General features: G+C 48.0%; 1 protein-coding gene and 1 long non-coding RNA gene across 4 annotated transcripts in view; both read left to right on the top strand.

Moving 5' to 3' along the window:
• The first annotated feature begins 86,038 nt into the window (after positions 1-86,038).
• On the top strand, positions 86,039-240,478 carry CORO2B (coronin 2B). 3 transcript variants are annotated; one of them, XM_055435495.2, is made up of 12 exons: positions 86,039-87,291; positions 166,503-166,703; positions 211,196-211,312; positions 222,728-222,877; positions 223,602-223,766; positions 225,676-225,792; positions 225,914-226,018; positions 226,555-226,651; positions 231,191-231,303; positions 231,654-231,744; positions 231,953-232,092; positions 236,852-240,477. In XM_055435495.2, the coding sequence occupies exons 1-12, from the start codon at positions 87,277-87,279 to the stop codon at positions 236,981-236,983; spliced, it is 1,443 nt and encodes a 480-aa protein (XP_055291470.1). In that variant the 5' UTR covers positions 86,039-87,276; the 3' UTR covers positions 236,984-240,477. The 3 variants fall into 3 exon arrangements, with proteins under 3 accessions (XP_055291470.1, XP_055291474.1, XP_055291471.1); XM_055435496.2 differs by lacking the exon at positions 86,039-87,291 and adding an exon at positions 162,499-162,652 and having other exon boundaries at positions 236,852-240,478; XM_055435499.2 differs by lacking the exon at positions 166,503-166,703 and having other exon boundaries at positions 236,852-240,478.
• An 18,820-nt stretch (positions 240,479-259,298) lies between these two features.
• The window catches only part of LOC129563242 (uncharacterized), a 4,785-nt gene continuing 975 nt past the window's right edge, over positions 259,299-263,108 (top strand). The window contains exons 1-3 of the long non-coding RNA XR_008687322.2: positions 259,299-259,577; positions 261,546-261,660; positions 262,707-263,108. The exon at positions 262,707-263,108 is cut by the window's right edge and continues 975 nt beyond it. This is a non-coding gene — a long non-coding RNA (uncharacterized LOC129563242). The remainder of the gene's footprint in view (positions 259,578-261,545; positions 261,661-262,706) is intronic.

Consider the following 263,108-nt stretch of genomic DNA (forward strand, 5'->3'; position numbering starts at 1 on the left):
CCCATGACCACACAGCTAGAAAGAACAGAGTTGGGAGTTGACCCAAATCCTGAGGCCTTGGTCAGAGCCCTGCCCAGCACCGGTTACCTCTGAAGGTGCCAGCCCTCAGCCTGTGTACCCTGACCCTGCCATAGCACCTGGGCTAACGCACCAGCTGCCTTCTTCTCAAGCTTCTGTCTCCTCCCTCCAACCATGGCCTGTTTCCTAGAGCCTCAGTTTCAACTATGACCGCCAGTTGCAGGGTCAGAAGCTAACTCACTCTCAAGGGTGAATGAATGCTTCTCAGTCCCTCCCAGGTGAGAGTGGACAGAGCCCAGGGTTTGGCATGAGACAAGTCCCAGCTCTGTAACTATACTGCCTTGGGCAAAGCTTAAGACGCTCTGGGCCTTAGTATTTTCTCTGAAGTGAAGGCAGTAATTCTTATATCAATAGGGTTTTAATGATCAGACAATAAAAATGATTTATCAACTGTAGAGAGGAAAGGAATTATTAATATCAGCAGTAATAATAACTGCCTGAGACCTCACACCTTTTCTCTGAAGTGTGTTTCATTCTCCCCATTTCACAAATGGGAGTAACACTCAGAGACACTTTCTGACTTGTCCAAGGTCACACAGTGAGTTAGTAGTGGATTCAGGTCTAGATCTTAGCTCTGTTCATTCCAAGTTCAGTGTTCTTTCACTTGAGAAGCCCAGTAGTTGCCTCCCCATATGAATGTCCATCTTGTGGCTGAGTCATCCATATCTCTCGGCATTCAGACAGTAGCTAATGAATTATTTCAATAAGAACTGTTATACGTTTTAGGATTATTTTGATTGCAAGTAACAATTTATGACTAAAACATAAGGAAAATGTATGATATCACACAACCAATAGTCCAGCGACCCGAGTGCTGGTGGATTCAGGGCTCAGTGTCACTGCCAGCAAGTGACAAGGTGGATGTGTGGCACTCCCAGGGGATTCACACAGGTGGGATGGAGCTCTAGGAAGGAGGGGTACTTCCTGCCAGTATCTTTGCTTATTAGTGAGGAAGACTTCTTAGAAGCCCCCCCTCTCTCCCAGCAGAATCCCCCTCATTAGCAAAGGGTGTATCGCAGGCCCAGACAAAACCCATCATTGGGCAGGGGATTACCAAGATTGGCCTAAACTAATGAATACCCACTCCTGGGTGGGCCTGGAGCTCACATCACCTTCCAGAACAGGTGGGAAGGTGAGCCCCTAAGCACAGTCAGGGCTCTGGCAAGAAGGTAGAGCAGTGCAGTCCAGTAGAACTTTCTACAGAGATGGAAATATTCTGTATCTGCGCTGTACAGTACAGAGCAGTATGCCTACCATATTGAGTGTGGATCTAATATGCGTGCGTGCTCAGTTGTGTCTGACTCTTTGTGACCCCATGGACTGTAGCCCACCACGCTCCTCTTTCCATGGGATTTCCCAGGCAAGAATACTGCAGTGGGTTGCCGTTTCCTTCTCCACAGGATCTTCCCGACCCAGGGATCAAACCTGTATCTCCTGCACTGGCAGGTGGATTCTTTACCACTGTGCCACCAGGGTTATGTAAGTACATGTATGTACATGTTTGTATGTCTGTCTGTCTATCCACTGGATAGGTAATCAACTGTTTCCCACAGTTAATGAGCTCTACTTTTCTGGGAATACTTATATTTTCCTTCCCCTAAAATGGAAAGAGAGGTTTTTTTTTTTTCTTTTTTTGGCAGCTCATAAACTGGTGGGTAGAGAGGGAGACAAAAAGCTTCCAGCAGTCTGGCCTGGAGTTGGGGCACCACGGTCTCCCCTGTCCTGGAAGACAGCTGTTTCTGACCGAAACTGCCTTTCTCTGTGGGCTTCCCATGTTACTGAAAGCTGGGAGTCCCAGGGCCTAAGTAGCTCTCTAAAAGGAGGAACGACTTCATCAGAATTCTTTCCAGCTTCGGATCTTCACTATATTTTTAAGGGCCAGACGCCATCACCCAGCCCGTTTCCAAATACCCAAATGGCTTTCAAACAGGACAGACAGGGGCTTCTGCTCTCCAGGAAAATCCTCCACCTCAAGTCATAAACAGCCCGGGTAACCCTACCCTAGAGCACCCGAACTATAAAGACTGGCTTTGTTCAGGGAAAGGGCCTGGGAGAGGCATCAAGTCTGAGCAGAGTGATTGCTTTCTCTCCTGGGGTCTGTGTGGGCGGGGGATGCCGGTGATCCTGTGCCAAGCAGGGAGGCCCACCCAGGTGGTGGCAGACGGGGCTCTGACCCCCATGGACCTTGAACACAGAGCCAAGGTGGCGGGCAGCGTGGCCCAGGCTGGAGGATTTTGTCATAAACACCCTGTTCTGCTCCCAGGCAGACCACCTCTATAAGCAAACACTTCTAAGTTCCCGTGGGATCCTGCCGGGCACTCTGGGTTCCTCCCCCACTTCCATACCTCACTCCCTCGTTTTGTTCCAGAACTGACTCTCCACTCATGTGCCAGGACTCCTTACCTCCTTGCTTCTGTTTAAAATGTCTCCTCCTCATCTATGTACATGGTCCTGGGCTTCTAACAAGGTCCAAGTCAAAAATCTGCCTCCTCCCTGAAGCTCTTCCAGATTTCCTCCCAGTATTAAACACTTTCCTGTCTGTCTTTGAGACGTATGTGAGAACGAATCACAGTCTGTTGTACTTTAGAGTTCACATGTCTGTTATTCCATCTACTTTTCTATTCGTCCTTTCTGCACTCCCACCCAGTGCCAGGCGCCATGTCCCATTTGAACTGGTCCTCAGTCCCTCTGGTGAAGATCCACTCTCTTTCAAGATTTTGCATCGGTATCATCCTAAGAGCTAGCATTTACCAAGCACTTAGTATGCGTCTGGCCAAAGGCGAAGGGTTTTACGGGCATTAATGCTTGCACCCTTGTAACAATCCTATGAAGGAAACATTAAAAGCCCCCCATTTTCCAGGTGAGAAAGTTAAGGCACTGAGATGCTGAGTAACCTGCTCAGAGCTACACATCCAGTAAGTGGCAAAGCCCAGATTTAGCTCTGGACAATCTGTGTCCAGAGTCTGTGCCCTTAGACCTCCTTGGTGTCCAGTGGTTAAGAATCCTCCTGCCAGTGACAGGGACATGGCTTCAATCCCCGGTCCAGGAAGAGTCCACATGTGGGGGCAGGGCAGGAGAACTAAGCCCAGACACCACAACTACTGAAGCCCACATGCGCTAGAGCCCGTGCTCCGCAACAAGAGAAGCCGCCACACTGAGAAGCCCTTGCACCTCAACTAGAGAAAGCCTGTGTGCAGCAATGAAGACCCAGCACAGCCAAAACCAAAACAAAATCTGTGCCCTTTAACCTCTCGCTCCCACTCTCAAAGTGGTTGTGAACATGGCATCTGACTGGTGGGTTTGAATCAGGGCTCCGCCTTCCCCTCCTGTGTGACCTTGACGAGGTTGCTTATGAAACCTCACATGTGAAATAGGGGCAAAAAGAGAACCGATAGCCCAGTGCTGTTTCCAGGGTTCCGTGAAAGAATGTGCTCCAAAAACTACGCTGTGCTTACGGTTCCTGCTGGGACCACTGGACTTACAGAACAATCCTGGTCATCTGGCGCAGGCCCAGGTATTGAAAGTCAGTCCTAAGGAAGTGCCTGGTGAAGGATTCATGTGGACAAGTCCAAGCATAAGGGCCACCCCTGCCCGGGACCCTGGTGAGGCCTGACTGTGCGGCGTGGGGAGGGCGGGGAAGTGTGGGAGGGGGTCAGGGCCAGAACTGTCACCTAGCACCTCCTTCTCTAACTATTCCAACACCCCAGAAACAACACACCCTAAATCTCACCGAGCCACAGGGATAAAATTCCAACATCGGAAAACAAACAAATGAAAAAAATAGCTTGTAAACAATAGGCTTGCGGTTAGAGGCCCAGAATGACAAGATTCCTTTCTGTCTCATTTGAAAAGAACCAGCCACTCTGTCCCCAGGCTAACCCTGGTCTCTAAAGGTCTTCCTTGCAGACAGGAGAACTGTGCTGTGGGTGATCACCTCAAACGATGCATGCCTCAAACGATATATGCATTGGGTCAAGAGCTGGAGGTGATAAGCAAGAGTAAGAAGAGTCATGTTTGGTATGTCATAGAAGGGGGATGTGTGTGTGTGTGAGTTTCTGGAACATTTTTTAATAGGGTTATTATATCCCCTCAACTCCCATTAAAATATATTGGAAGAAAATAGTGTTGTTTCAGACCTATTTGCTGTGTTTGCCTGTGCAGTACGTGTTCCCCTGTCATCTGAGTAAATAAGAGCCATCTCCCCACTCTTAGACCATGGGATTCCAGGGTTCAGATTCCAGGCGTGCTCCCAGGTTGGGCCTGAGACCCAACCCTGGACTTTTAGAGCATAAGATGCCCTGGGCCACAGAACGTGGCTCAGAAATGAGCATATGATCCCAGGTGACCCATTTAGACAAATTTTCGGGGCTGTTGTTTCAAAAGTTGGGGTTGGTGGAAGCCTTAAGCTGCTGGTGGCTACACAGAGAGGGCTGAGACCAAATCAGCACAAGAGCTGGCTGAGAGCCAGTGAGGACAGCGGGTGCAGGTGTCAAGGTCGTGGGCTTTGGAGCCAGCCTGCCAAGGCCAAATCTGGGCTCCGTCACTTCCCAGCAGTGGGATCTGGGTCATTCTGCCTCGTATGCCTCACCTTTAAAAATGGGGATAGGAATACCCACCTTCGGGTTGTCGTGAGTATTCACTGAACTCAAATGCCAGCTGCTGCTGCTGCTAAGTCGCTTCAGTCGTGTCCGACTCTGTGCGACCCCACAGACGGCAGCCCACCAGGCTCCCCCGTCCCTGGGATTCTCCAGGCAAGAACACTGGAGTGGGTTGCCATTTCCTTCTCCAGTGCATGAAAGTGAAAAGTGAAAGTGAAGTCGCTCAGTCGTGTCTGACTCTTAGCGACCCCATGGACTGCAACCTACCAGGCTCCTCCGTCCATGGGATTCTCCAGGCAAGAGTACTGGAGTGGGGTGCCATTGCCTTCTCCACAAATGCCAGCACTAAGTAAGTATTGGTTATTGTCAATATCCAGCTGGGTTTTTGCCAGTGGTAGCTGAAAGAGCACTCACTGTTTCTTGGAAACAGGATTGGGGATATTTTATGAAGCTGACATGAAGGAAAGCTGACAAGTGGCCCTGCCATAATGGAACTGTCCACAGGACCACCTACCACAGTTATCAGTCCACCTCTGCTCAACCCCAGCCCCTCAGCCCCTTCACCCATCATGAGAGCCACATCCCCCAGGATCCTTTCCACCCACCAGGCAAGGATGGGCACTGGCTGCCCTGGGTGTTCAGGGCCCTGATGAGCCTGGATATAGATCTGTCCACTGTTGGGTCACAGCTTCTTTCTTCACTGATCCATTGGTCTCACTTGGAAGATGGGCCACTGACTCACTGTCCTGGCTGGCCCTGCAGTACTCTATGCAACCAACACCTGCCCTGTTTAGCCCATGACAGCCTTGCCCCCAGCAATGGACACTGTCCATGCACATGAGGCTGGCTCCAAGCAGCTGGACTTTCTGGAACTTGCCAAAAAAAAAAAAAAAAAAAAAACAACCCTGACACTTTCCTACCAAAGGAAATCCCCCAAAGGGTCCAAACCAAAAGCATGGCCCAGTCAGTTACATTAGCAGCCTCTATTTATTGACCATGGGTTCCTTGACCACAGAAAAGTAGTGCAAAGCTGTGCCCTGGAAAGGGACATGCCCCACCTATTCAGCCAGTACCCTCCTCTGCAGGGGCTGCTACCATCACACAGAAAGCCTGGGGCTATTTTCTCTTGGCTATTCCTCCGGTCCTGTGAGTAAATCTCCCTTTCCTGCAGCCCTGGCTAACTGAACCTGAGCTCCCCACCCCACCCATGAGCCCTGGTATTAGCCAGCTATTGCTGCATAACAAATTACCCAAAGCTTATCAGCCTAAAACAACAAACACTGATAGTCTCCCACAGGTTCCAAGGGGGAGGAATCAGAGCTGCTTGGCTGGGTGACTTTGTTCAAGGCCTATCATGAGGTTGCAGTCAAGCTGTCAGTCTTGTCTGCTGGAGGACCAGTGTCCTATCTCACTCATGTGGATGTTGGCAGGAGGCCTCGGTTCAACAGAGCTACTAATGACATGGCAGCTGGCAACCCCCAGAATGAGTGATGTGAGAGAGAGACGGAGACCCCCAAGACAGAAGCTACTGTGCCTCTTATAACCAAACCTTGCATATGGCACGCCTCACTTCTGCCATATTCCGATGCTCACGAAGACCAACCCTGGCAGCAAGTGGGAGGAGGCCCACAGGGTCTGAACAGCAGGAGGTGGGTCCTCTAGGCCACCTGAGAGAGAGGCCACCACAGCCGCTCACACCCCCCTCCCACCCCGCCCCAGCAGAGTTTGAAGTCAGAAAACGGCAGCAGGGAAGGAGCGTGACTCAGAGTTAAACAGAAGTTGGATGGTGACAGTAATGCCTCAGTTATCTAGACCATCACCCAAGAGACTGATTTTCATAACCTGATCCATCCTAAAGGAGATCAGTCCTGGGTTTTCATTGGAAGGACTGATGCTGAAGCTGAAACTCCAATACTTGGGCCACTTGATGCGAAGAGCTGACTCATTTGAAAAGACCCTGATGCTGGGAAAGATTGGGGGCAGGAGGAGAAGGGGACGACAGAGGATGAGATGGTTGGATGGCTTCACTGACTCAATGGACTTGAGTTTGGGTGGACTCCGGGAGTTGGTGATGGACAGGGAGGCCTGGTGTGCTGTGGTTCATGGCATCGCAAAGAGTCAGACACGACTGAACTGAACTGAACTGAACCTGATTGGATTACAAAGCCCCTTGATTTGGACACTGTGGGGGAAGGCAAGGGTGGGATGATTTGAGAGAATAGCATTGAAACATGTATATTACCATATGTGAAATAGATTGTCCGTCCAGATTCAATGCATGAGACAGGGCGCTCAGGGCTGATGCACTGGGATGACCCTGAGGGAGGGGATGGGGAGGGAGGTGGGAGAGGGGTTCAGGATGGGGAACACATGTACACCCGTGGCTGATTCATGTCAATGTATGGCAAAAACCACTACAATATTGTAAAGTAATTAGCCTCCAGTTAAATAAATTTTTTTTAAAAAGCCCCTTGAACTGGGCTAACATTCTGGCAGCAACAGGATGAAGTTTGATTCTGCTCGGAGCCGTCGGATGGTGGAGGTATCTAGGGACCAGCACAGACTCTGCGGCTTTGAGAATAAAGCGGGTTTCTACCTGAGACTGCTCGGTGGGGCAGCGCCAGTGGTCACTGTGCTGTGCATGGAGCTGGGGGCTATTTGCTCACAAGGGGACCCCCTCATAGAGGCTAGAGGGAGGGTCTGAGGAAGACAGGTCTCCTCACGGAGGGGAAGCTTATTTTTTAAACGTATTTATTTAAATTGGAGGATACTTACTTTACAATATAGTGATGGTTTTTGCATACAGTAACATGAATTGTTCATAGGCATTCACGTGTTCCCTCCCTCCTGAACCCCCTCCCACACCCCTCCCCACTCCAAACCTCCAGGCTGTCACAAAGCGCCGGCTTTGGGTTCCCTGTGTCATACATCAAACTCCCACTGGCTATCTACTTTACATACGGTAATCTGTATGTTTCAATGCCACACTGTCAAATCATCCCACCCTCTCCTTCCCCCACTGTGTCCAAAAGTCTGTTTTTCATGTCTGTGTCTCCTTTGCTGCCCTGCACATAGGATCATCAGTACTGTCTTTCTAGATTCCATATATAACATGTATATTCCATATATATAATACAATGTAATATATTATATATAATATTCCATATATATTCCACATATAAAGATATTTGTCTTTCTCTTTCTGACTTACTTCACTTTGTATAATAGGCTCTAGGTTCATCCACCTCATTAGAACTGACTCAAATATGTTTCTTTTTATAGCTGAGTTATATTCCATTGTGTATCATGTACCACAAGTTTCTTATTCATTCATCTGCCAATAGACATCTAGGTTGCTTCCACATCCCAGCTATTGTTAAGCAGTACTACAATTAATGTTGGGATACATGTGTCTTTTTCTTTTCTGGTTTCCTCAGGATATGTGCCCAGTAGTGGGACTGCTGGGTCATATGGTAGTTTTATTCCCAGCGTGTTAAGGGCTCTGCATACTGTCCTCCACAGTAGTTGTATTAGTGTGCATTCCTACCAACAGAGTAAGAGGGTCCCCTTTTCTCCACACCCTCTCCAACATTTATTTGTAGACTGTTGCATGATGGCCATTCTGACTGGTGTGAGATGATACCTCATTGTGGTTCTGATTTGCATTTCTCTAATAATGAGTGATGTTGACCATCTTTTCATGGGTTTATTGGCCGTCATTCGACCACTGCCTTGAGGGAAGGGAAGGAGTCCGTCAGAGACAGTGAGGACATCAGCACGGATGGAACAACGGAAGGAAGGACCAGCGAGAGAAAGGATTGAGACAGCAGGGCGGCTCCCAGAAGCCATCCCCCATCCTCGCTGCTGCACAGGCCACATTTCCCTCTTCCTGGCTTCATGCACCTTTCCTCCTCGCTTTGCCCCACCGAATTTTAGGTTTCTGTGGATTGTCAGAAGGGGTTTTTACTTCTCTTTCCCAGGTATTTGTTAACGTCTGCTCTGAGTTCCTGGAGCCTGTCCAGACCTCAGCGGTTCCACACCACCCCCCATCTAGCTAACTGTCCCATTGAACCCCTGCTCTCACCACCCGCTCCTGTCCATCTTCGGTGGCCGCACATCTGGCCTGATACAGCTGCAGACACCATCCCTGAGGAAGCGGGGAGAGTGGCTGATCCAGAGCCAGCTAGCAAATTCCTAAAGCGTTAACAGGTTGGTTTTCATCAACGACTTGAAAGTTCTGGACAGCCAGACACGTCTCTTCTGGGTAATGATATTTGCAGGCCCCAAGGCCTGTCTTCCAGCTCCTGTGCACAGCAGCCCTCAGTCTCCCAACAGCCATCACTTTAGGGTCTCAGCATCCCAGAGCCAGGCTCCCTGAAGCCTTCTCAGCCCTCCTAGAAATCTCCAGGGCCCGGGGTCTTACTGGATGGGACAAAATCTAGTTATTATAAACTATGCATTCAGTCAGAAGGTACCAGGGAGTCCCAGGCTCAGGCCTGAGTCTCTGAAATGATCAGCACCCACCTCTGCCTTCTTCGCTGGGGGCTCCCTGGGTGCAATGCCTGCCTTCCTACCTCATAAGACGGCTGAGCAAGCGAGTCCATGAGACTATAAGTGTAATGGTCAGATGATGCTGTTCTAACGAGTCATAGAAGTTTGTGCTTCTTTGGTTCAAAGTTCCCCCGTTATCTGTTTTTTTCCTTTGTACAGCATTCATTTCAGACCACCTCTCACCAAGTAATTCAAAGGGCATGATTTAGAGGAATAATCAGTTTCTGTCTGTGGTTGCTGTATTGACATTTGCAGTGCCCTGAAAAAGTACCAAATCCCCTGACACAAACCCATGTAGTTATGCAAACCCATGTAGCAAATTAACATGTGGCCAGGTCAGCTTCTCCCTTGTTCTGAATTCCCTTGTCACTCCCACAGGTGACATCAACAAGGGCAACTCATGATTTCTAAATAACAGCCAGGTCAAAGGGTTTGCTTTTCGCCACTTTATCCTCCTCCCTCCTCCCACCCACCCCACCTCTGACGCTGGTGAGGAAGCTCTCAGATGAGGAGTCAGATGATTTTCAGGGTGCTGAGGTGCAACATTCCCCCTCCCCTCTGAACGGTGAGTCTGTGCAGCTGGGATCATTGGAACGGGGCCTACAGCCCCATTGGGCTGCAGCCTCCAAGTAAGTTTGCAGATGGGCCAATTTGGGGATAAGCATACAGCACTCACCTTCGTATCTTCTAGAAGCTCCTGCATTTTTGCCAGGCAGAACTGCTGTGAAGCCACAGGAGTGACTCTGACCACTTAATTCCTTTCAAATTAAGACTCCCCATGGTGCTAAATGGGAGTATTAAGCAAATATGATCACATTCAGATGGGCCACTAAGGCGAGAGGGAGCAAGCACGTACAATGTGAGCAGGGATCTACTTAACGAATTTCGTTTGCATTTACTCATTCAAAAAATACTCTGTGCCCTTGGTGTCAGGCCCCGGGGATGGAGTGGTAAGTGGGAGTGCTGTGGTCTGACTCTCACGGCGCTGACAGTCTGGTAGGGAAGTAGAGGGGTGGCCCAGCAGTGTGGTGCAGTGGACAAGAGTGGCTTGTACTATGGGAGTCCATGATGGGGCTCTGCTATGAGCTGAACTGTGTCCCTCCAGAAGATATGCTGAAGTCCTAACTCTCATTACCTGTGAATGTGACCTTACCTAGGAATAAAATCTTTGCAGGTATAACCAAGCAAAGATGAGGTCTGTAGGGTGGGCCTTCATCCATTGTTGCTGGTGTCCTTATAAGAAGAGAAGAGACATAGAGACACTCACGGGGAAGGCCATGTGAGGAGGAGGCAAAGGCTGGAGAAATGTGTCTACAAACCAAGAATTGACAGAAACATCAGAAGCCAAGAGAAAGACATGGAAGAGATTCTTTTCTAGAGCCTTCAGAGAGAGCTTGGCCCTGCTGGCACCTTGATCTTGAATTTCAAGCCTGCAGAGCTGTGAGAGAATACATTTCTGTTCTTTAAAGTCACTCAACTTGTGGTACTTTGTTACCACAGGTAACAGCCATAAGAAACATAAAGGTATCAAACCCAGAGTAATGCATCTGAGAAGGCTTCTTGGAGGAAGTGACATTTAGGCTGCGATCTAAAGAACAGCGTTGTAATCAGAACTGTTTTGTTTTTGTCTTCACTGTTTCCCAGATGGCTTCTACTTTTTAGGTCTCAGTAAATAAGTCACCTCTTCAGAGGGCCTTCCATGCCACACTAGATAAGTGGCCCTTCACTACTCTGCCCTATTACCGTGTTTGTTTTCTTTATAACATACATCACAAACCATAATTATGTTGTCAACTTATTTGTAAATTTGTTCTTCATCTATCTTTCTCATGAAAGCAGAATTGCAACCTGCTAAGAATCTAGACTAGCTCAGTTGATAAAGAATCTGTCTGCAATGCAGGAGGCCCTGGTTCAATTCCTGAGTCGGGAAGATCCCCTGGAGAAGGGATAGGCTACCCATTCCAGTATTTTTGGGCTTTCCCTGTGGCTCAGCTGGTAAAGAATGCAATGCAGGAGACCTGAGTTTGATCCCTGGGTTGGGAATATTCCCTGGAGAAGGGAAAGACTACCCACTCCAGTATTCTGGCTTGGAGGATTCCATGGACAGTATAGCCCATGGTGTTGCAAAGAGTCATACACAACTGAGCGACTTTCATTTCACTTCAAGAATCTAGAGTTCCAAAGAATAAGGAGGAATGTCGTGATCTGAATTGTGTTTTCTAAAGCTCCGGGGCTGCAGATGGAGTCTGGACCGGGCGAAAGCAAGACCCAGCATGAGGCCTGGCACCAAGCATCTGCTCAGGTGATAGCTCCCACGTGGAGGCAGGGAGGCTGGCGGGGAGACCATTTCCATGGTCTGGTCAAGAGATGATGATGGCCCAGGCTGGAGCAATAGGAGGGAAGATGGAGAAAAGCAGGTGATTCTGGAGACATTTACGAAAAAGAATGCAGGAGACCGGTGCCTGATAACATGCGGGGAAGGGAGGAAGGGGAGAAGGCAGGAAGAACACTCAGGGTTTAGGACACGGCAGTGCGGGGTTTGAGAGGACATGCACCTGGATGTGGTGAGCTTGAGATGCCCCAGGAGCATCAGAACGAGATGTTGGCGAACAACTGTAACATCTGCAGTTATGGCCTGGAGTTCTGGAGGCCACACTTGTCTGGATATACTGATTTGGAAGTCTTTCGCCTATAAAGAGTAATAGAGCCTTGGAGATGACTCCCAGGGAGCCTATGAATACAGGAAAATGAGAAAATGACCTTGGACAGAGCCCCAAGAAGTAGCAAACCATAAGGAATGATTAGAAGAAAGAAATCTGCAGAGAAACCTTGGAGGCAGTGGCTGGAAAGAGAGGAAGGAAACCGCGGGAGAGGTTTCATGGAAGCCATGCAAAGAGCACTCGACAGGGTGACAGTGGCCCGCAGCGTCAAATGCTATCACAAAACCTTCGAGAAAACGGAGAAAAGGAATATATCCCACTTATTTATGGACAAAGAGGTCATTGGTAATCTTGGCAAAAGCCACTGCATTACAAAAGGTGAGGGCAAAAGCAAGATTGCTGCGGGGAGGGAGTGGGTGAACATTGTATGTGTGGACAACTCTTTCTAGAGAAACTGGGCTAGAGGTGGAAGATGAGGGTAATTCTTAGACAGTCGTTGCTGTTCAGTGGCTGAGTCGTGTCTGACTCTTCGTGACCCCCTGGACAGCCGCATGCCAGGCTTCTCTGTCCTTCACTGTCTCCTGGAGTTTGCTCAAACGCATGTCCATTGAGTCAGGTGGGGGTGAAGAATAAGGAAGTGATGGGGAGGTGTTCTCTTGTTTCTCATTTCTGGGCACAGACAGAGGTACCAACCCTGTGAAGGCTAGTGGGGCTGGGGTCCAGAGTCTGCAGAGAGGAAACCCTGGGGAGTAAAAAGCAGGGAAGAGAGTGGAAAGAGTCGCTCCTCTGGTAAGAAGCCACAGCTCCACAGGTGGGACAGAGCAAAGGGCAAGGAACACAGAGATCTTGAAAGAGGCTCAATGCAAACAGCCCCCCATTCCCCTTTCTCACCCTCTTGGCCCTGCTGAATGTCCACGCATCCTTCAGAGATCTGCTGAATGTCACATCCTCAGGAAAGCCATCCCAAGGCTTCTAGGAAGGACACAGTACCAGTGACATACACTCTCTTAGCACTCCACGCTTCTTCAGAGCACTTTTCTATAAAAACGTAAGTTATAGAGACTCGAGAGAACTACTCTCTTTTCATGGAATTCCAATATCATCTCCCCATGCAAAGTTGCTGTGGTAGGCAAATTAGTAGTCCCCCAGAGATGCCTGAGTACTCTTCCCAGGAACTTTGAATGTTTTATTGTACATGGGAAAGTGACTTTGTGGGTGTGATTAAGAAAAGGATCTTGAGATGCAGAGACTCTCCTGGATTATCTGGGTGGGCTCTGTGTTGCCACAAGAGTCCTCATAAAAGGAAAGCAGGAGCATATGACCCTGAAATCCCACTGCTGGGCATACACACCGAGGAAACCAGAATTGAAAGAGACACATGTACCCCAATGTTCATCGCAGCACTGTTTACAATAGCCAGGGCATGGAAGCAACCTAGATGTCCATCGGAAGACAAATGGATAAGAAAGCTGTGGTACATATACACAATGGAATATTACTCAGCCATTAAAAAGAATGCATTTGAGTCAGTTCTAATGAGGTGGATGAAACTGAAGCTTATTATACAGAGTGAAGTAAGTCAGAAAGAAAAACATCAATACAGTATACTAACACATATTAAAAAGCAAAAGAGTTCCAGAAAAACATCTATTTCTGCTTCATTGACTATGCCAAAGCCTTTGACTGTGTGGATCACAATAAATTGTGGAAAATTCTGAAAGAAATGGGAATACCAGACCACCTGACCTGCCTCTTGAGAAACCTGTATGCAAGTCAGGAAGCAACAGTTAGAACTGGACATGAAACAACAGACTGGTTCCAAATAGGAAAAGGAGTATGTCAAGGTTGTATATTGTCACCCGTCTTATTTAACTTCTATGCAGAGTACATCATGAGGAACGCTGGGCTGGAGGAAGCACAAGCTGGAATCAAGATTGCCGGGAGAAATATCAATAACCTCAGATATGCAGATGACAGCACCCTTATGGCAGAAAGTGAAGAGGAACTGAAAAACCTCTTAATGAAAGTGAAAGAGGAGAGTGAAAAAGTTAGCTTAAAGCTCAACATTCAGAAAACAAAGATCATGGCATCTGGTCCCATCACTTCATGGGAAATAGATGGGGAAACAGTGTTAAATTTATTTTTGGGGGCTCCAAAATCACTGAGATGGTGACTGCAGCCGTGAAATTAAAAGACGCTTACTCCTTGGAAGGAAAGTTATGACCAACCTAGATGGCATATTAAAAAGCAGAGACATTACTTTGCCAACCAAGGTCCGTCCAGTCAAGGCTATGGTTTTTTCAGTGGTCATGTATGGATGTGAGAGTTGGACTGTGAAGAAAGCTGATTGCTGAAGAATTGATGCTTTTGAACTGTGGTGTTGGAGAAGACTGTTGAGAGTCCCTTGGACTGCAAGGAGATGCAACCAGTCCATTCTAAAGGAGATCAATCCTGGGTGTTCATTGCAAGAACTGAGGCTAAAGCTGAAACTCCAATACTTTGGCCACCTCATGCGACGAGTTGACTCACTGGAAAAGAGTCTGATGCTGGGAGTGATTGGGGGCTGGAGGGAAGGGGACGACAGAGGATGAGATGGCTGGATGGCATCACCGACTCGATGGACATGAGTTTGAGTGAACTCCAGGAGTTGGTGATGGACAGGGAGGCCTGGCATGCTGCAGTTCATGGGGTCGCAAAGAGTCGGACACGACTGAACGACTGAACTGGACTGAATGACTGAACTGGACTGAACGACTGAACTGAACTGAACACATGTATATGGAATTTAGAAAGATGGTAACGATGACCCTATGTTCAAGAGAGCAAAAGAGACACAGATGTAAAGAACAATCCCTTGGACTCTGTGGGAGAAGGCGAGGGTGGGATGATTCAAGAGGGTAGCGTTGACACATGTATATTATCATATGTGAAGTGGATCGCCAGACCAGGTTTGATGTATGAGACAGGGTGCTCAGGGCTGGTTCACTGGGATGACCCTGGGGGATTGGATGAGGAGGGAGGTGGGAGGCGGGTTCTAGATGGGGAACACATGTGTGCCCATGGCTGATTCATGTCGATGTATGGCAAAAACCAGTACAATATTGTAAAGTAATTAACCTTCAATTAAAATAAATAATTTTTTTTTAATTTTAAATGAAAGCAGGAGTATCAGAGTCAGAAAAAGAGATGTAATCATGGAAGCAGAGAGAGAAAAGGAGATGAAAAGATGCTACACTGCTGGTTCCAAAAATAGAGGAAGGGGTTGTGAGTCAAGGAGTGCAGGCAACCTCGAGAAGGAAAGACAAAGCAAAGGAGATGGTTCTCGCCTGGAGCCTCCAGAAGGAATCAACCCTGCTGACACCTTGACTTTGTGCAGTAAGAGTGATGTTGGACTTCTGACTTCAGGACTGTAGTGAGTGCATTTGTGCTGTAAGCCACTAGGTTTGTAGCAATGTGTACCAGCAACAGGAAACTAACACAGCTCCTGTTTTATGTTGCTTTTGGCTTTCATCCCCAGCGTGTGTGATATATGTCTTTAGATATGTGTGTGTCTTTGGGAAATATGTAATGTACCGCTCTTTACGTGTATTTGCTTTTTTTTTTTTTAGCTATGCTGTGCTTTTGAACTGTGGTGTTGGAGAAGACTCTTGAGAGTCCCTTGGACTGCAAGGAGATCAAACCAGTCCATTCTAAAGGATATCAATCCTGGGTGTTCATTGGGAGACTGATGCTAAAGCTGAAACTCCAATACTTTGGCCACCTCATGCGAAGAGTTGACTAACTGGAAAAGACTCTGATGCTGGGAAAGATTGGGGGCGGGAGAAGAAGGGGACGACAGAGAATGAGATGGCTGGATGGCATCACCGACTCGATGGACATGAGTGTGAGTGAACTCAGGGAGTTGGTGATGGATAGGGAGGCCTGGTATGCTGTGATTCATGGGGTCGCGGAGAGTCGGACACGACTGAGCGACTGAACTGAACTGAACTGAGGCAGAGAGGAGTAAGCCACGCAGCAAAGTGTGGCTGCTTAAGGCAAGCCTGGAGGCGCCCCATTGTGCTACTCAGGGGTGCTGCCATGAGAGGGAAAGGTCCTGGGTTCAAGTCCTACTCTCTCACCAGAAGTGAGCAGTCCTGGGTAAGCCAGCTGCTGCTGCTGCTAAGTCGCTTCAGTAGTGTCTGACTCTGTGGGACCCCACAGACGGCAGCCCACCAGGCTCCCCCGTCCCTGGGATTTTCCAGGCAAGAACACTGGAGTGGGATGGGATAAGCCAGCACTCTCTCCCAATTGCATATTAATACAATGGGAATCAGAATTTCTGTGAGGATGAAATGAGGTAGAATGCCAAAGCACTGTAAAAACTGTAAAGTGCTACTACAAAGCAGAGGCGCTGGTGGTGGTGATGACGGTGCCAATGACGGGGGGTGCTAGCTGTGGTTCTCTTGGGGTCTTCTGGTGGGGCACAGAGATTCTCCAGAGATCTCCTGAAATACAGAGAGATGAGCAACAGCTCTGGAGTAACACTATCTTCAGTTCCAAATCAAATTCTTACTAGACACACGTCTAGTAACATGTCCATGGGCAAGACATGTTACTTCTCAGAGCCTCATCATCTCTAAAAGGAAACACTTAGAATAGCTAACATTGTGAGAGTATTTATTACGTGATAAGTACTTTACGCAGAATAACTCCTTTAAACCTTCATAACATTGTGCAGGGGGCTTCTTTGGTGGCTCAGCGATAAGGAATCCACCTCCCAATTTAGGAGACACAGGTTCAAGCCCTGGGTCGGGAAGATCCCCTGGAGGAGGGAATGGCTACCCACTCCAGTACTCTTGCCTGGAGAATCCCATGGACAGAGGAGCCTGGTGGGCTACAGTCCATGGGATCGTGAAGAGCAGGACGCGACTGAGTGACTAAACAGCAACGCTGTGCAGATGCGTTTGCAGCAGCACAGAGGTCAGGTGAACTGCCCACAGTCACACCGTAAGTCCAGGGTTGCGCCTGGCCAGAGGGCCCCTCCCTCATAGCTACTGAGTTCTGTTGACCCTCCAGGTGCAACTGTACCTTCCCCCTCAGGGTAATCCTGGCCATGAGTGCCAATGCCGAGAAAGCTCCCCACCCAATATCCGGCACATAGCACAAGCTCACTAGATGGCAGCTTTTTTTAGTTGTAGTATATGAAGCCTAAAGATCCCAGGAGAAGTGTGTGTGGGACCCAAGGGTTTCTAGTACTGAATCTGTGCCCGAGTCTTCTGTCCTGAAACTGGCAGAGACACCCTCCATGTTTGGCAGAGCCCTGCCCGCAAGATTTCTTTTGATCCCTATGCCCCCTGTCCTCCCTGCCCTCCTCCACTGCTCCCAGGAGGTGGGTTAACCAGAAGGAGCTGGGATGTGCTTAACCCCCTGAGCTCAGCAACTCTTCAGAGCCAAGGCTTTCTTCTCCTTCACTGCAGAATCCAGTGCAAGCTGGGTGGCTTTGTTCTGTGTCATGACTCCTTCATCCTGGAGCTAGACATTCTCTGTCTCCTCTGAGGGAGAAAATAGGGCTGCTGGAACACTTGGATGTTTTTAAGGTGCAAGGCTGGGATAGCTAGCCTCGCTTCCACTTACATTCCACTGAGAAGAACTTGGTTCTAGGCCCTTGACCTAACAACAAGGAAGCTGGGAGTAGTTCTACTGTGAACTCAGGAAGAAGACATGGTAGAGTGAATATAGCGCATTGTCTCAGCCACAGCAGGCACTTCTATCCCCATTGTACAGATGAGGAGACTGAGGCTTGAAGATGATGTAATTTACCCCAGGTCAACTGACTCAAGAAACTTTGACTCCTATATTAGGGTTTGTGCCTCAGTGTGGAAGGAGTGCCTCCCTGCTCCCTTCTCCAGTATCATTTTCCTTTGTCCGCACCCCGACTGATGGCAAAGTTGATAGCAACAATTGATCCAATGCTTGCTATCCACCAAGTACGCACTAAGTTTTTAGATACCTCATTTCCTTTCCTCCTCACGACAGCCTTTAAAAGTTGGGGTGGCGGGAGGTTGCATGCAGGCTGAATGCTCCCAGGAGGGAATGTTCCCAGTAGCGAGGAGGAAACTGAGGCTCTGAGTGTGGGAGTGACTTGCCTGTGAGTGGCTGGACCAAGCCTCACTCCCAGACCTGTCTGGTTCCAAGCTTGTGCTCCTCACCTCTATGCTGCCCTGAAAGCTGGCCAGTGTAGCCTGGTAGTCAGATGTCTGACTCCCCACCCTACGTGGCCTGCCAGAAACACCTTTGCGTTCCTTGGACTGGCCTGACATTCTCACTGGGAGAAAATGAAAATTCCCACCACGTCTGCTTTTTTGGGGGGGCAGCTGAGGATCAAACGAGTGGAAGAATATATTTAAAAGGTCAAATGTTCCATAAGTGGAAGAGATTTTTAATATCCTCCAAACTCTGCTTTTCTCCACTTCTTTCTGATGGGGACAAAAGTGGTGATTATCTGAGGGGCACAGTGGGGTCTGTCTCTTGGCAAGGCATCTCCTCCCAGCCTCCTGGGGCTTTTCCAGTTTTCAGGCTGTTCCCAACGACCCCAAGAAGACTGCCACCGTTTCCCTCTGCAATGATGGAAATAATTAGCTCCTTTCTTCCTATTTGGACAGTCATGCCTCGTTGGGCTCTTAAATATGATCTTTGTTTGCAGTACATTTTCAGCCTCTCACAGATTCTATTTTTACTTCTCTCGCTGAAGGAGCTCTGGGGGAGGGGACCCAGCACAAAGGGCCCTAATTAATTTCCCCCCCGCCTTTGAATAGTTTTTCAAAGTATGTGTTTGAAAGGGATATTAAAAAAAGAAAATTCCATGACTCTGGAGGCAGATTCCAACATACTTCTCACTGCTTTCCACTTGGAAAGCGCCCGCCCCTGCCAGCGGTGACCTGGCGTGAATGTTCTGCTTTGCAACTTGTAGCGCTGCTCCTCCTCCCACAAAGGACAACTGCCTTCTCCAGCCAGCCCCTCAGGCCACAAGCCGCCTTCGATTTCAGAGTCTGAAGGCCCAGGGAGGAGATGGTCCTGGCGAAGGGCCGGACAGAGGTAAAGGAGGCCTCCAAGAGCCAGAATCACGAAAGCATAGGACTGGGCCTTTGGAAAAAACATTAAGGCAGACTCCTTTCCCCTGAATCCCCATTCCCAAAAGAGCCACACAGCCAAACCATATATGTTGGACGGTGATTTATTATCAATCTGGCCATCCCAGCTTTGAAATCACATCCCTCGCACTGCCTGGGTCTTCCCATGGCCATGGGAATCCTGAGCACAGCAGCCCAGGGTGACCAGAAGCTTCTGTGACCCAGAACACTGGCCTGGAGGGAGGCAGTTTCATTCTTGGAGAGTGATTCCGGTTTTCACATTTCTCATTGAAAGTTATTTCGAACGAGCAGATGCTTTTTGAAAACACAAGGAAATGTTTTCCCATTTCCAGCTTTCAGTTGCCAGCATTAGGCTGCAATTTCCTGGGATGAATCTGAAAGCTAGAAGGGAGGTTAGGGGCCCTCCGAGATGAAGGGCCATCTCCGGCATATGCCTGAATCTCTCCATTAGTTCTTGGTGCTTTAGGATTTGAGGCTCTATCCCCGCCAAGCTGCAGCTCTTCTTGGTGAAAGGCATGGATGGCAGTGACCTAGCAACACATTCCTCTCCGCCCTCCTGTTTCCCCTCTGCTGCTTCTCTCCTCACCTGGCCTTGCTCCCTTCTTTCTGTCTTGCCCACTCCCATCCACCCTCCATTTGCTCCCAATCTTCTTGTTCTTTTTTTTTTAATTAAAAAAATTTTTTTTTGGTCACAAGGCATGTGAGATCTTTGTCCCCCAACCAGGGATTGAACATGTGCCCTCTGCATTGGAAGCTCAACATCTTAACCACTGGACCGCCAGGGACATCCCCCAATTTCCTTGTTGCTGGATTTTTTTCTCCTCTCCTCCCTTGTCTCTTGTCTCTTCTCCTCTTGCCTTTGGCCTCTGCTCCCATTGCTCCTAGGAAGCAGTGCCCAGTCCTTTTCTTCTGTGCTGAGTTCAGCCAGCAGCTCTGCAGTTTGCTCTAGAATTGGGACCATCTGGGCATGAGTTTCAGCTGCAGCTGGAGAAACACTTCGGGCTGCTCTCCACCCTAGGGCTTCCCAGGGGCTCCCTGGTAAACCTGTGATGACCTTTCCTGCTTCTTTCCAATGAAGCGGGGCAGGTGGGTGGGGGTGCACTGGCTGAAGAAAAGAAAGGTCTTCTCTTTAGAGCTGTAAACACAGAGGTCAAGGAGCCTGGATAGACACAGAGCAAGCTAGATGGGTCCCTCAGTCAGTGCCCTGAAATGACCTCCAGTCTAGCAGGAGCCTGGTCAGGACCTCTGCGCTCTGGTCACTGATTTCTGTGCCTGTCCCCACCCCCACTACACCCCAGGACTAAAGTATCCTGCAGAGGGCGCCCCAGGAGAACCTAGTCCCAGTAGCTTGCGGACGTGGCCAGGAAAGACAAGGGCTCGGGAGATCTGACTTCCTAAAATGTGCAAATACACCGAAGCACACATCCATAAATGTGTGAGGTTGGAGTCCCAGAAGGAGAAAAATGAAAAAATGGAGCAAAAGTCATCTTTGAAAAGACAAAGGCCAAGGATTTTCCAAAACTGTCCGATGTGTTACTTCTATTTTGTTAATTTAATTTGATTTGATTTTCTAGCTTTATTGAGATATATTTAACAAATAACAGTGTATTAGTTTAAGATATACAATTTGCTGATTTGATACATTTACATATTGTCAAATGATTACCAACATAGCTTAGCTGACACCTGCATCACATCACATAATTACCATTTCTTTTTAGTGGTGAGAACATTTGAGATCCACTCTTTGAGCAGCTTGCAAGTATACAACACACTGTTGCTAACTGTAGTTACCTTGCTGTACCTCCAGACTTTATTCATCTTATAACTGCAGGCTTGTACACCTGACCACCATCTCCTCTTTTCCCCCACCACATACCCCTAGTACCACCATTGTAGTCTGTTTCGATGGGTTTGGCTTTTTCAGATGTCACATATTGTACAGTATATGTCATTCTCTGTCTCACTTATTTCACGTAGCATAATGCTTCCAAGGTCCATCCATGTTGTTGCAAACCGTAAGGAGGGTTCCAGCGTTAAGTAGGCTCTCTTTTCTCTTGACTGAATGACACTCCATTGTGTGTGTTTATGTCCCATATATTTATTCATTCACGTGTTTGATGGGCATGTAGTCAGTTTCCGTATCTTGGCCGTTGTGCATAATATCAATTGTATGTAAACCACAAAGACCTGGGCAATCTGGTCTTATGGGCTGTTCTCTTAATCACTCTGTAATCAGTCTGTATAAATCCGAATATTTGAATATTATGACCATTTGTCTTTTCATTACTGATATTGGTAATTTGTACCCTCTCTTGATTCATATTTCCAACAACTGACTTTGACTGTTGATTTCCTCTTATTGTTTATGTCCTGTTTCATTAATATCTGCTCTTATATCTATTATTTCCTTCTACCATTTTCTTTGGATATAATTTATTATTCATTTTCTAATTTCTTGAGATGGATACTTGTATAAATGATTTGCAGCTTTTCTTTTTTCATATAGGCATTTTAAGGTAATAAATTTTCCTCTAAGTATAGCTTTAACATCCTAAGTTTTGATATGTCATATTTATATCATTCATTTCAAACTGCTTTCTAATTTCTATTGTGATTTTTTTTGATCCATGTATTATTATATGAAACATAATGATTAACTTTCAAACATCTGGGAATTTTCCAGTTATCTTTTCTTAATTGGTTTTTTAATTTAGTCCCCTAAGGTCAAAGAATATACTTTGAATCATTTCTACCACTTGAAATTTGCTGAGCTTTGCTTTATGGTCTACCCTGTGGTCAATATTGGTACATATTTCACGTGCACTTGAAATGAATGTTTTCAATTGACGTTAGATGCAAGTTCTACGTATGCCAATTAGATGAATTCTGTCAGTTGTGCTGTTTAGGTCTATATCCTTATAGATATGTGCTGTTGTTACTTGTTTCATCAGTTACAAAGAGACATACTGGAACCTCTCCTTGTAATTGTGATTTTGTCTATTTTTCCTATGAGTTCTGTTAATTTTTGCTTTATATATTGTGAAGCTATGCCATTAGGTTCATAAGAATTTAGGACAACTGAGTCATCCTGATGGGACTGGCACTTTAATCATTACAAAATGTCTTTCTGATACTAGAAATGCTTCTTGCCTTAGTCTCTACTTTCTATTCAAAACTGCTTGCATAGTTTATTTTTTTTCTGTCTCTTTGGCTTCACTGTGCCCTCATTTTAGGTTGAACCATTTGAAACTGCCATTTTTGTAAGTCAAAATATGGCTGCATGTTGGTCTTTACATATGTTTCAACTTAATATTTAAGGTGAGTTTCTTGTAATACACTTATGTTTTAGAAAAATATCTAGTCCAAAAATGTATGTCCTTTAAATGGAGTATTTATTCTATGGCCCATACGTTTCTTTGTTGTTTAGTCTCTAAGTTGTATCCGACTCTTTTGAGACCCCTGGAGAAGGAAATGGCAACCCACTCCAGTGTTCTTGCCTGGAGAATCCCAGGGACGGGGGAGCCTGGTGGACTGCCGTCTATGGGGTCACACAGAGTCGGACACGACTGAAGTGACTTAGCAGCAGCAGCAGCAGCAGGCTGTAGCCCACCGGGCTACTCTCCCCAGGGGATTTCCCAGGCAAGAATACTGGAGTGGGTTGCCATTATTTCCTTCTCCAGGCGATCTTCCCCACCCAGGGATCAAACCCGCATCTTCTGAGTCTCCTGCATTGGCAGAAGAATTCTTTTACCCCTGAGCCACCTACCTCTCATCATTATTTTCCTTTTTGACATTTAGCTGGAGTATTTAGTACTTTGACTGACACATTTGGTTGTATACTTACCATCTTTACTGGGTTTTGTTTTTTTTTTTTTGCATTTTTCCTATCTATTTTATGTTCCTTTTCCTTTTCAATAATAAAACACACTTCATTATTCCATTTACCCATGAGCTTGTCAGTTTGACATTCTTTTACTATTATTTTAGAGATTGCCTTAGATTATTTGATTTATTATAGTCTAGTGTTCTTGCCTGGAGAATCCCAGGGATGGGGGAGCCTGGTGGGCTTCTGTCTATGGGGTCACACAGAGTCGGACATGACTGACGTGACTTAGCAGCATCAGCAGCAGCAGTAGAAACTAATCCTCCATAAATTCGTAAACAGTGCTAGATGCTTAGAAGACAAAGTCTATTTACCCGCTCCGTTCTGTGTTATTGTTATGCACTTCAACTCTGTGTGCATGTGAAACTTATACTGTGTTACCTTATAAGTCAATATTCATCTAGACTTACTCTCTTTTCCCCTTTCTATTGCTCTTCATGCCTTCCTACACGTTCTTTCTCTCCCATCTGGGATCATTTTACGTTTCCGAAGAACTCACTGTGGTGTTTATTTTAGTGCAAGTCTACTGGTGCTGAGTTCTCTTGGTTCTTGTCTGTCTGGAAATAACTTTATTTTGCCTACACTTTTGCAAGATTTTTTCCCACCGGTACAGAATTCTAGATTGTATTATTATTATCATCATCATTATTATTTTAGCAATTTGAAGAAATCATTGCATTTTTTCTGGCTTTCATCTTATTATTCTGCTTTTAAAAGTATGCATCTTTTTACCCCGAGCACTTTCAAGAATATTTTCTTTTTCTTTGGTGTTTAGAGAGTCACTGTGATGTTCCTAGGTGTGATTTTCTTTGTATTTATCCTGCTTGGACTTTGTAGTGCTTCTTGAATCTCCAGCTAGAAGTCTTGTCACTGTTGGAATATTCTTGGTCATTATTTCTTTAAATATCATTTCTCCATTCTATCTTCCCCTTTTGGAATTTCAATTATATGCATATTTGGATGTGTATTTAAACATTCTGCCATATCCCTTATGTGTCTTATCTTCTTTTCAGTATTTTTGTTTGTTTGTTTTGGACTTCAGACTGGATATTTGCTAATGACTTCAATACAGTTTAACTAATTCTCTTCAGCTGTTTCAATCTGCTATTGCATCATCTGTTGTATTCTTAATGCCATGAATTGCATTATTTTTCAGTTTTGGAATTTCTGTTTTATTTCTAATACAATTATAGTTCTCAAGTAAAATTCTCCATTTTGTTATCAATAGAACATTAATCAGAGTTATTTGAAAGTTTCTGTATCTGATAATCTAACATCTAGGCTCTACACGGGTTTGTCTTTCCCGTTCGTTTTTCTTTCTTTTATGGCCCTGTGACTTGGTGCACCTAGTACTTTTGATTGGGTCCTGGTAAGCTTGTATTTAAATGTGTGGAGGCTTTGGATGATGTCACCCTCTTCTACAGAGGACTCCCCCCATCCCCTAGAGGCACCTAGAGTAGGGGTCACCAGTCCACTTCAGCTCAGTTGAGGCTGAATGACTGAGACCTAGCTTTAGTCTTTGTAAGAGTCAGTCTTCCTCTGGTTAATCTTTTAGATAGTAGCCCTCCAGGGCTCCCAGCTAGGAACCAGAGTAATTCCTTGGTCTTTAGCCCTCAATTCAGCTCAGTTCAGTCGCTCAGTCGTGTCCGACTCTTTGCGACCCCATGAATCGCAGCACGAGAGGCCTCCCTGTCGATCACCAACTCCCAGAGTTCACTCAAACTCATCTCCATTGAGTTGGTGATGCCATCCAGCCATCTCTTCCTCTGTCGTCCCCTTCTCCTCCTGCCCCCAATCCCTCCCAGCATCAGGGTCTTTTCCAATGAGTCAACTCTTCGCATGAGGTGGCCAAAGTATTGGAGTTTCAGCTTTAGCATCAGTCCTTTCAATAAATGCCCAGGACTGATCTCCTTTAGAATGGACTGGTTGCATCTCCTTGCAGTCCAAGGGACTCTCAAGAGTCTTCTCCAATAGTTCAAAAGCATCAATTCTTCGGCGATCAGCTTTCTTCACAGTCCAGCTCTCACATCCATACATGACCACTGGAAAAACCATAGCCTTGACTAGACGGACCTTTGTTGGCAAAGTAATGTCACTGCTTTTTAATATGCTATCTAGGTTGGTCATAACTTTCCTTCCAAGGAGTAAGTGTCTTTTAATTTCATGGCTGCAGTCACCATCTGCAGTGATTTTGAAGCCCAAAAAATAAAGTCTGACACTGTTTCCACTGTTTCCCCATCTATTTCCCATGAAGTGATGGGACCAGATGCCATGATCATTGTTTTCTGAATGTTGAGCTTCAAGCCAACCTTTTCACTCTCCTCTTTCACTTTCATCAAGAGGCTTTTGAGTTCCTCTTCACTTTCTGCCATAAGGGTGGTGTCATCTGCATATCTGAGGTTATTGATATTTCTCCCGGCAATCTTGATTCCAGCTTGTGCTTCTTCCAGCCCAGGGTTTCTCATGATGTACTCTGCATATAAGTTAAATAAGCAGGGTGACAATATGCAGCCTAGACATACTCCTTTTCCTATTTGGAACCAATCTGTTGTTCCATGTCCAGTTCTGACTGTTGCTTCCTGACCTGCATACAGGTTTCTCAAGAGGCAGGTCAGGTGGTCTGGTATTCCCATCTCTTGAAGAATTTTCCAGTTTATTGTAATCCACACAGTCAAAGGCTTTGGCATAGTCAATGAAGCAGAAATAGATGTTTTTCTGGAACTCTCTTGCTTTTTCCATGATCCAGCAGATGTTGGCATTTTGATCTCTGGTTCCTCTGTCTTTTCTAAATCCAGCTTGAACATCTGAAAGTTCCCGGTTCACGTATTGCTGAAGCCTGGCTTGGAGAAATTTGAGTATGACTTTACTAGCGTGTGAGATGAGTGCAATTGTGTGGTAGTTTGAGCATTCTTTGGGACTGGAATGAAAATTGACCTTTTCCAGTCCTGTGGCCACTGCTGAGTTTTCCAAATTTGCTGGCATATTGAGTGAAATACTTTCACAGCATCAACTTTCAGGATTTGAAATAGCTCAACTGGAATTCCATCACCTCCACTAGCTTTGTTCGTAGTGATGCTTTCTAAGGCCCACTTGACTTCACATTCCAGGATGTCTGACTCTAGGTGAGTGATCACACTATCGTGATTATCTGAGTCGTGAAGATCTTTTTTGTACAATTCTCCTGTGTATTCTTGCCACCTCTTCTTAATATCTTCTGCTTCTGTTAGGTCCATACCATTTGTATTTTATTGAGCCCATCTTTGCATGAAATGTTCCCTTGGTATCTCTAATTTTCTTGAAGAGATCTCTAGTCTTTCCTATTCTTCTGTTTTCCTCTATTTCTTTGCATTGATTGCTGAGGAAGGCTTTTTTATCTCTCCTTGCTATTCTTTGGAACTCTGCATTCAGATGCTTATATCTTTCCATTTCTCCTTTGCTTTTCACTTCTCTTCTTTTCACAGCTATTTGTAAGGCCTCCTCACACAAGCATTTTGCTTTTTTGCATTTCTTTTCCATAGGGATGGTCTTGATCCCTGTCTCCTGTACAATGTCATGAACCTCCGTCCATGGTTCATCAGGCACTCTATCAGATCTAGTCCCTTAAATCTACTTCTCACTTCCACTGTATAATCATAAGGGATTCGATTTAGATCTTACCTGAATGGTCTAGTGGTTTTCCCTACTTTCTTCAATTTAAATCTGAATTTGGCATAAGGAGTTCATGATCTGAGCAACAGTCAGCTCCCAGTCTTATTTTTGCTGACTCTATAGAGCTTCTCCATCTTTGGCTGCAAAGAATATAATCAATATGATTTCGGTGTCAACCATCTGGTGATGTCCATGTGTAGAATCTTCTCTTGTCTTGTTGGAAGAGGGTGTTTGCTATGACCAGTGCATTCTCTTGGCAAAACTCTGTTAGCCTTTTCCCTGCTTCATTCTGTATTCCAAGGCCAAATTTGCCTGTTACCCCAGGTGTTTCTTGCCTTCCTACTTTTGTATTCCAGTCCCCTATAATGAAAAGGACATCTTTTTTGGGTATTAGTTCTAAAAGATCTTGTAAGTCTTCATAGAACTGTTCAACTTCAGCTTCTTCAGCATTACTGGTTGGGGCATAGGCTTGGATTACTGTGATATTGAATGGTTTGCCTTGGAAACGAACAGAGATCATTCTGTCATTTTTGAGATTGTATCCAAGTACTGCATTTCGGACTCTTTTGTTGACTCCATTTCTTCTAAGGGATTTCTGCCCACAGTAGTAGATATAATGGTCATCCTAAAATCATATTTTTATTTCCCAGGGACGATGGACGCTTTCAGTGTCCTTTTACTTGGCTTCTTAGCTTCTTACTCTACATAGGGTATTGACAAATAACTCAAGGAGAAAATTGCCAACTGCCCGGCTCGCCTCTCTATACCTCCACTGTCTCTTGGATCTTGACTCCTCAAGTCCTATCTGCCTTGGAAGCCCAAAACGGTGCTTTTTGTTTCTCTGCCCTGTAAGATGGCCTGAACTCTGCTGGTTTCTCTGCCTGTTTGCAAGACACCTCTGCCAGGTCCCTCAGCTTCTCACCCTACATCAAATGTCCCAAAGGGAATAGTGATGATCAAATGTTCATGTCTTCAAAGGTCTTTCTTTTTTCCTCCAAAATTCTGGCTCCTTAAATAATGGCTGCCTTGGTAATCCTACAACTCTTCAAAGAGATTTCTAATTTTTTTTTTAATTCGGCATTTTCAGCTGGTCTCAGTGAAAACGATAATCTGATACAAGCTATTCTATCATAGCTCAGAGTCAATCCTCACCTTTACATCTTTTAAAATCTTGTTTTAATACTTTTCAAGTTAACCGAAACTGTTGTTTTTCCTAATCTCTTCTTGCTGTTCTGTGAGAGCATAAACAAATAAATCATGAATATTTTCTTATAATTTTTGCTGAGTTGTTTTAGGCTTATCTCCCCAATCATATCCTAATAAATGAACTTCATAATTTTATTGTATTTATATTTTATAAATGGAAAACCTAAACATTATCTTCTTTGAATCTCACTCTGATCCTGTAAATAGAGGTAACTTTTTCCTATTCTGAAGATCATGATGTGGAAGCTCCTTGAAATTCATTTAACACGGAAGTTACATGAATTCTTGAATGAATGCTGCTAAATAAGTAGAGGAACCTTAACTAAAATTTAGTTACCCTGGCTTGAAGCCTAGCAACCATTCATGCTTCTCTTTTGTGGTGGACTCCTTGAAGCCAGAACCTTCTTCTGAATATTCCATCAGGCTCATCAAGGGTCTGGGTGCACAGCTGGCACTCTGGGAACCCTTGCTGAATTGATTTACATTGTGTTGCAGCCGCTGATCAGAAGTGGAGGCTCCCAGGATGACACTGGCCCTTAACTATTGCATCAGATTGCATTTTAAAAGAAACAGAGAATAATAAATTAAATGTTGGTGCCAAAAGAAACCCACAGGAATTTATGAGAAATCCAGCATAAATTCACTGAATCTCTGACTCAGTATTTGTTCTCCTCTGTCTTTTATTTAGGCACATCTGGATATAACTAAATCAGACAAATCAGTCCCTCTCAGACAGGGAGCAAATCCAGCAAAAAAAAAAGAAAAGAAAACCCACTAAAACCCAAAAATAAAGCAAACTGACATCATTTAGCAGTTAATAGAGACTATTATGGTCTAAAATGACAGGCATGTAGATTGAAGCCATTTCTGAAATCAGTCATTCAAAATTTGAGGAGTGGGGAAAATACAACCTTTTTTTTAAGTCAATTTGGAAGCATTTGAAAAGAAAAAAGCAGTCTGTGAACCATTGCTGAAAAAGTCAGGAAGGACTACAGATGTTTTGAAGCAGATTACTGGTGAGCTTGTCAAAATCTGGAAAAGGATAGCATCCCCTCATTCCGGGTCATAGCAGGATTCAAGGCTTTATGAGTTACCAAGCTGGGAGTAACTCAACTCTTGACAGAGTTTGGGGAAAATGTTTTTCATTTGTTAAAAAATAGAAATGTGATTTCTATAATTTGTTCACTCAATGAAAATCTCCAAACTCCTATCTCAGATTTAGCCTAATTCACATCTGTCCACAGCACAGAAACTGCAATCTATGAAGATCAAAATTGTCAACATTGGTTATATTGGGCTCCTGGGTAGACAGTAAAACTTTATGGATTTTAAAAATGGTTTTAATCAAGTTTATTGGGGTATTATTTATATTTACATGTATACATACATTTGTATATGCATGTGTGTGTATGTATATATAGTAAAGTGAACCCATTTAAAGTGTACATGGGAAGTACATGGGACGTCCTTGGTGGTCAAGTGGTTAAGAATCCACTCCGATGCAGGGGACACAGGTTCAATCCCTGGTCAAGGAGCTAAATTCCCCCATGCCACAAGAAACTAGGCCCATGTGCCGCAACTACTGAGCTTTTATGCTCTGGAGCCCTCACACTGAAACTAAAGATCCCAGGCTCCATAACTAAGACCCGATGCTGCCAAATAAATAAATATTTTAAAAAAATGTAAAGTGCAAAGAGCTTTGCCAAATATATATATTCATGTAAACAACATAAAAATCAAGATGAAGAACACTTTCTTTACCCCCAGAAGTATGTTTGTGCTATTAACACCAGCCAATCAGAGTGATTGAGAGCCAGCCCTAGATAAGCACTAATCAACCTTTTGTCACCATAGCATAGATTTGCTGTTTCTATAATTTTTAGAGTTTCAGATGAATGAAATCCCAAATATGTTTTCTTTTGTCCCTGGCTTCTTTCACACAGCATAATTATTTTCAGATTTATCCACGTGGTTACATTTATCAATAGTTATTCCTTTTAATTGGTGAGTAATATTCCCTTACATGTATGTCCCACAATTTATGCACTTCCTAGTTTATGGACACTGTGGTTATTTTTAGTTCTGGGCTTTTATTAACCTGCTATCTTAAGCTATTCCTTGGACTGCAAAGAGATCAAGGAAAGGAAATCAACCTTAAATATTCATCGGAGGGACTGATGCTGAAGCTGAAACTTCAATACTCTGACCACCTGATGAAAAGAACTGACTCATCGGAAAAGACCATGATGCTGGGAAAGATAGAGGGCAGGAGGAGAGGAGACGACAGAGGATGAAATGTTTGGATGGCATCATCAACTCAATGGATATGAGTCTGAGCAAACTCCGAGAGGTAGTAAAGGACAAGGAAGCCTGACATGCTGCAGTCATGGGGTCACTAATGACTTAGTGAACAAACAACAAGCTGCTAACAAACATTTCTGTATGAATTGTTCATAGATGTATTTTCATATCTCTTGGGTAAATGCCTAGGAGTAGAATTGCTGGGTCATATGATAAGTGTCTGCTTAATAAAACTGCCAAATTTTTGAAAGGTTGATATCATTTTACACGATCACTGTGTTCCACATCCTTCTAATTCTTAGAATTGTCAGTTTTTAAGCATTAACAAATATAGCATACATGTATGGATGTGAGAGTTGGACTGTGAAGAAAGCTGAGCACCAAAGAATTGATGCTTTTGAACTGTGGTGCTGGAGAAGACTCTTGAGACTCCCTTGGACTGCAAGGAGATCCAACCAATCCATTCTAAAGGAGATCAGTCCTGGGTGTTCATTGGAAGGACTGATGCTAAAGCTGAAACTCCAATACTTTGGCCACCTCATGCGAAGAGTTGACTCACTGGAAAAGAGTCTGATGCTGGGAAGAATTGGGGGTGTGAGGAGAAGGGGACAACAGAGAATGAGATGGCTGGATGGCATCACCGACTCGATGGACATGAGTTTGAGTGAACTCCGGGAGTTGGTGATGGACAGGGAGGCCTGGCGTGCTGTGATTCATGGGGTCGCAAAGAGTCGGACACGACTGAATGACTGAACTGAACTGAACTGAAGCATTAACCACTAGTGGGTGTGTAATTATATTAATATCTTTATTGTGTTTTTTTAATTTTCATTGTCCTGATGACTAATGATGTTGGGCATCTTTTCACGTGCTTATTGGCCAGTCATGCATCTTCTTTGGTGAAGTGTCTTTTCTAACCAACCGAACATTTTTAGTTGCTGTTTCTGTGTAATTCTAATCATTCTTCATAGATTCACGATATAAGTCCTTTGTCAGATGTTTGTAAAGTGAATATTTTATCCCCGCCTGTGTCCTGTCTTTTCATTCATTAAAGAAGTTTTCAAAGAGCAGAAGTTTTTAATTTTGATAAACATTGTTATGAACTGAATTGTATCCCCCCCAAAATTCATCTCCTGCCCCATCTCCTACCCCAAGTGGCTATTTTTGAAGATAGGACCTTTACAATGGTTCAGTTCAGTTCAGTCGCTCAGTCATGTCCGACTCTTTGCAACCCCATGAATCACAGCACGCCAGGCCTCCCTGTCTATCACCAAATCCTGGAGTTCACTCAAACTCATGTCCATCAAGTCGGTGATGCCATCCAGCCATCTCATTCTCTGTCGTCCCCTTCTCCTCCTGCCCCCAATCCTTCCCAGCATCAGACTCTTTTCCAGTGAGTCAACTCTTCTCATGAGGTGGCCAAAGTATTGGAGTTTCAGCTTTAGCATCAGTCCATCCAATGAACACCCAGGATTGATCTCCTTTAGAATGGACTGGTTGCATCTCCTTGCAGTCCAAGGGACTCTCAAGAGTCTTCTCCAGCACCACAGTTCAAAAGTATCAGTTCTTCGGTGATCAGCTTTCTTCACAGTCCAACTCTCACATCCATACATGACCACGGGAAAAACCATAGCCTTGACTAGACGGACCTTGGTTGGCAAAGTAATGTCTCTGCTTTTTAATATGCTATCTAGGTTGGTCATAACTTTCCTTCTAAGGAGTAAGTGTCTTTTAATTTCACAGCTGCAATCAGCATCCACAGTGATTTTGGAGCCCAAAATTATAAAGTCTGACACTGTTTCCACTGTTTTCCCATCTATTTCCCATGAAGTGATGGGACCAGATGCCATGATCTTTGTTTTCTGAATGTTGAGCTTCAAGCCAACCTTTTCAATCTCCTCTTTCAATTTCATCAAGAGGCTTTTGAGTTCCTCTTCACTTTCTGCCATAAGGGTGGTGTCATCTGCATATCTGAGGTTATTGATATTTCTCCCGGCAATCTTGATTCCAGCTTGTGCTTCTTCCAGCCCAGTGTTCCTTATGATGTACTCTGCATATAAGTTAAATAAGCAGGGTGACAATATACAGCCTAGACGTACTCTTTTTCCTATTTGGAACCAGTCTGTTGTTCCATGTCCAGTTCTGACTGTTGCTTCCTGACCTGCATACAGGTTTCTCAAGAGGCAGGTCAGGTGGTCTGGTATTCCCATCTCTTGAAGAATTTTCCACAGTTTATTGTGATCCACACAGTCAAAGGCTTTGACATAGTCAATGAAGCAGAAATAGATGTTTTTCTGGAACTCTCTTGCTTTCTCCATGATCCAGTGGATGTTGGCAATTTGATCTCTGGTTCCTCTGCCTTTTCTAAAACCTGCTTGAACATCTGGAAGTTCCCGGTTCACGTATTGCTGAAGCCTGGCTGGGAGAGTTGTGAGCATGACTTTGCTTACCTCCAAATCACAAAGATTTTCTTCATGTATTTTCTGTAGGTCTTACAGTTCTATGTTTTACCATTTGATATTTTACTTATTTTGAGTTAATTTTTACATGTAATGTTCAGTAGAGATTGAGAAGTTGTCTTCCCATATGGACATCTAGGCTTCCCTAGATGCTAGCTCAGATGGTAAAGAATTTGTCTGCAATAAGGGAGACCTGGGTTCAATCCCTGGGTTGGGAAGATCTCCTGGAGAAGAGAACGGCTCCAGTATTCTGGCCTGGAGAATTGCATGGACAGAGGAGCCTGGCAGGCTACAGTCCATGGGGTTGCAAAGAGTCAGACATGACTGAGTGAATTTCACTATGCATATGAACATCTAGATACTCCAGCACCATTTTTTAAAAGACTATCCTTAGATGTAAGTGACAAGGAAATACAAACTTTAAATGATACAATAGACCAGTTAGACCTAATAGATATCTATAGGACATTTCACCCCAAAACAATGAATTTCACCTTTTTCTCAAGCGCACACGGAACCTTTTTCAGGATAGAACATATCCTGGGCCATAAATCTAGCCTTGGTAAATTCAAAAAAGTTGAAATCATTCCAAGCATCTTTTCTGATCACAATGCAGTAAGATTAGATCTCAATTATAGGAGAAAAACTATTAAAAGTGCCAACATTTGGAGACTGAACAACACGCTGCTGAATAATGAACAAATCATAGAAAAAATCAAAAGAGACATCAAAATATGCATAGAAATGAATGAAAATGAAAACACAACAACCCAAAACCTCTGGGACACTATAAAAGCAGTGCTAAGGGGGAAGTTCATAGCAATACAGGCACACCTCAAGAAACAAGAAAAAAGTCAACTAAATAACCTAATTCTACATCTAAAGCAACTAGAAAAGGAAGAAATGAAGAACCCCAGGGTCAGTAGAAGGAAAGAAATAGTCAAAATTAGGGCAGAGATAAATGCAAAAGAAACAAAAGAGACCATAGCAAAAATCAACAAAGCCAAAAGCTGGTTCTTTGAGAAGGTGAATAAAATTGACAAACCACTAGCCAGACTCATCAAGAAACAAAGGGAGAAGAACCAAATCAATAAAATTAGAAATGAAAATGGAGAGATCACAACTGACAACACAGAGATACAAAGGATTATTAGAGAATACTATCAGCAATTATATGGCAATAAAATGAATAATCTGGAAGAAATGGACAAATTCCTAGAAAAGTACAACTTTCCAAAACTGAACCAGGAAGAAATAGAAAATCTGAACAGACCCATTACAAGCATGGAACTAGAGGCTATAATCAAAAATCTTCCAGCAAACAAAAGCCCAGGTCCAGACGGCTTCACAGCTGAATTCTACCAAAAATTTAGAGAAGAGTTAACACCTATTCTACTCAAAATCTTCCAGAAAATTACAGAGGAAGGGAAACTTCCAAACTCACTCTATGGGGCCACCATCACCCTAATCCCAAAACCTGGTAAAGATCTCACAAAAAAAGAAAACTACAGGCCAATATCACTGATGAACATAGATGCAAAAATCCTTAATAAAATTCTAGCAATCAGAATCCAACAACATATTAAGAAGATCATACATCATGACCAAGTGGGCTTTATCCCAGGAATGCAAGGATTCTTCAATATCTGCAAATCAATCAACGTAATACACCACATTAACAAACTGAAAAATAAAAATCATAGAAAATCAGAGAAAGCCTTCGACAAAATTCAACATCCATTTATGATAAAAACCCTCCAGAAAGTGGGAATAGAAGGGACATACCTCAACATAATAAAAGCTATATATGACAAACCCACAGCAAACATTATCCTCAATGGTGAAAAACTGAAATCATTTCCCCTAAAGTCAGGAACAAGACAAGGGTGCCCACTCTCACCACTACTCTTCAACATAGTTCTGGAAGTTTTGGCCACAGCAATCAGAGCAGAAAAAGACATAAAAGGAATTCAAATTGGAAAAGAAGAAGTAAAACTTTCACTGTTCGCTGATGACATGATCCTCTACACAGAAAACCCTAAAGACTCTACCAGAAAACTACTAGAGCTAATCAATGATTACAGTAAAGTTGCAGGATATAAAATCAACACACAGAAATCCCTTGCATTCCTATACACTAATAATGAGAATATAGAAAGAGAAATTAAGGAAACTATTCCATTCACTGTTGCAACGAAAAGAATTAAATACTTAGGAATATATCTACCTAAGGAAACAAAAGACTTGTACATGCTGCTGCTGCTGCTAAGTCACTTCAGTCGTGTCCGACTCTGTGTGACCCCATAGACGGAAGCCCACCAGGCTCCCCTGTCCCTGGGATTCTCCAGGCAAGAACACCGGAGCGGGCTGCCATTTCCTTCTCCAATGTGTGAAAGTGAAAAGTGAAAGTGAAGTCGCTCAGTCATGTCTGACCCTTAGCGACCCCACGGACTGCAGCCTACCAGGCTCCTCCAAAAGACTTGTACATAGAAAACTATAAAAGACTAGTGAAAGTAATCAAAGAGGACACTAATAGAAGGAGAAATATACCGTGTTTGTGGATTGGAAGAATAAATATTGTAAAAATGTGTATACTACCCAAAGTAATTTATACATTCAATGCAATCCCTATCAAGCTACCAACGATATTTTTCACAGAACTAGAACAAATAATCTCACAATTTGTATGGAAATACAAAAAACCTCAAATAGCCAAAGCAATCTTGAAGAAGAAGAATGGAACTGGGGGAATTAACCTGCTGGACTTCAGACTCTACTACAAAGCCACAGTCATCAAGACGGTATGGTATTGGCATAAAGACAGAAATATAGATCAATGGAACAAAATAGAAATCCCAGAGATAAATCCACGCACCTATGGACACCTTATCTCTGACAAAGGAGGCAAGAATATAAAATGGAGAAAAGACAGTCTCTTTAACAAGTGGTGCTGGGAAAACTGGTCAGCCACTTGTAAAAGAATGAAACTAGAACACTTCCTAACACCATACACCAAAATAAACTCAAAATGGATTAGAGAGCTAAATGTAAGACCAGAAACTATAAAACTGCTAGAGGAGAACGTAGGCAAAACTCTCTCCGACATAAATCACAGCAGGATCCTCCAAGACCCACCTCCCAGAATATTGGAAATAAAAGCAAAAATAAACAAATGGGACCTAATTAAAATCAAAAGCTTCTGCACAGCAAAGGAAACTATAAGTAAGGTGAAAAGGCAGCCTTCAGAATGGGAGAAAATAATAGCAAATGAAGCAACTGATAAAGGATTAATCTCAAAAATATACAAGCAGCTCCTGCAGCTCAATTCCAGAAAAATAAACGACCCAATCAAAAAAATGAGCCAAAGAACTAAACAGACATTTCTCCAAAGAAGACAGCAAGATGGCTAACAAACACATGAAAAAATGCTCAACATCCCTCATAATCAGAGAAATGCAAATCAAAACCACAATGAGATACCATTTCACACCAGTCAGAATGGCTGCTATCCAAAAGTCTATATGCAATAAATGCTGGAGAGGGTGTGGAGAGAAGGGAACCCTCTTACACTGTTGGTGGGAATGCAAACTAGTACAGCCACTATGGAGAACAGTGTGGAGATTCCTCAAAAAACTGGAAATAGAACTGCCATATGATCCAGCAACCCCACTCCTGGGCATACACACCAAAGAAACCAGAATTGAAAGAGACACATGTACTCCAATGTTCATTGCAGCACTGTTCATAATAGCCAGGACATGGAAGCAACCTAGATGTCCATCTGCAGACGAATGGATAAGAAAGTTGTGGTACATATACACAATGGAGTATTCAGTTCAGTTCAGTTCAGTCGCTCAGTCGTGTCCGACTCTCCGCGACCCCATGAATCACAGCACGCCAGGCCTCCCTGTCCATCACCAACTCCCGGAGTACACTCAAACTCATGTCCACAGAATCGGTGATGCCATCTAGCCATCTCATTCTCCGTCGTCCCCTTCTCCTCCCGCCCCCAACCTTTCCCAGCATCAGAGTCTTTTCCAGTGAGTCAACTCGTCTCATGAGGTGGCCAAAGTATTGGAGTTTCAGCTTTAGCATCAGTCCCTCCAATGAACATCCAGGATTGATCTCCTTTAGAATGGACTGGTTGGATCTCCTTGCAGTATAAGGGACTCTCAAGAGTCTTCTCCAACACCACAGTTCAAAAGCATCGATTCTTCGGCGATCAGCTTTCTTCACAGTCCAACTCTCACATCCATACATGACCACGGGAAAAACCATTGCCTTGACTAGACGGACCTTGGTCGGCAAAGTAATGTCTCTGCTTTTTAATATACTATCAAGGTTGGTCATAACTTTCCTTCCAAGGAGCAAGCATCTTTTAATTTCATGGCTGCAATCAGCATCTGCAGTGATTTTGGAGCCCAAAAAAACAAAGTCTGACACTGTTTCCACTGTTTTTCCATCTATTTCCCATGAAGTGATGGGACCAGATGCCATGATCTTTGTTTTCTGAATGTTGAGCTTCAAGCCAACCTTTTCACTCTCCTCTTTCACTTTCATCAAGAGGCTTTTGAGTTCCTCTTCACTTTCTGCCATAAGGGTAGTGTCATCTGCATATCTGAGGTTATTGATATTTCTCCCAGCAATCTTGATTCCAGCTTGTGCTTCTTCCAGCCCAGCGTTTATTACTCAGCCATTAAAAGGGATGCATTTGAATCACTTCTGGTGAGGTGGATGAAGCTGGAGCCTATTATACAGAGTGAAGTAAGCCAGAAAGAAAAACACCAATCCAGTACTCTTGCCTGGAGAATCCCATGGATGGAGGAGCCTGGTGGGCTGCAGCCCATGGGGTCGCTAGGGGTCAGACATGACTGAGCGACTTCACTTTCACTTTTCACTTTCACACATTGGAGAAGGAAATGGCAACCTACTCCAGTGTTCTTGCCTGGAGAATCCCAGGGACAGGGGAGCCTGGTGGGCTTCCATCTATGGAGTCACACAGAGTCGGACATGACTGAAGTGACTTAGCAGCAGCAGCACATATATATGGAATTTAGAAAGATGCAAATGATGACCCTGTATACGAGACACCAAAAGAGACACAGATGTATAGAACAGTCTTTGGGACTCTGTGGGAGAGGGTGAGGGTGGGATGATTTGGGAGAATGGCATTGAAACATGTATGTTGTCATATGTGAAACGAATCACCAGTTCAGGGTCGATGCATGTTACAGGATGCTCGGGGCTGGTATGCGGGGATGACCCAGAGGGAGGATAAAGGGAGGAGGGAGGTGGGAGGGAGGTTCAGGAAGGGGAACTCATGTACACCCGGGGCGGATTCATGTCAATGTATGGCAAAACCAACCAATATTGTAAAATAATTAGCCTCCAATAAAAAATAAATAAATAAAAAGGAAAAAAAAAGACAAAAAAAAAAAGACTGTCCTTTTCTGTTTTGAACTCTGTCAAAAGTAATTGACCATCTGCGTTATTTTTGACTCTTTATTCTGTTCCACTGATCTATATGACTACTTTGATGCCAGTACCACACTCTCTTGATAACCGTAGGTTTACAGTGGACATTATAATCAGGTCCTTCATCATTTTCCCCAAAGTTGCTTCAGCAATCCTAAGTATTTTGCACTTCCATATAAATTTTGGAAGCTTGTCAATCTCAAAAAAAAAAAAAAAAAGACCTTCTCAGATTTCATTGGGATTGCCTTGAATCCATTGGCCAACGTGAAGTGGATTAACATCTTAACAGCATTCCAATCTATGAACATAATACAGCTCTCCATTTATTTTGGCCTTATTAAATTTCTCTCTGCAATGCTTCATAGGTTTTAAAGTACAGGTCTTGCATATATTTTTTGTCAGCTTTATCCCTAAGTTTTTCCTAAATTTATCCTTATATATTATTAAAGTTATAATACTTTCTAAAAAAGTATTATTTGATACTACTGTAAATGGTGTTTTGTTCAGTTTTGATTCTGAGTTGTCACTGCTAGGAGAGAAAAGCAGTTGATTTTTGTGTATTGGCCTTTTCACCATGTGAAATTCACTTTTAAAAGATCCCCTATTTGTAGAGAATCATGTCATACATGAATGAAGAGAGTTTTGCTTTTTCCTTTCCAATCCAGATGCCTTTTATTTCTTTTTCTTTCCTTTTTGCACTGAGTTAGGTCTCTAGGACAATTTTGAGTAGAAGTGATACAAGCAGACATTCATCACTTTCTCACATCATAAGGAAAGCATAATCTTCCATAAAATTAACTGATCCTCTCTATCAGGTCAAGTAAGTTCCTTTCTGTTCCTAGCTCATTGAGAATTTTTATCATAAATTGTTGAATATTCTCAGATACTTTCTCTGTGTCTATTAAGATGGTTATATGGTTTTCACCCTTCATTTTATTAACATTGTGAATCTCACTGATTAATTTTTGAGTATTAAAGCAATCTTGCATTCCTGGGATAAGCCTTACTTTTACATAGTGTAAAAGTAAGTAAGTACTTTTACATTCCCTTAAAATGTTACCAGTTCTATTTGCTTATATTTTGCAAAGCTTTTTTTAGCGTATGTTCATAAGTGATACTGGCCTGTAACTTTTCTTTTTCCATGGTGTCTTTGTGTGATTTTAGTGTCAGTGTATAATGGTTTCATAAAGATTTGGGACGTAAAGAGTTCTCTCCTTCTTTTTTATGAAAGAGTTTGTTTAGACTTGGTGTGATCACTTTCTTAAATGTTTGTTGGAATTCAATAGTGAAGCCATCTGGATCTAAAGTGCTCTGCTTTAGAGATAAGCTTTTAAATTACTAATTCAATTTCTTTGATGAAATACATGTTGTGCTTGAGTTTCCAATTTCAATTTCAATGTTACTACTCAAATGTGAGCAAAAACTATATGCAGAACTAAGAAACCACACAAATGACTTAATTAAACATTAACACATTCAAAAGCAAAGGAGAGAAGGAAAGACATACCCATCTGAATGCAGAGTTCCGAAGAACAGCAAAGAGAGATAAGAAAGCCTTCCTCAGCGATCAATGCAAAGAAGTAGAGGAAAACAATAGAATGGGAAAGACTAGAGATCTCTTCAAGAAAATTAGAGATGCCAAGGGAACATTTCATGCAAAGATGGGCTCAATAAAGGACAGAAATGGTACGGACCTAACAGAGGCAGAAGATGTTAAGAAGAGGTGGCAAGAATACACAGAAGAACTGTACAAAAAAGAGCTTCACGACCAAGATAATCACGATGGTGTGATCACTCACCTAGAGGCAGACATCCTGGAATGCAAAGTCAAGTGGGCCTTAGGAAGCATCGCTACAAGCAAAGCTAGTGGAGGTGATGGAATTCCAGTTGAGCTATTTCAAATCCTGAAAGATGATGCTGTGAAAGTGCTGCACTCAATATGCCAGCAAATTTGGAAAACTCAGCAGTGGGCACAGGACTGGAAAAGGTCAGTTTTCATTCCAATCCCAAAGAAGGGCAATGCCAAAGAATGTTCAAACTACTGCCCAATTGCACTCATCTCACACGCTGGCATAATAATGCTAAAAATTCTCCAAACCAGGCTTCAACAGTACATGAACCCTGAACTTCCAGATGTTTAAGTTGGATTTAGAAAAGGCAGAGGAGCCAGAGATCTAATTGTCAAAATCCACTGGATCATCAAAAAAGCAAGAGAATTCCAGAAAAATATGTGCTTCTGCTTTATTGACTATGCCGAAACCTTTGATTGTGTGGATCACAACAAACTGGAAAATTCTTAAAGGGATGGGAATACCAGATCACCTGACCTGTCTCCTAAGAAATCTGAATGCAGGTCAAGAAGCAACAGTTAGAACTGGACATGGAACAACAGACTGGCTCCAAATTGGGAAAGGAGTGTGTCAAGGTTGTATATTGTCACCCTGCTTATTTAACTTATATGCAGAGTACATCATGAGAAACGCTGGGCTGGAGGAAGCACAAGCTGGAATCAAGATTGCCAGGAGAAATATCAATAACCTCAGATATGTAGATGACACCATCCTTATGGTAGAAAGCAAAAAATAAAGAGCCTCTTGATGAAAGTGAAAGAGGAGAGTGAAAAAGTTGGCTTAAAGCTCAACATTCAGAAAACTAAGATGATGGCATCCGGTCCCATCACTTCATGGCAAATAGATGGGGAAACAGTGGAAACAGTGTCAGACTTTATTTTTTGGGCTTCAAAAAGACTGCAGACAGTGACTGCAGCCATGAAATTAAAAGATGCTTGGAAAAAAAGCTATGACCAACCTAGATAGCTTATTAAAAAGCAGATACATTACTTTACCATCATTTACCATCTAAACAAGAGGAGAGTGAAAAGGTTGGCTTGAAGCTCAACATTCAGAAAACAAAGATCATGGCATCTGGTCCCATCACTTCATGGGAAATAGATGGGAAAACAGTGGAAACAGTGTCAGACTTTCTTTTTTTGGGCTCCAAAATCACTGCGGATGCTGATTGCAGCCATGAAATTAAAAGACGCTTACTCCTTGGAAGGAAAGTTATGACCAACCTAGATAGCATATTAAAAAGCAGTGACATTACTTTGCCAACCAAGGTCCATCTAGTCAAGGCTATGGTTTTTCCCATGGTCATGTATGGATGTGAGAGTTGGACTGTGGAGAAAGCTGATCGCTGAAGAATTGTTGCTTTTGAACTGTGGTGCTGGAGAAGACTCTTGAGAGTCCCTTGGACTGCAAGGAGATCCAACTAGTCCATTCTAAAGGAGATCAATCCTGGGTGTTCATTGGATGGACTGATGCTAAAGCTGAAACTCCAATACTTTGGCCACCTCATGCGACAAGTTGACTCACTGGAAAAGACTCTGATGCTGGGAAGGATTGGGGGTGGGAGGAGAAGGGGACGACACAAAATGAGATGGCTGGATGGCATCACCGACTCTATAGACATGAGTTTGAGTGTACTCCGGGAGTTGGTGATGGACAGGGAGGCCTGGCGTGCTGTGATTCATGGGGTCGCAAAGAGTTGGACACGACTGAGCGACTGAACTCAACTGAACTGAATCAAAGCTATGGTCTTTCCAGTAGTCATGTATGGATGTGAGAGTTGGACTATAAAGAAAGCTGAGCACAGAAGAATTGATGCTTTTGAACTGTGGTGTTGAAGAAGATTCTTGAGAGTCCCTTGGACTGCAGAGAGATCCAACCAGTCAATCCTAAAGGTCCTGAATATTCATTGGAAGGACTGGTGCTGAAGCTGAAATTCCAATACTCTGGCCACCTGATGTGCAGAACTAACTCATTTGAAAAGACCCTGATGCTGGGCAAGATTGAAGGCGGGAGGAGAAGGGGATGACAGAGGATGAGATGGTGGGATGGTGGACATGAGTTTGAGTAGGCTCTGGGAGTTGGTGATGGACAGGGAAGCCTGGAATGCTGCAGCCCTTGGGGCAAAGAGTTAGACATGACTGAGCAACTGACTGAACTGAACTGAATACATTCAAGGTTTTAAACGAAATATTTACTTTAAAAGTTAAGTGGCCAAAGCAAATTCAAAAGGTGTTGAATCCCCAAAGTAGTCAGCCTTCCTCTCCACCTCAGTCACTATCAGGTCCTCTGATCTGGCATTCCAGTGTTTTCTGCAGAGACACAGGGAACCCAGCACATGGGCTGCTCAGTGGGAAGTGGTGGATGATGATGCTGTGGTAGACTGGGGTTTTATTCTCTCACTCCCTGTATGTGTCCTGGTGGTGACTGGTCAGTAGATTTCCCATATGCTTCCATATTTAATGACTTGGTAAACATAACTCTATTCACTGCTCCTTGTGTTTGTCAATTTAGGAGTAAATAGCCAAAGTATTTTGTTTTCTTATGTTCTTTCACATGCACAATTCAGATCAGTCAAAGCGGGTCACAGTAGGAAACACAAAAGGATGAGGTATAATTCACAAGATTCAGGGAACATTCATCACACATATAAGGCTATTTGAATATTTTTATTTCTTCTTGAGTGAGCTGTGTCTTCAAGCAATTGGCCATTTCATCCAAGTTGTTGATTTTATTGGCATAAAGCTTTTCATTACATTCCCTTAGTTTGTTGTTACCATCTCTAGAATCTGTAGTTATGCTTTCTCTTTCATTCATTGTATAATTTGTATTCACCTCCTGCTCACCCCACTGATGAATTGTTGTCACAGGTTTTCTCAATTTATTGATCTTTTCAAAGTCAGCTCTTGATTTTGTTGGACTTTCTCAATTATTTTTTCATTTCCTATTTTTGTTCCTTAATATCTTTTCACTTATTTTGGGTGTAATTTGCTTTTTTCCCCCTTAGTTTTTCAAAAGTGAAGCTTACAATGTTGACAAAACACCTTTCTAAAGCAAACATTTAAAGCCAGAAATTTTCAGTAAGCAGTGTCCAAGAAATTTTATGTTGACTTTTCATTTTCACTTAGTTAAAACATTTTTTAAATGTCCCTTGTGATTTACTCTATGAATCAAAAGTTATTTTAAATCTCACACATTTGGGATTTTAACACCTTTCTATATTTGGGATTTTAGCACCTTTCTATTATTGATCGGTGTTTTAATTCCATCTTGGTCAGAAAGCATATTTTGTTTTTAATGCTTCAAAATACATTGAGACTTCCTTATAGTCCAGAAAATGGTCTGTCTTGATACATATTCTATGTGCACTTGAAAATAAAAAGGTGGAACTGATGTCAAGGATGTTCAATAAATGTCAATTAGGTCAAATTGGCTAGAAGTGCTGTTCAGGTCTTTTCTAGCCTTACTGATTTTCTAACTACTTGTTCTATTGAGAGAGGAGTATTGAAATATCCAACAATAATTGTGGATGTATCTATTTATCTTTGCAATTCTGTAAGTTTTACTTCACTCATTTTAAAGCTGTATTAGTAAAAGTATACATATTTATGACTTTGTGTCCTCTTGATGAACTGTGCTTTATTATAATTGCATATTCATTTTTACATCTAGTAATATTCTGTTTTTTAAATACTACTTTCTCCAATACTAATACAGTCACACAAGTTTTCTTACGTTTATTATTTTCATGGAATATCTGATTCCATCCTTTTACTACAAACTATCTGGACCTTTATATTTAAATTGGGTTTTTTGTAGACAGAATATAGTTAGATCTGCCTTTTTATTCTGACGGTGATTTTTAAATTGGGGTGTTTAGATCATTTACATTTAATATAACTTTTGGTATGACTCTACCATCTTGTTACTTGTTTCCTATTTGACCCATTGGCTTTTGACATCTTTTTTTCTTTCCTTGCCTTCCTTTGGATTAATTGAGTTTTGTTTTAATTTCATTCAGTTTCCACTATTGACTAACTAGGTATATATCTTTGTTTTTATTTCTTGCTGTTTGTTCTACTACTTGCGATATATATCTTTTCCTACAAGACCCCACACCTGCTTGGGCATAAGCCCCATCTTAGAGCCTCACGTTCACTAGCTTTGTACAGCCATTTATAGATCCAAACAAGACTCAGTTTGGCCCTAATCTCCCTGCTCTCTAGACTCCCCAGCATGAGCTCTTCATCCAAATCATGCAGAGTTCCTCGAGGTTTTCATGTACCCATGTGCCTTTCCCCACCAGGAACCTGTGTGTTTGGTTGGTCCTCTGGCTGGTAAGGCCTCCCACCACCTCTGCCAGTTTCACCCTTTCTTGTGTTTACAGAGCCAGCCCACTGTCTCCGTTTCCACCAACTCTGCTCCACTCACCTCTCTGTGTGTGTATGCACGCACACACAGACATGCATACAGCACCCCCAAACCCAGAAGTGAACTGAGGTTTGACCTTGGTTCACTTGTTCCTTTTGTTTAAGTGGGACTTCTTAAAGACAAAGATTTGCCTTATACATTTTTACAGTATTTTATCTCCAGACCCAGGAACATGATAGCAACTCAACGGTTGACTGCTAAATGGTATACTCACTTCCACCTTAGGAATTCATCTACCGAATGGACCAGAATATTCACACCAGCCAGTGGGTGCATCCTCTTTTCCCACTCACTACTGATTAAAGACTGCTAAATCAACCTTTGAAATATACTGATTGTTACGGCCCCTTTGCCAATACACTTGCTGTTTCTACCTGTCCCAGAACAATGGCTCCTGGTACACAGTTCTTAGTTACACGGGTTATACTCACAGCTTCACCCTGGTCACCTTATTTAGACCATTGCCTTCCAAAGTCTCCTTGACTCCTCTCTATCTACTCTTAAGAAGGATTTTTTCAGTAGATGGCTCCTTTCTTCTTTTATCATTTTCTAGTGAAATATGGTAGTTTTGATCTCAAGGGTAAACCTATCTTTTACTACGCTCTGCCCTCAAAGCTGGAGGAATCTCCCTGTGTACCCCTGGAAGCAACAACCAGGCTGACAATTGTTAAAAAACTACTACTTCAGAGACGTATGACATTAGACAGGTTACTTAACTTTTCTGAGACTGAGTTTGATCATCTAGAAAGTGAAGGTGTAGATGATAATTATTAATGATGTTAATTACAGTGATAATTCAATCACAGCATGATGTAGTAGGTATTCAATACATGTTGTACTAATTATTATTTTTAGTAACCCTCAATACACTGATGATACCACTCCTCTGTTCCTCCAGCCTCTCACAAATACGTAAACACTTCCAGAATCTGTTAGGGGCTATGTCACAGTTGGGGTTGTCCAGAGAGAGGAAGAGTGCCTGCCACTGGCATTGGAGGAGTAATGTTCTATGAACCTGGAGAGCAGACAGTCAACTTCAGTTGGTGGCGCAGTGGGTGATTTAGAAATGAGAGACCAGGAATATAATCTGTATAGAATTATGTGGGATTCCAGAATTCAGGTCTTTTAAGAACACTGAACAATTCTGGAACTTTGGTCCATGAGAAGTATATAGGTTTACAGAACAGTAGACTCTTAGAACATTAGAGTGTGTGTTTCTAGATCCAAAGGTTTGAAAGAACTCTGGAGTGATTCTGGAACATTAACCTGTGAAAACGTTATATGATTTGCAATTTTGGCTAATAATAATGTTATGCCATTTCATAACTTTATGTGCTTCTGGAAACTTGACCTGTAATAAAGTTACATGATTTTGGAAACTTGATTTATTAAAACATTATGTGGTTCTGAAAACTTGGCATGAAAAATATATCCTTCATTCCAGGATCCTTGCTATCACAATATTACTGCTTTATTTCAGAAACTTGCTTACAATAATATTATCTGATTCTGGAAGCCTAGTTCATAAGTGCATGCATGCTAAGTCACTTCAGTCTTGTCTGACTCTTTGTGACCCCGTGGACGGTAGCCTGCCAGTCTGCTCTGTCCATGAGATTCTCCAGCTAAGAACGCTGGAATGGGTTGCCATTTCCTACTCCAGGGTATCTTCCCTACCCAGGGATCAAACCCCTGTCTCTTGGTCTTCTACACTGGCAGGCAGGTTCTTTACCACTAGTGCCACCTGGGAAGCCCTGATATCACTTATGTGCAGAATCTAAAAGGAAATGATACAGATTAAGTTATTTATAAAGCTGAAACATACTCACAGAGAATGAACTATGGCTACCAGCAGGGGAAAGATGGCAGGGTGTATGAGTTCGACATGTACCCACTATATTTAAAATGAATAACCAACACGGACCTGCTATATAGCTCAGGGAATTCTGATCAACGTCATGCGGCAGCCTGGATGGAATGGAAGGAGACTTTGGGGGAGAATGGATACATGTACATGTACGGGTGATTCTCTCTGCTGTCCACCTGAAACTACCACAACGTTGTTAATTGGCTATACTCCAAGACAACATAAAAAGCTTAAAAAAACAAAAAACCAAAAATCCCTTATGAGAAACTAAGCATGCCCCACCACTGAAGCAAGACCCTTCTGAGCTCTTTGCCCAGTGCTCTGCGATTTATGAGGCTTTTCAGTCTGACTGGATAACAAGCACTGTTCCTGACCCCGTGTGAACTTCTGCTCCGTAACCCCACTAACCGTCTCAGGAGCTCTTCCTCTGGCTCAGGTAGTCGCCTCACAGGGACTGTGCGTCTCAGAGCTCCGCTCAAGACTTGAGGGGAGTCGATACTCGCAGCCGTGTAGCTCTGTCCTCTCCAGCACTCTGCCCTGTGAGTTCTAGCTGCCTTGGCCTCCTTAGATTCAGGTCTGTCTCAACTCAAGGAGTCTTCCAGGATTTGCCTGTGTTCCTTCTCCCTGCCCTGTGGCCAGGAAACCCTCTCCCGGCCAGCACAATGAGGCAGTCACAGGACTCATCTCATTTGTTTGTTGCGTTTGGGGAAAACTGTCCTTTGTTGCCAGAGAGCCAGTGTCTTGAAAACCATTGTCTCAAAATTTTAATTGTTTCAGGTAGGAAAATAAATCCAGTCCCTTACCTCTTCCTGGCAGGAAAGACTCCAAATGTTCCAGATCTCACCCTGCCTCGTGCACCCATGTATGAGGTCGACCCATCCTTAACTACATCGTTTCTGTGTTCATCACTTTTTTAAAGATTTGCTTACTTTATTTTTTGGCTGTGCTGGGTCTTTGCTGCTGCACGTGGGCTTTCTCTAGTTGCACAAAGCAGGGGCTTCCCACTGCAGTCAACGGGCCTCTCACTGCTGTGGCGTCTCTCGTTGCAAGTACTGGTCTAGGTGCCCAGGCTTCAGTAATTGCAGCTCTCAGGCTCTAGAGCACTGGCTCTGTAGTTGTGGCACATAGGCTTAGCTGCATGTGGGATCTTCCTGGACCAGGACCGAACCAGTGTCCCTTCCATTGCCATTGCAAGGCAGATTCTTAAGCACTGGACCACCAGGGAAGCCCAACTCACCACTCTTTGCAGCCAACATTAAGCATCACTAATGCAGCCAACATTAAGCAAACCACACTATTAGTTTTCTGTTTTCAAACTTCTTTCCCTAGACCACTTTGCATGTAACCACAGGTAACTGTTTTACCTAATCCCTCTCCACTGCGAAGATCATCATCTTTCCAGCCTCCAGCATTAATTTTATCACTACCTGCCATGGAATCTCTAAGCATATGCCACATCTTTTTGTTTTTGGTTTGTTTCAACAGCACCCCCTCCTTCCCCCACTTCCAAATACAAATTCCTGTCAGTCAGAATAGGATAGGCTAAGCAATGCTAACAACACCCCCCAGATGAATAAGACTTTCTTTCTGGTTCATATTTCATGTCCAGGGTGGACCAGAAGGAAGGGCACCTCACTCATGGTAGTCACCCAGAAACCAGGCCACTCAAGGCTCCATCTGAACTTTCACAGTTGCTGAGCAAGACGGGGACATGGCCAAAACTGTACCTTGGCTCTTACAGCTTCCCAAGAGGGTCACACATTACTTCTGTCCACACTGTATAGGTCAGGGCAAGACCTATGACTTCACTTAATTCCCCAAGACAGCAGATATTCAGTCCTACCACGTGCCAAGAAGGACAAAAATGGGAATATTTTCCACCCACCCCAGTGCCCACTCACGTACTGTGTAGCTCCCTCTTTGATAATCAGCAGTCAGTATAAACACGTGATTTGCTGAATGATGCTCCACTACCTGGAATATTTAACAAGAAATGCCTTGTTCCAGACTTCCCCTGGGTGGTCAGAGTTTACTGCAGAACAAAGGAAAGTCTTAACTACCAAGGCAGTGCAGATCTGCAAAGCATCAGGCTGGCCAGGTGGAGACAGCTAAGAAGGCTTGCAGCAAAAACATTCACACTCACTGTAAGCTTGGGCTTAGTTTCTAAGGAGGCATTTTCCAGCAGTGACTCTGCTGCTGCCATGTGACCTTGAACAAGTCATGTCTCCTCTGTAGCCCTCAGCTTTCCCTCCTCAAAAAGGGGGAAAATGTGTGGAAATTTCCAGGAGAGTGGCTGGCTTGCTCCCTCCCCACTGGCTGGGAAATGTCTCTCACCCCTGGACCTGAGCCTGGGGCTGATTCACAGTAACTCTCAGCATCATGGGCCGGGTCAACCAGTTGTTTATCTTGGTGTCTGAGCCCATTCCTGACATTGCAGAGATACAGACACGGAAAGCATTGGGGGGCCTGTGGATCCCCACCCCCACTTTTCTACCCTCTCCCCTCCGCTGTCTCTCACCCCAGGGGCTCAAGGGAATGTCTAAAAATGCAACTCAAAGGCCAGCAAGGGCAATTTCCCAGGGGCAGAGTCTGATGGTTCCCATGGAGACCCTCCTGTTTGCTTCCAAGGAACCTTCCCTGGTAATGACTCTTGAATTGGTGCCTCCTTTCCAGCACCCTCTCCCGCCCCCAGCTTGTCTCTGAGCTCAGAGCTTCCATTCCTCCCTGCAGACGATTCTAGAAGTTTCCCCTCTGTCCTCCTGCCCTGTTCCCTGCCCCCATCCACCACTGCTTGTGATGGCCAGTCCCGTCTCCCCAGCGTCCCCTTTGCAGTCTCCTGCCCAGCAGCCTTCAATGGCTGCCTTTTAGGGAATGAAGGAATGAAGCCCCCCTGTAACTCTAGACAGCCCCCAGCCCTCAATTCAGGACAGTCTGCTGGACATATGGTGTGTGTTCTTCCTGGATTATCTCCCCTTAACCCCATCCCTTTTTCTGGTTGTCTGAGGGGTATCTCAGACCTCATTCTGTTGACCACACCAGCCCATTCGAAGCTCTTATGCCCCATGCTGTAGATATCTAACTGTGTAGGGTGGTGGTTGAGAGCAGAGGCACGGTCCCCAGGCTGCACACCCTGGCTCTTCTTCCCCTGAGTAAGTGGCTGTATCACTGTGTGGCTCAGTTTGCCCATCAGTAAAAAAAGGAGATAAAGATGGTACCTCCATCAGAGGGCTACTGGGAGGAGCGATTGGGAGACAGCACGTAACAAAATGCAGTATGTCTGTGTGTGGCCAGTGACCTGCACACAAAGAAACATTTATTTCATCCACTGACCCACTCACTTGGCACCTGTGTACTGAGCCCCTCATTTTTGCTGGGCTCTGAGTAAGTTGCTGGGGACACACAGCAGCAGAGGACTCAGTCCTGGCCCTACAGCAGGAACAGAGACTGACCCTCAGTACCTGATCGGGGCTCTCAGGGTGGCCCAGGTTAGAGCGTCACACCCCAACTTGACCCTAAAGTCCTGGAGGATGACATGGTAACATCTCCGTGCTCCCTCTGGTGCCTGGCATCCGGCCCTCACTGCAGCTGCTGACCAGTGGAGTCAGTCAGCGACAAGTATTCACCTTTGTGTTGTCGACTTAAAAAAAATGTACAATGTGACGTTGTGAGTTAAGCTTTATTTGGGGCAATATGAGGACTGCAGCCTGGGAGATAGCACCTCAGATAGTTTTGAGAAACTGTTCCAAAGAGGTAAGGGGAGAAGACGATATGTATGTGATTTTGGTTAAGGCGGAGTGCATGCAATCAAGCACATATTTTTTATAGAAAGTTTCTGCTGGTCTCGTGAAGCTTCTGCTAGTCACGAGAAACAATCGTCACCAAGAAGGATTTTAGTGCTTTTCTAGATATGAGGAGATACAAGAATTGGTCTCATAAAATCAGCTCCTGAGAATATCTAACTATCTGAAGACCTGTCCTGCCAGTTTCCTGGAGCACAGAGTCCCTCATCTCTACTCTCCACCCTGAACTCCTTCAGGGTTGTTGGAGGTCAGCAGCTGCAGCAGCACATGATTTAATGCTTGTAGAGGTAAGCAGCAGACACTCATGTCTTCCCCTGTAAAGGGAAAGAATCAGTCGGTAAAGAATCTGCCTGCAGTGCAGAAGACCCAGGTTCTATCCCTGGGTTGGGAAGATCCCCCGGAGAAGGAAATGGCAACCCACTCCAGTATCTTTGCCTGGAAAATCCCATGGACAGAGGAACCTGGTGGGCTGCAGTCCATGCGGTCACAAAGAGTCGGGCACGACTGAGTGACTAACACACACACACACAGAGGTAAGCAGCAGACACTCATGGCAAGTGCCAATTTGTAATTGACACGGTCTCATTTTCTGTATCTGTGAAACGGGAGAAGTATTTCCTCTTTTGTGGGGCTGTGAGGATTGAAGGAATTATGATAAATAAAATCATGACGCCCGGCACATGTGGAGTGCTCAGTCGATGAGGAAGTTACCAAAAAATGAAGACCCTACCTCTGAATCTTCGTGAATTTTCCCCCAACTTTTTGAGCTGGGGGCTTAGTTCACTTATTTTCACTGCACTGGTATAGAAAGGCATTTGCTGCTGTAAATGTTAGGTCTGGTGTTTATGTGACTCCAAAGTGTGTGGCCTCCCTACTGCCCCACCCCGGTCCCTGCCAAATATGAGGTAGTAAACTCAATCCTGTGAATTGAATTATGAATTAAATTGCATCGCCTATGTGGGTGTGGCCACTCCCCACATTTTAAAGTTGGTGAGATAAAGGATGGGGTTTCCCCACTGGCCTCTCCAACCAGCCCCAAACGCCCTGAAGCTGAGGCCCTGTGCCCCCAGCCAGACTGGCATCCTCCAGTCTGGAGCCCAGCCTGGAACAGACGGAAAGGGTGGGGAATCCTGGCGGGGGGAGCAGAGCGGCAGCCAGGGCAGCGCTTGAAGGAGCCAGAGGGGTTTCCTCTTCCTTCAGTTCTGGTAGAAACATTCCTTTTTTGAGAGAGAGAAATCCTATCGTCCAGGCCAGGAGGGTAAAGAGCCAGGCTAAATGAGGTCGTCTGGGAGGCTGTGGGCATTGTGGCAAGGCAGCAGGAGCGGGGGCCACCTCCTGGGCTCAGCCCCACTTGTCCCTAGCCCCCTCGAGACCGCAGTGCCAACCCCCAGAAAGCCCATCAGAGTCAGCGGCTGCCCAGAGACTTGGCGCTTCCTCCAGAAAGTCCTCAGCACAGGGTCTCCTAAACGCCCAGACCTCACCTCACCCTGCTGTCCCTCTCTTGCCAGCCTGTGTCACTCATTTTCCAGAGCGAAATCCCAACACGAGCAGTGCTGGCCACCCTCAGTTCTCCAGGCAAAAAATGGGCTCGAGGCCCTTTTCTGAATATAGAATCACTCTCTACTGATGGTCCCTTATATTCTGCTGCACCCCCTCCACATTTCCTGCCTGGAACGTGACCAGACAAGGAACTGTAGTGTTTGTCTTGCCAATGAAGAAACCCATCTGGAGACAAAGAGTGACCTTCTCTTAGACTTCCCTAAACTCCGGGAATATTCTGTCATCTAATTGCAGTGTGTGTGTGCGTGTGTGTGTGTGCGTGTGTGTGTGTGTGTGTGTGTAGAGCAAGTTTCTGTAAATCAAGTCGTGACTCATTTACCCCAAGTGACAATGAGAGTCATTAATATATGGACATGAGTTTGAGTGAACTCCGGGAGTTGGTGATGGACAGGGAGGCCTGGCGTGCTGTGATTCATGGGTTCGCAAAGAGTCAGACACGACTGAGCAACTGAACTGAACTGAACTGAATATTTTGTCAGAATTACTTTAGTGAATAAAAGAAACACCTCGGGTAAAGTCCCTTATCTCCTTCTTCTCCCCAGCCTTTCCTCAAAGGCAACTATCACAAAAATTTGGTGTTTATCCTTCTAATCAACTTAAAATGCAGACATATGTTCCATCAATTTGATTATCATTTTTAATCTACATCAGTTCAGTTCAGTCGCTCAGTCATGTCCAACTCTTTGCAACCCCATGGACTGCAGCACACCAGGCCTCCCTGTCCATCACCAACCCCTGGAGTTTACTCAAACTCATGTCCATTGAGTCGGTGAAGACATCCAACCATTTCTTCCTCTGTCATCCCCTTCTCCTCCCGCCTTCAATCTTTCCCAGCATCAGGGTCATTTCAAATGAGTCAGTTCTTCGCATCAGGTGGCCAAAGTATTGGAGTTTCAGCTTCAACATCAGTCCATCCAATGAATATTTAGGACTAATTTCCTTTAGGATGGACTGGTTGGATCTCCTTGCAGTCCAAGGGACTCTCAAGGGTCTTCTCTAACACCACAGTTCAAAAGCATCAATTCTTTGGCCGCTCAGCTTTCTTTATAGTCCAACTCTCACATCCATACATGACTACTGGAAAAACCATAGTTTTGACTAGATGGACCTTTGTTGGCAAAGTAGTGTCTCTGCTTTTTAATAAACTGTCTAGGTTGGTCATAACTTTTCTTCCAAGGAGGAAGCATCTTTTAATTTCATGGCTGCAGTCACCATCTGCAGTGATTTTGAAGCCCCCAAAATAAACTCTATCACTGTTTCCATTGTTTCCCCATCTATTTCCCATTAAGTGATGGGACTCGATACCATGATCTTAGTTTTCTGAATGTTGAGTTTTAAGTCAATTTTTCCACTCTCTTCTTTCACTTTCATCAAGAGGCTCTTTAGTTCTTCACTTTCTGCCATAAGGGTGGTGTCATCTGCATATCTGAGGTTATTGATATTTCTCCCGGCAATCTTGATTCCAACTTGTGCTTCCTCCAGTCCAGGATTTCTCATGATGTACTCTGCATATAAGTTAAATAAGGAGGTTGACAATATACAACCTTGACGTACTCCTTTCCCAATTTGGAACCAGTCTGTTGTTCCATGTCCAGTTCTAACGGTTGCTTCCTGACCTGCATTCAGGTTTCTCAGGAGTAGGTCAGGTGGTCTGGTATTCCCATCTCTTTAAGAATTTTCCAATTTGTTTTGATCCACACAGTCAAAGGCTGTGGCATAGTCAATAAAGCAGAAGTAGATGTTTTTCTGGAATTCTCTTGCTTTTTCAGTGATCCAGAGGATGTTGGCAATTTGATCTGTGGTTCCTCTGCCTGTTCTAAATCCAGCTTGAACATCTGGAAGTTCACGGCTCATGTACTGCTGCAGCCTGGCTGGGAGAATTCTGAGAATTTGGAGAATTTTTAATCCACATAGCATCTCTCTAAATATTTCATTCTGTCACTTTTTTTAACAGTGTGATTTTTAGAGCAGTCTTTGTGGACATATAAATCTAGTTCTTTTAATGTCAGTACACTATTTTATAGAATAAACACACCACATATTATTCACCAATTAATGAACATGTAGATTAGCCAATGCCTTCCTATTAAAATTAAAACTACAAAGAGCATATTTTCAGTGGTGTACCAGTAAATGTTTAAACATCAACTTTCTGTTAAGAAAAAAACAAACCTTGTTTGTTCAGTTCAGTTCAGTTCAGTCGCTCAGTCGTGTCCGACTCTCCGCGACCCCATGAATCACAGCACGCCAGGCCTCCCTGTCCATCACCAACTCCCGGAGTACACTCAAACTCATGTCCACAGAGTCGGTGATGCCATCCAGCCATCTCATTCTCCGTCGTCCCCTTCTCCTCCCGCCCCCAACCTTTCCCAGCATCAGAGTCTTTTCCAGTGAGTCAACTCGTCTCATGAGGTGGCCAAAGTATTGGAGTTTCAGCTTTAGCATCAGTCCCTCCAATGAACATCCAGGATTGATCTCCTTTAGAATGGACTGGTTGGATCTCCTTGCAGTATAAGGGACTCTCAAGAGTCTTCTCCAACACCACAGTTCAAAAGCATCGATTCTTCGGCGATCAGCTTTCTTCACAGTCCAACTCTCACATCCATACATGACCACGGGAAAAACCATTGCCTTGACTAGACGGACCTTGGTCGGCAAAGTAATGTCTCTGCTTTTTAATATACTATCAAGGTTGGTCATAACTTTCCTTCCAAGGAGCAAGCATCTTTTAATTTCATGGCTGCAATCAGCATCTGCAGTGATTTTGGAGCCCAAAAAAACAAAGTCTGACACTGTTTCCACTGTTTTTCCATCTATTTCCCATGAAGTGATGGGACCAGATGCCATGATCTTTGTTTTCTGAATGTTGAGCTTCAAGCCAACCTTTTCACTCTCCTCTTTCACTTTCATCAAGAGGCTTTTGAGTTCCTCTTCACTTTCTGCCATAAGGGTAGTGTCATCTGCATATCTGAGGTTATTGATATTTCTCCCAGCAATCTTGATTCCAGCTTGTGCTTCTTCCAGCCCAGCGTTCCTCATGATGTACTCTGCATATAAGTTAAATAAGCAAGGTGACAATATACAACCTTGACGCACTCCTTTTCCTATTTGGAACCAGTCTGTTGTTCCATGACCGGTTCTAACTGTTGCTTCCTGACCTGCATACAGGTTTCTCAAGAGGCAGGTCAGGTGGTCTGGGATTCCCATCTCTTTCAGAATGTTCCACAGTTTATTGTGATCCACACAGTCAAAGGCTTTGGCATAGTCAATGAAGCAGAAATAGATGTTTTTCTGAAACTCTCTTGCTTTCTCCATGATCCAGCGGATGTTGGCAATTTGATCTCTGGTGCCTCTGCCTTTTCTAAAACCTGCTTGAACATCTGGGAGTTCACGGTTTACATACTGCTGAAGCCTGGCTTGGAGAATTTTGAGCATGACTTTACTAGCGTGTGAGATGAGTGCAATTGTGCGGTAGTTTGAGCATTCTTTGGCATTGCCTTTCTTTGGGATTGGAATGAAGACTGACCTCTTCCAGTCCTGTGGCCACTGCTGAGTTTTCCACATCTGCTGGCATATTGAGTGCAGCACTTTCACAGCATCATCTTTCAAGACTTGAAATAGCTCAACTGGAATTCCATCATCACCACTAGCTTTGTTCGTAGTGATGCTTTCTAAGGCCCACTTGACTTCACATTCCAAGATGTCTGGCTCTAGGTCAGTGATCACATTATCGTGACTATCTTGGTCGTGAAGATCTTTTTTGTACAGTTCTTCTGTGTATTCCTGCCACCTCTTCTTAATATCTTCTGCTTCTGTTAGGTCCATACCATTTCTGTAATGTTTGCTAATTCCTGAGGTGTAAATAATCTCACCATGAGTGATTTCAGGCTACTGACACGGCACCACTGGATGCAGCGTCGGGAGGAGGTGGGGCTATGTAGTGACGCGAGGGACCACGGAGCCAGAGTGGCAACGCTGAATGTCAGCCCCATCTCGGACCACCTTAGGCAACTTATTTAACCTCTCTAAAATGTTCAGATTCATAATCTATAAAACTGGAACACGGCGACGAGTTGACTCACTGGAAAAGACTCTGATGCTGGGAGGGATTGGGGGCGGGAGGAGAAAGGGACGACCGAGAATGAGATGGCTGGATGGCATCACCGACTCTGTGGACATGAGTTTGAGTGAGCTCCGGGAGTTGGTGATGGACAGGGAGGCCTGGCGTGCTGTGATTCATGGGGTCGCGGAGAGTCGGACACGACTGAGCGACTGAACTGAACTGAACTGAACTGAAGAAAGGATGGGCGTCATTCCCAGAATGGCCAGCAGGTGGTGCTGTCTCAGAACAAATCTCCCAGTCGCTCCATGGGAAGGTTTTCTCCACGAGACAGCTGAGGTCCCTCTGGAACCAGAGGACATTTCAGATGGGAAGGGGTTCTGGAGAGTCCAACTTCCTCATTTTCAGAGGAGGACCCTGAAACTAAAGAGGGCATGCTGCTTTCCTGCAATCATGACAGAGCCAGGGCTTGAACCAGGCTCCTTACCTCCCAGAGGAAGGCAATTTCCCCTCCTGATACCTCTATCTCCCTCCCACCTGCAGACTGCCCCCTCCAGACCACAGGTGTGGGGCTGTTTGGTGGGCAGAGGCTGATCAAAGGCGTTGGGATGGCCGGCTTCCTGCAGCTGTGCTGGATGTGTGTCTGTGTGGAGAGGTGGCTCCTAACCCTCCAGGGGAAGGATGCCCAGGGTGCCCCTTTGAGAGACCCTGAGTGGGGTTCCCCACTCAGCTTTTCCCAACCAACAGCTGCCCAGGTGGGTGGGGAGGATGCAGTTGGGAAAACCAAAGCTATGACCCCAAAGCCAGGCAGCTCAGAGGACGCAGAGCTAGGGTGTTCTTGGGCCTCGTTCCGTGTGCATGCCCAACCCCCAGTCCAGTCCACCCTGGTCCCCACTCTCAGGGTGCCGGGGATTGGGAGACCCAGCGAATGATCACTGCAGGCTCAAGGTGAAGCAGGGGTGGCTCATCTCATCTTGGAGCTCCTTGGTCCACAGACCCCCACATGGGCTGTGCATAAGGCAGGGTCACTCCCAGCTCTGGGAGCAGAGGCAGCAGTGGTTTCTGGGCAGTCCCTCACCCAGTTCTGCCTTCTCAGCCTCTGTGCATGCCAGGTGGCTTTAGTCAAGTCCAGCTCTTTGCGACCCCATGGACTGTACCGCGCCAGGCTCCTCTGTCCATGGGATTCTCCAGGCAAGAATCCTGGAGTGGGTTGCCGTGCCTTCCTCCAGGGGATCTTCCCAACCCAGGGATCAAACCCGCACCTGTTATGTCTACCTGCATTGGCAGGAGGGTAGTTTACCACTAGAGCCACCTCTAGTTCTCCTCAACTCTTGGCTCCCTGGCTTCCACCCACAGACCTGGCCCTTGACCAGCCACCTCACTCTCTCTGAAGGTCCCACATCATCAACAGGATGCCCAGATCCCCAGATCTCCTGGAAGGGACACTGAGCAGCTAGCCCCCTAGAACTGGTGAGCCAGGGCCCTTGCAGGTGGAAGGACACCCGGACTGTTTTCATTTCTTTGTTATTGTTTAGTCACTAAGTTGTGTCTGACTCTTTTTGAGACCCTATGGACTGCAGCCTGCCAGGCTCCTCTGTCCATGGGATTCTCCAAGCAAGAATACTGGAGTGGGCTGCCATTTCCTCCTCCAAGGGATCTTCTCGACCCAGGGCTGGAACCCATGTCTCCTGCCTTGCAGGCAGATTCCTAACCACTAGGGAAGCCCTTTCATTTCTTTAGACCGAAATGTATTTGAAAAATGAAAAGTGGCAACGAAGAGTTATAAAGACTGCAGCTTATCTTAAATGCTTGTGATTACTGAATTTTTTTCAGTTATGAAACATGACGGTGACTATAACTCTCTTTGGTCTGACATCTGAAGTCTGGATTTAGGGCCCTTCATCAATGTGATGTTCATGTGCTAAGTTGCTTCAGTCGGGTCCAACTCTGTGTGACCCTATGGACAGTAGCCCCCAGGCTCCTCTGTCCATGGCCTTCTCCAGGCAAGACTACTGCAGCGGGCTGCCATGCCCTCCTTCAAGGGATCTTCCTGACCCAAGGATCACACCTGGGTCTCCTGCATTGCAGGTGGGTTCTTTACCACTGAGCCTTTGGGGAAGCCCCCATCAATGTGATGCTCAGAGCCAAATGGCCCTCCTTCCCTGTCTCCCCACACACCCAGACCAGAGGCTGCAGAGCTGAGGGGTGGGTGGGGCAGATACCTGGATGGAACCTGGAGTCTGGAGTCTGGTCCATCTCTGCCCCTGAGGTTCTGGAACCACAGAGTGTCAGGCCTGGAAGGGGCCCTAGTGATCAGTTTGCCCAAACCCTCCTGTCAAAGATGTGGAAACTGAGAACCAGGGAGGCAGGGCCTTTTGCTTGAAACACTCAGCAAGCGAGAGGCAGATCCAGGTCACAGCACCAGTCTCCTGACTCCCAGGCTGCTGCTCCTCCTGCTTCACTTTAGTAAAACGGAAAAGGAGAGACTGGGGCTGAAACACCTCCTTGTCCCCCTCCTCATCTAGGCCATCTCGGCCCTCTTCTCTCCTGACACTGAGTCCATGACCCTGACCACAGCCACCACAAAAGAGCCCTTTCATCTATTGCCACTGGTGTTTGAACACAGAGGGAATCTGGTCCCGTCTAAACCCTGGAGCAATCTAGAAAAGGCTCAAAGCTCCCAAGGGGCAGAATTGGCCATTGGAGGGATGGGGGAGGCAGGGCCTTGTTGCTGGGCAACCAACTTCATCTGTTGCCTCGGTGACAGCCCCATCAGAGGGAGGCTGTGTGCAGAGTGTGTGCTCATGAGCACCAGCTGGTTGGAACTGCCTCCTCCCGTGCAGACTGCCTCCTATACACGTTTGAGGCCCCCCGGGCATGATGAGGACCCTTTCCGGCCTTGTTTCCAGACTCCTCCTCCATTCCTTATGCAGAATCTCAAACACCCCAACTGTTACCCTCTCTGATTACAATATGCTTCCTCTTACCTCCAGACCTTTGCTTAAGCAGTTCTCCCAAACTGATGGCTGCCTGGGGTCTCTCCTCCGGGGGGCAGAGAGCAGGGAAGAGTGAGGGTTGTGGCCCAGTCATGATGCTTGGCAGTTGCAGAGGCTGCCCACGAGTGGGCTTCCTGCTGCCAGCCTTCAGGTGACTGAAGAAGCAGAGAGGTAGCCATTCATTCACTCGGCATGCAGTGAATGCCGATTACCTGCTGGGCATGGTGCCAGGCCCTGGAACATGGGGGCACAGAGGACAACCCAGTCACTGCAGCTCAGCCTAGCAGGGGAGTCAGACCAGAAAAGGGAGAATTACCCAGAGGGTGATGTGCTCCCGTGAAGAGGAGATCTCCAGGGGCTGCATAAGCGCAGAAGAAATGCATCTCATCCATAACTGACGGAGGGAGCAGGGTGTGGATGGCTGAATACTGGCTCCTCCCAAAGATGCCTGTGTCCTCATCCCCAGAGCCTGTGAACGTCATCTTATGTTGCAAAGGAGACTTTACGGGTGTGATTAAAGATCTTGAGATGGGAAGGTTACCCTGGATTATCTGGACAGGACTGATGTAATCACAAGGGTCCTTGTAAGGGGAAGGTAGGAGGGTCAGAGAGAAAGAGGAGGCAGATGATGGAAACGAGAGGTTGGAGTGATGGGAAGAAGTGGCCCCAAAGCAAGGGAGACAGGGAGTTTTAGAAGCTGAAAGAGGCAAAGATCAGGTTCTCCCTCGAACCTTCCAAAAGGAGTATACCCCTGCCAACACCTTGATTTGACCCTGTGAGACTCATTTTGGATTTCTGGTCTCCAGAACTGTTAATCTGCATCATTTTAAAACACTAAGTTTGTGATAATTTGTTGCAACAGCCACACAAAAACTGATAGGAAGGCAATGGCTTCTTGGAGGTGATAATGTCCAGCAGAGTTTTGAAGTGCTAGTAGGAGTGTGTCCAGCAAAGGGGCAGAGAAAGCAGCCTGGGCAAAGGCCAAAAAAGTGAGAGGGCAAGAACTCCACACTTCTGTGCCCTAAATGTGGTGCAGTGCGGATGGCTGGTGAGGGGGGCTGTGAGAGATGAGGAGAGAGACTAGGGCACAGGCTGGACCACTCAGCGTCTCACAAACCATGGAAAGAGGTGTGGATGTTTCCGAAGAACTGTGGAGCGCATTGAGGATTATAAGCAGGGGTTAGAGCACGTTGAAATCCTAGAAAGCTCACTCTGACTTCCTAAGGGAGAAAGGATTACAGGGGACAAGAAGGATGCGAGGAGGCCAAGCTGGAGGCTGGGCTGCAGTCCATTGGGAAGGTGGCTGTAACAGGCTGGAGAGCGGTGATGGTCGTGAGAAGCGCAGCAAATGGACTGGTCAGGCCCCGGTGCTATTGGAATACGGAGGAGAGAGAAGCAAACACAGAGGCTTTGGCTTTGCCAGTAGGTGGCAACGTCGGTCCCATTTGGGGAGCTGGGGTGAGTGGGAGAGGAGGTCAACGGGACTGGACTCAGAGGTAGCTGTTGGAAGGACCATGCAGGGGTTCGTACCTCAGGACTGGGAGCAGGTGGGGCAGTCCCGAGCAGGAATCCTATCTATATTCTGCTGAGGACCCCGGGCAAAACCCTCAGGAGATGCCCACCTGGAAACCAGAGAGTTCTCCGCAGAGAACCTGCACTTTCCAGGACTAAACAGACCTTCACCTCTTCTCCCGCCCCTGCCTCTGCCAGACCTGGCAGGAGAAGCATTCTAGTTCTAAGGCCCTGTGACTGCTGTTGCTGAGGCCGGGGCATCCAGGCGATGCAGAGGGAAAATGGCCCTGCCCTTTAATTCCAAATCCCCAGTTATAGCACATGCAGTCAGGCCTGGTCTTGGGGTAGGCAGGGGCTGCAGAACTGTTGACTCTCTTTCTCTGGCTGCTCCCCACGATGGAGGCGAGCTGGAGGCCAGAGTGTCTCCTTCCCACCACCCTGTGTGACCCTGGCCTTGGGTTAGAGGCTGTGAAGTCTCCATTAGCAAATGACAGGAGGCAGATGGAGAAAGATGCTCACCTTCATGAGAAATCAAAGAAATATCTGTTAAGCTGCAAAGCATCCTCATATCCAGCAATGGCCTGTGTGGAGTGGGACACCGCGACCAGGGCATGAATTGGTAAATGCTTCTGGAGAGCAACTTGAGAATCTGTAGCTTAGAAATGCTCATTCCCTTCCACCCGGTAATTTCTCTTCTAGGGATGTGTCCTAAGGAAATAGGCACAGATGTGAAAAGAAAGATTTACGTTCAAAAATGTTCCTCATTAAAGTTCTCATAACTGGGAAAACAGAAACTATCCCACAACAGGGCAATGGTTATGACTCTAGGGTTCCTTGGAAGGAGGACTATTACGGGGCCTTAAAATAAGATGTTTGCAAAAAAAAAAGTTACTGATGTAAGAAAATACTCATAACATAAAGTACTTATATCATGCAAAATTGTCTTAATGATATAAACTCAAGTCTGCCAAGAAGGGACCTCCTAGTACAGGGAGCCCAGATTCCATCCCTGGTTAGGGAACTAGATCCCACATGCCACAGCCCAAAGTTCCCACATACCAAAAATAAGACCTGGTGCAGCCAAATAAATAAATAAATATTTTTTCTTTTAAAACAAGTCTGCCAAGAAAATTGCAAAGAAAGAAATTTGCAAAGAAAGCAGTATGCCAAAGCAAGAACATGACAGGCCATATATTTGGTACTTTGAATGCTTTGTTTTATGTTTTTTTTTTTCTTCTTTATAATTTTCTGAATTTTTCCACATTTTTTACCAATATACAGTGTGACTTTAGCAAAAAGAAAAAAATGTTTTTTAAAAAGTCTCTCTGGAAATCAGGAGCCGGTGTGTTTTATCAGTTCAGGGTTTTCCTTGAACAGATGAGGGTCTGGTCCTCCCCTCCCTACTCCCCAAAGTGGGCAAGTGAGCGACAACGAGGTGGCTCCTAGCCAGGCCGGTCACCTGGGTGCCTGGCTCTGACTCAGTCACCAGAGCCCCAGGGAGCAAGTTGATATTTCTAAGCCCCCATCCTCCTTGTCGGCCGGATATTAAGTGAAAAAGGTGTTGCTGTCATTTTGTAGATGAGGAGGTTGAGGCTCAGAGAGGCTGAGTAACTGACAAGTAAGTTGCTCAGAGTCCTAAGAGCCAGGAAGGGATCCCAGCATTTGGGGTCAAGGTCAGAAAAGGCTACCTTCCACAGACAGTAAATGGCAGAGTCGGGATTCGAACCCAGGCCTGTCTGACTCTGAAGCACATGATACCACAGCCAGAAGTTTTGACACGGAAAGTTGTAGATTGAAGGACATGCTACTTCCCAGTCCAGGTGAGAGCCACCCGGGAAGCTTTTTAAAACTATACATGCTGAGGCCTTGCTCCACAAGTGAATTAAACCAGACCGTCTGGGGGTGGGGCTCTGGTGCCTGCATTTTAAAGTCTCCATTGTTTCAACGGACAAGCTTCTCTCAGCAGTCCTTTCCCACCTGAACATTCCAGGGTGCTGTCTTGCCCAAGGTCACAGTTAATCTGAATCGGGATTAGGAAGGGGGCCCAGACTGCAGGCCTCCCCAGCAGGGCTCTGTCTGTCCCCTGCCCACTCTGGAGCTCAGATTTGAGGAGCCAGAGCCCCAGTGCTGTTTCCTGTTTGAGCATCTTCCAACTCATCCCCACTGGACCTCTGCTAGTCCCAGCCCTGCAGGGCTGCTGTTTTCCTTCTGCTTCTCCATGACCCCCTCCAGGGCCCGGCTCCCACCCCACCCCACCTGCTACCCGGCTCCACAGCAGGGGCTGGGGAGGGAGGCCCCTTCCCACACTATCCAGCCTCGGGCAAGCCCAGTCATCCCATCACAGGCACCAGCCTCCTCCTGTGTTTACAGTTACTGAAGTCTGTCTCAGAAAGGGCCCGGGCACTGCCTGTGGCTTCCCCAATGAGTGGGCAGGACAGACTGGCACTGTGGGCATTGAGGGCTGCAGTAGGTGTTGAACCTGCCCCATGAAGAACAGACAGCCTCAGGGAGGCCTGGGGGACAAACTCTAAGCTGAGAGCCCTCACATCCTGGGGGGATCCCTGCAGTGGGACCATGCCTGGGGGTGGATGTCTCTGCTCTCTGCAGGCCCTTTCAGGGAGTGCCTGTGCCCAGTAGGGAGGCAGTGACCTCATGCAGCTGAAGTCGTTTGTGAAGTGAAAAAATTGATTTCCCCTCCCTGTGTCAAGCCACAGACCAAACCAAAATGACTCAGTTACTTGTTCCGGAGAGGTTAAGACTGAACTAATTAAATTGTCTGCTAACAACCAGATCATCAAGACTCACTTCAAGACCCTCATAAACTCTGTAAATTGCCCCCAGTCCCAACCAGTTCCCTGCCTGCAAGTGCAGTCCTAACATTCTGCCTGTGTTCTTTGACTTTCTTACTTCGGACCCTGGTGAGAGCCTGTCTGGGTGGATTCTCCTTTACTGCCCGAAGTCTAGGTAACCCCTCTACTTGGTCAACAGTTCATTGTGTCTTTTGGACAGTTCTTGGTCAACTTCTGGCTGACCACCTTGGTTGGTGCCTATGGCATAAAAAGTAATAATATATATATATATATACACATACACACACACACACACACACACATATATATATATATATATATAGTCTTTGCCCCCTGTTTCTGGCACAGAGCCCCTAAAACCCTTGGAATTTTCTAGGATTAGGTGGCTCAGAGGTTAAAGTGTCTGCCCACAATGCGGGAGACCTGGGTTCGATCCCTGGGTCGGGAAGATCCCCTGGAGAAGGAAATGGCAACCCACTCCAGGATTCTCGCCTGGAGAATCCCATGGACAGAGAAGCCTGGTGGGCTACAGTCCATGGGGTCGCAAAGAGTCGGACATGACTGAGCGACTTCACTTCAGGAGACTCTTTCAAGTACACCTGAGTGTAAGCAAATAAGATAATTTAGGGTGGGGCCCTGAACAGCCTCAGGATGGGGCTGGTCACAAGAAAAACCAAATGATTAGAGGGTTGGAACTTCAGGTTTACCTAGTGACCTCTGGGAATGGAGAGAGGGCCTACAGATTAAGCGCCATAAAAACTCTCGAACAACCAGAGTGGATGAGCTTCTGGGCTGGAGATTGAGGAGTGGCACGTACCTTGCTCTGTGCACCTCTTCCATCTAGCTGTTCCTAAACAGCAGCCTTTTATAATAAACTGGTAGACGTAAATGAATGTTTCTCTGAATTCTGTGAGTTGCTCCAGCAAATTGATCAAACCCACAGAGGGGTCGTAGGAACCTCTGATCTAGAGCCAGCTGGTCAGAAGCACGGGTGACTGGGACTTGTAATTGGTATCTGAAGGGATTAGGAGGTAGTGAAGGGCAAGACTGAGCCCTTAACCTATGGGATTTAATACCACCTCCAGGTAGATAGTTTCAGAATTGAGTTAAATTTGTGAGGGCACCCCATTAGTGTTTGCTGAGAATTGGAGAATTGTTTGGTGGTGTGGAAAAACAAAACACGTTGGCATACCTCAAAGCTATGGTTTTTCCAGTAGTCATGTACAGATGTGAGAGTTGGTTCATAAAGAAGGCTGAGCATCAAAGAATTGATGCTTTTGAACTGTGGTGTTGGAGAAGGATCTTGAGAGTTCCTTGGACAGCAAGGAGATCAAACAAGTCAATCCCAAAGGAAATCAACCCTGAATATTCACTGGAAGGACTGATGCTGAGGTGGAAGCTCTAATACTTTGGCCACCTGATCAAAGAGCTCACTTATTCGAAAAGACCCTGGGAAAGATTGAAGGTAAAAGGAGAACAGAGGATGAGATGGATGGATGGCGTCACCATCTCAATGGACGTGAGCTTGAGCAAACTCGGGGAGATGGTGAAGGACAGGAGAGCCTGGTGTGTTGTGGTCCATGGGGTCGCAAAGAGTCGGACATGACTTAACAACTGGACAACAACAACAGTTTCAGGAAAGAAAAAGACCTTGTCCCCCTTCTTACGTTCTGAGAGCCTGGGCTGAACCTTCCCTACCGAAGAATGGCCTGAATTGGTGGTCTGAATAAGAGCCTCCCGAAGGAAGCAATCCTGTGGACTTGGAGCAGCCTGAAGAAGCAATTGCTCCTACCGCGTGGGATGAAGGTCAGTACACAGGCTCAGGGAGCGGGGAGGGGGATTTGAGCCAGGCTCTGAGATGGGTCATCAGGTGCAGAGCTCTCACCTGTATGTGGAAGAAATAGCCTCTTTAGGCTGGAGACATGGGGCTTCTGCAATTTGGGGGTCTCAGTGACAACTGGGTGAGGGTGGGGGTGAGGGAGGGGACCCACTGAAGTGGCCTTACAGGCGTGATGCCACGGTGGCCTTCAGGTGGAAAGAAAAGAGGCCTGACTTGAGATCTAGGAAGGTCACCCTGGCTGTAGAGAGGTGGGGGGGACCAAAGGCACCTGTGGGGAGGCAATCACAGAGGTCCTGGGAGCAAGGATGAAGGCCAGTGTGAGCACGGATGCCCACTAAGGAAGAAGAGGCAAAGCTGATGGTAGCCACACCCAGAAGAAGAGCTGAAGGACAAGATCGGGGGCAGAGGAAACGACCTTGGTGGTGGCACGATGTCCCCCAAGGCCTGCTCTCTGGTTGATCCTTTACTCCTCTGGGGCTCAGTTCCCGGTAGGTATAGTGACCCCTGAAGTTCTCACGGCCAGCTGTCTCCGAGCGGAAGGTCTCAGTGAGACGGTAGGTACCACGGTCCCCATCGGCAGCTCTCTGGAGGTGTAGTTCCACGGAGTGTCCAGCAGAGGGCAGGGCGGCCCACATCCTTCTTAAGAAAGCGAGAGCTCAAGAGGAACTCTGTTTCCCCCCCAAGTGTGGCGCTCCTGCACACATACACAGTGTGGCTTTTGGCATCTGTGTCAGTTTGGGCAAGCAGTCATTGAGCTGGAGTTAGGACTGCAAGAGGCTGGTTGATGCTTAAACTTGTGAAGGATGGGGAGGGAGGAAGAAGGATGGGGAGGGAGGAAGCAGGATAGGTGGGGATGGCCTCAGACCTAGATGCAGGCCTGACAGCATCACCATCAGCACCCACCAACAGGGAGCTCTGGAGCCCAGACTGCCATCCCCGAGCAGTACTGCTGCGGGCTGAACCCGGCAGACCTTGAAACGCGATGCTCAGTCGTTGGCTGGGCTGCTTGGCAAGATAAGGCTTCGAATTCTGTGGACAGAAGGTGTTTGTAGGCTGTCAGCTAACTGCACTCCCTGCAGTCAATCTGCAAGTTCTTTCTGGAGGAGGGATCAAGCAGAACACACAACCTCCTCTCTCTCCAAGCACAGTCCTCCACGACCAACCCATATTCCACCTCTCTTCTCCTTGCTGGTAAGTCTCCTCTGCCCTTTCTAAACCCTTCGCTTTCAGGTCAGCTTTCAGGACCTTGAGGACAGGGAGCCAGGCCTAAGCTGGTCTTATTAATGGGTCTGATATGAGGGAGGAGCCGGGACAACCCTAGGTGCCAGAGGAACCAGAGCCCAGCTCTCCTCACCCCTTTTGGGGTTTGCCCAAATGCACACCCACTCTTTGGGATTCCCTATAGCACACAGAGTCGGACACGACTGAAGTGACTTAGCAGCAGCAGCATAGCACAATGAGTGTAATCTTCCCCACCAGCCACCAGGGATAGGATAGGATCCAAAATGGGGATGCAGGAGTTGGGGGGGGCACACTTCCCCCAAAGGGACAGCGCACAGAGAGCAGGAGCCCCTAGTGGTATGACGGGTTCTGTGCCGCCCACACCCCTAGCATGACTCCATCTCTTGGTACTGGCGGGGGCCCAGAAAAGGGAGCTTCAACAGGGACTTTCCAGAACCAGATCTGAGGGTGCTCAAGGAGATAAGCAGTGGGGTTGGGGACCAGGCTGGGAGGGGAGTGGGGATTCTCCTGCATGTGTCACCCGGGCTGCCCCCTCCTCCCAATTCTTCTCAGGCACCGTGATGCCCATCTGCCATTTTGGAGGACTTGGGCAGTGCCTGCAGCTCCACCCTCTCAGGTCCAGATGGCCATCCCATCCGTTCCTCCCCCTACTCCCCCCACTGGCCTCACCCCCTGGCCCACTCAGACAAGGGCCTGGGCAAAAGCCAACAGTGCCTCCCAGCACCTTCTTCCAGAGAAGAGGGTCCTTGGTTGTCATGGAGACCAGACCTGCCCATCATCCCTCAGCCTTCCTGCAAGGAGGGAGGCAAATAGCTGGGGTGGGCGTCTGGATGATGGACAGATATCCAGATAAGGATAGTAGGAAAAAATGCCTACCTCCCCCAAACACACAACACACACACACACACACACACACACACACACAAAGAGATCTAGAGCTTGAGAAGGCATAGGCAGAGAGCACGAGGTTTGTTTCACTGTGATTTATTATTTTGTACGGATTGAACGAGTGTCAGCAGGGATGTATTCATGTGCAGGACCATGTGTCTGTGTGGGTGGGGCATGTTTCAGTGAGTCTGCATGCACAAGACCGTGTTTATCCTGCTTGTGTGTTTGGCAGGCCTGTGTGTGTAGCAGGACGTGAGCATGTGTGTATGAGTGTGAATGTGCCTATGAGTGTGAGCATGAGTGTGCTGTGGTGTGTGAACACACAAGTCAGTGTGAATAAGTTGGGGGTTATCAGTGCCCTGTTAGGTCTATTATCCACTGATCTTGTCCCCAGTGTGAGCTACTTGGGACTCCCCAGTGCTGCAGTGAGGTATAAGGGGGAGAAGCTTGGGAGACCCAAGAAGGCGCAGGGACCCTGATGCAAAGGCCTGGCCAACTCCCCTTGCCTCAAGGTCAGGTTGTACAGCCTCTCCCCACCTCCATTCTCCTCAGACTGCAAGCTCACCGTGCAAGGATTGTATTTCCCCCCTGAACTGGGAGCCTTTCCAAGATAGGTCCTAATTTTCTCCTAAAATCAGAAATTCTCAGAGGGTAGGGCCTGTGTCTTTAAATGCTTGTTGGAAAAGGGTTCCCAGACAAAATATGGGATGCCCTGTTAAATTTGAATTTCATATAAAACACGAATTTTTAAATATAAATGCACTCCAAATATTACACTGAATATACTTATATGAAAAAATTACTTATTGTATCTTAAAATTCAAACTTAACTGGGAATTCTGTTTTTTTATTTGCTAAATCTGGCAACCCCATACTGGAAGCCCCCAAAGACACAAATAGGCTGAAAATCAAAAGACAGAAAAAGATATTTCATGCAAATAAAAACCAAAGTGGAACTAGGTGGCTATCTATATTAATAGCAGACAAAACAGATTTCAGATAAAAAATTGTTACAAGAGATTGGGATATTACATATTCATAAGAGGGTTGATTCATTAAGAAGATATAATGGTATAAACAAAAATACTCCTAACAGCAGAGTTCCAAGATACATGATGCACCCACTGACAGAACTGAAGGAGAGACACACAGGGCCACAGTAAAAAGTGGAGATTTCCGCACCCCACTTCCAATAATGCAAAGAACAACTAGGAAGAAGATTGACAAGGGAATAAAGGACTTGAACAGAGCGATAAACCAAATATATCTGACAGACACATACAGCACCTTCCACACAACAACAGCAGACTATATATTCTTCTCAATGCTCATGGAACATTCTTCAGGACAGACCACATGTTAGGTCACAAAACAAGTTTCAATCATTTTTTGTTTTTTTTTTTTAATTTTAATCATCCAAATCACCAAATCATCCAGTATTAAGTCATTTAATTTAAATCATCCAAATCGCCACAATGGAATGAAACTAGAAACCGACAACAGAAAAGAAGGTTGGAAAGTTCACAAATATTTGGAAATTAAGCAATAAACTCTTAAACAATCAGTGGATCAAAGAAGAAATCAGAAGGGAGATAAAGTTAGAAAACACTTTGACACAATGAGAACAAAAATACAGCATACCCAAACTTCTAGGACTCAGCAATAGCAGTGCTTAGAGGGAAATTTGTGCTGTAAATGTCTACATTAGAATAGAAGAAAAGATCTAAAAAAAAAAAAAAAAAAAGACTTTGCATCTTAAAAAACTAGAAAAAAGGGCAAACTGAACCCAAAGCAAGCAGAAGGAGGAAAACAATAAAGATTAAAGCAGAGATTCCCTGGTGGCTCAGAAGATAAAGAATCTCCTGTGATGAGGGAGATATGGGTTTTATCCCTGGGTCAGGAAGATCCCCTGGAGAAGGGAATAGCAACCCACTCCAGTATTCTTGCATGAAGAATCCCATAGACAGAGGAGCCTGGCAGGCTACAACCTATGGTTGCGAACAGTCAGACACAAATGAGCAACTAACACTTAAGAAAACAGAGAATAGGAAAAATAGAGAAGACCAATGAAACAAAAAGTCTTTGAAAAGATCACAAATTTGACACACCATCAGCTAAGCAAAAAGAAGACTCAAGTTACTAAAATCAAGAAATGAAATTGGGGATATTACTACCATCTACACAGAAATGAAAAAAGACTGTAAGAGAATATGAACATCTGTATGACCAAAAATAAATGAATAGCATAGAGGAAATGAACAAATTCCTAGAAAGATACAAGCTAGCAATATTAACTCAAGAAGAAATAGGAAATCTGAATAGACCTGTATGTAGTAAAGAGATTGAATCAATAAAGAAAAACCTCCCAGTAAAGAGCAGCCCAGAACCAGATGACTTCACCAAAGTCCTCTACTCCTTAAAAGAGGAATCAGCACTGCTCTTTGCTCCAACTACTCCAAAACAAGAGGAAAAAGGAATACGTTTTCATTCATTCTATGAAGTCACCATTATTTCCATACCAAATCCAAAGATGTTACATGAAAAGAAAACTGCAGTAGCCCTTGTGAACGTTAGATGGTCCATGTTTAAATAACTGCTATCTTTATTATTGAATGTGTGGTTTTCAAATGTGTCTTGTAGTCAGAGTTCCAGTAAAATATCTTCACCAGAATTTTTTTCACTCTATTTATTAAAGGATAAATAATAGAAAGTGCCAAGGTACAATACATTTTTTTTATTATTTATCCTTTAATAAATATTGTTTTCAAGATGTAAACTGCCAATTTTACAGTGGACCTTGACACACCTAAACTAAGCTATTCCATGGAAATGTTTGGAGATCAATTTAGTTATTATGAAATCCTTCAAACCATCATCTGACATAGTTTCTATCTCAGCAGTTCAAAATATCAATAATTACAGTCATTATAAAGATGAAGAAATAGAAGTTGAGTTACTCAATTTTGTCATCTTTCTAAGCCATGGGGTCAAATCACATCAACGTTCTCTGTCCTGCATGTGTGGATGTGAGAGTTGGACCATAAAGAAAGTTGAGTGACAAAGAATCAATGCTTTTGAACTGAGGTGTTGGAGGAGACTCTTGAGAGTCCCTTGGACTTCAAGGAGATCAAATAGGTCCATCCTAAAGAAAATCAGTCCTGAATATTCATTGGAAGGACTGATGCTGAAGCTGAAGCTCCAATACTTTGGCCAAACTGACTCATTGGAAAAGACCCTGATGCTGGGAAAGATTGAAGGCAGAAGGAGAAGGGGACAACAGAGGATGAGATGGTTTGATGGCATCACTGACTCGATGGACATGAGTTTGAGCAAGCTCTGGGAGTAGTTGATGAACAGGGAAGCCTGGCATACTGCAGTCTATGGGGTCACAGTTGGACATGAACTGAGCGACTGAAATGAACTGAACTGAACTTTCTGTCCTTCAGCCATTTCCTCTGATTTTTGAAGAAGGAAAACTTCAGAATTTTTTCCCAAATAGAAAAAAATTTCTGGTGAAGACATTTTACTGGAATTTTTTGACTACAAGAAACATTTGAAAGCCAGTATAATTAATACTGATGCTGAAGTTGAAGCTCTAATACTTTGGCCACCTGATGCGAAGAGCCCACTCATTGAAAAAGACCCTAATGCTGGGAAAGATTGAGGGCAAGAGGAAAAGAGGGCAACAGAGGATGAGATGGTTGGATGGTATCACTGACTCAGTGGATGTGAGTTTGAGCAAGCTCAGTGAAGGACAGGGAAGCCTGGCATGCTGCAGTTCACAGGGTCGAAAAGAGTCAGACATGACTTAGCAACTGAGCAACAACAATAATCTACACCAAAGAAACAAATATATAAACAATCGAAATTTCTGGGATTTGTTGTGGAATGGAATTTTTAGAATTTCTACCAAATCCATTCATATACTTTTTCTAATTATTCACTTATCTATTGCTTCATGTAAAAGTAATCTTTAAGTTAAAATTAAATTCTTCAGTGACTTATGAGCAAAGATAGATGGACAAATATGGCTTTACTTTGCCCTGAACATGAATTTGAGAAGATCAAATTGGATGTTGTCATTCACAGATTTGCAGAAACTGTAATGTTATTATTTGCCACGGTGACTAATATAGAAATGTAAGTTTTTCTCCATTTTAAAAAACACATTAATGTCATGAGAAAGTATTGATCATTACTATTTTCTTTTTTTGTACTTCTATTAAAATTTTTATTGGCTGAATATATGTGAAGTTTAAAAAAACATTTTCACTGTATTTTTCCCATTCATTTTTGTGATTTCTTTGCAAGGTTATAACTGAAAGTGTTTGTTGGATAAGGGATGATTCCCCCACTCTGGGTGTCAGACACACTAGGAAGGTGACTGCCGGGGAGAGACCATTTATCTAAAGCCTGAGGAACAGATCTGCCCCAGGCTCCCTTCCTCACTTCCTTCTGGATCCTTCCTACACAGTTAGGAATAAATAGGGCTTCCTCAGTGGTTCAGTGGTAAAGAATCAGCCTGCAAAGCAGGAGACTCAGAAGACACAGGTTTGATCGCTGGGTTGGGAAGATCCCCTGGAGAAAGGAGGACAACCCTCTCCAGTATACTTGCCTGGAGAATCCCATTGACAGAGGAGCCTGGAGGGCTACAGTCCATACGGTCACAAAGAGTCTGACACAGCTGAGCACACAGACATGCACATGCACGGGAATAACTAATACTTGCCAGGGCTCTGCTGGCACACTCCAGTCCTGATGGCTGGTTCCACAATATCCCCCTTGCCCCCAGCCTGGCTGCTTCCCGTGCCACGTGGTTCCAGGCCCCCAGCCAGCGGGGAGGCAGACCAGGGTGAGAGCAGAAGGGAGCCTCAAGGTGTTAATTGGTGCTAAAGAATTCCTGCAACCCCCTCTTTCCTCCACTGCTGAGGCGAGGCAGCTGAGAACAGTGCCAGCTTTGCACTTTGTAGCCTAAAGTCAAGCAGCCCCTCCCTCATGCCCTCGCTACCCTGCTAGGGATGGGAACAAGGGCAGGGAGGAGGAGGATGTTAATAATAAAAAGTCAGCCCTTTCTCTGTGCCAGGATCCTTCCTAAGCACTTTTCATATGTGTTATTCATTTAACCTTGATGACAAGCTAGGTACTATTAGAAATCTCATTTTACAGCCGAGAAGCGGCTCAAATGTTCTGAGTCCCTGACCCACGCCAAATACAGACTAAGCCCTGTGAGGTGGCTACTGCCCTCATCACCATTTGACAGAGAAAACTGGGGCCCAGAAAGGCTGAGTAATTCAACCAAGGTCACAGAGCCAGGGAGCAGCAAAGGTAGGATTTGGACTCAGATCTGGGTGGCAGTAAAGCCTTTGTCCCTGATGACCACATAGAACAGAGGTGGTTCTCCCCGTGCTCTGAGGTGAGTGCGTGCTAAGTTGCTCAGTGGTGTCCGACTCTCTACAACCCCATGGACTGTAGCCCACCAGGCTCCTCTGTCCACGGGATTCTCCAGGCAAGAGTACTAGAGTGGGTTGCCATGCCCTCCTCCAGGTCCTCCTCCCAACCCAGGGGTCAAACCCACATCTCTAATGTCTCCTTCATTGGCAAGCAGGTTCTTTACCTCTGGCGCCACCTGGGAAGCCCATCCCACTTGAACTCTAGTCTTTGATACAGTGGTAGATACTAACAGGAGGGGTCCATGGACAGACTGGCTCCTCCCCTCCCCTTTAACCTTGGGCCACACCTTCTGGGAGTCAGGACACTAACCCGGCTTGTTTCCTGGCCATGGATGCTTTGCTTCCCTGGGCTACGTACTGGCTGCCCTGTCATCCCACTGTGGCCCATTCCTGCCCCACAGCCCCGCTCTGTGGTTAAGGGGCAAGTGAGGCTCCAGGCTTCTGACTTTCCTTCCTCCACCTTGACTTTCCTCCCTTGTCCTGGGTGGAGAAAGAGGCCTGTACTGCCCTGTGCCCCAAGGGTGGACGCAGCAGAGGACAGGGCCCAGCTGTGGCCTCTCTTGGCTGCTGATTTGGTGAGTCTCACATGGAAGTGTTGCAGCAACAATACAGCAAAGTGGACATTATAGATACATGCACACACACACACTCACACCTGACTCGACTGACCTTGTAGCAACTGGAGGACCCAAGGTCTCCTGGCGGAGGCAGGGTGTCCAGTAGAGGACTTGGACCAGCTGAGCCCCACTTTCCCTCTTGGGTCTGATATTTTCTGTTCTTCAAGTTCTAGGCTTCAGTTTGCTCATCTGTAAAATGGACACAATAAAGGTACCTTCCTCGTGGAGTTAGTGTCAGAAGAGGAACAGGGCATGTGGCATGCTTAAGACTAGTCCTGGTTCATAGTAAGTCCTACGGAAGTGTTGGATATGGGACATCATTTGTCATGAAGCTGGTCATCAGTCATCAGGCAATGGGGCCACCTCCTCGGGTGCCCTCCAGGGTCATCCTGGGCCACCTAGGGACAAACCTGGAGATTAAGTACAAGCAATGAGTCAGTCTTCTGGAACATACTTTGCTGCTGACCAGCTGTGTGACACAGGGCAAGTTGACTATCCTCCACCCAATAGGCCTCCCCACTTCTCCCACCCCCATGCTTCAGTTTCTCATAGGTTGTAAGGATTAAATGAGATAATGTGTACAGAGGGCTTAACACAGTGCCTGGGTATAAAAGGTGGCTGCCACCACCAGCACTACCCCCACCAACCCCAACACCACCATCACCACCACCATCACCACCACCAGCACCATCACCACCACCACCACCACCACCATCACCATCACCACCACCACCACCATCACCACCACCATCACCATCACCACCATCACCACCACCATCACCGCCACCATCATCACCACCAACAACAACAACAACACCATCATCACCACCAACACCAACACCATCACCATCACCACCACCACCACCATCATCACCACCACCACCAACCCCAACACCACCATCACCACCACCAGCACCATCACCACCACCACCACCACCACCATCACCATCACCACCACCACCACCATCACCACCACCACCATCACCATCACCACCATCACTGCCACCATCACCGCCACCATCACCATCACCACCATCATCACCACCACCACCACCACCATCATCACCACCACCACCAACAACAACACCATCATCACCACCAACACCAACACCATCACCATCACCACCACCACCACCATCATCACCACCACCACCAACACCAACACCATCATCACCACCACCACCACCACCATCATCACCAATACCACCACCAACACCAACACCATCATCACCACCACCACCACCACCATCATCACCAATACCACCACCAACACCAACACCATCATCACCACCACCAACAACAACAACACCATCATCACCACCACCACCACCACCAACACCATCATCACTACCACCACCACCAACACCATCATCACCACCACCACCACCACCACCATCACCACCACCATCATCACCATCACCACCACCACCATCACCACCACCATCATCACCACATGCCACTTACTCTCTGAGAGGTTGTCATGGGGATGGGAGTGTAGAAGAACAAGCAATACTGTTTGTAAACCATTACTTGGTCTGTAGCAAAGGATATTGGGCCCCCAAAGTCAAAATGACAGACTTGAACTCCCACTGCAGAGTTCTGGCACAACTGGGATGTAAACACATAATAGAATCAATCCCTTGTATCAACAAACCAACTTGCCATCTGCAAACTTTCCACTGGCATTAGCTTCTTTATCCCAGCCTGATACCTGGGTGGTTTTGCCCCACTTTTAAAAATAGATTTTTATTTTTTTAGAGCAGTTTTAGGTCCAGAGCAAAATTAGAGAGATTTCCCATATGCTCCTTGCCCCCACATGGACCCAGCCTCCCCCACTATCAATATTCCCCACCAGAGGGCACATTTGTTACAATCCATGAGCCTACCTGGATGATTCCTGATCACCCAAAGTCCATACTTTACAGTTCACTCTTGGTGTTGTATGTTAGGAATTTCAACAAATGTATAATGACCTATATCTAACATTACAGTATCATACAGAATATTTCCAAATGCCTTAAAAAGCCTCTCTGCTCCAACCATTCATTCCTCTCTGCCCTTAACTCCTGATAACTGCTGATCTTTTTACTGTCTCCATAGTTGTGCCTTTTCCAGAATGTCACATAGTTGGAATCATATAGTGTGTAACATTATCATATTGGCTTCTTTTACTTTGTAACATGCATCTAAATTTCCTCCATATCTTTTCATGACTTGATAGCTTATTTCCTTAGTGTTGAATAATATTTCATTGTCTGGAGGTACCACAGTTTATTTATTCATTACCTGCTAAAGGATATCTTGGTTGCTTCCAAGTTTGGGCAATTATGAATAAAGTTGTCTACTACCATAGACAGCCAGGTGTAGGTTTTCATGTGGATGTGCTTTCAATTCCTTTGGGCAACTCCAAAGAGTGTAACTCTTGGTTTGTAGGGCAAGGGTAGGTTTAGTTTGGCAGGAAACTGCCAAACTGTCTTCCAGAGTGGCTTACCATTTTGCATTCCCACCAGCAATGAATGAGAGAGTTCCTGTTGCTCTAGACCATCACCAGCATTTGGTGTTGTCAGTATTTTGGAGTTTAGTCCCCATTTTGCAAAAGGAGACTAAGGTGCATAGAGGTTTAAGGCTTTGCTCAGGCAACGACAGATTGCCTCCTCCTGCTTCACTGCCTTCCTACAGCATAACTCTCACAGTGTGCAATCTGATGTGTGTGCTTTGGCTAAGGAGTCATTTTCCAGTGGGGTCTGTGCCTTCCCCAGTAGGCTTGGGGAAAGGTCTCCCCTGTAGGGAGAAGCTACTCTTGCAGTCACCTGGGCAAGCAGTTTGGCAGAGGTAACACTGGAAGGAAGGGCAAAATCTGCAGGGTCAGTTGTTTCTCTTAACCTCTGTGCTGGCTGGGTGGTGTGGACTTGGAAATCTTAGCTCTATCACTCATGAACTATGTGAATGCATGTAAGTCATTTAGCCTACCCCCTCAGTTTCTCCATGCAATCTTGATTCCAGCTTGTGATTCATCCAGCCACAAACTTAAAAGATGCTTGCTCCTTGAAAGAAAAGCTATGACAAACCTAGACAGTGTATTAAAACACAGAGACATACTTTGCCAACAAAGTTCCATCTACTCAAAGCTATGGGTTTTCCAGTAGCCATGTATGGATGTGAGAGTTGGACCATAAAGAAAGTTGAGTGTCAAAGAACCAATGCTTTCAAACTGTGGTGCTGGAGAAGACTCTTGGAGAGTCCCTTGGACTGCAAGGAGATCAAGCCAGTCAATATTAAAGGAAATCAACGCTGTATAATTATTTGGAGGACCGATGCTGGAGCTGAAGCTCCAATACTTTGGCCACTTGATGTGAAGAGCCCACTCATTAGAAAAGACCCTGATGCTGGGAAAGATTGATGGCAGGAGAAGAAGGGGCGACAGAGAATGAAATGGCTGAATGGCATCATTGATTCAACAGACATGAGTTTGAACAAACTTCAGGAGACAGTGAAGGACAGGTAAGCCTGATGTGCTGCAGTTCATGAGGTCGCAAAGAGCTGGACATGACTGAGCAGCTGAACAAAAACAACCAAAGTATCTCCACCTAAAAAATAGATGCAGTTTCATGGGGTTGTTGGGAGGATCAAAGTGCCTGCATGCAGTACAACAATTATCTAGAACTTAGATCACTTATATTCATAGGAGATAATGGTCTGTAGTTTCCTTTTCTCATGATGTCTTTGTCTGGGACAATTCTGGCCTCATAGAATGTGTTAGGGGCCACTGTAGGTCTTGATCATGACCTTGTAAAACTGCGGGGGAAACTTCTGGGTGGCAATTCATAAACTGGTGTCCTCACTTAGACACAAGACCAGGGGATAAAATGTTAGGAATTAGCAAAGTGCCCACAAAATGGGCTGGTCAGAGGGCCTGGGGAACCACAAGTAAGACAGTATGTGTGCTTTCAAATGCTCCTGTTGTTCTCCCCTGAGGTTCAGTGAAGTCCTGAAAGCGTCACCTACTGCATCTTTGCTGAAGAGAACACAAGTACCTGAACCAGTTGGGGCTGACAGTGCCACCCAAACAAGGTGCCTGGGCGCCTGGACTGGACCCTGCCTGGGGTCCCCATCTCTCTCCTTCAAATACTCTCTAACCTTTCCCCCAGGCATGGAGTTGGCATGATATCCACCCACCAGGAGCTTCAGGACTCACACACACTGGGGAGCTATCCTAGGGCCCTTGAGGCCAAGCTCCAGGTCTTAGAGGGTGGTCTAGTGAGCAGGTTGTTCCCACAACCTGGCTGGTACCATATTGCTTTTGCAGGATTGAGATCCTACGAGACTGGGCCACTGGAATTGTGCTGACACACTGACTCTGAGTGATCCTCATATCAGACTCAGGACAAGCTCAGGCTTCTGGACTACCATCAGTCCACTGCTGACCCTTGGGTTTGAGCCCCACGTGTGGGTCTGTGCAGTGATTCTTTCCCATCCACTCTTTGATCATGGTGTCACCTCTGGCCTACAGCACCAAGAGTGGCAAGAGTGGTAGCAAACGTCCTTTACCCTGGTGCTAACTTCCAGGAGCACCCAGGGCACACCCCTCCACCCCACTGCAGTCTTTTATGGCCTTTGTCATTTACACTTGAATGTTGCGAATGGTCAGTTTATGATCAGAAAACAAATGACCCTTCTCATTCTCCTGCCCACTGGGTAGGACTTGCATTTATGGTCATCATCAACAAAGCAGACCCTTTGAGACAGTCATTAGGAGCCAGAATTCACAGCAACACAGTGGACAATGCAGTGTCAGGAGTAAGTCAGCAGCCAGCGGTAAGGGTAGCAGGAAACTGCAGAGGCAAGAAGAGCCCATGGTTTCGACACAAACAGGTTCCTGTGAGCCGTGGTACTGTGAATAACAACAGCATTCTCACTTTTTTTCATGATGGAAGAAAGGAAATTAACCAGGAATATCGTTATTTGGTGATAAAGAACATGAAGATATGGTTCCTGGACCTGAACAGGAAAAGATGGTTCTTGGACCATACGAAGACTCTTCACAGGCACTGATTAGACAATCAGCAAAATGTTAAGACCTTTCCTCTACTTATTCATTTATAAGTCACAACACCTCATAAGGGCCAAGAATTTCATATTGCATTTAAAAATCAAGTTATTGATCTAAACAAGGATGCTAAAGAGAAAAACCGCAGGCCCCAGATGGTGTTGTTTTGTGCTAAAACCCATGATACCAACCCTAGATTTAGTATCTAACGGAATTGCAGTTTCAACCTTCACAAGAAATGTAATCATAATCAACCAGTCTGGAATTTTACGGTTACCACCAATGAGGTAATCTGTCACGAAGGCCCTTTCCATGCCCCAGAGGAAAAGAAGGCAAGCTGCAAGATAAAAGCCCTTGTCAGTCCCTTCCCCACCAAAAGAGGACATCCAGACCTAAAAATAATCCTCTTTTCTTGTGTGAATAGCTCTTTTGCCTCTCCTGTCTTTCTATAAAAACCTTTCATTTTGTCCAGCCCCTCAGAGCTCCCTTCTATCTGCAGGATGGGATGCTGCTCAGTTGATAAATTGCCTAATAAAGCCAATTAGATCCTCAAATTTACTCACTTGAATTTTGTTTTTTAACAAAGGTCCCACACACACACAAATTTGCTGGAGGCCCTGCACATGCTAAGAGTAGATATGACTAAGAGAGATAAACCCTGTTCTTGCGAACTGAAGTTTTGATCATCTTGGAGTAGCCAGAGAAGACCCTGGAGACCATCTGGTCCAAAGCCTGCTCTTTTCAAAAGATGAAGGACTTGAGATGCAGCACTGGCAAATGCCTCAGGGTATTCAACATGGACAAGCTGCTAAGTGCTGGGAGCTTAGTGAAGGGAGAGGATAGAATATCCCTGTGGTTTTCTGCTGAACACTGAAGTGCAGTCAGATCTGACCAGCCTGGAGAAGAATGGAAGAGAGCAATCCTAGGGGTAGGCACAGAGGGACGGGGATAAGCAAGACCTGGGGGTCCTGCCAGGGGCCGGTCTGGCTGTGGGGCTTCTGGGGAGGGGCTGCTGGGCTGTAACTGGATCTTCAAGACCTTGCTCCCAAGCTCTGATGTCCTATCCTTATTCTCCAAACTGAGGAGCCTGTCTCCCATGAGCCTGTCAGGACTCTTGCCATCTCCACTCCTGGGCCTATCTTCAGGTTTAGCCTCAGAGAGGCAAGCGGGGCTTAACCAGGACAGTACCTGCAGCCATGAAGTTTGCACAGGATTTCAAGCCAAAGCAGGAAACATTAAAGCTACAGTTTCTTGCTGGACCTGTTTCAGGCACCTTTGGTCACCCTTCTGCTCCCTGCCAGACTTATAATCTTGTCCCTAGAGGAAAGATTTTGAAAGCCACTGACTGGTTAAAATATTGAAGCCCATGTTCAAATATAACTATGTTACCTGGAACATAGAATTTCTCTGACAGGGTGTTCACCATACTTTATGATGAAAATCAATGATTCTCCGTATCTCCTGGAGGCCTTATTTCAACAGCCTGCTGGACCCTGAATTGGTAAACTTGGTGTAGGGCCCACTGATCTGCATTTATAACAAGCCCCCATGTGGAGCTGATGCTGGTTTGGGACCCACACTTTTAGAACCATTGCAGTGAGGGTTATTTCAAAGTTTAGATCCAAAAAGCTCTAAAGGCTGGAAATCTGGTTTCTGGGGCCCGAGTGGCCCTGTATAAGGGACTGCTTTCACCTTCTATTGGTGGTAGTGGCATAGCAGGGGTTTTCCTCATTTTTCTTTTTTTTTCCGCAAAGATTTTTCTTGTGAAATAAAATGTTTGTCAATGGACATTTCTTAAGCAGATGGGATTTTGTAATACCATTACAAAAATGAGTGAAACCAAGTCAATTGCTTGACTTGGAGATGCGGCTCTGGTAAGACTTGGGAGGCAGCAGAGGATGAGATGGTTAGATAGCATCAGTGATTGCTGCTGCTGCTGCTAAGTCACTTCAGTCGTGTCCGACTCTGTGTGACCCCATAGACGGAAGCCCACCAGGCTCCCCCATCCCTGGGATTCTCCAGGCAAGAACACTGGAGTGGGTTGCCATTTCCTTCTCCAATGTGTGAAAGTGAAAAGTGAAAGTGAAGTCGCTCAGTCGTGTCCGACCCTTAGCGACCCCATGGACTGCAATCAGGCTCCTCCATCCATGGGATTTTCTAGGCAATAGTACTGGAGTGGCTTGCCATTGCCTTCTCCGGTATCAGTGATTAAATGGTTGTAAATTGTGGAGGACTACAGTACTGGAGGACAGGGAAGCCAGGTGTGCAGCAGTCCACTGGTTGCAAAGGGTCATTCACAACGTAGCAACTGGAGAAGGGAGAGGCTACCCACTTCAGTATGCTGGCCTGGAGAATTCCATGGACGGTATAGTCCATGGGGTTGCAAAGAGTTGGACACGACTGAGCAACTTTCACTTCACTTCACTTATCAACTGAAAAACAATAACAACTCAGACTCCTGATTCCCTTCCTGACACTCTGTGTGTGACTGTGCCCAGTCATGCCTGTGACAGAGGCTCAGGGCTGTGGAAAGTGCAGCAAAGATTCCGTCTTGCCTGGGCCTTGGCCCGCTCTGCTACACATTAGCTTTGAGCCTAGGCTAGCCACGTCATCTCTCCCAGCCTCAATTTCCTTTCCTGATAAATGGGTAAGATAATAGTTGTTTAGTCCAACACGCACATATACTATATTTATATTATTCTTGGCGCATAGTAAGGACTGTATAGATGAGCAGAACGATGATGTTAATTATTAGCAAGGTGTTCCTCCCTATGATGCACGTTGCTGTTGTCCAGTTGCTCAGTCATGTCCAGCTCTTTGTGCCCCCACGGACTGCAGCACATTAGGCTTCCCTGTCCTTCACCATCTTCCAGAGTTTGCTCAAACTCATGCCCATGGAGTCGGTGATACCATCCAACCATCTCATCCTCTTCTCACATTAAACATTAATTACAAATGTTTAAAAAAATATTGTTTAGTCCACTCTGACTTGAAAATCATGAGGACTGAAAGATCGAATGATGGCGACTCTGTTGATTTCTTACAGCAGTCACAGGACTTGTGGAGTGGATACTCTGCACCAAGCACTTTCTCATTTACACTGGGTAACAGCTCTGTGAGGCCACTGTTATTATTATCTTCATGATGAAGGAAAGAAGACGGGGTACCAGGAGATCAACAGCTGTCCTGATGACACAGTGTGGGGGAGGGGAGCGGGGGTTTGAACCTGTATATTACAGCTGCAGAGCTGGGCACTTCACCACTGCCCTATGTGAGAGTGGACTGTGTTTCTGCAGCATACCTGTCCCTGGGATGCATGTGTAGAATCTGCTGGGAAGCCCTACCAGGGTGAGCCATCGCCCTTTCTGCAGCCATCATGCCCCAGGAAGAGATGGGAGGGCAGAGCTCTTGGGGAAGGCTAACTTTGAGCCTAGTTCCAAGGCTCCTCCCTCCATCATCTATTTCCATACCCCACCCACCCAAGTGCAGTAAACAGAAAAAGCCATGCACTCCCACACGCGTGGGTACAAGCTCCCAGAGAGGCTCGAGGACGAAGAACCCGCTGCCCAGGTGGAGGTGTCCGCAGTGAAGAGTGCAGCCCTCAGAGGGCCCAGACCTGCCTGCCTCCAGGTAGCTCACCAATCCTCACCCCCAGATATGGGGTGTGAGAGGACACCCCGGGAGCAGCCCAGCAACTGGCTCACACCAGAGTCAGCATGTGTATACTGTGCAGAGGCCACGGAGAAGGGGGTGAGGGATGAAGGGACGGAGTGAGGGGGACAGAGAAGAGGGACAGCCACAGGGACGGGGGAGGGCAACACACAGGGATGAGCGAGGCTGCAGGACAAGAAGGAGCAGACACAGAGGACAGAGCTGGGGGAGAGACCGGAGGAAGAGAAAGAGCACGGCAGTCACGGGGAGGTGGAGAGGGGAGAGCCCCACACCCAGCCGTGAGGGGCAGCGGGGGGCTGCGCGGAGGGCAGGGGGCAGAGCAGGACTCGGTGGAGTGAAGTAGGAGGAGCACGGAGAAGTGGATGCGCCAGTGGAGACGGGTGATGGGGAGCAAGGATGGGCAGACAACGAAAGAGGAAGGGGAAATGAGGGGCCGAAAGAATGAAATTCAGGGAAGGGTAGTGAACAAGGCACTTGCTGTGTGTTGGAACTGCCAAGAGCTGTTCACCTCACAAACAGGAAACAATAAAACAATGAAGAAGTGCAGAAAAGAAGGAGGCTCAGAGGCTTATGGAAACTAGCCAGACACTGGGCACCCAAACCATCCCCGTCAGAGTCCAGGAAGGCTTCCTGGAAGGGGTGACATCTGAGGAAAGAATGAGGAAGAGTCTGGCAGCTGCTGAGTGGGAGAGAAAGATAAGAGCGTGATGAGACAGACAACATGCAGATGCAGAGGTTGGGACAGGTCTTGGAGGACCCTGTTTGGACCTCATCCCGAAGGCAGCTGGGACCCTGGTGGGCTTCAAGAGACAGGGGTGTGTGAGTGTGTGACTGTGTGTGTGTGAGTGTGTGACTGTGTGTATGTGTGTGCGCGCATGTGCACGCGCGTTTGATCAGGGATGCCTGAGCTGCTGGGTGGAGAGGGCACAAGGCAGGAGGCAGAAGAGGAAGGGAAGGAATTGCGGGACAGTGTGAGCCGTAGGGCTTGACAACTGAGTACCCGAGGGCAGGTGGTGTGTGGGTATGTGTCTGGGCACGAACAAGGCAATCAAGGAGGACTGGAAGGACTCCTCCCTCCTATAGGGCTTCACAGCTTTGATGATCTCCCTCCTCCTGGCCCCGTGCTACAGTGCAGCCCCCACCCATGGTCTGGGATGTGCACTCACGTCTGCAGGTCTTTCCAGGGAGACTGCAAGCTTCTTGCAGGCAAGGACCAAGCCCTTCTAATTCTGCACAGTGGCACCCAACACAGCTAGGCAAACACATGAGGTGGATCAGAGCCTGACATCAACATGCTGCACTAGGGCATGCTGGGACTTGAGCCAAGAGGTTAAAGCTGAAGCTACAGGTGCCCATAGCAGCCCAATTGGATTAGCAAGCAGTTATCCAGCATCTCCTATGTGTCAACTATGTTTTGTGATTAAGAAAAGAGAGAGACAGAACACATGGTCACAGCCCCATCAAAAGAGACAGGACAAATATGTTTAATTATGATAGTTATACTACAGTGTGAATCCGGCAGCTGTGGAGATGGTGTCAGGAGAGCTACATAGAGGTGGTGCCATTTGAGCTGGGATTTGAAAGATGAATAGGAGTTTGGCATGCACAGAAAGAGGTGTAAGGACATTCAAGGCTGAGGACAGAGCATGGTTTACAGCATCGAGGCATGAAAGAGTCTAAAGGAGGCCAGAGCTTCTACTGCAAATGCTTATTTATTTCACAATTTTTAATGGATCCACTCCTCCCTCTGGTTTCACCTACAGCTCAGAGGGTGGTCCAAGAGAGCTCAGACTTAAACTAACTGCATCCCACCTCGAGTAACAGCTGTGGTGGGGGGGTGGGGGGGTGTCTTTCTACTTTCTGGCCCAGGGCATTCTCCAAGCTGAAGGAATGCCATAAGAGGCAGCCCTCAGACAGTGGGGAGGAGGAGTCCATGGATGAATGCCCACTGAATGACTCCTGGCAGGCAATCCTGGCCACATCCCAGACTTCTCTGGGGAAGTGGGCCCCCTTGGCCCCAGCAGTGACCTTGAGAACAAACAATATAAAGCCATTTTTATTCTTTCTCCAATCTTAATATTTTTTCTTAACATATATATTTTATTGAAGTATAGTTGACTTGCAATCTTTCAGGTGCAGAGCAAGGTGATTCAGTTATACATATGTAAAAGTGAAAGTTGCTCAGTCATATCCGAATCTTTGCGACCCCATGGACTGTACAGTCAGTCCCTGGAATTCTCCAGGCTAGAATACTGGAGTGGGTAGTCTTTCCCTTCTCCAGGGGATCTTCCCAACCCAGGGATCGAAACCAGGTGTCCGGCATTGCAGGCAGATTCTTTACCAACTGAGCTATCAGGGAAGTCCATATACATATATTTTTCAGATTATTTTCCATTATATGTTATTACAAGATATTGACCACAGTTCCCTGTGCTGTACATTAAATCTTTGTTGCTTGCTGCATACCTATTTTTTAAATTAGAAATCTAGCATTCTATTCATACTAAGTCAAACAAATAGAATCAAAGGTCATACATTTTTTAGGCAAAAATATTCTAAAATATATATTATACATATTTATAGACATGTATGCAAAAGCTTTTCTACTATATAAAGCCAATTTTTATGTTGACTTTTCCTTCTTCCCAATCTCACTAATTACCCCCATTCACTCTTCCACTCCTGCTTCCTGGGATCAACTTCCAATTAAACCACCTGCATCTTTAATTCCTTTCTCAGGCTTTGCTTTGGGGAGAATCCAAACTAAGATGGGCCACGTTGCAGGGGACCAGGAGGTGGGAGGTATTGTGATATTGACAGTCAGACCACAGAAAAAGCACACATTTCTTCATATCTCTTAGGGGCCAAGCCCTTGACTTGCAGGGGGCTGCCAAGTTCTTTGAGGGGGCCATTGCTCTTCCAGACCTCTGTTCTGACTGGGGAGAGTGACAGACAGAAGGGGCAAGCCAGCAGCATGTGAGGAATCAGAAACATTTTCCTTCTGTCTTGGGAGCCTGTCACGTGGGCTGTGGGCAGCAGATTGATGTTCCTAATTACATTTGGCTTAGGCTGATATTAAGTATCTGTCTCGTTCCCAGAGCCCGCATCGCTGGCGGATGGTGGGGAAGGTGCCAAGAGGCATGCTGGGTAGCTGAGGATGACAATCTGGGATTTTAAATATCTATGAGAGAGAAACATGGACAAGTCACAGCCGTGGGGGGCAGGGTGGCTCGTGTTCTTGAGTTGCCCTTTAATGGTTTCCAAGGGCTACAGGGGCTTTAGAAAGGTTTTGAGGTCCATCCTCCTGTCTTGAGGCTGACCTGCTCAAGACAGCTCAGACAGGGTATGTGACCCCTTCTGATGTTGGACAGCTTGCTAAGGGGAAATGCTTTCATGGATCCAATTTAAATTTCTTCTGTTGCAAGTCAAACGTTTACTCTGCTTGATTTTGTTCTTGGTGGCATTAAATATTCGCTGAGCACCTACTGTGTGCACGGGGTACACAGTAAGAGAAGACATGCCCTGGGTCTCTGAATGCTTGCAGGCTCACAGTCTGTATTGGCCAGAAGCTCATGAAAACAAGACTAGACGCTGGGACTCAAATGCAACATGGGGACGTGTGGGGCCGGAGTTGTCAGGGGTTTGGCAAGGAGATGGGACTGTGAGAGTCAGAGAGAGTCTAGATCAGTGCAGAAGAATGAGGAGGGCATTCTTGGGAGGGGACCAATGTGGTCAAAATCATGAGGTCCAACGTGGGAACACACTGAAGAAGAGTCTGCACAAATCAGATGCCTGAGGCTTGTGACATCATGTGCTACCCAAGAGACTGAGTCAGGCATTTAAACTCCTTGTGGCTGAAAACAGGACTACTAACTGTCCAGCTACCTCCAAAGTGTGAAGCTCAAATAAGGCAGCAGGTATGAGGAGCCCTGGAATTCACAGCTCCAAAGCACAATGCTGTGTTCAGTTGAAAACGACTTCTGTTCAAGTGTTGGCTTCGTCACTGTGTGATCTTGGGCAGGTCCCCGTCCCTCTCTGAGGCTGTTCACTCATCAGCAAACCGAGAATGGTAATTCCTTCCTCATACTATTGCGTTAGGGATCACAGGAGAAAATGTAAATAAAAGTAGCAGGATGATCCACAAAGAGCTCTACAGATGCTGATTATTATTGCTGCTGTAAACAGTGGGCTCGGTGAAGGCAGGCATGCGATCTCCTCTCTGTTCCTCCAGCGCCTTCTACAGAGCAGGTGCGCATACCATTGTGGACCCCGTCTTCCATTTGATTGAATTGTATAACCGCCAGGAGCAGAAAACCAACACTTCCGGGCGTAGGGGAGGCTGTGATGTGGCAGATCCGCCCGCCTCCATCTCCGCTAACCCGCCCCCTTCTCAGTTTCAGTAGTTCGGGGTCTGCCGAAACCGGTTCTGCTCAGGTGCTCAGGAGCAGGGCTCCTTTCAGAAGACTTGCGGGGACACCTTCAGGTGGTTGTACCTCAAGTCCCTGAAGCAGCTCCAGAGTATGGTGGGAGGGACCCAGGTCAGGATTAGTTCACCACAGAGGACGCACCTGTGTTCCCCCAGAGCAGCGCTAAGCCCGAGGGTCGTACGGGCTCACCTGGGGCAGGGCTCGTCCTGTCTCGAGAGCGCAGCTTTAGAACCCGGGCTTCGGTGCAGAGCTCAGAGCTCGCGGCGACGTGGAAAGAGCGGGCTCGCAGAGAAATGCCAGCCCGGCTGCGCGACCGTTGTCTCAGTCACTTCCGATCCTGACCCTCAGTTTCCTCCTCTGTAAAACTGGCTACGAGCCCCCCTGGGCCACCTTCCCGCTGCGGGAACGACTGAAACGGGCGCTGGCGCCGCCTCAGCCTGCGCCCCCCGGCGCGGGGTCTGCGCGAGGCCGAGTGCAGGCTGAGTCCCGGCGGGCTGCTGCCACGCCCCTCTCGGCCCGCCGCTCGGCCCTCCCCGCCCGCCGGCCGACTCTGCGAGCCTCCAGGGGGCGAGCCTGGCGGGCGTCTCGGCCCGCGCGGCGCCGCGGCCATCTAGCGTGTGACTTCGCCAGCGGCCCGGGGCCGACGGGGCACGGAGAGCCCGCGTCGCCGCCCACCCCCCGCCCTCGCTGGCAGGTGCCAGGACCCCGCCTCGCCCGGCCGCCACGGGCCTGAAGGGGTTAAGGCCGCGGGCCTGGGCGCCGGCCCCGGGCTTGGCGAGGCGCTGCGCCCGGCGGCCGCGGCCGATCCCGGAGGCGCGGGGCACGGCGGCTGGCGGGCGCGCGTGCGTTTCCTCCTGCTTCCGCCTCCTGCTTTGTAGCGAGTTCCCGGCCCCTCTTCCTCCCCCCGCCCCCCAGCCCGGGCCCTCTCCCTCGCTCCCTTTCTTCCTGCCTCGCCTTCCTGCGGCGAAGGAGGCTCATCTATTATAAATGCACATTCGGGGCTGACATCAGCAACGAGCGGCGGGCAGCGCTGACGAGCGGTCCCTGCGCGCTGCCCGCCCGGAGCGCGGCCCCCAGGCTCGGCTGAGCCTCCCGCGGGGCGCGGGGAGCGCGCGGAGCCGCTCCGGACCCCTTCCTGCGCCGCCCCGAGCCCCCGGGCGGACCCCGGCCGCCGCCCCCGCACGCCGCGCCCGCGGCCCCGCACCGCCCCGGAGTTTCTGCATGACTGTCACAAAGGTAGGCGCCCCCGGCCCGCCGCGCCCGGGACCCGCCGGCGCTGGCAGCCCCCGGCCTGGGCTGCGGGGGGCGCGGGGATGTGCCCGTAGGGGGGCGCTGGGTCGGGAAGGTGTGCCTCTCTTGCTCCCGCAGTCGCTTGAGTCCCCCGGCCCCCAGGACTGCGGAGGGAAGTGGGAGGATGCCGCTTTGGCAGTAGCTGTCGTCTGGGCAGGATCCCTCTCGCCGGCTCAACCCCAGGACTGCATTTTTAACCCTTGTTTAGGATGCTGCAGTTTTAACCCCAGGAGAACAGTGTCGGGCAGCTCAGTGGTGTCCCCCCCGCCTCCCCGTTGGAGCGCACCGCGGGGAGTGTCTCTGGCACGAACCGGCGCTGGGCAGTGGGTGTGGGAATGGACTTGACGCCCTGAGGAGGCCCGCAGAGGTGAAAGCCCACCCCACCTGCCGGCCTCTGCTGCCCATCCCAGGAACTCGGGCCTGACTCCAAAAGCAGTCCGTGGGCGCTCCCCAGTCCCGGGAGTTGCTCCCAGGGATGGGAAAGATTCTGGAGTGGCCAACTTGAAGAAACGGGGAAGAGCTGTGGCGGGGTAAGGAGGGGCGGCGCTCATTCTGGCAGCTCCCATGTTGGGGGAGAGAGTTCTTGGACCTCATCTTAGGGGCCGAGGTTTACAGGAGACATTTTGGGAGCGTCCTTGCTGTCGGAAAGAAAGAGTTAAGTGGAAAGCAGACCTGGATGGTGGAAAGTGCCCAGGGTTTAGGAGACTTGCCATTCACTCCCCAGCTCTGTCCTGACCCCCTGGGTGACCTTGGCTGAGCCCTCCTGCTTTGGCCCTCAGTTTCCTCCTGGAGTGTGAGCATAGGAAAGATAATATGAATGCTGGGGTTGGTGACCAGCAATTATTAAGAACCAGTAAGATCAAGGGTGTGAACCCACACTTTTCAGAGAGCTCAGTCAGGGTAAGGAGATCACAGCCTGGCCTTGGTCTTGAGTTTGGTGAGCCATGTACCCAAGGCCAGACTCCACCAGCTGCCCACCTGGCTCTCATAATTAGAGAGTTGGAGGTCAGAGTCGTAAGGGCAGCTTGTTTGTGGTCAGAGCAGTGGATCAGATGGTGGGTCAGCCTGGAAGCAATGGGAGAAGTGGTTCTAGCTCCATCTGATGCCCCCCAAGATCTGCTGTAAGACAGCATGTCCAATCAGGGTCTTTGGGCTCAATTCCAGAATTGGAACTTGGAAACATTGTAGGAAGATGAACTTGGGGCTGATGGGGTACCTTAACTCTGGCTTCTGCTGGCAGGGCTGCTGCGACCCACAGAGGGCAGGATGCTTGGTGTTTTGAAATGATACAAATGCTGTTTAGCTGGGAAGGATTACTGTCATTAACAATGTTAATGTCAAAGAGGTCAGCAGGTTAGAGTAAAAGAGTAATGGATAGGAGATAAAGGATGAGAGATTTGTAATAGCCCTGAGATTTGATTCAGTGTCTCCCCTGTGTCTCTTTATGTATGTGAGCTCAGGCAGCCTTCCCAGGAGACCTGCAGAGAAGGTGTGTTCAGGCCCCCTTTAATGGAGGAAGATACTGAGGCTCAGAGAGGTAGAGTAACTTGCTTGAGGTCACGCAGTGAGTGAGTAGCTGAGCTGGGGTTTGCCCTCAGGCCTGTTTCAGTCTCCAGCCTGTGATCTTTCCATTACCCTGCACCTTGGAGACTGGATGATTCCGGTGGTAGAGGGCCACTACTTGGAGACTTGGGCCCTGGGGTGGGGAGTCCATGAAGGTGAGCACCTATCTGTCCAACCCACTGGCAGGCCTGGCCTCTTGGTATCCAGTGATTATTCACTAATGTGCCCCTTTCCCCCACCATCCCCCATCAAATCCCTCTGTGTCTCGCTCTTCTAACAAATGTGGCATCAGTTTAAGCTGGCTCAGAGGATTAAATAAAATCCCCACCTTAACCCTATCTTCTCTTCCCTTGCTAGCCCTTCACAGACTGCTGGTTTTCCAGTAGGGAGGGCTGGAGAAGCAAGAGGCCTTCAGGGGAGGGGCCTGGTGGGGGTAGGGAGGCAGGCCTGAAAGTCTCTTGGTAAAGACTCCTCTCTGAGTTTGAGAAGGAACCAGAGTGCTCTGGGAGTCTGAAGGCCTGGCCTCTAGTCCTAAATAAGCCACTAACAGGCTGTGTGACCTTGGACTGGTCACTTCCATCTCTAGGCCTCTGTTTTCCCATCTGTGAAATGCAGAATTGGTTCCACCTTCTGTGGGGATTTGGGACAGCTTCAGTTCTGGCAAGAAGTCAGCTGTAATGGAGACGAGGAGGCTCTTTGTTCTCTGAAGTTGGCCTGGTTACAAGACAGATATGAAGAACCCTAAAGGGAGTCTGGGAAGTGGGATCACACTTACAAGCTGGGGGTGGTAGGCAGGGGAGGGACTGGATTAGAGGGTGAGACCCCAGCTCCTGCTGCCTTTACGCAAAGAATCACCACTTTGGGCAAACCCCAGCTTCTTGGACCCTTGCTTGGAGCTCTTGTGTCAAATCCCTGGAAGGCAGATCCTCAAGGCCAGGGTTCGGTGTGAACTGTAGGAGATGATAGGAAAGTAGAGACAAGGAAACACAACGGCCAGTTGCCAGATCTTCAGTAGCACTTCCTTAGGGGAAGGGGCCTCTGTTTCCCATTTGCCACCCTCCCTCTGATACCTACCCCATTCCCCCTTCTTTGAGGGGCACAGCAGGTGAGGTTGCATATAAAGCCTGAGGGTTTTCTGGAAGGGCTCCTGCTCTAACACACTAGAGACATGGAGCCATGCAGATTTTGGATTGTGACCGTCTAGCCAGGTGACATTCTTTTCCTGGGTATGATGTTTTAAACTATATTTTATGGTGTGTATTTTAGTAAGCTCAGTTTCCTTATGTACTAAGGAGAAGGAAGGAAGAAAAGGGAAGAGAAAGCAGAGGGAAGGACCAGATGCAGTTTCCCCGCCCGCAGCGTCCACAGGAGGTCAAGGCCCAGCCCCCTCCTGGTTGCGGTCCAGTGTCCTTCCATCAGACAGCTCAGGGGTGACAGTGAAGGCGGCCCTCCCAGCGACAAGACAGTTTCATTCCAGATGCCTGATTTTTAGCATTTTTCTGTCCCTGTTCCATTTCAGTCAATATACCTGACTTTGCATATAGCAATCCTTCTCTGCTTCTAAATATGTTTCTAGACTGCCCTCGGCTAGAAAAACAGAACAAAATATATGAGAATTGTGTGTAGAGTTTGAGTCAATGGGCGATAAGAAAAGTCTTTGAGCTCCATGTTGGCCTCTACAACCTCCTTCTCATTGCTCAGAGGCCCTTTGGAGTGCTTTCCTGGCTTTTATCTGTGATGTGACCAGAGTTGGGGCTTCTGGGTAAGAAGGTGGTGGCTTCTAGTGGTTTGGTGGCCTTGTTCCCAGGTGTGCCTTGTTAAGTTAGCTGCCACTGAGCTTAGTGCTTTCTAAGTTCCCTAGGCTGGCTCAGGGAGCCAGTGGTCCAAGAACAAAGTGCCCTGAGCAGCAGGAATGCCTACCGTCCCTCAGAACGACTTAGGAGAAGGAATGTGGGCAAATAGAGGACCCTGGATGCCAGTGCTGAGTGGTAGATTCCAAGTCCTTGGGCAGGATTGTCAGCTGCACCCTGGCCCCCAGACCTGCAGGTTTGCCTTCCCTCTCCTGTCCCACCCTCACAGAGCTCAGCTCACTGGTTGGAGCCCCTGGATTCTGCCAGGAAAGATTGAAGGCCGAAGGAGGAGGGGGTGACAGAGGATGAGATGGTTGGATGGCATCACCAACTCAGTGGAAATGAGTTTGAGCAAACTCCAGGAGATAGTGAAGGACAGGGAAGCCTGGTGCACTGCAGTCCATGGGGTCGCAAAGAGTCGGAAACGACTTAGCAACTGAACAACACCAACAACATGTTTCTAGGCCCTGTAGAGAGCCTTATAGGAGAACAGAATATACAAGCAGTTGAATCGTCACATTTTCTCCTTTGACAAATGAGGGAACTGAGGCCATGGAGCAGAACCGTGATTTCCGTAAAGTCACTCAGCAAGTATGACATTAGAGGGCTGAACTGGGGTTCTCCTGCCTCCTGGTCGGTGCTCTTTCTGCCCAGCTGCCCAGTGAGGGGGACTTCAGGCCGCCCTAATGGGGGTGGGTGTTTTACCCCCACTGCATTGTCCCAGCCTGGGCTGCTAGTGTCTGGGTTTCCATCTGCTGGACAGCCTCTCCGTTTTTTGGGTCCAGGTGAAGGGAGCCCAGGGTCAGGATGGGGAAGAGGGGATTACAAGCCCTTCTGCTTCACCTCACTGACCCACATCCAGTCCATGTAGGATGCTGGAGCCCCAGTATCCCACTTCCCAGCACCTTTTTCCTGTCTGACTCTTACTGCAAAAAGAGATGAGAGAGCCACAGTTAAAAGGCCGAGAGGTGCCAGTGTAAGTGAAAGTGGGGTCCGGCTGCTCACTGCTCAACAGCCGTGAAGAGGCCAGTTTGGTGGAAAGGAACGTTTGTTTTAGTTTGGATTCTGGCAACTGGTGGGGTGGGGGTGGGCGGATAGGGTGGACGCCTGTCCAAAGGCTGACTTCCCCTATCCCCAGCACCCAGTGGGGTAGAGCTTTTATAAGCTGAAGGAAGGGGCTGGTATAGAAACAGCACAGTCAGCTCTGATAGTCATCTTGAAATTAGTCATTGGTGGTCTGACCAGCGTCGTCTTGATTGTTTTAAGTACAGTTAGTCTTCAGTTCCAGGGTCAGTTTGTTCCCATTTCCTTGAGGCCGGTTTTTGGAATTGTGGCAGCTTATGTCCTGGCTGCAGTGTGGTCATCATGTAGTTAACTTCTCCACCTGGTGGGAGTTTCAGTATCATAAGACGATTCACAGGTTCTGGCTCAGAATGTTATCGATAGCTCCTGAGAAGGAACTCCAGGTCCTTGACTGTGCTTGATATCTAAACTATTATTTGGTCTCCTTTGGCTGTTTTCCTCTTGTTTCTGCATATTCTCACTTCTCTGGTTAAACTTATTCTTTGAAGTTTTTCCATGGACAAAAGGCAGGCAGAGGACTGAGGGGCAAGGCCCATAGGGTCCTGCCCCATTTCTCCAGCGTAGACCCAGCTCCCAGACTCTTGGGGTGGGAAGGGGTGGGGATTCTGCCTTCTGTACACCTCACACTCTCACTCTGCTGCCTCCTCCCTTGCAATTCCTTTTGCAGATCACTGGCATCCTCATGCAGAAGGAATCTAGGTAACATTTACTCATTCGTCCAGCCCCCTGAGCTCCTGCTTTGCCAAGCCCTGTTAGGCACTAAGCTCAGAGAATATATAGCTGCAGCCCCTGCTGTCCAGGACCTTTGAAGAGATGGGTGTGTAAGGAGATATCATGGAGACCTGGGTTAAGAGTGTCAAGGTCCAGTGGATGCAAGCTGGGTCTTGACTGCACACCCTTAGTGCTTGCTTAAATGCAGGCTCTTCCCTTCCTTGCCGGCTCTCCCTGTCTGTCTAGAAAACCTCTGCTGAGTTACTCTCTTCCTGAGTGTGTGCAGAGGCCCTGTTTTCTCATGGCTGAGGATGTTGCCGCCTTGGCACCCATGGCAGCACCCAGAGGCATCAGGGCAGGGTTGTGAGGCTCCCCAGGGCCCCCAGAATCACCCCCACAGTCGGCCAGGCCTGTGGAGTCAGCACCGACACGGGCTTGGTTGGTTTGCGTGTGTGGACGCTGGCCGGACCAGCGGCCTGGCAGCGTCAGGCCCTGGCAGCCCAGCCATGGAGTGAGTTTTTCCACTTCTTTCCCAGGTTGGCCAGCCTGGAGCAGACATGGCCTCAGCCGCCACTGGCTCCTGGCACCCGGGCGGCCCAGATTCTGATTTGGATGTGCCGGCCACAGGATTTGTCTGGTGTCCAGAAGATGAGGGAATGTGCAAATTCCCTCTGTGCCCAACCCCCTCTCCTTCCCTCTCCTCCTGCTCAGCTCGTTCACTTCTCTTCCTTTCCCTGCCTGTGGACCCCGCAGGCCCCAGCCCGAGCTGCCTGCAGCCTGGGAAGCTCAGAGCAGCTGGCACAGAGTAGGCCTGTCCAGGGAAGGACAGATGCAAATCTGGTGGTTTCCACATGAAAAGACGCTGTTTAGAATGAGCCTCTCCTTTGTGGGCCTGGAGTGTGGGACCAGCTGCGAGGGAGACACAAGTAGGGTGGCGGGTGGGGGGAGGGCATGGGGAGGAGCTGTCACCACTCTTCCTCGCTCCTTCCTCCCTACCCCCTGCAGAGGCCCCTGGGGGGACTCGGTAATTGCTTTCTGGCTGGCACCCTCCTTCCAGTTAATTAACACAGTGCTGGGAGGTACCCAGGTTTCCTCAGAGCTGTCCTGTTTACAGAATACAAGCATGGGTTACTGCTGTGCATTGCTTTGCCCATCCCATGGTGGGAGGCTTCCCCCTATTTACAGAGATCAATCCTGGGTGTTCATTGGAAGGACTGATGCTAAAGCTGAAACTCCAATACTTTGGCCACCTCATGCGAAGAGTTGACTCACTGGAAAAGACTCTGATGCTGGGAGGGATTGGGGGCGGGAGGAGAAGGGGACGACAGAGAATGAGATGGCTGGATGGCATCACCGACTCGGTGGACATGAGTTTGAGTGAAGTCCGGGAGTTGGTGATGGACAGGGAGGCCTGGTGTGCTGTGATTCATGGGGTCGCAGAGTCAGACACGACTGAGCGACTGAACTGACCTGAACTGAAACAGAGTCTATGAGAAAAGAGACCACACCCTAAGTCACAGAGCTTATGTGGAGCCCGGATGCATACCCGGATCTTCTGACTTTGAGCTAGAACCTTCTCGATCCAATCGCATAATGGTCTGGAACATGTGAAGACACAGTCACCATCATGACAAGAATAACAGTTATTAAGCAGGCTTTGGGCAGGCATGGTTGCATTTACTCTGTGCACCATGAGATTGAGTCTATTACTGGATGATCCCATTTTTCAGATGAGGAAATTGAGGCTCAGTGAGAATAATTGAATTGTTCAAGATTGCAGGTTTAGTGGGTAGGGGAGCAGGGATCTGTACCTGGGCTGTCTCACTCCAGAGCACACATTCCTGTAACTTCCAGGCCTCTCCTACTGGGGTTCCATCATATTATGCACCTTCTACCCCCAAAGCATAGGGCTCCTGTCTGTGTGTCTGTGGCCCTGCCATGGAGGTGTGCTTGCCTTGAGGATGACACTCATAGATGTGTCATGCTTAAAATTCCATGTGGCCTTTGCTGGAGCTGGGAACCATGTGCTTGATTGGGGGAAAGCTGCTGGGTAAGAAGGACATCTGGACGTGTTGACTGGCATTGGATAGGGCTGCTTATTGGTAGGGTAGCCAGCCCAGTGTCAAAACGGAGACAGAGCCTTCTCCATTGCAATGAAGCTAGCTTTGCATAGGGAACACAGGTCTGTGACTCAGGCCTGCAGCCCTTACCAGAAGCAGCCTTCTCTTGAGATGGCTTTTGATGCCCAGGGGGTGCCTAAGAGTGCCAGCTTTAGAGTCAGACAGATGGCACTGTTTTATTTACTTGCTGTGTGTTCTTGGGCAAGTTGCCTAACCTCTCTGAACATCTGCTTCCCCATCCATTAATTGGGATTGATAATAGTAGTACTTAAAAGGATTATTATAAAGATTAAAAGAGCTGATCTGTGTGAAGCATTTACCACATGCCTGGCAGTTGTTGTCAGCTATTAAAGTCAGGCAGACAGAAAATTAAACAAATGCTGACAATGAGTGTCCTGGGGTGTTATGAAATGAGCAGGGAACTCTGGGAATAGTAACAGTGGGCCTCACCTAGTCAGGGGGCTCAGGAGGGGCTGTTAGCTGAATCATGTAGGCTGAGTAGGAGGTAGCAGGTGACATACATGGGGAGCAGGGGAGAGATAACCAGCAGAGGGAACAGACGGGCAGATGCCTGGAGTCAAAACAGCTCTCCAGGGTCGCTTCCTGCATGCCAGGCATGGGTGAAGGCTCAGCCCAGCTCATTTAATCATCAGAGAGACTTCGTGGTCTAGATCACCATCATTATTTCCACTTTACAGATGAGGAAACAGGCACAGAGAGGCTAAATAAGCTGCAAAAGCTCACCCATTGAGGCGGAATATAGACTCGGGCTTCCTGACCTTCTCTCCTTCCTCCCTGCGGCTTGAAGAGGCCTTATCCCACTTCTTTTTTTTTTTTTTTCCTGCACCACATAGCTTGCAGGGGACCAGGGAGCGAACTCGTGCCCCCTTCATGGGAAGCACAGAGCCCTAGTCACTGGACTGCTAGGGAAGTCCCTCCCTGGGCAACTTCTTAAACTGACCTGAGAGGTGTGGAAGTGCCACGTGCAATTGCCCAGCCCTCTGCTGCCCTCCCAGGGCCTCCCCAGGCTGCCTAAGGGAGGGCAGTACCCCTCCTGGCTGGCCGGCAGCTCTGGGGAGGGGTCATTTATTTTTTCAAAAGGAAACTTTGCTCTGGCAGAAAAATTTCCACCTTACATTTTTACTGGGCCTGATTATGACCACTTTTGTTCTTTAAATCTTTCTAATTATCTGGGTGTGCATTGGTCTTTAAATCCGTAGGGACAGATCCAGAATTTTTAATGTTCAAAGTCTATTGAGTGTCTGCATTTTGGTTTTTGCCCTGCCTGAGCTTGGAGAAGGTGACATTCGCCACAGGCTTAAATTTGCCCCTGAGTGAGACAGATGGTGACAGGGTGGGAGACTCTGGCTGCCCAGAGGTGGGAATATGGGGAGGTTGCCTCCGGGTGGTGCTCACGCCAATCCCTGGGAAGAAGCCCCCACGCTCAGGGTTTAACTCCCAAGCCATCTGCGGTCATCTGGTCCAGGCCCCTGCCTCCATGAACTTCACATTTTCTAGGAATATGAGAATGACTCCTAATCTTAATAAATACGAATTTATTTTTAGGCTGTTCCTAGCCTTTCACCAGTTGGTAAGTCCCTGCTTTCAAGGAACTGACAGTGAAATAAACAACAGAAGTAGCTAACCCTTCTAGGGTGCTTAGTTTATGTCCCAGGCACATAAAAAGTGTTTCATGTGTATTTACTCATTTAATCTTCCTGATTACCTCTGAGCTCTGTGCTATTATCATTTCCATTTCTATAGTAGCAGAAACAGGCCCACAGAGGGCAGGGAGGTAAATTTACTAGGGTCCCAAAGCTGGGAAGGGTTGAGCCTGCCTCCTAGGCTTCTGTTTTGCCCCTCAATCAGGCTGGAATGACCCCAAACATGGGGCCAGAGCAGGGGGCCTGAAGGCAGAAGACCCAGGCCTTGCTCTTGCCTCCTTTCCTTACTGTGTGACCTTGGACCAGTCCCTCAACATCTCTGAGCCTCTATTTTCTCATCTTTGAAAATGGAGTTAGGACTCAACCTCACTAGGATGCTGTGATGTGTAAGTGAGGCTCTCATAGATGTCATGTATGGGGTTGTTTATTGTTCTGTCTGATCCAGTCTGTCCTGTCCCCCGCATTACCAGCATTTCATGGCCTGCGGAGTTTGGCAGTTCCTTCCAATAGATAACCCACTTCTCCCCTGCTGTCCTGGCTTCAGAATTGACTCAAGGACTTCCCTGCTGGTCCAGTGGCTAAGACTCTGTGCTCCCAGTTCAGGGGGCTTGGGTTCGATCCCTGGTCAGGAAACTAGATCCCACACGCTGCAACCAAAGGTCCTGCATGCCTCAATGAAGATCGAAGACCACACATGCCGCAGCCAAGACCTAGCTCAGCCAAATAGATAAATAAAAATAAATAAATATATTTAAAAAAGAATTGATTCATACTCTGCTGGTGTGAAAGAGCCAAGTTTATTTCTTCCAAACGGCCTCTGTTTTCACTTCATCAGGCTAGTTTGGTACAGATAAAAAGTTGTTTTTCTCTCTTCCTGTTCTGTCTTTTTTGGCTGTTTTGATATGCTCGGGACAAATAATCTGGCTGTAAAAATTGGGTGTCCTGCTTTCACTTGAAAAGTAAGCCAAATAAAGCATCCGTACCTTGATCTGTATCATCCTGGCTCCCCACAGGTCTGAACTCCCTGTGGAAGGCAGGGGAGGATGGGTCCCAGAACACAATTCTGCCTGGGTCTCTGGGCAGAGAGACCCCGGCCCATCCCCAGTGGCACGTGACCTTGACCTTGGCTCTAGGTACATCCTTATTTCCTTGGGGCTCAGGTTGCTTTTCTTCAGGATTTAGGGAAAGGAGTATGTTCTAGTAGCATGAAGCATTTACACCAGACAGTTTAAGCACCTTAAGTGTGATTTCAGAACTAACAGCTTTATTATCTGGCAGAGTTTCTAAGACATGGAACAGCTCAAAAGAAAAGTGTTGGTGGTTGGGAACAAAAGGATTTAATTCCTGGGGTTTTTTTCCTTTAACTTAAGGAAGATAATACTGTTGCTGCCTGCCCTGCCGACTTTCAGATGAAAGATGAGTTTGCAGGAATGTTTGGGGAAATTTGGGATTCTGAGAAATTTGGAATTCTGGGAAAGGGGATTTCTGTATATCTGTATATCTGAAGGGCCATCTGATAACTTTTATTATGACAGATCTGTCCCCTAAAGCCAGGGGTCTACCTTCCTGCCTTCAGTTCAGTTCAGTTCAGTTCAGTCGCTCAGTCAAGTCCGACTCTCCACGACCCCGTGAATCACAGCACGCCAGGCCTCCCTGTCCATCACCAACTCCCGGAGTTCACTCAAACTCATGTCCACAGAGTCGGTGATCCATTCAGCCATCTCATTCTCTGTCGTCCCCTTCTCCTCCCTCCCCCAACCTTTCCTAGCATCAGAGTCTTTTTCCATTATTATATCAGAGGACAAACTAAAATTGTTGTGCATTGAGTCTCTTTCAGGACCTGAGTTGTCCTGTTAAACTGGCCTTTTCAGGGTCTACAAGTGCAAGTGTTAGTTGCTCAGTCATGTCCGACTCTTAGCGACCCCATGAAATGTAGCCTGCCAGGCATCTCTGTGCATGGGATTTCCCAGGCAAGAATACTAGAGTGGGTTGCCATTTCCTTCTCCAAGAGATCTTCCTGGCCCAGGGATCGAACCCAAGCTTCCTACATTGCAGGCAGATTCTTTACCGTCTGAGCTACCAGGGTCTACAACCATGTTCATTTCTCTCTCCCAGGAGCTCCTGTAGCACCCAGTCTCCACTGCACCAGACGCAAATAAAAGTTTAACATGCTATGTTGTTTGCTGATTGTTTTAGGAAGATGAACCTTGACTTGTGAGCTGCTGAAGTCAGGGTTTACACTTGATTCTTTTTAGTACCTTTCACAGTGCCCAACCAAGGGCTATCTATGCACATTAGAAAAGGTGTGATATAGACTTTGGGGTATCTGGTGTAAAGGTACGAGATTGGACAGAATTTGAAACAATCCTAGACAGTTCCCTGGTTGTTGCTGCTGGACTAAATCTTTACTCCTATAGATCCATGCACGGCTAAAGCTGAAAGGAAATCTAAAGAAATGTAATGGACTCCTCCATTACAGAGGAGAAAATTGAGGCCCCAGAAGGTTTACCCAAAGGGGCACAAGTGACTGAGCCAGAACTAGGGCTCCCTCCAATTAGTTGCAGGCTCAGGTTGGATGAGCTTCAGTGCAGTGGGTTTTTCTAGGCTTCTACTAGAAATCAGGCCAAGGGCTGATTGAAAAGTGGGCATGGGGGAAAATTCCAGAAAGGAGACTCTGCGAACTTAGCCTAGCTAGCAAGGGGCACCTGAGTGGAAAAGTTTGGCTTCCCAAATAACCAACCGGGAGAGGCTGGCCCCAGGGCCTACTCATGGCCGTGGCAGAAGGAGCGACTTCTGAGGCTCTTGCTGCTGGGCTGTAGGGCTGTAATTACCCAGATCTGGTGGCCCATGCGTCATTCGTGCCAGGCCGCCACCTTTGCCTGCACAGCGGCCCAAGAACCCCACTTTCCCTCCTGGAAGCCGGCCCTCCTGGCACGCAGGTCTGCAGGCATTCTTTCTCTCCTTTGTTTCTCTGAAACCATTAGAAGGGCCTCTGGGTTGGGAGTCTGGGTTGCTAAGAGCTTTCCTCTGGCAAGACCTTATCACTGGCTTGAGAAGTTTCCAGACAAAGTTTTCCCTGGAACTCTCACTTGGAGGGAGGGAGAGAAGGAAGAAGGGAGAGTGGGTGCAGGGGAGGAGACGGGGGCTCAGGAGCCACAAACAAAGCCGCCCCTCTGCAGGCCCCGGAGGGCCAGAGTGCTGGGGCTGGCTGAGGGAGCTGCGAGCTCTGTGGGCCTTTGCTGTAGAAAAGCAGCAGGAGTGACGCCGCTCTGCTGAGCCTACCACTCAGGCCGGCCGGTGCACGTCCTTTACCTCCTGTTCCTGCCCTCTTCTCCTATCCCTACCTTACAGGAGGGGAAACTGAGCCTCAGAGAGGGCACTCACGCTGGTGCTCACAGCGGGGAAGCTGGGATCTGAACCTGGTATGTCTGATTACAGAGCCCCGTGGACACACAGAAACTGATCGTGCTGTGTGGTTGCTTTTTAAAGAAGATGCTCCCAATCACCATGCCCAGAAACCTCTATAGAACTCAGTGCCTCTGGGCCTTTGAGATGTTATTAAAATAGAACTTCCCCTGGGAAGGGTAATGCCTTAGCTTGCTGATAGCAAGACCCTAAGTAATAAGGCTCAGGAGAGGACTTCCCTGGTGGTCCAGTAGTTAAAAGAGTTCGCCTGCCAATGCAGGGACATGGGTTTGATCCCTGGTGTGGGAAGATTTCACACGCTTTCGGGAAACTAAGTCCATGTACCACAGCTGCTGAGCCTGTGCTCTAGAGCCCGGGCTTTGCAACAAGAGAAGCCACTGCGGTGAGAAGCCCGGGCACTGCAATGAAGAGTAGCCCCCACTCTGCAAAAGAGAAAGCCCGTGTGCAGCATCAAAGACCCAGCATGGCCAAAAGTAAATAAATTTAAAAAAGACTCAGGAGTGGTTCCTGAAGGGGAAGGCAAGGTGGGGGAGAGCTGCTTACCACGAACCAGTTTTGCCCAGGGAACAGGAGTGGAGAGGATGACCAACCTTATTCTGTGCACTTCTCCACCCTGGCTTCCCTGGTCCCTTGGCCACTGACCACACTCCCCACCCCTCACCCTTAATGCAGGTAAAATGAGGCCTGGGATTCATTCAGAAAACATTTGCTGAGCACCTGGGTACCAGGGCCAACGTGCCAGGAACTGAGCACGCAGGGATAAACTCAGGCTGCCCCCTCCTCGAGGGAGGTCAGTCTCACTGAGGAGATGCTGGCTCAGAAGGACACATGGCTGCAGAGATGAGGGGAGAGAGGCTGGCGTGCGGGGAGCGGATCTTTGTGCACACCGCTGAAGCCATGGGGATGGGGCAGGGGTCAAGGAAGGTTGCTGGAGGAAGAGCTCTCATCTCAGTCATCAAGGATGAGTTAAGCAGACGCAGGTGAAGAGGAGGGGAAGGCATTCCAGATGTGAACAGAGGCTTGGAGAGTGCTGCGGGTTTGGCTCATTCCAAGAGAGGTGAGAGTTGGTTGCTGCTGGGTGGGAAAGGGTAGGACGGCGTGTGATGAACAGACTGGGAGGCAGGAAGGAGCTGGGGGAGCAGAGCTGCCCAGCCAAGGAGGGTGAGCTTCACCCTGATGGTGCTAGGAGCCCCCAGAGGGTTTTAAGCAGGGGAGTGACATGGTTCGACTTGCACTTTAGGTGGTCCCGCCCAACCCATGTTGCCCCAGAGGCATTTCAGTGATTGGGGAGTCACAAAGTTCACGTGTCATGAGGTAGGAGTGAAAGTTCCAGGCCCCCAGCGCAGAGTTCCTACTGGCATCTCCCTGTAGCTGGGTGAGTACTACACGTGCCCCTCTCTTTCCAGGGAGATACCCCTGGCTGGGACCACTGTAGGTTACTGGCCTTTCCCATCTGCCTAGGGCTGCCAGAGAGGCTGGATCTGAGCTTGAGAAGATGGGGTGAGGCTGCTGGAGCAGAGGGATCCAAAGCCTCTTTCTAGGAAGATGTGCTTTTGGCCTAGTGAACAGACTGAAATGCAGTTTTGGAGCCCCTGCTTAATTAAGCCCAAGCTCTGACACTGTGTGACCTTGAGTCGATCCCCTCTGGTTGGGACTCAGTTTTCCCAAACTAGCTTAGGGGAATGTCACCTGGTCCAAGTCCAGGTGCAAGAGTGAGCCTACAGGTGTGCTTATGCCCAGAATAGGCCCTGTGGCTGCTCAGCCTGCCTCCCCCAACTTTCCCAGACCCTGCAGCCAGAGTCTCCTCCCGAGCTGTGTTCTCCAGCACACGCATACCTGCACACACACCTCACTCCAGACTGCCAGGGTTTGTGGCAAGTTTATGAAATTCAGAGCCTGAGGACCAGAGTTGGAGTCTCAGCTCTGCCACCAGCGTGCTCTGTGCCTTTGAGCAAGTCGCTCAGCCTCTCTGAGGCTTTGTGCCTGCCCCCTCCCATTTGGTATAAATTCAGTCCTCGGCACACAATGCAGGGAATTTTAAGAGTCAGCCTCTTCCTTATCTCTTTAATACACCCTCCCCTGTGCTGCTTCTGCCAGATAGCCCTTTTTTTTTTTTTTTTGACCACAGTACATTGCATACAGGATTTTAGTTCCCTGACCACGGATTGAACCTGTGCCGCTTGCATTGAAAGCGCAGTCTTAACCACTGTACCACCAGGAAAGTCCAAGAGAGTCCTTCTTTGATGAAAATTCTATCTGGTTTTGAGTGCTAAGCTGGTTGGGGATGAAGAGTAGAATTAACTGGGATAGGGCACAAGAGAACCTTCTGAAATGGTGGTTAGGTGAATGTGTAAAAAATTTTCAAGCTGAACACTTCAGGTTTTCGTACTATAGGCATGTTAGATAAATATGTGAATGTTAAAATATTAATGCTTGGTTTTATTATATAAAATACTCTATGTATTAATAATAAAACATTAATATTTAACACATTTACTTTTTAATGGAAAAAAGATCCCTTCTCAGCTTTCGGGTTCAAGCTCCATCTTTCTCCATCCATTCACATATTCAGTCACTCTACAAATATCTGCCTGGGCCCAGGCAGCCCGGGCTTGCAGACGTGAAGGGCACACGAATAGATGCACTGTCTCGGGAGCTCAGAGGTGCAGAACCTTCCGTGGCTCTTCGTTGTCATTAGCGGTGATTCTCCATGCTGGCTGCAGATCACCTGGGGAGGTTTACATGCTTTTCCTCAGGGTCAGTACTGACAGGTGTGTGACCTGTGCAATGCCCGATTTAATGTTCTGCTGATCCTGTCTTGAAATTCTTTATAATTTTTCATCAAGAGGACCAGATTATGTAGTTGCTACATACTACTACTCCCCCACCCCCAGAACAACAGAATCGGATTCTCTGGGAGTTAAGGTCTGGGCATCAAGATTTCTTCAGAGCTGAGTGCCCTGCTGGAGGAGACCTATCCAGATTCAGCTCTCATCCTCAGACCCCTGGCTGAAACAGAAGCTAGAGCCTGGCTCTATAGACACTTGTAACTGAATTGAAATGATAAGGCCTCACACGTGAGCGTGTCACAGGAGCTGTCCCCAGGGAGGCAGTGTGGGCAGCGAACCACGAAGGAGCTCAGGGGAGGGGCGGGATCTCTGTGGGGTGGGGTGATCCAGAAGGGCTTCACGGAGGAGGTGGCACGTGCATCACCCTGAGAAGGGCAGGAGGAGAGAGTGAGAGGAGAGAAGGCACAGGCAGAGCAGCATTTAGGAGAGGGAAGGAGTCACGGGGGGGGGGGGGGCGGGGAGGAGGGGCCAGGTTAACTGGAGCCTGAGACTTGGGTAGGGAGAGGTGGTCGGGAGGCTAGGGTGGGGCGAGGTTGGGAAGCAGGAAATGACAGTCTGAGAAGTCAGAATCCTGTCAGCAATGGGGAGCCGCTGAGTGTTCCGGGTCCAAGAATAATGTACTCCATGAACATGTGGATCAATAAACAAGAGGACTGTTTGGGGAAGTCTTAAGGGGAACTGGCCTGCTAAGTTGCGCGGTTTCCAGCTGAACTGGGGCTCACCTGCTCTGAGTGGCTCTGCATCGTAGGCGGTGCCTGTCTGTGTGGAACCCCGTGTCCCCTGTGGCGTGGTCTTGGGCAGCCGTGATTGAAGTGTCCCCCAAAACAACAGATTCTGAGCAAAGGAATGGCAACCAGCGAGGGGAGGAATTTCTAGGAATGGCAGACAGGGAGGGGAGGGGCGTTTCTGGTAAAAACTGGGCTGTGCTCTCCAGCTCCCAGCAGCTTCCCTGACCCAGGTGAAGAGCCCCTGTAGGAAGGTGGCTGTCCCCACCATCTTGTCTTTCCCATGGCCTGGTGGACACTGTCATCCCGGGGGGCGGTTTGACGGTCCTGCCTGGGAAAGAGGAGCCCCCATTTCTGAGTGGCCAGCAGATCACACACAGATCTGTTTGTTAAGTCTCCTGAAATATTTATGGAGAAAAATGAGAAAGGGTCTCTGTTTATTTATTGCATCCTCCAGGGAAGTAGTGACAGGGAATAGGCTGCTTTCCGAGTCGAGAACCCGTGAACGGAGATGGAATTTCTTTGGGTTTGAGGCCAGACTGTGTACTTGCAGAAGAAAGTTGGGTAGGATTTCTGGAGGTGATGAAGCCCTCTCAACCTCCTGCCTCCAGCCCAAGAAAGCCCTTCAGCACTTGCTTTCCTGGTGACTCCAAATAACAGCTGGAATCTCAGCCTAGTTTTTATTCCGGGCTTTGCCTCAACATGCTGTGTGACCTTATGCAAGTTGCTTAACCTCTCTGGGGGTATCAATCCTATTTGGCCCTTGATAGTGTCTGGACACGAGTGAGCGACTGAACTGAACTGAACTGAGTGTCTGGAGAGTCACATGAGCTGTGGAGTGGGCTTGCTCTGAAGCAGTGAAGAGGTAGAAAGGGGTGACAGTGCTGTGCAAAAGTCCCAGCTATTCAGTGTTCCAGGCCAGAGAACTGGCCAGGAGCAGGACTGAGTGCCATTGGTGGCCTCAGCTGTGGCCCATGGGGTCAGGCTAGCGGGAGGGCTCTAGGACCCAGGCCCATCCTATGGCCCCCTCCCGCCTTCCTCCTTCAGCTCAGCCCTGCTGTCCCACATCCCTGAGAATGCTGGCAGGATTTCCTCCCAGGAAAGGGACGGGGGTGTCCGGTTTACATCCCCTGGGAGTTGCAGACAGCAATTCCCCCTGACAGTGGGACCAGCCTTGTCTTCAGATGTGGAAGTCTGTGGCTCCGTGCCCGAGCCTCGTGGCTGGCCTCAGATTATCTGCTGTCCACACTCAGGGAACCTGGATCCCTGCCTTTAGTTTGGCCCCTGAGGCCGGGCTTCTGTTCTCAGCTCTGGGGCTGGCTTGTTGTTCTGTCTCCCATGGTGGACCTTGTAAAGAGATATAGTTAATAACAGTTCTTATCATTAGAACAATCTGAATCTTAATACAAATGACCATCCACCAAGCACCTGATCACGCCAGGCACTGTGTGGGCTGGGGATGCACAGAAGGGACCCATCTCCCCAGCCTTTAAGGAAGTTGACTTCTGCCTGGGAGGCAGACACAGACACTGAAGGAGTGTTTGGGGCAGTGCTGAAAGCAGGTCCTGAAAGCCACGGAGCCCTGGGAGACTGGACGAGGCTTCCGAGCGGAGGTGGTGTCTGAGTCTGACTTTGAAGGTTGAGTAAGATTTGGGAAAGGGTGGAGGAGGGGAGGCACAGCATGAATAAAAACAAGGCAGGGTCACTCCTGAGATGTTCTAGAGCTCCAGGTTGTCCAGGGAGGTCGGAGCATGGAGGGTCAGGAGCTGGGAAGGTGGGGAGGGGAGGCGAAGCTGGAGGCCATGGTGAGTTGTGCATGAGTTGTACATGGGAAAGAGACGCGATTGAGTCCTTAGATTCCACAACAGTAAACATCCGTTAAGCACGTACTGTGCCAGCCACCGTTCTAGATGGTGGGACACATCTACAAAGGTGAACAAAACAGAAAAAAGTCCCTGCCCTCAGGGGACTGGCCCTGGAGGGCGGGGACACAGGACAGAACACAAATAGATAAATATTAGGATGCCCCGTGGCAGCCAATGCTATGAAGAAAAATGCAGTGGGGTCGGGGGCAGAGCGATGGGAGGGACTCCTTTAGACAGAGCAGCTCTGAAAGGGGACATGAGGGCCCAGGATGGAAGGAGGGGAGGAGGAGCCACGTGGAATCTGGGAAGATCTTTCTGGCGAGAGAACAGAGTTTCTAGGCTCTGAGGGGGCTTCCCTGGTGGCTTAGACGGTAAAGAATCCGCCTGTAATGACGGAGACCTGGGTTCGATCCTTGGGTTGGGAAGATTCCCTGGAGGAGGGCATGCAACCCACTCCTGTATTCTTGCCTGGAGAATCCCTTTGGACAGAGGAACCTGGCAGGCTACAGTCCTTGAGGTCTTAAAGAGTTAGACATGGCTGAGTGACTAAGCACAGCACAGGCTCTGAGGAGGGGCTGCCCTCCACTCAAGGCATAGCTGTGAGGCTTTTGTCTGGGGAGGTGTGAGGGCGGAGGTCAGAAAGGAGGGCGAAGCTGGGCCTGGGTCCCCCCGAGTCCTCCTGCATCCCTCAGGCTGGCACGGGCTTCCTGCTCACTGTTGCTGACTGACTAAATGAGAGTGGCCACTCAGGGCGGACGAGCAGGAGAGGGAAAGGCTGAAGTCTGGGCAATGGTGAGGGTCTGAACCGGGGCAGAGACAGTGGGAACAGGAAGAGGAATCTCCAGGCCTTAGGGCTGGTTATGAGGAGAGGAAGACAGCCAGGTTGTTCCTAAAGCACCCCCAGAGAAGTCCTGGACACAAATCCATAGGCATCACCGCGGTGGGCTTCCCACACCCCTCCCCTGGGTCACCTAAGCCAGCTTAGCCTTGATCTGGGGCTTGTGAAGCAGAACCAGAGCTTCCCATCGCTCCTGACCTCTCGAGCGTGCTCCAAACTGGGCCGCATCCTCCCGAGGGGCCGGCAGGACTTGGCGGAAGTCTTCAGGGGCCACCTTCCCTGCCAGACTCACCTCTCCTCCAACCTCATTAGTATTTTGAGCAGAAGCATATTTATTTTTTCCTGCGGGGAATTGGTGACCAGCTCACTTCAAATTGAGTAAAACCAAAGAGCAGTTAAGAGGCCCTGCCTTCCCAGGTCAAGGAGAAACGACCGAGCGAAGTGGTACTGATGCTCTGCTGGCTGCTGGGCACGTCTGTTCTGGGCCGGCCCAGGTTTGAGTCGTAAGGGAGGTGCTGTAGGACTGGAGTTCACCAGTAACAAAATACGAAGTAGAGATGTTTGCTTAGTGCCGGCCACAATCCAGGGACTGTGCTGTTTTACGTGCACATTATATCATCCTTTCAACAGTCTGAGGCACAGGGATGGGGGGGCAGGAGCTATTGTTATGTCCGTTTTGTGGATGAGGATACTGAAGCTCAGAGGGGTTAGGTAATATGCCAAAGATCACATGTAAACCGAGACAGAGCCAAGATCCTGTCCCATCCTTCATGCACCCGGGAGCCCATGCCTCTCACTGCCTGGCTGTTTAGTCCCTCAGAAGGATTGCATTTTACCAGTAGCTTTGCCCTGAATTGTTTCCGTCCCATTTAAAGAAAGGGACCAAACAAAAAGCCCTTTCGTTGCTATGGAACGCAGAGGCCTCTCCAGAGTCACTGAGGTGACCCAGGACAGAGGGGGGTACGGGCCAACATTCCGACCGGCTCTGACGCTGTCCCTGCTCCTCCCCTGGGGGTCCAGTCCTTTCTGTGGGTGGGCGCAAGGGCAGCAGACCCTTGGGGGCCGTTGTGATGGTCCAAGCAAGAGGCCTGAGCCGGCCAAGTGGAACAATGAGGGCTGGAGGGGAGACAGGACTCGAGGTGAGGTTCTGGAGGCGCCTGAGAGGTGGAAGTCAGTGGGGGAGCAGGGGTGCCTGAGAAACCCAGGAGGAGGCCGCTCCGGTCAGCAGTTCTGTGTCCCAGGTCCAGCCCCCCTCAACCAGACCATCTCCCTTGTTCCCCAGACTTGGCTCTGACAGCATTTTTGGATTTAGAAAATCAGATCTCTCAGAGGCTGAAGCTCAGTGCTTTGGGCTCTGTGGGCAGCCCCGGGAGAAGAGGGGTGGCAGCCAGCCGGAATTGGGGAACTGAGCTAGGTTCCTGGCCAGAGAGACTGGAAGTGGGGTTGGAGGAGAGAGACAGAGAACCAACAGGAAGCTTTGCCATCTCTGCTTCTTTATCATGCAGGGTCAGTGATTTTTGCTAATAGCAACCTCCTGGGAAAAAAATTGATCCAAAGATGGTAATCCAGGAGAGCTGTATTAGAGACAGCTCCTACTTTCTCAGGAGAGTATCCCTGCCTTCTAAAAAGCCTGAACCTTCAAGAATCCTGGGGAGCTTGGTACTCTAGAGAGAAAGTCCCTGGTAAGCATTCCTCCCCGGAGCCCGCCATACCCAGGCTGCCCCTCTCTGCAGCTGTCTTCTCTCCCCAAATCCTTCCTCCCCTCTTCTGATCCTACAGCAAACCATAACTCTCCCCTCTCCCTTCCCCTCTCTCTGCTGGGCACCAAGGGGCTGGTCTGTGTTTGGAACACTGAGGGGTTTGTACAGGAGACTTATCAGAAAAGAGTTTTCATTCTGACCAAAATTTCTGATGGCCTGGAAGGGTGATGCTGCTAGAGGAAAGCTGATAAGGATGAAACCTGGGCTGCCTCACTGGGAGCCTGTCCTGGGTTCAGGCCCAAAGAGGGCCTGGGGCTGCCCTGGATTAGGGGAGCGTGGAGTGGGGTCCTATCAAGCTGGGTAGCAGTATTCTTTAACTTCCCCCTGCCCTGACCCTGCCCTCCAGCCACACTGGTCTGCTCGCTGCCCCAAACTCAACTTGTGCTTTTCTGCTCTGTCTCTACTCAAAAGATCTCTTGATCCCTGCTTTCAAGGCCCAGCCAAAATGTCACCTACTCCAGGAAGCCTTCTCTGATCTCTCCTCACTCCAGACTCCATCCTTCTCATGTCACTGCTGTGTTGAAATGGTTCTGGCTGAACACACCCTGTCTCCCGTGTCAGAGGGTAAGCCCTGTGCCCTGAGTGAGGAGTACCATGCGGGACCCCACATCCCATGACGTGTTTCTCGTGCCTGGCCCCGTGTATGTTCCAGTAGAGAATTTTGAATGACATATCTTATGTTTTTGCATGGATACGAGGGTCTATTCTGTGCGTACAGCACAGCTGCAGCTATGTGAGACGTGTTTGTTGGCAAATTTGTCACAGGATGCAGAATAAAGCCTCCTAAACCTGTCCCCTGAAGGGCTGGGGACAGATATGGAAAGCTTATTTTTCCTTTCTCCCATCCCCCAGTGCTGCTTAGACAGAGGCTGTGCTGTCCTTGAAGAATTCTAAAGGAAGGGAAGTGCTCCCCAATGCCTCCCAGACCTGCTGCCCAAGAGAGGCAATGGCCTGGTGACCTTGTGACAGGAGTGTGCTCTCCCGGGGCTCCACTGTCCCCTGGGAGGCTGCCATATGCTTTCCGGACGTCCGGGTCTCATTATGCTCCAACTCGAAAATTCATCTTGTCTAATTGTGCTCGAGGCCTGAGTGAATTCTGGAACTATTAGCCTGGCTCTGTGGGCTGGGTATCACCATGGCAACAGAGGATGCGTCCTAATGAACTGCATCCTTGGAGACTAGCTCAAGGGTCCCCCTCCCACCTCTCTGTGTGATTGCTTCTGTCCCTGCTGCTTGGCAGGGGCCCCTCCAGAAAGGACTTGGGCTGAGGAGAGGTGATGGAAGCAGCCTCTGCAGGAGCTGCCCAGCCCCCTGTGGTGTGGTCCATAATTCCTCCCAGTGCTACAGGGATAAAATATACTCACACATGATCTTACAGCCTCATTACGGGCCAGGGTTTTCCCTTCCCCCACAAACAAACACCCTTCATCTAAAATACACACACACACACACAATTCCAGTGGTTTAAATGCTGTTTGCTTTGCAAATCTTTCTGAAATGTGGAGGTTACACTTCCCCTTGGATGCCTGACTCAAATGCCACCTCCTCCAGGAGGCCATCCTGGAATGTCTGCCTCTTTCCCAGCCCTGTTTTGCCACTGTGTTTGGTTTGTGCCTCCGGGATGTTTTTCAGCACAGTCTGCCCAGAAGTGAACTTAGCCAAGCGCATACCAGCTTTGCTTCATGCCAGGAGACAAGCTCCTCTAACACAGTAAGCTCCCACCTTCCTCTTTGGAGGAAGCTCAGCTTGAAGGAGAAAGGGGTCTTTGCTAGCAACCTTTCTCTACCTTCAATCCCACCCCAGGGCTCAGACTGGGGAGCTTCTCTGTTGATGTGGCTCCCAGGACCTTCGGAGACCCTCCTGCCTCTGTAACTGTGGGTAGTAGCCCCAGGCCAGACACTTTGCCTTCCCCACCTGAGGAGCAAGGAAGGGGATACCCTAAAACTGGGCCTGTGGGGAAGGAGTGGAAAAGGAAGGAAGACTTGAGGAAATGAAAGCAGTAGCAAGGGACAGCCCTGGCCCGGCCCTCAGCCCCCAGGCCCCTGGCACTGCCATCTCTGGGCCTGGGCACCCACAGGAAAGTTGTTTTATGTGGGAGGAGGGTTGGAAGGCAGAGATGCAAACCCAGCAATTTCTCCACATCCACCCAACCTCCTTCTCAGCTGTCCTGCTGATTCTCAATCTTCAGAAATGACCTGGAGAGAGAGGAATGAGTATGGAGGAGGCTGCCGGTCTGACTTTTAATTAAAAGGGACAGGACACCTCCCAGCCAGCCTGTAAGGCAGTGGCACTCGTGATGTGTGTGGGTCTCCATTGAAGGGACTGGGGTGGTGTGCAGGTATGTGGGTGTGTAGGCAACTGGCAGACAGAAGTAGAGATCTGAGCATCTTTCCAGAGAGCTGAGTTTTCTCTTCACTCCTCCATATCCACTCCCTTTAGTGCAGCAAGCCTTCCTGAGCATCTGCTATGTGCCAGTCCCTGTGGCAGGCCCTGGACATGCAGAAATGTGCGAGATACAGGCCCTGGCCTCCGTGACTGGGTGGGGAGGGTAGGCACCGAGGGGTTGAGGGGCCCACCGCTCACTGGACCATTTCACTCAGGCAGCACCCCCTGAGCTCTGCCTGGGTGCTGCTTTTGAGAAGGTCCTGAGGATGAATGGTGAATGTGATAGAGGCCCAGGTCTGCGTGAAGCTTACAGCCAAGGGTGATGTGGGGGTGGGGCAGCTATTACAGGATAAGGGTAGCACATGGGTTGGGGGGGTTAGGCATCCCGAGGAGGAGCAACTAATGCAGCCCAGGGGACTTCGAGGGCACTGAAGCAGAGGCCAGGAGGAGGAGGAGGAGGATTTGGCCAAGCAGACAGTTAGGAAGAATGATCAAAGTAAACAGCAGCGTGGCATGTGCAAAGGCCCGGAAGAGAGAAGCAAAGCCTTTGAGGAACAGAAAGAAAGTAAGCATGGTGAGGCCATAAGTGTGTCATGGTGGGGCCAAAGCCAAGGAGGCCATCAGAATCCAATTTGCAAGGACCACGGCCTTGATTTGAGGGCAGGGAGCGAACTGTGCACTGTACAGGGGAATGATATCAGGTTTAGATTTTACAGTGGCCACCCTGGCAAGCATTTCTGTGTGTGTGATTAAAAAGTTAAAATAGTTTCAGTTTTTGTTTTTTTCATTTAAGGCCACTTGGTGCTGTGGAAGGGAATGAGGGAAGGGAAGGAGAGTATTGGAGTAATTGGTGTATTTGGCCCAAATTAGGGTCTGACCCCAGGCACACACATGTGTTGTACTTGGATGGTTTCTGTGTTTAATGGATGTGTTGGTGTATAGTTGATTTATAGTGTTTCCAGTGTTCAGCAGTGATTTCATTGTACATAAATATCTATTCTGTTTCAGATTCTTTTCCATCACGGTGGTGGTTTAGTTGCTAAGTCATGTCCAATTCTTGCGACCCCATGGACTATAACCCTCCAGACTGCTCTGTCCTTGGGATTTCCCAGGCAAAATACTGGAGTCGATTGCCAGTTCCTTCTCCAGGGGATCTTCCCAACCCAGGGATCAAACCCAGATCTCCTGCATTGCAGGCAGTCTCCTGCATAGCAGGCGGACTCTACCGTTTGAGCCACCAAGGAAGCCCGTTTTCCAATACAGATTACTGCAGATACAGAACACAGTTCCTTGTGCTCTGTCCTGCATCTTTGTTGTTTATCCATTGTACCTAGATGTTTTATTTGCCTTGTTATAGGAATTTCAGGCCACTAAGAGAAAGAAGAGTAAAAAGGGCTCCCACTGCCCTTTGTAATTTGCCTTTAATCCCTGGCTTCCCAGGTGGCTCAGTGGTAAAGAATTCACCTGCCAATGCAGGAGATGCACGTTCTGTCCCTCGGTCGGCAAGATCCCCTGGAGCAGGAAATGGCAACCCTCCCCAGTATTCTTGCCTGGGGAATCCCATGAATAGAGAGGCCTGGAGGGCTACAGTCCATGGGGTCACAGAGAGTTGGACGTGACTTAGAGATTTAACAACAACAACATCCCTCTCACGTACCAAGTTAAATAGGATCCAGCTGTCACCTCCGCGGTTCCCAGGGCTCTGGTAGCCCTGGTTGGTGCGGGTCCCACTGTTGTGTCTGCTGAGGTTTTCCCTCCTTTGCCCCTCCTGGGGGGACTATGGTGGCTGTGAGTTTCGTGGTTCTCTACTTCAGTGAAGGGAGATTTGGTGAGGTAAGCAAAGCCCATCTTCTCCCCCTCTGAGAACATCAAGAAGCAGTTCCTTTCTGTTTTCTAATAGAAATGCTTCATGGAAGCAAGCCTGTTTTGTGGCAAAAGGGACTGCTTGTACAAGTCTTACAAGCACACATTTATTTTCCTTATTGGGATATGCATTATTTTACTTTCTGGGAGGTAACACACAGCTTTGTGATCCCTTGCCTAGAAACAGCTGGCTGTCCCATTGGATTAACACCATCTGTTTCCTCTGAGCAGGAAGGTGTTAAGGAACCCCTGCCCAGGCTGGGTTTGGGACAGGAGGTGAGAGCTGTCAGACAGCCTGGGGTTACGGAGTGCAATGGGAGAGGGGAGTGGGAAGGTTGGCCTTATTTGAATGCAGAGTTGTCCCCGTATCCTCTGCACCATTGAAATCCCAGGGCTAACACAGGGCCTGGCTCCTAGTACGTGGTTCCTAAAGTAGTCGGTGGACGACAGAGTGAATGCGTGAGTTGGATGAATGAATGGAGTGGTGGGCACAGATGAGTAAAGGTTGCCTGCAGCCTCCAAATAATCATAAGCTAATCAGAAAAAGCTTGCTCATTGACAGTGCTAACATGAGGTGTGACGACAGCAGAGCCTGCGTGGAGGATGAGCTGCGGGGCAGTGCAGGGTCATCTGGAAGCTGTCAGGAGTTTGTGTTTCTCAGGACAGCGAGGTATCATGAACTGATTGTGCTGCTCCCCACAATGCATATGTTAAAGCCATAACCGAATTTGGAGATAGTGCCTTGAAGGAGGTTGTTAGGGTTACAACCAGGTAATAAGTCTGGCATGTTCCAGTTCATAGGGTCGCAGAGTCAGACACAACTTAGTGACTGGACAACGACAACCACAGGTAGTAAGGGTGGGATCCTAATCCTCAGGACTGACGCCCTTATAAGAAGAGGAGGGCACGCCGAGTGTGTGCAAGCAGTGGGAAGGCGGCCATCTGCAAGCCAGGAAGAGAGCTCTCGCCAGAAACCAACCCCACTGGCACCTTGATCCCGGACTTCCAGCCTCCAGAACTAGGAGGTTGTTGAACCATCCGGTCTTCTCTTGTGGTAGCCTTAGCACACTGATACGGTGGGTACACTGTGTCTGAGTTGGGCGGTCAAGCCGAACAGGTCAGGGGGAGGACTTCTCCTTCACAGAATTCTAGGGGCAGCTGGTCTCCTTGGGAGACTTATCCTGGAGCACGTGCACCAGGAGATGCGGAGTAACAGCCCAGACTGTGGAATCAGAGTCCTGGGGTCCTGAACACATTGTCTTATCTGTAAAGGGTGATAATAATAGTAGTTACTGTTGGAACTTCCCTAGGGGTTCAGTGGTTAGGACTTTGCCCTGCAATCAGGGGGTTCGGGTTTGATCCCTGGTCGAGGAGCTAAGTAAGATCCCACATGCTTTGAGGCCTTAAAAACCAAGGCATAAAACAGAAACAGTATTGTAACAAATTCAATAAAGACTTTAAAAATGGTCCACACCAAAAAAAAAAGTAGTTAACTGTTGTAACTGCTCATTGTACAAGTGACGTTGTGACCGTCCCCTTTATTTTACGTGTGTGAAGCGCTTAACCCCAAGCCTGGCGCATAGTGATGCACACGAGCTGTCCCTCCTCCTCGTTGCAGTTTTGTCCTTGTTGTACTCTGGGGGCTGCCTTCTCTCAACCCGTGTTCCAGGGGCTCCAGCCATCGTTCAGAATGTTCTAGGCCCTCCTTGAGAGCAACTGTCAGTACCAGCTCTTAAGGTCGGGAAATCAGTTTGACACTTCCTAGCCGGCCTCCACCCCCCCAACCCCCCGACCCCAGAGCCATCTTCCCCACCTGGAAAGGACCAGGCTTGTGTCTGAATGACTCTGGCTGTGACTCAGGAGATGGACTCTGTCACTGGAGGGCAAAGACATGCCCTCACTGAGGGTATCCCTAGCCTGCCCTAAGCAGGATTTCACACCGGGAATTTAAAAAGACTAGTTTTTTGTTGTTGTTGTTTAAAAAGTGGTGATTAAACTTAACAGTGTGGCGAGAATATGTTAATGTCCTTCCCAGCGGTCCTTGCTTTTCAAAGCTACGATTTAAAACAACCACCTCGGACATCCCTGGTGGTTCATTGGTTAAGAATTCACCTGTCAATGCAGGGGACATGGGTTCAATCCCTGGTCCCGGAAGATCCCACATGCTGCTGAGCAACTGAGGCCACGTGCTGCAACTTCTGAGCCCTCGTGCCCCAGAACCCGTGCTCTGCAACAAGAAAGCGACCGCAGTGAGAGGCCCACGTTCTGCAACTAGAGAGTATCCCCATTCACTGCAACTGAGAAAACCTGCATAGCAACGAAGATCCAGCGCAGCAAGCACCTCACTTCTGTGTAAATCCAGCCCAAGTTCATCATCCTAGCGATCTTACAGTCAAAAGTCTATCTTCTGAGACCCTTTGGAAAGGTGGAATTAGAGGTACTTTTATTATACATTTCTGTGTTTGCCTTTCTGTACTAGGTATTATGGGCTTCCCAGTTGGGGCTAGTGGTAAAGAACCTTCCCTAATGCAGGAGACGTAAGAGACTTGGGTTCGATCCTTGGGTTGGGAAGATCCTCTGGAGGAGGGCATAGCAACCCTCTCCAAGATTATTGCCTGGAGAATCCAATGGACAGGGGAGCCTGGTGGGCTACAATCCAAAGAGCTGCAGAGAGTCAGACACAACTGAATTGACTTAGCACCCATGCTCTGTGTATTTATTACTTTGATAATTAAGAGAAAATTACGCAACCTTTTAAGAAGTCTTTGAAAAAGAAGAAGAAGGACTCCAGATTCCCAGCTGCCAGGACTGTCCTGGGTCTTTGGTGGCATATTCTGATCTGTATATGCCATCATCAAAGATGCATAAAAGTAGTGTCACCCTTTTGGAGAGCAATTTGGCAATGTGCTTCACAAGCCATAAAAATGTCCATATCCTGTGACCTAGTAATCCCACTTCTGGGAATCTGTCCAAAGGAAATAATCCAGAGTCAGGGACAGGCTCTGTGCGTCAAGATGCTCATCGCAGCATTATTTATAACCAAAAATTGGAAGCAAAATAAAGGCTTTACAATATGAGACTGGCTAAGTAAATTAAGCAGCATTTATTTGATGGAGGATTCTGCAGCCATTAAAAACTATAATACCCGATGCTCTGCATGTGGGAAGTTGTTTCTACTAAGTGAAGAGGGCTGGATACAAAGTTTTATGCACTCCAGGGCTATAACTGTGTAAAGGTTCTTTGGAAAATGCAAGTACTCTGAGATTGAAAAGGGAAGAGAGAATTGACAGGACCTCCAGGTAGGCTGAGGGAGAGAGGAAGGATTCGCTGATGGCTCTCAGGCTTGTGGAATGAAAGTTCCATTGACGGGGAGTCACTGGTGGCCGAGCAGCCTGGGGTGGGGAGAAATCAGTAGTGGTTCCCAGTGTATTAGGTCAGAGGTGTCTTTGAGAATCTAAAGGGAGGGGTCTGAAGCTTAGGAAAGATGTCAGGTGGAAATTCCAGAGCCATCACTGTAGATGACATTTCTTTTCAGCTGTGTTGGGTCTTTGTTGCCGCCCGCGGGCTTTCTCTGGTGGCAGTGAGGCTGGGCTGCGCTGTCAGGGCGGTGCTCAGGCTCTCGCTGCAGTGGCTCCGCTTGTCGCGAAGCGCAGGCTCTGGGGCACCTGGGTTCAGCAGGTGCAGCAGGCAGGCTCATTAGTTGTGATGCACAGGCTTAGCTGCCCCGTGGCCTGTGGGGCCTTCCTGGGCCAGGGGTTGAACCCATGTCCCCTGCATTGGCAAATGAATTCTTAACCACTGGACCACCAGCGAAGCCCTACAGATGGGATTTAAATCCCTGAGTTTGGATGACTTCAGGCAGGGAAGAGTCCAGGCAGCGGGTCACACCTGTGAGTACCGTTAGAGTCCCTTGCACGTCCATGCAGGTCAGTGAGTCAGGATCTCTGAGGTGGTGGCCCATCAGCGTTTATTCCAAGCTCCCTGAGTCATTCCCATGGAGGGTGGGGGCTGGGTAAAAATAAAAGAGAAGTGACAGGTTTGAGGCCCAGGTCTCCATGGCTGAGACCGAGGAGGGGAAAAGGCTTGAAGTGACTGAGGAGGTGTGGCCAAGGGAGGATCAAGGAGGAGGGAATGGTCACCTGTCCCAACTGCCCTCTGGAAAGCAAGAGTGAGGAGGCTTTGGGCTCTGCATTGGGCAGTATGGACGAGGCCCTTCCAGCTCTGGGATTCCTGTATCTAGAACTGTGTAGATGGGGCCCACAGTGCCCAGCACAGGACCTTGCAGGCTGTCAGCACGTTCTGTTGAACTGAACAAAGCAGTTGTTGGTCAGTGGCTTTCCTTAAAGTAAACGTTTTCCATACCCTAAATTCTGGCACATGGTTTGCAGGATTTTTGAACTGCTTCTGAGTGGAAGAGGCCATGTAGAAACTGCAGCTTTGGATATAGACACACTGAAAGGATGGAAATGTTTTGATAGCTCATGGATATAATGGGTCAGAGTATTTGAAACAGAAAAGAAAAATCCAGAGCATAACTGAACATGGGGTTCCGTTTTCTCCAATATGTCTGGTCAGTCTCTGATGGCTCCAGATAGAGAACAATTTTCTTGAGCACAGGGGATGCACGTGGAAGATGCTTCCAGGAGCTATGGGCATGAGAAGGGTTCTTTATAGGTGCTCAGTACATCCCCACTCACTGTGGATTGATTCGGAGCTGTGGAAAGGGAGTCCCACAATGGAGGGTGCTACAAAAAGGAGCCTGGCGCAAGCATCCTGGATCCCAAGTTCCTCCCTGGCTTTCACGTTGGGCTTTTAGAGTAGGTGGAGGGTTTAGCAAGGGGCTGCATGGATTCTGTTGGTCAGCATCCAGACAGGGCACGGAGGGGACAGTGCATCTCTGTTCTATAGTGTCTAGGGTCTCAACTAGGAAACCACAAATGACTCGGGGTGACTTGAACACCTGGGGCTGGGGCTGGAGTCATCTGGAGGTTTCTTCATTCTCAGATCTGGTGCCTGGACTGGGATGACTTAAAGCCTGGGCCCAGCAGGATCTATGGATGAGACCTTTTACATAGGACGTCTCCATGTGGCTTGGCCTTCCTCGCGTGGCAGCCTGAGTAACCACATTTCTTCTATGATGACTCAGGGCTCCAGGAGCAAGTGTTTCAGCAAGTAAGGCAGAAGGTCATGACCTCTTAGGATCTACCCTCAGAAGTCATGTAGTGTCGCTTCCATACCAGATTCAAGGGGAAGGGACATGGGACCACCACAGAGTCCTTTTCACAAAATGCTTCTCTGGAATAGTCACTTCCAGCCCCTGTCTAATGTGGGTGGGACTAGGTCTAGAGGAACAGTTGCCATCCCATGTCCATGTCCCCATCTTCTCCGAGACCTCAGGGCATGTATCCTATTTTAGTCAAAGTCCAATGCTGTCAGACATAGGACCCCATAAAGCAGGGGCTTTGGAGGGAGGACTCTTGCATGCCTGACTGCCACCCTTCGGCTCAGCTGCAGCTACTAGAGTGCAGCCTCAAAAGAGGGTTTGTAGACTGTGAGCTGCCACCCTTGGGAGGGGATTTACCACACTTATGCTGGGCAAGTGCTTCCTTTCCCTTGGACTGGGACAACTGGAACTAGACCTGGTGGCCTCGGCAGGGCCACAGCGGGCCTAGAGTTGGAAGTCAGAGGCTGAGCAGTGCCCACAGTAAAGTGATTGGTGTCTAGCCTCCTGTGACTGGCTGCCTACGGCCAGACCAGAGGGTGGTGGTCACAGTGTCCAGGCCTCTGGGAAAAGGGCCAGCAAGGCAGGTGCTCCCTCCTCTCCCCTCAGGTTCCCCGGAAGAATGTGGCCTGCAGGACAACTCCCCTGGTCAGGCTCACCTACTGACTGGCAGGGGGCCCAGCTGTCTCCCCTTTAGTGTGTGTGTCCATTTCTGGGGGTGCATTTCTGTTTTTCAAGAATTTGGCTCCCTGTGCACTGCAGGGATTTGTTGCAGGACGATGTGAGAACCATGGGTCAGGGAATGCCCTCGCCTCTTCTTCCCAGCCCCTCCTCCCCAAAGGCAGGACCACCCCCTGGAACCAGGCTTCTTGAATCCAGAATGGTTGGAGCCTCAAGGCTTTGTTCCCTTCCCCTCCCCAGCCGGATTCCTAAATGCCCTTTCTCAGGCTTCCCACCAGCAGAGTGATGGAGCTCCATGAGGGGACTTGGAATTCTTCATCATTGTCATCATCATCGTCATCTGCCTCCCGCGGTGTCGTGTCCACTGTTCAGCCCCCATCCATCCATTCAGCAAGTATTCCAGCAAGTATCCACTGAAACCCAACATGTATTTACTGAAACTTCTACTCGATGTCAGACACACAGAAAGAGAACTCAGACTCAGACCCACGGGCAGCCAGAGGAAACTGACCTTCAATGGCAGCCAATGCATTGGGAAGTCCCTAAGGCTCTCAGGTCAAAGCACAGGGCACCGGGGAACAGGGTGGGGCTCAAGGAGAAGCAAGGGGCCTTGGGGATGGCTAGGATTTGGCCGGGCAGACTGGACATGGGAACTCTTGATAACAAGCGCGACTCGAGTGTGGGGCCTTGTTGGGACCAGGAATGCCGCTGCCCTGCAGGGGCATATTTGCTGTGTCAAGAGAACCTGGTGGTCCAGTGGTTAAGAATCTGCTTTGCATCATGGGAAACTCAAGTTCATTCCCTGGTTGGGAACTAAGACCCCACATGCCACGGGGAAGCTAAGCCTGCGCGCTCCCCCACTGCAACCACTGCAAGTAGTGAGCCAAGCGGGCCACAGCTAGAGAGCCTGTGAGCTGCAACAAAAGATCCCTCATGGTGCAACAACGACCCGGCATGCCACAGCTAAGACCCGAGACAGCCAAGTAAGTAAATATATAGAGAACCTGCCCTTGTCCTCGGGTGCTCCCTGTCTAGAGCCCTTGGGGCAAAGGGGAAAGAGGATCTGGTGGACTGGGTCACACCCAGCCATTAGGAGTGATCTTTCTTCTTTTTCCCAGCAGGGTCCATATTATTTTATTTTTGTTGTTGGTTTTTTTTGTTTGTTTTTCTTTTTTGGGGGGCCATACCGTTCGATCTCAGTTCTCCAACCAGGGTTTGAACCCAAACCCTTGGCAGTGAAAATATGGAATCTTAACCACTGGACCACCAGGGAATTCCCACCAGGGTCCATATTTGAGAAGAGGTGAGGCTGTGTGAGTGCCAGTTCAGGGAGTCAGTTTGTCGTCCACACCAAGCATCTAGGCAGGAGGTAACAAGAGGCTGAACCAGAGGAGAATCCATGGAGGGAGAAAGAAGGGGGCTCTCTGAACCCTGGGGCTGGGCCTTGCCTCGCACAGGTGTCTGCCGAGCTGTCTTTGATGGAAGGTTTCCTGAGTGGAGGAGGTCGCTGGGATCTCCCTCTTCTCTTTGCTGCTGGCCTCCCAGCTCCTTCCAGTGCCAGGTCTGTTCTCCTGGTCCTTTGCCCCCTCGCTGTGTTTTTCCCCCAGAGCCTTCTTGTGACTTAATCAAAGGCATAAAAGCTACTGATGACAGACTGCTGCGCTGGCTGCCCGGGGTGAGCTGGGGTAAGCCAGCGAGGACATGGGACCAGAGACCCGATTTTCCCCGCACGCCTGTGGATGGGCCTTTGGGGCCTCGTCACTGGCAATGATGGCAGACAGGATGGAATGGGGCGGGGGAGGGTTAAGAGGTCCCTTTCAGCCTGGAATCCGCATGAGTCATCCAGACTGGCCAGCTAGCCCATCCCCCGGGGGCCCTAGAGTTGTGTAACCAGCTTCTCCCCTCCACCCTTAGTTTTCTTGTTGGAAACCTGGCCAGAGACTCAGAGAGAAAAAGGATGTGGAGATAATTCCACTTGTTATTCAAAATGAGCTAGGTGAGAATTTATGGAACACCTCTCACAGGGTAGGCATTGAAGACCTGTCAGAAATGGGCCCTGTCCTTGGGGAGTTTGCAGTCTCAAAGCCCTGGGGAAGAACCTAGGCTCTGCAGGGTGGATGGGGGTCTCCGGTGCCTCCAGTGGTTTAAGAAGCAAGTGATGAGCCAGCCGCTCCCTGCCCAGAAGTTCTGGGTTTTCCTCCTGGCTTAGGTCCAGGCACACCCCTTCAACTGCTGATCTTTCACTTGACATCCCAAACTGCCTGCCACCTGGCCCCGCCCATCTTCCCAGGCTAGTGTCCAGGCTCCCTTATTCCAGCAGCAACAGACTCCTTGCCCTTTCCTGACGGCCCATGAGCTCGTCCCCTCCATTCTCCCCTGTGCTGTTTCCTCTTCCTGAAATGCCAGTGCCACTCCCTCCCTCGCCCCTGGTTCTGAACCGCAAATCTGGAATCTGAGTCAGGCCTCAGGCAGACACCGTGCCAGCGTTTCCTCGACTCCCCTTCATCTCTTCGTTGGGTCAATCAGGCAATGTTCGGTCTCCCACTCAGTATTGCTGTGCTTGCCTACCTCAGACACTCACTGGACTGTGAGTTCTTTGAAGGCAAAAGTGGAGCTCTATTTCTTAGCAGGAAGATGAGGCAGAATGGGTTAACTTGGATTAGGCTCTCAATTCAACTATTTATCATTCTGTGACCTTGGGCAGATGACCTAACAAATCTAAGCCTCAGTTTTACCGTCTGTAGAATGGGTGCCTGACAAGTATGAAATGTTCTGTGAATGTGGCCTCTCATTCTGCTTTGCAGCATCTGTAGTCCTTAAGCTGTGCCATGCACAGATAATATGTTCAGAACATTTTGGATGATCAAAATGAGTGACTGGTGCTCAGAAATAAACTTTAGCATACACCGTTAACTAATTTTCTACAAAGATGCCAAGAAAACACAATGGGGAAAGAATTGTCTCTTCAGTAAATGGTGTTGGGAAAACCAGGTATCCACATACAAAAGAATGAAATGAGGTCCTTATCTTACAGCTTACACAAAAATCATCTCAAAGCGAAGTGAAGACTTAAATGTAAGACATGAAACATAAACCTTCTAGAAGAAACCATAGGGGGAAATCTCCTTGACGTTGGGCTTGGCAATGAGCTTTTGGATATGACACCAAAGCACAGGCACCAAAAACAAAAATAAACAAGTGGGACTATATCAAACTGAAAAGTTCTACACAGCAAAGGAAACTATCAGCAAAAAGAAAAGGCAACCTGGGGATTGAGAGAACATATTTTCAAGCCATGTATCCGGTAAGGAGCTAATCTGCAAAGTCTAAAAGGAACTAGTCGAGGCAATGGTTTTTCCCGTGGTCATGTATGGATGTGAGAGTTGGACTGTGAAGAAAGCTGATCGCCGAAGAATCGATGCTTTTGAACTGTGGTGTTGGAGAAGACTCTTGAGAGTCCCTTATACTGCAAGGAGATCCAACCAGTCCATTCTAAAGGAGATCAATCCTGGATGTTCATTGGAGGGACTGATGCTAAAGCTGAAACTGCAATACTTTGGCCACCTCATGCGACAAGTTGACTCACTGGAAAAGACTCTGATGCTGGGAAAGGTTGGGGGCGGGAGGAGAAGGGGACGATGGAGAATGAGATGGCTGGATGGCATCACCGACTCTGTGGACATGAGTTTGAGTGAACTCCGGGAGGTGGTGATGGACAGGGAGGCCTGGTGTGCTGTGATTCATGGGGTCGCGGAGAGTCGGACACGACTGAGCGACTGAACTGAACTGAACTGAACTGAAAAGGAACTCATACAATGCAATAGCAGGAAACAGAAACCAGATGAACGACAACGGAAAGCAGCTGTTTTCTGAAACAAAGGGTAAACAAAGGACAGAAACAGAAAACAAAGCGGAAAGCGTCTGACCAGACGTTTTTCCAAAGAAGACATCCCAATGGCCAACAGGTACATGAAAAGGTGCTCAGTGCCACTAACCACTGGGGAAATGCAAATCAAAGCAACAATGAGATGCCTCCTCAGACCTGTTAGGATGGCTGTTATTAAAAACAATAACAAAAAGTTGGCGAAGAAGTGAGAAAAGGAGACCCTGGTACACTGCTGGTGGGAATGTAAATTGGCACGGCCATTATGGAAAACGGTATGGAGGTTCCTCAAATATTTAAAAGTAGAACTACCATATGATCCAGTTATTCCTCTTCTGGATATATACTCAGAATCCTCTTCAGATTCTCAAAGAGCTGTCTGTACCCCTATGTTCACTGAAACATTATTTACAATAGGCAAGATATAGAAACAACCTGAGTGTGAGTTTGATCCCTGGTTGGGGAACTAAGATCCTGCATGGTCAGAAAATAAATAAAATTTTTTAATTAACATTTTTTTTAAAAAATCTCTTGCCATTTTTCAACAACATGAATTAAATTGGAGGATATTATGCTCAGTGAAGTAAGTCAGACACAGAAAGAAAAAAAAAACTATAATTTCACATATATGTAGACTCTTAAAAAGCTAAATAAATACGTATAAGCGAAGCTCAAAATGGTGGTTACCAGGGGCAGGAAGGCAGGGAAAATGGGAAGAGGTTTGTCAAAGGATGCAGAGTTGCGGTTAACAGAGTGACTAAGTCTAGAGATGTAATGCACAGCATGGTGACCTTAGTTAATAATACTGCATTGGATACTCGATGTTTGCCAAGAGTAAGTAGATGTCAGGTGCTGTCACCACACACACACACACACACACGCACACGCACAATGACAGCTGTGTGAGGGAATTAATGAATTAACTAGCTTGAACATAGCATTCATTTCACTGTGTATGTGTATACCAAATCATGTTACGTATACCAAATCATCACGCCTGAAGTATGTACTACTATTATTAGAGAAAAAAGAAAATAAAAACATTTTTTAATCAATGACTTGCCTGAGTCACATCTATTTTGGAACCTTAAGCTGTCCAAATAAGAAGGGACCTTAAGGATCACTTGATTCATGGCGATCGGTTTTACTTTTCCTGAAACGAGTACTGAAGGGCACATGATGTACTGAGGGTCACTTGAAAGACTCAAAGTTCAAACCTTAGTCTCCAGATTCCAGTTCAATGTTCTGACTGTTCCTGACATGTTGGTTGGTCCCTTCGGGCTGCTGGCCATGGACACAACCAAGGGACATCCTGATGGGGATGTGGACCCTTTGTGAGAATTTGGCATCTTCACACCATTCTGCTCACCTCCATTTCCTGCCTTTTTCCCACAGTCAAAATTCCTAGATTTTGACTTCCTACAATCAAACTAGGGAGTTTGGCAGGGCATCCAGAGATGGTAGTGAAAGTCGCTCAGTCGTGTCCGACTCTTTGAGACCCCATGAACTGTAGCCTGCCAGGTTCCTCTGTCCATGGAATTCTCTAGGCGACAATACTATGGGTAGCTGTTCTCTTCTCCAGGGGATCTTCCCAACCCAGGGATCGTACCCGGGTATCCCACATTGCAGACAGATTCTTTACCATCTGAGCCACCAGTGAAGCCCAAGAATACTGGAGTTGGTAGCCTATCCCTTCTTCAAGGGATTTTCCCAACTCAGGAATCGAACAAGGATCTCCTGCATTGCAGGGAGATTTTTTACCAGCTGAGCTACCAGGGACTCCCCCAGAGATGGTAGAGGTCCAGCATTTTCCCTAGCTCTGCAGGGAGGCAGGCAGAAACGCTTGCTTGCCGTTTTCCTTGGAGAAGATTGTCTGCCAGGCTCCAGGTCTCCTTTTTCGTGGCCTTTCCTTTGGTGTCATGGATCCTGCTGCATTTTCCCTCATTCACGTCCTCCTCCTCTTCCACCCCTCCCTCTCATCCTCCTCAAGCACCCTGTGCCTGTAAGTTCTGTTTGTAGACCCCTGACCTCAGACTAGATCCTACATCTATCTTCAGCACCTGAGGCTCCGTCTCTCCCAGGCTCCCATCTCTCCAGGAAATGATGTTTTCATTTCAGTTATTGAAATGACTTATCACCTTGCAGAGTGTGATACTCTGCTCTCCAGTCAAAGAATTTCAGCTCTTGTGAGGTGGGTTTGGGAGGCCGGCATGGCCTCAGGCCACTCAAGAATGTTCGCGTTAGAGAAATAGGATGAGAGTGAAAATGGACCTCAGACACCAGCCTGTCCCTTGGCTTCAACTCACAGGGCTGCCAAGTAACATGTTCCATGCCACACCCTGCAAGTGGCCAAGGAAATAACCCAAGAGGGAAAATGAAAGAGGCCCTTTAAAGCTTCTGTTAGCAAAAAATTGTACTGAGCAACTGCTCGGCTAAGGCGGCTGTGGTTCTCCAGTGAGAGGGGCCGTGCCCAGCACTGAGACTGGCTGTGGGAACTGGCTGTGGCTGTGCGCGTGCTCATCATGATATTGCCATTCCAGGGCCCATTCAGTTTTATAATTATTTTTTCAAATGATACCTTTTTCAGACTATAAAGCAGATATGTCTTCATCCTGGACCATTCTTTGTTTTCTTCTGCTTTCCCTTTCTTTTTTTCCTATGAGTGTATTTAAATATACCCTACCGTTTGACATTTATTATTATAATATTATATCAAGAGCATTTCCCATGGTGTTATCTATACTATATTTCATTGATTATAATATTGCACATTTTGTGATCTCTGAAACTGGGATATATTTTCAATAGATAGCATGTCAGAGTTTATCACTACATGTTTTTCTTTCTCAGAAGAACAGAAATTAATGGTCAGCCCCACAATCAATTGAATTAAAGTGATAAAATATGGTATGTGCTTCAAGAACATACTTTTTATGCTTGGAAATGATGGTCTGTCATTTGAACACAGATGTACTCAGTGTTATCAGCCTCTTATTGTTGAATAATTAGGTGGCTCCAACTTTCTACTTTTCAGAAACTTCCGGATATGTGAAGTGTGTCCACATTGCTCATTGTTTATTCTGGGAGTAGATTCCCAGAAGTAGGCAAAATTAATGAAAGTCTTAGAGGCTCTTGATGCAAATACGTGTGCATGTTGACAAGGACCAAAAGTGAACATACAGGGACTAATCTCTCTCCGAAGGGTTGAGAACAGATTTGGAATTACAAGCCAGTGAAGCACAATTCCATTGATTTTTGTTTTAATACACAACCACAAGTTGCTTATTGGTATCCTCCTGTATCAACAAGGATTATTAAGCCATATTTGGTATTTGGAAATCCAAATCAGTACATCCGTAGAGTTTCAGTTCAGTTCAGTTCAGTTCAGTTGCTCAGTGGTGTCCGACTCTCCGCGACCCCATGAATCACAGCACGCCAGGCCTCCATGTCCATCACCAACTCCCGGAGTTCTCTCAAACTCATGTCCACAGAGTCGGTGATGCCATCCAGCCATCTCATTCTCCGTTGTCCCCTTCTCCTGAGGCCTTAAAATTTACAAGGATGGCTGGTGCTGTTGCAGTTTTTAGCAAAGTTCCTACTGTGTGCTAGAAGTCCAGAAATTCTCAATAAGCATACTTTACCCTTGGTGTCATCTTGAGTTGGTGCCACTGTTCAGTTGCTGATGTTTCTACTTTTGAATTCAAAATTGCTGTGAGTTTAACTCTATCATTATTGATTTAGTTTGTTGTGGGTTGTTTACTGAACCCACCCATGTGTAGTACTTATTTGCATATCTGAAACCTATAATTTTTAATTGACCAGTTCATCTTTTAAAGTGTCGTCTAGGACTTCCCTGATGGCTCAGTGGCTAAGAATCCACCTGCCAGTGCCGGGGACACAGATTCAGTCCCTGGTCTGGGAAGGTTCCACTTGCCTCAGAGCAGCTGGGTCCATGTGCCACAACTCCTGGGCCCACGCTCTAGAGCCTGTGAGCTGCAGCTACAGAAGCCGGCGTGCCTAGAACCTGCACTCTGCAACAAGAGCGGCCACTGCAGGGAGAAGCCTGCTCAACACAGTGAAGAGTAGCCCCCACTTGCTTCTACCAGAGAAGGCCCAGGCACAGTGATGAAGACCCTGCGCAACCAAAAATAAAACAAATATATACTTTAAAAAACGTCATCTGTGGCCCACCTACACGGGAGTCTCTCAGGTGCCTATTCAAATGCAGATTCCTGGGCTCTCAGCTAGACCTCCTGGATCAGAATGTCTAGGAGTGGGCCTTAGAATAAGTATCTCTGTGCTAGTGAGACCCGCTGAACACATCTTTAATGTGTCTGCATGGTGGTTCAAAAGGGAATCTTCCGGAGCCTTATTGCTAAGGCAGCTATATATGTAGTTCCCCAGTTCTGCTTATATAGGGATAACTGCATGTGGATTTATCCTGCTTAAATATCCTGCAAGAGGAAGGGTGCTGTTCTGTCGCATAAAATTGCGCAAGGCCTTTTTTAGGAAGTAGCAGGTGATGATTCATCAAGCCTCCCTCTCATCCTCTGTTATCCCCAGGTTGTTTCCACTGATGCTTGGGCGTGGGTACGTGCGGGGCCTCTGGAGCGGCCAAGACCCAGGAGCCCAAGACCTCAAGGAGCACACTCACTGTACCCTGACAGTGGCAATGCCAGCTGGAGAAACCCACTTAAAAAAGGAACATGGCGACCAAGACAAGGAGGGGTCCTAGATGGCTCTCTGCGGGCCACGGGGAGAGACAGCCAAGTCTCAGAGCCAAGGATGCGGCTGCACTGGAAAGTGGCTGGGAGGATTTCAGGACAACCACCCCCACCCCCGGGCCCTCTGAGGGCAGCCTTTTCTCCATCCCTGCCCTGAGCGCTGGGGGAGGGCCGGTTCCAGGGCCCCAGTGGGCCTTTATCCGCTGCCCTCAGCTCTGACTGGAGCACATTGTGTCCTGGCTGCGCCCCTCACAACCTCTTAGTGACGGGCTTGTTGTCCAAGATGGGCCCGCGGCTGGTCCAGGCCTGTGCCTATGTATTATGCATCAGCCGTTCAGACAAAGCTTCTGTGTGTGGGAGCCGGGTGGGGTGGGAGCTTGGTCCCCCACAGAGTCCTGTTTACCAGGCACTGGATGGCCAGAGGAGGGGATGGTGGGGGTGCTGGGTGCAGGAGGTGAGCTCTGCAGCGCAGCCTCTGAGAGCAGAGGGGTGAGCATCGCGGGTGCCAGGCAGGCCTTCCTGACCAAGGTGGGAAGGGAACGACAGCCTACTGCAAGTTCAGGGCAGTCAGGGGAATGGTCCCCCTCCCTCCAACTCCCAGGGCTCCCAGGCCTGTTCAGAACTCACTGTTTGGTCATTAAGACAGGCTCTCTGGCTAACCCTGGCTCCAGCCAGCCAGTAATTCCCTGAGGCACCTGTGATGTAGCCGGGCACCCAAGGGACAGGACTGACATGGACCTTCCTAATCTGAGTGGACAGAAAATCAGTCATTCCCCCTGGACAGGGAGTCTCTTGGGGGTGCAGGGGGGTCTTGCTCTTCTGAAGCCCCTAACCTGAGGACCTGGCAGCCACACAGTAAATGTCTGTGGAGTGAGAAAGGGTCTTTTTGAGCCATAATGGGTCCATTCCTGAGTCAGAGGCCATGGTCAGGCTTGGAGCAGCAGTCGAGGGAAGATGCATAGCCTTCCTTCCTAGGTGCTCCTGCCTGATGGAGCCTGCCTGATGAAAGACAGGCTTCCCCCAGAGGAGGAGGGTGGGGGAGGCTGCCACTTATAGAGCCCGTTCTGCGGACCAGACACGTGACTGGTTGACATGCGGGCTCACTCCCTGCCCCCACCCAGCAGCCCGGGCAGCCAAACCCTTTCCTCCCCTCTGTGCTGGAAGAACCTGTCTCTCACTGCCCTGCACCCTGGCTGGAGTGCATCGTGTGCTGCCTCAAATCAGCCAAGCATTGTGCTCTGGTGTAGAACCTACGGGCCAGGGACTGACCCTAGAGCTTGTGCTCTGGTACCAAACAGTATGGTCATGGGCCCCACATGATTGCTCTTGGGGACATGACTAATCAGAATCCTTTCAAAAGAATATTCGTGCCTCTTCTCTACCCTACCCCAGTTTCTGATATACATTTTTTAGGGAGCGGAGGGTTTAGGATCTTGGGCAGGATGTATGTAGCCTGTAAAGGCTCTCAGTTGTCCCAGTTCCTTCTAGACAGGCATTTAGCCTTTTTTCTGTGTTATTTATAGGTTTAAAAATTGTATTGTGAGTCCCACAGAAGGGAAGTCTTTGCTCAAGGTCACCCACCAGGGTCTCTTGCTGCCTGGCCCACTGACCTTTCTGCCATGCCACACTCCCTTAAAAGCCGGCGGCTGCCCTGGATCTTGGATCAGATGCCTGCTGGAAGCCATGAGCAGTTATGAGAATTTTCCAGGCCGCAGCCCGAGTGATTCTGACAGGCCTTGCGTGCAGGCGTTGGCACGCGGATGCTGACATGCACCAGGAGTCCCACAGCACCATCATGCGTGAGAGCCCTGGGGCATCTGAGCCCAGTGGCCCAAGATCAGGGTCTTCCCCCCTGGGTGCTCGTGGTCTCAGGGGAAAGACACGCAAGGAGTGACAGCACGGCATGCTGAAGTGCACTAGGTTCTGGAGCGCAGCTCACACAGGCAGGCTGATTCCAACAGCGTGGGAAGGTTTTTGGAACTGGGTTTTTGAAAGGATGGTGTGGAGAAGGCAAGTGTGAGGAAAGAATGCTGTGTGTGTGTGTGTGTGTGTGTGCGCGCGCGCGTGCGCTTAGGTGTGTGCAGGTTGTTCATTCTCAGCAAGCCTTGTGATCGCAGGTGACAGGCTGGATAAAAATGATGCCCCTGTTGATGGACAAAGAGCTAATGAGGTAAAGAAACAGAAGCCAACCTACAAAGAATTTTGAGTGTCTTGCGAGGAGCTTGGACTTTCTTCTTTTAGTATAGGACACTGAAGATGTGACCAGAGGTGTTTTGCTCTTATTTGGAAGTAATCTCTGAGGATGGAATAACAGGTTCCAAGGAGGAGGGAGGAACTCAAGTTTACACGCACATACCAGGTCCTTAACTTATCTTGTCTCATTTAATTCTCCCAAAAACCATGAAAGTGGGGCAGTAACTGTGGTTCCCAGATGAGGAGCTACAGCTCAGAGGGGTTAAGAAAATGGCCCAGGAATTGTTGGGCCTGAGTTGCTGCTGCTGCTGCTGCTGCTAAGTCACTTCAGTCATGTCCGAGTCTGTGTGACCCCATAGACGGAAGCCCACCAGGCTCCCACTTCCCTGGGATTCTCCAGGCAAGAACACTGGAGTGGGTTGCCATTTCCTTCTCCAATATGGGCCTGAGTTACAGCTGTTCAAAGACATTGGCTCCCTCCAGCTCTACTGAGGGGACAGGGTGCTGTCCTGGCAAGGTGGCCCTAGGGGACTGGCGGCCGGGGTGGGCCGGGGCCCAGAGGCAATGCGGAGGGAGAGGAGCATGTCAGCCCCTGCAGACCGTGGGGCTGGGCCTGACACTGCCTCTCAGTCTTGAAAGGGACCTTCTGTGTTTTTCTGAACGTCGTTCTATTTAATACATCATTTGTCCTCTCTTCATCCTTGGTCTAGGAGCCAAGGGACTTGTCTGATCCCAACTCTGCCCCTAGTCTGCTGTGTGACCGTGAGCAAGTCGCTTGCCCTCACTGGGCCTCCATGTTCCCACCTGTGAAGTGGAGAGCAGGGTACATACATGTCTGCGACTGTGTGTGTGCCTGTGAGTATGTGCATGCCTGTATGAGTATAAGCATGTGCTCGTATGTGTTTTTTCTCAGCAGACTCGAGGTGAAGAGCAGGAGCAGGTCAAATCTAGGACTTTGCTCACTGTATTTTTTCCCTATGGGGTGGGCACTGCTGCCATCATTATTCCTTGTTACAGAAGATAGAGCCCTGTGAGTGGGTCCTACGTAAGCATGGACTAAGCCACATTGATCTTTTCCCAACATCCTCGGTTTTATTTCATTTTATTTATTTATTTGATTGTGTCAGATCTTAGTTAAAAGCATGTGGGATCTTTCATTGCGGTGCGGAGACTCTAGCTGTGGCTCACAGGCTCTGCAGTGGCACCACAGCACGAGGAATCTTAGTTCCTTGACAAGGGATCGAACCCACATCCCCTGCATTGCGAGGTGGATTCTCAACCCCAGGATCACCAGGAAAGTCCCCCAGCATCCTCATTTTAAATCCCCGCTGGGTAACTGGAATCCTGCTGGCTTGACCCTGTGTCTGAATGGGGCCCTCAGAAGTTGTGGCTTAACTTGAGGTTTATGGTTGAACCTCAGGCACCTGGAATGCCCTAGTGAACGTGTTGTTCAGGATCACTAGATATTCAGTTCACTTCAGTCAGTGTTTACTGAGTGCCTACTATGTGCCAGGCTCTGTGCAAACTGCTGGTGACCCAGAGGTGCACCTGACTTGGTCCCTGCCCTCCAGGAACCCACAGATGGTGCTGTGGCTTTCAGACATTTTTTTGGCTGTGACTCCTAGTAAGAAAATCATTTTGTTTTGTGATCAAATGCACACACACACACACATACACACACACTATCTATACAAAATCAAATCCAAAGTCATGCCACGCACACTGATATTTTCTAGTATTTTCTTTCTTTTTTTGCCAGTAGCAGCCTACCACTTGGGTTTCATAACCTACTAGTAGGAGGTGACCCTCCAGGGTGAGAAATGCACATAATACATAGACTGTGTTGCATTGAAATGATGTGCTGTGGGGACAGAACAAGGAATGGGTTCTTCTGATTGGGAGAGTCAGGGGAAGCCCCTGGTTCAAGTGGCACTTGAACTACATCTGGATGAAGGATAGGATTTCAGTCAACAGAGAAAGAGGATGTTCATCCAGACTGAGGCCACAGCCCAAGCTGTGGAGATACGAGAGGGTCCCATGGAAGAGCAAAGAAGAGCTTATGGAATGTGAGCAGCGTCTTTCCAGGGTCATCATGTTCACTTCTCAGAATGTCCCCATGAGACATTTATGCCTTCATGGTACAGATGAGGAAATTGAGGTTTGGGGAAGTTATGTATCCTGCCCAGGGTCACATAGCTCCTAGGTGATAGAGCCAAGATTTGAACTCAGGCAGTTTCGCTGAGGTCCAAATACGAGGCTCCTAGAGATTTGACCCTAAAGATACTTTGGGGCTAGTTCATGGTGATGCGTGAATGAAACCCTGAAATTTTCAAATTTCATTCTATAGGTAAGAATAAAACATACATTTTTGAGAAAGGGAAGTGATCTGGTCAAAGTTTTATTTGGGGAGGGGGGATGTCACAGTGGCATCAGCACAGGAGATGGGTTCAAGGAGAGGCAAGGGCACCTGTCAGGAGAAGGGACCAGCATCTTTCTGCCCTGGTCAGCAGCCTCAAAGACCAGCACATCATATTTATCTCAGGGATGCCGTTGAGGGCGTTGCTCGTGTATACCATGCTGGTGAGAATGAGTCATGTTTCCCTTTCTACTTGACTGCTAGGAAGCTCAGTGCTCTAATCAGTGGCCTTTTATGTATTCCTTTTGCCTTGCCTTAGCTCTTCTACCCTGACTTTCCTATAATCTGATTTTTGTCACCTGCTTAATTTTTCATCCCACTATAATATACATATTTAGGTATAATGCCTTAGAGTAGGAAATGGCAATGGAGTGGGAATTGGCAACAACTAAGTGACATGACTGAGTGACTGACACTTTGATGATAATGCCTTAGAAAGTGCCTGTGTGAGTGCGTGCTCTGCTGCTGCTGCTAAGTCACTTCAGTCGTGTCCGACTCTGTGTGACCCCATAGACGGAAGCCCACCAGGCTCCCCCGTCCCTGGGATTCTCCAGGCAAGAACACTGGAGTGGGTTGCCATTTCCTTCTCCAGTGTATGAAAGTGAAAAGTGAAAGTGAAGTCGCTCAGTCATGTCCGACCCTTAGCGACCCCACGGACTGCAGCCCACCAGGTTCCTCCATCCATGGGGTTTTCTAGGCAAGAGTACTGGAGTGGCTTGCCATTGCCTTCTCCGGAGTGCGTGCTCAGTCATGTCCAATTCTTTGTGTAGCCTACCAGGCTCCTCTGTCCATGGGATTTTCCAGGCAAGAATACTGGAGTGGGTTGCCATTTCCTCCTCCAGAGGATCTTCCTGACCCAGGGATCGAACCTGCATCTCCTGCATTGGCAGTGGATTCTATACTACTGTGCCACCTGGTAAGCCCCCATAATGCCTTAGAGCAAGCTTTAAATGAAATACAAGTAAAGCGCACTGAAGCAACTGGAAAGCAGTTTTTCACAAACAAGATTGGACTCTCCTAGAAAGTGTGAATTAACACCTCCTATGGCTTCTGTCCCAGGACTGGGTGCCAGGTGTGTGCATCACACAGATGTAAACCTTGGACTGTTGGAGCTGAAAGAAGCCTGAAGGATCCTTTCTTTGTGTTTTTTTAAATTTTATTTTTATAGACCATTTTAAAATTCTTATTGAATTTGTTACAATATTGCTTCTATTTTCTATGTTTTGGTTTTTTGACCACAAGGCATGTAGGATCTTAGTTCCCCAACCAGGGATCAAACCCACACCCACTGCATTGTGAAGATGAAGTCTTAACCACTGGACCACCAGGGAAGTCCCTCTGTTTCTTAAAGAATGGAGGTGGACCACCAGTGGTGTACAAGAGGGTTTCAGTGGGGCCTGAATGAACATTGTTTGGTTTAATTGTCACGTATTTATTTCATGTGTATTATAAACAAATGCATCTAACACATCAACCCAGTTTGGTCATGGATAAAATTGCTTAAGGATGAGGCTGAATTAGATATTTAAATTTTAGAAAGTCAATTTATAAAAAATTTAAAAATAAATATGGTTCAGGTGACTCGTAGAGATAGTGAAGACGTATTGACAGGGGTATGCAAATTATGAAGCTTGGGAAACAGTGTTTCATTTGAACCCCCATCTGACAAGTGATGAAGTCGTGGCCCAGAAAGGACCTTGCCTGTGGGTCCTGTGGGATGCATGAAGCCACAAGAGTGAAGTGAGTCTTCCTCCTCCAACCTCATCAGGCCCTGCCTCTGACTTTTGAGTCATCTCTATATTTCCAAAGGGCCTTCTGTCTTTTACTCACATCCCCTTTTCCCCTGGTATTGAAAGGCAGACAGAGCAGGGGCCACTGTTTCTCCTGCTTTGCGGATGAGTAGACTGAGGCCCAGAACGGGATGGGCCTGACCAGGGTTCAAACACTGCCGGACCGGCCCCTGTGTGTGTCAGGCAGGGTCAGGCGGGGAGCCAGTTTCCGTGATGGAATCCCCCAACAAATGGTGGAAAGTCAGCCGGGTGAAATCAAGGCAGTCTGTGGGCCGGGCTGCACTTGGGAGGAGCGTGAACAGTACGTCCTGATTCTACACCGTCTACTTCCCAAAATCTGTCGCTTTCCAAAGGAGCCCCAGATGTTCTCCCCGCCGGCTTGCTAACAGGGCTTGTTACTCGGCTCTGTGTGGATAGATGACATCAGCCATGAGCGTTCTCTATTCTATAATGATTGCAAACCCTGCCAGTGCCCTGTGTAGGGACCTTCTGGGCCATGAGTAATGAGACCACAGCGTTGATTGGGCATTTTTGCCATGCCAGGCCCTGAGCTCATATTGACTTGCATATTGAACCAGATACTGGCCCGACCCCAGGGGACTCACAGTCTGGCCAGGGAGGCAGACACACAAACAGCAAGGCAGAGAACACAGCAGTAAGTGCTGGAATGGAAGACTGGACCAATCGTCATAGAGGGAGCATGGAGGCGGGAGTGATCAGAGAGGCTTAGCCGAGCAGGAGAATAGGGTTTGCCAGGAGGAGAGGAGAAGGCATTCCTGAGCAGAGGCCCAGAGGTACCGAGGGAGTGTCTGGTTTGGCTGGGTTATATGGTTGAGGGAGGTAGGACTACAGAGGTGAGTTGGAACCATTCACAAGCTGGGGTCCCTGTGTTGCTCATGCCCCGGCGGGAGCCCACTGCTGACAGGGGTTCCGCACGTGAGCCTGGAGACCAGCACTCATGCACTTGAGGTGAGACTATGCCTTTGGCCACACGATCCGCTTTTCCCAGTGGGCAGGCTGCTGCTCAGTTGACTCTGCCATCAAGGCTGGGATGTCAGCTGGGCTGGAAGCAGCCTGGTGAGAACCAGTTGAGTTCACTTTAGTTTGGTTGCTGGTTTGTGTTAGGAAGGCAGGGTGGCTCAAGAGAACAGGCTTTTGAGCAAGACAGCTCCCACCAACCCATGTGACCTCTAGAATGGGGATACAGAGCCCTTCCTCTTAGGAGTGAGAATTGAGTGAGACCAGGTCGGAGGAGGACCTAGCCAAAGCCTGGTTTTGAGTGAGCGTTCAGTACGCCAGCTGCCGCCATTGTCAGCGATGATGGTGACAACTGCCCAGTGAGCGGCTGGCTGTGTGGAGTGGGGTGTGTGTGGACGTGAGCATAGCTTGAGGCCGTCCGTCTGAGTGGAGTCTGTGACCACAGCGGATGCCAGGGCTGGTTTTACATTCACTGAAGTGTGAATTGACAAGAGAAGGCAGTTGGTGGCTGAAGGATATGGATGGGATGTGTAAGTTAGAAAGGACTCATAAGGTGTCACCCACATGACATGTGAGTCCCGTATCTGACACCTGAGTCAAGTGACCTTGCAGTTTCTTTAATTGCCTCCAGTGATGGGTAACTCAGCACTTCCAAACAGGACCTGTGCTGTCATTGGACATCACTGACTACTCATTAGAAACAAAAGCACCTCACCCATGTAGACTGCCTTCAGAGTCCCAGGAACCATTCCCACGCTTCATTCATTCACTCCTTCACTCATTCATATTTGCCAAGCGCCTGAAATTACCAGTGGTTCAGTCACTAAGCTGTATTTGACTCTTGCAAATATTATTAACACCAGGCACTGTTCTAAAGGAGAAAGCAAACTCAGGCTCTGTCTTCATGGAATTTACAGTTTTACCTTATCTCACAATACCCCTCTGAGGTTGGCAGGGCAGGGATTAGAATTAATCCCATTTTGCAAACTGGAAAACTGAGGATGGTGGTGGTGGTGGTGACAGCTAAAATTATAGAGGCATAGAATGTGTGAGGTGCTTTGTGTATTTTATTGAATCGAGTCTTCACATCAACTCTGTAAGGTAAGCACCATAACTATCATCCCCACTTTACAGATGAGAAAGCTGAGGTTCAGAGAGTTGAGGTTGCTTGCTTGGGGTCATACAGCAAGGACACGGCTCAGTCCTTTTCACCTTCACTCTGTGCCTCTAGAAGTGAGGTCCTGAGACTTGCCAGAGTGGCAGGGTTGGGGCAAGAACTGAGCTGCTGGACTGAGACCTTGGGCCCCTGGCAGCACTATTGGAAGGTCACATGGGAATCTGGGCAGTATCTGCCATGTACAGGCTGCCAGCAGTAACCTCCAGCCTTTGCTACCCATAGCCTTGCTTATCCTGCCTCCTCAGTGCCACCCTATTGCCTCCTGCAGCCACAGAAGTGGGTGAGCCCATCTTGGACAATGTCCAGGAGTGATCGTCGGCATCCTGGTGGGAGAGGCCGAGGGCGGCCCTCAGCTTCCTTTGCTCCAGAGATCCTGATGGCTTCTCCATCCAGGCACCCGGGCACCGAAGGATCCTGGGAGCAGCAGACACAGGCAGGCAGCGGTGGGTGTGGTCACTGCGTGCTGAGTCACAACTCCTGGGTAATCCCAGTTTGCACCACTTGCTCAGGATGAGATCAGAGGCTGATGCCTTGAGCAGCCCACCCTCTCATTGCCATCACCACGATCTCAGCTGCTGCTCTGAGCCTGGGCACCAGGAATGCAAACAGGGATATTGACAGCTGGATTGAGAGGAAACCCCTTCTGATTCCTCCCTCTTTGCCCAACCCTTCTGGATTCATGCTCCAGTGGGAAGGAGGATTCTGAGCCTTAGGGACAGGATGAAGTGGACTCAAAGCACTAGGGTCACAGGTTCTTCTCCTGCTCCATCTGGGTAAGTGACTTAACCTCTCTGTTTTCTCCTCCAAAAAGGGATAAATCAAGCGAGCCAGCTGCCTCACTTAGACAAGGTCATCCATATCAGGGTGCTCTGTAAGCTGGAAGCACCCTGCTTCTAAAAGCACCCTAGCTTTTAGACCCAACAGTGACCACAGTTACTAACAAACATATTAATGATGATGCTCAGAGCATCCGTGTCTTTGAAAGACACCATTCACTATTTTTTCCAATGTGGAACTCATATTGGGAACTACTGTCTATAGGACCTAAAACCAATATATGATGTATCTCAAATATTATACATTGGACTTTCTAAACATCAGACCAGTAGGTTCCTGGGCTCTGACTTCAGAGATTCTAATTCACTGGCTCTTAGGTGGGGCTAAGAGTCTCTGTTTTCAGCTTGAGAGTTGGACTGTGAAGAAAGCTGATCGCCGAAGAATTGATGCTTTTGAACTGTGGTGCTGGAGAAGACTCTTGAGAGTCCCTTGGACTGCAAGGAGATCCAATCATCCATTCTAAAGGAGATCAGTCCTGGGTGTTCATTGGAAGGACTGATGCTAAAGCTGAAACTCCAATACTTTGGCCACCTCATGCGACGAGTTGACTCACTGGAAAAGAGTCTGATGCTAGGAGGGATTGGGGGTAGGAGGAGATGGGGACGACAGAGAATGAGATGGCTGGATGGCATCACCGACTCGATGGACATGAGTTTGAGTGAAGTCCGGGAGTTGGTGATGGACAGGGAGGCCTGGCGTGCTGTGATTCATGGGGTCACAAAGAGTCGGACACGACTGAGCGACTGAACTGAACTGAAGATTAAAATGCCAGGTGCATGGGGAATGTAATCAGAGATGAGATTAGTAAAGTAGAGAAGGAATTAAATCTAAAGAGTTTTTCAACTCAGGCTGAGGTTTTGAACTTAACATTTTCTCCCAGAGTCTGTCCTAGGCTTTTCTTTCAACCCATAAAAGACAACATAACTATGGGAAATATAAGAAGTTATCAATTCATTCTTTCCTAGTTCATTAGATTTCAAACACTATATAAACATATTGACTAGGCCTTTACTGAAAATGTTAAGAGAAATTCAGGTGGCTATGCGTGAATAGAGTTGGTGATGGACAGGGAGGCCTGGCATGCTGTGATTCACGGGGTCGCAAAGAGTCGGACACGACTGAGCGACTGAACTGAACTGAACTGAAGGTCATACCCGTCCAGAGCAAGGACGTTACAGGACAAGTGGCAGCATTCCCAGGGACCCTTTCTCCTGGCTACACTAAGGCTCCTGACAGAGGGTGTACAGAGCACATCATTGCATGGGCAAAGGGATCCTGGTCTGCTCGCTCCACCAAACAGGGTTTAGGGATCTCTCAACTGGAAACTTTCTTTCATGCAACTTTCTGCATTGAGGCCAGGACAAAAATTTCTTTCAGTAATTTGTTTTTAAAGCCAGGCTTCTTATTCTAAGACCCAGGAATTCTATTCCTAGGTACTGACTCCAAACATTTGTCCACACAAAGAATGGTATAGGCATGTTCCCAGCAGCTTTGTTTTAACAGCCTCAAACGGGAAACAACCTAATGTCTGCAGCACCAGGTGGACGGATACTGCCCCCCCACACTGGGGCCATGCCTAGCAGTAGAAAGGAGTAACCTAATCCATGCAATAACAGGGATGAATCTCAAAAGAACTTGATGTTGCATGGAAAAAAGCCAAATATAAAAGTCTATACTCTTGTCCATCTATGTGACATTCTAGCAAAGGCAAAGCTAGTCCATTAGTAGCAAAAGTCAGAACAGTGGTTGCCGTGGGCCAGAACAGTAGGTGGAGCAGGGCCTGACTGCAAAGGTACCTATCAGGGGACTCTTTGGAATGATGGAATTGTTCAGTTTCTTATTTGTGGGGAGTACTCATCAAACTGTATGCTTAAAATGGATGCATTGTATTGTCTATGCATGATATCGAAATAAAGTTGATTCAAAAGGAAAAAAAAAAGGCCAGGTTTGTTGAGGTAGAATTTACATGCAGTCAGAGTCACCCTTTCTAGTGTACAGTTCTGTGTATTTCCACAGCTGCACGTAGGATGTAACCACTATCATGATCATGATAAGGCACGTTGCTGTCACCCCCCCCACCAAAGTTCCCTTCTGCCCCTTTGTAGTCACCTTCTCCCAGTGCCAGGCCTTGCCACTCATCTGTTTTCTGTCTTTATAGCTTTCTTTTCCAGAATATCATATACCTGCATACCTTGGAGACACTGCTGCTCCAGGTCACTGTAATAAAACAAATATCACAATCAAGCAAGTCACAAAACTTTGGCGGTGCGTACAAAAGTTATGTCTATACTATAATGTAGCCTTAATACTGTGTAATAGCATTATGTCTAAAAAAAATGTGCATGTATGCTAAGTCATTTTAGTCATGTCCGACTCTTTGTGTACATACCTTGACTGAAAAATACATAGACTTCTCTGATGGTCCAGTGATTAAGAATCCACCTGCCATGCAGGGGACACAGGTTCAATCCCTGGTCAGGGAAGATCCCACATGCCTCAGGGCAACTAAGCCCATGCAGCGCAGCAGCTAAGGCCCTCGCTCATGCCTTAGAGCCTGTGCTCCAGGTCAAGGGAAGCCACCACAATGAGAAGCCCTCACACTGAAACTGGAGAGTAGCCCCTGCTCACTGCAACTAGAGGAAGCCCATGCACAGCAACAAAGACCCAGCACAGACAAAAATAAAAATAGTTAATGTTTCTAAAAAAGAAATATCTAAAACAAAAAAGTTTGCAACAGTAACATCAAAGATTACTGATCACAGATCACCAAATATAATAATAATGAAAAATTTGAAATACTGTGAGAATTACCAAAACAGGACACAGAAACACGAAGTAAGCAAATGCTGTTGGAAAACAGCAAGTCCCAATAGACTTGCTGGCTGCAGGGTTGCCACAGACCTTCAATTTGTAAAAACTGCAGCATCTGCGAAATGCAATAAAACGAGGTGTGCCTGTAAATGGAGTCACTCAGGAAGCCTTGGGTCTGGCTTGTTTCACACCTTCATCCATGGCTTTCGGTGTGTCAGTAGCTTGCTCCTTTTTATTGCTGAGTAAAGGTCCATCTAGTCAGGGCTATGGTTTTTCCCGTGGTCATGTATGGATGTGAGAGTTGGACTGTGAAGAAAGCTGATCGCCAAAGAATTGATGCTTTTGAACTGTGGTGCTGGAGAAGGCTCTTGAGAGTCCCTTGGACTGCAGGGAGATCCAACCAGTCCATTCTAAAGGAGATCAATCCTGGGTGTTCATTGGCAGGACTGATGCTAAAGCTGAAACTCCAATACTTTGGCCACCTCGTGCGACGAGTTGACTCACTGGAAAAGACTCTGATGCTAGGAGGGATTGGGGGTGGGAGGAGACGGGGACAACAGAGAATGAGATGGCTGGATGGCCGACTCGATGGACATGAGTTTGAGTGAACTCCAGGAGTTGGTGATGGACAGGGAGGCCTGGCGTGCTGTGATTCATGGGGTCACAAAGAGTCGGACACCACTGAGCAACTGAACTGAACTGAACTGAACTGAGTGGTTCATAGTATGGAGGTGCCACAGTGTATCCTCCTTTTTATTGTTCAGTCACTAAGCTGTGTCTGACTCTTTGCAGCCCCGTGGACTACAGCATGCTAGGCTTCCCTGTCCTTCACTATCTCCTGGAGTTTTCTCCAACTCATATCCATTGAGTCAGTGATGCCATCTAACCATCTCCTCTTCTGTCATCCCCTTCTCCCCCTGCCTTCAGTATTTCCCAGCATCAGGGTCTTTTCCAATGAATCAGTTCTTCACATCAGGTGGCCAAAGTATTGAACTTTAACTTCAGCATCAGTCTTTCCAGTGAATATTCAGTGTTGATTTCCTTTAGGATTGACTGGTTTGATCTCCTTGCAGTCCAAGGTCCCAAGGATCCTCCTGGGGTAATTTAATGATCCCCAGCTGTTGTCCAGAAATCCTGTCTAGCAAGAAATGCTGTTTCTTTGATTCACATATACATCTTTCTGAACTGGCTGCTTCAAAAGTCAAAGTAGTTCATTCTCCTGCAATATTTTTGTAATTACCTCCAGCATGCCTCTTCCAGGGCTCAGAGTTCAAGTGTCTACAAGATGCAGACAAGAGCCGTGATTAGGGAGGTGACTCGGCAGGACTGGGACAACCCCCTTACTTCCCGAAGGGGCAGCGATGGAAATACGGGCCTAATTTCTGGTGCTTCAAAAAATCAAGAAATCTGAATCTTTATGAGAAATATCCTGATTTTTTTTTTTTTATGTTGACAACCAATTCAGAACATTTTGAATTATGGCGCTGGCCCTCGAGCCCCACATCTGCGGGCCAGATTGAGTCTGTGGATCTTGTCTGGTGGCCTGTAGCTATGCTGTGCTAAGTGCTAGGGATACAGAGAGGAAGGACTCTTGCCCTGAGGTCCTGTACCAGTGGGAGGAACCAGAGTTGCTGACCCACAAGTGTAGACGCTGCACACTGGGATAAGGGCTCCATAAGCCATGTGGAAAGGTGTTTTGGGAAGACAATACTGTACCTAGTCCCTGAGGCTATGTGAAAGGCTCCCCAGATGAGGTGACCTTGATTGAGTAAGAGTTTGCCACCAGGAGGGACAGGCCATTGAAAGGATCAGCATGGGTGGGGAGGTGTGGCATGGAAGAGGCTGGACTCTGCAAAGTGTGGCAGGTCAGCGGGTCTGGGCAGATGCTTTGGGCACAGGGGTTGATTCACAATCCATTCTTTTCATGGACTTGACCCTTAGATGCTATATTTTCAAACCAGGAAGTTGGCACTGCCCCTGGATTGTTTTGTTCTTAGAGCACACTCTCTCAAAGGCTTCAGTGGCCATTGTCCTGGAAGTCTGGCTGCACCCTTTGGAGGACTAGCTGTGTCCTCATTTCTGGCAGCTCAGCCCTTCCCCTGGGAGGTCCAGGGCCCTGGAGGCCTCTGCCTGATATCCTTTGCAGATCAAAGGAACACAAGGGCCCTGCAAGTGATAGCATCAAAGCCAGTTCCTAGGAAGGATGAAGACCGAATGGCACAAACATGTAAATAATGGGGAAATAGCCCCAATCCCTGGAGGGTTTGAATTATGTCATTATGCCTTAAGGACGGAGAGAAAGGGAAAAAAGCTCTTGAGACTACTCCAGATTCCTTCCATCCCAAGGCCTTCTGTGGCTGCACGCAGGGGAGCCTGGTGCCATGACGAGGTTGAGTTTTGCTTTTTCGCTTCCCCGGGGCCCTCTGGGGAGGAGTGATATGGACAGAAAGAAAACAGCAGCCTGGATGATAACAGATGCAGGACTGCCAGCTTTTGAGTGAGGGGACGAGATAGTAGGATCGAGCCGGGGTCCCCTTGGCAATCACCACTTCTAAAGCAGTGGCTTTTCGAAGTCACTGAGCGGGGCTCTTAAAAATACAGATGCCCAGACCCCCTTGTCTTCCTTCTGTCTCCTTGGCTGGGATGGCCCAAGCATCAGTACTTATGAAAAGAGACCTTCCCAGGTGAATTTAACGTGCTGCAAGAGCTGAGAACTACTGCTTTAGAAATAGTGGCCTGGAGGTATGACCAGAGGCTGGGGCCATATCTCTAGCCCCTCAGCTGCGGGTCTTGCTGGGGAAGTTATAGATTGGCTAAGAGGACCGAATCACTGAGCCCCTCAGCAATTACTGATGAGAGCCATGAGGGCTCTGAGCATCGGCCTTGGAACCAGACTCCTGGGTCCGACCTCCAGTCCCATCACTGCAGACTGTGGGACCTTCAGTTCAGTTCAGTTGAGTCGCTCAGTTGTGTCCGACTCTTTGCGACCCCATGGACTGTAGCACACCAGGCCTCCCTGTCCATCACCAACTCCCAGAGCTTACTCAAACTCATGTCCATTGAATCAATGATGTTATCGAACCATCTCACCCTCTGTCATCCCCTTCTCCTGCCTTCAATCTTTCCCAGCATCAGGGTCTTTTCAAATGAGTTCTTTGCATCAGGTGGTCAAAGTATTGGAGTTTCAACTTCAGCATCAGTCCTTTCAATGAATATTCAGGACTGATTTCCTTTAGGATCCACTGGTTGGATCTCCTTGCAGGCCAAGGGACTCTCCAGAGTCTTCTCCAACACCACAGTTCAAAAGCATCAATTCTTCGGCGCTCAGCTTTCTTTCAACTCTCACATCCATACATGACTACTGGAAAAAACCATAGCTTTGACTAGACGGATCTTTGTTGGCAAAGTAATGTCTCTGCTTTTTAATAAGCGTCTAGGTTGGTCATAACTTTTCTTCCAAGGAGCAAGCGTCTTTTAATTTCATCCCTGCTTAGCAAGCTACTTACCTTCTGTCTGCCTCCATTGCTGCATCTGCACAACGGGTACGATAATGTCAGCCAGAGAAAGATAATCAGGACTTAGTTAATTCACGTAAATGGCCTCTAACAGTGCCTGAATAAATGTTATTTGTTCCATTACTTATTATTAATTTTTTGCTTGCTTATTTGTTTTGCTTTTATTTTGTGAATTCATTATTATTTTTGTTCTGTGTGGGTTTCATAAGGGAGATTTGGAGATAACTAAGGCACCATTCTAATCCTCAGGAAATTTAGAGGCAAGATCTGAACATAGGAAAAGCAATGCATCAGGGTGGGGCACCTTACTCTATGTGCCTGGAATCCCTGTGAAGGGACTCAAAGTGTGGAAGGATCCTAGCAAGGAAGAGCAAGTTGGTGGGGAGGGCCCTGGAGCTATGTGGCAGAGGTGGGACTGGTGGGACCCCAGGACACAGAGAGAAGAGGACAGCAGTCCCCTTGGGCCATTTCGGGGTTGGGAAGAGAAAGTAACCATGTGCCCGGGACGAGGTGAGTCTGGCTGCAGCACAGTTCATGGGAGCGGAGACCCAGAGTGATGGTTTGGTGAGAGGGGCTGGGCTGGGCTGGCCTTTGTCTTCGGGTGGGATGGGATAATGTGAGCAGGAAGTGTGCAGGAGGGAGGGGGGCCTGGACAGACCCCCAGCCTGAAGGGGTGACTCAGGGGTGACTGGGCACTGGCCAGAGCCAAGGGAAGGAAGGGAGGCCCAGGGGACACTGCTCTCCTCCTGGTGAGGCCCACCCTTTGTTGTTGGTGGAAACCGAGGCCGTCATCACCCATGTCCCCCCACATTCACTGGGCCCTCATGTTGTTCACCTCTCAGGACAACTCAGAGTCTCCCCAACCACATAGTTGCTCTGCAGTGACGAGTCCACAGAAGAGAGAGGCCGCAAGTGGGCGGTAGTGAAAGTGAAAGTCACTCGGTCGTGTCCGACTCTTGCGATCCCATGGACCGTGGCCCGCAAGGTTCCTCTGTCCATGGGATTCTCCAGGCAAGCGGAGGTGTGTCTTATTCATTCACCATTCAATTAGCAAGCCTTCATTAAACCTCTGCTGTACAAAAGGCCCTGTAGGAGATACAGATATTACAGACCTGGTCCCTGCTCTCCAGAAGCCTTTAGTCAGAGACATTTGGCCTCTTTGTGCTGGGAATCTAAAACAAAGTAGGCATTATATGGGTGGGATTGGGCTAAAAATATCAAGTTTTATAGGAGCAGGGACTTCCCTGGTGGTCCAGTGATTAAAACTACACACTCCCAATGCAGTGGGCATGAATTCACTCCCTGGTCAGGGAACTAAGATCCCAAGTGCCACATGGTACAGTTAAAAAAAAAAAAAAAAAGTATTATTGAAGCAGAGGGAAAGAAGTAGATTCAACTGGGAGATCTAGAAAGGCTTCCTGGAGGGAAGGGCATTTGCACTGGGCCTCAGAGATGGTCTTAGGTCTCTCAGTTATCATTTGCTGAGTTGGATCTTGCAGGGGCAGCTTGGTCTCCCTCCATCTGCTTCCATATCCCACAGACCCCCAGGCTCCCCCTACTTACCCCCACCTCTCAGCGTCCCCCTGTTGGACCAACTTGATTTGCTGTGTCTGAGGTATCACTAGCTTGATGAGGCTCTATGCCGAGGGAGTTTATTCACCCTCTCCTTTGTACCCCAAATCTCTCCCTGCTCCCAAACTGGAAACCCAGCAGGAAACCCTCTACAAAGTGTGCCAGGAATCCCACCCACCACCAAAACACAGCAGCCTCAGCGCTAGAGGGAGGGAGAAAGATGAAAAGGCAGCTTGATTTTGGTGGGCACTTTGCATATATTAGTAATAATGATGATGAACATTCAACAGTAATGCCTCATTAGCATAATGACCGTATATTGAGTGGCTTCTCTGTGCCAAGCACTTCGCATGTATTATCTTATTTAGTTCTCACAATAGCCACCGAGGCCCTGCAGCTTACTTGTTAAGCACACACCCAGTGGAGCTGGAAGGCCTCGGTTTGAATCCCCATTCTCCCGCTTCCCAAGGTGACCTTGGGCAAGTGACTGCGCCTCCGATTCCTCTCCTTCAAGAAGATATACCACCTGCCTCATTGGAGTGCTGTGAGATTGACGTAAGTTAATGTTGTGAAAGTATAACTACAGTACCTAACACACAGTGAATCCTGCACATTGTCAAAAACATTAAAACTTGCAACATATCGCTTTACCCATGTCACTGACAAAGAAATAGGAACTGCTGAGTCAAAGGATTTTGCAGTAGCTCCATATGTGGAATCACATAGTATGTGTCAGATAATGTCATCAGCAATTTACCTGCATTTTCTGACTTACTCCTCAATATCTAACCCATGAGGAAGCACCACTGTTATCTCCACTTGCCCTGCAAACAGAGCCCTGAGAAGTGAAGTAACTGGTCCATGACAGTAGCTGGCTGATGGTGGAGGAAGACTTCTAACCAGGGTGGGATGCTAACCCAGGAGGAAGGGAGCTCTGTGTCTCCAGGGACAGCTGTGTGATTGTCCTCCAGGTGGGACAGGGAGGGATGAATTGGAACTAGGTGGCAGGGGTGCTTTTACTTCAACCTGTGTTAGCAGAGAGGAGCTCAGGAGGTGAGCCCTACAAGGAGTGCTGGGTGAGCCTTGGGATTGTGCTGGGGAGTACTAGGTAGGTCTTGGTGTTCTGTCAATGCTCCATGTCAATAGTTCTAGAGTTATCAGTTTTAAGAATAGCATTTAGGTCAGAAACACAGGAGGGTAATTGGAAAATCTCCATGCATGGCCGCCATGGACAGTTGTGTGAGCTGTGTCCTGCACAAGGGCACCTGGCAGAGAAGCAGCTGAGGCTGCGATCCAGCCTGAGTTCTACCCGTGGAGCAATGGGCTCTGGCCTGGAGCTGCATCTGCCGAGAGGAAGGGGCTCCTTTGTCTGTTCTCATCAAAGAACCGTACAGACTGGGGTGGTCTGACTCCAAGAATGAGGTCAGTAGAGAGACTGTGTCTGCAGAGGTGAGGCTGCAGAGGCCAGATGCTGCCAGTAGGTAGGCACTCAGGGAACCTCAGCTATGATTTTCATAGTGACCGGAGAGGCCTGAAGCAAAGAACCCAGCCTTGGGCCAGGATGGAGATGCAGTGATGCATGAGAAAACGCTGAGCACCCAGCAACTCCACGGGCTCCATGTCGTGCTCATGAAGTGGATGGGGCCGTAGAAGGGTCAACACCAGGAACAGCCTCGGTGGGACTGGATCCAGCGCTTTGGGATGGGGCTGGAGAAAAGGCTAATTGAGAACCCTGACCCTGTGACTGTGACCCCAACTCACTGGGGAATCAAGGAGCTTGGGTGAGTGTGTGTGTGAATACCATGAGGGAAAGGAGAAATCACTTCAAAAACCAAGAGCCCAGACTTCCCTGGTGGCACAGTGGATGGGAGTCCACCTGCCAATGCAGGAGACAGGGTTCAATCCCTGATCTGGGAGGATCCCACATGCCACGGAACAGCTGGGCCCATGAATCACAACTGTTGAGCCTGTGCTTTAGAGCCTGGGAGCCGCAGCTTCTGAGCCCTGTGCCCTAGAGCCCATGCTGCACAACACATGTAGCCACCGCAATGAGAAGCCCACGCACCACAACTAGAGTGTAGCCCCATACTCGCCGCAACCAGAGAAAAGCCCGCGCAGCAGTGAAGACCCAGCGCAACCAAAAATAAATAAATTATTTTAAAAAACCAAGGACAGTGGGAGGGCCCCCTGCCAGAGGCATCCCCGACGGCCATGTTTTGTCTGTTCTGTTGAAAGGGAAAGACAGGTTGCTGGCGGTTGCTCATTACCCCTCTGGGCACTGTGCCAGATGTTTTACATACATAGCCTCATTTTCATCTCCAGCCTCCTTCCTCATGGTTTCTGTAGTAATGACAGCTTTCAGTGGAATAAAGAAAATGGGGGCGGGGAGGTGGTAGGGGAAACTTCCTTGCAAGCTTTAACAGTGTTGCTGGATGGAAATCTGTCATGTGGGTGGTTGTGTAGCAATGGGCAGTATGAGTCTGATGACTGCTTTTTTCCCCCAGGGATCATCATTATTACCCCCTGAGTTGTGCAACTTTTCCTGCAAGTGCACAAGAGGCAAAGGTATCAGCCCACCCCAAGAAACTCCGCTGAGAGACGAGAGAAACCCTGGAAAGGGAATGCAGGGGCCGTGGTTTCCTTCACCCTCTGGCAGAGATGGGTCTGTCAGGCATGGATGAGGCTGCTTCATAATCTCTAGGTTCTTGGTCGTGGGGGCAGAGCGTCTGAGACCTGGAGACCTCATGGAGGCAGGTCACAGGCAGTGACCAAATACTGAGACATCTGCTACCCTCATCCTTTCTGCTACATCTCTATCTAGTTGGGATGCTTTTGAGTGTAAGTAACAAAAGCAGCCAATCAAGAATGACTCAAGCTCTAGGCATATTCACAGTTTATTGAACAAGAGGCCTGGAGAGAGGAGGTCTAGGGTTGGTTTTGTGGTTCAGTAGTATCATTAAGTGAAGAAGGAAATGGCAACCCACTCCAGTATTCTTGCCTGGAGAATTCCATGGACAAAGGAGCCTGGTAGGCTGTAGTCCCTGGGGTCACAAAGAGTTGGACACAACTGAGCAACTATCACTCACTTACTCAGTGTTATTAAGAACCCAGGTTTTTTCTATCCTTCTTGTCTGCCTATCTATCATGTTAGCTTTTGATCAGGGGCTTATCACTTCATGGGCCCATAAAGGCTGCCACAGCTCCAGGCGTTACATTCTCAAATGCTAACAAAGCCTGGAAGCAGTATATCAGCCAGTTTGGTAAGAAAGAGCACTTTTATGTGTCTCATTTTATTAATGAGTTAAAAAAACCTTTCCCAAGAGTCCCCCACTGAACTGGGTGATAGGGTATATCTTAAGAGTGAGGGATGCTAGAACAGTGAGTATCCCTCCTGTAGTGGAAGTGGGTGGAAAAAGGTGGAGATGGCTGGCATGTCGCCAGTCAGGACCATCTGCCACAACACCCTTTTCCAGGCACTTGTCCCGGTGCTCCCAAGGAACACCCAGGTGGCAGAGTCATGGAACAGTTCTAAAGTTATGCTTGACTCCCTCCCTCCAACCCCGAAAATCCAGTCACTTACCCAACAATTGGCTATTGACTCTATGTGCAGGACACTCTGAGGGAGACCAAGAAGATGGAAGCAGCCCAGAGAAGTAGGCATTGTTTTCCTCCAGTTGTACAGGTGAGAATGCAAATTCCAAAAAGCTAAGGAACTTGTCCAAAGGATGGCACATACCTAGTCTGTGGTGGTGGTTGTTGTTAAGTTGTTCAGTCATGTCCAGCGCTTTGTAACCACATGGACTGCAGCACACCAGGCTTCTCTGTCCTTCACTGTCTCCCAGAGTTTGCTCAAAAACTCATGTCCATTGAGTCAATGATGTTATCCAACCATCTCATCCTCTGCCACCCCCTTCTCCTCTTGCCCTCAATCTTTCCCAGCATAAGGGTCTTTTCCAATGAGTCAGCTCTTTGCATCAGGTGGCCAAAGTTTGGAGGTTCAGCTTAAGCATCAGTGCTTCCAATGAAAATTCAGGACTGATTTCCTTTAGGATTGACTGATTTGATCTCCTTCCAGTCCAAGGGACTCTCAAGTCTTCACCAGCACCACAGTTCTAAAGCATCAATTCTTTGGTGCTCACCCTTCTTTATGGTCCAACTCTTACATCCGTACATGACTACTGGAAAAACAATAGCTTTGACTATACAGGCCTTTGTCAGCAAAGATGTCTCTCCTTTTTAATACACTGTCTAGGTTTGTCATAGCATTTCTTCCAAGTATCAAGCATCTCTTAATTTCATGGCTGCAGTCACTGTCCATAGTGATTTTGGAGCCCAAGAAAATAAAGTCTGACACTGTTTCCACATTTTCCCTGTCCATTTGCCATTATGTGATGGGACTGGATGCTGTGATCTTAGCCTTTTGAATGCTGAATTTTAAACCAACTTTTTCACTCTCCTTTTTCACCTTCATCAAGAGGCTCTTTAGTTCCTCTTAACTTTCTGTCATTAGAGTGGTATCATTTGCATATCTGAGATTGCTGATATTTTCTCCTGGCAATCTTGATTCCAACTTGTGAGTCATCCAGCCTGGCATTCTGCATGGTGTATTCTGCATATAAATTAAATAAGCAGGGTAACAATATGCAGCCTTGATGTACTCCTTTCCCAATTTGTACAAGATGTACAAGCTGGATTTAGAAAAGGCAAAGGAACCAGAGATCAAATTGCCAATATCCATTGGATCATAGAAAAAGCAAGGGAATTAAAAAAATATATATATATATATATCCATCTACTTCTGCTTCATTGACTATCCTAAAGCCTTTGACTGTGTGGATCACAGCAAACTGTGGAAAATTCTTAAAGAGATAGTAATACCAGACCTCCTTACCTGTCTCCTGAGAAACCTATATGCAGGACAAGAAGCAGCAGTTAGAACCAGACATGGAACAACAGATCAAGGATGGGTATTTTCACCCTGCTTATTTAAGTAAGTGGTGGTACTTGGATTTAAACCCAGGTCTGTCTGATTTTAGAGGCCTGCTCTTTCCAACCTGCAAAGCTGGCATGTGGGCCCAGCTTACAGCCTTCTCGCATCTTCTTTTTACATGTAAAGAGAACAGATCAGACCATGAAGTGCACACCAAGTGCCCACTGGGACCTGCAGCCAGGAAATTTGCAAGTGCGCGGGAGGGCGAGCTCCCAGGGACAGTGTGGTCAGAGACTCGCTGGAGCCAATTCACTGGCCTCTTTGTGTGTGTGTGTTTTATTTTTTAATTTTATTTTATTTTTAATTGGAGTATAATTAGTTTACAATATCGTGATGGTTGCTGCCATACGTCAACATGAATCAGCCATGTCACTAGCCTCTTGACACCAGCAACCACAGCAGAGAAAGTCCTGACACGCCTGTTCAAGGAAAGTCCCTTCTCTTGAGTTGCCAGGGACAAGACGCTTCCACTTGCCAGTGTAGACACTTGTTAGTATGGACACTGGTTAGTGTAGACTGGGGGCTGGAATGGCTGAGGGAAGCTGCCCAAGAAGGCCACATGTTGTCCCTCTGCATTGCTTGAGTGGGATATCTGTTGGTAGAAACAGACGCTCTCTGTTGACCGTTACTAACGGAAGACAAGAGAGTGACCAGTGGGCCAACTCCCCAGATCCCAGAGCAGCCACAAGACCAGGCATCGGAAGCCTGCAATGACGTTTCAGAACTGCACATACACGGGATCCCCCTGGTTGCCTTGTCTGCTCAAGCCTCTGGTGGTGACAGATCTCTCTCCACCTCCTGCTTCTGTGGCCACTTCTTCGTTGTGAAGGGACTCGCAGGCACCCCTGCCCCCACATGCGTAACTCCAGGGGACACCATTCGTATGGTGCACAGAATATATATTCTGTTTCGAATTCTTTTCCATTACATGTTATTACAAGATATTGAATATAGTTGCTGCTGCTAAGTTGCTTCAGTCATGTCTGACTCTGTGCAACCCCGTAGACAGCAGCCCACCAGGCTCCCCCGTCCCTGGGATTCTCCAGGCAAGAACACTGCAGTGGGTTGCCATTTCCTTCTTCAATGCATGAAAGTGAAGTCGCTCAGTCGTGTCCAACTCCTTGCGACCCCATGGACTGCAGCCTACCAGGCTCCTCCGTCCTTGGGATTTTCCAGGCAAGAACACTGGAGTGGGGTGCCGTTGCCTTCTCCCCTGTGCTATACAGTAGGTCCTTGTTTATTTTGTGTATAATAGAGTGTAAGGAGATACAGATTCTTCATTTTCTCTAAGGCTGATCTGATCTCATTCAGGAGCCCCACCTTGAAGGGTCACAGTAATGAAACATGTGGAGCTCCGTGCAGTGGAGCCAGTCTGATTCAGTAATTTGGACAGTCTTGTGATGTTAAGACTCGGCCTCTTTGAGCTAATTTCCCTGGTGGCTCAGAGGTTAAAGCGTCTGCCCGCAGTGCAGGAGACCCAGGTTCAATCCCTGGGTCGGGAAGATCCCCTGGAGAAGGAAATGGCAACCCACTCCAAGTGTTCATGCCTGGAGAACCCCATAGATGGAGGAGCCTGGTAGGCTACAGTCCGTGGATTCGCAAAGAGTCGGACACAACTGAGTGACTTCACTTCACTTTGAGTGACTCCCAAAGGTCATTGTTAAGAGCTCCTCCTCTTCTGATTCTTTTGTAGAGTGGCATCTCCGGATGTAGACAGCAGGGCTTACGTGACCTGGGGTGTCAGTGGGAGGAGACCTCTGGCCCATCCTCAGACCCGTGCTGGCTGCTGTCCGCTGAGGTGTGGCTGGTGTCCCCTCCCAGGGCATTCCTTGGGCATCTGCATTGGAGTCTGCAGTGGACAGACTCATAGTCCATTTTCCCTTGGCCCTGAGGGCAGCACCCATCCCCCCCGCTGGCCTTTGTCTCACTCTCATCTCACCCCAGGCCTGTCTTCCTCACAGCCTCTGCTTCAGTGAGCTTGCCCCTCACCACGGCAACTTCCTGCTGGCCTGTGGCTCTTAGATCTTCCATGACTCCCTGTGGGGTGTGAAGGGCCAGACTGCTGGGTTCCATCCACCACCCAAAAGCCGAAAGGGGCTCCAGAGTGCATGCCTGGCCCTCTCTGTCTGACCATTCCCCTTGGCCGTCTTAATTCTGAGAGGCCACCTCTTATTTGGCACAGGGCCATCCTGAGTAGTGGTCTCTCTCCTTCTAGAATACCAGTCAAGAAGTTGGAAAGAAGCGCCTCTACCCTCTGCCGTCAGCACCACTCTCAGCCTACAAAACACACCCGCCTCCTCACTGAGACTCAGGCCCAGCGTGTGGAAGATCAGGGCATGCACCTGAATCTGCACGTCGTCTCTGTTTCCTTCTCATTCTCAGTCTTTCCTTCTGCAAGAAGTGGGCTTCCCCTCCTTCTGGTGTCTGACCAGGACACTCTGCCGTCCAGTCATCCAGGAGACACTCATTGTCTCTCAGGGGGAAATGGGAGTTAAGAACAGCCTCTCAAGTCTGGCTCTTAAGACGGCTGTGTAGCTGCAGATCCTGTAGTGGATGTCGGAAGCTGAGTTGTTCAGATTCCTCTTTGAACAATCCTAACCCTGGACACAACTGAGCGACTGAACTGAACTGAACTGAACCCTGAATCATGGAGAAAGCAAGATAGTTCCAGAAAAACATCTATTTCTGCTTCATTGACTATGCCAAAGCCTTTGACTGTGTGGATCACAATAAACTGTGGAAAATTCCGAAAGAAATGGGAATACCAGACCACCTGACCTGCCTCTTGAGAAACCTGTATGCAGGTCAGGAAGCTACAGTTAGAACTGGACATGGAACAACAGACTGGTTCCAAATAGGAAAAGGAGTACGTCTAGGCTGTATATTGTCACCCTGCTTATTTGATTTATATGCAGAGTACATCATGAGGAACGCTGGGCTGGAAGAAGCACAAGCTGAAATCAAGATTGCCGGGAGAAATATCAATAACCTCAGATATGCAGATGACACCACCCTTATGGCAGAAAGTGAAGAGGAAGTCAAAAGCCTCTTGATGAAAGTGAAAGAGGAGAGTGAAAAAGTTGGCTTGAAGCTCAACATTCAGAAAACGAAGATCATGGCATCTGGTCCCATCACTTCATGGGAAATAGATGGAAAAACAGTGGAAACAGTGTCAGACTTTATTTTTGGGGGCTCCAAAATCACTGTGGATGCTGATTGCAGCCATGAAATTAAAAGACGCTTGCTCCTTGAAAGGAAAGTTATGACCAACCTAGATAGCATATTAAAAAGCTGAGACATTACTTTGCCAACCAAGGTCCGTCTAGTCAAGGCTATGGTTTTTCCCGTGGTCATGTATGGATGTGAGAGTTGGACTGTGAAGAAAGCTGATCGCCGAAGAATTGATGCTTTTGAACTGTGGTGTTGGAGAAGACTCTTGAGAGTTCCTTGGACTGCAAGGAGATCCAACCAGTCCATTCTGAAGGAGATCGATCCTGGGTGTTCATTGGCAGGACTGATGCTAAAGCTGAAACTCCAATACTTTGGCCACCTCATGCGACAAGTTGACTCACTGGAAAAGACTCTGATGCTGGGAAGGATTGGGGGCGGGAGGAGAAGGGGACGACAGAGAATGAGATGGCTGGATGGCATCACCAACTCGATGGACATGAGTTTGAGTGAACTCCGGGAGTTGGTGATGGACATGGAGGCCTGGCGTGCTGTGATTTATGGGGTCACAAAGAATTGGACACGACTGACCAACTGAACTGAACTGAACCCTCTCTGGGTGAACGGATGCCATGAGGAGGAAGAGAGGGAAGGTTGTGTTTAGAAAGTACTGAGGAGTAAAGCACAGCGACATATTTAGAAAGAAAAAATGATGCTCTTCACACTTTTGTCTGTCCTCCTCCCCATGCCCTTCTCTCTGTAACCAGCCACTGCCTCATGGAGCTCACATTTAAGCCCACAGCCTATCACCACTGAGTGTTGGTCCCTCCTACTGGACAGAGCTCTAGAGCTGAGCTGGAGGTCCCCTGGGACACAACGCGGTCACCTAGAAGGAGGCTGTGTCCCTTGTGAGTTTGGGGAACAAGTGTTGTGCTGGGGAACTGGCCAAAGATGCAGGTGGAGTCTTTCTTCCTTCCCAGGTCCTAAATTAACTCCAAGGTTCTTTTCGTAAGACAGTTGGTGACAGGTAGAACATCATACCTGGTAGTGCCAGCGGTAAAGAATCCACCTGCCAATGCAGGAGACATGAGACATAAGAGACACGGGTTCGATCCCTGGGTCAGGAAGATCCCCTGGAGGAGGAGGTAGCAACCCACTCCAGTATTCTTGCCTGGAGAATCCCCATGGACAGAGGAGCCTGGTGGGCTACAGTCCATAGAGTGCAGAGTTGGACACGACTGAGGTGACTTAGCACACTAGCACAGAACATCATAAGACAGTCATCGGTCAGAGGGTTTTTTCAAACAAAAGCCATTTTATTTTCTCTGTAATGTTAAATTTGGACTTCCCTGGTGACTCGGCAGTAAAGAATCCACCTGCCAATGCAGAAGACTTGGGCTCTATCCCTGGGTCAGGAAGATCCTCTGGAGAAGGAAATGGCAACCCACTCCAGTGTCTTTGCCTGGAAAATCCCATAGAAAAGGGAGCTTGGCGGGATATAGTCCATGGGGTCACAAAGAATGGGACATAACTTAGTGATTAAACAGCAACAATAATGAGAAATTTAATCAAGAAGTTTCTGCTCTAGTCTCCAGACCCTCAGCTGGTGAGTCCTCTTGAATTGTTCCCAGCATCTTAGAGGAAGTGGTGGCTCTTACACGCACACACATACACACTCACACACACACTCACACACACACTCACACACACTCTCACACACACACTCACACACATGCACACTCACACACACACACACACACACTCACACACACACTCACACACACGCACACTCACACACACACTCACACACGCACACACACACACCCCTTGGAGGACAGTGCAGAGTCTCCTCAAGTAAGCTCTGTGCATGTGGCCCGCTGTGTGCTCACTGCCCTCTCTTATGCCCAAGGTGACTGAGAGGAATGTAAAGGGTTCGCCGCTTTCCTTTCTCATTTGAGACACTGAGAGAAGGACCGGCTTCCTCTGTTCACTGACAGAGATCCTGCAGCCCTCCCCTGGATGCGATTTAGATAAATGATCTCTTGGGAAGGAGAAGGCCCAGGCCACATTACATGCTCCCCCAGGGACTGTTTATCAGCCCATCTTTTTCTGCATTTCCTGGCAACAGGAAGCTATGGTCCTGGTCTATGGCGTGTACGGTCTGAGAGTCCCCTGCTTACAGCGACCAAGCAGAAGGCCCCCTCTGCAGGGCTCTGGGAAGCCCATGGGATTCCACCCTTGGACAGCTCCAACTGTCCCTTTCCCAAAAAGCACACCGACACATCATTTTAGGAGGTTTTGTTGACAGGGAGCAGCATCAGCCCGTGCTAGGTCTGCCCATAAACGTACAAGCCCTGCAGTGCCCTGACTTGAGGTTAGCTGGGTGATCAGATCCTGCTGGGGGAAGAACCTCTGCCTGGAGGGCATACCCACCAGGTGCCAGGGGATGGGCCAGGTGCTAGAGAGTCAGACAGGACATTTCACAGCGGAGAAGCCTGGGGGTGGCAACTGGGCCTGGAGTCTCCTTAAAGCTCACCCTTTGCTGCTGCTAAGTCACTTCAGTCGTGTCCGACTGTGCGACCCCATAGACAGCAGCCCACCAGGCTCCCCCGTCCCTGGGATTCTCCAGGCAAGGACACTGGAGTGGGTTGCCATTTCCTTCTCCAAGGCATGAAAGTGAAAAGTGAAAGTGAAGTCGCTCAGTCGTGTCCGACTCTTAGCGACACCATGGACTGCAGCCCACCAGGCTCCTCCATCCATGAGATTTTCCAGGCAAGAGTAATGGAGTGGGGTGCCATTGCCTTCTCCAAGAGCTCACCCTTTAGCCCCTATCAAATAACCTTTAAAAAAAGAAAGTCTCACCTAACAAGGGACCAGAGGGCCTCTAAGGAGAGGATGTGAGAAGTAGAGATTGCAGTGGAAAGAGAGTGAACCAGCCGTCTTGGGCTGATTTCCACCAGTCCTTATTGAGCAGTTATTGCCTGCCTAGTCCTGTGCTGGATAATCCTGGGATGCAGAATAAATCCCTCAAGGAACACGTGGCTCTTTGACTGACTTGCTATAAGTCAGGGTGACTGTCAAAGCCAGTGAGATCATCTGCAACACTTTATGAAGTACAAATTGACATAATTTACATAGTCTTTACTATTTAAAAATAATAATTCACAAAGTATTCACAAAGACTTTCACACATGTTATTATTTTATTGGTGCCTCACACCACGTTGGGAAAAAAAGGTATGAATTATGTCCATTTTACAGATGCCCAAAGGGCACGGTGCCCCTTGTACTACAGCTCAGGGACTTAGGTAGCTTCATCATCACCAGGCAACTTGTTAGAAGTACATATTCCCAGACCCCCAGACTTCCTGAATCAGGTGAGGCCCAGTGATCTGTGTTTTAACAAGTCTATGGTGGTGATTCTGATGCATGCAGGTTCTGCAGGTTCTGCTTCAGTCCTGGGTGGGGCCCGGGACTCTGCGTTTCTAACCAGCTCCCACATGATGCCAGTGCTGTTGGCCCACAGACAGTATACTACAGTAACAGGAATCACCTGGAAGCTCCATGCAAATGTAGAGTCCCTGGCCCACTCCCTGAGAGCGTGATCCTGCAGGCCTGCCGTGGGGCCCAGGAACCTGAATTTCCACAGACACCCCAGGTGATGCCACACTTTGAGGATCCGTGCTCTGGGGTTCAAGCTTGCAGGCCTCCACCCTAGCCTCATTTTCAAAGGTTTTCCTCCTCCACTCCCCATCTCCACTGGCCCTGAACCACCCATCTGATCTCTTGCCAAATCATGGGTCAAGGGGTGCGAGTGGGAGGCCATCCCTGAGCCAGCCGGGCCCTCGGTTCCTCAAAATAGGTCAGGAGTCTGGCACAGACCAGGCGCAGTGGCTGCAAATAGAAACCATCTGTTGGGTCTGTGCTTTGAGCTCCACCACCCCCTCCCTCCCTGGGCAGAGGAATTTAGAACTCAGAACCCCAGGAGAGGGTGGGTGCTTCCTTGGATGGGGCCTGCCCGCCCGAGACACTCCCTCCAGGGCTGCCTGCACGGGAGAGATGGCAGCACCATATCCAATCCCCTTAACCGCACCCCCCACATCCGTTTACCCCCCCACCTTCCCACAAGGAGGCTTACGGTGTGTAGCCTGGTCATCAGGTGACCTTGCTGTGTGACCTTGGACAAATCACTTCCTCCTTCTGGGCCTCAGTCTGTGAAATGAGAAGCTAGATTTTAGTGGACCCAAGGGTCCTCTTCTGCATGGGCAGGCTATGGTTCTGTAAAAGTCTTTTTGTGTCTGGACCACACGTAAGACAAGTTGAGTTCGTAGGGAGGCAGATACTTCCTTCTCCTTGCTTTCTGCCCAGGTTGGACCTTACAAGTTGGAATCAGCCTGCAGATCCCCATAAGGAGATGGTCAAGTTTTCTGGTCTGGGGGCTTTTAGAGGCTCTAAGAGGAAGTGACAGGGTCACTCTTCCTTCTTCCTGTCCTCTTGTTTCTGTACTCATTCACACATTTAATAAACATTCATCAATACTATATTAAGCCTAAAGGTAAGCCCAGCAAAGAGAATGAAGGATAAGATATAGTTGCTGCTCTCAGTAACATCCATTGTGGTTGGGGAGCAAACACGTTAAGTAAGAGACCAGACCAGTGGCAGATTTTGTTTTCTTGGGCTCCAAAATCACTATGGACAGTGACTGCAGCTGTGAAATTAAAAGATGCTTGCTCCTTGGAAGAAAAGTTATGACAAACCTAGACAGTGTATTAAAAAGCAGAGACATCACTTTGCTGACCAAGGCCTATATAGTCAAAGCTATGGTTTTTCCAGTAGTCATGTCACTACTGGGAAGTAGTCAAGAAAGTCACTCAAGAAGGCTGACTACCAAAGAATTGATGCTTTAAAACTGTGGTGTTGGTGAAGACTCTTGAGAGTCCGTGGACAGCACGGAGATCAAACCAGTCAATCCTAAAGGAAATCAATCCTGAATATTCACTGGAAGGACTGATGCGGAAGCTGAAGCTCCAACACTTTGGCCACCTGATGCAAAGAGCTAACACATTAGAAAAGACCCTGATGCTAGCAAAGACTGAGGGCAAGAAGAGAAGGGAGTGACAGAGGGTGAGATGATTGGATGGCAGCACTGACTCAATGGACATGAGTTTGAGCAAACTGGGAAATAGTGAAGGACAGGGAAGCTTGGTGTGCTGTGGTCCACGGGGTTGCAAAGAGTCAGACACGACTTAGGGACTGAACAACCAACAGCAGGAGACCCTTGTGTCAGGTCTGAGTTCAGATCTCAGTTCCTCCACATAAGTGACCTCGGACAAACTTAGTTGCATCTGTAAATAGAGATAATACTTGCATCTTTACCTTGGGGTTATTATAACAATTACGGGATGTAATGAATGTAAAATGTTTGGGTCACAGTCTGCACTTAATAAATGTAAGCTATTGTTATTAGTCTGATGAGCTAGAAAAAGGGGAGCCCAGGACAGAATCGGGGGACTTCAGAATCTGGCAACTGCCCAGCTCAGGAGTCATCTCAGGGAAGATGGGAAGCTCTCCTGAAGAGCTTGGAGCGAAGGAGGCTGGCAGCCTTCTGTTTACGTGTCCACCAGTCCTGCTCAGCAGATCAGGAAAGGCTGCAGGGTTTCAGGGCGGAAGCCTGCTCCCGGAATAGACTCCATATCTGGCTGGACTTGTGTTGGGTGATGGGCAGAGTGCAGCATCTGAGGATGTTTGATCTGAATCTTCCATCTGCAGCCTGTGAAGAAGGCGCCATCCCAACCATATTCATTCCCGCTTGACTTCGATCTGCTCCCCGATGGTGTGAGGCAGGGATGGTGGAGCATGACAGGGGAGGAAGCCCCTTTTCATGGTTGAGAAGATTGAGGGGTTTGCCCAAGAGGCTCTGAGAGTTGGCCTGGAACTAAGAATTCCGAATTTGCTAGGGATGGAGAGAAAGTCAGAGTGGTGGCTCCAGACACTGGCCTTCTGTGGTCCCTGCACACCCCAGCCGGAGCTCCCCAGTGTGGAAGTTCTGTTGGAGTATCCTCTTCTAGGATGTGACTTTTGCGGGCTAATTGATATTCTCCTAGTGCCATGCAATAGAACTGTTTGCAGTGATGGGAATGATCTGTAATCTGTGCTGTTCAGTATGGCAGTGGGTCAACCTCCGCTGTCTTGCACCCCTGCTGAGATTGCCTGTGCTGTGGGGCGCAGAGAATCCAGAAGCAGACCCTTAAGGGACTCCTGGATCCCTGGAGGCTCAAACCCAGAAGATTCAGAAAGAGAGCATTTAAGCGAGAACACTCATGGTCCAGCTTCTTCATGCTAGAAATTTCTTGAGTGGCTTCAAGATCTTTTCAGAAGTCCTGGAAGCTAGTGAGAACCCAGTAAGACTATTAAATACCAGAGCTGGGAGGGTGGGCCATCTCCTCTAGGGGAAGAAGCAGGGATCTACCAGAGGGTCCCTACTGGGTTAGTGGCTGAGCCAGCTGGAACGTGGGTTTCTGGCCACTTCCCTAACGCCAGAGGTTCTCAAATTGGGTTCCACGGTGCAGTCCCAGAACCATTGCTGGAAGGTGCTCCCAGTTTCCTGCTAGATTTGAATGCAAACAGTTCCAGCTTTGCCCATTTTACATTTTGGAGTTCTGAGTCATATTTTATTTAGAGAAAGTGTTCTTCTGCTTAAAAAAGATCCTAGCTTTTCATTTCACAGAGGAGAAAACTGAAGAGAAGAGTCCACCAGTAATTACTACCTGACCTGACAAGCTTCTCAAGGCCCTGGGCTGATCTACTTCTGCTCCCTCCGGTCTGAGAACATGTGCTGTGTTCCTCCCATGTGTCCAGTCCTGGGCTCTGGAAAGCAAAGCTGGCTCAGAGATGGAGGAGGATCAGCTGACCAGCGACTGCTTGTGAACCCAGAATGTTGTGGGCGAATTCAGCAGAGAGATTGATGATAGTGTCTGTCGTTGATTAGAGTGGCACACCTTTTGCAAAGCCTCTGTCCCTGGTGTCCCCAGGTGTCCCATCCTGATAGGGATTTCAAGATGCAGATGTTGCTGATATCCACATTTCATCGAAATGGACACCGAGCCTGGAGAAGGAAGGTGCCTTATCCCGGGTCACATGGGTGATGACCCAGAGAAGACTGAAAATGTCAGCCTTTCTCTGACAGCACAGGGACAGGGAGTGGCTCTCCCACAGGTCCTGATGGGCTGCCCCGTGGGAACAAGTATCTGGTGGCCACCAGGGCAGACCCTGAGGCCTCCTGCGCCCCCCCCGGCTGACAACTCTCCCCGAGGATGTAGCCGTGAGCTCCCCAGCCCACCTTAGTTAGAGATGAGAACAAAAACTGCCCCCATGTATTTTTTTGTGTGTGTTCCAGTTAAAGGACTGAATTGTAGCCATCGTCATCTAGAAGTGCACCCGCTAGCCAAAATGCATCATCCTGGGGATTGGAGGACAGGATACAGTTTGTCTCCATGTGGAGTGTTCCTAACAATTATCTCAGAGGAGAAAAAAAGCCTGCCTCTATTTCTTAAGAGGCTATAAGAGCTGTTCAGCTGCAAAATGAATGCTTCCTCCTTCCGGGCCCTCCCCTCTCAGAGGGAGACCAGGATGGCCCTGGGCCCAGGGAGAGGCCACCAGGGAGCAGGCCCGGCAACCATGCACATCTGGAGGCCAGAGCTTTCCCCTCCCTCCTCCTGACCCTGGGCCCAGCCCAGCCCCCTCCTTCTCCTGCCAGAGCCCGGCCTCCCCAAGTGCACACTTAATTGAGGTCAGAGTCTCTCCTTTACAGGAGCAGGGGAGAGGGTGGAACTGGCGTGTGATAAGCGTCACCCCACTCCACGCCAGGCACTTAGTATCTGGTCATGTCATTGCATTCAGTGATTTGGATATCATTATTTGCACTTTGCAGATAAAGAAACTGGTGCTCAGAGAGGTTGAGTTATTAGTCTGAAGTCACACAGCTAGCAAATAACCGCCAAGATAGAAACCTCTGGGTCACTGCCCCAAACCCTGCCCCCATACAGTTTCTTTACACTTTTGTGTAATGCCCTGCATTGTATGAAAAATGCAGGGAGGAGTAATTAATAGCTTGAGTGGAGAGGCCAAAAAAGGAGAAGATGGGTATTATGTGGGAAAGAACAGTAAACTGTCAGAAGTTCCTTTTTTCCCTTAAGCACTCTATCCAATTATCTCATTTAATTTTTATTATAACTTACTGGGCAAATGACATAGTTGTTTCTGTCCTACGGCTACAGAAGCAGAGATTTAGGTCAGTTTAGAAACTTGACCAGAATAATTTTGCTATTAAGTGATGGAACCAGGACCTGAGGTCACTCACATCTTTATGTGTCAGAAGTTCTTGACAGAGGGCCCGGCTCTGTGGCTTTCACAGCTTATGACTTTGGGACAGCCTCTTAACCTCCCCAGGCCTCAAATTAGTCACATATGTACCAGATATTTTCAATGGGATTATAGTACCTGTCCAGCTCTGCCCACTGGACAGCTGCACTTGGGGGCAAATGAGGTGGTGTGGAGGTGGTGTCTGGGGAGGGTCATGGAACTGGTCGCCTTACTGATGCTGTGCTGTCCATGGCAAGGGACTCGTTAAGCCCCGTCTTGAGCGCTGTACTAAGTTCATGAGGCCTTGGCATCCTGGTGACAAGAAGCCCAGAGGAGATAGGGCTGTGTGACCAGAAGGACAAACACTACAAAGAAGGGCTTGGGCCCCGAGCCCTCATGGGCTGAGCATAAGGACCAGGCCCCTCATCCTGTGGCCAGGAGTAGGTGTATGAGCTGAAAATTCAAAATCTCAATAAATTGAAGTCACAGCCCTGGGGTGAGGTTCATCCCATTGCATCCAAGAAACCGGGCAAGTGTGCCTGCGCTTGACCCTTGCCCTCCCACCATACCAAGAGATTGTTCAACCAGGGTCACCAGAAGACTCCTGCTAAGCAGGAGTCCAGGGCCAGGCCTGGAGTGGAGGGGCTCTGCGGGGCCCAGAAGGAGTAGGATGATCACATAACCTACAGTCTAGTACTGGGAGAGAGAAAATATTCATACCTTAAAATAAGTGACTGTGCACTAATCAGCAATGTGAAAAGGCCTAGGAGGAGATGCCAAATGCCACGAGAACCATTGTCATTCTGTGTCACAGCAACCCAGCTGGGGAGACATTGGACTCTCTGTGTCACAGAGAAGGAATGTCACTGGCCAGGGTGTCCTCTGACCTGGGACTCTCTGACCCCAGCCCTCCTCTCTGGTGCAACACAAGGTCTATTTGGGGGTGCTGGAAGGCCATCTAGTCCCATCTCTTGTTCCATGTTGCCCTTAACCAGAGGTCATCTACCTGAACCTTGAATCCTCCCAGGGATGGGAGGCTCATTATCTGTCATGATACCTTCTTTTTCCATTTCAGGCAGCTCTCACCATTAAGAAAATCCTTCCTCTTAGGAAGCTCCAATGTATCTCAGTCTTGTGCTGATTGCTCCTGGAAAATTCAGAGAGAGTGTGTGTGTCCTGCCCTCACTGGAACTAGCTTTGGTGAATCCACTAGGATCTGGGCTGAGCTTGAGGGCTAGGGGCAAAGGGCTAGATTTTCTGGTGACCTCTTAGCTGCCACACTGATTTCCCTTTGAGGTCTGGATTATCTCCTTCAGTCCCAGCCTCAGCATGGCCTCCTCTCTCTGCAGAAGAGGGAGGAGGCTTTTCTGTTGCCTGCCTGCAAACCCCTGCATCTGACCTCAGAATGAAGTCAGCCCCTTGGTAAGCGCGGGTGGAGCGGTCAGACCTCTGGGGCCTCCAGATGCTCCACTTTGGCCCACAGTGTCTGCCAGTGCCTGATCCGGCCTCCCAGGTCCTCCAGCTGTCTGTCCACTACCCTCCAGAACATACACTTGGCACTGGCCAGCTGCCCGCACTGCCACCAGCTCAGCCAGGTGCGTGCCCACAAGCCCCCTCTGTCCCTTCCTCTGTATGCTCACCCTCACCCAAGCCAGAGATTAATAACAGGGGCATCTTTAATGTGAATTGTATCAAAGTTTTACGTATGACTCCTCAGCTTTATAGGGAATCCAAGAATGGCTTTGAAGGGACCACAAAGCAACATGAGACAAATCGCTAGGACATTTTCTTCTTCTTCTTCTGTGTTTTAAAGTCTTTATTGAATTTGTTATGACATTGCTTCTATTTTATGGTTTGGTTTTTTAGCCCCAAGGCATCTGGGATCTTCTTGCCCAGAGATGAAACCCATATTCCCTGTGCCAGAAGGTGAAGTCCAAACCACCAGACCACTGGGGAAGTCCCTCACAAGGACGGTTTCTAAGACAACTGACTTGGTGTGTTTAAAAAGTCAGTGTCACTTTAAATTTTTTTTTAAAAAAAGTAATGGGAGTGTTCTAGATTTAACGGAGGCAAAAGAGAGATCTCAACCAAATGAAATACATGGAGCAACACAGTTCCCAATCCTGGATCCAAATGTGGAATAGCGGAAAAAGGCATTGCACTGGTTTTTAAGGCCATACAGCATGGCATGTGGGATCTGAGTTCCCTGACCAGGGGTCAAACCCTGGCCTCCTGCAATGCGAGCGTGGAGTCTTAACCACTGGACCGCTGGGGAAGTCCCTGTAAAAGGTATTCTGAAGAATTTTGAATATTGGCTGGGTTAGTTATATGGTCTTGAGGAATTGTTAATTTTCTTAGATATGGTAATGATGATATACTCATGTAGGAAACTGTCCTCCTTTGTAGGAAATGCAGGCTGATGTGATAGGGGGACAGGAGTCATGATGCTGGCAGCTTCGTTTCAACTAATTCCACAAAACTGAAAAAAAAGAAAGACAGGCACACAGAGAGAAGAGAGATTGTGACAAAATGCTAATGCGTATGAACCTAGGTGGTGGGTGATTACTGTGCCATGCTGTCAGCTATTTTTGTTTTCTGAAGTATTTTATAATAAGAAGTTGGAAAAAACTTAATCAGGTCTGCAGAGTCAGAGCAGGTCCCAGTGAATCCTGTGAATGTTCACTGTCCAACTTGGGCTGGGTCTGTTTCCCACTCCGTACCACAAGGATGTCGTAATTCCCACGTTTCAGGGGTCTGTGCTCTCTGTGTCCCATGCGGGCAGATGCCCTCACCTCCGTGAAGCCTACCCCAGTGCCCTCCGCTTCCCTGGCCTCTCACTACTTGTCAAGCGTTGGTTTCATCTCCTCCAAAGGCTCCTAAGATATTTGAATTCGGGGTCTGTGTCTGACACTTTCCAGACACCTCCAATCGACTGGGCCCACAGGAGCAGTGGTGCGATCTTATCTTGGATGGGATCTTGTATCTACATATCTCATTTTGATTCTTAAAGTAACCACATAAAGTCAGAAAGTATGGTTCTTGTTTTAGAACATCTCAAGGAGGCAAATTGTTTTTCTGAGGCTAGTAGGAGTTAGAATGGGGAGTGAAAATCCAGAAATGCAGACTCCCAGTCCAGCACTCTGTCAGGTGTGCTCGATGTGGCTTCATGCGGGGTGAAGGTCCAGGTCCGGTGATAAGGGCCTCCTGGTCCCCTTCCCCTAATCCTTCCAAAGGCTCTGCGGAGAGATCAGCCCCAGTCTACCAACTGAAGGGGGAGAAGCCAGTGCCAGGCTGGCTGCAAGATGCTCTCTGCTTTTCCCTGGATGTAGGCGGGGGCTGATCCCAACAGAGAGAGAGTCTCTCTGCTGGACTTTTGGAAGGGTAGTGAGAGTCAAGTCAGGCCTTGAAGGTTGGGCAGGGCAGAGAAAAGGGCAAAGGCCTTCCAGACCAGATCTGCGCCTACAAGGAAGAGGAGACTGGAATGAGTAGGCTCCCTTCTCTTTGGGAGGACGATGGAATCTAGAATGTTCTACCTGAAAGAGACAGAGTGATTGCCAGTACTCAATATCAGACAAAATTTCTTCCAGGACCATGTACCACCCATACTATATTTTTCATACTGTATTTTTCTTTGAATTAATTCATTGTTTTTAAACTTAGCTTTCTTAGCACTAATATCTGTGAAATCACGGATTTGGCATGTAAGTTAAATGTTTTTTTCTAATATAAATTAAACACATGAGGGACTTCCCCGGCAGTCCAGTGGTTAAGCCTTTGCCTTCCAATGCAGAGGGTACAGGTTTGATCCCTGGTTGGGGAGCTAAGATGCCATATGCCTCGCAGCCAGAAAAAAAAAAAAACATAAAACAAAAGCAATATTATAACAAATTCAATAAAAAAAACTTTTTAAAAAAAAGTGGCCCACATTAAAAACATCTGTAAAAAATAAATAAATAAAAATAAACACCTGGCTAGTAAAATTAAAAACTTCATCTCATGTAAAGGAACATGAGTGACCACCTGGGACTGCAATCAGGGCATCGCTGATGTAATCCTGTTGAGGATCAGGTCAGAAGAGGCTTGCCTAAGATCACACAGCCAGAAGTGCGCTTGCCTCTCCAGCAGGACTTGGTCATGAACGGTCGTGGGCAGAACTCAGCAGAGAGAGGAGGCAGATGGGAAGGGGTACAGTGTAGGCAGAGGCTGGGAGGTGGGGAGGAGTGGAGGGCGGGGCAGTGGCCTGAGGGAGCAGAGGACAGAGAGCTGGCAGGAAGAGGGTTTGCCTGAAGAATCCCTGGGATTCTCCACATTGGATCTGAACTTCTTCCTTTAATAAAGAGGCCTTTGTGTGTGAGCTCCTGGCTTTATTTAAATCCAATGCAAAGTTCTGTTTTCAGGCAAATTCCCAGGGTTGGTTTCCTGATTCTGTGGCAGTTATTTCCTTTTGCCTTCCGTCCCCTTGGGAATTTCATCTGAAGAAATTTCTGTCCTGAGATGGGTTGGGAAACTCAAGGCATATCGGGAGACTGGACAGGAAGAGCAGGGGGTGGATGATGGCAGATAATGGCAGAGTCGCGTCAGAAACATGTTCACATTTTTTTTTCTACAATTTTAAACATTTATTTTTGGCTGTGCTGGGTCTTCGTTGATGTGCAGGCTTTTCTCTAGTGGTGGTGAGTAGGGCCTACCCTTCATTGTGGTGTACGGCTTCTCATTGCAGCGGCTTCTCCTGTTGCTGGGCATGGGCTCTAGAGTGTGCAGACTTCAGTAGTTGCGGCTCCCTGGGTTAGTTGCTCTGCAGTATGTGGGAACTTCCTGGACTAGGGATCGAACCCATGTCTCCTGCATTGGCAGGCGGATTCTTTACCACTGAGCCACCAGAGAAGCCCGCATGTTTACATTAATAAAACGCTTATTGAGCTCCTACTGAATGCCAGACCCCAGCTGGGTACTTTGAGCTTGGATGCCTGTCTGCCAGGAGAGCACCCACTTGAGCTCCACCTGCCATGGCGCCCGTTTGTAGGGTTTCCGATAGGCGGCGCCATCCCACAGCAAAGCTGAACACGGTGGGCTGCCCATCCTGTTCTTCACCTGCACATCCCTCCATGCAATCTGCGTTCTCTGCAGTGCCTAGCACGGGACGGGTATGCAGTGGGGGCCGACGGGTTGGTCGGTTGGACTGTCTCGTGGATGGTGGGCAGGAAGGGTGAGGAGGGGTGCCTTTCCGTTTTCTAGAACAAGGGCTCTCACACTTCGGTGCACTTCTGTCTCACTGGGGCAGGAAAGCTGGATTAAAATACCTATGTCTGGGCCCCATTCCCAATATGTTGGATTCAGGAGGTCTGGATTGGGACCCAGGAATCATCATTTCTAACAAATGATATGGGAGGTTTAGAAACCTCTCCCGTCCCAGAAGAGTTTTAATACAAGAGACCTGTGGGTCACACATGGAGAAACCTTGCTCCCAAGAGTAATCTGGCATAGCAGAGTCTCAGATTTCCAGTCAGGATACTTGTGTCCCTGGCCCTACTCATTAGCTGTGTGGCTTTGGACAAGTCACTTAACCTCTCTGGGTCTGATGATGATGTATAGCACTGAGATTTCTGGGATGTACTTGTGGGTTAGGAGCCCTAGAGACAGTCAGAGGAGGGTCATTTGCCTTGCTGCACATAGAGGGCCGTCTTCCTCCACCCCTCATCACCAGAAGTGTTCTGTGTCTGTGAACACCCAGCCTCCTCTGGCTGCACGTCCCGCACTAAATAAAGCACAGTTTCTGACACGCAAGAGGCAGCCCAGACATGTTTTGGATGGATGGTCGGCTCTATCACATGGTACATCCCTTGGACGTGAAAGGCTCCTCCATCCTTTCTGAAAGGTGGTGTGGGCGGGTATACTGAACGAAGGAATGGGTGAGTGCCCTCGTGCCAGTCTTTGCTCTTGCGGGAATTTATTGAAAGAGTAAGTCCTCCTGCACAGGGCCAGGCATCTGGTTCTTGGCGGTCCCTTCCCTTCTATCTCCCGAGGCACCGGGCTTTCCTCACCTCCTAAATTCTCGAGAGCAGCTTCCCTCCCGCCCACACCCAGCTCAGCTCCTCAGGGACAGTCTGGCCTGACCCGTGTCTCTCCTGGCCTCTCGCAGATGTCCTGGCGTCCGCAGTACCGCAGCTCCAAGTTCCGGAACGTCTATGGGAAGGTGGCCAACCGGGAGCACTGCTTTGACGGCATCCCCATCACCAAGAATGTGCATGATAACCACTTCTGTGCCGTCAACGCCCGTTTCCTGGCCATCGTCACTGAGAGTGCGGGGGGCGGCTCCTTCCTCGTCATCCCCCTGGAACAGGTAGGCCCCCCCACTCCTCCTCAGGCCTGGCTGCAGCCCCAGGGTGCAGAGAAACCCGCTGGGTCATTCTTGGGCCTGTTGCCCTATGCCTCCCTGCCCCCCACCTTTTACTTTTTCATCATGTTTCCAGTGGCTGCACCTTCCCCAAAGTTCTCCCCAAGAATCACCGCAACAGGTGCAGCTGGGGGACCTGAGGAACATCCAGGAGAGAACACGTTTCTCTGGGCGGACTGAGATCTGCTCCCAGAACCCCCCAACTTGGGCAAGTCACTTGCTTTGGGGTTCCCGGGCTTCCCACTAACCCTGAAAGATTGGATCATCTGATCTCCAGGCTAGATCCGGCTCTACGATTGTCCTTCCTGAGTGTCCTTTAGTTCTGGAACTGGAGAGGCTAAAGATCCAGCATAGCCACATCGGGCCGGCATCTGCAAAAATGACACACCCATTAAAAACATTTCAAGCTCTTCACTGAAGGACTAGGAATAATTTACCTTCTCTCTCACCCCCCACCTCCTCTCTAAAAGCTTCTTGTCTTCTGTGGCCGCCTTCGTGAATCTAGCAAATTCAATCTGCAGAGCCTCAATCATGAAGTTTTGAAGCTCTGCCGTTCAGGCGGAGTCCCCAGAGGCCCGTGGGAGGTCACGTGCCTCGGGGAAAGTGCTCGCGTCAGTCCCACTTGTTTATGGATGAGCTCTCCCTCTCCGGCCTGACTCATCTCCTCTCCCATCCTCCGCCAAACGCTTGGGGAGAGGAGGAGGTACGTGCGTGCCCAAGGAAGCCTTGGGACGGGAAAGCCTCTGTCAGCTGGTGGTGGAGGATGGGTTTTTCCAGTCTCACCTGCCCACAGTGGTGGGGGCTCAGATCTGGGAAAGCCTTAAGCCAGACCCTCCCTTCCACAGAAGAGGGAAGCCTCAGTGACAGTGACACAGAGCCTGGCGCACGGGGCCGGCTGAGGGGCTGTGGACTTCGAGGCAGGATGTCTAGGTTCTGGTTGGTCTCTGTCACTCACCAAGAGTGTGACCTTGGGTGTGGCACTTGACCTCTCTGCACCTTCTTTTCCTGTAATGGTAAAGTGGACCCCTAAAATCCTGTTCCACTTCCATAGTGATGCTGGCATTGGGAGGGTGATGGGCAGAAAGCTCTTTGAGAACCAAGCAACCTGGTAAAGACGTTCTGGTACTTTCTTGGATGTGTTAACAGCTGTCCCTGTCGACTTTGCAGATGCTCACAGCAGCTCTATCCCATTAGGAAGGATTATGAAATGTAGCTTGTCTCCCCTCCTGAACCAGATGGGCTCCAGCTGCAGTAGGCAGGCTTGCAGGTCGCTAAAAACGCATGGACTGGTTCTTACTGGGGCTCAAGTCCATTCCTGACACCCTGCCATACTCCACCGCATGGTTTGCAAAGGTCAACAGTCAATGCCTCACACCATAACAAAGCAAAAATTAATTCCAGATGGATTGAAAATCTAAACATTAAAAAAGAAAGAGAAAAGCTGCAAGGGTATTAGAGGGAAATGGAGAGTATTTTTAAAAATCATAAAACAGGGAAAGGCTTCCTAAGCTAGTTAAGAATCCATAAAACCATAAAGGAAATGAATGGTAGATTAGAATAAATTTATAATAATATTTTTAAAGGTAATTTTTGTACTCTAGTGAGACATGTAAGCAAAATTAAAAGGCAGGCAACATAGCTGAGTACAATATTTGCAACATATAACGGACAAAAGTTGCATGTCCAGGATATATGTATATATATAAAGAGTTAAGAAAAATCAACAAGAGGACCCAATAGAAAATGGCCAAAGGCTATGAATAAGCAATTTATAGAAGATAGAATATATCTTTTAGCCTACTGAGTAGAAAAAAGATTTAAAGGAGTCGTAATCTTTGGTGTTGCCAAAGATGTGAGGACAGGTACTCAAATTTTCTCTGAGTATTTGATGGACTAACATCTTACTCTTGGTGAGGTGTAAACAGACGTAACTTGGAAATATCTAGTAACATTTAAAGGTGTGTCCATTGGCCCAGTGATTCCACTTCTAGGAATGCATTCTACAGAAATACTCTCAAGCATATATATTTTTTGAAGTTTATGGCATTTTTGTACTCATTTTTTTTTGCAAGCATCATTTTTTAAAATTATTTTGTAGAGAAATAAAATTTCTCTCTCAAATTCCTTCAAAGTTTCTAAACTCTCCATTTTTGTAATGTTACCAAAGACTTTCATGTTGTCTATAACTCTGCTCCAGAATATGGTCAGCTTCTGGAAACACTTCATGGACAGCAAGGGAAAAAAGGGCTCTTTATAGAGCATAAGTTTCTCTCTTTGGAAACATATGTATCTGGACACATGCGTGTATGTTCAGTGTACACATAGTCTTTCAACTTTATTTGTTCATATCCTGCGATACATTTTGTTTCATTTAATAATAGACTAATAGTGATGGCTCAGTCTTCCAGTTGGTGTCTCTTGTTTTCTTTCATTTCAGGAAGTTTTCACTCTATATAGGTACTCGATCTGCTGTTTGAAGGGGGGTGGTGTTGGGGTTTTTTGTTTGTTTGGTGGTGGGGTATTTTTTGTTTGTTAGTCACTCAGTCATGTCCAACTCTTGTGAGCCCATGGACTGTAGCCTGCCAGGCTACATCTGTCTATGGGAGCAAGAGTACTTGAGTGGGTCGCCATTTGCTTTCTGTTGGTGGTAGTGGGGTTTTGGACCACACTGCACATGGCATGTAGTATGTGAGATCTTAGTTCTCCCACCAGGGATCGAACCCCTGCCCCCTACTGTAGAAGCACAGAGTCTTAACCACTGGACTGCCAGAGAAGTCCCAGGTACTCAAGGATTTCTGTGGCACTTTTATAACAGTGAAAATTGGAAGCAACCTGCAGATCTATCAATAAAGAAATGGGTGAACAAATTCGGGGCCATCCACACAGAGGGCTGCTATACAGTCACCAAAGGTGCTGATGTAGAGTGGTTGTTCTCAAGTGTTTAGCTTCAGAATCACTTTATGCTCTTAAACATTACTGAGGACCCCAAAGAGCTTTTGCTTATATAGCTGTATATACCTATTCAGTTCAGTTCAGTTGCTCAGTCGTGTCCAACTCTCCGCGACCCCATGAGTCACAGCACACCAGGCCTCCCTGTCCATCACCATCTCCCTTAGTATTTAGCATATTCAGGGGGCTTCCCTGGTGATAAAAAATCCACCTGCCAATGCAGGAGACATGGGTTCGATCCCTGGTCCAGGAAGATCTACATGCCTCAGCGTGACTAAGCCCATGTGCCACAACTATTGAGCCTGTGCCCTAGAGCCCGTGAGCTGCAGCTTCTGGGCCCACGTGCCGCAGAGACTGAAGCCCAAACACCTAGAGTCCATGCTCGGTCACAGGAGAAGCCACTGCAGCAGAAGCCTGCGCACCACAGCTAGAGTGGCCCCTGCTCACCGTAGCTAGAGAAAGCCCGCAGCGGCAAAGACCCAGTACAGCCAAAAATAAATGATGAGTATATAAATAAAATTTTTAAAAATATATTTAGCATATTCAAAATAAAAATATAGGAGTTTCAAAAATTTTCATTTGTTATTTGCCTAATAATAAATCCATTTCACATCCTCACAGAAAACTGTATTTCATGAAAAAGTGTTATATTTTTTTTTTAAATTGACAATTACGTTGTTCTTCAGTTTTGCAAATCTCTTTAAATTCATCTGGCTTAATAAAAGATGGCTGAATTTGAATATCTGCTTCTACATTCAGCCTGCTGAGATATCAAACGTCATACACCTCTGGAAAACTTCACTGTATACTCCTGAGAGAACAAGAGTGAAAAGGCAAATAATGTCTCCTATTATTATGAAAATAGTTTTAACCCAACAGACTCCCTGAAAAAGTCTTGGGGATCCCCAGGGGTCCCCAGACCACACTTCAAGAACCACCAATGCAGTGGAGTATTTAATAAGAAAATTTTATCACTTACTGTTAGCTGGGGAAAAAAAGGTAAAATCTAATTAATCCCATTAAATTATATCTATATAGCCATCCACCTTTTTGGAAAAGACTGGGAAAATATATGGGCTTCCCTGGTGGCTCAGATTGTAAAGAATCTGCCTGAAATGCAGAGACCTGGGTTCGATCTCCAGGTTGGGAAGATCCCCTGGAGAGGAGAATGCCTACCCACTCCAGTATTCTGGGCTGAAGAATTCCGTGGACAGAGGAGCCTGCGGGCTACGGTCCATGGGGTTGCAAAGAGTCGGACACAACTGAGTGACTCCACTTTCTATATACACCTACGGGTTTAAAAGTGGTTATTTCTGAATATTGGCATCATGAGTGCTCTTTCATTTTTTTTCTTATTCCTTAACTATATCTTCTAAATTTGTCTTAAATGAGCACAATGTTTTGTACTTTCAGTTCAGTTCAGTCGCTCAGTCGTGTCTGACTCTTTGCCATCCCATGAATCACAGCACGCCAGGCCTCCATGTCCATCACCAACTCCCGGAGTTCACTCAAACTCATGTCCATCGAGTTGGTGATGCCATCCAGCCATCTTGTTCTCCGTCATCCCCTTCTCCTCCCGCCCCCAATCCTTCCCAGCATCAGAGTCTTTTCCAGTGAGTCAACTCATCGCATGCGGTGGCCAAAGTATTGGAGTTTCAGCTTTAGCATCAGTCCTGCCAATGAACACCCAGGATTGATCTCCTTTAGAATGGACTGGTTGGATCTCCTTGCAGTCCAAGGGACTCTCAAGAGTCTTCTCCAGCACCACAGTTTAAAAGCATCAGTTCTTCGGCGCTCAGCTTTCTTCACAGTCCAACTCTCACATCCATACATGACCATAGGAAAAACCATAGCCTTGACTAGACGGACCTTGGTTGGCAAAGTAATGTCTCTGCTTTTTAATATGCTGTATAGGTTGGTCATAACTTTCCTTCTAAGGAGTAAGCGTCTTTTAATTTCATGGCTGCAGTCAGCATCCGCAGTGATTTTGGAGCCCAAAAAAATAAAGTCTGACACTGTTTCCACTTTAGGGGGAAAAAAAGAAATAAAAACAATTGGTTGATGTAAAGTGGGAGCCCTGAGGTTTCAGAAGACAAACAGCCCAGAGTAGGGACTCAGGTCAGCCCTCCCCTTTTGTGTTTTGTCAGACGTTTTCCCCCAGAGTAACACGTGCTTCTGAGCTGAATGCTAGCGGGAAGTGCCCGGCTTGAGGGTGAGGGACTGGAGGGTGGGGCCAAGGCAGATCCTGGGTCTGAGCAGTTGGTTTAGTCCAAGGCAGGACCCTGATGTCTGAGACTCTGTGGAACAGAGCCCTGAGCCCAGAGAAGGGCCTGCCTTCCCCAGCTGCCTGGGCCGAAGCTGTCAGTCTCCTGCCCCTGTGGCCTTGGGGGAGTGGGGAGGACAGGGCTAACAAAGCAATACCAATAATGCCCAGTTCAGAACCCCTCCTCATCTGCCAGCAGAAGAGATGAACTGCTCCTCATTGGTCAGTTTTCTAGGAAGAAGATTCTATTATTTTAGCTCCATTTTTGTTTAGATAGAAATCTCTCTGAAAAGAGTTTCCTGTATTATTCAACAGAAACCCAGGAAAGATTCCGGCCGTTTCTTGGCGAGTTCTAGTCGTTGCTTGGATGTTACCCGTGCGCTGTGAACTCACAGCAGCACACTCCTGTCCCTGTCCCGTGGCTCCAGACTATTTTTCTGAGCACATAGAAGGCTGCTGTCTGCTTTTGTAGTTCTTTTCTGAGTTTTTGGCCATCTACTGTCAAATGCCCTTCCCATTCCTTTCTCGCTTCTCTGAGAGGTTTGGGGCAGATGAGAATAACAAGATTGGCACCTGCCCTGAGGCCAAGCCTGAGGCCGTCTCTTCCAGAAGCTTCTCTTCCTTCCACAGTTTCCCCCCAAGCCCGCTTGCTGAGACTTCAATGTTTGTGATGACAAGCTTCCCCCCACCCCAGGGGAGGAAGTAAAACAAACAATGCATGGCTTGCCTTTGTCTAGCACTCCAGTCCAACAAACTCTGTCTTAATCAGCCCTCTTGGGAGTTACGTGGTGGTGGTTGTTCAGTGGCTCAGTCATGTCCAGCTGTTTTTGACACCATGGACTGCAGCACGCCAGGCTTCCCTGTCCTTCACTATCTCCTGGAGTTTGCTCAAACTCATATCAGTAAAGTCGGTGATGGCTATCTAACCATCTCACCCTCTGTCATCCCCTTCTCCTCCTGCCCTCAATCTTTCCCAGCATCAAGGTCTTTTCCAATGAGTCAGCTCTTCACATCAAGTGGCCAAAGTATTGAAGGTTCAGCTTCAGCGATTGCAATGAATATTCAGGACTGATTTCCTTTAGGATTGACTGGTTTGATCTCCTTGCTGTCCAAGGGACTCTCAAGAGTCTTCTCCAACACCACTTTTCAAAAACATCAGTTCTTCGGTGCTCAGCTTTCTTCACAGTCCAACCCTCACATCCGTACATGACCACTGGAAAAACCATACCTGACTAGATGACCTTTGTTGGCAAAGTAATGTCTCTGCTTTTTAATACGCTATCTAGGTTTGTCATAGCTTATCTTCCAAGGAGAAAGCATCTTTTAATTTCAAGGCTGCAGTCAGCATCCACAGTGATTTTGGAGCCCAAGAAAATAAAGTCTGTCACTGTTTCCATTTTTTTCCCATCTATTCGCCATTAAGTGATGGGACTGGATGCCCTGATCTTAGTTCTTTGAATGTTGGGTTTAGGGGGTTTGGTAGAACCATCCCCATTTTACAGTTGGGGAAACTGAGGCTGCAGAACCAGACCGGAAACCAGTCCACTTATTTCTGAACCTGAAACTCTTTCCACTGCCCATGACGCTGGTGGACGGGTAAGTTCTGGCTGAGCTGGCAGATCTGAAAGGGGGTGGATTTGTCTTTCCCAGGCTTATGTTCAGGCGGCTGTTGTGAAGGCCAGTTTTTCCCCTGGTTAACATTCAGCCGCCAGCTCTGTCCTCTCTGGAGTGGAATGTTAAGCTGCAGATGGGGGAGCAATCAGCACCCTGATTGCCTGGCACAGCTGGAGGGGCCTTATGAATATTCCAGAGAGCAGGCACGGTGCCCAGAGGCCTGATTAACCACTCGGGCCTCCCCAGGTACGCCACCCCTTTCCTGCCACACTCCACCAGGACTGCCCACCTTCCGCCTCCACATCCAGGCTGAATCTGGAAGCCGGGCCCGGCACAGCTAAGCATTAGCCAGCTACCTGTTAGCCACTTGGTACATGGCAGAAAGGAAGGAAACCTGGCCTGGACATCAGGGGTCTGGGTTCTCCTTACAACCCAGCAGTCCTCAGCCCTGGGGAGCTTTGGGGGTCTCACCTACCAGCTCTTTTTGAATCTCATCTCCAGCCCCGTGATGAAAGTACAGTTGTTCGTCCCATTTTACTGATGACGAAACAGAGCCTTGGAGAAGTCAAGAGACTCCTTGGAGACTTGTACAGCACACGAGTGGCAGAATTTAAAACCAGGGCTCCCCTGGCCACGTGCCACCCCACCTCTGTAAGAGGACTCAGAAGAGGCATGTGTCTAGAGGTGCCTTGTATTATTATTACCATCATTTGAACATCTCCACACATCCAAGTGGAGTTGGACATTAATTGAACATTATGTATTAATGAATTATGAGTTAGTGAATGAACATTGTGAATTAATTCAACATTGAACATTAATTCAGCCAGTACTTCATAAACTCCTGTGGTATACTGACACCTCATGTGTCCATCTTTTCTGGAAGCCTTGAGAACAGGTATTGCTAGAAGGTAGGGAAGCTTTGTCTCTGAAGGACAGAAGCAACAATCTCGGCCAGCAAGGAGAGGTGGGGGGAGGCATCCTGGAGCAGAGGACCACACAGGAGAGCTCCACTCCTTCAGTCACGGGACGTGCCCTGGGCACCCAGCCCCATGCCTGGCACTGAGACCCAAGTAGCATCAGGTCTTGTCTCTGATAGATCCAAGGGTCATCTCATTGGTGGACCAGTGGGTTGGAGGTCTCTGAGAGAGTCCTTCCCATATGGGTTTTGCTCGAGGAACCAACTTCATGGTTCAGGGAGGGAGCTATTTTTGTTTATGTATTTATTTCTTTTTGGCTGTGCTGAATTTTCATGGCGACGCCCAGGCTTTCTCTAGTTGTGGCAAGTGGGAGCCACTTTCCCGTTGCAGTGTGCAGACTTCTCATGACCGTGGCTTCTCTTGCTGCGGAGCATGGGCTCTAGGGCACGTGGGCTTCAGTAGTTGTGGCACATAGGTTCAGTGCTTGCAGCTCATGGGCTCCTGAGCTTGGGCTCTGTAACTGTGGTGCACAAGCTTAGCTGCCTCATGGCATGTGGGATCTTGCTTCCCAGACCAAGGATTGAACCCGTGTCTCCTGCATTGGCAGGCGGATTCTGAACCACTGGACCACCAGGGAAGCCCCTGTTGAACAGGTTCATCCTAACTGTTCATCCTGCTGGCAGTTCAAAATGATGGACATTAACTGCCTTCTCCAGAAACTGGAATCCCTGGTTCATTTATGTTCGGATTTAGCTGTGTCTAATGCAAATAACTGAATTCTGGGATTGGGATGCTGCATTTGATCTCCAGATAGGGGTCACTCCTATCTCCTGTGTATGCCTTGTGGCCTCCACTTTCCCCCTTCATGTCTGCTCAGTCTCAACAATCTGGTGGTGGAACATTTCCCCTCGATCTTGGGGTGGGCTGCTGCATTGTCCTCCCCCAACCCAGTCAATGTGGCCTCCCCTTGCTTCTTCTCCTGTCTCTGCTGTTCAAGGGTGGAGGTCTAACCAAGGCTGGACAGTTGCTCCGGGTCTCCCCAGCCCTGCAGGGATGGTGGTGGAGGCAGCACAAACCCACAGGCACCTCAGTGAGAGGAGCAGAGCCCTGGAGTAAGAGCGGCATAGGACAGGGCTAAGAGAGCAGACTCTAGAAGCAACAGACCTTGCTTGAATCTCTGCCATGCCACCTAGTTGCTGAGTGACCTCAGGTGAGTCCCTTCACCTCTCTGTGCCCTAGTTTTCCTTTCTGCAGAGTGATGGGGTTGGACCACATGATCCCTAGAGTTCAATTTAGCTCTCACATTCCGTTCCCTTCTTTTATGCAAATATGTCCTCGTTTGTGTGCTGGTAGGCACTGTGCAGAACATAAGAACTGTTCCTTCTCATCTCTCAAGGACCAATTCCAGTGAGGCCAGCTCCATGAAGCTTTCCCCATCCCAGTACCCATCCGAGGCATTTTGTGTCTATTGCTTAGAGTACTGTCTATATGCTGCCTTCTTTTCTGTGTGGTTGGTCCATCCATCTGTCCATTCATGCATCCGCTCATCTGTCCATCTAGCCACCTATCTCTTCAATCATTCAGCCACTCACCTGTACACTCACCCACCCACCTGCCAACCCGCTTACTCACCCATCCATCTTATAAATGTTTATTGAGTACCTGTTGTTTCGGTCACAGTTCTAGAATTGGGGATGCCACTGTAAATAAGACCAGTCTCCACCTGCATGGAGTTTGCAGTTCAGCTCACCACCTTGATTAGTCTGAGAGCCCCTGAGGCAGGGAGGTGTCTGATATGTACAGGACCTGTACACAGTAGGTGCTCAGCAAGTGGGCATGGGTCTGACCTGAGGCTCGGTCCCAGAAGCACCATGCCACGTCTCCTGGCTGGGGATTTCTCTTTGCTGATCCTGGGAGCCCCTCACCTCCAAGCCCCAAGGACCATGTGGTGCCCTGTAGGGGCTTCGCAGGCTGAAGAGGGCTGCATCATCCCCTTCAAGCCCTTAGAGCAGAACTGCCCAACCCAACTGCTCTGGAATCAAACCTGAATGTTAGTTCCATGAGTCAAAGTATGTAATATGTGTGATGCCTGATATTAAAAGAAGGAGGGGAAAGTGCCCAGCTCAGTGCTGAGGACTGTAATCAAACCAGTCTTTTTTTGCTCACCCAGAGCATCGGCTTGCATGATTTCTATAACACTCCCTCCCCATCACTCCCCATTGTCAACCCTGGGCTTCTAAATCCTTCTCTCTCCCATAAAAAAGCCCCAAATCTTCCTCCCCGCTCCCCTCTGTGGCGAGGTCTCCCCTCTCCCGTAGAATTAAGAGAACCTTTTCCGAATCCATTTTTCAGATCTTTCTCCAATCGTTCTTTGTTCTTCTGCTTGGTGCAATTTGCATCTCAAAGCCTGTGACAGCCTGCGAGTACAGTAAGTGACTTGGGGGAAAGGGGGAGAAAGAGAGAGAAGCCTCAACTTCGTTGCATTTGTCTGAGGCCTGAGATTGACAGCCTTGCTTGGTGTTTTTCCCTTTTTTGGAAGAACGACTGCTTATTTTTGAGAAAGGTGAAGGCAGGCTCTTCAGCAGAAGTGGAAGTGTCGCTCCCTGATTTTATTTCTCCATAACGGACTGGGTGCTCTCTCTGAAAGGGATGTGGACTAGGGATGCAGACTTGCTGGTGGGTGTCCTGGAGGGGTCAAAGAGTCCACCCCTCTGCTTTGGGGCCAGGGCCTCCATTTGATTCATTCTTCTCTTTCCTAGCAGAGTCAGTGAAGCTGGAAGTAGTAGTACCTGGTCCTCTAGGTTCTGTGAACTTGGGCCATGGGCCCTCCCTCTGACCACAGGCACCACCCTACATTCCAAACTTGCAGGAAGGGGGACCCCTTCCAGGGCCCAAGAGTGGCTCTTGTCTAACGCTCGGAAGTGAATTGTCTGAGGAGATTCACGTGCTGACAAGCAAGAGACTATTGGGAAGGGGCGTAGGGTAGGGGAATCCAGGAGAGCAGGAGGGTGAAGGAACCCAGGAGGACGTCTCTGACCCATGACTCCCAGTCTAGGATTTTATGGTGACGGGGTTAGTTTCTGGGTTGTCTCTGGCCAATCATTCTGACTCAGGGCTCTTCCTGGTGGCACAGGCATCGCTCAGCCAAGATGAATTCCAGCAAGGAGGACCCTGGGAGGTTGGCAGGACATGTGGTATCCCTTTTTGACCTTTCCTGAATTCTTCCAGTTGGTGGTGGCTTGTTAGTTCCGTGTTCTTACCAGGACCTGACTCATACAGATGGCGACAGTGGTGCCCGGCCAGGGTGGGCGCTTTCAGTCAGCGTTCCCCTAACAGAACCAGTTTGCCAGTTACCCGGGTCTGCTCCCCATTTTCCCTCTACTGGAGACTCGCTTGCCTTTAGAAATCAGGGCTCCACCCCTTTAACTAGGAGCCCTGGGATGCAGCCTCTCTGTGCTTCACTTTTCCTATTTGCGAGAATAATGGTGTTATTTCTCAGGTGCCACCGTGACTACATAAGGTTCTCTGTCAGGACTCAGCACATCACCTGGCGCGGACTGTGTGCTCCGGACCGTCTCCTCCCCTTCCTCTGTCTGCTCAGGCCCAGGAAATAGCCCGTGGGTTCCTGCATCCAGTCAGCAAGTGGGGAGGCTTGTCTTTGGCCTCCAGACAAGCCCCTGAACATTCCTAGCATTTCACACACTGCCTAAAGGGGAGGCACCCAGAGCCCTCCAGGGTGGGGAGGGGCACACTGTTGTACCAGCTGAGTGCCTGGAGGAAGGGCACGAGGGCGGGGGGCCTCACCTGCTTTGGGACCCAAGATCCCCTGGAGTAGGAAATGGCAACCACTCCAATATTCTTGCCTGGAAAACCCCGTGGACAGAGGAGCCTGGCGGGCTGTGGCCCATGGGGTCACAAAGAGTTGGACACACCTGAGCATGTACTTCTTGTACCTCTAAGTTAGCCTGCCTGCTTGTCTTCAGTCCTCCTCTCCACCAGGTTAAATGAGGTGTAAGGCATGCAGAGGTTTACCGTAGCGCCCAGTGTACAGCCACTGTTCAGAAAAACCCGTGCTGTTCTGCTTCTATTACTGCAGCTACTAGAATAAGCTTCAGGTTGGTGAGGGTGGGCAAGGGCAAGGGCAGTGGGAATCTGGGAATCTGGGACTGAGGCTCTTTAAAATCCAGTTGGCTTAGATTCGAGGCACAGGCCAGCTGGGTAGGCGTGAGTGTGAGATTCTATGCCCTGAGCCACACAGTCTTCATAGCCCACGCCCACCTCCCCAGGGCCCTGATTCCAGTCTCCGTGGACACTGTACCCAACACCTCATTCTACCCAGGAGAAATCTTGGCCCTAAAGAGAAGTGTCTTATCCAACTCTGCCCAGGATGTCTGCTTGCCCTCTGTGCCCTTTCCCAGAAATCCTTGCACTTGGCCGCTCCTGAGTCCAAAGTCACACCTACTAAGGTGTTGGTGATGATGACTTCCTTTACCAAGGAGTCTGTCCTTGGTTAAGGTGACAGTGAGTTTCAAGGAGACCAAACACTTGAGACCCAGAGGACTGTGTTGCGAACCATGGACTTTCACGGGGGGCTGGGGGTCTGTCCACACAGGGCAGCCTTCCCATGTCCTATTCTGTCCGGCCTGGGGCTGCGGTTTCAGGAGCTCCCTCTTCTTGGGTCCACGGATTCCCACGCTGCAGGAGCAGCAGTGGTATAGGGCTCAGGCGGGCAATGGGGAGTGAGCTAAGATGGATTGACTGGGAGCAGAGCATCTCCCTGGGGGCCAGTGGGGCCCTGAGGCCTTGACCAAGACCTCAACTAGTCTGCCATCCTTTGGTAGCTTCCAGAACAATTGGTGTTAGGCTCAGAAACTCCAGGTCTGACTTTGTCCTTAGGCAAGTTTCTCTTCAGGAAGGCCTTCCTCAAGTCCCTCTCCCACCTCCATCCCCATCCCAAGACTCTTAGAGGGTCAAGTAACCTCAACTGAGGGATAGGATGGGATGGGATAGGTCACAGCACTCAGCCTCTTAAGACAAGAGACTGCTCTGTGGCACCAACTAGCATCAGGCTAGCCTGTCCTCCCCACTCTCCGTTCAATTCCGCGAAGACCTTGATTTTAGTTGCTAAGCAACCTATGCTAGGTTTCCAAATGGGTCACCCCTCAAGTGAACACAGGAGGGGAAAGGTAGTGGTGACAATGCTTAGAACTCCGCATTTTATAGATGGATACACTAAGGCCCAGGGAGGTCAATGGACTTGGTCAAGGTTGCACAGCCAGTTAGTGCCCCCTGTGTCAGATGATCAGCTGGGGCAGCAGACCCTCAGGATCCCATTCCCATCACCCCACCCCCACCAAGTAAAGCACCCAGTTAGCAGCAGCCACACCAAAGGGACTTTTCTTGGAGGCTCACGTCTACCCAGACAAGGATGCCGGTTGCCCAGTGATGAAGCACAAAGGCTCTGGCATTGGTTGGTCTGGATTCAATTCCCAGCTCCGCCATTTACTAGCCACATGCTTTGGGCAAGTGACCTAACTGTTCTGTGCCTCTGTTTTCTCATCTGCAAAATGGGAGAAATGCTAGTGTCTACCCTAAGGCTGTTCTGAGGATTCAGTGATGTGTTACATAAAGACTGGGAGGGTGCTTGGCACAGAGCAAGTCTCTCTCTGTATGTGGGCTTCCCACATAGATCACCAGCCACCCATGCCCACACCCCCAGGCATACTCATTTATCTCAAAGGAATTCAGTCCCAATTTTGTCAGTCTTATGAGGTTACAGATCTAGTACAAAAAGTTTCGAACTTTAATTTTTAATCCTGGAATATTTTGTTCAAATAAAACATTCTTAAATTCTGAGGACAGCAGGCCTAGACACCTCTGGTTCTTTGGGAAAGCCTATGGACCCCTTTAGGGGCTTCCTCTGTGGCTCAGATGGTAAAGAATCTGCCTGCTGTGCAAGAGACCCAGGTTCAATCCCTGGGTCAGGAAGATGCCCTGAAGAAGGGAATGGCTACCCACTCCAGTATTCTTGCCTAGAGAATCTCATGGACAGAGGAGCCTGCTGGGCTACAGTCCATGGAGTTGCAAAGAGTCGGACATGACTGAGCGACTAAGTGCATATACACACACACGGACCCCTTCCCAGACAGAGATTTTAAGTACATAAAATATACGAGATTATAAAGAAATCCAATTATATTGAAATTTAGTTATCAAAATATATACCAGAATTGTGATCTAGTAGTCAACGTGCTTTTATATCAGTCCATTAAATAACATGCTCAAGTGGACAGCCTAATTAGTACTGTAGTTTCAGAGCAGTGATAAGCATAAATAATATTTGAGATAACTCTAATAGACTAAGGTGATCTGAAAATATCTGTGAAGTCTATTGATGAAAAAGTTACAGGTTCAGCTAATGCTTCTGGATTTGTTGCTTCATTTATAAACAAAGGACATACTAAATTTCAGTTAGAAGCTAGTGGAAATGTAGACATGATTTTCCTCCTAGCCAAGCTCACTGACTTTCTAAAGGGTCTGTGGACCCAGGATAAAGACCCCTGACATGAAATCGCAGGCAGATGATAATTGTATTAAAATTGAGAGAAGCAGAACTGCTCTGGTGGAAGATTGGTGGGGAGGGGTAAGTACAACCTGCCTGAACACCCCTGTGAGGCACCCCCAAATCCTAAGCTTTTCTGGCAAGTGGGGAAGCTTGACTTCTCTGCCTGTTCTTTGTGACCTTGGGCAAGTCCCATTGCCTTTCTGGACCTCAGTTTCCCCATCTATAAAATGAGATGTCAAACCCGTTGTCCTCTGAGGTCTTTCTTGTCTGGCTGTCACATCCCGGGAGTCTGTGTCTCTCCTCCCCTGGAGACAAAGGCCTCAGAAGCGTGGTTCTGCAGGAGCCCTGGACCAGGAAGAGGGAACAGCTGGGGCCAGGCTGGCCAGCTCCCAATTGTTCAGGAGAGGAGGAGGAGGAGATGCACGGTGCTCTCCAAAGTGACAGCTGGGTGAGCCTGGCTGGGGGCCTCATCCTCGCCTGCCATCTGTGCCTCCTTCCTGCAGTCGGCAGGGGGGTGGGGGTGGGGGGTGGGGGTGCAGATGGGGCCCAAGGCCAAACAGCAACCTGGTGGGCGGGGGAGGGGCTGCCTGAGACAGAGCCGGGGAAGAGCCCGGTTGCTTCCTCCTGGGTGCTTAACTCTTTTCACCCTCCCTTTCCCCATGTCCTCTTCCAGAGGTCTAGAGAAGGGAGGATACATAGGCCAGGGTCCAGTTAGGCTACGTCATGGCTGTGTGACCCTGGACAAGTTACTCAACCTCTCTGAGCTTTACTTTCCTACTCTGTCCAACAAGAGACATAATTCCTAAGACTGCTCATCAGATAGGAAGAAGGTTTAAATAACACAGGGCAGATCAGGTACCCCAACACAGTACTGACAGTGGCAGATACTTCCCTGTGGGCTCAGTGCTACCAGCCATCCCAGAGGGCTTGTACCTGAGGGTTTACACCTGAGACAGTGAAAACTCCTGCTGATTGGAAAGTAACACTGAGGCCGTGCTGAGGCTGGGCAAAACAGTCTGTGAGTGCCCTCACCTCTCCAGGCGTGGGGGACTTGACTTTCCTCTACACCTTTGCTCCAGCTCTTCCCCTCTCTGGGCTGCCCCTTCTCACCAATATCCACATATACAAAATCTTACCTACTTAGAATAACATGTGTCTATAAGTATTTCTTTTCAGATAGGTAAAATCTTCATAAACTTCAGAAGCAAAGGACCTACAGTGAAAAGTGTGCCTCTGATGCTTAGCTTCCAGTTACTCAGTTCTTCTACCAGGAGGCAACTAGTGCTGTTTCTCAAATGTCTTTCCTGAAATATGTATATATATTCACACACACACTTGTCCCTTTTTACACAAATATAGCACAGTGCTTACGTTGTTCACTGTGTATCTTGCTTTTTTTTCATGTAATTATGTATCTTGGAGATCTTTCCATGTCAAATACAGAAAGTTTCCTCATTTGTTTTTGCAGCTGCACAATATTCCCTTGTTTGGACGTACCACCATTTATTTGTTGAGCCACCTATTTCCTGCTGAGGAGTGTCTAGATTGTTTCCAAACTTCAGTTTCAGAAACAATGCTACAGAGAACTATGGACATGCCTTGTTTCACATATATGTGTAGAATAAATTCCTAGAAGTTGAATCGGTGGTTCAAGAGTTATGTGCTTTTTCCCAGGAAGCACACACACACAAGAATTTCTTCCTGACATGATAGTAGGCATAGATTGTTAAATGGGACACAAAAAACAACCATTATAGGGACTTCCCTGGTGGTCCAGTGGCTAGGACTCTGCTCTCCCAATGCAGAGGGCTCCAGGTTTGATCCCTGGTCAGGGAACTAGATCCCACATGCTGAAACTAAATATCCCAAGTGCTGCCACTAAGACCTGATTAAGCCAAATAAAAAATAGATATTAAAAAAATTATAAAACATTTGATAGATTCAGTTCAGTTCAGTCGCTCAGTCGTGTCCAACTCTTTGCGACCCCATGAATCACAGCACGCCAGGCCTCCCTGTCCATCACCAACTCCTGGAGTTCACTCAAACTCATGTCCATCAAGTCAGTGATGCCAGATTAGACCTTATTAAAATTAAAAACTTTTGCTCATCAAAAGGTACCATGAAGAAAGTGAAAAGACAAACCACAGGCATGGGGACAATGTCTGTAATGCATATATCTGAGGAAAGGCTGGCACCTCTAATACAGGACTGAATTTTAAAATGGTCAGAAAATGGGGTGCGTAAGACTTGAATGGGCATTGCGTGAAAGTGTGATGACCAATAAACCCCTAATGACCACTAAACCTATGAAAGATGCTACTTTCTCAGAGTAGTTTTAGTTAGCATTGTTTATCAAGACTGGGTCCGAAAATCTCTGTTTGTTTAACATCTATTTGCGCTTCACTTTTGTGAAGATTGTTTATCCTCAAATGATGTGCCCATTGTTACTCAGGAAGATGCAAATGAAAACCATGAGTTATTACTATACACCCCCAGAATGGCCAACATTTAAAGGATTGACAGTGTCAAATGTTGGTGAGGAGCAACTAGAATTCTCCTACTTTGCTGGTGAGGGTGTAAAATGTTACAGCCACTTTGGAAAACTGTTCCGCCTTGTCTAATAAAGTTAAGCAAATCTCCATGCTATGCCGAAGCAATCCCATTCATAGGTTTATACCCAAGAAAAAAAGAATACATGTATCCAAATAAAGACTCGTAGAAGCATGTCCATAGCACTTTTATTCATAATAGCCCTAAACTAGAAACAACCCAAATATCCTTCAGCAGGATAAACAAATTGTGATAGATTCATAAAATAGAACAGTACACAGCAGTAAGAAGGAATGACTCCTGTTACCCACAGCAGCAATGATGGATCTTTAAAATATGCTGAGAAGAAGCCAGACACAGTGTATGACTTCACAGTGTATGACTATACACAGACTATATAACTATACACAGTGTATGACTATACACAGACTATATAACTATACACAGTGTATGACTTCACAGTGTATGCCTATACACAGACTATATAACTATACACAGTGTATGACTTCACAGTGTGTGACTATACACAGACTATATAACTATACACAGTGTATGACTTCATTTATGCACAGTTCAGAAATAGGCAAAATCAACCTGTGGCGTTGGAAGTCAGAACAGGGGCTGCATTTTGCGTTAGCATGAGGAAACTTTTTGGGTGATAAAAGTCTTAATTGCAGAGGTAATTACGTGAGTATGTACCTATGTACCAATTTAAGAAGTTATACAGCTGAGATCTCTGTTTTTTATCAGATCTAAATATGCCATAGTTAAAAATTTTTAATTAAGCGTGAAAAGGTATGTGCTTTTGAAATTTTGATAGACATTTACAAAATTGTCTTTTATTGAGGTTGTAACAATTTATATTCTCACCAGCAAAGTATACGTGTATTTTCCTACACCCCTTGAAAATGGAATGTTACCATACTTTTAAAATTTTTGCCAAGATGGTAAGTGGGAAACTTTATCAGAGTAACTTCATTTAACATTTGATCAAAAATGAGGTTGAAACATCTTTATATGTTTAAAATCTATTTACATTTCCTCTTTGTCTGTCCGTATTCTTTACCCTTTTTTCCAATTGATTCCTTTCCTATTGATTTTAAAAGTTCTTTATATATTAGAGAAATTAGTCCCTTTTTTAGGATATAAGTTGCAAATATACCTTCCAAGTGGTGCTTTCTGCACTGGAGATTTCCTCTTTTAAATTTCAAGAAGTCCAATTTACCACTCTTTTGTGTCTTCTACGTGTTTTGGACTATGGTTAGTCTTTTCCTTCTCTGAGGTTATAAAGTAGTCTTCCTACCAGGCATTCCAATACTTTGACAATTTCATTTTTATATTTAAATTTTTGCTTGATTTGAAATTTATCTTGGTGTAAAGTAGGAGATATAGAGTCAACCTAATTTTTTTCCAGGTGGTTATCTAGTTGTCTTCATACTGCTTAATGAAAAATCCATCTTTCCTCTGCTGATTTGAAATGGAGTTTTTACTCCATTCTACATTTCTGAATGTATTGGGTTTTTTCTTATGGACTGTCCATTCTTTTCTACAGATCTGTCTCTCTTCATGTACCTGTGTCATAATGCTGTGTTACTAAGGCTTTATAATATGTTTTAATATCAATAAAGCTAGTCATCATTCCTCATGGTCTTTTCTCAAATGTTAGCTGACCCTCATTGCTTGTTTATTTTAGTATTTAATTTTAGAATCTGCTTATATAGATACAAAAACCCTCTGCTATTTTATCAGGATTGTATTCAATTCATAGAATAAATTAAAGAGTGTAGACAGCCTTAAAATGTTTAGTTTAACTATCTATGAACATAGTTCACTTGTTCTAGTCTTTTGTGGGCTTTTGTAGTGTGTTAAAATTTTTCCTACGTCTTATACTTGTTACACATGTTTAGTTTTTTTCCCTGCTGTCATATATGCTAATTGGTGATTGAATATTTGAAAGCCACTGGTTTCTCTATGTTAATTTTTTATCCCCCCATGTTCCTAAATTCACTGTTTACAGTAGTTTCTCAGTGGTTCTCTTGGGTTTTCTGGGAGTACTATTTTATCATTTGTGAGTAGTGATGATTTTACCTCTTGATAATTTTTATACCTCTAGTATCTTTTTCTTTTCTAATTTCATTGGCTGGTACCTCCAGGAAAGTGTTAAATAATGGCAGTGTCTTATCCTGATATGATGGTGGTGATATGTCAGATGTTTATCCGTTAAATATTTTGGGTTGGGAAAGATAGCTTTTTTCTGCCAACATTTTATTCTGGAACTTTTCAAACATACGTCAGAGTTTAAATAGTTTTGCAGTGAACACCACCTAGACGCTACTATTAACAACCTACTCTACTTGCCAAAACTAGGTGCCCCAGTTTGAGGGAGAGAAGAGACTTCAGACAGAGAATCCTGTGGTGACATTCTGTGCAGCTGGCACAAGACCTGGCATATGCTAAGTCATCAGATGATCTCAGGCATTCTGAAAGTGGAGAGGGGAGCTGAGATTTTCGGACATGAATTGGGTGTGGTGATGCTCCTGTGAAAGCAAAAGGTGACAGCCTCCCCCACTGCTAGTGTTCAGTCTTCTATAGCACCCCGGGAGGGGTGGGAACATTTCTAAGAGACAGTCTCTTTCCTGACAGCTGGTGGGAATTTCCTTTCTTCCTTTCTTTCTCTCTCTCTTGCTCCTGCCCAGCTGAGCCCTCCAGGCTGAGCCCCAGACAAAGAAAGGGAAATGGTCTGAGAAGATGCTTCCCTTTTCCCTGAATGAGCTTTTCCTGGATAGCTGGAGTGGGCGTCAAAGTGAGGCGTGTGGGGCTGGGGGTTGGGGGTAGGGAGTGGGCAAGGAAGGGGCCAAAGGAGCTTGTGTCTCTCTCAACTCCATAGTGGGCAGGAGGCTTCTGCATTGTCTTTTTAAATTTATACTACTGGGATCACCTCCTTGAGAGATCATATATAAGCAATACACAGCTTTATGGTTGAAAGACTTGTGTCCAAATCTTGGCACCAGAAACTAGCTGTGTGACTTTGGGCAAGTTACGAGTCTCAGCCCCTCCTGGGGTTCATGAGAGGATCCACAGTCACAATGGAAGTGCCAGTCTGCATGACAAATAGGCACTGAGGTCCTTCTCTCCAGCCTCACCCCTTCTGAATCTCCTCTCACTCTCTTGGGGCCCTGAATGCTCCCAAGGCTTCCCCTCCCTTTCTGGATTAAGTCCACACCTACCTGGCTCCACTGAATCTCCCACTCCTCCTTGGAGATTCACCACATCCTCCGTCCCAACCCTGAGCCATCCTGGCCTTTCCCACCTCCGTACCCTTCCCCCACTCTTCACATGCTGACGCCTGCCTGTCCTGCCCACTCAGCTCCAGGGCACCACCTTGGAGAAACCTCCGGAGTTGTGTTGCTTCTCCCTCTGATCTACCAGCTGGCTATGCTCACACCCATCCCTGCCACTCCCAGGGTTTCCGTCTGTTTCACACCTGATTCTGCTACTGCCTGCTGGGCTCCTTGAGGCTGGGGACAGTTCCCACTCATCCTTCTACTCCCAGCAGCCAGGGTTCCACCAGGATACTTGACTGAGATCTTTTTGGATGAGGAAATCTTTTGAGGCTCAGGGTGGCGCCGTGTCTTGGCCAAAGCTCCAAGCCTGCCTGACTATAGATCTTTGAAATTACACTTCTGGACCAGAGATGTAATGGGTGAGCCCTCATGGACAAGGCAAAATTTCCAGCAGATCGCAGTTAGGCCCCCCACATGGAGACTCAGCCTGCTTGAGTGTCTGGGAGCAGAATTCGGTGAACCAACTTTGCACCAGGCTTCTCTGCTCCTTCTCATCCTCAGGATGCCTCATCTGTGAGATGGGAGACTGCACTGAAGCCTGGGGTAATGTGGCATTGCCTCACACTGCAAAAATGCAGAAAGAGCCTGTTCTGTTCTTGTGTGGAGGCAATCTCTGGAAAGGGAGACTTCAGATCAGTTAGGTCTGTCTCTTTAAGAAGAACATGTGGCCATGAAGTCATAGGCCTTGGGGCTTAGAATCCTGACTGAGCCACTTCCCAGCCGAGCTATAGACCCTAAAACTTTGGTTTTCTTATTTATAAACTGGAACTAACAAATCCTACCTGGTAGGGTTATTATGAGAACAATAACCACTCACATGCCTATTGAGCACGTGGAGTGGGCCAGGGACTGTTCCTTGTCTTACTGAACGCTCACAGCAACCCTGTGAAACAGGGCCTGCTGCATTTTACAGATGAGGAAACTGAGGCACCAGGGAGTTATATATTTAAAGTCACCCAGCTGGATAAACAGAACCAGAAGAAAGATGATGATGTAGGTCAAGAGGTTAGCAGGACCTGGTACATAGCAAGCCTCAGTCAGCAAGATGGCCTGGGTTGTGTCTCCATGTCCCCTAAATGCCCAGATTTGGCAATCTGCAGGCATGGCTTGGGATGGGAGGGGAGTGCAGCAAGGGAAGCTACCGGAGGTCAGAGAACCGTCTGGATCGTGAATGCAGTGCAGATAGAGTGTACTGACAGGGTCCCTGTTCTCAGGAGCCATGTGGGCCAGTCACAAACAATATAAGGATACAAACTAGGAACAATTCAGTCTTAGGATAGTTTCAGATAGGGCTGCGTGCTGTGAAAATAACAACAACATCTTAGCAATAGAGACTGGGGAGGTATGAATAGGATAAGATGGTCAAGAAAGATCTCTTTGAAAACGTGGATGGAAAGGAGCCAGTCATATAAAGACCACAGCAAAAGGGACTCCCAGTGGTTAAGACTCCACGCTTCCACTTCAGGGGTCATGGGATCCATCCCTGATCAGGGAACTAAGATCCCCTGTGCTGCTTGATGCAACCAAAAAGTAAAATTAAACAAATAGATAAATTTTTAAAAGATCACAGGAAAAAATGTCTCAGCTGAGGGAATAGTACATGCTAAGACCCAACACAGAAAAGAAGGCTGATGCAGGGGGAGCATCGTGGGTAAGCAGGAGAGCAGTGGAGAGATAGGCAGGACTAGATTACCTAGAACTCTGGAGACCTCACAACAGTTAGGATTTTCACCTAAGTGCGATGGGAAGCCACTGGAGGATTTCAAGCTCAAGGTCGCCTCTTACTCGAGCTGGCAAAGAATTACACATAATAATAGATTCCTTAGGAAGCCTGGAGACAGGACTTGACCTTGAGAAGTGAAACATCTTGTTTACTCCCGGACAGTAGCTTATTTGCGTCTGAGTGTCTGAAATCTATACGGGTACCTTTGCCAACCTACAGATGGGTGAACTCCATAATGGGAGCCATGACAGGGCATCTCTCTTGCAGAGTGGGTATTGGTGTGAGGCCTGTGGTAGATTTTTCTGGCCCAGTGGGTGGAGCATATACTCTAAAAGCAATTGCAGTTCCTTGCATAAGCACAGGAGTGGGCCGGGGCCAGGAGAGCTTACAAGAGGAACCCGTTCCCGTGACTGCCCCTGACTTTTTGGTGTATCACTGAGAACAATGAGCAAAACTACCTCTGAGCTAGCTGTGATTCTGTGCCCCTGGGCCAGGAATAAATCTGAACTCACTGGAAAGATCATCTCAAGGGTGGTTCTTTGGGGTTTACAAAGAAATCCTGCTAATAAAAAGATTATTCATGGACTTCCCTGGTGGTACAGTGGTTGAGAATCCACCTGCCAATGCAGGGGACACAGGTTTGATCCCTGCTCCGGGAAGATTCCTCAGGCCTCGAGACACCTGGGCCTGTGTGCCACAACTACTGACCCCGCGAGACACAGTGGGAGAAAGCCCATGCGCAGCAGTGAAGGCCAAGAGCAGCCAAGTGAATAACTAGTAAAAAAAAATTATTTATAGATAACCAGCTAGATATAGGATCGCGTAGGGACCAAGAGGCAAAGTAGAGGTATTTAGTATCATGCATTTTAGCAGATGGATCGATAGTGAGAAGGGACACTAAAGATGAAGAAGAACTGATACAAAGAGCTCTTATTAAGAAAAAGGGAAGCATCCCATGAGGAAACACTGCTATGCCCCATATAATGAGGCAATTCACAAGGAAAGAAATGCAAATGTCCAATAAGCAAATGAGACATAGTCAATCCTGCTAGACATCAAAGACTTGCAAATGAAAACAATGAGATCTTATTTTTTTAATCTAAAAGTAAGCAAGTTAAAGACATTACAAATCCTGCCCTCTTAGAGATATAAGGGAAACAGTCATCCTCTTGAGTTGCTGATGGGAATATAAATTAGGACAGCTTTTTTAAAGGACATTTAAAAATCCATAACAAAAGCATTTTTTAGTGCAGTCTTGTTAACCCAGCAATTACATTTACCGGAATTTTCCTTCTAAAAAAATATTACAAATGTGTACAAAGATTCTGCTGTGTTGACCATAGCCTTTTTAAAGTGATGGAAATTATAAACCTCTTATGGATCCAAAAGTAGGGGATTGTGTTATATTCTCTGATATAACCTTACTATGAAATACCATACAGCCATTAAAAATGGTTATATCAAAGAATATTTAATGGTACAGGGAAATAAAACTCTCCAGCTGGGTATCAAATGAAGCTAATATTCACCAGATCCTGGGTGTTCATTGGAAAGACTGATGCTAAAGCTGAAACTCCAATACTTTGGCCACCTCATGCGACGAGTTGACTCACTGGAAAAGACTCTGATGCTGGGAAGGATTGGGGGCGGGAGGAGAAGGAGACAACAGAGAATGAGATGGCTGGATGGCATCACCGACTCGATGGACATGAGTTTGAGTGAACTCCGGGAGTTGGTGATGGACAGGGAGGCCTGGCGTGCTGTGATTCATGGGGTCGCAAAGAGTCGGTCATGACTGAGTGACTGAACTGAACTGAACTGAATAGTCACCAGGGTAGAATAGTAGTTATCTCTCATCTCTATTTCCCAACTTTACTTTTTTTTTATTACTGCCTTTTTTTTTTAAGTGAGGAAGGGGCCTCTGAAATATCAGGGGTTTGGCGCTCAAACTGGAGACCCGAGAAAGTTCATGCATCAGATTCGCTCCTCCCTGGCTGTGGACAAACATGTAGGTGAAAGCCTAAGTGGCTCGTTTGTTCTGTACTTCGTTTTCTCATGTCAAAATCTGATGCTGATGCCTGTTATGCTTCCCTCACAACAGATGGTAACTGTCCATATGAGTTTCTACTGCTGCATAACAAACGACCTGCAAACTTAGCTGGGTAGTTCTGGCTCGGTATCTCTCATGAGGCTAAGCAGTTGGCTGGGACTGCAGTCATCTGAAGGCTCAGTTGGGGAGATTCATTTCCAAGCTCACTCTCACATGGCTGTAGGTAGGAGGCCTTCCTTCCTCACCACCCAGACCTCTCCACAAGCTAAGTGTCCCCACTCATGGCAGCTGGCCTCCTCTGAGTTGTGATCCAAGAGAAGAAGAGAGCCCAAGGCAGAAGCCACAGCTTCTGTAGCCTTCACTGCATTTTTTAGCATCACACACTGACCCCAGTACACTGTGGGAGGGTACACTGTGTACACCAGGACATGGAGATTGCAGGGGGCCACCTGGAGGCTGCCTCCCACCACATCCCAGGATTAAAGTACTTCATAGGAACACAGAGTGTCCCAGGGGGCTGGGGGCAGCTGTGCATCGACTCACAAAATTCTGATTATGCCTGACTTTTGGGGGATCCCTGGAGAGCCTGATGGGAGGCCCACAGGGATAGTGAACAGGAACAAAAGGCCCTTATTCCACTTGCTCATTGACTGCACATTAGGGAATACTTACACCAAAAATAATAATAGATTATTCCTGAGGATAGTAGAACAACTTGGGAATCTGGAGTTGGGGTATGTGTGTGTGTGTGTGTGCGTGTGTATGTGTGTGTGTGTACTTCCAGGGTGTTTTCAAGTTGTCTCCTTTGAGTATGGATAACTTGAAATTAAAGCAAAAATGTCTAAGGACAGTGAGTTCATCTGACTCTCAAAGGAAACCACAAATAATGCAGTGACTGAGCTTTGGAAATGAGAAAAGACTCTATGAGAACCAAGAAGAATCCTGATCCAGGATGAGAGGCCCAAGGAGAGGTGGAAAGGGAAAGAAAACATCGAGGCACTTCCAGGTTATGAGGCAGGGACCTGCCACCCGTGAACCTGGCCTTCCCCCTCCCCACCAAGTGGCCAGGGATGCCAGGTAGAATGAGGAGACCCAGGGTATGAGCTCCAAGACTCACGAGCAGCCCCCTGCATGGCAGCTGGATTGCTGCACTTAGTGAAGGTGTCAGGCGTGGCTGGGGCTGAAGATGAGCTCAGGTGGAAGTGGGTGAGTGTGTAGTGGCCAGGACAACCCAAATCCTATGGAAAGGGTCTAAGAGCGGACTGTAGCTTGAAGGTGGTAACACAGTGCCTGGAAGGCACCGTGAATACCAGAAATTTCCCCCAAGAGGGTATGCAGAGCATTCCCTCTTCCGTCCTTCAGTGGTCACTGTGAAAGGAGTGTCATTTGAAATGTCAGAGTTGGGAGGAGCCTTAGATTTATCAGGACTTCCCTGGTGGCTCAGACGGTAAAGCATCTGTCTACAATGTGGGAGACCTGGGTTCGATCCCTGGGTTGGGAAGATCCCCTGGAGAAGGAAATGGCAACCCACTCCAGTACTATTGCCTGGAAAATCCCATGGACTGAGGAGCCTGGTAGGCTACAGTCCATGGGGTTGCAAAGAGTCAGACACGACTGAGCGACTTCACTTTCACTTAGATTTGTCAGGATCCTTCCCTTTGTCTCATAGATAAGAAATAAAGACCCAGAGAAGGAAAGTGCCTTGCTAAAAGTTACACAGCACTGCAGGTGGCCAGCTCCAACTCTCAAGACCTGGCAGATAAAAAAGTGGTTGACTTTTTCTGTGTGGCCCAGAAGCATAGCTGGGTGCTCACGGTGAGAGTTACAAGAAGGCAGATTTTCATCTCAATATAAAGAAAAAGTTTCTAGTGAATATAGCACAGTAGTAAGCTAGAGTTGCCTGGAAGCATTTAAGAGTGTGTCTCAGGAACCAGAGCCTTAGGAAGAGCTGGCGGGATAAATTTCCTCCTATAGGTTAAAACTTTGGATACAGCTGAGAGCAGCGCAGCCACCGCCCTCTGCTGGTGGAATGGCGGTAGCACAGCTTCCCCTGCTTGGCCACGACGCTATTCCTCTGGCTCAGGTAGGCTTTCCAGATAAGAAGCAATCCTTTGCGATCTGAGAGCTCCCTGATGAGAGGACTTCAGGAAGGCAGTGGAGGGACAGCCCCTGTAGATATGTGCCAGCAAGGCGAGACGGGTCAGCAGAATGCCCCACCAGTGTCTGATGTAGAGTGATGCCAGTAAACTGCACTCAGGTAGCTGATGTGTGCCCTGTGTCTTCTTGGGGTGACCTTACTGCGCCCTTTTTGTGAGTGGCGCCTCCAAAACCGATAGGGCTGGGACTGGAGACTGAGTGTCTGGAAACCTGGGTGTGGCCCTGGGCATAGCATCATCTACTCTTTCCTGCATGGCCTTGAACAAATGCCTCTCTTCTCTGGGCCTATGCTGGTGGTAGGTGGAGGGGCAGGACCTCTGACTGCCAGAGACAGGCTCATGGATATGGGCTCCCCTGTAGGACATGGTTAGTTCTGAGGTTAAGAGTTCACAATGACCCTAGTCACCTTATCCTTTTTTTTCTCCCCCTCTCCAACCTTTCTACCAGTGCCCTCATGCTCTTTTCCCCTTCGTTCTGCCTCTAGGAAAGTTCCCAAAGCTCATTCAGAATGAGTTGACAATGACCAACAATATCTTCTACCACTGTGTTCTAATCAATGGTATCTATATGTTAAGAGCTGCGAAGTGTAAGGAATGAATCCCTAATGGTGGAATTTCAGAGCTGAGAGAATCAGAGTTCTTTTTATAAAAAGGTAGCAAAATCTTGTGGTCAAGAAAGAAGGAGGAAGTCTTTCCCCCTCCCTTTGGTACTGGTCAGACCACAGGCTGGAAGAACGGTATTGTTCTCAGCTCCGTGAGCCATACTTTAATTGGGAACTAGAGCAGAAGGGAATCTGAAGAAGGCAGCCATGATGCCAAGAGTACCTCTGATCCAGCATGAACTGGAGTGTTTGTATTCCCCTTCAGTCTGCCCTGGAGTTCCCCTTCCAGCGTCTGCCTTTTGCTTTGCTGTCAGTCCTCTGTGAGGGTTTCTCAGTAACTGAAGGGAAACGAGTTTGTGCCAATTCCCCATCCTCAATGAGTTCCACCTTTGCCTGGGCCTGAAGATCTATCCCTTCCTCTAGCTCATCTTCCCAGGGAAAGCATAAGCTTCTGAGGCTGGAATAGCATCTTCTAGATGCAGGCAGGGCGCCTTGATGTCTGGAAAGACCTGGGGACTTGGGAGGAGGGTGTATAATCCTAGGTTGTGGTTTCAGCTCTGGCACTTTTTTGGTGAAAAAAAAGTTTCACTTTTTTGAGCAAGTCAGTTAACCTTTCTGAGCCTTTGTTCTCATTTCTAAAGCTAAGAAAATAATGCCTCCTGCAGGGGAGTGGTGAGACTCAAGTAAGATGTTAATAAACATGTTTGTAAACCATAAAACCAAGGTCATTAATAGAGTAATACACACACACAGATACACAGCACTTGTGAGATAGCTTTCCCTGTGCGACCTTAGGCAAGTCAGCTGTAAAAAGAGATTATAACAAGTTAATACATATTTAAGGTGCTTAGAAAGCGCAAATACACAGTAGGTGTTCTATAAATGCAAGCCATTATTATATTTCCTGGGAAGAATTCACTTACTCATCCAATTTTTGCTGAGCCCCTACTATGTGCCAGGCACTGTTGGAAGCAGTGGGGACCCAGCAGAGAATAAAACAGACAGAATTCTGGTCTTTGTGGAACCTATGTTCTAGTAGGAGAGACAGACAATTAAGTAAATCATAGAGTATAATAGAAGGTAACTAATGCTAGGAAGAGAAATAAATTAGGGAAGATGACAGAGGTGTGGGAGGAAGGGGGGGGTTATAACTTTAAATGGGGTGATCAGGGAATCTGATTGGCTCAACACTTGAATTAGATATTCATCTTGGTCCAATCAGCTGAATGTTCGTGTGCATTGGGAAGGTGGGGGAGGGGAGGGACAGATCAGAGAATCTGATTGGCTAAACGTGAATTATCAGTAAATGTTCATTCTGATCCAATCAGCTTTATGTGTGAGTGTGTGTGTGTGTTGGGGAGTAACATGACTGAGCCTCAACATCTATGGGTGAAAGTCTTGGTAAGGGAGTCATTGTGAGCTAGGTAGACGCTCCAAGGGAGGACCCTGAATTCAAGTGGAGCCTCTTTCTCCTCCTCCTGGCCCCCCTTGGCCTTTACCTAGCTGAAAGTCACTGTCTTCAGCTGTCGGGACTGAGGGGTCAGAGGGTGACATTTCCTCTCCCCGCCTCTCGGGCCTGCCTCCTGCCTCCATGGTCTCCTCTATCATCATGTCAAGAACAGACCCTGGTCCTCTGACCCCACTGGCCACAGGGTCTTTGCAACCAGACATGAGGCTGGACCAGACCAGGGGCTTCCTTCCCCTCCCAAGCAGAGATCAGGCTCCATGAAAACCCTTGCCTCCTGGGGCCCAGTGAGGCCCAAAAGCTTGGCCAGGGAGACTGAGCTTATCCTTCGGTAACTGACAAGAGCCTCCACTTTGCACTCCGAGTTCCACTATCCCTTCCTGAGGCCGATCATGCACTTGACATCCCCCCGGGAGAGTTGCTCAGCACCCATGAGGCTGCTGTTGTTCACCCTGCAATGCAGGAGGGTTAACCGCTCGCCACCCAGTCTGGGGAGACCACCAAGCCAGGCATGGTCGAGGGCTCCACAGCATAGAGTGTGGGTTCTGAAGGATCAGGAAGCCCAAATTTCTACACTGATGGAAGCCCTCTCTGCCCTCCCCCACACAGAGACCCCAGAACGTGGCCATGGGGCCACTGGCCAACCTGAGTGTGCCAGGGATTGGCAGGTGGGGCAGCCAGGGCCAGGCTCAGAGGAGCAGCCCACACCGTCTCCCATGCGGAGCCTCCAGACACACAAGCACCACTCACCTAGCCCCAGGCTTTCATGGCGGCAGCCCCCAGTGCTCAACCCAGGCCAGGCATCATGTCTCATTTATCTTTTGAGAATTAGAGTAGCCCCAAGTCACTGGAAAGATAATGGATCTGGCTAGAGGCCAGATGGCAGGCGTAAACAGGGGGTGTGTTCCCCTCCCTGCCCCTCTGACAGCCCAACTCAGCTTGACAAGAGGAGCAGAAGAGCAAAGCCCTGGCCTGGCCCTCCAGGTGGGTGAGAGAGGGTGTGCACCTTCCTGGAAACGTCACCTGCTTCTCACTGTTGCATTCATTCAATAAATATTTATCAGTAGAGTCTACTATGTGCCTGGCACTGTGCTAGGTGTTGTGGTTACAGCCGTGAGAAAAACATACATTGTCATGGAGCTGGCATTGAGAGAAGGGATTCCATCTCTAGATGGCCAGTGCCAAACCCAGGGAGGGTCCTTGTCTGTGTCTGATGAGCGTATGGGTGGAGGTTCAACTTATAACCATAGACAGAGCTGGAAGGACCCTGAGGTTTCAGTTCTGTTCACCAGTCACTTCTGGGCATGCGTGCTGGGTGGGGCTGTGCTGGGTCTGGGGTGTGAGGATGGGTTAGACACACACCCAGCCCTGGAGAGCTCACCCTTGGGTAGGGGGATGGAGCCATGAGATAGCGGTCCGGGGCGGGGTTGCTGTGCAGAGCAGGGGAGTAGGAGGGGAATGCAAAGCCTCATTTTGGAGATGATAATGATAACTGATACGCTTATTGGGTGCCAGGCGCTGTGCTGCGTGAGCATGCATTTGCTGTCTGAGGAAACTGAAGCCCAGGAGGAAAGAACTTGCTCGGTCGCCATCAGTGAGAGCAGAGTGGAGACTGGACCGCAGAGCCTCAGAGCTTAAAGTGCGGCAGTAGGTCCCTTCTCCCACCAGCCCAGCCCCAGCCCCCGAAGATCACCAGCCTCCACAGATTCAGCCAGGAGAAGGCTTGGAGAGGGAGGGGCATCTAAGGATTGGGCTGCTCACTCACTATTTAAAGGGAGTTTGCAAGGCCCCTGAGGTCCCAGGCCCATTGCCTTGGAGGTGGAGCATCCCTTTCTCTGTTCTCTTAGATGTCCCTCATGGAGCAAGGCTGAGGGTCTGAGCCAGAGGTCTGCTGCTCTACCTGTGCATTTCACAGCTTCCAGGGGCCAGTGGCAGCCCAGGGCTGAGCCTTGGTGGTGTCTAAGCAGGGGAGATGGTGGGCATCCGGCCTCCCTCTGCACAGTCGGCATGCCCTTGATGGATGGTGGGTTCACTCAGCGGATAAGGCAGAGGAGTGGTCCAGCCCGGGGGAGTGTGGATGATGCCCTGTGACCCACTCCCACTGCTGACACTCCAGCATGAGGCTGGGGAGTCATTCCGTCTTGAATACAGACCTGACCTTGTATTTGTAGCCAGAGGGCATAAGAAGCATGTCTCTTATGTCTTAGGTTTCACTTTTGCCCCACACTCTGCTGAGAAGCCTCCATGATTATCTCGTTTAAGATGACGGTACTGATAATCTCTCAGGAGAGGCAACCATGAAACAAAGCAAGCACAAGACAGTACTAAGTGACGAAGCAGGGCAGCATCTGGGTTAAGCCCAGAGCACCACAGAAGGCTCCACACCATGTGAACTGGATCCCCTTGAGTTGTGCAGTGCATAGCCCATACAACTGTACAGGGGACCTGATGAGGCCCAAAGTTTATGGCATCATTAATTCATTCAACAAAAATTTACTGAGAGCCTACCATCAGTCAGGCACAATTCCAGACACTGGATTTACAGTAGAGAACTAGACCAAGCACTACCGCTCAGGTAGATTGCATTCTAATTCAGAAGTCACACAGACTGAGGCTTGAGTCCTGGCCTTACACTGTCTTAATTAATTTCACTGAGCTTCAGTCTCCTACTCTGTAAAGTGGACACAGTGGTGTGTACTTTATACAGTTATCTTGGTAAATAATTGAAATAACATTTGGTTTCAGGCCTGACATGTCGAAGGCCCTCAATGATCACCAGTATTATCACAAGTGGTGAGTTATGGGGAGAATTGTGAAAGCTAAGAGGAAGGATGGCTAAGGCTTGCATAGCCCAGAGGCCCATCCTGGGAAGGACATGTGTTATGAGGAAGGTGGGGAGGGGCTGTCATGGGCCAGTGAGGAGTACCCTGTTTGGGGACCATATTTTCCCAATTAAAGGGTTAGGACATACATGGCCTGGCAAAGAAGTTCTGTGTTTCTCCTAGATGTGAGAAGCAGTCTGAGAAAAGAAAAACGGGGCTATCAAATTATTGGGATGTAGGGAGATTGCAGTATTTTATAAAGACCTGAGATATAATATTTAAAATTGAGAAGTATGACCCCCAGTAGCGTTGAAGAAACTGGTTGGTGGAGGGTGTGGAACAGGGTGTGTGAGTCCCTCAAGGGCCAAGCAGATGAGCCGGATCTAATCAAGGTAGGGACAAGGGCGCTGACTCAGTCAGGATCCCTGGCTGGCCATAAAAGTTGCCTTTGATCTTCCCAAGCAAAGTGGGGTGGGGGCCTTCATTGATCCAAGGGGCTGGGTGCTGGCAAATCGAACTGGAACACACGTGAGCACCAAGTTAAGTCAGAGCTTGGCCATCCTGGGCAGAAGGTCTGATTGGCCAAGCCCAGCTGCATGTCCCTCCTTGGCCAGTGGGGGTCCCCGCGTCGGAGCAGCCCCGGTTCAGCTCTCACAATGGGAGGTAAGGCACTGTGTCTCATCAGTGCAGCCCACAGCAGGAGAGCCCCCCGGATCAGGAGGGAAGCTTGGATGCCAAACTGCCAAATTCATACAGATGGTTACAACACGGAAAGTTCTGGAGGAGCCGCACAGTGCAAATCATTATATTAATAGAATGCCGATGTCACAGTGGGGTTTGGGGAAAGGCAGGCGAAGGAGAGCAGCTGGGAGAGTATGGAGTGCCTGGAGGTGGGAGGCAGGGTGGGCCTGGAGAGGAAGGGGTGGATGTGAAGGCATTTGTGAGGATTAACTTACCCGAGGCCTCTGGGAATCTCCTGTGAATGCGGAGAGGTACCCAGGGGTCTCAGAGGCTTAGCAGACAGCCGTCAGACCTCTAGGGGGTCACGTGGCCCCAGGCAGAGATTCAGACTTCATCTCATCCATGTCCAGCTCAGATCTCCAAGGATGGCGGGACTCAGGAGGGACACAGGAAGCAATTAACAATATCGGCCGGAGCCCTGACTCTGGGCTGCTGCCCTGTCCACTGGAACAGAGCTTTAGAGATGCTCGCCAAACCCCGGGTGGGCTGGCCCAAAATAATGGCCCCTAATGAGTTTCCTCTCACTCTGCAGGAGAAATAGGTGTGTGGGGAGGTTGCAGGAAGAGCTTCAGGCAGGAGGGTCCACCTTTCTGTCCTTTTCCCCTGGGCCAGACGGCAAATGGAAAGAGAAATTTTTGTCCTCTTGGCTCTGTGACAGGGAGGAAGGACAGGGCTGGTGTGGACAGCCTCGGGATGGTGCAAGCACTCTCCTTTTCTCTTGCCTTTCTGACACCGCCAGAGATTTGCTTTTCTGCCCATTGTAAAACAAACAAAACTAAGGTTTCCCCCACAATTTGCATAGATGCTGTTTTGTATTTTTTGCCAATTTTTTACATTTCCAGGAGGCACAGATTTTGGCTCACTCCCCTTCTTCCCCACAGTGGGACACTGGGGCATGAAGGGAGGACTGGGGTGTGAGGGACTCTCCTCTCCATGATCCCCAGCCCCATTATTCTCAAGGCCCATGGGCTGAAGCCCATACCCCTTCCTGAGGCCAGCGGGTTCCTGAACCGTCTGAACTGGCCCTTCTCTCTGGTCTTTCTCTCCACTTGCCTGGCAGGGACTGGTCCCTCTGAGTCATAAGCACCCCCGATGCTGTCCTGGGCTGTGTGCTATCAATCTTTCGGGCCTTCCACACTTCCTCTGGGAAGGCTTTCGGGATTTCAGAGGCTCCACTACTCACCCCTCTCCTGCACTCCCACAGCCCCGGCATTTCCCCACCGAAGCGCAGCCCACCCTGCACCTTGTCCACCTCTTTGTCTGTCTCCCCAGGAGACTGTTGAACAGCCAGGGCCAGAAACCCACGCCCCCAGGACCCCCACTCAAAAACCCCACTCTGTGTAGACTCTTCAGGAACAGTAAGTTTGGAGTTTTCTTATTTTCTTTATGTTTTAGCATGGGGTTTTATCTTAATAAAAAGGGGCCAGTAGTCAGGAAACTGCAGGGGCTAGTGTGAACTCGGAGGTCCCAGGCATCCCTCTCCCCAACACACACACACTTGCACTCACTTACACACCCATTGTTACTCAATTTGTTCCCATTTCAGCCTCAAGGAGTCTCTTATCTCTTTCCCTGGGGTCTGCCACATGGCACAACCCAGGACTGAGGACAAAGATGGTCTTATTACCGCTTCCTGCGGGAGCCTGGGGAAACCGGGTCCATCTCCAAGTGCTCAAATACGTACCAGGAGAAAGAGAATTCCTTACAGCTCTTCCCCAAACAAACCCTCTACCCACCCCACCCCCCGGGGACCTGCTCCCACCGTTTTCCCCCAGAACATAACTACACATGCACACTAGGGATTTTAACTGGAAAAACCAGCAAACCCTTTCCAGCTTGAAAAACACAAAGATGAAAGACCGAGGGGGAAAATCAAAACAGGAAGTCATGAAGTTGGGAGGCTTCCTGAGGTCTCTCCATGAACTTTAGTCTGACAGGGTGACGGCCTTCAGAGCATCACAGCCTTTGCTACACACTCTGCCCTTTGACTGTGAGTCTACCCCGAAGCTCAGCCCCAGACCTAGAATTTCTCAAGGTCAGAAGAGCAGGATCCAGAATTATCTCCCAGCATGGGAAAGGTCGAGAGATATGTCTGTTCCCTGGACTGTGTTTTCTGGGTGCTGAGGATGGACATGCATAAGAAGGGAAGGGCGTCTGGGCTGAGGGAACAGCATGAGCAAAGACTCAGAGGTAGGAAACAGGGTGAGAGTCATTCGCCCCGCTCAGGTTCTTCTTGTGAGCAGGGCACTGAATGATGCCCTGAAGGTGGTGGGCCAGGTCACTGTCCTCGGCGTGCTCACAGCCTGGGGGCAAGGGTGAGCAGGAACCAAGGGTTATCGGGTGGTGGGTGCATTGGAGGTCGGGGGTGTGGATCGTCACGTGTGTGGCATGAGCAGTAGGGTGGGCGATTGTATCAAGGCAGGGTCAGGCTGGGACCACAGCAGTTCTGATGTCTCATAAGGAATTTGGCTTTGAAAGTCAAGAGAGTAGGGAGAGCAGGGAGCCATTGAAAATTTCAGCGTGGGAGAGTTACTGCAGCAGAGCTGTACTCTGGAAAAATTAGACAACAGTATGTAAGCTGGATCAGACAGAATTGCAGAGGGCAGACACTAGAGACAAGGGGGCAAATCAGTGGACCCACTTCAGAAATCCGAGGACAGTCCTGTGAGCTCTAGCACGAACAAAGCCCACCACCCAAAATAGAGCTCCCAGAGGACTGCCCAGGGGTCCAGACACCCAGGAGAGACCACCTCTGGGCTAAATGGTTATGCTGTGGACATGCACATAGATGACCCACAGGGAGAAATGGACTGACCCATTACCCTCCAATGTTCTCCTTAGCAGGCTCTTGTTTATTATACATATTATTTCAGACTAACGGGCTGAAGACTGCAGGGCCCTGAAGTGTGGGCCCAGGAAGTTCTGATTGGGATGGAGGGAAGGAAGGAGTGCAGTTGGAGGCCTGGGAAGAAGTGGTGTGGAGAGTAGTTTATATGCGGGGAGGGGACACGTATAAATGTGTGAGCGTGCGTGCCTGTGTGTGCTCGTGTGTTGGGCACGGCCTCTGGCAGATTGGGCACACCCTGGGGTGGTGGTACCCACACTTTGGACTGGCAGTCCCCAACATTTTGGGGACCAGGGACCAGTTTCGTAAAAGACAATTTTTCCACAGACCAGGGTGGAGGGGAATGGTTTGGGGGTGGCTCAAGCACATTACATTTATTGTGTACTTTATTCCTATTATTATTACATGAGCCCCACCTGAGATCATCCGGCCTTAGATCCTGGACACTGGGGACCCCTGCTTTGGACGAAGGACACACCATGCTCAGGCCCTGCTCAGAAGGCCATGGCGGTACCCGGAGCTCTGAGGCTGCACAAACTTGTTCTGGTGTCACTGCCATGTGGGGATGACCAGGAGCAAGTTCCCTTGGGTCACCCCTTCCCTGGGCATTAATAATTACATAATGCAGGTGCAAGTGCTTTGTGGAGTGTCAAGGCTGAGAGCTGGAGGCCGAGGCCTAGACACAGGGGCCTGACTCTGCCCAGAGCTTTACAGAGAAGGACTACATCGCCTAGTTTATAATAACTCTCACTTAATGTCCACGTCCATCCAGAGAAGAGAAGACAGTGGTAGGCAGCCTGCTCAGATAGTCTGGGACGCCTGGGGTAGGATGTGGAGGAGGGAGTGTGATGACAGAGGCAGAAGGGTGGAGAGCCCAAAGCATCTCTCATGCAGAAGCTTGGGGTACCACTGTGAGCTCACCCATGTCTTGGGTCAGGGTTATCTATTGCCCTGGGGCTTCTTTTAAATCGCACATCACCTGATGTGACCATTTTTCTTCCTGTTTGCTTTATCTGGACCTGCACTAAACAGGCAATACTGTTTTCTGACTTCTCACCCCTGGCATCCACATCTAGCAACACCGACAGTCTCTGCTCCTGTGCCAGAAGGAATGAGCTTTGCAGGTACTTCCCTGAGGGCCCAGCAGAATATGGAGCCTTGAGGGTAGTGGCTCCCAAACTTCACTGCCCAAGGGAATCAGTTGGAAATCTTTAAAATATACTGAAGCCTGGCTCCCCCTTCCCAGACACTGGGATTAAATTGATACGGGATGCCCACCTGGACACTGGAATTTTTAAAACTTCCCATGTGATTCTAAAACAGAAGCAAAGTTTGAGAACCACTAGGGCAAGGGAGAGGAAAGACAGAGATGGGGAAGGGAGGGTCTTCAGGAGCAAGCATGAGAGTTTTCACAACTGAGTTGCCAGCCAGTCCCTTCTGATAACCTTATGAGAAATTCTGAAGGCCTACTTCTGATTTATGACTTTCCCCCCTAATTTACGGATGTGAGAGTTGGACCATGAAGAAGACTGAGTGCCAAAGAATTGATGCTTTGGAATTGTGGTCCCGGAGAAGACTCTTGAGAGTCTCTCGGGCCACAAGGATATCAAACCAGTCCATCCTAAAGGAAATCAACCCTGAACATTCATTGGAAGGACTGATGCTGAAGCTCCAATACTCTGGTCACCGGATGCAATGAGTCCACTCATTAGAAAAGACCCTGAGGCTGGGAAAGATTGAAGGCAAGAGGAAAAGGGGGCGACAGAAGATGAGATGATTGGGTGGCTGCACCGACTCAGTGGACGTGAGTTTGAGCAAGCTCTGAGAGATGCGAAGGACAGGGATGCCTGGTGTGCCACGGTCTATGGGGTCGCAGAGTCGGACATGACTGAGTGACTGAACAATTACCACCACTTATTTATCAAGTGTCTCGCCTACATTCTTTTTTAAAATTGTTTATTTATCTTTGGCTGCACGGGGTCTTCGGGGCTGTGTGCCAGCTTTCTCTAGTTGCAGCGAGCAGGAACTGCTCTTCGTTGCCGTCCACGGGTTTCTCATTGAGGTGGCTTCTCCTGTTGCAGAGCACAGGCTCTAGAGCACAGCTTGAGAGCATGGGCTCAGTATTTGTGGCACAAGGGCGTAGTTGACCCGTGGCATGCGGGGTCTTCCTGGACCAGGGATCGAACCTGTGTCCCCTGCATTGGCAGGCAGATCCTTAACCCCTGGACCACCAGGGAGGCCCTCGCCTACATTCTGAAATAGGAGGGCAGCGTAACCGAGGTGCCTCAGAGCCAGACAGCACCCAGTGCAAATTACAGCTTCTCATTGCCCAGCTCTATCACCTTCTGCAAATCATGGACCAGAGCTTGGTTTTCTCATCCATAAAATGGATTGTTATAGGGGAGTTGTAGGATTTAATAAATTTAATTTTTTTAAATTTATATTGGAGCATAGTTGGTTAACAATGTTGTGCTAGTTTCAGGTATCCAGCAAAGTGATTCAGTGATATGTATACATGTATCTATTCTTTTTCCAATTCTTTTCCCATTTACATTATTACAGAACATTGAGCAGAGTCCCCTGTGCTATTCACAGCAAGTCCCCTTGCTGGAGTTACTAAAACTTTGTAACAAAACTTAAATAAAATAATGTATGCAAATTGCTGAGCACAAGACACTTTGTAAGCACTTGTCAAATGGTCTTTATCACCATCCTTGTCTTTTTCATTGTTATCTCTAGTAATGCCATCCCCATGACTTGATGTTCATCCATGCCTTCTGTCCTGGTGTCCAGAAGCTAGGCCCTCTGGTTGCAGGTGTGCCTGGCTTCATACAGTAAAATGTGCAGCCAGGAAGAAGCAGAAAGGGATTTGCTGAGGGTCCAGGCATCTGGGAAGCCCAGAGAAGCCAAGGGGCACATTCAAGGTCATTCGGTTGATGAGGTGAACTGAGCCTGGGCCTAGAAACCCTACCTCCTGCTCAGTCTTTTCTTTCTGCCTCGCTAAGCTGATTCCCCAGGTAAGAAAACATTTTGCTTCTGTGTACAAAATTCAGCTTTGCAACCATGGGAAATTCTAGGAAGCTGAAGCTGCAATGCAGGTTGTTTTGAAAACATCTCAGTCAGTTCACTGGGTTCAAATAAAGCCTGGACTGGGGCCCAGGGCACCCGCTGTTCCCCTGGCAATCTGCTGGGTGAGCCACACCCTCCAGCCTCGCCGAGGGAGAGCCTGGCCTGCCTGCACACACACACACACACACACACGCTGAAACAGATTTTCAATTAGCTATATAATTTTATTCAATTTCAAGGATCTTATTTTCCCCTAAACTATCTGTGTGGCAACGAGTAAAGAAACCTGTATGAGCAAGCCATATCTATGTTCCACCAAAGCTTCTGAAACATGTAAATCTGGTCAGTATGAGCCTGCATCTCATTTTCTTAAGACCTGCTTAACCGAAACTGGAGAGGGATAGTTTTCAATCAAATCTATGGTAATCATCTCCCACCTGGGGTACCAGAAACAAAACACTATGGTGAGTGTGTTTTAAATGACATTTATATTTTTATTAGAAATTGTAAATGTTCATTGCAGAAAAATTAGAAACACTAATATCCAACTAACAGGAGATTGTCGCTATTAACCTTTTGATGCATTTTCTTAAAGACTGTGTTTTTTTTTTTTAACAGCTAGGGATCATTTTAGGTATAAACTTGATTCTGACTGCTTCACTTACCATTAGCCCTTGAGCAATTCCCATGTCATGTAATATTTTTTGAAAATATGATTTTAAGTGACTTCATAATATTCCATTACATTGGCGTCCTAAAACTCATTTCCACATTGTGCCATTGTTGAGCTTTTATTTTTGTTCCTTCTTATAAATATCCGGGCAGTGAATGTCTTAGTATGCTTCCCTGTTCATTTCTCTGGTATGCATTCCCAAAGTGGAGTTATTGATCAAAGGCTGAAAAACTTCTAAAAGTCTCTGAGGGGGTTTCCTGATGACCTAGTAGTTAGGATGCAATGTTGTCACTGCCATGGCCCAGATTCTATCCCTGGTCTGGAAACTGAGGTCCCACAAGCTGAGTGGCACGGCCAAAATAAAAGAAACGCATCCGTTCTGTTCTGTTCCGTTCCGTCGCTCAGTCGTGTCCGACTCTATGCGACCCCGTGGACTGTAGCCTACCAGGCTTCTCCGTCCATGGGATTCTCCAGGCAAGAATACTGGAGTGGGTTACCGTTTCCTTCTCCAGGGGATCTTCCCGACCCAGGGATCGAACCTGGGTCTCCCGCATTGGAGGCAGACGCTTTAACCTCTGAGCCACCAGGGAAGCCCAAGAAACGCATAATACAAATAAAAACAAAAATCTTCGAGCTGAGCTGTGCTTAGTCACTCAGTCGTGTCTGACTCTTTGCAACCCCATGGACTGTAGCTCACCAGGCTCCTCTGTTCATGGGGATTCTCTAGGCAAGAATACTGGAGTGGGTTGCCATGCCCTCCTCCAGAGGATCTTCCCAAGCCAAGGATTGAACCCAGGTAGCCTGCAGTGCAGGCTGATTCTTTATCGTCTGAGCCACCAGGGAAGCCCAAGACCCTGTCAAATGGATCTGTGGGAAAGTTGCCCTGCTTGGCACTCCCCTGAACCCTATAGAGGCCTGTCCCAGCCCCTCTCAGCTCTGTCTTTTGGCAGCTCATGTATATTTGAGCTGCAGCCTGATCTCCAGCTCTGGGCTCCTCCTTGAGAAGACTCAAGGTGCACGACAGCTGCCATCTGACATCGAAGGTCTGTCCTAGCGAAGGGACTGGATTTGTCCTTCAAGGTGGCCAGGACAAGGCCTGCCCTAACAGCCTGAAGAGCTTCCCAATGATTATAGACATCGTGTAACAGGCACCCCCTCCCCACCCCATGCAGCAAGATTTCTGTCCCAGTTCTGTTGAGGCTCAAGCTCCCTTTGAGGTTCAAATGGCAGGTTAGACCCTGGGACCCCGGGGAACCCTCCTGGAACAATTCTGTGAGCTGACCATCTCAACAGTGATTCTAAAGTTATGAAATAGTGAGAAACTTTTACTTCACTCCTTAGAAACTCTTTGTGCTGAACTGAACTGAAGTCGCTTTAGTCGCGTCCAACTCTGTGCAACCCTGTGGACCGTACCCCACCAGGCTCCTCTGCCCATGGGACATGCAGGCAAGAATACTGGAGTAGGTTGCCATGCCCTCCTCCAGGGAATCTTCACGATCCAGGGTCCTGCATTGGCAAGCGGGTTCTTTACCATTAGCGCCACCTGGAAGAAGCTCTTTACACAACTCTTTTCTCAGATATAAGCTGGGGTTGCTATGAGGAGTAAATGTGATGCTATCTATAAATTAATATGTTTGATTATATTGCTATATTAATAATAGCTATTAGCGTTGCCATGAGCACAAGTATGAGAAGGCAGTGTTGGGTTGCCATGAAGAACCAGATCTGCATTTGTTCTCTAGCCACACCCCCATCCAGAAAGTAGAACGGAAAACAGAGGCATTTGAAGGGTCTGGGGAGAGGATTGTTCACATTTATTACAAATTCAGGAAAAAAATTTCAGAACAAGCTTCCTTTAGAACACTTGATACATGCATTTTATTTGTTTGTTCTTTGTCAGGTCTCTAAGAGTAATTTGTACAGGGGTCATGAAGTCTAATAGTACTGAGGCATATAACACTGCAGGGGATGTGCAGGGGTTGGCTTACACCAGCTCAGGTTTAAATGTTTAATTTTTGCCTATGGTTAAATTTTTAGGAGTTTTCCCTTCCACTTTTTAAGCACGATTATTAAAAATTAAGTTATGCAGCTTTCAATTAAATGGATTATGTTAAAAACAGAAGTACTAAATATTTAAAATTTATTTCTTCCTAATTATTTTGCTACCGTCTGGTATGCTACTGTCTCTTTTTTTTTCTAATAAATGCATCTTATTTATTTTATTTATTTCCTGGCTGTGCTGGGTCTTCGTTGCTACACACGGATTTTCTGTAGCTGTGGCGAGTTGGGGCTCCTTTCTAGATGCGGTGCGTGGGCTTCTCACTGCAACGGCTTCCCTTGCTGCAGAGCACGGGCTCTGGATGCGCAGGCTTCAGGAGTCGCAGTGCGCCAACTTTGGTAATGGCAGCACACGGGCTCAACAGCTGTGGCTCCTGGGCTTAGTTGCTCCTTGGCCTGTGGAATCTTCCTGGACCAGGGATCAGACCTGTGTCCTCCTCACTGGCAGGTAGGTTCTTATTCCCTGTCCCCACCAGGGAAGCCTCCTAAGTCTCTTTGAACTCTACTTCTGGTGATAGCACCATGGTAGTTTGAAATGATGGGCCTTTGCCACTGAAATTGGCAAATGTTCCAAACCAGGGCCTTTCTTTCCTGGAAAGTCAGTTGTTAAACACGTCCTAGCACACCAGGCCCTGTACCCTCGATCTTTACCCTACTTTGCTGCTCCCCTCATTTCCTACTCCTTAGCTGCTTCCAGTGTTTTGAGCTGTTTCTTTTTGTACTTCTCTTTGTATTTCCTAATTACATGCTTTCTCTTCAATGTCTTGATTTTTTTAAATCTTAGACATTGTCTATTGACTTCCTATTATGGAAGATGAGGATCTGGCTCTCTAGCAGCTCGGTCTCCCGTCTTAACTCTACACACACACACATTTTTCCTACCTCTGCCAGCCCAGTATATTATAGCACAACTCATGTTTAAATAAATATTCAGGATTTACATTATTACCACAACGTAAATATTGTCCATAAGTCATTATCACTATGATTGTATATGCTTTCTTATGCAGTTCTTCTCCTGGTGTTAATAATTGAATTTTAAAATTTGCTTGATTTCTCTGTAAAACTGTGGTTTTCAAACTTTTCTTCTTAGCAATGAATCTTGTCTTTCAAACAAAATTTGGGGAATTCCCTGGCAGTCCAGTGGTTTAGGATTCGGTGGTTTCACTGCCGTGGGCCAGAGTTTGATCCCTGGTTGGGGAACTAAGATCCCACAAGACGCATGGCATGGCCAAAAAAAAAAAAAAAAAATTATATGAGCCCTACTATATAAAACAGGAAAAGTCAGAGCTGCCAGTTTGAAAAGAGGTCCCTCCCATTGAGGGCGCTGTGTACAGCCGAGCAGGTTGTGCACTGCAGAACTCTGCGGGTCACCATTTACGAGAACAACAGTGTGATTCAGTCATGAAAATCAACATTAACCATCCCTTTGGGGAAGGCAACCATTCTGAAAAGGAAAGTCCACCTGGAAGGATACACTCTGTCAGGATGGTGCGTGGGTGCGTGCTCAGTTGTGTCCGACTCTTTACAACCCCCTGGATTAATAACCCACCAGGCTCCTCAGTCCATGAGATTTCCCAGGCAAGAATACTGGAGTGGGTTGCCATTTCCTTCTCCAGGGGCTCTTCCTGACCCAGGGATCGAACCCACATCTCCAGCATCTTTTGCATTGGCAGGCGGGTTCTTTACTACTGCACCACCACTACTGCCCACCCCGCCCCCCCCAGTGTAGGAACTTGACCTCTCCCCATTCTGAATACGTTCCAGTGATGTGGCTTCACCTGTCCCTCCAAGACATCACCTGCAGGCTGCTGACCAGAAGCTGCTGCTAGCTGCTGGCTACCTATTGACTGGCTGATTCAGTGCCCCTGAGATCTGCCTGGGTACCGAAAGCTGAATGCAGACAGCTTTACTCAGGGACCACTCAGGGCAGCCTTCAAGATCAGATGTAAGGAGAGAAGGCTCTGGCAGAGAGCATGTGAGCTGTGAAAACATGTGATGCAGGGCCTGTCAGCCCATGGACATCAGAGCTGGAGGAGGGGAGTTGGCCAGCAATAAGCAGTGGGGTTCAGCTTGGCTTTGAGGGTCACCCCTGTGTGGGAATCCTAGCTTTGCTTTCAGCTGGGTGACCTTGGACAAGTTGCTTAACATTTCTGGGCATTCATTTCCTCATGCCTAATTCCCAGGGTTTTGTGAGAGTTAAAGAAGCTACTTTGTAACCCTAGTAAATCCTAAGGCCATGTGTGGATCAGTCTCTGCTCAGAGTCTCAATTAAAGAAACTTACTCCAACAGCCTAAAAGTAATTAAAAAGGGTATTCCAATTCATATTGTGTCCCTCATAGGATGCAAAAGGGATCCCATTCTTAACTGAGAGCCGTATTCTCCGAATCCTTTTCCTTAATTCTCTAATCTCACCCAGGATACAGTGTCAGTGAAGTTCTCCAAGTGCGATCTCCGAGGCCTTTTTCCTCTCTTTCTCTGCATCCCTCACCCTCCATACCACTGCCATAGCTGTATCATAAAAAAAATCAGACAACCTGGAGATAGACATTCAGACAAGAAGTGGGTGGGGAAGAGGTTATGGCAGGACACACGCTCTGAGATAACTCTTGCCCCATCACACTGGTGAACTATAAGGCACGTGTAGCAGGGGCTTGCCTGAAACTGGTTGATTTCCTCCTTATTCAGTTGAGGAACTTAGAGGATGGTGAGGTTTGACCTGCCTCAGGTGCCTCTGATCGTCTAACCACTATTAGCTGATGGGCAGTGACTGGGAAAACCCTTCCTGTTTCCTCCACACACCGAAAAGCTGATGTTAAACAACGTGGGGACGGAGACACAGCCCCTGTCTCCAATTTCTCCTCTCTTCCCTGCCACCTTTGCAGCCAGCAGGCATGCAACTACCCCTCACCCCGACTCCCCTTGCTCCATCTCCACTGCAGGATGTCTTTCAAGTCATGTACTGAGCACCTACTGTTTGCCAGACTTGTAAGTTGCTGGAGATTCAGAGACAAGCCAGTACTCAGTTGCTCATAAACAGACAGAAGCAGACTGCACAGAATACAATGAGCTAACAGAGGAGTGCTTAATCTGTTGAAGGAAGACTTCCTGGAGGAGGTGTCATCTGACCTGTATGATAATAACTAGAATCGGGTATAGAGCATTCACTGTGGTGATAGTCTCCACACTAAGTACGTTGTTAAAGCACGTTCGCTCATTTATCTTCACAGCAATGCTAATGAGGAACCTCTCTTATGACAGCTGCACTCTCAAGCTTTCCAGCTGATTTTATATCCATGTGTCTGAAAATAAAGTTGCTGAAGCAGTGAAAAAAAGAAAGAAAGAAAATGAGGAAACCGAGGCCCAGAGAAGTTCATTGACTTTCCAAAGGCCTCCGAGCTCAACAGCGGCAGAGCTGTGATTCAAACACAGGCCTGTGTGGTCCCAGAGACGGTGCTTTCGGCCACAGGGCACCGGGTACAGATGTTTAAGGTGCAGACTGAACAAGCATGTGCTGCATCTGGGAATAGCACCGTTCACAGCCCAGGCAGATTAACATGAGCGTGTGTGCCCCGAGATTCAAACCTCTCCACCGATTCCTGGAGCAGCAGGAAAGAACTGCCTCTTGATCCCAACCTGTCCGGGTCAGCTCCCCCTAGAGATGGGGCAGGAGTACAGACATATGGCCCGCGAACTGCCAGGGCTGCTACCCACCAGGCTTTGGTGGTTCAGGTGGATAGTTACATCTTAACTCTAGATGTTTTTACTTAAGGAAGGGACACCTTTCTCTAAGTTGCACTCAGCTGTTGTGTGGACCAGCATGGCCCCACCCACCCTGCTCTGGGGCCCTCCCACCACCATTCAGTGTTGGGAGGATGCAGCCACAGAGCAGTATGGCCCAGCCGGAGGCAGGGATCCAAAAACATTAGTGGACCCTTCAGGACCTTCTGGCTCTTCTTTCAGGTCATCCCAGGACCATCAAACTAATCCCCTTCTCTCTTCTCTTTCTCTCTCTCGCTCCTTGGCAGACGGGCAGGATCGAACCCAACTACCCCAAGGTCTGCGGTCACCAGGGCAATGTGCTGGACATCAAGTGGAACCCCTTCATTGACAACATCATTGCCTCGTGCTCAGAGGACACGTCGGTGAGCAGGAGGGGTGCTCCCTGGGGAGGGTGGGCGCACGGGGACTCCTCCCTGCTTCCTCCTGGAGGCCTTCCTCCCTAAATTCCCTCCTTCTCCCTTCTTTGCCCCTCTTCCGTCCTGTTGGTCACCCCTTCGGCTAGCCCCAGGACAGGGAGTTACGAAGGGGACAGGGAGCGAATCCGTGAACTGTATGGCGGGTCTGGTGCCTTTACCGTGATTTCGTTCAGAGCTGTTGAGTTTGTAGGTGAGAATAGAACAAAAAGATTAAATCTGTGATTTGGCACTCATCTGTGATCGCAAAAGGAGAAGGATCAGAAAAGGAATATGGGCAAGAAAGAAGGGGAAAGGGTAAGAAATGGATGAGCCATGAGCAAAAGAGACCCTGTTCTTGCAGGCTAGGTGGTTTTGTCCTCTGTGAGCCATGGTTTTAGGGATGGACACCAGGCTGAGGTTTGTCATGACTTTTCCAAGGACCCACACTGGTGGCCCAGAATTTGAACACCATGCATCCTACCACTTAATGAGGAGAAAGAAGAAATAGGGGAAGGAAAGTGAGGAGGAGGGAACAGGGAGATAGAGGGAGGAGAAGAGAGGACAGCTAAGAGAGACGAGGGAAGAAAGGAGGCAGGTAATTCGGAAAGCGGAGATGAGGAACCCAGGGAGAGCAGCATGTGAGGCTGCTTTCTGTCGCCCTTTCCCAGGCTCTGCTCACTTGCACACGTGGAGGCAGGGTCAGGTGTTGGCAGCAGTGTCTGTGTTTCTGGAGACGGGCCCCATGCATTTCCTCAGTTGCCCTTGAGCAATGTCAACACACCAGCCTGGGAGCAAGAGGGGATTTCAGAACCTCAGCTGAGCTGGTGAGGAGGGGCTGTTCCAGCCCCTGGGGTTCCCAAATGAAGGAAGATCAGACCACAGGCATCTCTCTAGTGCTCACTGGCATAGTCTCCCAGGATATTGGAACTAGAGGAAACTTTGGTGCTCATGTCTCCTGTCTTTCCAGACTGGCCTGAGAGCTCCTGAGAACAGAGCTGATGGCCTTTTGGTTCTGAATCCCAAGCATCCAGCATAGAGCCTAGTACCTAGTAGATGCTTAGTAGGTATTTGATGGGATGGTTGGTTGGATGGATGGATAAATGGATGGACAAACAGATGGCTAGACGAATGGATCTTTGGATGGATAGATTCCTGAATGGATGGATAATGGATAGCTAGATGAATGGAAGGAAGGAAAGGTGACAGGACAAAGGTGACTAGGTAGATGAATTAAATGAATACATGAGAATGAATATAGTCCATCTAATGAATTATCCAAAGAAAAAGATTCACAGTAAACAGTCCCCATTGGTTAATAAATTAGGGTGTAGGGAGGATGTCAGCTGGCGCAGTGTCTAGTGAAAGGGAGTGTTGTGGAGGGAGCTAATAGAGTAGAATGGGCTTAACCAACTCCTAAAAGTCAAAGCCCTGAGTCAACTCCGGAGGATTCCTGAGAGCAGCAACATCGAGGGCAGGGCACAACATAAGAAAGAAGGGCAAGAATTTGTGATGGGCATGGTCCAGCAGGTTTGGCGACTCTGCAGCAAAATGGAGATGGTGACTGGGCAGAAAGGGAGGCTGTGAACGGAGGTCCGGAGCAGAGAGCGAAAGCTTGGGACGCCAGGGTGAGCAGCTGAACTTTGAAGTGAGACTTGTACTTCTCAAGCCATCTGAACAGGAGTCCCTACAGCTGTGTGGCGTGGAGACACTGCATGCTCTGGGGTCAGGGAAGGGCTGGATGGGTCACAGCGGCTTTGTGGAAGAAGTGGAACCCCAGCCAGCTGGGCTGGTGCTAGAATGTGGCTCAGCAGAGAGAAAGGAGTGCCCAGGAGTGGGGTGTGACTCGTGTACGTGTTGAGGGCATAAAGAGAAAGGACATGGGGCTTGGGGGCACAGGGAGAGAGGGGTTGGCCCAGGGCTGCTTATCAGAGAGAAACGGATTAAGTCTGCAGAACAGAGAGGAACTAAGCTCTCGCTCTGACTGCCAGTCCAGCCAGCTCAGAACCCGCACAGTGACCCTCATGTCTCTGCCCCTCCCCAGCCTCAGGGCCAGAGGTCTTGGCATTGGAGTCAGTATCCCCCCTGCCCCTGCCATGGCTGGAAACAAGCCCCTCCTGGAGAAGGGCACATCGAGGGCCCAGGATCACACAGGGGCTTACGTCCCAGACAGACCTGGAACCCAGGTCTCCTGACTCCCAGCCGGCACCCTGAGCAACGAACCACAGCCCTGGTTTTAGGTGAGGAAACTGAGGCTCAGAGCCTGGAGGGGCTAACGGTTCAGATCGATCTGACACTCAGTCTCTCCGACTCAGCGAGCTCCCTATGCCAAGCCCGTGCAGGGCGCTGAGGGCACACGGAGCAGGGCATCCTTGCCCGGGTCCTAGGAGGGGAGCTGGAAAGGCAGAGGACCAGCCGCCCCCAGGGTGGGGTGAGGAGGCTGGTCAATGCTGCTGGGACTGCTGATTGACCTTCCCATCTCTGCCATTGCCCCCTCCAGGGTTAGGCACCCTTCAACCCACTCCAGATCACATAAACAACTTACTGCGCCTCAGACACCACACCCAGAACCAAGGTTAAGAGGTCAGTCAGCACGCGTACTGTATGCCAGGCACTGTGCTATGTGCCAGAGCTGGGGAGGGAACCAGCTCCCGAAGGGACCCAGAGAGACCCTGGCAGGCCCTGCACACCCACTCCCCACCCTCTGCTTGTCTCACAACGTTCAGAGGACACTGAGGGGATCCAGCCGGCCTCCACCCCGCTCCCAGCTGTCTTCCCATATCTCCATCCCTTGAAAAATCTCCAGTGAAGTCCATCCCCCAGGTCTGCCCCCCTCCCCCCCAGTCTCCTCTCCCCTAGGGCATGAGGAGGTCTTCAAGAGTCTAAGCCCCTCCTTTCAGGGATCCAAGAGCATACCAAGCCCTTTCCCAAGGGGCTCCCATCCTGAGGGAAGGCTGGGGGCTGTAACTCTCCCTGGCATCTGGCAGAATCCAGTTCTTTCCGCCGCTGGGTGATGTCACCTATTGTTGAAGGGCTGTGCTTTTTATAGCTTCTGCTGCAGCTAGGGAGGGCGGCTGGCAGGCGGCAGGGAAGGGCGCTATGGGTTTCCAAGCCTCATGCTCCCAGCCCTTCTCCAGCAGCCACAGAGAGAGGTTTCTGACATCTCAAGGAGAGGAGAGAGCAATCCCAGGAGAGCGGGAGGAGGTGGAGGGAGACAGGCCCCTCTCCTGGGCTCAGCATCTTTCCTTTCCCTTCTATTCCACTGCTCCTCCACCCAGCCACTATCCTCATCCAACCCCCCCAGGAGAGGTGATGCTCCCCAGCCCCCCAGGAGCTGGGGGTGGGCTGGGGCAGGATGTCAGCCCTGCTGGAAGCAGCCAGAAGCCACCCACCCCCCTGCCCTCCTACACACACATATAAACTTGAGAACCAATACCTCTTGGAGCTGGAAGGGAGCATCGCACTCCTTTTAGAGATGGAAGCACATAGCCCCGAGAGGTCTCACCAATGTGCCTGGCAGCTGCAGAGACTCCACCAGTGTGGAGGGGTGGCTCAATCATTAGGCAGCCTGGCTTGGGAGGCCAAGGGCCTCGGTTCAGATCCTGGCTCTGCCACTTCCCAGATCTGTGATCTTACCAGCTTCTTTAACCTCTCTGGGCCCCAGTTCCCCTGCTATATAATGTTTATCATGAGAGCAACATGAATCTAGTGTTTCTTGGTTACTAAGAACTCCATAACCATTAGTGTGGGCCGGGGTGTTTAGATAACCTGTCCCAGTGAGGGCAGGCTGGAGGGCTGGGGAAGAGGGAGACCCAGACTCTTTTTTTTTTTTTCAAAATTCTTTCCATTAGATATGTCACTCTGTGCTTCTTGAGGCCCTAGTAGGCCTTTCATCATTGGTTTCCCAAAAGGACTAAGCTGAATGCTAAGCCTTAAAATCTAGGAAAGAAATCCCCACACGTCCCACTTCCAATTCAAGACTAAAGGTGTGTTTTGCCATCTATCCAGCTCACTACTGGCCAAAGCGAGAACTAGCATGCTTCCGCACAGGTGACTCATTGCTGAATCTGCTGATGGTCGGAAGGTTTCTGGGCTTCTCAGCTTCTTCTGTTGGTCCATTCATTTAACAAGTATGTCTTAGGTGTCTATGATGTGCCAGGCACTGTTCCTTGTCCTAGAAATAGTGCAGTGGATTGAAAGACACCCACCCTTGAATGGAGGAGTTGACCATCAGTGGGAGGCCTGGAAGGTTGTCTGTGCCCCAGATGGGGTAATTTTTAGATTTTTGGGGTCAGGAAGTAGCACCTCTTTCTTGGAATAGATAAGCAGAAGGACAGACCACACCCTCTCTAGCTTGTCAGATTCCATCCATGGAAGAAGGAAGGGATGAGCAGGGGTAGGGGTTTGGAGGAGAGAAACGGCATTTTGCCTGATTCAAATCCAGAATTTGAATCCCAGCTTCTCCCTTCCTAGCTGTGCGACCTGGGTAAGCTTCCTAACCCCTCCGTGGCTCATCTCCTTACCTGTGTAGGGAGAGTCGTTAATAACAACAATAATGATGATGGTGATAAGTAACACATACCCTTTCCTGTGTCCAGCCTCACGTTTACCATCTCATTTAATCTGCTGGCAACAGTAGACGCTCAGTCGTGCTCTCCTCTGGACCCTGGTGGGCTTTCTCTCCTCTTCTCTTTCGAGTGACCTGTCTCCCACATTAGGGAACAGTCTCGTGGTCAGACAACATCAACATTACGGCGAACTTGGAGGCTCTGCCTCTCGTTTAGGCTAGTGGCGATGTACTCCGTTTCTAGCAGTAAACTGAATCGTTGGGAAGAAATAAGGGGGTGGGTGTTCCGAGACCTTCTGGGCAAGACCCTCAGGATTGTTTTTCTTCTCACTGCAGAAAAGACAAGAGAAGAGTTGCTCTGACCTCAGCTCTAGGCAGTGTATCTGTGGATTTGCTGGCTGGAAATCCTGGGCTCATGGCTATGTAATGTAGTAGAGCTTAATTGGATACTATCGGAAGGCAGAGACTATACCTTATACTTGCCCATTCCTCCCTACACTACTCCAAAAAGAGTTGTTTTTTAAGTAAATACTAAGGAGTTGGCATCCATATCTTTTCCCAGCTACGTAGGACCACTGTGAACTTCGGCTCCTCCTCTGAGCTCCTTTTCCACAGATGTAGACAGTAAGTACTATTTGCTGTAGCGATGTAACCAGCAGCTCCCCACACCAGAGCTTTCTGTCGCTTAGTCACTGTGCTCTCAGAGGTGCCGAGCAGGCCCTGGGCCTAAGTCACTAGCAGCCACAGTCCTCAATGTATCAGAAAGCAGAGATCCAGCCAGACATCTTCATAATCACAGAATAATTTTAAAGAGGAAATGTATTTGCATTGCGTAAAATGGAGACAGACTTCATACCACATTCATTGACTACGCAGGGGGCCACAGAGCACATAAGAAAAGTAGAAATCACATCTAAAATGTGACCTGCCTAAAATTTGTATATAATTCTTAGTTAATATTAAGCAAGCATTGTTATGGAGGAAATGGCAACCCACTCCAGTATTCTTGTCTGGGAAATCCCATGGACGGAGGAGCCTGGCGGGCTACAGTTCAGGGGGTCACAAAGAGTTGGACATGACTTAGCCACTAAACAACAAAGCATTGTTAAGTATTACTAACGTATTAGTCATCTGCTTGGTAGGGTAACGGTAGGTGTAATTATTCTTACAGTTGAGAAGACTGACATTCAGAGAGGTTGAACATTGGCTGAAGTCTCGCAGCCGATAAGGTCAGAGCCTGGGTTGGAATGGAGCTTGTTGGGCCACAAAGCCCTCACATTCTCAGCCACATGCTCCCTCCCCTGTGCACCAGGACACTTGGTTTCGCAGCTTTATAAACTGTGCCTTTCACCCACCTTGCCTTAGCTGTGTCTGCCAACGACCCCGCAAGACTGTGAGCTACTGGCTGAGGACTGGCCCCCAGTGTCCAACACTGTGACCCAGGGAGTGACTAGGTATATTTCGTTGGCTTGATTGTAACTGAGTTTAACTAAACAGGGCTCTGACTCAGGGACTTATGAAAGGGACAGTCCCAGACACAGCTGGCTTAGCTGGAGAAAGCGCTTTTGCCTCTTCTCCCCTCCCCTTCCTTCCAGAAATCCGATTTGGCAAACTCGACTGGGTTTCCTGTTGAAGTAACCTCTTCCAGAGCAGATCTACCTACCGCGCCCATCCACTCTTTGTTCCCAGCAAATCCCTTGACTGTTTAGGGATTGGAATTCCTTTCCAGCTACCTGGGCCCTTTGTGAACTCCAGCTCCTCCTCTGAGCTCGCGTTGCGTGTGCTGCCAGCTGTTAGCTGTTGTGGTGGATCAAACAGACATAGTCTCTTTTCCCCAGTGATAACATTCAGTGGTGTCGAAAGCAGAGAAGTCTGGAAAATTAACTAATACTGTCTCAATATGCAGCAAGGCTTCCCTTGTGGCTCAGCTGGTAAAGAATCTGCCTGTAATGCCTGGACTGGGAAGATCCCCTGGAGAAGGGAAAGGCTACCCACTCCAGTATTCTGGCCTGGAGAATTCCATGGACTGTACAGTCCATGGGGTCGCAAAGAGTCGGACACGACTGAGTGACTCTCATTTTATTTTATGCAGCAGAAGAAACTGGACCCCAGGAAGCAAAGTGGCTGGAATCAAATGGGGTTTTAAGGCAGACTCCCCTTTCCTTCCCTGTGGGGCATTTTCCATCTGAGACCCAATTCTAGCAGTTATTGGTGAAAACAACTCTTGGCTTCCCCCGCTGCAGCCCTTCGTTCCTCTGGACTTGGAGCCAGTCCAGCGGCTGTGCCTGGGTATAGACACCACCTGCCCTCCCCCTCCCCATTTAGCCCCTTCATTACCAGGCAGAGATGTCACACCAACAAACCAACCTGTGTGGGCGGCTAGAAAGTCTCAGACTCACAAGGACCCTGAAGTCCAGATTCATTCAACACTAACCTCTGAAAGGTGTGTATCTCTCGATACTGGATGAGGAGCCTGAGCCTCAGAAAGGTTAACTGGCTTGTCTAAGGTCATCTAGTTGGGCCCTGGGATTACAGCCTGAGTGGACCCACCCTTCACAGCTTCCCTGGTGTCTCTACTTTACCCTGCCCGTGATGCGACCCAGGGATGCCTCAGTTAGCTGGATCCTCAGGAATCAGGCTGTTCTGGAAAAAGCGTTTCTTCTGAGACTCAGGCCAAGCAGGGCTCCTCAGGTCCAGCCTCTGGCTTCCTCTGTCACCCGCTAGCCTGCTCCACACCAGCCAGACTGACCCACCCCTAATTTTCCACCCGCTGTGCCTACACCCACACACAGGAGTCATTTTTCTGTCTCCTCATCTTTCCCCACATTCCCAACCTGTGGTTTCAAATGCGGGTCAACATCTCCTCTTCTAACCCTGCACCTCGTGGATCTTCCCACCCCATCACCCTCCAGACTGGATTCAGGCTCCCCATTCCTGTGCTCCCATGGGCTCTCTGCCCTGTGACCCCACTGTGTGCCAGTCAAGAGCAGGCATGGGGTGACCTCAGCATCCATCCCCTTGATACCCAGGGCCTGGCTCATAAGAGGTGTATATGGAATGAGTGAGGCTCCACTTTCTGTTTCAAAGATTCTCTTAAAGGCCAGATTTTCTCTCCTGTTTCAGTCAGTGTGTTTGCGCTGAATGCCATGGGCTCATGCGTGTATGCGCTTCTCTGCTGTCCTCGAGATACAGTATGAGGTGTCCGTAGACAAGATCTTTTGCCCCCATATACCTCCACATTGGCCTATCTTCCTGCCCCTTAAAGTTTCATCCCCTTGACTCTGAAAGCATCTCAAGCTTCCTGTCAAGTGCAAACAAGGGTAGCCTATCAACATGGAAAAAGATGCCCAGTGTTGCTAAGAATCAAAGACCTGCAAATCCAACAGCAGGGAGATGGCATTCTTGAAAGTGAAAGTTGCTCAGTTGTGTCCGACTCCTTGTGAGGCCATGAACTATACAATCCATGGAATTCTCCAGGCAAGAATACTGGAGTGGGTAGTGGTTCCCTTCTCCAGGGGATCTTATCAGTCCACGGATCGAACTCAGGTCTCCCACATTGCAGGCGGATTCTTCACCAGCTGAGCTACCAGGGAAGCCCTTCTTGATCCAAGGACAAAAGCTTGTGGACCTTTTAATATTTTCCCCAATACTGCATGGGGCTACGCTCTCGTTACAGTGCCCGTGGGCTTCTCATTGCAATGGCTTCTCCTGTGGTGGCACATGGACGCTCGGGTGCGCAGGCTCCATAGTTGTGGGCAGATTTAGTCGCCCTGTGGCACGTGGCATCTTCCCAGACTAGGGATTGAACCCGCATCCCTTCCATTGGCAGGCAGATTCTTTACCACTGGACCACCGGGGAAGTCCCCAAAACATGTTTTTGAAGGTACAGTTTTAGAGATATAGGTAAAGAAACACAGACTCTGCTGGTGAAACCTGGGACAGTTTTGAAGGACCATTTTACAGTGACTGAAAAAGTGAAACACTTCTAGGCATGTGTCTTACAGGAATACTCCTGGCTGTGCCCAAACTTGTATGTCAGGCCTCATGATCACAAAATGAATTGTAACAGTGAGAAAAGTGGGCAGAGCCCAGGTGTCCATTCACAGAAGTTGATTAAATCCATCATGGCACGGCCACAGAACAGCTGTCCTTCTGGCCACTTAAAAAGCTAAGGTAGGGCCACATGGAATGGTGTGGAAAGATGCCCACCAGCTCCCATTACATGAGAAAAGCAAGTCACTGAAGTATACGGACCATAGCATCCCTTTGGATAAAAAAGAAAGGGGAAGGTATTAAATGTGTGGTGCGTGTGTGTGTGTGTGCGGCTGTGTGTAACACAAGCATTTTTAGCCTCCACTCTTCAACAGTCTCCTTCCTCTGGGACAGTGGAGGACAAGAAGAATGTGTGTCTTTTTTCTTTTTTTTGGCTATGCTGGTCTCAGTTGCAGCACCCACTCCTGGTTGCTGCATGTGGTATCTAGTTCCTTGACCAGGGATTGAACCCTGGCCCTCCTGCATTGGCAGCACAGTCTGAGCCACTGGACCACCAGGGAAGTCCCGAGAATGCATGTCTTACTGATGACTACTGAATCATCTATCTCAGTCCCCACTCCACCCTCTCTGCCATTTCTATGTGAGACCTCATCTCGGAAGACCTTTGCACAGGGCTGTCAGGGAAAGACCATGGAGCACACTGGGTCCCCTTTCTGTCACCTCCCTCCCCCCAGCTGCCACCAGCATGCTGGACTGTGTGGAGTGTTGGGCTTTCTTAGAGAGCTGGGACAACCACAGGAGATTATAACATTGAGGATGGAAAAACATCAAACTGTCCCCTAATTATAAACTTCTTCTCAAATATGTTTTTTGAAGCAGAGAATGGTGCTCCCAAGAGTAACCATAAATCCCTGGCTAGACCTGGAGCCTCCCGTGGTCTATATGCTCAGAGCTGGGTCTTCAGGGGAACACATGTGTGGGAAATACTCATTTCTATACCCTGAGGATAAAGTGCCAAGAAGGGAAACCACATCAAGGGAATTCCCTTAGGGACACCCCCAGTTGCCAGCCTTGCTCCTGTCTTTGGGATTGCCTTTGGCTTTCTTTAACACACTCCTCTTATTTGTTCTGAGCCATCATGATTATCTTTGAATGGCTAATATTGCATATTGCTATGACAAATTATTTCCCTAATGATGGTCACTTAGAGTGTTTCTGAATTTTCCACATTGCAGTGAACATCCTCATGCATGGAGATTTTTGCTTATGTTGAAATTTAAGAGCAAAATGACTAGGTCGAAGAATATAATACAAATGTCTATATAGTTCCTACTAAAGGGGGAACAATCTACTAAAGATTGCCAAATTATTTCCAAAACAGAGTTACTCTGATTTGTAATACTACCAACACCAATTGAATCCATAAGCTTCAGTATAATCTTGTCAACACTGTTTCTTTCAGTTGGCTGTTTTATTAATAGAAGATTATAAATGGTGTCTCAAAGCTGTTTTCCCTGTTTTTCTCCTGTCTAGGAAGTGTGGAGTTCAGATTTTTCAAAACATTTGTTTTAAAGGTGTCCTAAGCTGTAATCGACTGAATTGACTTAGCAGCAGCAGCAAGCTATAATCACATGTGCTTTTTCCTCTCCACTCAGTTAGATCATCATAAATAGTATTAATGATGATGATGATGATGATGATGATAATTATAACAAGAACTATAATCCCATAGGTCTTTAGAGCATTTTATACTTTACAAGTTTTTACAATCGGTAGCTTATTTTATTCTGCCAGTAGGCAAGGCAAGGTAAAAACTCCGCCCCACCCCGCCCCATTTATAGATGAAACAGTTGAAACCGTGCAAAGTATGTTTGGCTTGAGAAACAGAAGCCTGCCAACATTAACATAATAATCAAGGGGTAATTCAAAGATCGAACTTCCCTGGTAGCTCAGTGGTGAAGAATCTACCTGCCAATGCAGGAGACGCAGGTTCAATCCCTGGGTCAGGAAGATCCCCTGGAGAACGAGATGGTGACCCACTGTAGTATTCTTGCCTGGGAAATCTCATGGACAGAGGAGCCTGGCAGGCTACAGTCTGTGGGGTCCCAAAAGAGTCAGACATGATTTAGCAACTGAGCATGCATGCATGCAATTCAAAGATGACAGAGAAATTGCTCAGTTTCTCTCTCTGGGGTCGCGTGGTCACTCCTCTCTCTGAATTCCACCTTCCTGTTTCCTCCCACTTGTTTATCTGCAAGACTACATCCAGGCTCTACCTGCTTTCAGCTCAGGGTCCAGCACCTCACTCTTCTCTGCCCCTTAGTTCATCATCTTCAGGAGAGGCCCTGGGCCTCCCAGCCTCCCAGATGGGTTTCCCTCTACTCAAGTGTCCCGTTCTGGGTGGGGGACAAAGTGAAGGACAGGCCATGTGGTACAGACAGAGGCGCCGAGGCTGAAGGCATTCATAGAAGGGTGTGGGAAGGGAAGCAGAGATAGGCTTTGAACACGGCACTTGTTAAAAGTTACTCAATGTGTGGTCCTCTGGGCCTGGCTAGACTGAAACTAACAAACATGCCAGGGATAATAGTTGCCAAGATCTGCAGAGACTTCTTAGAGAAGATCCTCCCAAAGGCACAGAGAAGATGGTCTCTTTTCTCTCTAACCACCCCTTGCAACCTCCCCCCAGCCCCTAGCCTCAGCCAGGCTCTGCCCACTGCCCTGGCCAGGAGGTGTCTTACTAGGCAGATCTGGTGTCCAAGGCAGGGGCAGCAGGGGCTTCTCCTGGCCCTGCCCCAACCAGCCTTGGCCCTCCGTCTGCTCCGCAGGTGCGAATCTGGGAGATCCCCGAAGGTGGGCTGAAGCGGAACATGACGGAGGCGCTCCTGGAGTTGCACGGGCACAGCCGGCGTGTGGGGCTGGTCGAGTGGCACCCCACCACCAACAACATCCTCTTCAGCGCTGGCTACGATTACAAGGTGGGCAGCCAGCGGGCACGGTGGCCAGAGCCAGCTCGGCAAGGAGGCAGAGGGAGAGAGACGGGCATCCCTAGGGGGCTGTAGGGAGCACTGTTACTTTCCCGAGCCTGATGCCAGTGTCACATCCGCTCACTCACTCACTCATTCGCTCATTTGACATGCACACAGCGGAGTGTTTTATGTGTGCCCATCGTTGCTGTGGCCCACAGAAGCTGGAGGCATCTGTACTGCCTTCTCCAGCCCTGATGTACCAGAGAAGCAGGCCCTCTCCATACCTGAAACTAGCACAACACTGGAACTCAACTATTCTCTAATAAAAAATTTTAAAAAAAGAAAAAAGAAATGCCCACTCTATGCCCACACTCTCTACCTGACCACCTCTTAACTAGGAAGTAGTCTCTGCCCTCCTAGTAGGAAAAAGAAGAACCCAAAGGTGCTAGCGGGGAGAATGGAGCCCAACTCCTACCCCCAGGTATGCCCTCAAAATAGATGTTCCAACCACTGGAACCCAGCCAGGAACACTCATCCTTCTTGCTAGAAGTAGGAACTGAGCCCCGGCCGGGGCTGGGATCTGCCCAAGGACAGTGGTGGATTTGTGTGACAGGGACACACCCACCTTTGCTGTAGAACCCACCTACACGGTCCCCCGTCCCAGCGCACGTGACCCCGCATAGGGCATCTCTCCCAGCAGGGCTGAGCATGCCTCGCGTGTCTGCCCTCCCAGGTCCTCATCTGGAACCTGGATGTGGGTGAGCCGGTGAAGATGATCGACTGCCACTCGGACGTGATCCTCTGCATGTCCTTCAACACTGACGGCAGCCTGCTCACCACCACGTGCAAGGACAAGAAACTGCGTGTGATCGAGCCGCGCTCTGGTCGTGTTCTGCAGGTGAAGCCCCGCATCTTTCTTGAGGGGCAGGAAAGGTATTGGGACCTGGGCTCTGCTGTCAGCCATCCCTGGGAGGAAAGACTGTGCTGGCTCCCCTCTTCCATGTACCCACCCTGCACCTCTGGGGACCAGCCCTGCACCTCTGGGGACCTTCTCTGCTCGTAGGACTTCTGCCTTGTTCTGGGTGCAGAGGGACCTCAGTAGCCTCTCTCATCCCCACAGACTCCACCTCTCTCCCCAGATGGGATTCTTCTGCCTGCTCTGGAGGCCAAAGTGGTGACCCCCTTCCACACATGAATCCCTGTGTGCTCATCATGGGTACAGGAGGAGGGGACTTTGGACTCACTGCCCAGCCACCTGCATGGGATGAGATGGTAGAAGTGGCTCAGGGTGCCAGCCTCAGGGGTGGTTCCAAGTGGAGAGGTGGATGGTGAACTAAGCTCCAGTTTTGGTCTTGATTCTGGGTCTTGACTCCAAGGAAGGGATTAGGTGCCATTTGGGAGTAAGAAATTTACATTTCTTGAGTACCAACTACCTGCTAGTAGTGGCACTAGATGGGTTGGAAAATTTGGATGGGATCTGAGGTTGACCTCCTAACACAAGTAAGACTGATGTGTTTATCTTGGAAAAACCCAATATTGCAGGACCAGAAAGTCATCTGCAACAACTGCTATTTCGAACAATAATCTCCATAGTTATTAGTGTGATTAGTATTTACTCAGAGCTCATTGTGTGGCATGCACTGTACTGCGGGCTCACGTTGCCCTCCCCACCCCATTTAATCCTTGTGACGGTCCTCGGAGGTGGGCACTGTTACTCTTCCTATCCATTTCCCTCATGCAAATACTGCTTCTTGGAGAAGAGTGACAGACCTGAATCTCAGAGTTACAGCAGGAGCTAGAATTCAAACCCAGCCAGTTGGACCCCAGAGCCCATGCTGAGCAGAAAACATATAAAACAGCAGAGACCTCTAACCTCCATCTCACACCCAGAGAGGGTGAGGGACTCCTCCATGGTTCCACTTTTTGGCAGAACTTGGAACTAAAATTCAGAGTGAGTGATGCCAGCCCGGCTCTCTGCATTGCCCCACCAGCCTCTGGTTCCTACCTGACGCTGACTCATCCTGGCAAAGGGCCGCCGTGTGTTAGGAGGAAAAGGAGGTGCCCAGAGGCAGGAGCAGAGGCAGAGGACGGCCCAGTTAGAAGGAGATCCTGGAGGTGACTCACCCAGCAGTGATCCAGCGTGAGTCCCGGTTGTCCTGAGCCCCAAGCTCAGCATCCTCAGAGAGCCCTTGCAGTCGGCATTGTGGTGACGGCTGAGAGATACCTCAGTGAGGGCACTTGGCACCCAGCCCAGCGCCAGCCCTGCCAGGGGCTTGGTCCATGTCCCCGTTCTCTCTTGGATATGACCTGGTCTGGTTTCCTGGTCCCAGGGCTCCGTGCTCCACAGCACCTGGATTTATTTCCTGTGGCTGCTGTAACAAACTACTGTAAGCGGGGAGCCTTACAACAGAAATCAATCCTCTCGCACAGTTCTGGAGGCCAGAAGTCCACATGAAGGTGTCGCCAGCTTTCGGTGGCTTCCTTGCCTGGTGGCCCCACCATTCCAGTCTCTGCCTCCACAGTCACGCCACCTTCTCCTTTCTGCATCTGTGGAACCTCCCTTTGCCTCTCTCTTCTAAATAAGGACACTAGTGACGGCATTTAGGGCCCCTGAGGATGATCCAGGGGGAATCTCCCCATATCGAGGTCTTTCACTTAAAATCACATGTGAAGACCCCTTTCCAAACAAGGAAACATTCACAGGTTCGGGGAGTGGGGACACGGATATATGTCTGACACCCTCCAGGCAGCCCAGCCCCATACCCTAGTGTCTGGGGCCTGGCTCACCAGCTCTCTGATTCTATTAGGAGGCGAACTGCAAAAACCACAGAGTGAACCGGGTGGTCTTCCTGGGGAACATGAAGCGGCTTCTCACCACGGGCGTCTCCAGGTGGAACACGAGACAGATCGCCCTCTGGGACCAGGTCAGCTGCGGGAGGCAGGGAGGAGGGCGACCTCAAAGGGTTGTAGCCCCGGGGCCTTGCTGGGGTTGGGGAAGGTGAGCTGCTGTCCTGCCTGGATACTGATCCTGGCCTCCGCCTGCAGGAGGATCTGTCCATGCCCCTGATCGAGGAGGAAATTGATGGGCTCTCTGGCCTTCTGTTCCCCTTCTACGATGCCGACACCCACATGCTGTACCTGGCTGGAAAGGTAGTGGAAGGAGGGGGAGGGACGGGCAGCCTGTGGGAGACCTCGGCCCCCACTGGGCCCTCAGTCCCTCCCTACCGCCCAAGAAGAGCCTAACCCCTGCCCTTCTCCCAACCCAAGCAGTCCCACCATCTTCTGTCAAAAGCTATCCTTGCACTGGATGCTCATTTTACTCAGGTGTCAGAGACTGAGAATCCCTTGGGGGTGGACTGGAGCCAGATTTTACAGGGGAATAAGGGTCAGAACCTGGAGTGCATCATCCCTAAAGATGGGATTTGAGGCACCTGCCAGGAGATCTTATTTGTCAAGAAGATGGTCTATATGCCCACCAGCATACACACACACACCACACACACCACCCCACCACCCCTAGCGAGTCCCGCATGGTATCCCCACTGGGGCCTAGAAGCCAGGCTTCCATGGCCTTTGGAGCGTCTTGGGGGCTGGTGGAGGCTCTCTTCAGTGGCCTCCTGGACCAGGATCTGCTGAACCTACCCCTGCCCCTCCTCTTCTTCCCCTCCCGCTCCCCTGGCCCCCAGGGTGATGGAAACATCCGGTACTACGAGATCAGCACGGAGAAACCCTACCTGAGTTACCTCATGGAGTTCCGCTCCCCGGCCCCGCAGAAAGGTCTTGGTAAGGGGGCCCTGGGGCTGCTGTGGCTGTTACGCTATGAGAGGAGAGACTGGAATTTAGCTCTTGGGTCATTTCTCCCCCACAATGAAAAATCAGCCTCGGAAGGTCAACTCATGGACCAGTCAGTGCTGCCCTGTGAAGGCCAGCCTACTCTTCTTCAGGCAGCCTATCACTGCCCATTTGACTGGTTCCATCCATCCACGGTGCTTGGCATCCTCTGCCATCTCTGGCCATCAGCAGCGGTCCCTGCATTCCTGTCTGCAGATGGGGAGGCTGAAGCCCATTGTGGTTCTGACATGGTGGAAGGAGGTTCAGTAACTACAGCTCAGAACCAGGTCCAAGTGCAGGCCCCTTCCTGAAGCTGCTGGGAAGCCAGGACCCCCAGTCCCCCGAAGCAGCTCTGTCCTTGCCTGAGAAGGCAAGAGGAATTCCACGGTCCCCTCCCCACCTCCCCAGGCTCTCAGGCAAATCCCAGAGAGGACTTCAGGATTGACGAGTGTAGTGAGTATGTTTTTCATGCCCACTGTCTCCCACCACTAAAGCCTTACTGTGAAGTCTTAGTGCCCAGGGACTCACACTGACAGGACATCCGACTCAGCAGTCCGCCACGTGGGGTCCAGATCACCCAGTGGAAGAAATCTCTGGAATGGCTATATTCCCTTTTCTCCTTAGAGCTTGAGTCTGGCTTCATCCTTCTGAGGATCTGGTGTTGTGGACAGGGCCTGAGGGCCAGCTTCAGAGACATCAGGGCTGCAGGGGCCTAAGGGCCCCCCCGCCCCAGTGACCACAGCAAACTGGAAAGCTAGAGATATGCCTGAGGTCCTGATGACCATTCCACTGACTTCACCCTTCCCCAGGGCTCTGTCACCCCCACCTCCCTCACAGTCACTCCATCATCAATTAGTATAACAAGCAGCCTGGACTTTGGAGTCCAAACTAGGCTTATACTCTGATTCAGCTGTGTCCTTAACCCCTCTTAGTTTCCTCATCTGTAAAATGGGATTAAACCTACTTTGAAGGGCTGTTGTAAAGCTTCAGTTCAGTTCAGTCGCTCAGTCGTGTCCGACTCTTTGCGACCCCATGAATCACAGCACGCCAGGCCTCCCTGCCCATCACCAACTCCCGGACTTCACTCAAACTCATGTCCATCGAGTCGGTGATGCCGTCCAGCCATCTCATTCTCTGTCGTCCCCATCTCCTCCCGCCCCCAATCACTCCCAGCATCAGAGTCTTTTCCAGTGAGTCAACTCTTCGCATGAGGTGGCCAAAGTATTGGAGTTTCAGCTTTAGCATCAGTCCTTCCAATGAACACCCAGGATTGATCTCCTTTAGAATGGACTGGTTGTATCTCCTTGCAGTCCAAGGGACTCTCAAGAGTCTTCTCCAGCACCACAGTTCAAAAACATCAATTCTTTGGCACACAGCTTTCTTCACAGTCCAACTCTCACATCCATACATGACCACTGGAAAAACCATAGCCTTGACTAGATGGACCTTTGTTGGCAAAGTAATGTCTCAGCTTTTTAATATGCTATCTAAGTTGGTCATAACTTTCCTTCCAAGGAGTAAGCGTCTATTAATTTCATGGCTGCAGTCAGCATCTGCAGTGATTTTGGAGCCCCAAAAAATAAAGTCTGACACTGTTTCCACTGTTTCCCCATCTATTTCCCATGAAGTGATGGGACCAGATGCCATGATCTTTGTTTTCTGAATGTTGAGCTTCAAGCCAGCCTTTTCACTCTCCTCTTTCACTTTCATCAAGAGGCTTTTTAGTTCCTCTTCACTAGAGATCATGTATACAAAACACTTAGCAGAGTACCTGGCTCCTACTGCTCCTTCACATAGTCATTCAACAAATGTTTATTGGCTACAACTGTGTGCCCAGACCCTAGCTTAGTCCAGGGGTACAGTGATAAATAAAACAGAGCACGGCCTCTCTCACTGCCCACTGAAGGGAAGACAGACAATAAACAAATACATAAGGAAAATATTGTATGGTAAGTTAAGTTCTAAGAAGAAAATCAAATGGGATCATAGAACAGAGAGTGACAAGGACTGTTTTAAACCAGGTGATTGGGGGAAACCTCGCTATGAAAGTGACATTTTAAACTGCGATCTGAAAGGCAGGAAGGGGGAAGAGTAGTGCCAGCAGAAAAAAGTTAGTGCAAAGGCCCTGAGGCCAGAAAGAGCCTGGTACGTTCTAGGAGCAGAAGGGAGGTCAGTGTGGCTCAGCATTGAGTAGACTGTGGAACAGGTGGCAGATGGGGAAAGTGTTAGGAGATTAAGCTGGAGAAGTGGGCAGGGGCTGGATCCCATGGGATACATTAGATAGGGTGTATTAGAGTTCTCCAGAGAAACAACCAAGTGTATTTATAAAAGGAATTGCAAGAATTTGGCTCATAATTACAGAGGCTGAGAAGTCTTACCATCTACCCTCTACAAGCTGGAGCCCCAGGAAAGCCAGTGATATAAGTGTGGAGGCCTGAGACCCAGGGGAGCCAATTGTACAAAACCCAGTTCAAGGGCAGGAGATGAGATGAGATGAGATGTCCCAGCTCAAGCAGGGAGGCAGGAAAAAAGGGCAAATTCCTCCTTCCTCTGCCTTTTGCTCCATGCAGGCCCAGAATGGATTGGGAGATGCCCACCACCCACCCTCACTGGGGAGGGCCACCCACTTTACTGAGCCCACTGACATATATAACGTTAACCACCACACAGGGAGGGTGTTGGGATTTCATTGGGAACTCTTTGTAGAATTTTATTCTTCTTGGGCCGGTGGGTAGGTGAGAGTGGGACAGTATGACATGATCTGAAATGTTGGTTTGAGATTGCTGCGGCTCCTGTAGGAAGAGTGGATTTGGGAGACTGGATCTTGAGAGGGCAGGAGGCAGGCAGAGAGACCAGTTAGGAGGCTGCTGTGGACTTCTAGGCAAAAGAGGATGGTAACTAGGGGGATGGCATGGAGATGAAGATGGATCCAGGGGATGTTTAGGAAGTTGGGTCATTGGGACTTGGGGAGAGGGGAGAGAGGGGTTACTGAGGATAACTATTTCTGCTTGTCCTCCTCACCTGCTTGTCCTCTGCACTGTTGAGCACTGACCACGAGCCGAGCACTGACCACGAGCCAGTCACTTTCTGCAGGCACTGGGTGGCTACTTAACTCACCCTGGGCGGGTAACATAGCTCTAAGTGGCAGAGCCAGGACTCAAACCCAAGCCAAGTCTCCTGGCTTCTCACAGTACCACGAAGCCACTTCCCTCCAGGTTCTGGAATTCTCTGCTCTGGTAGAGCATCCTTCCGTTCCAGATGAGGAGAGGTCATATTCACATCCTGGAGAAAGAAATTCATGTTGTCTGTGCTCATCACTGCCAGGCAGTTAACAAGCATCTTCACACTCAGTCTCATGAGGGGCCACCATTGGACTCCTCTAGGCAACCAGGGAAGCTAAGGCTTAGAGAGGCAGTGATTTGCCCAAGGACTCCCAGCCAGAAAGGGGGGAGAAGCGAGATGCAAACTCAGGATCCTGTCCCACCCCAAAGCTGGTGTGTCTGACCCCACACTGAATTGCTCCCCCAGCAGGTGTTCAGCTGATGCAGCTGTTAGGGATGTTGTGTCTGGTGCCCACACAGACACACATGGACACACGCAGACATGCGTGCGTGCACGTATGCCTGTCAATCCTAGAACACACATGACAGAACAGCAATCTCGGGCTGCATTTAAACCTCTGAGGTGCACAGGAAAGCGTTCTCCTTCTTTCTTTCTTCCTCCCTTTATTTTATTTCCTTATTTTTGGCTATGCTGAGTCTTCACTGCTACTGGTGGGCTTTCTCTAGTTGCAGCAAGCCAGGGCTACTGTCTGGTTGTGGTGTGCTGACTTCTCATCGCGGCGACTTCTCTTGCTGCAGAGCACTGACTCATTAGTTGCAACTCATGGGCTCTAGAGTGCAGGCTCAGTAGTTGGGGCACATGGGCTTAGTTGCCCTGAGACATGTGGGATCTTTCCAGACCAGGGAGGGATCGAACCCATGTCCCCTGCATTGGTAGGCAGACTTTTAACCACTGGACTACCAGGGAAGTCCTCTCCCTCTTTCTTTCTCTATGAAGACTGGGAGCACAGAGGCTTTAGGAAACCAGTTCATTTCAGAAGGTGATGGGCTCTGGGGTATATAGAGTGACAGCACTGTGTAACTTGGGCAAAAGCCCCTTTCCCTCTGCCCCTCAAGAGTCTCACCTACAAAGAAAATGGATTAGATTCAAGTAGTTGTGCAGCCCCTTGAAGTTCTCAAAGGCCCCTAGTTCTACAGTATGCACCGTGGTGAAACAGGTCTGGCCCATGGCGCTTATTTGAGAAGCTACCCCCAGAGACAAAACCTGACTCGGGAAGCCCCCAGTCCCTTCCTGTCCACTGTATGGGTCCTTGCCTCCAAACCTAGTGCCCTCCAACTGCACCTTTCCCCCGGCCAAGGTCATCAGGAAGGAGGGTTGCCGGGGGGGATTCCTGGGACCCCATGCAGCTGTGTGTGTGCCTGTCCGCAGGGGTCATGCCCAAGCACGGGCTGGACGTGTCTGCCTGCGAGGTGTTCCGATTCTACAAGCTGGTGACTCTCAAGGGCCTCATAGAGCCCATCTCCATGATCGTGCCCCGGAGGGTGAGTGGGGCCGGGCTGGCTGCAAAGGGCCCCTGGCATTGAAGGCTAACTTCCTCACTACTGGGGCTATAAGCCTGGAGGAGCTCAGAAGAAGGAGGTGTTTTCCTGTGGATGGGGGTCTTCAGGCCTAATTTGGGGTGCAGAGGGTGAGGGCCACTCCAAGGTGAGGACAGTCTGGCTTGCTAACGAAGGCAAGGTGGGAATTCCAAGTGGGAGACACTGAGTACAAAGACTTGCAGGTGAGAGAGCAGGTATGTGGTTGGAGGTCAGCGAAGGGGACTCTGACTGGAGAGAAGGGGCCTTCTCAGCAGTGCCCCACCTGTCCACTCTTCTGCCCCACCCCACTGCAGTCGGATTCCTACCAGGAAGACATTTACCCCATGACGCCGGGCACGGAGCCAGCTCTGACCCCTGATGAGTGGCTGGGAGGCATCAACCGAGGTACCACCAGGGCTGGGCTTCCCAGAAGAGAATGGGAGACTGCAATCTTGGCCTTCAGTCTAGCCCACCCCCTTCCCCTTGCATATCCTCCTCATTTTACTCACCCTCACACTCAGCCAACTGTCAGGCATGGTGTGATGAAAGCCACCATCACTGCACAGTCCACAGGAGAATCGGTGAGAATTCTCCTGGGCCTTGCCTTTCTTAGATCCTGTGCTGATGTCTTTGAAAGAAGGTTATAAGAAGTCCCCAAAAATGGTGTTCAAGGCTCCCATCAAAGAAAAGAAGAGTGTGGTGGTCAACGGAATAGATTTACTAGAAAATGTCCCACCCAGGACAGAGAATGAGGTAAGAAAAATAAGTTATTGCCTCCACACACACTGGTAGAGCAAGACCTTTGCATTTCAATTATGAGCTTCAGGCCTTTAGGCCAGCTCAGTTCTGAGGCATTTTTCTTTCTGTGACAAATACCATAAGTAGCCTGCTGTGGGTTTCTGTTGCCTCTGACCCCAATAAATAGAGGCTGGGCTATGGTAGGGATATTGATGCCCCTCCCCATCCCCACAAATCCCAGAACCTAGAGTTACATGTCCCCTTGTGAATCCATATCAGAATGTCGCTGTCATCTGCAGTTGTAAATTCCTGGCTCATGAGGGAAAGCCAGCCTCATGTGTTATAGCACTGCCTTCCTCTCTGGCATGGCAGCTGCCGCGAGGTCTGATGATTTCCTGTTTTTGTGGAAGAGGCTGAGTGTTTATGAAAGTACTCTTTGTACCATTTGGAAAGGGAGCAGCTCTCTCAGGGCAACCAGAGCTGGGCCTTGTCCACGCCCCCCAGAGGCCTTGCCTTCCACCACACCCTTGGTCCCTGGCACAAATACTGTTCAGCGCAGCCAGGATTCATGGAATGCCCACTGTGTGCCAGGCCCTGGGCTAGATGCAGCTGAAATGGAGATGCTGCAGGGAGCCACCTGCATCTGGCTCTCTCATTTCCTGGCTGTGCCTGAGCATGTTTCCTGACCTTCCTAAGTCCATTTCCTCACAGCAAAATGGGGGTATGAAATGCTGTGAGAGTTAAAGAGATTGTCCCTAAGTGTCTAGCACTTTTCCTGCTCACATGAAATGCACAGAGAGGCTAACTGCATTGGCTCTCAAGAAGGGGGTGACAGAGGATGAGATGGTTGGGTGGCATCATCGACTCAATGGACATGACTTTGAGTAAATCCAGGAGATGGTGAAGGACAGGGAAGCCTGGCGTGCTGCAGTCCACGGGGCTGCAAAGAGTTGAACACGACTGAGCGACTGAGCAACAAGAACCCTGTAACAAATAACCCGAGACTTAGGGACTTAAATCCCACAAGTGTTTTATTATCTCACAATGTCTGTGGGTGCCTGTGACTCAAGGTCTCTCACGAAGGTGTGAACTGTCAGCCAGGGCTGCAGTCACATCTGAAGACTCACCTGCGGAAGGATCTGCTTCTGGCTTTCCTCACTTGGTTGCTGGCAAGACCCATTTCCTCATAGGTTGTTAGATAAGGGTCTCATTCCCTCAATAGCTGTCAGCCAGAGGCCTCCCTCAGGTCCTTGCCACATGGACCTCAAAACAGGGCAGCTCACAGCATGACCTTGAGGAAGAGAGGTTGTCAAAGGTAGAAACCAGTCTTTTTGTAAACTCACCTTGCAAATGGCATCCCAGCACATCTGCCATATTCTATTCATTAGAAGCAAGTTACTGGGTCCAGTCCATCCTTGAAAGCAGGGAGATAACATGGGGGCCATCTTACGGGTTTTTTGACACACCAACTTATATCAGTGTTATTCATAAAAGTATGATCATTCCTGACCTCCGAGGCTTAGTCTTAAGGGTAAAATTGACAGGTAAAATGTTAATTGCTATAAAATATGTTTATGTGCCATTATAGAGCAATGCTCAGATTTCTAAGGCTGGATGAAACTATGATCAATGGGATTTGCTTCAAAATAATTACCCAGGAGAGTGGTACAGGAGAAGTAGGTAAAAATAAAGATGAAGCAAGAATGGTTACATGCTATTTGCTGAAGTTGGATGTTGGGTACTTGGAGGTTCATGGTGCTTTTCTTTCCACTTTTGTGTATATTTGGTGTTTTCTTTAAAAATGTTTTTTTATGTACCCTGACAAGGTAGGCATCATTGAATTGCTGTGAGCCTAGGGCCTTAATAAGAGCCTGAAGTTCGTTCTAGTACTGGGTGTGGAGAAGGCAGGGTTGAATAGCAGTTACATGGAGTGGACTTGTCTATATGAATCAGAACAGAGGACCTGGAGAAATATTTTAAAGGGTCTCTACGCAAACAACACAAATGCCACAGTCTATACACTACAGCTTGTATTTTTCCCTCCCTGGGGAAAAAAAAATTTGCTCAGAGGCTGCTAACTCGTTTCACCTTTTACCCACAATTTTAATATAGAAAACTAGAAACAACAAATGAGAAGTTGGTTCAATAGTGAAGAGACCGTGGGTAGCTTGACACACAGGAGGTGACATGGTTGTCCAGCTCTGTAATTTTACAAAAACTCACTGAATTGACACTTAAAATGAGTGAAATTTATGGCATATGAAGTATACCTCAATAAATATGTTTTTTAAACAAAAGCTGATCCAAAAAAATACAAGGAAACTTTGAGAACTTGGAAGGCATAGGTGTATGTAGAATTATTTAGTGTGGGGCATATAGCATAATATCTCTCTGAACAGAGGTAACTAGAACTGGTTTGTTGGTTAATATAAATTTTTTCCAAGTCAATTAAAGGAATGAATCATATAAGTGATATATGCATTCTTTAAACAATTTATTTTTGTTTAAAATATGAAACATATACATTCATTCCACATGTTTTGATGTAGAATCAAGACCTTCCTTTTCTCTCAGGACATCCTAGTTGGGATCGTCTATGTATCTGTCAAATAAATCACACTTGAACTCCAATTTCCATTTTCAGTGTTTTTTTAGGTGGAATGAGAACTTAAAATCAATCTGAAAACAAAGCTCTTGTTTTTTCAAAGTTTTCCCCAGTGTTTTCTTTAAAGACGGGTTTATTGAGGTATAACTGACCTACTGTACAATCATCCTGTGCAGCATACAGTTCTGCAAGTGTCGACATATGCCTGTAGCCGTGTAACCACTGCCCTACAATCATGATGCAGAATATCCCTCAATCTTTATGTGTGTATCATCCATACCTCTCAGTAGCAACTGTTTAGCACCCCCTCTTCACCAAGATCCTCAAATGCATTCAACTTAGTTTTTATAGAAAGAGCCACTCTCTTCTTGTATTTCTATTTCATCAGTTTATGTAATATTTAAATTATGCAATTACAAAGACAGCTGCAACTCACACAGGGCAGTTGGAGGGCCAAGACAACTGTCTGTTGGTAACATTCAACTCAAGTGTGTGGGGTCCTTCAGGAGCCTGCAGAGGCTGTGTTGTGTGGGCTGGTCTGTTTTATGGAAACTGTGGAGAGGCCGTTTAATCCAGGAAGTCATCTCAGCAAGGGTGTTGTCAGATTCCTATGCTTTACTCATGGCCATTCCATCAATGCCCAGTGCAAACTTTGGAGTGCTGTGCTAGTCCCCCATCAGCAGGAAAAATACCATCCTGACCTTAAGGAAAAGAGAAGAGGACTGTATGAATAGAAAGAGAACTCTATGAATCTTAGGAATTAGGTATTCTTAACCTCATGCGTTGAGTTGACTCACTGGAAAAGACTCTGATGCTGGGAAGAATTGGGGGTGGGAGGAGACGGGGACGACAGAGAATGAGATGGCTGGATGGCATCACCAACTCAATGGACATGAGTTTGAGTGAACTCCGGGAGTTGGTGATGGACAGGGAGGCCTGGCGTGCTGTGATTCATGGGGTCGCAAAGAGTCGGACACGACTGAGCGACTGAACTGAACTGAACTTCCTTGGTGGATCAGTGGTAAAGAATCCGCCTGCCAATGCGGGAGACACGGGTTCGATCCCCGGCCCAGGAAGATCCCACCTGCCTTGAAGCAACTAAGCCAGTGCTCCCAACTACCGAGCCAGCACTCTAGAGCCCTGGCGCGCAACTGTCGAACCCATGTGCCCCAGCCACTGAAGCTCACGAGCCTAGAGCCTGTGCTCCACAACAAGAGGAGCCACCACAGATGAGAAGGCTGCGCACTGCGACTAGGGAGGAGCCCCCGCTTTTCGAACCTAGAGAAAAAAAGCCCAGGGAGCAACGAACACCTGAACGAAAATAAATTATTTTTTGAAAAAAGAGAAGGATGTTATGTATAAAATAGATAACTAATGAGAACCTACTGTAAAGCACAAGGAACTCTGTGCCCTCTGGTGACCTAAATGCAAAGGAGATCCAAAAAAGAGGGGCAATATGTATACACATGGCTGATTCACTTCGCTGTGCTGCAGAAATCGACGCAGCGTGTAAAGGAACCATGTGCATGTGTGCATACGGTCACCTCAGTCGTATCCAACTCTTTGCAACCCTCTGGACCGTCGCCCACCAGGCTTCTCTGTCCATGGGATTCTCCAGGCAAGAATACTGGCGTGGGTTGTCATGCCCTCCTCCAGGGGATCTTCCCAGGGATGGAACCAGCATCTCTTACATCTCCTGCATTGGCAGGTGGGTTCTTTACCACTAATGTCGCCTTGGAAACCCCCAAAGCAAGTATACTCCAATTTAAAAACAGAAAAAGAGAGAGAGCCCGATACAAAACATTTCAGAAAGCTTTCCATTCTGAGTGGTAAGTAAATAAAGTATTAAGGCTTGAAGCCCTAAACGGGTAAGCTTAGGATATCTGGCCTGTGTGGACTGGGCCCTTCGTTGGTGATCTTGGACCAGGGTCCTTTCTTTTCTGCCTCACAGGGTGGGGTGGGGTGGGGTGGGGCTGGGCATGGGTGAGCTGAGGCTAGAGATGGGAGAACGGCCACCTGAGCGTGGGGAAGGGCGGGAGGCCTGAGTCGGAAGGGCTGCATGGGGGGAGGGGCGGGGTACGGATACCCGCCCCCCGCCGCCCGCGAAGGTCACCTTCTCACCTGTTCTCTCCCACCCTTCTGGCCCCTTCTCTCTCTCGTCCACACCAGCTCCTCCGAATGTTCTTCCGGCAGCAGGATGAGATTCGGAGATTGAAAGAGGAGCTGGCCCAGAAAGACATCCGCATTCGGCAGCTTCAGCTGGAACTGAAAAACTTGCGCAATAGCCCCAAGAACTGTTAGCTCCCCGGCTGGGCTGCTTTCTAAGCCGAACTCTCGAACTCTCCGTTGTTTCTACTCGTCCCTTAACTTCCCCTTCTCCGGTGACCCCAGAGAGAGCGCCAGGACTGGAGCTGGGGGAGAGCCTGAGGACCCCCCACCCGCCACCTCAAGAACTGGAAGCTGACCTTTGACCTCTAGACCTCATGCTAATAGGAGTCCCCAGCCTCTCCCAGAGTCCAGGCTGGCAGCCCCTTTCCCTGACACTCCCGGAGCCTCGGCTTCCTCTCGACTGGGCAAAGGCCGTGGACTCCCCCCGACGAGTGCCCTCTGTGGACCAAGGAGCGCAGGGGGAAGCCAGAACCCCAGCAGACTTAGAGGCTGAACTTGTCCCCGGCAGAGGGGGCTGCCGGGACATCGCGCTCCCTGCTGGGGCTCAGGGTGGCCCTGATGGACGCGCAGTAAGGGCTGTATTGCAGGCATCAGCGGTCTCCCTCCCCTGCCCCACCTCCCTCGCCCTGGGCAGCCCCGGAAGCCCATTCACCTGACCAGGGTTGCAAGCAGCCCAGCTCCTTCCTGTCTCTCGCCCGCTCTCTTTTATCTTCAGGGAATTAAGAGGATCGTTCACCAAGGCCATAATGACCCCTTGCCCTCCCCTGATGCTCTTCAAAGCTCTGGCAATGCCCTTTTCCCATTCACTTTGTGAGGCAGTCAGGGTAGGGAATAGCGTCCCCATTTTACAGGTGACAGAACTGAGGGTTGCTTTGGGGAAGTGACATCACTGAGTCACCCAGCAGGTGAACAGTGGACCCAGGACCAGTGGTGTGCAGACCACAGGCCTGGGCACTTCCCACTGCATCAAGATGCCAGTCCTATGGGGGCATCACCAGGGCCCAAGTCTCGGTAGAGCAGGAGGAGGACCGGGAGCCTCCCAACACCAGTAGTGCCAATGTGTCACACCCCTCCCCCGCACTCAGTATCCCTCCGACCTCCTGGAGCATCCCTCTCACCCCCCAGATGACTCATGCTGGGATGAGGCCTCTTCCTCCTGGAGGTTGAGGCCGAGAAGGGTGGAGCTGGCCCTGGGAAGGCGAGCAGTGGCCTGCTGGCCCCGAGGGCTGCTCTGCGCACTTGTCCCTCCTCCCTGCTCTCCGCCATGGTCAGCCTTACGCTTGTAGAATGACCACAGCCCCTTACACTGGTGTAGCACTTTAAGGTTTCCAGAGCCCTTCAACATATAGGATCCCCTGTGAGCTTCATCTCAGCTCCCAGAGGCAGGGAGCATTCTCCCCAGTTTGCAGATGAAAAAACTGAGAAGCAGCTCAAGGTCACAGGACCCTGGGAGATGCCACATTTCACTTGGTCTTCTACCATTTTCTCCTCCTTTCTCCCTTCATTTCTCATTACTCACAGAGTGTATGGACACTGTTCTCAGAAAAGTCACAGTTTGAGGGGGGAGATCTGGTCTGGGGATCAAGAAATGGGTGTCTGCACCTTTCTCTCATTAGCTAGAACCTACTAGATGCATTGTGCTCTGCACCTGCTTGTCCCACGGCCACCCTGCAGAACGTCTATCTACAAAGGCGGGGCTCCCTACGCCCCTCCCAGTGATCTGGGCAGGGAAAGCCCCCCAAACCCTCAGGCTTTTCCTCCAAGAACCTTCCACCCCACGGCCGTCTAAAGCAGGGTCTCCTCACCCCTCATACCCCGCAGCTAGACTGCATCAGCTCACATCTCCTCCCCACACTTCTGAAGCTTTTTTTCTTTCCCACTGACCTTTGTGGTCTTCTGTGATTATTTATGCTGCCTCCCAAGGATAGAATTGAAATAAAATGTTTTCAAGTTATCAGACCTGGGCATGCCGGCTCATTTAACCTGGGCGGTTCCTCCTCTTGGTCACCATGGTGTCATGATGGCCAACTCCCCGGCCAAGCTCTGTCGCTTTTCTGCAACAATAAACCATGTCTGTATCTACAGGTGTGACTTCACACCTCAGCCCTGTTGACATCTGAGGCCAGATGATTTTTTGCTTGAAGGCTATCCTGAGCACTATCAGCTATTTAGCAGCATCCCTGGCCTCCGCCAGTCAGATGCCACAGCAACCCCAACCCCATCATGACAAACAAAAATGTCTCCAGATATCACCCAGTGTCCCCCCTGGGATGTCAGAATTGTCCCCAGCTGAGAACCACTGTTCCACATCCACATCCAGCCCTGTGTTGGGGTCTAGAGGACACCTACATTTTACATTGGAAGGCTGCTTCACAGTTTACAAAGAACAATTCCGTGTACTTGACTCCTTTGATATTCACTGCTGCTCTAAATGGTGTGTTCTAATTTTTCCCATTTTCAAAAAGAGTATTCAGGTCCAGAATGTGACATGCTCAATCAAGGTCATTTAACTGGTGTAATGGGGAAGACACACAGGGACATGGACCTCCTGAGCCCAGAGTCAGAGGAGGCACATGCTCCCGGTCCTCAGCCAGGCTCAGCGCTGAGCAGGGTCTCTTCTGGAAGGAGGGCTAGGGCCCATCATGAGACAAGGGGCTGCCAGGCCGCTGGGACACCCTCCCTCTCTCACCAAGCCAGGGTGGTCGTGGAGCAGAGCTGTCAGTCTACAATGTGGATAGTCATGTCACAGTGTGGATACCACAGGAAACTCCGAAGACAGAAAAGCAGAGCAAAGCAATGAAAATCTCAGAAAAGAGGGCTGGAGAGGAAATGATAAAGGGCAATGGAAGAGCAGGGGGCATGACCTGGGATAGGTAGGGCGTGGTCCAGGCCCAGCTCCACCTCTGACGGGCTGTGTGACCTGAAGTGATTCACTGCTCCTCTCTGGGCTTCACTTTCTCTATAAAGTGAGGGTGTAGGACAATTGGAGGGTCCCTTAAAGGTCAGACACTTGAGTTTCCACGAGTTTCTCCTAGGAGAAAGATCACCAGTTGTCTAGCACGAGTGATGCAGACAAGAAATAGTTTCCATAAGATGTTATGGAAGATCCAAACAAACTTTTTGGCCGACTCAATATTATTGGGAGAAGGGAAGTGGTAGGGTGGCTTCCGACAGGGCTTGGGTACAGATATATACTCTAGCTAAACATGAATTTGAAAAAGACACCCCTAGAGTTTCTGATGTAGATCAATTCACAGTTCTGGGCTTGAGAGAAATGCTAAGGTCATTGAGAGTTTGGCCTCCAAAGCTCCTTCTCCAGGGATGCAGAAGAAGGTGGGTAGAGCTGGGTCTTTCACCAAGGCTTCTCCCAGCCTGGGCAGGTGAACACACATGGTGATCTGTCTCATGCATGCCTCTGTCCCATGGGATCCCCAATTCCCAGTCCAACTGGGCGGCTCTTTAATTATCACTTATTATGGAAGGTTGTTCAAGGTCAGAGGTGAATGTGATTTCTCTCCAAGCAGCCCGTTTCCCAGGTGCATTTGTTGATGAACCCATAGCTTGCTCATTGGTTGTCCGCATATGTCCTTGAGTTCCTCACGTAGCAGAATATGCTCCATGCCTCCTCATTCATTATGCTGATCCTGCAGCCAGTGACAGCCTTGCTGATCCTGCGGCCAGTTATGGCCTTGCCTACCACGTTGCTCTGATTAGTGTAACCGTGTAGGAGAACAAGCCCATCTGGCTTTTCATACCTTTTCCCAGTGCCATGCGCCCCACCAGGTGCTTGCTCCCTCCTTTTCTCCAGGTGAGAGCATCTGAGGCTAAACTCCAGACCCTTTTCTTGTATGGAGAGGTCCCTCTGGGCACGCCTAGAACTCTGGTCACACATCCCCCACATACCAACACCTACTTGGATTTTAAGCTCAGCCTAACTCACCTTGAGTGGCTGAATCTACTCAGTACTGGGCCCTGGGAACCCAGAGACGGGAAAGAACCAGGCTTGCCCTTGAGGGGCTCCAACCAGTGGTCCATCAATAGGCATCGTGTCACCCAGCGGGATGTGGAACCCCTGGAGGCTGGGGTAAGTTCCACCCTCTGCTGGGTTCCGGGTGAAACAGGCAGTTGTTTGCGGATTTACTGATTCCTGGATTCCCTTCAGTCAGCCTCCTGAGATCCTAAGATGGACTTGGGCATTTTTAGACTCTCTCTTGGTGCTGGGCACACATCCCAGACTGCCAGTGGACCGTGCAGAACGTGGCTGCTTCTTCACTGTGGGAAATGATTTCGTATTGCAAACACCTCCACCACAAGGGCCCTGCCCCTCAGCTTGGAAGGCTGTGCTGACCAGGCTGCCTAGAGCAGGAGCACACGCTCACCTCCACCACAGGAAGCCTTACCATACTCTTTTCCTTTATCCCCACCAACCGAGGTCCGCCAGCCAGAGGAGGAGGGGAATGTAGGCCCTTGGATCAGGGAGGGGAAGAGGGCGATGCTGGCAGAAGCTTCTTGTTCTCTGTGCCTCTGTGTTTCTATTTGGGAACAACCTGCAGACTGTCTTCCCTTAGAATTTTAATTCAGTGACAAACTCAATTGGATCAGCCTTACTTAGAGAAGGTGAGCAGCTACAGGATCGGGTCTGCAGAGTTCTACGAAGTTCCTGTTCCAGTCCTTATACCTGGATGATCCACTTCCTGGAATCCCCCCATTAGCACAGTTCCTTTGGGAGAAGCTTTGCCCTTGCCAAAGCCCTCTATCTATAACAGATTCCCTCGGGTATTCAGATGACGTTGTGAAGAGGGTTGACAGATTGAAGGAAGGAAATAAGGGGGCAATGAAAAAGGGGCGGGCTCAAGTGGAAGGAGGGCGATGGGAACACTGAAGACTAAGATTTTGGATTTCAAGGTCACAGTGATTAAGACCAGGAAGAGTTTGCTAGGAGCTTGAATCCAGCCAGCAGGTGGCAGATTATGGCCTTCTTATCGAGCCCATTTTTCCTGAGCTGAGTCCCTTCTGCCACCTCCCATCCCACCCCAGAATGAATGACCTAGATATAGGCACAAGGGCCTCATGGCAAAGCAGGCACACAGAATAGCCAGGATCTGAAACACGCCAAGTACAGAAGAAGGAAGTCTCAACGGGGGACAGCAAGACCCTCATTGCCCCAAGTCGCTGTCAACAGACTGCTGAAGGAGTTATCTGGAGATAGCCAGAAGGGGGCACTCACCTCACCACCCTCTGAGGCTGCCTGTCCCGAGTAGCTGGAAAGAGGCTGAATCGGGGTTGCCTTCCCAGCTGAGCCCCTGACTCTGTGACCTTTAGCAGCTCCCCGCTTCCTGTCCTGCCTAAGGGACAATGGCAGGGAGGGGCCTGGAAAGTGCAATTCAAAGAGGCCTGGAGCTGATGGCAGAAGGAAGAGCCAGAAACATGAAGGGGAGAGAAGAAACGCCAGAGAAGGAGGAGCAGGGGTCCAGGCCAGACCTCTGCAGCCCTGGTCACAGCCCAGCCCGGGCCTGGGGCTCACCAGCTGCAGCCCCACGTGGTCTCCAGGAAGTTGCTGATGAGAGAAACCTGAGCTGCATCCCAGCAGAGATACAGCCCAGGGGCAGAGAAAGAGGGCTCTCAGCCAGGTCATGGAAGCCCTGAATCGGTACCCTGGGAGGCTGGACTCCACTCTGTTGAAGCAGGAGTGAACACTTCCGTTTGACTACTGAGAACAGAAAGGATTAGGGGGCGGCTCTGAAGCAGGGAGCCAGGTGGGGACTGGTAGGCTAGTGTTGGGTAAGGGAGGAGACGGGGAAGGGGTGGCTGGGGCATGGGTTAGGGCAGACCTCAGGATGGTCATCTTAGGTGGGGATGTAGGGAGAGGGGAGGAAGGGGGATGTGTGCAGAAACGTCCCAGGAATGGAACCGGCGGTGTGATGAGAAATGAGTCACCCCCTGCCAACAGAGGGAGCACTTTATAGAACTTGGTACCTTGCTTTATACCTCTCAAACTTCCAACAGCGGACAGTGTTGGTTGCACCTTGCTTAGCAATTGTCCTTCAGACTAGCTCACAGAGGAATGGCTGTTCTTAGAGAGCTCTGTTGGGTTCTTTTTATCACTATAAAACTGTCTTCCCCTTGGGGCTGCTTGATACTGTCCCGTGAAATGACAGGGCCCCACACACCCTAGGGTTTCCCACCCTACCTGTCCCACCTGCCCCTCAGGATGCCTGACATTCACCTATTTGTCTGACGGTGAAGTCATTTGTAACAACAATGAAAATAGCTTTTTTGTCTCTCTTCACCTACTAGGAAGCAAGTAGAAGCCTAGTAGTCTCTCTTCACCTACTAGGAAGCATTTTCGTTCAAAAGCTATTTTACAAAATATTTGTTTTGTAAAATATTTATCAAGCATCTTTTCTGCATCAAATATTATCCTAGGTGCGAGGATGAAAGAGATGAACAGGATATAGTTCTTGTTTGCAAAGAGATTCCACTCTAATTTACAGTTAAAATTCACATTCAGTGCAGAAAAGAATGCTTGGGAGGACGGAGATGACTAACAGTGATTTTCTCACGGTGATGAGATAACAGGTTAAAGCTCTCCTTTTTGAAGAGCTACATTTTTCTACAATAAACAATTTTTGTCAGTGAGAGAGAAAGGTTATTTTTTTAGTTTGGAAGATATTTTAAGTACATGTAAAAGCATAGGATTTGCCACTGTTTCCCTTTGAATGAAACCTCGGGCTTATTCTGCTCAGTTCACCAGGTACAGGAACTGGGACTTCTCCCACATCCTCATGGCCCCTCTAGACCAGAGGAGGAGATTGCCCATATGGGTAGTTGGATGGTGTAAGCAGCACAGATTCAGCCAGGTGTCACTTCTCTTGGACACTTGACGGGAGAAAGATCTGATAGAATCCCTGCCACTGAGATGCACGGTGCTCACATGGATTCCTGCACAAAGGTGACAACAGGTTTTCACCAGGCTTTGGCTCAGCCTTCCCTGGATCCTCTTGATGCTGACTTGGCCTTCCCTGATCCCTTTAGGTCTGCTGCCACCCACTGATCTCCTCCTACCCTACCCCAGGTGTCCCCAATCCCTAATCTTGCCTCTTCCCAATCCACTCTTTGTGGCATAAACCCTGTGACCTGCTTCTTCTGACTTTAAGCCCCTTCTCCTCTTCAAATCAAAACCCTAGGCTGTCAAAACTATTGTTTGAACCGCGAATTTTTGAAATTACATTTGGAAAGTCAAAATCTGATTATTGATTGTTTATTTGTTACACATTCCTGCTATCAGAATCTTAGTTTTCCCTGAGGCAGTGACTATCTCAGGCTGGGATGGGGAGAAGGTACATCAGACACCATAAGATCAACAGCTGTTTACAAAATCCACCCTCTCACCCACCCCCCACCTCACCAACATGCATATGTGCACACGTATGTGTACACATGTGTGCACACACACACAACAGGATCATTAAAATGGCCACAGATTAAGATAATACAGAACTGGAGAAATTTAATTAATGACATGGAACTGGAGAACAGTGTTCTTTTTCTTATACAAAGAATTTCTTTCTAATTTGATTTTTATTTATTTGGCTGCTCTGAGTCTTAGTTACAGCATGCGGGATCTAGTTCCCCCACCAGGGATCAAACCCAGGCCCCTGTATTGGGTGCAAGGAGATTTAGCCACTGGACCACCAGAGAAGTCCCTGGAGAACAGTGTTCTTTTGCTAATTTTCAATTAGCATTTGCTGGATAATGGCATTACGTTAGGTGCCAGTGATATAAAACCAATTGAGATACACAAACTCCTGGCCTGCATCTCTCAAGATGAAGACATGTGAATGAGTAATTATAATTCAGTATAATACGTAATAGATGAGAGCACTGTACAGGAACAATCAAAACACCAACCTCATGGTGATAGGGAATCTGAGTTTTATTTTTTATTTACTGAGATATAATTGACATATAACACTGTGTAAGTTTAAGGTGCCCAGGGGTTTGATGTCTTTGTGTATTGCAGTATGACTACCACCAGTGTTTAGCTAACACCTCTATTCAGTCACCGTTCATGTGTGCTTAAGTCACTCAGTTGTGTCTGACTTTTGGCAACCCCGTGGACTGTAGTCCGTCAGACTAATCTGTCCATGGGATTTTCCAGGAGAGAATACTAGAGTGGGTTGCCATGCCCTCCTCCAGGGGATCTTCCCAGCCCGGGGATCAAACCCATGTCTCCTATGTCTCCTGCACTGCAGGCAGATTCTTTACCCACTGAACCATTGGGGAAGCCTGATCAAGTCATTGCCATTGCCATTCTTTTTTTGCAGCTATTCAGCATGCAGGGTCTTAGTTTCTTTGCGTGCTTAGTCGCTTCAGTCGTGTCCGACTCTCTGCGACCCTATGGACCATGCCCTGCCAGGCTCCTCTGTCCATGGGATTCTCCAGGCAAGAATACTGGAGTGGGTTGCCATTTCCTTCTCCATTAGTTCCTTGACCAGGGATCAAACCTGCCATTTCTTTTTTGTAGTGAGCACATTTAAGATCTATTAGCAGGACTTCCCTGGTGGTCCAGTGGCTAAGACTTTGAACTCCCAATGCAGGGGCCCAAGGTTCAATCCCATCCCACATGCCACAACTAAAGATCCTCCATGCCACAACTAAGACCCAGTGCAGCCAAGTAAATATTTTTTTTAATCTTAAGAAAAAAATCTGTAGCAATTTTGAAATACATGATACAGTATTATTAACTATAATCATAGATGTACATTAGATCCCCATCTTCTAGTTACAAGTTGGTAGCCTTTGACCAGCATCTCCCAAAACCCCTGTCCCGCCCCACCTCCCCAGCCCCCACATTCTGGTAACCACCATTCTAGTCTCTGTTTCTACAAATTTGGCTTTTTTCGATTCCACAAACAATATTTGTCTTTGTCTGGCTTATCTCACCTAGCATAGTGAGCACAGGGTCCATTCCTGTTGTCACAGATGACAGGATTTCCTTCTTTCTAGTAATCTGAGTTCTTAAAGTGAAAGTAGTTTTCCGCTAGAGAAGCGAGAGAGGTGCCTCCAGTCCGGGAACAGTGTGTGCAAAGTCACGGAGGAAGGAAACAGCGGACTTGAGGGGGCCTTGAGTTGCTGAAGCTAAGGAAAAGGCTGGCAAGGGGACCGTCTGCAAAGGACCTTCTCCTCGGGCTATTTATTTGGGAGGCAGTTTTAAGCAATGGAAAGCCTTAGAAGCATCAGAATGATCAGATAAAATTTGCATTTTTGAAAAATCCATGAGGAGGATGGAAAAGAGAGACATGCTGGGCAAGAGGCTGTGAGGAGCTTCTGGGAGTACTCAGGTGAGCGGACCTGGAGGATCAGATCGAGCATCAGGAGGTGGAGGGAGGCTGCAGAATACGATAAAATATCACACTGAGTTGCAGAGAGATCAAAGGAATGATTGGGCTTTCCAGGTGGTGCTAGTGGTAAACAACCTGCCTGCCAATGCAGGAGAAGGAGGAGATGTGGGTTCGATCCCTGGGTCGGGAAGATCCCTTGGAGAAGGACACGGCAACCCACTCCAGTATTCTTGCCTGGAGAATCCCATACACAGAGGAGCCTGGCGGGCTACAGTCCACAGAGCTGCTCAGAATCAGACACGACTGAAGTGATTAGCACTCATGCACAAAGGAACAATTATTCTTAGTGGGTCTTGAAATCAATTTAATGTGTTCCAACCAGCATTTTTTTAGTATCATAGAATAAGAAAGCACTAAGTAGAACAGAAAGGAAATATTAGAACGCACCATGTGAAATAAGATGGGCTTCCCTGGCGGCTCAAACAGTAAAGAGTCTGCCTACAATGCGGGAGACCCCGCTTCAATACCTGGAAGGGGAAGATCCCCAGAGAAAAAAATGGCAGCCCACTCTACTATTCTTGCCTGGGAAATCCTGTGGGCAGAGTAGCCTTGCAGGCTACAGTCCATGGGGTCGCAGAGTAGGACATGACTGAAGCGACTTAGTACATCTGTGCATGAAATTTGGTCCATTGCTAGGGTGTGTTTGTGTGTTGGGGGAGGGGGAGTGTACTGAAATGAAAAATTATGTGTTTTTCACTGCGGGTCGCAACCAACCAAGTTTGGAAGCCCTGATCTCAAACACACTAATTGGTACAAAGCAGGGAGTAGTTGCCAATGGGATTTCCAGGAAAGAAAGATTCCATCAGAATGGCTTCCCAGAGGATTCTGAGGAGTGGGAAGTGGGCTTGAAGAAGGATAGGGTTGGGGTGGGAGAGAAGAGGGCAAGGCACCCAAGGCAGGGAGAAGGAGGCGCATACCTGGCAATCTGGCTGGATTCCTCCATAGCCTTAGTCTTTCCTAACGGCCTGAAGATGGTTATCTTGAGGAGGCTAACATTTCAGTCTTAGCACAGAAGAGCATCTGCTGACAGCTTATCTTTTCTTCCAGCACTTATGTAAAACCTATTTGTCAAATAACCCATGTCTCTTTTGACCTTCTTCCCAGGGACACCAAGTTCATTCTCAAAACAGCTTACTTGGCTAATAAACCAGGGACATTTTCAATTTTTATGAAAACTCTTAGGGGAAAGACAACTGAATGAGCTGGATCTGGGTTCAAGATTGAGCCTAAAAGTGCATTCATCCAGTCACTTGTCATTTCTAAATGCTGTTTTTGCCCATCATTAAAAGAACTAATCAGAGCTACCTACTCTTTCTCCCAAACTGGTGCGCATCAAATCAAATGACGTAAGGGGTACAAACCTAAATTACCAGGGATGCAGACAGGTTACTTTTCCCATTTGCCAGAAGGCGCAACTGATGTCAGATTCTCTGAAGAATAAACATGATCTGGCAACCTTGTCATTCTTGTAGCAGATAAGAGAAGTCATTATTTTATCAGCTGGCACCAGAGTTCCTTTTCAGGAAGGAAGTGTCATTGTTTAGAAAAATACCTTGATAGGCCCCTTGGGGATAGAAGGTGAGGCCCTAAGGACATGGGTGGGGAGGAAAAAACAAAGATAGCTAAATAGCTCTGCCTAAGAATTGAACAAAAATTCAGGAGGAATTCACTGGCATACCAGTGGTTAGGATTCCACGCTTCCACTTCAGGGGCTTGGGTTCAATCCCTAGTCAGGGAACTAAGATCCCACATGCTGCATGGTGACGCAAAAAATAAATAAATAAATGAAGAATTTGGGGATGAGGAAGAAAAAAGGAGAGAGGCAAAAGGAAAACCAAGTAATCTGATCAGAGACTAATGCCCCAGTCTGTAAAAAATTGGGGAAGATTTTTAAGAACAAAGAGATCTCTGGACTGCAGTCCTGTAAGTCAGTCCTCTCTCCAAAGTAATCTATTCCCCAAATCCCCAGTAAATGTCTGTTACACAAAGCTGCCTTGTGGGAGCAGGGCCAGTGGGCAGCAGAGTAGGGACTGTGTTCAATTTTGGGGGCAATTCTGGGATAGAGATAAAGGTGTGTCCACGGACAGCAAAGAAAGAAACTTAGAGTCAGGTGAAACTGCAACTCAGATTGGGACTTGAACCCGTGGTCTTTTAACTGAGAGCACACCTGGTCTCAGGAATTAGTGATGCTCAGGTTCTTGATGTCTCGGAGCAGAAAGAACTCAGTGAGAGACAACGTGATACGTAAGAAGTGAATTTATTTAGAGAGAAATATAGTCCACAGACAGAGTGTGGACCATCTCAGAAGGCAAGAGCAGCACCAGGGTATGGGGTTGTCAGATTTTATCAGTTCAGTCACTCAGTAGTGTCTGACTCTTTGCGACCCCATGGACTGCAGCACGCCAGGCTTCCCTGTCCAACACCAATTCCCGGAACTCGCTCAAACTCATGTCCATAGAGTCGGTGATGCCATCCAATGATCTCACACTCTGTCGTCCTCTTTTCCTCCTGCCTTCAATCGTTCCCAGCATCAGGGTCTTTCCAGTTTTTATAGGGGTGGATAGTTTCACAGGGTAATGAGTGGGAAGATTTTTCCAGCTATTTTTGGAAAGGGTGGGGATTTCCAGGAACTGGGCCACTGCCCGTTTCAAGACCTTTATGGTCAGACTTAGCTCTGTCTTGGTGCCTGTGGGTGTGTCATTTAACTTGCTGCTGTGTCTCAGTGAACATATACTGAGGCTCAAGGTCTAGTGGAAATCGACTCGTCTGCCATCTTGGACCTATTTTGTTCTAAACAATTTATGTCGTGTCCTTGGTCTATGCCATTCTTTTAAAGGTTGTGCCCTACCTCCTGTTTCACAGGGAAGTCATAGAAATCTTGGAGAAGACCTAGGTTTTCCCTATTTTGTGAGATGGGGTTCAAGCCAATCACTTGTACAGTTGAGATGTGAGGATTGATCTCAGCGAGGCAGCAGTGAAAGGTGGCATGAAGCGAAATCTTAATCCCCTGCCCAGGAATTGATCCTGGGAAAACCAGGAATGAAAACCAGGAATCCTAGCCATGAAACCAGCAAGGGCTAGAGGCTAGAAGGTAATTTTCCCCTGGATCTTTGCACCCAGTGAAAAATGCATTTATCACTGAGGCAGAAACTGTAAATGCGGGTCCAAAGTTTATCATGAGAGATACAGCATCAAACAACAAGTGGGAGAGCGCACTGAGAAAATTTAGCTGAGACAGAAGAAAGGCGGAGATGCACAACGGGAGAGAAGGCGGTGGGCGTTCCCCCTGGTGCGGAGGAGCGCAGCGAAGAGGCTGCTCAGTCATTCACAGAAGGCAGTTCTCCCCAGTGTTTGTCTCCCTTCAGGCCAATCATCTGCTTTCCTTTGTCACACCTGAGCTACCCTGCAACCCTCCCCTGGGGGACAAAGATGGATCTTGACGTGAAGGCTTCTGGGAAGAGCAAGACTCATTGTGGCCTAACATTATCCCTTAACTTTTGACCCACAAGGAGCCTTTCTTGTGTGTGTAGTGTCTCCTTTGTCCCAAAATAGGGGGGAGGGAGATCCCTTAATCCTTTATTCAAACAGGATTGTGTCCCTCTTTGTCCTTGCCATGACTATTACCTTAAAGTGTTTACAAGAGACAAATGCTGGCTATTTACCCTGTTTTTGTTGTTACTTCCATTTTGGAGGGCAAACAGGAGACTGATTGTAAGTGTCTCAACTGGAACACACCTATCACTTGTCTCAGGAAATGGAAACGGGATATATATAAATATACGTATATATATATAAATGTCTAACCTGAAGTTCCTCTATTTCCTACATCAGGATTACCCCAGTAGACACAAGAAACCATTGACTACCCAACTCAATTATCACAATAAATATTTTTCCAGGCTTCTCTCTTGCTGAAGTCAATATTATGTGGCTATTATTGATTGAACTTCAGTCATAATTTACGAATCAAACATACAAGAGACAGTAAACCAGCTTTTCTCTTTCTGACTGTATCCTGACCAGTATATGCTGCTGTGGACAGTGCTAATCTAATACAGATAGGTAACTCCTTTCTGATAATCATCTATTGCAGCTGCATGCTATTTAGAGCATCTTTATCATCATCTCATTGAAGGCTGCTGCTGCTAAGTCACTTCAGTCATGTCCGACTCTGTGCGACCCCACTGACAGCAGCCCACCAGGCTCCCCCATCCCTGGGATTCTCCAGGCAAGAACACTGGAGTGGGTTGCCATTTCCTTCTCCAATGTGTGAAAGTGAAGTCGCTCAGTCGTGTCTGACCCTTAGCAACCCCACGGACTGCAGCCTACCAGGCTCCTCCATCCATGGGATTTTCTAGGCAAGAGTACTGGAGTGGCTTGCCATTGCCTTCTCCGCATTGAAGGTTAGGTCTTCAAAATAACCTTATGAAGCAGGAAAAGCCTGGGTTCTCAACCACATGTTAACAATAAGGAAACTGAGGCCCAAAGAATAAAAAATTACGTTTTGATTAGGTATGAGAGAGAATCTCAGATCTTAAGGAATGTTGGAATCATAGATATGAATGCATGAAAAGTCAAACAACATTAAAGAAGTAAAAATAAATAAATAAAAGTTAAAATGTAATAGGGACATCACTGGTGGTTCATTGGTTAAGACTCCACTCAGGCTTCCCTGGTGGCTCAGACAGTAAAGAATCTGCTTGCAATTCAGAGACCAGGATTTAATCCCTGGGTCAGGAAGATCCCCTGGAGAAGATGAATGGCAATCCACTCTAGTATTCTTGCCTGGAGAATTCCAAGGACAGAGAAACCTGGCGGGTTACAGTCCATGGGGTCACAAAGAGTCACATGACTGAGCAACTAACACCTTCACTTCACTTTCTTCCACTGCAGGGGGCACAGATTCCATCCATGGTCAGGGAACTAAGGTCCCCATCCTGCTCAGCATGGATAATAAATAAATAAATAAAATGTATACATAATAAAGGAGGAATAAATGTAAAAATAAATTTGTAAGGGAGAGCACAATTTCTGAAAGAATGACAGATATCACAATGCATTCAACATCAAAGTCAGTCCAGCTCAACCTTCTCATGACCCCACCCACTTCTTTCCATCTTCTTGGCCTCACAAAACCATAATTGTCTCCACCAGGATTACCATAATATCTTCCTTACTAATCTCTCTGACTCCAGCTTTGTCCCTATAATCAGTTCTCCAAATAGCATCTTTATAACATGATAAATCTCACCTTATCACTCCCCTGCTTCAACCCATAGTGGCACCCCACTGCCCTAAAAGCAGAATTCTTTAACTTCACCAACAAGATCTTTCTTGATCTGGTCCTCTTATCCCTTGGGCTTCAGCTGTTGCCATTTGCTGCCTAAAACTCTGCTTCTTATAGACTGCTATGTTATTAAGTAAATATCTAGTCTCTGCTTTTTCCTGGCGCAGTGCTCCTGAAACCTTTGGGATTTCCGGACTGATAGGAATGTCTTTTGTTATTCATGAGGAATCCCTTTCTATCCTGAGTTTATGCTAAAGAAGTGACTTAGGGTGGGGCCCCTAGAGAGCCTCCCAATGGGGCTGCTTAACAGAAGGACCAAGTGATTAAACAGTGAGAACTGCCCGCTGGGAGCTGGGGAGGGAACGCTGGAGGTTGAGATCTGTAAAAACCCTTTAACAGCAAGATCCCAAGAGCTTCGGAGTTGGTAAGCACATCCACGTGCCAGGAGGGTGGTGCACCCCAATTTCACAGAGACAGAAGTTCTTCTGCTCAGGACCCTTCCTTAACTCTCCCTGTGTACTTCTTATCTGCTGTTGATTTGTATCCTTTATGATCAACTGGTAAGTGTAAGTAAAGCTCCTTCTTGAGTCTGGTGAGCTGATCTAGCAAATTATCAAACCCAAGGAAGGTGTCCTGGGAGCCCCTTATTTATAGCCAGTAGGTCAGAGGTTTGTGCAGCTTACAACTTACACCTGGCATCTGAAATAGAGGTTGTTTTGTGGGACTGAGCTTAAGCTCTGAGGTGTACATTAACTCCTGTGTAGTTTGTTTCACAATTAAATTGAATTGTTGAACACCCAGCTGGTGTTGCAGAATTGGTTGTTGTCCAAAGCGTCTCAGATGGATACTTTATTTTGCTTTTGTTACCGAACCCAAGTTCATTTGCCTGATACACACTCAGGCCAAACACACCAAAAAGTTGGAGTTGGGAGCAGAGACAAATTTATCACAAGGCCAAGGAAAGAGAATGGGTGGCTTCTGCTCAATAACCTCAAACTCCTCAATGGTTTTTGGGGAGAAGTTTTTATAGGCAAACTTGGGGTGAAGGCTACAGGGTGTGTGACTTTCCCCTATTGGTTGGTGATAGGGTAAGAGAGTGGTGTTCCATGAGTCTTGTGCTCAACCTGAAGTTACTACCATCCTCCACCTGGGTGGAGGGGTCTTAGTTCCTGTAGAAGAACTCAAAAATATTGTTATGTATATTCCTCCTGGAGGAACTGGGGCCCAGTCCCATTGCTGCACTATTTTTCTTGACTACTTCTCCCTTGTTTCTATATTCCCTTCCTTCCCTGTGGTGGTTTAGTGCTAAGTCGTGTCCAGCTCTTTGTGACCCTATGGACTGTAGCCAGGCTTCTCTGTCCATGGGCTTTCCCAGGCAAGAACACTGAAGTGGTTAGCCTTTCCCTTCTCCAGGGGATCTTCCTACCCCAGGGATCAAACCCTGATTAATAACTAATTGAATCTGCTCTTTGGAGCTGAGGGAAGGTCTAGAAGGATGAATGAAGCCTATTTCCTACAAAAAAGAAACAGGAACCATGGAAAGGTTTTGTACTTGGAAGGGCCCCCATAGGGTCCTGCTCGATTTCACTTAGCTTTCCTGATTTCATGAAGTATTTTTCCATGTACTCTTGCCTCCTGGCCTTTGTATGCCATGTCCCTTCCACTTGTATCGCTCCTGCCCACTCTCCTGATCTAGCTAATTTCTTTCTTTTCTTCAGGACTTGACTTAGACGATCCCTCCTGAGAGGTTCTTCCTATCTCTAGAATAGGTTAGAACCTACACCCTGCTACTCTCACAGCATCCTCGATTTCCTCACCCTAATGCTCCGCACACTTCACAGCTGTTACTTATATAATTGTCTTCTCCAAGAGTGAAGACAGTTCTGGAAGGTCATTGATGGGTGGACTGAATGATCTGTCTTGCTCACCTTCATTTCCAGCACCCAACATCATGCCTAGTGTGTCGCAGGTACTTCAGTGTGTTGAGTTCAGAATGAATGAGTGGATATTGCAGGAACTCAAAGGGAAAAAAAGGTTGAGGTGGTCAGGAAAAAGGTAGGCTAGGACTCGAATGACAAGTGAAGAAGCTTTCATAGTCACCCATATGTTGCAGGAAGGGGAACCCCCTCTAGGGTACGAGAGTGGGCTCTTTTCTAACACTCAGAAATGAATTGTCTGAGGAGACCACGTGCTGACAAAGCATGAGGCTTTATTGGGAAGTGAGGCCCAGGAAGAGAGAACAGGAGGGTAAGGGAACCCAGGAGAACTGCTCCGCCACTTGGCTCGAAGTCTCAGGTTTTATGGCAATTGGGATTAGCCTCTAGGTTGTTTGGCCAATCATTCTGACTCAGGGTCCTTCCTAGTGGCACACACATTGCTCAGCTAACATGATGCCAGTGAGAAGGATTCTGGGAGGTGGCATCTCTTTTTTACCTCTCCAGAGCTCTTCTGGTTGGTGGTGACTTATTACTGCTGTGTTCCTTACTAGGACCTCCCTCTGTAAAATAATTCACGCAAATGGCTACTGTGGTACCTGGCCGTAGTGGGTGGTTTCAGTCAGTGTGTTTCTCCTAACAAATACATTGGTGATAAACCAAGGCTCCTTACCTCCCCAGGGGCACCTGCAGAATGGAAGAGGCTGAACTATGATAGAAGAGCAGGCTCTAGTGTTGCCTCTGTGCCCTCACTGTATGACTTTGAGCTGTCATTTAACCTCTCAGAATCTGAGTTTCCTCATTTGTAAAATGGGGCCCCTACAGGCTACTGATGGGTTTCTGTGAGGCTAAGGGAGGTCTAGAATGTTTAAGTCCCTAGCACAAAGCATTCTTGACCAAATGCATGTGAATTTGTTTTCACATAGCCTCCCTGGCCAAGATTTCCCAAGGCACTGGCTGAAAGCCAGAGTGGGAAAAGCCGGCATCTCTAAGGCCAGCTTCCTGCCCCTGAATAAACCCACTCTGCCCAGTCTGATCACCAACAGGAGCTCGGCCATCTGCTCTATCCACCCCAGAAACAGCAGACGGTATCCATAGCCTTTCTCACACCAAGCTTTACGAGTGCCACCAGCCAGAGCCACTGACTTAAAGGCATTTACCTCCCACAAGGAGGCAGTATCTCTTCCCCTATAATTTTTGAGTAAAGAATTTTTAAATTCTTTGGAATCTGAACTCTTCTCTTTAATCTTCTTTGTTAGACAAAAGGCCTCCAAGTCCTCTGAGCAGCAGAATTTATTAGGTGCCTGCAAGGTTAGGGTTGTTTACTGCCCCAACTCTGCAAGGAGATTCCAAACTAATTAGGGGTGTGGGAGTCCAAATCATGCCCCCCGCCAAAAATAACCATGCACTTATCCCTGAAACCTATAAATATGTTTTGTTACATGGTAAGCAACTTCACAGATGTAATCAAGGTTTTGGATCTTATGATTATAGGGAGATGTCCTGTATTACTTGGGTGAGGCCAATCTAATCACATGAGCCCTTAAAGTTAGAGCGCTTTATCTTGCTGGAATCAGAGGAGGAAGATGAGGAAGTTGGAGATTCAAAGCATGAGAAGGCAACTGACTTACTGTAGGGGTGGTGGAGGGGGTACATGGAAAGCATGAGAAGGAATAAGGCAGCATGTAGAACCAAAGACCAGCCCCCAGCTGAGAGCAAGGAAACAGGGACCTCAGTCCTACAACCACAAGAAACTGACTTCAAGCAACAACCTGAAAGAGCCTGGAAGTGGATTCTCCCCCAGAGCCTTCAGACAAGAGCCTAGTCCTGACACTTTAATTTCAGACTTATAAAAAACACAAGCAGAGAACTCAACCAAGCCTTCTTGGACTTCTGACCTACAGAAATGTGAGATAATAAGTGTGTTGTTTTAAGCCAGTACATTTGTGGTGATTTCTTACCATAGCAACAGAAAACTAATACAGGGAGACAGGGCTTGTGTCTTGGGGTCTTTCAATCTAGAGCTTAGCCTTAAGCTGCCACAGCTGTGAATTCCTAGGCATCTGACCATGTCTGGAAAGTTGGGGGTTGTGGGTAGGCCATAGACAGAATGATTGAAGCGAAGAGAATCAGATTCCATAGAGGTCAGGTCAGAGAGCCTCTCTCAGGAGAGATACCCAATCCACAAACTTGGTACAAGGACCCAGTTCTGAGGACAGGGAACAAAAATTAAAGTCCCACTTGGGTATTTAGAGTAGATGGGAGGTCCTCCCTGTGGCAGTTCTGGCCAGTGAACTTTGGCCCACAGAAGGACAAATGGGGTAAAGGCACCCACCTGAGTTAAGAGCCTGTGGACTAACTGAGAAGTACATATGAGACCCACCTGGATATTCGGGAGGGATATGAGAACCTCTGAGATTTCTGTAGTTCTGTGGTAGAGGCGTCAGAGCAACATTGATTTATTCATGTTATTTATGATGCAGTTATACCCTCTGCCCCCCAGACTGGTGTAGCCTGGAGAAACAGAATGCCCGAAGATCCATTAACCTCCAAGGGCAAAACAAGAGTCTTTGAAATATCAGACAGATGGAGCAGGGTGGAAGAGGCAGGAGCATAGAGAGGGGGTGGATTGGTCAGACACAGCTAGGTGCTAACTTTTCCTCCCATTGCTTTCATAGGTTACCTTACCTTTTTGAGGTTGAGTTTCCAAACCTAAAAAAAAAAAACGATGATCTTCATCACAAAACATTATGATGAAACAATAGGCAGGTTATTAATCATTATAGCATGTGATGAAAAATACATTCCATACTACTCCAGTTCAAAAACTCTCATGTTTCCCATTTTAGTTCTCCAATATTGAGATGTGTCTCATAATTATATTGGCCAGGTAGGAGTCCTGAGGTAGTTTTATTGCCTGTACTTGCAAAATTAGTGTCAGTGGTTGAAAAGAAAATTCCAAAGACTATTGACTAGTGGAGTAGCCTTATAAGAAAAGCTATCTCTTCAACTTCTCAGAGCGCAGAGGATAACCTCATGCAGAAAAACAGATAGCAATGATGATTCAGAAGGGCTAGACTCTAAATGTGGACAAATTTTAGTGATGCCACAACCAATTTTTCTTTTTTTAACGTGCGTACAAGACAGATGAATGATAAAAACACAAGTCTAAAAGAGCACTTTCAATAAGCACGAAATGAAAAATTCTAAGTGATAAAAAACACTGATAAAATATGGGAATTATTTTTATGCCCAACTAACTTATACAGAAATCAAGGCTGAGAGAACACTTACAGCAAATAGCAAGACTAAGACGTAAGGAAATGATCTCAGGCCTACAGCAGGTACCTATTTGATGTGACTAGTAATCACTGTATTTAACCACTGTATTTGTATCCCCCAAATCCTTCACAGGAACCCAAGGGCTCCACCCTTTGACCCACCGGAGATATGCTTCAGTTTTGCCCACTGAGTATGTGTGTGCACACACAAATCCAAAAAACAGGAGCTGGTTGAAAAATAAAGGAAAAAACCTAGATACTGCAGAATATTACGAAAGATTGGAGTTATTTTAAAGAGGGTCTATTATGGTATAATTGATAAAGTGTATAATTGATAATGTGTATAATTTTATGAGTTTGGACACATATACAGGCTGTGATACCTTTACCACAACCACCAGGGTAACAGGCATCCTTCACCATTCAAAGTTTCTTTATGTCCCTTTGTTGTGTTAAGAGCACTTCAGTTCAGTTCAGTCGCTCAGTCGTGTCCGACTCTCTGCGACCCCATGAATCACAGCACGCCAGGCCTCCCTGTCCATCACCAACTCCCGGAGTTCACCCAAACTCATGTCCATAGAGTCGGTGATGCCATCCAACCATCTCATTCTCCGTCGTCCCCTTCTCCTCCCGCCCCCAACCTTTCCCAGCATCAGAGTCTTTTCCAGTGAGTCAACTCGTCGCATGAGGTGGCCAAAGTATTGCAGTTAACACCCTCTTAAATTTTGAACCAGGGACTGAAGTCAGGCAGTGACAAGGACAAAATTGAAGAGGGAAGTTGTTGGTTCAGTAAAATGCAGGACTCCAGGAAGTGATGCAATCCAGGAAGTTATATATTTCACATAAAGACACAACCAGGAAGTGGTGCTTTAGTTCCAGCCGAAAGCATGGGAGGCAGACGTTGTTGCTGAGGCTGCACAGGGAGATTCTTGAGCAAGTGGCTTGGGGTAGAATACTGAGATTTGCAAGAGAAGCCAGGACAGTGGAGAAAGAAGAAAGGCAGGGAGGCACGGCCTGCCCCTGAGGAGGGGCACCCCATCAGCAAGCATCTTCTTGAAATGATGCAGAATCAGAAAGCAGGCTTCTTCCAAGCTCCACATTTGCCCCCACCCCCGCTGCTTTCATTATGAAGGAAGGACAGCAGAAAAGAATAGACATTTTGAGAGCTGCTGTGAAGCAGAAGAAAACCAAGACAATGTTTTAGTTAAATAAGGAAAGTAAGGAAAAAATGAAAGGAAACACAAACCCCAAAGCATCAGTGGTAAATCTCCACCAGTGAGGATGAGCTGTGGTGGAAAAGATCTCAGATAAGAAGGTATATTCTGTTCCTTTTTGTTGTAAAGCCTATAAATATGACTTCTAACTTTGGGGCTCCAGCCATGGCCAGAGACTGCGGATTCCTCTGACTTCGGGACACAAAGGAAGTTTACAAATTCAGGAACCCCTTCCAGTCACCTCCAAGATACCAGGAGAGAATAATAATGGGAAAGTGAGTAACAGGACAGTGAAACAGGGTTCCCAGGATACAGTGACCATCATATTTTTAGATCAAGAAGGAAGGCAAAATATTTTTTTTCCTAGAGTTTTCTAGGAAAACTCTCAATAGGAGAATGAAAGGGGGAAAAAAATCTAACCAAAAAAAAAGCTAAGAGGAAGGAGAGCTGACCACTTTAAGAAGAATGAAAAGGGTGATAGAAAGAAGAGAGGCATGACAAATTAGGATCTCCCGATGGGGACTTATCCAGAGCCTGAAGTGAGTGGAAAAGCTTGGACCTCAGAGGGTCTGGTGGGCTAGAAGAGATGCTTTCTGCTGAGAACCTTGGCAGCCTAGCTCTTTAAAGAAGATGAAACTTTAGTCCTCTTCTTGGCTTTCCTAGTAGAGAGTTCCTTAAGAATTGCCTTTATATGACTTCAAATGACTTTTTCCAAAGATCAAGCCATTTTTTTTCAGTGATTCTCCTTCTTCCTTGAGAGCAAGTCTCTTTTCTTGAGCAGCTGTCCACCTCCATCATTGTCCACCTCCATCATTGTCCACCTCCATCATTGTCCACCTCCATCATTGAGGGACTGAGTGGACAGGGCAGGGTTCCCTCATGAGCTGTCTTGGGGTGAAACTGCCTCCCTCCTTAGACAGCTGTGCCTTGCTCTCCTTGTGGGATCTTAACTCCCAACCAGGGATCAAACACATGCGTGGAATTGCAGAGCCCTAAACACTGGGCCACCAGGGTATTCCCTCTCCTGAAATCATCAGTGACTTTGCTCTGTGTGCCCAGACCTACTCCACCATCTCAGCCTAGACTGGACCTTTCAAAAAAGGAATTCCCTTTAGGATCATTCATAGACAACCCACCTCCCACCCCCTGTCCCTTGCACATCCTGATGTAAGAGATCTTAAATTTTACTTTAAGTGGTATCTGGTGAGCGAGAAATTCAGTGAGCTCAGGAAGATTCTAGGGAGTCAAAAGAACTTAAAAAATGGAGGAAACAATACAAAAAGTGCTAAAGGAAATTAAACTGTCTTTTAGTTATTTAAAGACTATTAGTATTTGATACTAATATTTGATCATTAGTATTTGATAAGGGCTTCCCGGGTGAGCCCAGTGGTAAAGACTCTGCCTGCCAATGCAGGAGACACAAGAGATGCAGTTCAATCCTTGGGTCCAAGATCCCCCGGAGGAGGAAATAGCAACCCACTCCAGTATTCTTGCCTGGGAAAAAAATCGCATGGACAGAGGAGTCTGGTGGACTACAGTCCGTGGGGTTGCAAAAACTCAGACACAACCGAGCAACTGAGCCCAGCACACAACAGCACAGTATTTGGTAAGTGACTTTGTAGATGATTGTGCTGAGTCATTTCCCAAGTAACTGTCCTTATTCAGTCCCTAAGTCGTGACTTCCCAACCCAAGGATCGAACCTGAATCTCTTACGCTGCACAGGTCAGTGCTATATTTCCCTAAACTTGGGTTCTTTTTTCTTTTTAACTCACAAGGTCCATAGTGGCCTTTTATACCCAAACATTTCTTGGTGTTTCTGATGACATTGGTGCAGGGATGAAGTACAATTTTGTCTGGAGTTAAATGACCTCTTAGGAACAACAGGCTCAGTAAAAAGATTCAAATAATTTGGAAGTATACAAAGTGAAACCTCCACCACTCTCTCATAATCAGGGGGATTTGGAGAAAATAGCCTTAATTGTTGAATTATCCTTCTAGACCAGCAGTCCCCAACGTTTTTGGCACCAGGGACCAGTTCTGTGGAAGACAAAACGGGGTGATGGGATGGTTTCAGGATGACTGAAGCGCGTTACATTTATTGTGCACTTTATTTCTGTTATTACATCAACTCCACCTCAGATCATCAAGCACTAGATCCTGTTCTAGACCTTTTATTATCTACCTGTCAGACTGATACATGACTATTGGCATCTATTGGACTGTACTCAGACTGTGTTAATTTTTTTAAGACAGTACCTTGTAGACAGGAGTTAAGGTTGCTGTATAAAGGTTTACTTCATTCTTTATCATGGTTATACAGTTTCCTAAAGTATAAATTTATAATATATATGTTGTTGAAGTATAATTGACTTACAATATTGTATTAGTTTCAGGTGTACAGCAAAGTGAATCCAGTTATATATTCTTTTTCAGATTCTTTCCACTTGTAGGTTATTACAAAATATTGAGTATAGTTCTCTGTGCTACACAGTAAGTCTTTGTTGGTTACCTATTATATATGTAGTAATATGTAAATGTTAACCCCAAATTCCTAATTTATTCCCCCCCCACCACCATAATAATATTAACTAATTCACTCTGGGACTTAGGTGTCTTTTTTTTTTTAATTTAACTGTTTCAAAGAGCCTACTCGTATAACGCTAAGAGCATTATAGACTCTCTTATAGTCTGTTGTATAGACTAGGAGCAGGCTGCCTGAGGACCGTCCTCTCTCTGCAGCCTTCTCCATCTCAAGTGTCCGTGACTGTAGAATGGGGAGAATTAGCCCAGACTTGTAGCACTGTGAGATTTTGATGAGTTTATAGAGTAAGCATTTTGCACTGTTTCTCCATGTCACACATTCTTGCTATAATTATTACATATGTTTTTGCAACTTGTGCTAGAATTTCAGTGAGATCGTTTTCCAGAATGAGAATTTAAAAGATAGAGCCAAACTGTCTTTCAAAAAGTCTGACCCATTTAGGTGGCCACCAGCAGCATACAAAAATTTCCTTTCTCCCATTCCCGTGTGATGAGGCTCTTGTCATCCTGCTCTCCCCGTCCATGAGGTTGATCCTTTTCAAATGGCCTCAATCCACGATTCTTTAGCTGAAAGTAACCTGGCCATTTAAACTGGAGCTTAGAATACCTGCCAACATTGCAAATATGTGTACTCTTTGACCCAGCAATGCCAGTTCGGGAATTTATCCTACAGATAGACTAGCAGGCTTGCAAAATGACATGTCTGCTAGGTTATTCATTGCGGTATTGTTTGTAACAGCAATAGACTGGAAACTAATAGGAGATCGGTTAAATAATTTATGGCTCAACCGCACAATGGATTACTATATAGCCACTTAAAAAAAAAAAGGAGAGACTCTCTTTGTACCGATACAAAGTGATATCCAAGATGTATTTTTAAGTGAAAATAGAGTGTAATAGCTAACACTTGTATCCCATATTTCATCAATTCTAAGACGTGCATTTTTCACTGTGTGACGCACTTGAAATGAGGATGTGTTATAGACAAAGGTGTGTCATAATTTAATTGGAATTTTTTTTTCCCTTTCCTAGTCCATAAAATAATGATGTGTCTTAGAATACATGGCATTTTGGATTTGATGAAATACAGCCGTGCTTACCCAGTGCGAGGCACTGTCCATTTCAATCTCACAACAACCCTGTGAGGGTAAGTACTATTATTTTTCACATTTCACATGTAAGGAAGTTAAGATTTGACCTCAGGCAGTCTCACTCCAGAGCCCGTGCACTCAGACTTCTGATCCTGCGACTTCCATGGTGACAGCGCCACACATCACATGTAGAAGGCTCACTGTGCACCAGACCCTGTCCTAAGTGCTTTGTATATGTATTTGTTCATCTAATCCTCAAATAACAGCTGCCACTGTTACCCTCATTATACAGTTGAGGAAACTGAGACACTAAGAGGTTATGAAACTTGCTTAAAGACACAGCTAATTTGTGGAAGAACTGGGGTTTGAACATAGGCAGTCTGGCTTTAGAGATCATGCTCTTAATGATACCTTTTGTGTAAAAAGGGAGGGAAGTTATAATACATCCATATTTCCAAAATGGTGTCTTAGAAGTAATTTAAGAAGTACAAGTGTATCAGTAGGGTAACACATAGGAGCTGAGTGATTGGAGAATGCAATGGGAATGAAAGTTTTTATTGCATCCCTTTTTTATTTTAAATTTAATTTAATTGGAGTGTAGTTGATTTATAATATTGTGTTAGCTTCAGGTGTACAGAAAAGTAATTCATATATACGTGTGTGTGTGTGTGTGTATGTACGTATGTGTATAAACTTAGGGCTTCCCAGGTAGCGCTAGAGGTAAAGAACCCACCTGCCAATGCAGAAGGTGTAGGAGACGAAGGTTCAATCCCTGGGTCAGGAAGCTCCCCTGGAGGAGGGCACGGCAATTCCATGTATGTATGCACGTACATTCTTCTTCAGATTCTTTTCCATTAGAGGCTCTCACAAAATATTGGATACAGTTGCCTGTGCTATACAGAACCTTGTTGTTTATTATTGTATGTATAGTAGTATGTATCTTTTCATTCCAAACTCCCAATTTATCTCTTCCCCTTGTTAGCCTTTGGTAACCATAAATTTCTTTTCTATGTCTGTGAGTCTATTTCTGTATTATCAGTGAGTTTACTTGTATTCATATAAATGAAATTTTATGTTTCTCTTTTCTTCTAACTTCACTTAGGATAGTAATCTCCAGATTCATCCATGTTGCTGCAAATGGCATTATTTCACTTTTTATGGCTGAGTAAGCCTTTGACTGTGTTGATCACAATAAACTGTGGAACATTCTGAAAGAGATGGGAATCCCAGACCACCTGACCTGCCTCTTGAGAAACCTGTATGCAGGTCAGGAAGCAACAGTCAGAACTGGACATGGAATAACAGACTGGTTCCAAATAGGAAAAGGTGTACATCAAGGTTGTATATTGTCACCTTGCTTATTTAACTTATATTCAGAGTACATCATGAGGAACACTGGGCTGGAAGAAGCACAAGCTGGAATCAAGATTGCCGAGAGAAATATCAATAACCTCAGATATGCAGATGACACTACCCTTATGGCAGAAAGTGAAGAGGGACTCAA

This window comes from Moschus berezovskii, chromosome 9, assembly GCF_049115385.1.
Source record: "Moschus berezovskii isolate FMDL1 chromosome 9, NW_MosBer_1.0, whole genome shotgun sequence".
Classification (NCBI taxonomy): Eukaryota; Metazoa; Chordata; class Mammalia; order Artiodactyla; family Moschidae; genus Moschus; species Moschus berezovskii.

Bases quoted from the DNA above. Each gene is read 5' to 3' on its own strand.
- CORO2B (XM_055435495.2), top strand. The intron at 226,019-226,554 runs GTAGTGGAAGGA...CCTGGCCCCCAG, and splicing joins TGCTGTACCTGGCTGGAAAG to GGTGATGGAAACATCCGGTA. The intron at 232,093-236,851 runs GTAAGAAAAATA...CGTCCACACCAG, and splicing joins CACCCAGGACAGAGAATGAG to CTCCTCCGAATGTTCTTCCG.